This window comes from Schistocerca cancellata, chromosome 11 (assembly GCF_023864275.1).
Source record: "Schistocerca cancellata isolate TAMUIC-IGC-003103 chromosome 11, iqSchCanc2.1, whole genome shotgun sequence".
Classification (NCBI taxonomy): domain Eukaryota; kingdom Metazoa; phylum Arthropoda; class Insecta; order Orthoptera; family Acrididae; genus Schistocerca; species Schistocerca cancellata.
The window spans coordinates 164,537,371-164,825,728 of record NC_064636.1 but is presented as its reverse complement, the minus strand read 5'-3'; the positions used below and the strand labels follow the sequence as shown (position 1 = coordinate 164,825,728).

At 41.1% G+C, this 288,358-nt stretch overlaps 1 protein-coding gene across 2 annotated transcripts; it reads right to left on the bottom strand.

Moving 5' to 3' along the window:
- Positions 1 to 145,058: 145,058 nt before the first annotated feature.
- Positions 145,059 to 285,657, bottom strand: LOC126108427 (Y-box factor homolog). 2 transcript variants are annotated; one of them, XM_049913641.1, is made up of 10 exons: positions 285,491 to 285,657; positions 245,399 to 245,462; positions 197,721 to 197,754; positions 184,529 to 184,802; positions 173,170 to 173,300; positions 170,226 to 170,387; positions 166,187 to 166,369; positions 155,462 to 155,509; positions 147,779 to 147,814; positions 145,059 to 146,994 (listed from the first exon to the last, which is right to left on the bottom strand). In XM_049913641.1, exons 1-10 carry the CDS (start codon positions 285,654 to 285,656, stop codon positions 146,947 to 146,949), a joined length of 1,146 nt encoding a protein of 381 aa, XP_049769598.1. In that variant the 5' UTR covers position 285,657; the 3' UTR covers positions 145,059 to 146,946. The 2 variants fall into 2 exon arrangements, with proteins under 2 accessions (XP_049769598.1, XP_049769599.1); XM_049913642.1 differs by lacking the exon at positions 155,462 to 155,509.
- Between the last annotated feature and the right edge of the window lie 2,701 nt (positions 285,658 to 288,358).

Below are 288,358 nucleotides of genomic sequence, written 5' to 3'. Positions count from 1 at the left end.
TGGTTTGGGGAGTGGGTGGGAGATGATGTTGGGTTGAGGAGGTGATAGGGCCGGAGGGCTATAGGAGAGGGGATGGGTGGATTGGGGAGGCTGTTACGTCGAAGCTTGGGATCTTCCAGCTTGGTGTCGTTGTTGGGGGGAGGGGGGGGGGAGGAAGGGGTGAGGGATATGTCTTCCAGTGAGTTGTGCTTTCTGGAGAACTTTTTCTTTGCTGTACTGTTTGCCATCCTTCCTCTTCTAGTTGTTGGCTTTCCTGGGTGGAGTCAAACTGGAGAGCATGGTCAAGATCTAGGGTGACGGATGGCCTTAGAGTCTTTGAAGATGTGGTAGGAGTGGGGTAGGTTGAGGTTGCTGGTGGTGCATTGCTTGGCACATCCATGTTTTTGGTTGGGGGGTCGCCTTTGTCCTCGGGTTGGCGAGATTGGTATTTCGCCATCCCAGGGGGGAGGGGGAAGGACGGACTGGTGTGGAAGTGTGGTCCACTAGAGTGGGGTGGACCTTCGCTCACCTCCTGTGATCCGTGAGGGATCGAGGATCTCCACAGGACAGAGGGTCTCCTACACTCGCTCCACATACGTGGGAGACAGGTGCTGGCCGCCTCGATTCTGTTCAGCTCGAGGGGGCGAGCCACCGGGCCCTGGCACGGTAATTGCCCTAGCTGTTTTAGGGGGAGGTGCGACACTGTTGTGTGCTGTGGCTGAGACAGAACTCAGTGGTCCAGGTGTAGAGCGAGTGTTCACTCAGCAGTGGCAGCTCAGTCGACGAGTTACGACAGAAAGCGTCTTGTCGTGGAACGTCGACGATTGCGGCAGCCTCGGTGTGAACACGATATTGCTTTTTCGTGAATCGACAATTTTGCTTCATCCCGTGTGCCACCGTCGTTTCACAGAATTGTGAGGGGTGCCAGTCTGCCTTCTCTCTGTCAGCGGTGGAGAGCTGTACTGCACTATAGCAACCACTTCGATGTCGATTGACACGACTGAGGAAGCGGCCTCCTCTGGCTGCCGGTGCTGTTAAACAACTGCCGAAGTACTGTCGGCACGCTGCTCGGCAACGCGGGTAGCACGGCGTCTGAGCTGCGCACGCTGCGGCCGCTAACCCGCGACTGAGCGCGCTGCGCCGCGTGCGTCACTCCGCCAGGTGGCGAGGGCAGCGCGGCGGAGCAGGTGCGCACGCCACGGCCGCTCCCCATCGACTGTGGGCGCTGCGCAGTGCTCCGCTGGACTCGGCGCGTCGCGGAGGGGGTGGCGGGGTAGACTGGCCCGCTTCGGTTGCGTTCCGCTAGCGGGTCTTCATTCCACCGCATCCTGACTGGGTGTGTGACTTGTCGGCCTTTAAAGGTGGGAGCCTCTCCACGCTCGCACAAGCACGGCGGCCAACTCGAAAGGTCTGCTGTCACCTCTGCACTGTTAGTAATTATAATCGAGGAGATCGCAGGAGTGAGGAAGTGCGATGTTATCCGTACATGTGGGTAAGGTTACCCATTAATACCTGTACAACTGGGTGATAGAAGTGGTCGAAAAAAGCTTGACAGAAGCGAGCTCGAAAGAAGAGCGGTTTGAAGGGCAGAGGGAAAAAAGTGCGAAGGCAAGTGCCGAGGGAAAAAAGCCTCTGCGACAGTGTCAGGTTGGGTAGTAAGGACAGTAGCGGTTTCTTGCTATCTGCGACAGATTGTGCAAGGTAAGGTTATGTTAGTGGTCGAGTATCGTGCATCGATACCGTAGAGCAACGCCAGACTGTCATAGAATGATCAGTCTTGTCGAGGAGGTGAGAGCTGCAGCTGCTGGCGGCGATGTCGTCTCCTGGGCCAGCTGCTGCTGCTGCTGCTCCTCCTCTTACGTTGCTGCATGTTCCGGTCGCTGCAGCTGGGCTCGTACGGATTCTACTGGGCCCGCTGCAGTGGCTTCGTCCCTGTAACGAGGAAATTAGTGCGGCAACAGGCTTCGCCATTACGCCCTCTGCTGCGCCGTGTCGTCAGTGACTCGGCACAGCTTCGTGAGGACGGTTGCCGAACAGCGGCAGCCCGCACGGCGCAGCTCTGCCGCATTTGAGCCTCGAGGAGCTCCGTTCGTTCGGTGAGCTGCGCCCCCTGAGCTTCAGATACGTGGTCGCCGCTTTCTCGCATAACCGCGAGAAGGGCTGCCCGTTTGGCTTCTCGGTCCCTCGCAGGGACCACCCCGACGGCGGTCGGTGTCGCCGCCGATGCCGCCGGGGCGGCGGTCGCCTTCTCCGTACCCCTCACCTGCGGTGCTGCTGGGGCAGCCGCAGGGACAGACGCGCGAACGTCCTTCTGCGAGGTCGCAGGAGTGTTCGCAGGTACTACTGCACCGAGGCCTCGGGCGAAGGCTGCACGCAGTCGCCTCGAGGCCTCTCCCTTCACCGTAGCTACGGCGGCTGCGAAGGCAGCCCTCTGTGCCGCCGTGACGGCTTCGGGGGCTGCCGTGGCCTCCTTCGCGGCGGTGCCGACTTCGAGGCCACAGTTCTTCTCGGGGCCGCGAGCTGCTTCCCGGCTGCCCGTTTCCGGGCGGTCGTCCCCGCCCCTGGCAGATGGAGCAGCTACCGCGTCGGCCCTCAGCTGCACCGCGCCGGTCTGCGCCCCTACGTCATTCCCGACGTCGTCTTCTCTTCTTCCGCTGTGTCGGTGCGGCCGCGGCCGCCTCGCCGCCCCCGGCGCGGTTGCGGCTCGACGAAGCCGGGCAACCGCGCCAGCTGGCGACGTGCGAACCGCCACACCGGACACGAGTCGGCAGAACGTTGCTGCCGCGGTCGCAGGCGCGGCTGTCGTGCTCGCCCGAGCACTCGACGCACCGCGCCGCGTTGCGGCAATACTTGGCGACGTGGCCCTCGCCCTGCCACCTGGAGCACTGGGGCAGGGGGTCTGTGGCGGTCGGGAGAGCTTCCGTCGTAACCGGGAAGCCCAGAAACTTCCGCAAGTCGAAGATGTCGCTCCCGCCGTCGGCCGTTTGCACGGTCACGGCACAGAGCGGCGCCCTCATCCTGTCGGTCCGGTTGTGCAGCCTTGCGGTCGCATTGCCGAACTCGACTCGCAGCAGCCCTCCCCGGACCTCTGCCTCGTCACAGCACCGAGGTAACCCCCTGAGGAGTGCCTCGGTCGTCTTCGTCCTTCCTACGGAAGCTGCCTTCTCACGCGTGGTCGGCCACTGCGACCTCGATCGCCCTGTGGTCGGCCACGTTTGCAGCCAGAACGCAGATCGGCGAGTCTGTGTCGACCGACTCGCAGACCAGCTCGTTCCTAGCGCAGTGCGTCACGGTGTCGAACAGCACTCAGCGCTGCCCGCCCGCCTCTGCACTCACCTGACTTACAAAGGGGGGACAGGCCGCGACTCGTCTTCTCAGGACTTCCTCGCACGGTCGGCAGACTCAGTGAGTTGCACAACCGAAGGACCCTTCGTAGTGGCAGGTTTCCTCTTCGCGTACTTCTTTTCCGTGCTGCGAGGCACGGAACACGACAATCTGTAGGCGTTGTGGAAACAACACACGACAATTTGCTTTCCGCGGCGCCCACAGCACAGAAACCTCTTCGCAAGTTCTCTACGGCCGAGTAAGTGTAGCGCGCAACACTAAGAGATGCGCTCGCCTCGCTAGCTCACTGACTTCTCGGCGCAAGCGGCGGCCCCTATACAGGGTGTTACAAAAAGGTACGGCCAAACTTTCAGGAAACATTCCTCACACACAAATAAAGAAAATATGTTATGTGGACATGTGTCCGGAAACGCTTAATTTCCATGTTAGAACTCATTTTAGTTTCGTCAGTTTGTACTGTACATCCTCGATTCGCCGCCATGATTTCATACGGGATACTCTACCTGTGCTGCTAGAACATGTGCCTTTACAAGTACGACACAACATGTGGTTCGTGCACGATGGAGCTCCTGCACATTTCAGTCGAAGTGTTCGTACGCTTCTCGACAACAGATTCGGTGACCGACGGATTGGTAGAGGCGGACCAATTACGTGGCCTCCACGCTCTCCTGACCTCAACCCTCTTGACTTTCATTTAAGGGGGCATTTGAAAGCTCTTGGTTACGCAACCCCGGTACCAAATGTAAAGACTCTTCGTGCTCGTATTGTGGACGGCTGTGATACAATACGCCAGTCTCGAGGGCTGCATCAGGGATTCCGTGCGATGGGGGAGTGGACGCACGTGTCCTCGCTAACGGAGGACATTTTGAACATTTCCTGTAACAAAGTGTTTGAAGTAACGCTGGTACGTTCTGTTGCTGTGTGTTTCCATTCCGTGATTAATGTGATTTGAAGAGAAGTAATAAAATGAGCTCTAACATGGAAACTAAGCGTTTCCCGACACATGTCCACATGACATATTTTCTTTCTTTGTGTGTGAGGAATGTTTCCTGAAAGTTCGGCCGTACCTTTTTGTAACACCCCGTATAGGCCACAGAAGCGTGACAACGCTTGGGCGAGGAAGTGCCGTAACTGCCCTCTAGCGCAAGTAAACATACCGCGCCGCCAGTGGTGGAAACAGGCGAGGTCGATATATCTCTATCAAAAAATAAAAATTATTCCGATGATCGAAACACAGACCGTTGTTTTTTAATGTCTGATAACGCCGGGTTCCAAGTCTTACTTAAAAGTTAACCCTTGTCTCTATTAATAAGATTATCAGATAAACGAATCTCTATGGATTCTTTTACAACACAGTCGCAATAGCGAGATGCGGGGGCAACCGTTTGTGTCTCGTCATACAGGATTCTCTATCCCTCGGTGAGACAGTGCTCTGCCACTGCAGATTTATCAGGTTGAAGCAGCTGTGTGTGCCGCTGATGCTCAACACATCGGTCCTGAATGGTCTGGCTTGTCTGACCAATATAAGCCTTCCTACAGTGGCAAGGGATCTTGTATACACCGGGATTCCTCAAACCCAAGTCATCCTTAACAGAGCCAAGAAGCGCTCTAATCTTGGCTGGTGGACGAAAAATTCTTTTGATATGCTATCTTTTTAGAATTCTTCCTATCTTCGAGGAAATGCTCCCAGCAAAAGGTAGAAAAGCCACCGATTGGCAGGTATCTTCTAGTTGTTCAGGCGAAGGTCCAACGACGGATCTGTTTATCTGTATAGCCATTCTGCTTGAACACAACCTTAAGGTGGTCCAATTCTTGTCAAGCTTTCTCCATCTGAAATGGCATAAGCTCTTCATGCCAACCCCGTATGCTGGATTGATGGATGACAGCTAAAAGCCTGGAATGATGGATGACAGCTAGAAGCATGCAGGTAACGGTCCGTGTGCATAGGCTTTCGATAAACACTGTGTCCCAGTGTCCCATCATCCTTTCTGTACACCAGAACATCCAGAAACGGAAGCTTTCCATCACTTTCCACCTCCGTGGTAAACTTGATGCTAGGATGCAGGGAATTAAAATGATCTAGGAGGCAATCAAGAGCTTCTCTCCCATGAGGCCACCTGGTGTTATCAGACATCAAAAAACAACGGTCTGTGTTTCGATCGCCGGAATAATTTTTAATTTTTGATAGCGATATCACGATTTCGCCTGTTTCCAGCACTGGCGGCGCGGTATGTTTACTTGCGCCAGCGGGCAGTTACGGCACCTTCTCGTGCACGCGTTGTCGGTCTTCTGCGGCGAGATCGTGTATCAGCACTCTCACCCGAAGATGGCGGCTTGTTGGACCGCGGAAATATTGTGTCAAGATGACGTCATGATCCGGCTGCACACCCGAGAAGAATATTATACACTGTTGTTTGCCGTGCAAAGAACGAGAATTATCGATCCTTGAACCTAGATATTAAGACAATTTGTAGAAGGATGGGTCAGTGAGGAGCGTTTTCAATTTGCTCTTGACCTGGTAGTCAGTCACCCAATATCTCGCTTCGTGTCGGGTGTCGGTCTGTACGTAATTTGATTCTGAACACTAGGCGAGGGGTCCGGGTCAACACAAGATTTATTTTCCGTTTTTCCATTGAGATCGTAGTTACACTGGAACTACTTTCACTGTGTGAAACAAAAACTTAAGCCACGAGTAAAGTGGGAAGTGAGTGCGAAGTTAAGGCTATCGGATGCTCGTATTTGCCAGTCTTTTTCTGACAGTTATCGGATGACTAAATCGGTAGATAATTATTCGTCACAATATTGTCAAATTTAATTTCTAGTTCATTTACTTTGATTCCTTTAAACATCCAGTGATTAGCCTTTCAGAAAGTTAAGTAGTAATGTTGATACGCCATCAAAGGAAAAAAATATTCACAAGTGGCAACCAAAATAACTAACATCTCAGCTCCTCGCCTGTGACAATTAACTTAATGAATGCACTAAATTAATGAACGCACTAAATTATGTACTAACTTCACTGACTTACTGGTACAGACTAAATGCAGACACGACATAGCACAGTGGTTTAACTGATCGAATGCTTGCCCACAAGTGACTCGTGAACCTTACGTGTCGAACACTCACTGCAGGTTGCCTCTGGCTTTGTGTGCGACCTCTATCTATAGTTGCGCCTTGTACAGAAATGACAAAATGTCAAAATACGAGACTGGTTTGTCTTAAACATTACCATAAAAGACAGCAAAAATAAAAAAATATAAAAACCGTATTACACAATCAGGTTATCAAGATTGAGCAAATAAAATCTGTATGATAAAAAAAAAAAATGCCAAATGCTAAATTGTAAAGTGCAAGTTTTAATGTGCACTGGGATTCCCAAAGCCCACCAAGAATTTTCTTGTTGGAATATTTATCAACTAAGATGTGATTCTATCAAAGTTATTCTTTTTTGTAATCGAAATCGTAAAACTGTAACTGTGGGATTTTGAGAGTATTACATTTTAAGCTTTAAATATTCCAGAATATGATAATTTTGGATTTAATAACATTTTAAATATGCAGTTTATTGATAAATAAGTTGTTCATTCCAAAGTTTTCAATTAACATATTTCAACCCTGAAACAATTGGTTAGTTGTGGGGATGAATTTGATGAGCTTGTGGTTTTAGTGAATACTAAATTTAGATAATTCGAGCTAACAGTGTTTCCTAAGAAACTAATCATACTGTTACCATCAGCATTCTGAAAACTACACTGTGTACGATTTTGATACAGTGTGGATAAGAATTTAGAATTTTAAGTACTCGTGGTACACGCATCAATATTACGAAGAAGATAGTCGCTATTCAGCATACAGTGTAGATGCCGAGTCGCAAGTAGGCACGACAAAAAGATGTCACAAAATGAGCTTTCGGCCAATGAGCCCTTTGTCAAAAGTAGACAACAGACATACGTGTACACTAACGCAAACGCAATTCACACACACACGTGACCACAGTCTCTGGCAACTGAAGCCAGACTACGAGCAGCAGTGCACAATGGGTGAGTCAACCGGGTGGGGGTAAGGGGAGGCTGGGGTGGGGAGGGTAGTAGTGGGGGACTGTAAAGTGCTGCCAGTGGGAGCGTACAGGGACGAGTTGGAGAGAGGGTAGGGCAGCTAGCTGCAGTCGGGAGTTAAACAGAGGGTGGGGGAGCGGAAAAGGAGAGCAGTAAAAGCCAGGGTGCGTTGGTGGAATAGAGGGCTGTGTAGTGCTGAAATGGCAACAAGAAAGGGGCTAGATGGGTAAGGACAATGAGCAATAAAAGTTGAGGCCACGAGGCATATATTGCAGGGAGAGTTCCCAGCTGTGCATTTTAGAAATGCTGGTGTCGGTGGGAAGGATCCAGACGGCACAGGCTGCGAAGCAGTCATCGAAACGAAGGACATCACGTGGGGCAGCGTGGTCGGCAGCGACGCGGTCCACTCGTTTCTCAGGCACTATTTGTCGGTGGACATTCGTGCGGTCATACAGCTTGTCGGCTGTCGTGCTCACGTCGAATCCAGCAAAGTGGTTGCAGCTCAGTTTGTAGATCACGTGACTGGTTTCACAGGTAGCCCGGTCTTTGATGGGATAAGTGATGTTTGTGACTGGAGTAGGTGGTGGTGTGAAGATGGTTCAAATGGCTCTGAGCACTATGGGACTGAACATCTGAGGTCATCAGTCACCTAGACTTAGAACTACTTATACCTAACTAACCTAAGGACATCACACACATTCGTGCCCGAGGCAGGATTCGAAGCTGCGACCGTAGCAGTCGCACGGTTCCGGACTGAAGCGGCTAGAACCACTCGGCCACAGCTTCTGGCGTGTGAAGGTGTGTGGGATAGGTCTCGTGTGTAGGTCTACTATAGGGATCCCTGCCCTCCGTCTAACCTCCCGACCACACCTGGCTGCCCTATCCTCTCTCCACCTCGTCCCTGCAAGCAGCCCTTTTACATTCCCCACCCCTACCGTGCTACCGTCCCCCACCCTGCCCCGGCCTCCTCCTTACCCCACCTGGTTGCCCCTCCCATCATGCACCACACTCATAGTCTAGCTTCAGCTGGCAGAGACTGTGGTCACATCTATTTGTGTGGCATTTGCACACGAGCGTTTTTGTGTTTGTGATTTTGTGTGTGTGGGGGGGGGAGGGGGTTTGTCTTTTTGATAAAGGCCTTGTTGGCCGGAAGCTCATTTTGTGGCAGTCTTTTTGTTGTGCCTGTTGGCGACTCAGCGTCTCCACTACATGGTGAGTAGCAGCTGTCCTTTTCGTAATAATGTTACATTTCGTCCTCGATTTTCCATGATACATGCATTGTATTTACAGTAGAAAACAAAAAGGAAAAAAGTGGTATGTAAGGAGTGGAACTGTAATGGGGGCAACTAAAACACATTGCTATGTTTCAAGACCTCTGTAAGACTTAGTTATCTGCTTTATACAAAATTCTGACTGCTTGCCCTGTTATGGGAAGAAAACTTCATTTACTTCAGGTGCAATGCCCTAAAAAATAATTCCATAAGGCAATAGAAAATGAAAATATCCTAAATAAACCGAGACCAGTGAGGGGGGCCCTTCTCTCTTTATCGTTTCAAGGTAGTAATTTTTCTGGAAAACCATAATCCTCAGGGAATTACGTTGTACCTGCAAAATCAGGGAAATTTCAGAGAATTTTGTGTTTGTACTCTAACAGTGGAATTTCATTTTATTGAGCTTTATAAATCACAAATTTTAAAATACTTTTTATTTCAAAGTGTGTTAATTATTTGAATATTATTCCATATAAATTATCAACATTTAAAAAATGATGTTAAAGTACAGCCAAGATGAAAGAAATGTCATTATTGTGCGATGCTCAAACATCTCTTGGAAAATGCCTTTCCGAGACTGTTGACTGAAATACTCCTCTGTGATACAGACAAGGTGGAGATTGAGTCAATAATTAAATCACTGAAGACTTAGGACTCTCGTGGATATGATGGAGTGCCTAGCAGAATATGAAAGTACTCTGCTGCCCATGTTAGCCCTGTACTTAGCCATATTTGTAAGTTTTCCTTCAGCAATGGTCAGTTTCTTGAATGATTAAAGTACTCAGAAGTAAAGGGAGAAAGGGATAATGTAGTCAATTTTAGACTTATTTCTATGCCATCAGCGTTTGCTAAAGTTATTGAAAAGACTGTATGTAAGGAAAATTGATCACTTTATATCACATAATTTGCTATCAAATGCACAGTTCAGCTTTAGAATTCAGTTTAACTCAAAATGCTATATCTTCTTTTCTCTGTGATCTTGCTGGATGGATTAAACAAAAGGTTTCGAACGCTAGGCATATTTCTTGATTTAACTGAGGAGTTTGATTGTGTTGATCACAAACTATTGCTCCGGAAGTTGGACCATTACGGAATATGGGGAATAGCTCGCAATTGGTTCACCTCTTACTTTAGCAGCAGACAAGAAAACGTCATGCCAATGTTGATAATGACAGTGATGTGTGGTCTGAGTGGGGTACGGTCAAATGGTGGGTGCCCCAGGGATCAGTGTTGGCACCACTCCTGTTCCTAATTTATATAAATGATATGCCCTCTAGTATTACGGGTAACTCTAAAATATTTTTGTTTGCTGCTGACACTAGCTTGGTAGTAAAGGATGTTGTGTGCAACATCGGCTCGGCTTCAAATAGTGCAGTACATGGCCTAATTTTTAGCTTATAGAAAATGAAGTAACGCTAAATCACAGTAAGACTCAGTTTTTACTGTTTCTTACACACGGTTCAACAAAACCTGACGTTTTAATTTCACGGAATGGGCATATGATTAGTGAAACTGAACAGATCAAATTTCTAGGTGTTCAGATAGATAGTAATGTGTCATGGAAAGCCCACGTTCAGGATCTTGTTCAAAGATTTAATACTGCCATTTTTACTGTTCGAATGGTATCTGATGTCTACTTTGCTTATTTTCATTCGCTTATGTCGTATGGTATTATGTTTTGGAGTAACTCTTCCCATTCTAAAAGGATATTTTTGGCTCAGAAACGGGCGGTTCGAGCAATAAGAGGTGTAACCTCTTGTCGACATCTGTCCACGAGTCTGGCTGTATTGACATTGGCCTCGCAATATATATATTCCTTACTGTCATTTCTTGTTAACAATATTAGCTTATTCCCAAGAATAAGCAGCTTTCACTCTGTTAATACTCGGCAGAAATCAAACCTGCATTTGTATCTGACTTCCTTAACTCTTGTGCAGGAAGGTGTGCAGTATACTGCTGCATCCATTTTCAGTAAGCTACCACTCGCATTCAGAAATCTCAGCAGTAATCCAAGCGCTTTCAAATCGAAACCGCAGAGTTTCCTCGAGGGTCACTCCTTCTATTCCTCAGGAAAATTAAGCTGATTCTTATTGTATTGTTGATTGCGTTTACTTAATCTTATGAACTGACTTTTTGGCTTGATAAACATTTTATTTTATCTGTTATTATTTTTATGCTGTAATTTCATGTACTGACATGTTCCACGACCTTGAAAAATTTGCTCCTCAGTTTGGTCCTATGGAACTAGACGTGTAAATAAATAAATAATCCCCCCCCTCCCCTCCCGCTCACTGTTAATTTCTCCAGAGCTCATTATGACGACATCTTCCATCCCGTACCTGTGATTCTTAGGGATTTTCAAAACCGTTTTTCCGAGGATGGGTAGAAGTATCAAGTTGACATTTATGTCACATACTAAGTTCTACGGTTCCCTTGCAATGAGTTAAGCTTATAAATCAGTGCAGTCAAAAGATATGGCCATTTATGTCACATATTATGAAACTTGCAAACTCACTCATCAAAAGCTGTGGGGTACTTCACGCTAGTCTAGGATCCTGAAATTTGCAATTATATCACACAGAAAAAAAAGTAATTTGTTATCAGACTGACCGTCTGTGCATCTGTCTGTTAAGACAGCTTCCTCTCAGGAGTGGTTAGATGTGTCAAGTTGAAATTTGTGTCACATACTAAGGTCTACAGTACATTGGCGATGTAATAAACACCAGCTTCTAGGCCAGTGCAGTCGAGATACAACCATTTATGTCACACCCGAACAATCGGGATGCTTCCCAAGAAGAAAGGTTTACAGTACAAGTAACTTTTCTGTGTCCATCAAGTTGCACAACGTATATATCTGACTTATGATAACAAAGGTGTTGCAATTCGGCAATATAGTGAAATAGTTGCAACAGGAAGACTTGTAGGAGCAGCATACATTATGGACATGCGAGTCTGTCCTCTGGATTCACAAGTACTGATTAACTGAGCAACTTCAGAAGAACAGCTACAACTCGGTCATCGAGATAAACGTCACGTATGAGACGTGCTCTCTCGTTTCGGTATATCAGTTACGTGCTCTGATATCACATCGTTTTGTGACGGATGTGTTCTCGTAAAATCCCATCGCAAAATGTTTAGCCATTACAGGGATCTTCCACAGACTGTCGGTGAGTTGACTCGTGCAGAAGTTAATGGACCAATGTTTGTTGCCTCTATACCTAAATGGTTTTCGTTACTATGTGGTTTTCAAAGATTATTCTCTTTTCGTTCAGATGCACTTCATGCGAAATAAATCAGAAGTGGCTGACAATTTGAAAACATTTTTGAAGGAGTGGGATACTGTTGGCCTGACAGTGGAGAAGAGGTTAGTTGTGACCAGTCCTTTTTGTCTAAAAAAAGTTTGAGGGTACCTCGACATGGGATATAATGCAGAGAAATTTACTTATGACTGAAGCATGGGATGCCACCTGTCTGCTTTTAGCCATGACGTCATCAACATGTTGAACTACAAAAAAAATGGTATCGAATTCTTCAGTTGACTTTATTATAGCAGGAACAAGTAAAATAGTTTGTTAGTTTCCTGCTCATCTCTCACCTCCAACTCTCACCTCCAAGTTGCAGCGAAAGACAGGATACACCGTAAAACTTCGCACAGCTGACAAGAACGGAACAGCAAACACAAACGAATAAAGAACAACAAAACAAAGATGGCAATGAATCGCGAAGGATCGTGGTAGCGGGACCGTAGAGGCATCTATCGGTAGCTCGTCGTTTGAGCGTGCGCATATCTGTTCAGCACTACCATCGTCCACTGCTAGCGGGCGAGGGCACTACACGCTTGTGGAACCGGCTGCCAGCGATTCAGTCGTCGAGAACGGCTGCCGCAGCTTCGAAATGCTTGTAACTGTCAATGATATCGCTTTTCCCACCGAAAGCTGCACTGGTATCATTCGTATTGCAATTACCAACAAGAAAAAAATGAAATAAAAATTTACGTCTTGGGCACTCTTCCAAGTTCTGAACATCGTAAAAAAACTACTTTGTTGATGAAAAAGTTTAGGGGTACGCATCCCCCAGCGTTCCCCCACAAAAACAGAACTGGTTGTGACAAGGTTGCTGCAGTGCTATGAGACCGTTCTATTGAGTTTCGTCTAACGTGTCCGCATACTCCTGAGCAAATTGGTGTTGCCAAACAAGCAAATTGACATACAATTGAATTAGCTCGCTCAATGTTAACATCTAGCAAGTTACCTAATCATTTTGCGCTCATGCATATGACACAGAATTTCTACTCAATCGTACTGGGAAGTCAAGTGTTCATGGTAAGACACCTCTCTAGTTGTTTACTGGCAAAGTGTTTCAGCTATCTACGCATTTTATTTGCCAAAGAAATTTCGTTCCAAGTTCGATGACAGAGCTATATTTGGGCATTTCATTGGTTACGTGAATGACAAAGATGGTTACAAAGTGTGGATTCCACCAAAATGTTGTGTGATAAAATCACGCAATGTTGTTTTTCAACCAAAAAAGCTATGTACAATAGGAAATTCGATTGAGTTGGAATTTAATTCCATTCACGAAGAAACGGGAGAGATATGTGAATTTACTGTTAATCAAATTGAGACTAGTAACCAAGAATATTCGAATGAATAACCAAATCGACGTCCAGTTCGTGAAATACGGCCCCCAGTGAAATTAAGTAAGTGCGAATCAGGATAATAGCCTCACAAGTCTCAAGAAACAAATGCAGTAGTTTGCCTGACAAAAGCAATCATGAAGAGATCGCACCAACAAACTTCAACGAAGCTATGGGAAGTGGTAACTCCAATAAATGGTTTAATGTGATGAAAGAAGAAATGAAGGCATTTGAAGAAAATGTTACCTGGGACTTGGTAGAACTGCCTAAAGGAGAACCTATTATCGGTAATCGATGGGTACTTCGTATTAAATATAGACCTGATGGATCGATTGATCGATACCGTACTTGCTCGGTTGTGCGTGCTGGACTTCATTATGATGAAACTTTTAGTCCAGTTGCTCGTTATGACGCTGTTCATGCTGGCAGATGAGCGTTTCAAACTTGGTCAGTTCGAGGTTAGGACTGCATTTTGTATGGTGACTTGGATACAGAAATATACGTGACTCGACCACAAGGTTTCAATGACGGATCAGTTCGTCTTTGTCACCTCAAGAAACCATTGTATGGTTTTAAGCAATCACCTCGTTTCACTCATTCACGAAAAAAAATGGCGTTATTAGTTCTACAGCAATCCTTGCATTTACGTTCGACAAAGAAAAACAGAAGAACTGTTCATTGTTATTTATGCCCATGATGGACTTCTCGCAGGAACAACTCAAAAGTGCAGTGAATTCATTTTTAGAATGTAAAGTCAGAATTGAATATAACAGTGGGATCTCTGTACTCATTATTAGACATGCAAATAGAGCAACGAGAGTCTGGCTTGTTTATTTCACAGCGAACATATACAGAGAAAATTCTACAACGTTTCAACATGGCTGATTCGAAACCGTTAAAAACTCCTTGCGGTAATGAACAATTGGGCAATGAATGTTTAAATACTATTGTCAGCGACGTTCGTCGCTGTTTGGCATGTTCTACTCATCCTGTTTCAAAAGTTACTCGATCTATGGCTAAACCCACTTCTTTTGACTGGAACGCGGTGAAACGCATTTCCGGATATCTGCGTAGTACTGCAGACTTTGGTCTCTTCTGTACTTAATCCGGCGGTAAATTTTGTGACTGTGCCGATGCTCACTTTGCTGGAAACACTAAAACAAGACGATCAACAAATGGTTTTGTTTTAATGGTTGACGACATGGCTGTATCGTGGACATTTGAACTGCAGAATCAGTTGCGCTATCCAAGGAAGCTGTTGGATGTCAGTGGAAAGAGAAACACACCATTATTGTTCATTGACAATGCGAGTGCCATTAAATTAGTGAAAAAATCCAGAGTGCCACAAACGCGCTAAGCACACGGATGTATGATATTATTTTGTGCAGGAACTCTATCAAAACGGGTATATCAGTGTGGAATATATATGTGTTCTGAAAATCAACTAGGTTGCATGTTCTCAAAGCCTCTAAAATCAAACAAACTGTAAGCAATGTGTACCAAGATAGGGCTCCATAAATAATGTGTTTTGACCCCTTATTTTTTATTTAAAAGTTATTCTGTGCAACACAGTTTGATTTAGGTGGGGGTGTTGTTGCTGGTGTGGCCTTCAGACCAGAGACTGGTTTGATGCAGCTTTCCATGCTACTCTATCCTGTGCAAGCTTCTTCATCTCCAAGTACCTACTGCAACTTATATCCTTCTGAATCTGCTTAGTGTATTCATCTCTTGTTCTCCCTCTACGATTTTTACCCTCTATGCTGCCCTCCAATACTAAATTGGCGATCCCTTGATGCCTCAGTATGTATCCTACTAACAGATCCCTTCTACTAGTCAAGTTGTGCAATACATTCCTCTTCTCCCTAATTCTATTCAGTACCTCCTCATTAGTTACGTGATCTACCCATCTAATCTTAAGCATTCTTCTGTAGCACCACATTTCGAAAGCTTCTATTCTCTTCTTGTCTAAACTATTTTTGTCCATGTTTCACTTCCATACATGGCTACACACCATACAAATACTTTCAGACAAGACTTCCTGACACTTGAATTTATACCTGATGTTAACAAACTTCTGTTTTTCAGAAACACTTTCCTTTCCATTGCCAGTCTATGTTTTATACCCTCTCTACTTTGGCCATTATCAGTTATTTTGTTCCCCAAATAGCAAAACTCATCTACTACTTTAAGTGTCTCATTTTCTAACCTAATTCCCTCAGTATCACCTGATTTAATTCGATTACGTTCCCTAATCCTCCTTTTGCTTTTTTTATGTTTATCTTATATCCTCCTTTCAAGACACTAGCCATTCTGTTCAACTGCTCTTCCAGGTCCTTTGCTGCCTCTGACAGAATAACAAAGTCATCAGCAAACCTCAAAGTTTATATTTCTTCTCCATGTATTTTAATTCATACCCCAAATTTTTCTTTTGTTTTCTTTACTGCTTGCTCTCTCTCTCTCTCTCTCTATCTATCTATCTATATATATATATATATATATATATATATATATATATATATATATATATAAATAGAGGGAAACATTCCGTGTGGGAAAAATATATCTAAAAACAAAGATGATGTGACTTACCAAACGAAAGCGCTGGCAGGTCGATAGAAACACAAACACACACACAAAATTCAAGCTTTCGCAACCAACGGTTGCTTCATCAGGAGAGAGGGAAGGAGAGGGAAAGACGAAAGGATGTGGTTTTTTAAGGGAGCGGGTAAGAAGTCATTCCAATCCTGGGAGTGGAAAGACTTACCTTAGGGGGGAAAAGGACAGGTATACACTCGCACACACACCCATATCCAACCGCACATACACAGACACAAGCAGACATATGTAAAGGCAAAGAGTTTCAGCAGAGATGTCAGTCGAGGCGGAAGTACAGAGACAAAGATGTTGTTGAAAGACAGGTGAGGTATGAGCGGCGGCAACTTGAAATTAGTGGAGGTTGAGGCCTGGCGGATAACGAGAAGAGAGGATATACTGAAGGGCAAGTTCCCATCTCCGGACTTCTGACAGGTTGGTGTTAGTGGGAAGTATCCAGATAACCCGGACGGTGTAACACTGTGCCAAGATGTGCTGGCCGTGCACCGAGGCATGTTTAGCCACAGAGTGCTGTCTGCCTGTGTCCGTTCATGCGAATTGACAGTTTGTTGCTGGTCATTCCCACATTGAAAGCTTCACAGTGTAGGCAGGTCAGTTGGTAAATCACTTGGGTGCTTTCACACGTTGCTCCGCGTTTGATCGTGTACACCTCTCGGGTTACAGGACTGGAGTAGGTGGTGGTGGGAGGGTGCATGGGACAGGTTTTACACCGGGAGCAGTTACAAGGGTAGGAGCCAGAGGGTAGGGAAGGTGGTTTGGGGATTTCATAGGGATGAACTAACAGGTTACGAAGGTTAGGTGGATGGCGGAAAGACACTCTTGGTGGAGTGGGGAGGATTTCCTGAAGGATGGATCTCATTTCAGGGCAGGATTTGAGGAAGTCGTATCCCTGCTGGAGAGCCACATTCAGAGTCTGATCCAGTCCCAGAAAGTATCCTGTCACAAGTGGGCCACTTTTGTGGTTCTTCTGTGGGAGGTTCTGGGTTTGAGGGGATGAGGAAGTGGCTCTGGTTATTTGCTTCTGTACCAGGTCAGGAGGGTAGTTGTGGGATGCGAAAGCTGTTTTCAGGTTGTTGGTGTAATGGTTCTCTGCCGAAACTCTTTGCCTTTACAAATGTCTGCTTGTGTCTGTGTATGTGCGGTTGGATATGGGTGTGTGTGCGAGTGTATACCTGTCATTTTTCCCCCTAAGGTAAGTCTATCCGCTCCCGGGATTGGAATGACTCCTTACCCTCTCCCTTAAAACCCACATCCTTTCGTCTTTCCCTCTCCTTCCCTCTTTCCTGATGAAGCAACCGTTGGTTGCGAAAGCTTGAATTTTGTGTTTATGTTTGTGTCTGTTTGTGTGTCTATCGACGTGCCAGCGCTTTCGTTTGGTAAGTCACATCATCTTTATATATATTGTTCCCAGTAGTGGCTCTGTAGATGAGGACAGGAAGCATACGGTTCTGATTTATTTGCTTTAACACTTCCCCCTAAATCAAACTGTGTTGCACAAAATATTTTATATATATTAAAAAGTGAAGATCGCTGTTCCTAAAAATGTTGTGTTCTTGCTACAAAATTATATCCTAAGTTCACCACAACAATATAAACTTTTAATCCTGATATTTACAACAAAACATTTTTGTTGCATGACAGTAAAACAGTTTCTAATCTCTACTGTTGGCCATGCTTGTTGCTTGGAATGGACAAATCTCCACGGAACACTAAAGATCGTATGTGTATGGACCTTAATAATCTGCACACTGCTATTTGGAGGCATGAAAAATCAGAATCTCATATCCTGGGCAGACTTTGAAAAAGTAGGACTGATGTGCAATTAGAACAACAGAACTGTGCAAGCTTATTACAGCAAAATAAAGAACTGGTAAATACTTAAGAGACTGCCAGAAGTCACCTGCTTATTAGGACAATACAAATGATCATTTTGAGGACGCAGGAAAAGCTTCGAGCCCAACAATCGAGGCAGTTAAGTAGAGTTAAATATTTGTTGGCTGAGTTATGTGACAAACTGAGAGCCCACTTATCTACAGTCTGTGTGTTCACCAAATTATCAAAATGATTTAATTCAAAGTGTATCTGGTGTTACGCTGTCTGTAACAAAACACAGATGGCAGAAGTGACATTTGTTGCTATTTAACTAGATGAAACGTGATTTCACAAATCTGTTGCAATTATTAATTGCATTCAAATATAGGCATATATACAAGGGACAGATTTATGAAAGATTTGTAAGGTTTAGTGTCGCTAGCAGTGAAAGACCGGCAAATGTCATGGTAATGGTCTAACATGGCGGCAACTGACGATAGTAAATCAACCGTAAAATGCAAAAAAAATTAAAAATAAAAAAAATCAGTTAAAAGTACGGAAATAGTTATAGCCTGTGGGTTGTGGTGCCAAAAATTGTTCCAGAGTGATTGTGTAGGCCTAATTAACAGTAAAGCTCGTGCTGTGACATGTTCAAAATAGCAAATCAAGTTCCATTGTGAAGCATGAGAGAAGAGTTTAGGCATCGAACTTTTCGGAGGAAAAGGAACACAGCAACCCAAAAAAACAGTGAATTGTTTAAACAACTGCGTCAACTTACTAGAGTTAGTACAAAATCTAGTCAAGTTAACAGATAAACTATCAAATGACAACTCAGAAATAAATACAAAGTTAACCATAGTTCTTAGCTCAAATTCAAAATCAGAAAAAAAACTTGTTGCAGTCATCAAGGTGCACAGGAAACCGGAGTAGAGAAATCAAGGACAACAGCGTGGACTTTGTGGAAATTAATTCTACGAAACGAAAAACAGAAACTGTTGAGCAAACCAACACGAACTCACGCAACCGAAGTGTAAACAGCTAAACAAATGAAGTGCTGTACATTGTAGTTATCAAAACAACAACAAACTGGAGATAACAGCTCGTTGTATACTGCAAGTGATCTCCCCAAAAAATTGTTAGTCAACCATAGTATGCTGCAGAAGGATACTGTTCTAATATAAATAATAAACAAACCATCCAAATTAAATCAAATGTGCACAGTGACTTAATACATACAAATAACTTCACAAGTAAACAAAAACACGCCACTATAGTGACATACACTCCAAATACGAATAAAAAATGGAAATGATCGTATGGCATTGTTATCCGGGCCCATTCGGGGGAGTTCGGCCACCGTATTGCAAGTCCATTTTAGGTGACGCCATGTCGACGACTTGCGAGTCAGCAATGTCGAAGGACACGCAACACCCAGTCCCCTGCCGGGCCCCCTGCTTGATCGGCGGTAACGCTGCCGATACGCTACAAAGGCGAACCAAATACAAATAGCAGACCATCTAATGGGACGGAAACAAACCAATGTTCCGATCCAAATATTCCTAACGATCCTGGAAATCTCACAGACGAAACAACTCACCAAAAATGCAGAGGCATCTTTTCAAGAGGTGCATGAGAAAAGGAGAAGAAATATACAGTTTTTCAGCACTGAAAATGTGACTGAAGAACATACGCATTCATACAAAAATGCACCACAAAGTGGCTAACAGAATGCACACACACCGTCACAGAATTTGGCTGTATCTAGAAATGCCAAAACTGAAAGCATGACTGACGCAATAGTTCGTAAAAGAGAACAAGAAATACTGTGAGGTGAAAAAAGGGCTTGGTTTCTCCTGAGAAGAGTCAGAAGTGGGAGAACTCCACAAGATGTCATTAGTTTCCTTCCTTTCCTAAGCATAACAGCCTTACAGCTGAGAAGTTTGAAACTAAGACACTTAATAACAGTTTCAAAATTATTGTTGACTTTGAGCTAAGAGATAAAGTAATGGACAACACTATATGACTCAAAAATATTATGATAAAGGTTTTTTTTTTATTTAGAAGAATGGCCATTATCCCTGTGAAACAGGCTCTTTTGTGATAAATAGGTACGGTACCAAGAGCAAATAAGTAAAAATGGATCAAACCTGTAGTCATAATCAGTGTCAATGTACAACATATTAGGACTAAACTTTATGTGCTGTCGTTTTTTTTATAGAAGAAATGAAGCCAGATGCGCTGCGTTTATGTAAACATTGTTTATCAACACAGGAAGCTGACTACTACAACGGTATTCAGTACTTAAACTTGGTAAGTGCATGGCAGAGAACAGCTGCTTCCTTTGATGGTGTATCTGTATATGCCAATAGAAAATTCAGTGTTAAGAAAATTGATTTAAAAAGTCTCTCTGTGGACCTTGAAATGTAACAGCCCGTTAAGACCATTTAAAACTAACCTTTCCCCTGTCTAATTCACGATCGCACGTGTAAACAAAATATGTAACTCGCCTAGAAAAACTTACAACTGAAAAAATAACTGTTTAATCTATTTCAGTTCTAAGTGTAGAAGCTCTGTAAATAGAGGGAATAATTCCCACAAGAGGAGTCTCTAGTAATTGATGAAAAATATAAATGAATTATTGTAATTTCTTATTTGAGAGTTTATTCTCGAAAGAAATAACAGACATGTTCTAATATCACAGTGTACTTACTGTACTGAGCAGACATATGTTTATATATGTATTTTCCGTTTTTTGTATAAATTTTAATTGTTAATTAATCAAATGTTCATTTTAAACAATGCTGAGGATTGTTTGGGATTGTTAAGAAATTGTAAATAGTGACTGTCATGTTGGCATGAGGGTCAGTACTTTGTGTGATTTTGGACAGAAATCATGTAGCTTATTGTGATAATTTATTGTGAGTATGTTACAATTTATTTCACATTTGTCAAGATGCCTTTATTTAGTTTGAGATTGTAATAAATTTCTAGCTGAAACAAAATACGAGATTGATTTTTTAATTTCAACTTTTTTGAAGATGGAATTTTTAGTGACTGAGAATCAAGACTTCTGCTGCGACAGGTTGCCAGATACGATGAGTAAAACCAACCCCTAAGAAAGTTATAATTGGTGTATGGAGCTGAGATACAGTGTAAATCTGTAAACTAATCTTGTATTTTGTTTCAGAGTTAACCCGCTTGTTGAAATAATATTCCATTTTTACTAGAACAGGACAAAGAAGAACGTGAGTAGCACTACAAAGTATACTTATGTGAAAACGCAACTTGGAGAACCAACTGTTTGTAAGTACAAAATTTATTTGAATTTTACTTTTGGAATCTGTTTTTCGTCTGTTTTGTCATTATGGAGGATAATAGAGAGGTTAACAACAATAGGCAAGTTGATGATATTACAGAGATTAATGGAAACTTGAAAACGGCATAGATATTACGGATAACAATGTAGTTAATTGGGACAATGAAATCGGAGGGGATAGTGACCACAGTAGTGTATGTACACTCTTTCGTGGATTTGAGTCAAATCCATCTGCCTTAGATAGGTTGGTACAGTTAATGGAAGAGCAAAAAAGATCAATTGATGAACAGAAAATTTTTCTTGATTCAATCGATAAAAAATTAGACAACCATGGAACCAAAAACGTGTCGACTATAGAAATGGAAATAGTTACCTTAAAACAGGAAAACCAAAAATTGGAAGAGAGGCTGGATTCTGTGAAAAATTTCTAAAAAGTTGCTAATGTTGAAGTGTTACAATTAAAAATGCTCAACAAAGATTTCGTAAAGAAATTCACAGAAACTGATCAAAATATACAGAATTTCCCTTAAATTGCAAATGATAATTTTGCGGAGTTACAAGATGATGTAGGCACTTGTTTAGGTGAAATTTGAGGCCCCAAAAGCCTCATTTGTCTTGAAACAACAAAATTCTTTTTTACACCATTAATCGATACATGTACATAGAGATTTACAGGCACCACACAAGAACGGCAAAGATAAAGAATAATAGATTCTGTCGCTGCTATGCGATGGTTCATTTCTTTTACTTTACAATTGTTTGATAACTTTAGGCCATCAGGCGTTTACTATTGAGCGTATATTAATGTCTGTGAGGCGAAAATATTAATATTACACAGGCCCTCATCGGGACAGCTCCTAGTTTAACTGCCCTTCCACATTCCCATTTTGTCTTCTATCAGAATTTTCCCATTGTCTATTCCTGTTCCCGATATAATTATTGCTTTCCCTGATCTCATTTCGTCCGCAGTTCCCATTCTCTTGCCTATTGAGGTTTCCCTGATAATTCTAATTTCGATTTTGCTGATAATTTTAATGATTCCCATTATAATTATTTCGATAATTATCATTGTCTCTTCTTGAATTATTCCCACTATTAAAATTTTGGTTCCACCTCCCATGGTTTTGTCCATAGTGGTGTCCGCTAAACCTTTTGTTTCTCTCCAATGCACGATCTAATTTTTCCACATAATTAAAAAATTGTTCAATAGAGTCATCTGGTCCATAAACTAAGTCTCGTTGAAGTCTGTTTCGTAATCTTCGTCTGAATGCGTCTATTTGCGTTAATTCGTCAAAAGGTCTGTCCAAATGTGCCAATTTTCGTAACTGTTTCTCACAAAATTCCCTCATTGTGCCATCACATTCTTTATAATTAGGTCCATTAAGGAAATAACTTTTAATTTTGGCCTGAACTGATTCTGAGAAAAATTTATTCAAAAAGCTTTTTACAAATTGACTGTGTGTTACATTAGGAGTGGTGGATAAATTCGCCCACGTCAAAGCTTCACCATTAAGAAAATTTTTAATGAATTTAATGTTTACAGTGTCACTCATTTCATACGAAAAATTGTCACGACATTTCATAATGAAGTCAACCGGGTGTAATTTTCCATCCCATGGAAAATTACACACGTTAAACACCTGGCCAAAATCCGTTAAATGAAGTCGCCACCGATTTCATGGCTAAATTTTCCCGAATCTCAGATAATTGTTTCTGTAATCGTGCTACCTCATGCTCATTGTCTTTAATTACAGCGTTACAATAATCTACCTTATGCTCAACAGTCTTTACTTTTTCCATAACATTGTTTTCAAGCATTGACAATTTGCCATCGAAATTTTTCGTATGCGAGTCAGTTCTGGTAATCATTTCCCCCTCTTTAATTTTTCTTTCATTTGCAAATACTTCGAAATTTTTCGCGGTTTCTTCCGCTTGCCGTTTGATTGTTAGTTTGACTTTATTGAGCGATCTTCTACGTCCTCCACCCTATCCTCAATGTTATTTGCACGTTCTTCTAAATTGTTTTTCATTAATTCCATGTCAGATATGATACCTACGCTTACTTTAAAGAATTTCTGAGCCAATTGGCTATTTCTTTCAAAAGTTTTTCTTCTACACGTTTTGAATTTTCTAACAATTCGGTTTTTAAATCAGACACTTTATTTTCAGTTACGTTCTTCAATTCAGAATTTTGTTTTAATAGTAATCGCAACATCGTGGATGCATCTAATTCTTCAACGTCATTTTTTGATAATGTATTCACCATTCCTGTACCGGTACTACATCGCCACTTGCATTCGATTTTGCCTCCCCCCCCTCGATTGTTTGCAAGATCCTCTGTTATCGTCATTTCAAAATAAGAAATTTTGAAACTTATTAACCCACAAAATACGTCTAAAGAGGTCAACAATATGAACAAATCAATATACGCACTTATCTTGTTTTCCGCGTGGTCTCGCGTCCGCCGTAAAGTGTAGGCCTAATTTTGTTGTTGCGTAATTGCTTCCGTCCTTTAATAAATGTTATTTGCCTTCTTCATTGGATTCATTTTCCTCTTCTTCTTTATTAGTTACTTTACAATACTGACGTATTGCTACCTGTGAAGATACAACAAGTATCAGTTCAAACAATGCAATTGAGATCCCTGCCAGAGCCTCACTATACTCTAGCGACAGCGAGACACGGGAAGTGACGGAGTTCACGTAAGTTACCACATCCAGTTGAAGGCTTCGACCATAGATACTAGTACACTGGCCTTGCTGTGCAGAAGCTATAGGGCTGGTGTGGCCTGTGACGTCAGTAGGCCGGCTAGCGTGACCAGCTAGTCCGAGACTGAAGTTCAGATTTCGTCGAATGCAGGCGACATGTCAGATATAAATACGCAATCACGTATTACGCCGACTTTATGTCGGAATTACGCATTTTATTCTCGTTTCCTTGCAACGATGAACTTTTCAATAACTCACATGTGCTTCATAGCAGTACATTATGACGTTTCTTACCCGAGATTTGGAGATACAAGTTCAGCAAACAATTTTGTGAGGTGCCTACTAACATTATTTGCAGACTTGCAATTATTTCAGACTGTTATTTGAAATGTATTATCATGTTCCTTCCTATATAAATGACAAACTATTATATAAAAGTTTCTGACAGCTGCAACATATCTTTCACACTTTTGTATATGACGGTGGCATAATAATAATAATTTTTAACGAACGTTTTTTTTAATCACAGGTCATACACAATCTATTTAAATACTGTCACACATCTTTCTGAGTCAGAATGAACTGGTGACCTTGCTGTAGGATTTGCGTGAGAAGCATGACTGAAATTTATCAGTGCATTAAAGTTTATTTCATAGTGGCCATCTCCTCCTTGCCAGTACTAATCAGAGCATTTAAGGACTGAGGTTGTGGGTAAGAAAGAAGTTTCATAACTTTGTGTCAAAAGTTGTGTAATGTTTTTAATTTTCTATTAACTCCCTCCTTCTTGGAACATATTAAATGATCATTTTGGAGTTTGGTACAATTATTTAACAAAATGTTACACATAATGAAAACCAGCTTTTTGTAGATATCAGTAAGTGGTCTGCCACAGAGATATGAATCTGTTACAAATATTTGCAGAGAAACATGTGATTCAACTCCTTGGCCAACCGGATTGAGTAGTAACTGCTTTTAATTTTGACAAGTGAGGAATTTTGTTTCATATTTTTCAGTTATTAAAAGCTGCATAATTGTATATACAAAAGTGCCAATTTCTACAACAATATTTGATGGTACAGTCAATCCACTTCGGATATTTATCTGTGGTGTGTGTGCCTAAAACAAAATCAGTGCATGTTGTACAACTGAGCAATTGTGTTGTTTTGTGTGCTGCATAGCCACAAACATACAGAAGCACAGATTGGTGTACATCAACATTTTCATTGCCTATGTTGTTCAAAACACTTACAAACGGTTTCACGTCAACATCCGTAGACATTACATCTGAGGTGCTTACATCCGGAGAAAATTTTACTGGGCCATGTTTTGCAGATTTTATTCCGAAAACACTCATTATACGCAACTTCTTTTCAAATTCAAATACCTGGGTTACAGAAACATTGTAGTTTCCACCCGATAATTGACGATAGCTACTAAACCGTGATTCCAAATTATCAATTTGTAGTTTTCCCGTCAGAAGATACTGCACCCCTACACCACTGAAAGAATATTCAACAACTTCTGAAATAACAGAAGTCCAGTATAGCATAATTACACTGAAATGTCAGATAAAACAGACACCGCAAAAGTATGTAAACAACTGCTTCCGTTCGCTACCTTATAGCCACAGCCATGCAGTAGGCCTTAATGTAACGTTGCCACATTACAGTCCTCCGGCCTCTAATACAGGCGGCCGTGCTCCAACATAAACCACGTGATTGTTGGCAAAACGAGGCGGGATTTCAAATCAGCAGTCTGCCATCCTATGTTTGTATCATATTTTCCCTACATTTCTCAATTGACTGCCAAACGCTTCCAACAAAAATTACTTTTTATTTGCGAAAAATTATGCCAGAACTACATTTGACCTGGATTTGTTCACAGTACCATTTATAAAATCTAACAAATACATCGAACGCCACTCTGGTACGCAGCGGGACGAAATTACCATAACTATCAATTAAAGTAAAATGTCGTTAAAATTCTTTTAAACAGTAAGAGTGGGCTCGTGTCAACACTTTAAACATTGGATTCGCTATGTTTTGAGCTCTAGTCACTTATAAAAGAAAATAGGATATGGGAATATGTCAACTATAGGTGCCAAAATTGTCGACTTTAGGAGCAGGTCCATAGTATCAATTTTAGATGTACTTCAAAGGTTCATTTCCCAATATTTTTACAAAAGTTTAAACTATCATTTTAAAAAAAATGATATTTTAGATGAAAGGTGAGACTTTGAAGTTTCAGAAAATAATTTTGGAGCCTACATTTATTTAATAGTATTAGAAGGTAGAAAAAATTCTCTTAATGTGTCGACTATAGATGCTCTTACCTTATTATAATCTCACTTGAATATACAAATCCTTGCTACCTTTGGACTATTAAGTGCCTCAAAATGAATAATGCATATACCAATGTGAATATTGTGCACCATAGTAAAAGATGTCAATTATGACTCCAGAAACACCTATAAAATTTCAACTGAAATAGTCGTTACAGCTCTCAATTTAACCAGGGCAGGCCATAAATTAAAAGTTCCAAGAGACTATGCAATGATTTTAATTTTTTACAGGTATTTCTTCACAGTTGATGAAAACAATCTCAAGGAAAACTATTTTCAAGGTTAAAACACTTGTCAACTTCTGTCTTAAGATAGTCATTCTGTGGGGAAACAAACTGCAAAATAATTCCCACAATGAACTGTGACACTATATATTTTTTTAAGAAAACTATCTAAGGGACACTTTCCACTCCTAATATTGCAAAACTGTACTGACCCTCATCCAGATTAAGAGCTATTTTCCAGGGCACAAACAGGTTAGAGCTCATCTGCCAAAACAAAAACATTTGGCAGTCCCTCAGTACAATAAGAATAGGGGGTCTTATTTTAGAAAAATAATGCCTGTACAGTGATCTGATTTTGTTCTGACACTGTGTGGGATCATGAGGAAATTTTTCCTTGCCTCTGCATAATAATCACGTGGGCATAAATCAAATAAAACTCCCCTTTAATTACATATTAATGATTATCATTGCAGTTTGTGAACAATTTGAATAGCTTACTACAAATGCAGCAGAAGACAATTAGTCAACCTAGAGCTTAAAAACTCACTTTTTTAACAGAAATTTTAGGCTTACCTTAATAGTAACCTTTAAAGATAGGAAAAGTTGTTCTTACACTGAAAAGTGAGGTCTGTTTTCATCAGAGTTCATAAACTGCCAATGTCATGCACAATGTCACATTTTCATGACGTTTTGTACCAAGTTTTGGAAATTGTTGCATATGAATGAAATATATATACCTGTACTTGCTTCACTCAAACAGCATTCTGAATTTCTTATTGCAAGCTTACACGACAAATCCTTAGTACCTGGTGTCTGTAGTGGATGCATATTGCCAGAGGGGAACACTATCCATTGCAGTAACAACTGAGGTAATAGAAATACTTTTGTGTTCGACACTCCAATGATATTTACAAACATGCACTGCCAACACCATGCACACTCTCACATTTTCACTAAGTTTTTTTAGCAAAGTTTGAAAGCAGTTGCATATGAGTGAAATATATGTACCTATACATGCTTCACTCAGAGCCTACTGAATTTTGTATTACGATCTCATCTGACAAATACTTACTACCTGGTTGCTATTACGTATCTATAGCAGACACATTTTACCGAAGTGAACACAATCCATTGCACCAACTACAGTTGACTAAGAATCAAGAAACTGGTTTAAACTTTTACGTGAAACAACTTTTGGGGGTTTGAGTTTCCATAGATAACATGAAAAGAAATACATGTTGATTCTTTCAAGTGCTTTTCTCATTTTAAATTTATTGCACTTTTTTCTCAGTTGCTGCAAGTATTCAAAGAAAATTAACATCTCTTGGGAAAAAATAGACATTCAGAAAAAATTAACTCAATACTTTATTTCACAACATTATTTTAATTCTTACAAAATTTTATTTCACATGTTCTTTCTTACAACACAGTATTTTCCAACAGATTTATTTCTTAAGCCCATTTCTAAGAGGACAGAACAATGGTTAACAGATAAAAAGATATAGAAGACACTGACAAGAGAATAAATCTAGTAAAAATATAAGGGCCCAAACAAATTAACAACACAACATACAGACCTAGAAGAAACAAAAAATAAAAAAATACAGTACATAAATATATATTCTGTTAAGAGCAAAAGAATATCTAGGTTTACATAAAACAAATGAATCCAATTGGTCTGAAAGCAGAAGTAAAGTATAAAGTATAAAATATATTGAAAAAGGCTTTGTGGATGCAATATGGGTACTTAGAAAGGCTAAGAACTTCAGATACCTCTGTCTGTACTTTGTGCAGACTTCAAGGTTCAAACATTAATGATAATAAACAACATAACCTTGGCAATTATTAACTCTAATGTAATAGGGATCAGGCATATAATATTTAATGTCCCTTAAACAGCACCAGTTTTTGTGTATAAACTCCTCACACAACCTTTCTGGAATGTTTCTGTCACAGTCTTTCCAAAATGGTGATTTCTAATTTTCAAATACTCAAATTAAATTGATTTAATTAGAGCAGTTCTGTGATTTTCTGTGGGCTCAAAGTCCATAATAATATTCATTGATGGGTTGAAAAACAGTACAGTCAACATCTGCCATAGTACATGAAACAAGAACAAGCATAACATTTTTCTTTTGCAACATTTCCTTCGCCTGTTGCAACCGATAAGCTTGCTCTGCTGCTTTGCAAATTTTAATAACGTCAGCAGAAGGTGTAACTAAACCTCCCACATTCTTTCTTCTGATTAGTCCAATGTCACTGTCCGCTGCCCCACACAAGGAATTTGCACATTCTACGCAATGTACTGACTTAGTCAATTTACGCACAATGAATCCTGCTACGTATGCAACAACATTCCATAGATAATTTGACAGCTGTTCAAATGAGACAGCAGGAATGAGACTGATGCAACATGTAGGCCTAACTTCTCTGAATTACAATTGATAGCTGATGTAAATGGGTTAGATTGCGTTACATCCAGTCCAGAAGATACACTGAGAATGGAACAATCTGCAGTATCCAAAGTAGATCCAAACTCTGACCTGCTGATTGTTAAGCAATCGTTTGTAGGCTGCTTTGAATTGAGCTGCTGTGGGATTGTTGTTATCACCACCATATCTTCTGATTGAGCTGAAAAATGTCTCTATGTGGTCCTGTAGCAATTTATATGTAAGCAAGAAATTTAGTTTTGGTTGAGAGCTGTCTATGAGGGAAACACATAATTTTCTTAGGCTCTGTATACATACAAGAAAGCCAAGGAAACCAGTCTTTCTGGTAGTATACAAAATAGATGGCCCATTAGCCTCAAGTCTCAGCTCCTGAATAAATTTTTCCACTTCATCAAGAAATGGTAAAATATGGCCAGCTGTCTGCATTGACAGAGGTGATTTATACCCTTTGGACAGGAGATTCCTACTCTTGAAACAATCAAAAAGCTTGTTCATTGTCCTTATAAATATAACTGTATGTTCACATCCTTTAAAGTCAGCTAGCTGCAAATCTTTGTCAAGGAATTCTAGAGCATTAGCTACACTACCACTAAATGTTTGCAGAGCAATCCTTACATTCATTTTATGACGATACCACTCAACGTGTTTTGTTCTTACTTTTGTAGCAGCCAGAAGTTTCTCCACTTTTTGCAGCACATGTAATTTTAATACATAATCCCATTTTATTGGATTTCTGTTCCCATCAAAAATGACACCTTTACCAGCTAATGTATTGCGTATTAACTTGAACATGTGACGTGGATCAAGGATTATGCAAACATCATCCTTACATAGAGGGTGTTTAAAAAAATATTTCATTCTGCACGTTGAAAGACAGGCCCTTAGCTTGTCTACCATTGCAGTGTTTACGTGAGCACCATCAATAGTAACAGAAATTACTTCTACTCCAGCATCATATGTAAATTTCAATGCCTCCTTAAGTAGGTTTGATTTTCCAACAGCACCCAGGCCATTGACTAAAAAGTAGCCAATTGGAATTTTCCATGAACTATTAACAGCAGTCAATATGAATGTTAATGCCTCATTTGCAACAGGCAGATTGTCATTGTCAAGATCTGTACCATAATCTTTGTAACCAATAAATTTATTTCCACAAAATTCAACATGCTTCCTTATGGCAATCTCGTCAAATGACATGGCACAAAGCAATTTCTTACCTTTGCTAATGAGTTCCTGACTCTTTATTCTAAGCGCTATTGCCGCTTCTTTACTGAAACCAGGATCCTCATCAACAACACTGTACCATTTTCTTAATGTTTGTGGATGTTACAGTGATGTTTTAAAATTTTCCTTACATAGCTATATGCCTTGCTACTGTAAAAATTTAGTGTTAGAGCAAGGGTCCAAAGAGCTGCTGGATACATATTTGCTTCTTTACCTTTACTGACATGTTGGAGCAACTCCGAACTACCAGGTAGCAGCATCTGATAGCAAAAAGCCACATCATTTAAGCATAAGTATTCCAACCTGCAATCAGTCATACATTTTTGTTTGGCCATCAGCCTATTCAGTTACAGATATGAGATGACAGAGTAAACTTTCACAAAGACTACCGCCCCCCCCCCACACACACATACACATAAAAAAATATTCCCTTCACAAAAGTCTAGACATGACACTCACCAGCCATACACCATGAAGTGAACTGTCATAACCATCTCTCAGCCACATCATTTACAATAGCTATGGCTTACATTTCACAATCAATTCAGTGCCCCCAACTAGACATTTCCATTTCAATCACAGAAGTTTTGTCATTAATGTTATCTTGTTAAATACACAGAAGGAGAGTCTCTATTAAGAAGTCATTTTTCCCCAAACATGTTTGAAGAAATAAGTAAATTATTGCCCAGATCATCCTAAAATTGTGGATTTATTGCACCAGGAGACCTGAAATTCTCACATTTGCTCCTGAAGCATAAACCAGGTAAGTAACATAGCTGTATTATATGTCACATTATTTTAAACTGTATTCATCCAAGACAAAAGAAGTGACTTCGTTCTTCTAGGTTTATGTCCAAATCAGTTGATGGCCTCTGATAAAGAATTTACATCATTGTACTAAGCACCTGATAGACAAACGAATTCACAGTCTCAGCAACAACACATCTCACTGTAATGTTACTGGAAACTTATTACCTATAGATGTGCTGTCACTAAAGAAACAAATACAACATACATTTACATCTACATCCATACTCCGCAATCCCCCTGACGGTCTGTGGCGGAGGGTACCTTGAGTACCACTATCGGTTCTCCCTTCTATTCCAGTCTCGTATTATTCGTGGAAAGAAGGATTGTCGGTATGCCTCTGTGTGGGCTCTAATCTCTCTGATTTTATCCTCATGGTCTCTTCACAAGATATACGTAGGAGGGAGCAATATACTGCTCGACTCCTCGGTGAAGGTATGTTTTCGAAACTTCAACAAAAGCCCGTACCGAGCTACTGAGCGTCTCTCCTGCAGAGTCTTCTACTGGAGTTTATCTATCATCTCCGTAACCCTTTCGCAATTACTAAATGATCCTGTAATGAAGCACGCTGCTCTCCGTTGGATCTTCTCTATCTCTTCTATCAACCCTATCTGGTACGGATCCCACACTGCTGAGCAGTATTCAAGCAGTGGACGAACAAGCGTGCTGTAACCTACTTCCTTTGTTTTCGGATTGCATTTCCTTAGGATTCTTCCAATGACTCTCAGTCTGGCATCTGCTTTACTGACGATCAACTTTATATGATCATTCCATTTTAAATCACTCCTGATGCGTACTCCCAGATAATTTATGGAATTAACTGCTTCCAGTTGCTGACCTGCTATATTTTAGCTAAATGATAAGGGATCTTTCTTTCTATGTAATCGCAGCGCATTACACTTGTCTACATTGAGATTCAATTGCCATTCCCTGCACCATGCGTCAATTCGCTACAGATCCTCCTGCATTTCAGTACAATTTTCCATTGTTACAACCTCTCGATATACCTCAGCATGATCTGCAAAAAGCCTCAGTGAACTTCCGATACCATCCACAAGGCCATTTATGTATAATTTGAATAGCAACGGTCCTACAACATTCCCCTGTGGCACACCTGAAATCACTCTTACTTCGGAAGACTTTTCTCCGTTGAGAATGACATGCTGCGTTCTGTTATCTAGGAACTGTTCAATCCAATCACACAATTGGTCTGATAGTCCATATGCTTTTACTTTGTTCATTAAACGACTGTGGGGAACTGACTTTACTTTTGCATAAATGCAAAAATGTGCACAGGCACAGGTCATTTTTGTATGGAGAGCAGTTCTTGTACCAAGGCTTCAGCTGATGGAAATTGGAATAATCTCTTCAATAACAAACAGTTGGTCACTAAAAGGTGGTGCATCAACATGGAGACCTGTCTTGACAGTTATTCACAGTGCAAGACACTCCACCAATTGTTGATTCTCTGCAAACCTTCCTGCAGTTCGCTGCAGTCTTCCAGCTTCTCAGTCTCCATACAGACAAATAGCCTCAAATAACTACTGAAGCTCCAGTTATGCAGTATTTCATTCTTTTGCAGTTATATGGAATTTCCATATTTTTTTACCTTGTTTGACATAAGCAGTATATTTTCCACCTTCATTTGCACTCTAAGGAAATGAAAATCCATCATTCTGGCAGAAACAGCTGTGCCACGTATGGCAGCTGAAGAAAATAAGGAAAGGAAAGCAAATAAATGGAAATAAATAATAGCCATGAAATCAAACTTACGATACTTCAGTTTCCACTAAAATATTTTTGTATATACATTTAGTTTGGGAATAATTCCCAAACATACTGATGAACAGAAGCTGTCATGAAAATCAATTAAGAAGAAAACTTCTTGCGTAGTGTAAGCCAACTTTTGATCAAAGAATCTGTCAGTTTAACATCAGTTTCAAGTTTATGCACTGAACATATTTCCTCTCTGTTTATTTTCTTTACTTATCATTATTTCAGTTTGAGGCAACATTCAGTTGGCTGCTACTAAGCCACAGATCTGATGCGAAAAGCCTTGAAGAAGATTGTGTCCATCTTGATGGAGACCACATAGTACGAGATAAGCTCTGTCTGTCTGATAGTATGTCCTTACTACTTTGGTCAATGGTACATTAAACACTAATCTTCACACAGTGGAAAATCCATTTTGTAATAATGACAATGTTATGAAAAGGGTAGTTGCTACACACCACACAGATACTGAATATATGTTGTCTAATTGTGATGAATGCCTGTTTGGCTGAAATATTTGTTTGACAATCTTTCTCTTGTGCCTAACTGTGAATCAGCATCTCCACTATATAATGAGTAGCGCCTATCCCTTTTATAATACTATCAAAAAATCTTCCCTTTTTATTGCTGTGAGATGACAAAGCAATCCAGGTACAGTCAGTGTGACTATTTTAAACCAGACAATTGCTTTTGTTCTTATAACCAGTGCTTGATTTGTGATGGTATACCATACTGCGACCTCTGATACAAAACCATTAAAACAATGTTTTAACACATTAATGGTTCAAATGGCTCTGAGCACTATGGGACTTAACATCTATGCTCATCAGTCCCCTAGAACGTAGAACTACTTAAACCTAACTAACCTAAGGACAGCACACAACACCCAGTTATCACGAGGCAGAGAAAATCCCCGACCCCACCGGGAACTGAAAAGACATTAATAAAAAACAGTCCATGGTAGTACTCGTATTACTACTTTTTTATCAAGCACTGGTCATAAAGGTTGCTCACTTCTGTTTGCTCTATTTCTTCAAGATCATGTCATATCCAAAATGACAAACCAAACAATATATCCAGAAGAACTTAAGTGTTCATTTTCAGAGCCCATTATGTACTCTCACAGGCTGATCAATCTGAAGTTAAAGTAGAGGAGAGGTGATGTGTGGAAAGAATCAAAGGAAAAGACTGAACACATGCCAAATAAGAAGCTGTGTATCACTGGATGAATGTGTTACAATTGGCTCATTATACCTTTTTCTAAACATATACATGGTGAATCTTTGGTGAGGTTTCTGGGACAGATGAATAATCAGTATTTCTTTATCCCATTCACATTGCTGTTAGTTATGCAGTCAAAAGACTGGTTCAGTATCCTCTGACTGCAAACCCACAACTTCATGGATTATTTCCTCACAACAAGGGAGAAATGTAGGTTCAAGTCGCAGTCCGGCAGAAATTTTCATGTCACTAATAGGTGGAAATACGGAAGCGTCCGATCCAACCTTCGGCTTTGACCCATGACGTCACAAATATAGCGGAAACGACAATTCCAATATGGCGGATATAAAAACGTTGCATACGTATCACAAAGACGAAAACACATAGAAAAACAACACACACAAAGGTTTCACAAGAACAATCTGCTAACATTGATAGCAAACAAAGATAATAATAAACAAGTGGTACTCAAGGCCAGGCAGGGGGCGGCTGCGCCCCCCCCTGACCCCCCCCCCCCCGCCAAAAAAAACTCCCAACCTAACCTCGTATTCAGGGCTACGCTACAGATCAATGTGTAGGTCAATCAAAAGATAAAAAAAAGAAACAAATAAAAAAAAAGAGAAAAACAATATTGATTCATTAGACATAACGAGTAGCGACAAAACATATAGACCATAAAGATTGAACAATCTAATGGCAAACTGATAAAAGCCTCATAGACGACGTTAAAACAAAAAGTACAGTAAAAAGGTAAACTATATATTACAGGCCCTAAAACTCCTACTAAGGTAACGTCAACGAGGCAACATCTACAAACACGCCACACTCACAAACCAAACTCCGCGCAGTAATGACGTCACACACCACAACACCCTTACGTCACGGGTCAAAGCCGACGCGTGAGATCGGATGTTTCTGTTGACCCAAATAGGTATTACATTTGTACCTAATACTGCTGATGTCTAACAGTTCACAGTAAGTGAATAAATGTTTAGTAACGGAACATATTATGACAAAACATTCAAATTCCATGCAGAGCCAATCACAAAATGTTTTAATTTCATACTTTTCACAGCTATACTTTTGAAGAAATGTAAGCAACCTAGTCAAAAAATATTATCCTTGGGCCTATAATCATTAGTGGATGGATCAATAAACTCTTCTCAAAAGCGTGTGCACCCCCCCCCTTTCCAGGACATACACACACATGATGTAACATTATGCAATGATTCTGTAATTACTTTCTCTGGGTGGGGATGGGAGGAAGGATTGTGAACAACACACATATAAAATGGGACAATACAACATATGTAAAAGACATAACTCCTTTTGCAATAAACAAATTTATTTTACTGCAGTTGTTTTTAACATTTCATACTAAAAATATCACATTTATTGCAACAAAAGCTTCACCACAAGATACACAAGTGTCATCCACTTCTATAAACATAATATGACAGTAGGTTTTCAAAGTGGAATGTAAACAGTTTCATTTTCTTAAAGTGTGTCTGTGATACTACTATTGATGGTGCCATAACATAAATATATTAACAGACACATTAATTTGGCACAGATGGTAAAATATAAAATAATGATCTTCAGCATACGCCGTGGCCTATCCTTAGTAACCGTCCCAAAAAATATAGGGTGGTGGTAGAGAATGTTTCATTGTACCATTCTGTAGTTCTGGTGTGGTACTGGATTTGTGATGTGTTTCTGAAAATAAATCAAAGGTATACTGAATGGATTATCAAATACTTTTTGATAGAACGTGGCAGTATAGAAAAGATCAAACATAAGTAAAATATCATCACTACAGTCAAATTAGAAAAGTATTAAGTATGTACTTATTAGTAACATGAATTTTGTATGTAGAGTACACCACTGTTGCCAATGAGATACAAATCAACAACCAATGAAGTACCTATGAGTAAAATCATCTACATCTGAACAAATATTAAGTTGTCAAATGCTGAAGCACATATCCAGCTAATCTGATCACATATTGCATCAAATTGTAAGTGAGAATCTTGAGATAGATGATAGTGTTTAACAACTGTCATTTTGTGGGTGCATCTTCAAGACATTAAGATTCCTCACAGCACTTTCACAATAACAATACAACAATTACCGAAAATTAACAAGGAAATCCCAAAAAATTCATGAAAACTTTCACCACCACCAATTTCAATATACACAAACAACTTCGCCTATTGCAACAAGCAATTAGCTACTCATAAATATCTATATCTTCTTCACCACAGAAAAAAAGAAAAATATTAGATCTCCGACCACAAGAAACACACAGCACTAATATTTACAGACATAAAAATGAAGCAATCATCCAAAATATGCAAATTCAAAGTAACTCATCAGAAATCCAGCACAAATTCTTTCAATACCAACATTAAACATTCAGTTTATGTGAAATTACTTACTTAAAAACATACAGCATAACAGAGAGCCACCAAATACTACAACACACAGTCTACAAACACAAAGACTCAAAAACATCAAGGCTCACCATGACATTACAGGCCAAAGCTGACCTTGTGCGAATAACCTCACATTAGCCTCAGGTAGAAATTAGTGATGAGGCAGTGACGGACAGTTGACAAGAAAACACGACTAAATTATCAAGAATGAAACTTAATTACTGTTGGAACATTTGATCAGAGTTTGCATCTTTTTGGTACAACCCAAAAACGCCAGTACTGCCTGCTTGCACTTAGGAGATGTTTTTCACTGTACTGGCTCACAAAGAGAAGACTTTTTATTCAGTCTGTCCCTCAGCATTTCCTTTCTAAGCAGCGCATACTTACATCCTAAACCATTTACCCACTAATGGTCCTTATGATTAATAATGAAGAATGAATTTATTAGACGCTGATTTGATTTGCGAATTTTCTGGATGTCAGGCGAGACATTCATATGAACCCTTACCTGCTACTTCAGCATCTTATCTTGCGAATGCGTATTTCGCACAGTATCTCCAGTAATGCAGCATTTCCCTTCCCGTTTTAAGCGAGTTCATCGCTATATACTTCAGTGACTAAAAATAAAGTTCAACAACTCCATTACTTAATATTTCAACATGTTTAAACGAGAGTTACCTTTGAAGAAGCCTTCCAGCAGCCACTACAACAGTACTAAGTTGCATACAACACAGCTATGGAGCTAAATCTGCCGTTTATAACGTTCATAAGCACAACACTACACGTGCAGCTTGAGTAGATATGTCTCAGTATTTAATAACTCCTATACATTTATATTCTATTAGAAAATACGATATTATAGCCACAATCATTTTAACCCATCAGCTTATTTGCCTCCCAGAATGCGAATGTGTATTACGTTTCCTGTTTTCTCTCCAACAATTTTGCATTCCGCTTTTCGTCTCTTATAAGTCACAATACCACAAAGCCCATTACTGAGTTACTACAAAAGTTCCACGCGGCATCTACCACATCGACGAAAACAATAACAAACACAGATCTTTCTGCGCCGAAAACTTTCGTCTTCAAAGTTAATACTCGCAACGCCTTCAATTGGATGTGGTAACTTCTGTGAACTACGTCACTTCCCGTGTTTCACTGTCGCTAGGGTCTGGTCAGAGCCCCCATATGTATTGCACCTCTTTGTCTGGGGGACATTTCAGTTCAAACAATGCAATTGAGATCCCGGACAGAGATCCCATACGTATTGCACCTCTTTGTCTGGGGGACAAATATTAGTTATTATCAGTAGTAGTATATTAAGCTACAAATTATCATTTTAAACCTGTGTGGTCTCCCTGGTGTGCCTAGTCGACCACAAGTCCCCGTCACGCTGTTCACTCTGACAGAGTACACGCAGGGTTGAAGACATGAAGAAAGAAAGGTATCATCACAATTTGAATTTAGAGTAATATAACTTTCTTACCTTTACTTGTTGCTGTTGCACGCTCGTGGTCCAGTGATGAATCTCGCCATCCGCTGTTTGTTAAATCAATTTGAGGTCCAGGGTGTGTATTCTGCTGCGTAAGAACTGATACGTATTTAAACTTCCAACTTTTATTTTATAAATGCTGATCGTGACGATATTATATAATTTTCGATGTAACAGCTTTTCCAATACATCATTTCGTTCCCTCTATCCCTGACCTTTTCAAAGCAAGCATATTACAAGACATCTCAACACCAACTGCCCATTGTCTCTACACCCACCAACAACCGGCTCCTGTTCACGGATCTTACAAACTGTGTAGTACTGCCAACCTTGGTTGTATATCGATATTTTACACATCGTACGTATACATATATGAAAAACATAGTATGAAAAATGAAAAGTGTTTATAATATAGTTCTGTGGCAATATACCTCATGATTGTCCTCATATTAACAGTTTTGTAACAAAATAATAATATTTCAGATTATGTTTACGTAGTTAAAGTTCACTTGCTCCTTCAAGTTGATTGACGGCACCACACACCTCGCCAGCCGGTAGTATCGGTAGTTTCAGTAGTCCGTTACATTACATGTTGAATAATATATACTCTAGGCCACACAGACAAACCCATGTTGTATACCTTGTTAAGACACGTTATGAATATGCTGACCCAATAATTATAAAAACACTTGTTGTTGTTGTTGTCTTCAGTCCTGAGACTGGTTTGATGCAGCTCTCCATGCTACTCTATCCTGTGCAAGCTTCTTCATCTCCCGGTACCTACTGCAACCTACATCCTTCTGAATCTGCTTAGTGTATTCATCTCTTGGTCTCCCCCTACGATTTTTACCCTCCACACTGCCTTCCAATACTAAATTGGTGATCCCTTGATGCCTCAGAACATGTCCTACCAACCGATCCCTTCTTCTGGTCAAGTTGTGCCACAAACTTCTCTTCTCCCCAATCCTATTCAATACTTCCTCATTAGTTATGTGATCTACCCATCTAATCTTCAGCATTCTTCTGTAGCACCACATTTCAAAAGCTTCTATTCTCTTCTTGTCCAAACTATTTACCGTCCATGTTTCACTTCCATACATGGCTACACTCCATACAAATACTTTCAGAAATGACTTCCTGACACTTAAATCTATACTCGATGTTAACAAATTTCTCTTCTTCAGAAACGCTTTCCTTGCCATTGCCAGTCTACATTTTATGTCCTCTCTACTTCGACCATCATCAGTTATTTTGCTCCCCAAATAGCAAAACTCCTTTACTACTTTAAGTGTCTCATTTCCTAATCTAATACCCTCAGCATCACCCGACTTAATTCGACTACATTCCATTATCCTCGTTTTGCTTTTGTTGATGTTCATCTTATATCCTCCCTTCAAGACACCATCCATTCCGTTCAACTGCTCTTCCAAGTCCTTTGCTGTCTCTGACAGAATTACAATGTCATCGGCGAACCTCAACGTTTTTATTTCTTCTCCATGGATTTTAATACCTACTCCGAATTTTTCTTTTGTTTCCTTTACTGCTTGCTCAATATACAGATTGAATAACATTGGGGAGAGGTTGCAACCCTGTCTCACTCCCTTCCCAACCGCTGCTTCCCTCTCATGCCCCTCGACTCTTATAACTGCCATCTGGTTTCTGTACAAATTGTAAATAGCCTTTCGCTCCCTGTATTTTACCCCTGCCACCTTTAGAATTTGAAAGAGAGTATTCCAGTCAAAATTGTCAAAAGCTTTCTCTAAGTCTACAAATGCTAGAAACGTAGGTTTGCCTTTCCTTAATCTTTCTTCTAAGATAAGTCGTAAGGTCAGTATTGCCTCACGTGTTCCAGTATTTCTACGGAATCCAAACTGATCTTCCCCGAGGTCGGCTTCTACTAGTTTTTCCATTCGTCTGTAAAGAATTCGTGTTAGTATTTTGCAGCTGTGGCTTATTAAACTGATTGTTTGGTAATTTTCACATCTGTCAACACCTGCTTTCTTTGGGATTGGAATGATTATATTCTTCTTGAAGTCTGAGGGTATTTCACCTGTATCATACATCTTGCTCACCAGATGGTAGAGTTTTGTCAGGACTGGCTCTCCCAAGGCCGTCAGTAGTTCTACTGGAATGTTGTCTACTCCAGGGGCCTTGTTTCGACTCAGGTCTTTCAGTGCTCTGTCAAACTCTTCACGCAGTATCGTATCTCCCATTTCATCTTCATCTACATCCTCTTCCATTTCCATAATATTGTCCTCAAGTACATCGCCCTTGTATAGACCCTCTATATACTGCTTCCACCTTTCTGCTTTCCCTTCTTTGCTTAGAACTGGGTTTCCATCTGAGCTCTTGATGTTCATACAAGTGGTTCTCTTATCTCCAAAGGTCTCCTTAATTTTCCTGTAGGCAGTATCTATCTTACCCCTAGTGAGATAAGACTCTACATCCTTACATTTGTCCTCTAGCCATCCCTGCTTAGCCATTCTGCACTTCCTGTCGATCTCATTTTTGAGACGTTTGTATTCCTTTTTGCCTGCTTCATTTACTGCATTTTTATATGTTCTCCTTTCATCAATTAAATTCAATATTTCTTCTGTTACCCAAGGATTTCTACTAGCCCTCGTCTTTTTACCTACTTGATCCTCTGCTGCCTTCACTACTTCATCCCTCAAAGCTACCCATTCTTCTTCTACTGTATTTCTTTCCCCCATTCCTGTCAATTGTTGCTTTATGCTGTCCCTGAAACTCTCTACAACCTCTGGTTCTTTCAGTTTATCCAGGTCCCATCTCCTTAAATTCCCACCTTTTTGCAGTTTCTTCAGTTTTAATCTACAGGTCATAACCAACAGATTGTGGTCAGAGTCCACATCTGCCCCTGGAAATGTCTTACAATTTAAAACCTGGTTCCTAAATCTCTGTCTTACCATTATATAATCTATCTGATACACTTATTGAAAGAAAATTGCAACTAATAAAAAGCTCAATAAATGTCCAGTGCTTCTTGCAAATACCAACACTGACAAGTGAGAAATCGGATAACTTAACACATATTGAGCTAGTGCTGTAAAATATTCTTTGTAGTTTTTGTTCATATTTCTTTTGTGTGTGCATATTTTTACCTATATTTTATTTATTCATAGAGTGGGGGTTGAAAAGAGTATATTTGAATATTTGTGTATGCTTTTACTTGGCACAGACTGGGGGTTGTTTGATTTTATGTGGAACCATTTGAATTTGTTGTCATTTGGACTTAGGAATGTGACAGAGCAGATATTGTGCAGATAACGTTAAATGACCTGTTTAGCATCATGATATTTCTTCTTTGATATTTGACGCACTATTGGAAATTTATTTGATATGCATCTTACTTTATATAGTCAAGGTCATACTGCATACTTTAGCAAACTCTACAGTGAGTCCCTTAACCCAGTGAAAGTGAAATAACCAATAACAGGAAATTTATTTTTTTTATTTTTGTCATCACTGAATATTTGAATATTTTTTAAAAAATCATAAATTATGAATTAAATAGTGATTTGAGGAGTTGACATAGTTGAGAATACATTCTGTGCACTGTATAGTCAAGGCTAAATCTGGGGGTGAACATCTTCTCAGATTCATTTTTTCAGTAGTTTTGTGGTGAAATTTAACAGGTAGGGGATCTGTGGTACTTTCATGGATACACCATGTGGCATATGGTGCCTTGCCCCAGCCAGTGACTCCACATTTATTTTCTGGATTCACTCCCCTTTTTCCTATCCTATCTAGTTAGTAAGAGCAGTTAGAATCCTTCTACTATCATAAAGTATACAGTGTGCAATTGTAAGACACAAGTCTCTAACTTGACCAGACACCTAACTTAGAGTGTGGAAGAACAAAACAACATCAATTTCAATTTGTTTTAGAAACCAGTATTTTCAAAAATGAATGATATCCATTTTTATTATTAAGATCGTGTAGTGATTTGCTCCTGTGTACCAGTAAATTATGAACAGAGTAATTTGGTATATGGTCATTCAATGTGATGGAACAGGATTTATTACATGAAACATTTAACGTAAAAGCAGATGATGTGACTGACTGCTTGTGTGGTACGGATATTAAATATGTGTTAAAAATATTGTGTGATACTATTAAATCTATGACTTCTGATGAAACATATAGTGACAAGCATAACAATTGTGTGAGGACAGTAAGAACAGATACTATTTCAAATGATGACAACCTTAAATCATTGGAAGGAAAAATTCCTCAGGAAGTTGCAAGCTCTTTTTGCAATTTAGGGGTGGCGAAACCAAGCCTCTGAGCTGGTGTGACTCTTTCCTTTTCAAGTCACATCCTGTCTTACTTTTCTATGTAAACTCATCCTCTTCAACTTTCTGATTCGGACGAGTAGTTAGAGACTGGATGCAAAAAGGAACTGGTGCATATATTTTATACTGGGCAAGCTGTATTTTTTTCTGGTTATCTGGATAGGAGTACAAACTTAGGGCAGATTTAATAATGTGTAGTTTAATAATACAACCAGAGTATGGATTTTGAAGAGAGTTGTTGTAATATTTACTCATGATGTCTATACAGTTATTCTCATTATGCTGATAAAGTTATAATCCCATTTGATTTTGTGAAAAGTTGAGAAAATGTTTAGAATTGGTGTGAAGTTTACTTAAGACATCTGTGCTGTTATAGCAATGTACTATTACTTTACAGCTGAGATGTGATTACAATTAGGTTAGACTGTTTGTGGCCTTATATATGTGTTATGATTTGGTTTGACCTGTTACTATACCAGTTATGTGAAAGTCACTGGATAGACATTGATTTACTATCAAGTATGAAAATACTTTGTCATGATCTTGTCCCTAACATGTATTAGATTGTATTGTATTGTATTTTTTATTGGTCCTGTTGTCTACATAACAGCTTATGCATAAGACATTGGACAAGTCAAGTTATAAATATGCAGGCTGAAAGTCATTACAAGGCATACATATTTAAGGTTACAATAATACACATAAGTATTTATATAACACATTTCATAAATTTAAATATTGTTCAATGGAGTAAAAGCAGTGATGCTGTAAATATGGCTTAAGAGATTTTCCAAATGTATTGACCTCAGTGATAGCTTTTATGTTTTCAGGAAGTTTGTTATAAAGCTTAACTCCCATGTGAAAAGTACCTTTTTGGCACAGTGCCATGCTGATTTGAGTCATATGTAAGTTTCTGTTTTGTCTGGTAAAGTGCTCATGTATATCACAGTTTTTTTGCAGTCTCCAGTCCTTGCCTATTACATTTAATTTAAAGAACAAAAGGGTTTCCATAATGTATACACATGGTAATGGAGGAATACCAGATTTCTTAAACAGGGGTTTACAAGAGTCTCTAGGCTTGCACCCAAACAAGATTCTAATGGCCCTTTTCTGTAGTTTAAAAGTGCTATTAGCTGTTTTAGAGTTTCCCCAGAAGGTGACACCATATCTAAGACGAGAATGAAAGTACGCATTATATGCATTCAATACTGTTTTCTCACTACAGCATGATTTTAATGAACAAAGAAGGTAACATGTTTTGCTCAGTTCTGCATTGAGATATTCAATATGCTTATTCCATCTGATGTTACTCTGCAGCCAAAGTCCTAAAAATTTGGTTTCAGTATTGTTACCAACTGGTTCGTCACTGATAGAGACTGATGGGATAAACATGTCCTTGTTAGGAACATTGTGGAATTTTAGAGCAATGTTTTTCTTACTATTTATTACAAGCTGATTACTCTGTGCCCAGCTGATAAGTTGTTTCGTGACCGTGTTTACTGACTGCTGTAACTGTTCATTGTCATCTCCTTTTAGTTGAATCATGGTGTCATCCTCAAATATGATTGTTTTGTGTGTATCAAGATTTAAGCTTAGATCATTTATGTACAGAAGAAACAGAAGGGGTCCCAATACTGATCCTTGGGGTACACCACATTTAATTTGTTTATAGTCAGACAAGTGATTAGATACAGTTTTTAGTTCAATATTTGTGTGCTTGATACACACTGCCTGAATACGATTAGTCAGGAAGGAACTGATCCACATGTTGGACAGACCTCGAATACCATATCTTTCTAGCTTTGATAGCAGAATTTTATGGTCCACCACGTCAAAAGCTTTTGACAAGTCAATAAAGACTCCTATTGTTTCCTGTTTTTTGTCCGTCAGGTTTAGGATGGATTTGATGCACTCATAGACAGCAGTTGTCGTTGACCTCTTGTTTCTGAATCCACGTTGTTCATTACATAGGATGCTGTTTTTATTTATAAATTTCGTAAGTTTCTCATACATAACTTTTTCCAATACTTAAGAGATGCAGGAGGAAATTGTGATGGGACTGTAGTTATTTACATTGTCTTTATCCCCTTTTTTATATACAGGAATAACTTTTGATGTTTTCAACACATCGGGGAAAGTGCCTGCCTGAAGTGAGCAGTCGCATAAGTGTGTGAGTACTTCAATTAGGTTTGATGCGCTCTTCTTTAACATTGTTGCAGGTATTGCATCAATACCTGCCGATTTGGAATTTTTTAGTCCTTTTATTGCTTTAGCTACTTCAGCTTGTGAAACAGAACTGATGTACATTGATCCTCTACATGCACTTATTTTATACTCATTTGCCTGGGTGCTCTTAAAGTTTGATTGTAACATATTATCAGCAACACCTGTGAAAAAGTTGGTAAATGTGTTGGCTACTTCTAAGGGGTTTGTTACTTTTTTATTTTATGTGATAGTGTTATATTTTTGCAAGGTTGTCTGTATTCTCCACATTCTTTTTTTATAACACTCCACATAGCCTTTGATTTATTAGCTGAATTATAAATGATTTCGTCATTATGCATTATTTTTGCTGCTTTTATTACTTTTCTTAATATTTTGGAGTATTTTTTATAGTATGCATGTACTGCAGGTGAGGAATTTTTCGAGTTACATATTTCATGAAGTAGTCTTTTCTTCTGGCATGAAACCCTTATTCCCTTTGTGATCCAGCTGTTTGTTCTAGAGATCCCCAATATGGTTAATGTTTTCAGTGGGAATGCAAGTTCAAAGAAATGGGTTAATGTATCAATGAAACTGTTGAATTTTTCATTTATATCGTTCATTTTGTACACTCCTAGCCATTTTTCTTTCTGCAATAAGTTGTTGAAGTAGTTTACATTATGCTGATTATAACTTCGATATGCTGTTCTGAAAGACTTAATACTGTCTTGTACTTTTATGCTTAATATTTGAGCAAGATGATCACTACTAAAATGTAATTGGAAAAGGAACATTAATCAGAAAGAAATTAATTATGTTTGTATTACTTCTGTAATTCATCTGTGGAGCATAAGGAAAATGGAATTTTATGTTGGAAATAGTTATTGGGTCAGAAGTGTGCTGATTCCCAGGATTTAAGAGTCACAAAGTTTTATTTTCATGTAATTATCTATCACTTCAATTAACAAACCATTGGTAGCCTTATTTAATTATTCTTTTGCCATTTTAATACTATTAGTTATGGTTGATGTTTACAACATGTCTGGTATCTGTACAAGTCACGCTTTCTCCTCAGTACAGATATGAGGTGTTCTTTGTCACAAATCCGAACTTTTCAATACTGCTGTATGTTACAGCAAGTCCCTGCTTTTCAATAAAAACAAATGTTAGCTTATTATCTGATTATTAATGAAAACTGGTTAATTTTCTCCAATGTCTTATTGAAAATACTCTGATGACCACTAATAATTCATGTGTAATGAGTAGCAAAGAATAAAGAATCTAAAGATTGAAGATTCGTATTCATGGTATAGTTATAGGTCTTGTAGACATCTACTTTCAATTGAAGACTAGTTGATTCGTTAATATGTAACTGATGAGGGAATAAATATTTATCATACCTTTAGAGTGGCTGAAGTGACCATTTTACTCCTAATATTAACCCATTCATATTTAAGCACTAGTACTTCACCCTTTGCCTTAACCTATGTTGGAAGTTACCTTATCTGTGCCCAATTTTAATTTCTGTCTGATCTGATGTTGCTACATCACGTCTAATATGGTGATGACCAATGTGAAATCTGTCAACTAGTTGTTGAGCAGTACGTGTTATGGAAGTAACCTGCAGGTACTTCATTTGCCAATGTAAATCTGATTCTACAGTGGCATGTGGCCATTGTGGCTCTCATTCTCTACAAGAAGATGCTGAAAAATTTGGGATGACGACATTCAAGCTAAGAGAACAAGGTGCCTTTGACAGTTGTTGTGGGCAAATCCCTTTCTCCATCCTTGTGGTTTCCTGACCTGAAATGTTCATGTTGGCTCAGTTACTCTAAAGTCTGAGTTTGACTTGTAAAGGAATGAGGACGTTTGGTCCTACAAGTGGTACAGTCATTATGTCTATGTGCATTCTAATAGTTGAAAACTGACATAATTTTTCCATGCAAATAGATATCTGAAAGGCTAACAATTACTGTTTCTTGGAAATTGCTTGACAACTACCTATACATGATACGATGCATACTATAATCAGCTGTTTAATCTGGTCTATCTAGACTCAATACAATGATATACAGTTACATGCAATATATTCCTTTATAAATCACCTATTGTCAGTGTAATTTCAAACTTTAAGTGTTTATTCATATGCACTGCTGCTTGTAATATTTTCTCCCTATACTTAATACTATGATATACTGTTCTCAGCAATCGCTTATTAACAACGCTCTATCCTTTTCAAAAGAAATGCACTTACTATAATCAATCTACATCTTACAGGCACAAAATTAGAAATACTGATGTATTGACGTATACTATGATGTGCTATCTCATGCAACGTAATTCTCTGTAATTATTCATTGTATTTGTGGTAAACTGCTTTCTTGTGGCATACAGCCTACCCCAGCAATTATTAACAGCAATATCATAACTATAATTGATAATATCACTCTGCTAATGACTGCTTATTTATAAGTACTGCCACTTGAAATATGTATATAAGATAGAGGGAAACATTCCACGTGGGAAAAATATACATAAAAAACAAAGATGCTTTAACTGATCTAACGAGAAAGCGCTGGTATGTTGATAGACACAATAAAATAAAACCACATAAACACATACACAAATATTCAAGCTTTTGCAACCCATGGTTGCTTCATCATGAAAGAGGGAAAGACGAAAGGATGTGGGTTTTAAGGGAGAGGGTAAGGAGTGATTCCAATCCTGGGAGTGGAAAGACTTAACTTAGGGGGAAAAAGGACAGGTATACACTCTCTCTCTCTCTCTCTCTCTCTCTCTCTCTCTCTCTCTCTCTCTCTCACACACACACACACACACACACACACACACACACACACACACACACTCACACACACACACACACACACATACACATCCATCTGCACATATACAGACACACAAATAAAGAAAAGATGTTATGTGGACATGTGTCCGGAAACACTTAATTTCCATGTTAGAGCTCATTTTAGTTTCGTCAATATGTACTGTACTTCCTCGATTCACCGCCAGTTGGCCCAATTGAAGGAAGGCAATGTTGACTTCGGTGCTTGTGTTGACATGCGACTCATTGCTCTACAGTACTAGCATCAAGCACATCAGTGCGTAGCATCAAAAGGTTAGTGTTCATCACGAACGTGGTTTTCCAGTCAGTGCAATGTTTGCAAATGCGGAGTTGGCAGATGCCCATTTGATGTATGGATTAGCAAGGGGCAATAGTCATGGTGCGGAACGTTTGTATCGAGACAGATTTACAGAACGTAGGTGTCCCGACAGGAAGACGTTTGAAGCAATTGATTGGCATCTTAGTTAGCACGGAACATTCCAGCCTACGACTCGCAACTGGGGAAGACCTAGAATGACGAGGACACCTGCAATGGATGAGGTACTTCTTCGTGCAGTTGACGATAACCCTAATGTCGGCGTCAGAGAAGTTGCTGCTTTACAAGGTAACGTTGACCACCTCACTGTATGGAGAGTGCTACGGGAGAACCAGTTGTTTCCGTACCGTGTACAGCGTGTGCAGGCACTATCGGCAGCTGATTGGCCGCCACGGGTACACTTCTGCGAATGGTTCATCCGACAATGTGTCAATCCTCATTTCAGTGCAAATGTTCTCTTTACGGATGAGGCTTCATTCCAGCGTGATCAAATTGTAAATTTTCACAATCAACATGTGTGGGCTGACGAGATTCCGCACGCAATTGTGCAATCACGTCATCAACACAGATTTTCTGTGACCTTTGGGCAGGCATTGTTGATGATATCTTGATTAGGCCCCATGTTCTTCCACCTACGCTCAATGGAGCACGTTATCATGATTTCATACGGGATACTCTACCTGTGCTGCTAGAACATGTGCCTTTACAAGTACGACACAACATGTGGTTCATGCACGATGGAGCTCCTGCACATTTTAGTTGAAGTGTTCGTACACTTCTCAACAACAGATTTGGTGACCGACGGATTGGTAGAGGCGGAGCAATTCCGCGGCCTCCACGCTCTCCTGATCTCAACCCTCTTGTCTTTCATTTATGGGGGCATTTGAAAGCTCTTGTCTACGAAACCCCGGTACCAAATGTAGAGACTCTTCGTGCTCGTATTGTGGACGGCTGTGATACGATACGCCATTCTCCAGGACTGCATCAGCGCATCAGGGATTCCATGCGATGGAGGGTGGATGCATGTATCCTCGCTAACGGAGGACATTTTGAACATTTCCTGTAACAAAGTGTTTGAAGTCACGCTCGTACGTTTTCTTGCTGTGTGTTTCCATTCCATGATTAATGTGATTTGAAGAGACGTAATAAAATGAGCTCTAACATGGAAAGTAAGCATTTCCGGACACATGTAACACCCTGTATATATATAATCTTTGCTTTATATAAAATTTTGTAACATTATAAACACATGAAATATGTCCTTGAACTTAATGTAGGACCTATATATGCCATCACATTTAGAAAAGGAAATTCAATATCACTTGCCTGAGATTCCAGTAAATATAAATTTATATCTCAGATCTGCCTCTTGTTTAATTTTGAAAACATAACAAAAACATTTTCTTTTTGTCACTGTCACACTTGGCTCTGTCATGTTTAGCAAATATATTTGATGTATATGAAAGTACTTCACATAATGTGAACATTGTAACACTTGAATGATCCGCCCATTGAGGCAGTTGACTTTTTTTAATATGAGATATGCTGTATTCCATGCATTTGGCTACCTTGTTTCTATATTGTTATATTTATATAATAATTTATTTTTGTGCAGCAGCAGATATCAGAGGAACACAGTAATTCTGTGCCTCGTTTTAGTAATTTTCATGTATATGTCTAGATATGTCACAGATTACAATATTATATGTTGACCAATTATTTATGATTCATTTATTGTATATTCACATCCAAGTGGTGAACATGGACCTGTATAAAAGGCCCAACAACATAGTTGTCAATGCTGTTTCAATTACTTATAAAACACAACCAATAAGATGTATTATATAACTGGACTCTTATGCATTATGTTTGAATGATTGTAAAGGTGGGAAAGTGGCGTTGGAAGTGTCTTGACAAATGTAAAGTAGTATGACTGGTCATTGGTCAGACATTTCATCCCAAACAACAGTCTGTGTATTGCAAACTTCAAGACCCTCAACAAAGCAACCTGCATACTGCATACTTCATGATTCACTAAGGAGCAGTCTTTGAACTGGAAACATCAAGACTATTTACATTTATGTAAAGTACAGAGATTAAAACATTAACACTCAGGAAATGGTACTAGTTTGAAACTCTAAGTTGCATGTTAGCTCATACAGTTAAGAAATAACTTGTTCTTTCCTTGTACTATTGAGTAATAATATTTGCATAATGCTTCATAATTAATTTACATTATTAATAACGATAGGATTTATCTCATACCATAAGTAAAATGCTTGTCCCTCCAGTTTATTGTAAAATGAGGACTGTTACGTAGCTCTGTAAGAAAAGGTTTTGTTCAACTTTCAGTTGCACAAATCCTTTTGGGTGCGTTGAAACGTAACAGCACATTAAGACCATTTAAAACGAACATTTCCCAGTCTAATTCACGATCACACATGTAAACAAAATATATAACTCACCTAGACAAACTTACAACTGAAAAAATAACTGTTTAATCTATTTCAGTTCTAAGTGTAGAAGCTCTGTAAATGAAGGGAATAATTCCCACAACAGGAGTCTCTAGTAATTAATGAAAAATATAAATGTATTATTTTAAATTCTTATTTGAGAGTTTATTCTCGAAAGAAATAACAGACGTGCTAATATCATAGTGTACTTACTGTACTGAGCAGACATACGTTTATATATGTATTTTCCGTTTTTTGTATAAATTTTAATTGTTAATTAATCAAATGTTCATTTTAAACAATGCTGAGGATTGTTAAGAAATTGTAAATAGTGACTGCCATGTTGGCATGAGAGTCAGTACATTGTGTGATTTTGGACAGAAAGCATGTAGCTTATTGTAATAATTTATTGTGAGAGTGTTATAACTTATTTCACATTTGACAAGATGCCTTTATTTAGTTTGAGATTGTAATAAATTTCTAGCTGAAACACAATACGAGATTGATTTTTTTAATTTCAACTTTTCTGAAGATGGAATTTTTACAGTGACTGAGAATCAAGAACTTCTGCTGCGACAGATTGCCAGATACAATGAGTAAAAACAACCCCTAAGAAAGTTGTAACCTAGATTTAGGGTTGGCTGCTTTGGAATTTTTTAGACATTAATATAATTATTATCATAGTATACTATTCTCCTTTTTCTCAACCCAATGGAATCTTCCTTGTGCTGCTTAATGCACTTGAAATCTAAAATCACATTGTGTGGTGATTTCAGAGTACACTTGAACACTAAGGAGAGAGAATTTGTGCACCTAGTAGCCAGTTATGGGCAATTTGTACCAACCAGAGGTGTTGCCTGCCACTGACACAGCCTGACACTGTGATCACAAATCTAAATACTTGGGACTGTAACATGAGTAGTTCACCCAATTATCTCTGACCACTGTGTACTAGTTATGGAACTAGATACAAAAAGAGAGAAAAATCAACTAACTGTTACATGCCATTCTAACTATTTATTCACGAAAAGGGTCATAAATAAGGAAACATTAAATGCTTTTCACAGTATCTGCAGTAAAGTGGTAGCCTAGATTGCAGGAAATGGCAGCGAATTATGCATGTAAAGAGTTAATCCAGATAATAAAAGACAACATTGACTACATCTATCAACAGAGAACCAAAAATTGTCCTGCACGATATACTGATGAATTGAAGAAATTAAAATGCATTTTACTGATATTACATGATCACTACAAAACAGTAGCAGATCCCAGCGGAAGGAAAGTGTTCTAAAGCAGATATGTACAAACAAAAAGGCTTAAAGAAAGGATTAAGAAGAAGCCAAAAAGAAAAGCAATGACAGGTTCATTGAAGGAGTTCACAACTCATGCAAAGCTGCCTGGGACCAAATCAATGAACACAGCAAGAAAACCATCTCTCCCTAAAGTTTTTTGTAGTCCAGATGACTGCAGTAGTTATTTTACTGACATTGTGGGAAGCACTACAAGTACAATCTCAGACCTCATTATTGACCCTGCAACTGCTGTAATAAATGAGAAAAGATGCACCACGATGAGCTGGAGGGAATTTAAAAAAAATCATATGATAAAGCTTGTGAAATCTTATGAAGCTTCTGGTAGGATATATACAGGAGGTCTACTTATATCCTCAAGAAAATTATGTGTGAAATTTCTGAACCATTAAGTATGGTAATTAATAAGCGTTTTACTGCTGGTGTATTTCCAGACTTCCTGAAACTTGTATGTACTATACCTGTTTATAAAAAGTATGACCCAGCCATGGTAGCAACCTTCACACAAATCTCAATCATTCTCATCTTCGCCAAAGTGATTGAGACTGCAATGAAAGACCACTTATCAAATTATGAAATTAATGAACTCTTCACAGATGCACAGCATGGTTTCTGGGAAGGCTTATCTACAATAACAGCAGCACCTGATCTGAGTTTAAGTGTGGGCCCATTCAGTGCAGTCGCAAGTCAATTAGTGATGGTTATGTAATGATTTAATGATGTTCTTTATTCTCTTATAATTTCTATAATTTTTTTATAATTTACTGACGATCTTTATTTTCTTATAATTTACTGATGTTCTTTATTTTCTTATAATTTTTATAATTTTCTATAATTTAATGAAGTGTAACCAACAATTACTAAAATTTTTTTATAAACAGATGCACGCCAAAAATTTTCAAAAATTTTCAACTAAAATTCTATGCTGCGAATCATATGTCAAATTCCTTTTACCATACATTACTACATACATAAGTGTATCTTTCGGAATTTTATCATTAAAACTTAGATACAGCTTCAATTTAGTTTTCTGTGTAGCTAACACATACATTCTTCTAGACATATTTATAACATAAACAGAATAATTTTAAATAAAGCTGAATGGACTCACATTAACATCACCATTCAATTGTGTAGTTCTCTTAAAATCTAAGAAAACAACATAAACTTTTAAATAACTATTTGGCACATCTAGATTTCACATTTCTTGAGTAAAAATCTCGTTTCTTCCATTGTTAATATAGATATTCTGTACTTTAACGTGATCGAATAAGGAAGAGTCAACTGCCATTATTTTTCCTTTTTGTCTGGAAAATAACAAAGATGAAATAAGGCATATCAAATTCTGCAGAGTTATAGAAATTTGAAATATCTAACTCAAAATTTCTTTTTTCATCTAATCCAGTAATCTCTACAGTCTGTGGTTCAAAGAAAGATATGGGGATTTTTGGATTTTTAAGTGTATCTTGTTCTAATTCAAGTGAATATTCTGGTTCAAATTTAACAACTGGAACAGGAATTTCCATAGATACTACAACAATTTTAACTTCTTTTGGAAGTGTATCTTTTATTTCAACACCAGCTTCATTTGTATCAGAATAGAATCTCCAGCACTCGATGACCATGTAAAAATAACTGTTAAATCTCCTTCCCACATTGTTTCTTCATAATCTTTAAATAAATACACCAAATAGTTCTAATGGATAAAGTACTTAATTTTTCTTACTTTTTATCTTTCTATTACCACGAATATGACCTTCCATGGTTACCTCATTGGCTATAGTCGAAGTCAATCGAATAAGAGCCGATGAACAAATAAATTGAAATTCCATTCTAGACAAAATATTGTTACATTTCTTTATAGTATTAACATTGAACAGTTTTTCTACATAACTATCGATTAATTTCTTAATGGATCTTCCATCATAAGTTGGATAATCTATACCATCAGTTCCAATAATACTGCAATTCATGTACAATTGAGCATGATTTTGATGAACAAAACCATCTCCAATATTTATATCAATCTCTGTGTTCTTGTTGGGGAGATTCAAATTTTTATTCACAGGGAATGAATAAAACTGATAATGTTCGACTTTGTTCATGATTTATTTAAGAATAAAAAATATTAGAAGATTACTAAAATAACTGTTACACAAGCACCATTAAAATCAATCAAATTATCATTTTCATCAGTTATAGTAACTTCTAAGTCCTTAATTGGATAAAAAATTGGAATATTTACAGGATAATTCAGTTCATGAATTATTGGTCCACCGAATTCTGCATTAGGCTTGAATGAGGCAATAATAGTAGTTTCTCTGTGAAAATGATTAGTATGATTCACAAACATTCCATCAGCAAGATTGAAATTTATATTGATTAATTCTAATGGAATAATTTTAGGAACATCTTTAGCAACAGTCATTTCTTGAGCTTCAACAATTTGGCTATTAAATCCAAGCACACATACAATTCTGTCTTTTATGTCCATATACAATTTTACATCACTTTCAATAACAGTTCTGTTCCAATTTTCATATGCTTTAATACGAATATTTGGCTTCTTCGAATGAATAAATTTTTCGAACTGTGCTGACCTACAGGAATTTCTATTGTTTCTCCATCACACTAAAGTTTATTATTTTTCGATGTAATATTTGGAGTTGAATAAAAACCAACTAATGAAACACTACTAAAACTGTCCCATATTGGAATAGTTAATCGTTTTCTCAAAACAGATGATTTATCACTTAATTGAAATAATCTACTCATTTACTATTAAAATTTTTTATTAATAAATAATCAAAACAGATTGGGAACCAAAAATAATAATTCCAGAAATGAAGTCGAAAAAAGAACATGGCGAACTTTTACCAAATTCTATTAGATATGCAATAATTGGACTATGTGGTTGTGGAAAAAACAGCATTAATGACTGATAATTATATTTTAGCTCCAGGATGGCTGAACTGGAATAAAATTAAATATTTGTATATTTATTCAAAAAGTTTAGATCAACTGAAGTATCAAGAATTGATAAAACAATGTAAAAAATTGAAGATAAAATAATGAACAAATTGCTGGTTTTATTGAAAATAATGAAGAAATTGTCCCATTAGATCAATGCCTAGATAATTCAGTTGTTCAATTTGATGACTTCATTCTTGAAAACCATGATATCGTTAGAGAATATTTAACTAGAGGTAGGCACAAAGGTATAGATCGCTTTTACTTTGCTCAAACTTACTCAAAGATACCAATACAGTTAGAGACAATTTAAATTTTTAAATATTTTTAGACAGGATGATTTAAATCAAATTTACCATGGGTTTGTTGTTGGAGATTCAAAGTCTGATAATTTTGAAAAAATGTGTAGCAAATGTTGGAATGATGACTTTGGATTTTTCACAATAGATATGTTTAGAAAACAAAATGAAGGTAAGTTAAAAAAAAAATACAACATTTCATAACAACATAATATTTTCATTAATGTTTTTTTATTCTTAAATAAATGTTTGCAAAATACGATCGTAATCGTTAAAAAAGCTAGAAAAACAAGAGAGTAAAAGAACAGTTAAAAGAAGAATTTAAAATGTGGAAAAAAACCAAGAACAGAGTATGAAAAATTTAAAAAAGAAAATCAACCTGTTAGTAATGCCATTGAACAAGTAGTAAAACTAATGGTTCCTTATTATGTTGATGAATTTAACGATGTTCCAGCAATCAAAAGAGATTACACATCAAGTGAATCACAAATAACAAAGTTGTTAGATAATTATGATGAAGAAAGAAAATAGTTAAAAGATAAACCATCATCAAAAAATGTAAAAAAAAATAAACATAAGGAAAGAATGATAGAATACATCAATCATAGTGAAGATAAAGTTTTTGGATTAAAGCCTTTTGGCACATTTAAATTTGTTGGTAGATTGCCTGTAAAATTTGAAGCTGATAAATTAACAATTGTTAATAGAACATATGAAGAAACTGATGGATTAATGAATATTTTAACTAAAAAACATATGGATGATATGAACACACTATTCACAAGTTCTGATGTGTCAAACCATCCAGATATATTGATTGAATCAAAAGCATTATATACTGACAATTATCAAAATAAAATAAAATCAAGTAGAGGTAATAAATATCAATATTTGATAAAAGAGATTGTTGAACTCTATCTTTCCAAAAAAATTATATCAGATTTAGATACAAGTTTAGACGAAAAAACTGGCAAAGGCTTAGTTAAAAAATATAGAGAAAAACCAATTGAATATACTTGAAAAAAGAGACAGCATTGGTCGTATATTTTTTACTATCGCAAAATCGATTTTCTGTCACTGAGTGACCATCTTCAGTGCTAGAAGTTCAAAATTTTTCCCATTACACTCAGAAAGTATAACATAGAAAATCACAATTACATCTGCATATGAACATAACACTTGTTAGAAACAAACCTATATTGTATAACTTAAATTAGAATGCACTGTTGTCACTAACCTTACGGCAATCACATAGACTGAGGTTGCTGTTTACCTGCACTTGTTCAGCAGACCTCAGTGTGATAGGGCTTGACACGCCCTCTATGTGACATGTGTCACGTGAAGACATAGTATTACTGGTTTTGCGAATTATTAACACTAAATAACTCTTGTACTTTTGTGAATGGTGTAGTAATTCAAATTTAAAATGTACGTACAACACATAGCAGACGCAGGGGGAAGGAAATATCTAAAATACATTGGCGTATTGTTTTTTATAAATTATAAAACATAAAATAGGTCGATGACAAGTTGTTAGAGTGCAGAACATATAAAAAGCAAAAGATAATGCAAAAGAATAATAAATGAATAACATAAAATGAGGTGTAACACAGGTTTTTTAAAAAACATATTACCCACCATCTGGCGTGGGAAGTCAGAAGTACAACGTTCGTAATTTATGTAACAAATGTTAAGACCAAGGAGTCAAATATATAAAAATAATAACAGTATGAAACTGCCGTTACTTAATAATTAAAATGCCGAGAAAATATAAGGTGTGAACAAGTAGTATACATCAATCATCGAGAAATCATCATGAGGAAGGACAAGTAATAGTGTCACTTATACCAAAATATACATCGTACTTTAGAGAAATTAAACATAGACTATGCACGATATCCAGCACTTATTCAAATAGCAAAGGAATTGTTAACATACATTAAAAATAATTACATAAAGTGATAACCGGTTTGTATTACGTTGTGTCAACGCCTACGAGATGTCGACTGTGGTAAACTTATGTTCAGTAGGCGTCCATGAGTTCTGCAAATTACAGAACAAAAAAGGAAGAAGCATCTTTTAACCTAAATTGAATATGTCTGGATGAATAACAATAGACAATTAATTGACAGATTAACAGTAATCCATTGTGAAGAACTAGCTGGAAATAAAAATTATCATAATGAAAAAGTAGGAATAATGCAAACATTGACAAATAAATTTAATGATTTTGTCACCAACAATCCAAAAGGAATTCTATACTTAATTTGAATTTTGAATTGTTTTCCTAATACATTTTGGAAGAGCGAAAAAGATGGTAAAGGATTAGTCAAATGGGTATTAAATAATGTTCCAATGCCTGTGATGCATCTACCAGGATTTAATTATTGTGGCCCATTCATTAAAATTGAAGAACGACTAGCAAGAGGAAATAAAGGTATAAATCCATTAGATGAAGCTTGTAAACAACATGACACTGCTTGTCATGATCATAAAGATTTAGAAAAAAGACATGAAGCCGATAAAGAACTTCAGTTAGTCGCAAAAGAAAGAATGCATGCTAATGATGCTTCTTTAGGTGAAAAAGTTGCAGCAACAGCAGTTAGAGGATTAATATATAAAACGAAAATTAGGAATGGGGTTAGGTGTGGATGACAAAGGATGGGGAGTATAAAAGTATTAATCTTTATTAAATTTTTAATCTATATAAATGAACAATTTTACTATTGATTATACTTTACTAGCTAGTGGCAAAATTAAACCAAAATAAATTAAATTAAAACTGAATAATTAACAATTAAATGCAATTGAATCATTTTTAACACATTTTCAAAAAAGGAAAAAAGAAAAGAAATTTGGAGGAAATTTAATTATTACATTAGGTGTTCCTGCTGTTAAAAAAATATTGAATAGCTAACAAAAAAGAAAGAAGGAAAAGGACTAACACAACATGAAAGAGTATTTCTACCATTATTATTAGCTGCGTTACCATATTTATTAACAATTGATTCACTAACTGGTGGATCTGCAGCAGTTGCAAATGTAGTATTAAATAAAATGATAAATGATAAAGAATTAGAAGAACAGAAAAAACATAGTTTGGAAATGGAAAAGAAAGACAGCACTGACTAAAAAAAAGGAAAAAAAATTTTAAAAAGTAATTGATAAATATTCTAATGCATTAAGTAATTTCGAAATAGCAAAACGTGTTAAACAATTGAAATTAAACACTTTCGTAGAGTATAAATGATTGATGCATTACCAAACCATCCAAGAGAATATGAATGTCGAATAGTTATTTTACATACATCTGATCATGTTGGCACTCATTGGATTTGTTATTATAAAGTTAAAAATTTAAAATTTGTTTTTGATTCATTTGGTGGTAATATACAAAAACAACTAGTTAACTATTTAGGAAAAAATTATCTGTACTACAATAATGGAACAATACAAAATTTTAATGAAGCAATTTGTGGCTATTTGTTTTAAAATTGTTATGTGAGAATTATAAGATTAATGAAATTTTGGATTTAGTAAATGGGCATATTTGGAAATAAAATAGGTCAAACTTAAGGTTATTAGCGCAACTGCGTTCAGTCTAGAAAATATGATTAAGCAATTTCGATCATTAATAGACCCAAAGACAGCCAATGCAATGAAATAATTTCAGAAAGAATTGAATGCTATTTTTAAAGTAACTAGAGGTTATATCGGCTTTGCTAATATAAATGATCCAATTAATGCAAATGATGCAGTGACAAACATTATTTTGATAGTGACTTATGAAATGGTGTTACAAAAACTGAATATGCGGGCAGTATAACACAGTTCAATGATTATTTTACCAAAAGATAGTAGAATAAGCTTTTTCGCATTATTTCGCAATAACATATTTAACTCCATACTTACAACAGTTCAGTAATCTTAAAGATAAAGTATATGACAAACAAACAAGTGAATTTACTTTTATGACAGGAGGTGAGCAAAAAGTGTACAATTTTGAATATGATTTCATGCTTAAAAGAATTATTGTTGTTGGTAAGAATATAAATGGAAACTTGAATTTTGATGATTTTGATATTGCAGTAACTGTGACTGATAAGCTATATCAAATAAATAATAACAATCAATCACTTATGGTAAACAAATCAAATTTTATAACTGTAAGATTAAAAGATTTTGTTAAAAGAGTTCAAGCTGAAGTGAATATAATTGCATTTGGTGAAATAATTTAAAAGTTTAATAAATTTTATCTGTATATTAAATGAACAACCACACTTCCATGATTATCACATTTATTGCTGAAGTGTAAAAAGTTTACTGATACTCACAATTCACACAGAGTAACAACAAAAAATTGAAGACAAAGAATTGAAGGTCTTTGTACAATTTCTAAAAAGAAGAAAAGTAAATTTGTCAAAAAAATTTGTAGGTTATGGCAATCTTTTTATTCGTGAAGAAATCATTAATGAATTACATAAACCAATGAGAAAATTTTTTAAAAGAAGGCATGTGGTTTCTCTCGGTATAGATGATTTATGCCAAGCTGAGTTGGTCGAAATGGATTCGGGCAAGTTAAAAGGAGTTTCAAAAATAAAGTATATAAATATTTAATTTGTGTTTATATGTTTTTTTTCGAAATTTGCTTGGGATGTTCCAGTTAAAGATAAAACAGGTAAGAATGTGACTGATGCATTCGAAAAAAATTTCATAGTTAGGCGGCCAAAAAATTTACAAACAGATAATGGTAAAGAATTCTATAACAAAGATTTTCAAGAACTGATGATGAAATATAGCATCAATCATTATTCAACTTTTCAGAATTAAAAGAATCTGTTGTTGAACGATTTGACAGAACACTTAAAGAAAAGATGTGGAAAAAATATTATTTTCAAGGAAATTATAAATGGACTAAATTTAGTTAAAGATCTAATTGATGAATACAATAACACAGGTCATCGAACTATAAAAATGAAACCAATAGAAGTTAATGAAAAGAACTATAAGATAGACATGATTGTGCCTAACAATAAGGCTAAATTTAATAAAGGTGATAAAGTTAGAATTAGTAAACTAATAGATCTTTTTGAAAAAGATTATACAGATAATTGGTCAACAGATATATTTGGAATTGAAGACATTATTCATTCTAATCCAATCACATATAAATCGAAAGATATTGAAGGTAATTTTTATGAGCAAGAAAACGAAATATCCAGATGTCTCCTTGAAAAAGTTCAGAGAAAGAAAGGAGATAAATTTATGTTAAATGGTTAGGTTTTGATAATTCACACAACAGTTGGGTAAATAAAGATAAAGTAATAGTCAGTTAATCACAAACCTATTAAAATGTTTTCTATATAAATGTACCAAATAGTACAAATGAGGAAACTCGTACTTCCATTCTTTCTACCTGTATGTTACCCTGCTGCTGATGATGATATAATCTCTACATTCATAAATGAGTTAAGAGATGGAAGTGTGAATTACTTATACAAAGGAGATGGAATTTGTATTGTTTATGAATACTTTAAAAAACAGTACTGACTTACAATAATTCAAGAAGATTCATTATATCATTAATCAATTCTTCTTGTGTATAGTTATCTAAAGTGTTGAAATAATTTCGATAGCAAACAATTCTAAAATTTTCTTTCATACGTTGATATAAACTTATTGAATTATAATTATAATTCAATCTTAACATTTCTTCACAATTAGGATGTCTATCTTCGATTTTATATAGTTTTCTCTGTAAATTTTTTCGTTGTGTTCTAATGACATAATAGTTATATTCACATTCATCATCAAATAATTTTAAAAGAATGAATGTTGGTCTTAATTTTTCATTATTTGTTTTAGGAACTACATTTGGTAATAAACTATTTATTTCTTCATTTCTTTTACCTATTATTTCTGAACCAGTATTAACTGTTTCTCTGAAATTTTGAATATGATCATCTTTCATTTTAATTCTCTCTTCTTCTGTAGTGGTCAATCCAAGGATTGGTTTGCAACAGCTACAATGGCAGCTTGTCTCCATTCTGTGCGACTTTCAGCTTTTCTCTTAATTTCTTTATAGGAGTTACATCCCACATCTTTCACGATTTGATCCATGTACCTCAGTCATGGTCTTCCTCTTGGTCTTTTTCCCTCAACATATCCCTCTATGATTGTGTTCAAGAGTCCTTTATGTCTTAATAGATGACCTGTAAATTGCACTCTTCTTTTAACAATGAAACTCCAGAAGCTTCTCTTCTCACCTGCTCTTTCCAGAACCACTTCGTTTGTGACCTTGTCGATCCATTTTATTTTGAGCATGCGTCTATAGCACCACATTTCAAAAGAATTTAGCTTCTGATCTTCCTCTGTCCTGAGAGTCCACGTTTCACGCCCATAGCGTGCCACACTCCACACATACAATTTCAAAAATCTTTTCCTGATTTCAAGGCTGATGCTCTTAGATGTTAATATGTTTTTCTTCTTGTTAAAAGCAGCCTTTGCTTGAGCTATTCTACTTCTCACTTCTGCCTTGCTCCTTCCATCCCTGGTAATATTACTGCCCAGATAAATAAATTTATCAACTTGTTCAAGCAGTTCATTGCCTACACGAACTTGGACTTTCACTCGATCTTCTTTGTCGCGTGTCATTACTTTTGTTTTTGCTTTATTAATTCTCATATTATATTCTTCACCCATAACTTTATCCATTCTATTCAGTAGGACTACAAGATCTTCTTCACTTTCAGCCAGGACAGCTATATCTTCGGCATATCTTATCATATCTATTCGTTGGCCACGAATTACTACACCTGTCTGTGAATTTTCCCTTACTTTTTTCAGCGCCTCTTCAATGTATACGTTAAAGATAACAGGGGATAGTGCGCAGCCTTGTCGGACACCTTTCTGTATCTGCACCTCTTCTCGTTTTGTCCGTCCACGGATAACTGCTGTCTCGTTTTTGTACAGGTTCCATATCATTTTTCTATCTTTATGGTCTATTCCTACTTTTTTGAGTACCTCAAACATCTTATCCCATTTAACATTATCAAAGGCTTTCTCTACATCTACGAAATCTATGTATGTTTTCAGGTTCTTATCTAGTCGTTTCTCTATTATTAGTTTTAGAGCACATATTGCTTCTCTGGTTCCTCTATCTTTCCGGAATCCAAACTGGTCTTTGGAGAGTGTAGCTTCGACTTTTTGTTCTATGCGTTTTAGGATAATTGAGGTTAATATTTTAGAGGCTTGAGTAACTAGGCTGAGCGTCCTATAATTTTCACTCCTTGTAGCATTTGCCTTCTTTGGAATGGGGATCATAATGTTTTTCTCAAAGTCTGTAGGAATTTTACCCTGCTCGTACATGTTGAAAACAAGATTATACAACTCCTGATTCAGTTTTGCTCCTCCAGATTTCAGAAGTTCGGCTGGGATATTGTCTATACCAGGCGATTTGTTGTTTTTCAATTTTTTCAGAGCTAGTTCAAACTCTTCCTTTAATATAGGTTCACCTGTGTTGTGTGAATCTACTTCTGTTTCTTCTTCCACGATGTTTTCAGACAGGTCTGGTCCGCTGTACAGTTTTCCTATGTATTGTTTCCATCTTCTTGCAACTTCATCATTGTCATCCAACATATTGCCATTTTCATCCATCACATCCCTACACTTGCTTCTTCTGTCTCCAAAGCAATGTCTCACACATTTATAGGCCTTGTCGATATTTCCCTCGCTCGTGTTGTCCTCAACTGAAATACAGAGATCATCAAGGTATTTTTCTCTTGCTTGTTTTGCCTCTCTGTTCATTCTGTTTTTCAGACTCTTGTATTTCTCTTGGTCTTCCTTCTTCACAGAATTTTTTAATTTCCTTCTTTCTTCCATCATATTTAGTAGGTCATTAGTGATCCATTCCTTCCTTTTCTCTGTCCCTTCTTTCCCTATTACTTCTGCTGCTTCTAAAATACCAGTTTTTATTTTTTCCCAGGTGCTTTGGATGTCATTGCAGCCCTGTGTATTTGTTTTCTCGTCTGTTTCTAGTTGATAGTGCTTCAGTGTATTTTCGTTTTCCAGGTTTGTCAAATCCCATTTAAATGTACTTCTTTTTTTAATGTTCTTGAATTTTAGTTCAGTCGTCATCATAACGAGTATGTGGTCACTTTCCACATCACAGCCTGGATATGATCTGCTGTCCTTAACTTGGTTTTTAAATCTTTGCTTCACTAATATGAAGTCAATTTGATATCTGTTAATGTCACCAGGCATTTTCCAAGTATATCTTTTTCTTGGATGATGACTGAAGAAGGTATTTGTAATGCAAAGTTTATTTCTTTGGCAGAATTCTACAAGTTTATCACCTCTTTCATTTCTTAATCCTAATCCAAAATTCCCTGCCACATCCTCTTCTTTACCTTCCCCAACAACAGCATTCATATCTCCCATGATGACAAGGTTTTCAGCTCCTTTAATTCTGCCAATTACTTCTTCAAGGTGGTCATACATCATGTCGATTTCATCATCCTCGTGCCTCGTAGTTGGCATGTATACTTGGATTATGATTGTGTCTCTTGGTTTTGTATACAATTGGACATAAATTATCCTCTCACTATGTTGAACAAATCCCTTTACTCTTAACCCCATCTCTTTATTGAGCATAATTCCCACTCCTGCAATCCTGGGATTGTCTTGTGCTGTTCCAGTGTGTTATTCTATCATCTTTTAATTCAATTATTTCTGTGTTTGATTTATTCAATTCTTGTAGTTGTTATATACAATAATCTTTGTGTTATATTCGATCTTTGTAAAAAGGTTTTAATTTTATATCCTCAACGTCTTCCAATTGATGGAAAAACTTTATGAGTAACCCATCTTTTTAGTTGTTTAGCTTTTTTTATCTTAAAATTAAAGATTATAATCCAGATTCATTGATGAAAATAGTTTGTTTATTAATTCTTGATGTGGGTTCACAAAATGCGATGCTCAAAATTATCAAAATTTGCTTTAATTTCTGCACCAACATGTTTAATTATTGCATCATTTGTGTTTTTGAATTCTAATATCTTGGCAACAACTTTAGCTTTAAACCATGGTTCATTATTTTCATCAATAATTACTAAAATGTTTTGGTTGTTATAAGCGAGTTATTATTGTTTAAATCCATAAGTGCCTCCATTTATATAGAATGAAAATACATTAGTAAATTAAAATTCTACATCAGGCACAATTAAAATTTCATCTTAAAATATGTTTCCTCTCCTCATTTACTTCATCAACAATATCGTTGGATGGGTCACATAATTTCTCAACAATGTAAGATAGGGTGTTGAAGTGCATATTGTATATTTCTTTTCTTTGATCTACTCTGTGTACACCAGAATAAATATTAAGCTTTTGCTCTATTTATTTATAATCAGTACATTTATATTTGCTAACATAAAATATTTTAATGTCTTTAGGTCTTCCACTATTATAGGTTGATAATCTTTGGTTGGTTGGGAAGGGAGTAAGACAGGGTTGTAGCCTCTCCCTGATGTTATTCAATCTGTATATTGAGCAAGCAGTAAAGGAAACAAAAGAAAAATTCGGAGTAGGTCTTAAAATCCATGGAGAAGAAATAAAAAATTTGAGGTTCGCCGATGACATTGTAATTCTGTCAGAGACAGCAAAGGACTTGGAAGAGCAGTTGAACGGAATGGATGGTGTCTTGAAGGGAGGATATAAGATGAACATCAACAAAAGCAAAACGAGGACAATGGAATGTAGTCGAATTAAGTCGGGTGATGCTGAGGGTATTAGATTAGGAAATGAGACACTTAAAGTAGTAAAGGAGTTTTGCTATTTGGGGAGCAAAATAACTGATGATGGTCGAAGTAGAGAGGATATAAAATGTAGACTGGCAATGGCAAGGAAAGCGTTTCTGAAGAAGAGAAATCTGTTAACATCGAGTATAGATTTAAGTGTCAGGAAGTCATTTCTGAAAGTATTTGTATGGAGTGTAGCCATGTATGGAAGTGAAACATGGACAATAAATAGTTTGGACAAGAAGAGAATAGAAGCTTTCGAAATGTGGTGCTACAGAAGAATGCTGAAGATTAGATGGGTAGATCACATAACTAATGAGGAAGTATTGAATAGGATTGGGGAGAAGAGAAGTTTGTGGCACAACTTGACCAGAAGAAGGGATCGGTTGGTAGGACATGTCCTGAGGCATCAAGTGATCACAAATTCAGTAATGGAGGGCAGTGTGGATGGTAAAAATCGTAGGGGGAGACCAAGAGATGAATACACTAAGCAGATTCAGAAGGATGTAGGTTGCAGTAGGTCCTGGGAGATGAAGAAGCTTGCACAGGATAGAGTAGCATGGAGAGCTGCATCAAACCAGTCTCAGGACTGAAGACCACAACAACAACAATCATTTTGAAAGATGATTTTCAGATAATACGCCACCAACTTTAAAATAATTTTTCTTGGCATACTGCTCGGATGTGGCTATGTATATAATTTATTCCTTCTTCATCTCCTCTACATCAGATATTACTTCTTTTAATTATAAACATTCTTTTTACTTCTCTTCCAATTCTAGCTGTATTTTTTGGTTTTGTTCTTTTAATTCTATAGCTTGTTGTTGAACTTCAATGGCTTTGTATTCTTTTACATAGTCAGCATAGAATAGAAAGATTTTTTCTAGTTTAAGATAATATTTTTAACTTCCTTGGCTTTAGAGTTGTTCAACAACATAACTGCACATTTAAAATTATCTATAGCCATAAGTAACCATATTTTTTTTAGATATATTTGAAGTTGTATTCTTTATGTCTTCTTGTATATATGGATATAAATTTACTTTTTCATTTTGGTAAACTATGTGCTCATAATCTATTTCATTCTCTTTTAAAAATTGAACAAAATGCTTTTTTCTGTTTGAAAAATTGATGGTCGGATTTTTTGACTATCGATTTTCATCAAGAAAACCCATCAATATAAGTAAATTTGGTGTGTCATAATCTCCTTCTTATGCTTCAAAGACAATCACAATTCCAAAAATATTTGATCGTCAGAAAGTGTTAAATTATTTTTATTCATCAATTCAAAAATACCTCTTAAGGTGAATGAATGATTCACTTTTAAATTTTACTATCAGTAGGCGTCACGATCTGTTAATTATTCAGGCATCTGCAATTTCTTTAAAAGTGTGTCATTAAAGATAACAATTCCCTTTTCATGAAATGTGTATCGTACTAAATACTCATTAATGAAATAAAAAACACACAGTAGAAATATTAGTGATAGAAGGAAAATTAAGAGTGTGAATAGTATATCTATACAGCTATCAAGCTCACAGCAACCTGAAAGAGGATTCATTTATTAAGTAATAAGTTTAATTAGTCTAATAACATTTTATCTCAATAATGGAAGCACACAAGAAGTATAAATAATGCAAAGTGGAGAAGTCAATTGATAACTTTTATTCACGCAAATACTCAAAGGATAAGCATTCATATATATGTCTAAAGAATGTCATAAAATGATTACAAAAAATGCATATAATAACAAAAAAGAATGTTTTGAACAGTTTATATCCAATTATAAAACTCCTTTTGCTATATGGATAAGGACATGAAAGATTTTTTTTCTTTTTACAAACAGAAACATCAGTTAAAACATTTTAAAAAATGCATTGGCTGTCAAGAAATTAAAGATCGTGGCTGTTTTTACTTAAGTCTTACATCTAGGGATAAGCTTGCAAGTAGATGTAAGACTTGTCAAGCAGAATATAGACAAAAAATAAAATAGTGTGTGAGTGTGGAAAAGAAGTAGTTAACAGCTATCTCAAAAAACATCTACAGACAATTAGACACATTAAAAATAAAATTCTCATTTTTTGCAAAGCTAATATTTTTTTATTCCTTAATAAATGGAAACCTCTTTGAGAGATTTTACAATTACTGAACTTCGTGATTATTGCAGAAGGAATAATTTATGAGGATATAATGCACTTAGAAAGGATGACGTTATCAACTTAATTATTTCAAATAATTTGCCTCTTCTCATAAGAACTCTCGAAAAATTGAGAGTAAGTGAACTTAAAGCTAGAGCTAAAAATCTTGGTATTAAAGGACACAACACAATAAAGAAATCAGAGATAATTAACGCCATTCTATTAGAAGAATTTAAATTTCATCCAAATGTATTCCACAAGACTAGATTAAGACCAAAACATGTACCAAATATGAATTACTTTTACAGATTTGATGATGTTATTATTGAAAAGCCTCATCCACCAAGAGAGGAAAAATAGTAAGGTTAGATCAAATTTACCAATTTAGTAGTAAAATATTTGATAAAGAAAAGGAAGCTGAGCCATCTGAAAAGTATTTATTTGAGATTAAGGAAATTAGATGTAAATTTAATGAAAAATTTAAAGCATGGTCTGTTGACTATAAAATTGTCTTTAATGATGATAACATTGCTAAACTCGACACTGTTAGTGAGAAAACAGATTATATAACAAAAGCACTCTATTCCATGGTAGATGTAGCTAAAAAGAGGACTAATATCACGAAAGGAGATAAGCTGAATATAACAGTCAATAATCTAAAAATGTTTTATCCAATTTCTACAGGTTATAATATATCAAATAATACTCAAGAATCTGTACAAGTTTTATGTAATAAAATTAGGAACATTTTAACATCTGATGAAACTCTTGATATAGCAGAAACATCATTTAATATTCAGATGTTAGCAATTCCTAGACGTAGTGGAGGTGGTAAAAAAATAATAAATCTAGCCGAAGACAAAAAGACTAAAAAGTGCATCACAAGAATTAAAAATGATGATAATCTGTGCTGTCCTAGAGCTGTAATTGTGGCTTTGACATACCAAACAAATAATATTTTAGGAAGAGAACTAACCTTAAACGAGATAAAGAAAATCAGAGAAGGAGATAAATACAAATTACAGAAAGAGTTAACTGATATATTATGTAAACAGTTGGGCAAATACAACGAAGAAGGTTTTACTTTAGATGATATTAAAAATGTTGAAGAATTGTTGGATATCCATTAAAGCTTGTATGTGCTGAAAATTTCAATGCAGTAATCTATAGTGGCGTTGACAAAGAAATAAAGATTTATCTGTACAAAGATCACAATCATTTCGATGTAAGTAACAGTATGACTGTTTTCTTGAGATCTTCATATTTCTGTGATACATGCAAGAAAGCTTATGAAAACAAGGGTGCTCACAGATGTAAGACACAGTGAAAAGTGTGCATATTCTGCAAAAGTCCAGAACATGAAAGGTGAAAAATAAGATTTATTGTGAAAAATGCAATAGATGCTGTTATAATGAAGAATGCTTGAACAATCACCAAGAAGTCTGTGATACAGCTTACAAGTGTGAAGGATGTAAAAAGATTTGTTTAAGATCTAAAAAACGTAAATGCGGTTTTGAACTTTGCAGAAATTGTACAGAAGTAGTGGAAATTGGAAATCATAAATGTTATATGCAACCTGTATTGCAAAATGGTTGTATCTGTAAAAGAAAATTTGGTGAATTTCTAGTGCGAGGTTGTCCTTATTGTAACAAAGAAGGTTGCTATGTTAATGGAGAGTTCAAAGATTTTTATATTTACCAGTGCTTCGTGCATAAGAAAATAATTGGTGGTAAAGTGGTTAAATGTTTTAAAAAAGGCTTTCCAAAGAAAGTGAATTGTACCTATACTGCGAGATACATGTGGTTCGATTATGAAGCAACTCAAGAAACTGGAACACAATCCAAATCTTGTAACTGTTCACAATTGTAAAGGTGATACTGTTTATAAATTTAAGACAAATGATGAATTCTGTAAGTGGATGACACATTCATCTCTCACTATGCAAAAGGTTACAATTCCCAATTCATTTTGAAGTACTGTGTTGAAAATACAATAAGGCCATATATCACCTACATGGGAACTAAACTGATGTTATTGGAAATCAAACAGTTGGGAATAAAAATTATAGATAGTAGTAACATTGTACAAGGTACACTTAGTAGTTTTCCAAAAGGTTTTGATTTAAAAGAATTGAAGAAAGGCTACTTCCTACATTTATTCAATACACCAGAAAATGAAAATAATGTAGGACCAATTCCTGTTCCTCCCCCATGAACCATGGACCTTGCCTTGCGTGCCTCAGCGATACAGATGGCCGTACCGTAGGTGCAGCCACAATGGAGGGGTATCTGTTGAGAGGCCAGACAAACGTGTGGTTCCTGAAGAGGGGCAGCAGCCTTTTCAGTAGTTGCAGGGGCAAGAGTCTGGATGATTGACTGATCTGGCCTTGTAACACTAACCAAAACGGCCTTTCTGTGCTGGTACTGCGAACGGCTGAAAGCAAGGGGAAACTACAGCCGTAATTTTTCCCGAGGACATGCAGCTTTACTGTATGGTTAAATGATGATGGCTTAATAAAATGTAAAGTATTACCTTCTAGAGGATTGTAGCATCCTGTTTTACCTGTACTCATACAAATCGATAAAAATGAAAAAGTATTGTTGCCTTTGTGTGTCAAATGTGCAGAAGAACAAATAAATAAATCCTATCACAGTGATGAAGAAAGAAGTTTCATTAGAACTTGGACGACTGATGAAGTGAAGAAAACTGTAGAAAAAGGAAGTTTATGAAGTATGGAATTTTAAAAATAAAAGCAATATGCTGTTTAAAAATTGTGTGAAAGACTTGGATTGTGATAGAATAAAAGAAAATACTGGAAAACGAGCTGTTGCTAAGATATGCCTTAATTCATTATGGGGCAAATTTGTACAAAGGCAAAATATGAGTCAAACAGAATATATGACAGCTCTGCAACGATTTTATGCAATATTACTGGATTATCGATTAGATAACTTAGATGTAAATTTTATTACTGAGCAGTAGGTTCAGATGAGGTACAATTTCAAGGATTATTACGTGGAAAGCAATGCAGCAACAAATATTTTCATAGCTGCATTCACTACATCAAATGCAAGCCTTAGGTTGTATGATATGTTAGATAAACTAAGAGAATCTGTCACATATTTTGATACTGATTCTGTAGTATATATTGATGATGGTAAAAATAGTGTGGAAACAGGTTGTATGGTAGGTGAATGGAAAGTTGAATTGGGAAATAATTGGATTACAGATTGGGCTGCAACAGGACTATTATGAGAAAAATTATAAAAAGACAGAAATGAAGGTCAAAGGATTCACATTAAATTACAAGAATATTCAAAAGTTGAATGGTGAATCGATGATAAGGTTAATATAAAGTGAAGTTAAAGAAAAGATAGAGTTAGAATACAATCAGATAACCATAGATGTTGATACTAAAAATCTGGTCAACAAACAGGTTAAGAAAGAGTATTCCTTCCAGTATGATTAAGGATTAGTTTTAGAAAATTATGATACAGTGCCCAATGGATATTAAAAATTATCTATATCTTCTAATATCAATAAAAAATTCATACCACATGCTTTATAAAAATAGAATAAAATAGTTAGTTGAATTTTGTTATATTGTGTAAGTTGTCTGACTTTTTGTTTATAGAGTGATAAACTTTTAAAAATAAAGAATAGGCTTTAATGTAATTTTGTTATTTTGAAGGTAAATTATTAATTGGCAAATTAGAATTCTCTATTTGCTTTACAGACATAAAAAAGAGAGAATCGAATTTTCTATTTCCTCCCATATTTCTGTATCTGTTTCCTCATAGTTATCAAAGTACTTTTCATATTCTTCTCAAGTGTTCTATAATTAATGATGGTTTAAAATACTCTTTGCAGGTATTACACTCAACTTGTTTCTCTCTTGGATTATTACTTCTTTCGACAAAGACGTCAAATTGAAATTCATCCCACATGTTAGTCATATTTATAAAGATTAAAAATTTAAAAGATTATTAAAATTTTGTTCTATAAAAATGGACACTCTACTGAAGAAGCTCAATAATGCAAGCAATTCTAATCTGTTTAAAATGATTAGTGATCTTGATGTAAATTAGTGTTTTTACATTACTGACGGTAAATGTTTAAAAACTGGATATAAAAATTTTCTCAAGCTTGATAATAAATTTAAAATTATTTTGCCGGAAAGATTCGATAAAATAATAGATAACTGGAACTTCCAATTTTTATAGATAGTGACATTAAAATAAAATATAAAGGAATAAAGAGCACTAAAAATAATCATAACGAATTTCATGATCTGGAGTTTGTAGTGTAGCTGCAGAATTTTTAAAAATAATCAGTTCCTTATTCGACCATGTTAATTTACAGTATATATATATATATATATATATATATATATATATATATATATATATATTACGTTATTGAAAATTATCCTGTCTATGTTATAAATATGTCTAGAAGAACGAATGTGTTAGCTACACAGAAAACTACAATGAAGCTGTGTGCAAATTTTAATGATAAAAATCCGAAAGATACACTTATGTATGGTAAAAACAATTTGACATATGATTTGCAGCATAGAATTTTAGTTGAAAATTTTTGTATATTTTTGGCTTGCATCCATTTGTAAAAAATTTTAGTAACTGTTGATTACACTCATTAAATTATAGAAAATTATAGAAATTATAATAAAATAAAGAACATTAGTAAATTATAAGAAAATGAAGATCATCAGTAAATTATTAGAAAATTATAGAAATAATAAGAAAATAAAGAACATCATTAAATCATTATGTAATCATAACTAAACAACCTGCGACTGTGCTGAATGGGCACACTTACTACTGATCTGGTTACTAGGATAAAGAGCATAGTTTTCAGAACAAAGAATCTGTAGCACTGAGACTTTGCGGCCTTAATAAGGCATTTGACTGCAATCATAATAGGGTACGCCTAAACAATTTCAGTAAATGTGTAGTTGGAGGCGTTGTTCTGGCAACCCTTAAATCTTATTTGGATAGCAGAAGGCAGATTGTATCAGTCCAAGGAGTTTTGTCATGTAAACAGAAGATAGAATACTGTGTGCCACTGGGATCCGTAAAGGCCCACTCCTATTCCTCATATTTATAAATGATTTAAGCACTCATGGACAGTATTTGCAATTTGCTGATGACACAACTCTGTACTCAAAAGGCAGTGATGCTTGCAAGACTCAAGAAGAAGCAGATGCTTTGTTTTATGCTACAAAGGAATTGTTTGTTACAAACAAATGAAAAAATGAACAAAAAAGCCAAAAATTGGTTTGTAGCCTCAGTGATGAAGGATACTTAAAAAGTGCATGAAAAGTGAAGCTTCTGAATGGGGTGGGTGGGGGGGTGGATGGCGAACTCATTTGGTAAGAACACAGCACACTTGTATCTGTCAAACTGTCAACGTCATATATGTCCTGAGGAAACTGAAACATGTGATAACTGATCAGTATCTGTTGACAGTATATTATTCACTGTTGCACAGCCATATCAGCTATAGCCTGTTACTATGGGGCCACTCTGTGGGCTGCAAGAAAATTCTGCCACTACAGAAAAAGCAATAAGATAACATCAAGCAGGAAGCTGGGCCATTGCAAACCCCCTTCACATGTCTAGGAGTGATGACAATTTTCATTCAATATGTCTTCACCTGTCACCTGTATGTGGAAGAAAATCATGAAACATTCACCAACAGGAGTAATATCCACAATAATAATACATGAATTGAGGAAGACATAGACATCCCAGGCTGCTGACTCTCTATGACAGGGGACAGTTTTCCAATGGTAGCTATTAAAATGTACAACCATCTAAACAGAAAATTCAGTTCTTGGACTAGTTGAAATTTCGAGGAAACATGTTGCAAAACCTACGCCAAAAACCACTGTACAATTTAAATGAGTTCTTTGACAGTGAACAGCAAATTGGACTCCCTAAACAATGCACTGCCATTTGAAATGAAGTGAACATGTACTTGTTAAAAAATTCTCACTGTATATGTCATTAAGTCTTATGCTATAATTCTGCAAATTTGGTATGTATTATTTTGCATACTTATGTTAACTGGTTTTTGTATTATAGTGCTTGTATATCTTACCCAAGGTTGTAACACTGACACAGTCTATTCAATCTTGTCTGGGGAATGATGGAGCTAGACTGTACTGAAGGATTTGGATGCAAAAATATGTTCATCATGTAGATGTATGGTGGGGCATCTGTCATGATGGGACATCCAGCCGGTGCACAAATACGTTACAGAAGTAATTCCACTTGTCATAATTGTGCGCTGTTACTCCCACAGTTTGAATTTGGATTCACCACAGGCCATATTGTGTATGAGTGCATGAAGAGTGTTTGTTATGATAATCTGAATGGTTTTCAAACATTTTTGTCAATTCTTCAAAAACATTAAATTTATTAAATACAATACTAAAGAAGGAATTTCAAAAAATTGCACAAACAAAATGAAGTTATTGAACTCGCTTGATACAAACAGTGACAACTCATAATCTTGTATCTGAAGATTTATAGAGTAGGTTTTGAAAAAGCCAGAAAATTGGGACACAGCTGTTATTAATGAACCAACTGAATTTCTCATGATGTTAGGAGATTTTCAGTTTGACTTTCTTTTGTGTCTGTTTGAAGGAATGGTTTCACTGACACACACACGTTACATTAAAGATTGTGCGGTTAAAAATCCATAGAGATTACATTTTGTAGCAAAGAAGTGGAAGACTTGAAAGAAAAGCTGTGCACGAAGAGATACAATGGCTTTGAGAAAATACGATGAAACTCTGGAAGTATATGCGATGCTATAAGGAAGAGAAGAAATGAATCAAGCATAGAAACAACTGTATAGAAAGGCTACAGAAGAATGTAGCTTAAGGTATTACATACTACACTGAAGAGCCAAAGAAACAGGTACGCCTGCCTAATAAAACGTAGGGCCCCCACGAGCACACAGAAGTGCCGCAACATGATGTGGCGTGGGCTCGACTAATATCCGAAGTAGTGCTGGAGAGAATAGACACCATGAGTCCTGCAGGGCTGTCCATAAATACTTCATGGGTACCGAACGCGGAGCTGCCTCATCGATGGGTCTTCCTTGCTACAGTAGGGAACAGCTGTTTCATGAAATCGCCTCCCCGATCACCAGATCTCCTTCCGTGTGACTTTCTTCTGTGGGGACACATTAAAGATCTGGTGTATGTACCGCCTCTACCACCTGATGTAGCAGAGATCCGCGAGAGAATGCGGGAAGCGACTGCAACAGTCGACGATGCCATGCTAGGATGGGTATAGAAAGAATTCGATTACTGTTTTCGACGTCTGCCGAGTTTCTCATGGTTCGCATATCGAATGTTTGTTAAAAAAAATCTTTTAGAGTTTCTCACCAAAATGCAAGATATACAGGGTGTTACAAAAAGGTACGGCCAAACTTTCAGGAAACATTCCTCACACACAAAGAAAGAAAATATATTATGTGGACATGTGTCCGGAAACGCTTACTTTACATGTTAGAGCTCATTTTATTACTTCAAATCACATTAATAATGGAATGGAAACACACAGCAACAGAACGTACCAGGATGACTTCAAACACTTCGTTACAGGAAATGTTCAAAATGTCCTCCGTTAGCGAGGATACACGCATACACCCTCTGTCGCACGGAATCCCTGATGCGCCGATGCAGCCCTGGAGAATGGCGTATTGTATCACAGCCGTCCACAATACGAGCACAAAGAGTCTCTACATTTGGTACCGGGGTTGCGTAGACAAGAGCTTTCAAATGCCCCCATAAGTGAAAGTCAAGAGGGTTGAGGTCAGGAGAGCGTGGAGGCCACGGAATTGGTCCACCTCTACCAATCCGACGGTCGCCGAATCCGTTGTTGAGAAGCGTACGAACACTTCGACTGAAATGTGCAGGAGCTCCATCGTGCACGAACCCCATGTTGTGTCGTACTTGTAAAGGCACATGTTCTAGCAGCACAGGTAGAGTATCCCGTATGAAATCGTGATAACGTGCTCCATTGAGCGTAGGTGGAAGAACGTAGGGCCCAATCGAGACATCACCAACAATGCCTGCCCAAACGTCCACAGAAAATCTGTGTTGACGACGTGATTGCACAATTGCGTGTGGATTCTCGTCAGCCCACACATGTCGATTGCGAAAATTTACAATTTGATCACGTCGGAATGAAGCCTCATCTGTAAAGAGAACATTTGCACTGAAATGAGGATTGACACATTGTCAGATGAACCATTCGCAGAAGTGTACCCGTGGAGGCCAATCAGCTGCCGATAGTGCCTGCACACGCTGTACACGGTACGGAAACAACTGGTTCTCCCGTAGCACTCTCCATACAGTGACGTGGTCAACGTTACCTTGTAAAGCAGCAACTTCTCTGACGTCGACATTAAGGTTATCGGCAACTGCACGAAGAATTGCCTCGTCCAATGCAGGTGTCCTCGTCGTTCTAGGTCTTCGCCAGTCGCGAGTCAGAGGCAGGAATGTTTCGTGCTCCCTAAGACGCCGATCAATTGCTTCGAACGTCTTTCTGTCGGGACACCTTCATTCTGGAAATCTGTCTCGATACAAACGTACCGCGCCACGGCTATTGCCCCGTGCTAATCCGTACATCAAATGGGCATCTGCCAACTCCGCATTTGTAAATATTGCACTGACTGCAAAACCACGTTCGTGATGAACACTAACCTGTTGATGCTACGTACTGATGTGTGCACTGTAGAGCAATAAGTCGCCTGCCAACACAAGCACCGAAGTCAACATTACCTTCCTACAATTGGGCCAACTGTCGGTGAATCGAGGAAGTACAGTACATACTGACGAAACTAAAATGAGCTCTAACATGGAAATTAAGCATTTCCGACACATGTCCACATAACATCTTTTCTTTATTTGTGTGTGAAGAATGTTTCCTGAAAGTTTGGCCGTACCTTTTTGTAACGCCCTGTATATGACATCTGTACAATGTTTAGTTCTTGAGCAATAAATAATTGAAAGTGTTCCAGGACTTTACGTGCATCTTGTACTTCCGCTGCCCGTATGCGCCATGCCGAAGTGAGCATGTGGCAGGCCTGCCTTCCCGCTCCCCCCTCTCCCCTCCCGCAGTGTCCACGTGGCCCGCGGCGCGAGAAACTGTGCCGCAATCGCAACGCCGCGCGACCTGGCGCAGGCGCAGGAGCGTGTCGCGTCCCAGTCGCGTCGCGTCGCAGTTTGCGCGGCCCCATTTGACCCTGTGAAGTTACAAGAAAGTGCGCTTCGCCGCGTTCCACGCGCTATTGCGTCTCAGTTTGCGCCTGGCGTAAGGCTTTGTAACTCTCCTGCAACTTGTTCCTGTTTATCATCTACCGATGGTACTCTTTCCGTTAATGTATTTATATTGCGGGATATGTCGGTAATTACTTCTTGTTTTAGTTGTTTACCAAGCTCTGTCAACTTCTTGGATAGCTCGTCAGATAATTCAGTGCTCACCTCACTGAACTGTTGACTAATACTATTATATAAATCGTTAAATGCCTGACTTTGCTGTGCAAACTGTTGACCTTATAGCCTTAGTTGTTGTGTAACACTTTCCTGAAATTCCTGTTGTGTTATTAGTTGCATGAGTTGTGTTAAATTGCGTGTCTCACTAGTATTTACATTGTTTTTACGAACTGTTTCCTGATCTGATGTTCGCGATGTCTCGAGCGAGTAATCGGTGGAATTCTCACTGTCGTGCGCTTCAGTTTCACTATTTGAAAAGTTGTTTCCGGGTGAGAACTGAGAAGCTGTCACATCGAGCGTCATAAAAGTGACATAACGATTAGTTATATTACCGAGGTCATCATTTTTGATAGTGGGACGCTAATCTCGTTTTGGTCGCCATCGGCCAGTTCACGAGTTGGGGCGTTACCTTCAACTGTTGCCATGTTCGGATTTCCAACATATTCACATACTGCATTTCGTAATGAATTTTCAACAATCTGCATTTACTTTGACTCCATTGTGAATGGTTTTAACAATATTATGAATAAAATTTTTCAAAAATGAAATTCTGTCTGTATCGGTACTTTTCATTCAAATTACGTTTAGCCGCGTATTCACTAATGAACTTGATTATTATCTGACACAGTCTTATAGAATTTGAATGGCTTATCTTGCACCTTCATGATGACTTTGTACAAATTTTCGTCTTTTCTATAGAAATGCACTTTCTGTAAAGGATGTTAAGAGGAAGGAAACGAGATTATCTACTGCCAGAGAGCGCCAGGCACAGCCATACAAGCATACAGCGTAGCAGCTTCCTGCCTTTACCGCTGAAACCAGCATTCCCGGTGTGTCTCATTTGTAGGCAGAATTTAACTTTAATTAGCGCCTCCAATGTTTTTATGATTCCCAATCTCGTCGACAGACAACAAATACAATGAATGTTTCATTAATTTCTTGTAACAATAATATGAATCATTTATCTAAAAAAAAATTTATGTCTACAATTGAAAGGTCTGTTCAAATTTTGCTCGATGCCGTCCTTTAAACGGCTACTATTGAATAGATGTGTGTGGCAATGGAAATGGATTAATAATGTCTTGAATAATTGGTAAAACTGATTGGAAAGTATAGTTGAAAGAAATTTTGAAGGTAATTTATAAATCTGTACACAACTCTGGGTGAACTTTAACTGATACCAGTATCAACAGACGTTTAATATCAATACATTTAAGGTCGATAAACATAATGTGCATTACGTACTGCTTCATATTAATTCCGTTTTGTTTAGTCTCGATTGTGACAATATCGATGCAGGAACGCTCCTCCAATACTGCGTAAATTCTTCTTGTCTGCATCGAAATTCTTGATGCAGGATCTTGGAGGCGAGTGAAATGATGAATAGATAGTATTCTAACTCTTAACCGTGCAAATAACTCTTCCTCTTCTGAAAACTTTTTATAATACTTTTAATGAACGGTTAAAATACCCATTTTTAACAATGCTGGTACGACACATACAAGCATACATCCGTACTCTACCACTTTCCGAAACAAAAAGGTGAAGATACATGAACTGATAAACTGAAGAGCATATTTCTTACTTTGTTTGATAAAGATATTTAATGAGGTATCTAAAAATTATCCTTGCCACAACACAATCCTTAATTTACCTTTAGCGGTGTCTATAACTCATTCACTTTACAATAGCTTATATAATATATGAAAAGTAAAGAACAAAAAAAATAATATGATTCAATGCATTACATATAAAAAGGAAAGGATTACAAGCTGGAACAGCTTTCATCTGTTGCTGAAAATCTTAATCTATCCATGAGAGAATCATTAGCAGAAACTGCGTTCTTGAGTTACATATTTTCACGATTTACACGATTCTTTGAGTATGTATTGTCATGACAAATACAAATTTGTACATAGATGGGTAATGTATCATTTCGAACAATTGACCAAATGAAGTCTGTCCGATTGCAATAAACCATAAAAATACAACTGCAAGGCATGAGAGTAGAACAGCACCCATACAAACACCATCTAAAATACTTGTGTAAACATTTCGTCTGGATAATGAGCATAAATTCTAAAAAGGCATCATATTAAACGGGAAAAAGTAAATAAATAGGTCAGATTTTCATTATTTAAATCGTTAACGACACAGCTGCAGGCTATCCAGAAACATAGATTATGATGAATGAAATTGTGAAATGACATTTCTTAAACGTGTATCGTATATGCAAATATGAGAAAACACTTTCGTGAAAGATATCTGTAATGTTTGTTCGCCTATTCTCGAATAAATTTCCTTGTTCTTTATGGCCTCGCACTGTAGCTCACGTAGCAAATTCTGCTTAACACTTGGTGCTTTTCTTCTGGCTATGCACGGTTTCACCCACAGTCGTTTCCATTTCTCATTCTTTTCAGGCAATGCGCTCGCCACCAACGTATGCTACTGGACACGCGATTAACTGCCTACGTGGCGCCCGCAGCCAAGTCCGTCCGCCAGGCATAAACCTCAGTGGGGAGGACGCCTATTTCTCTTCCACGCCGCTGAGCGGCGCCACCTGTACATCCCATTGGCATTGATCCACAGAAACTTTAATTTTCGCTAAACGAACAACTCAGTGCCGATTGTGACACAAAAAAAACCTTAATTGACAGACTTTTGATTATTTAGTTTACCATTACTACAGCATTTACGTGACTACAGAAGAGTAGCGACATATATATACTCGTCTGATTCACGTAATACTGCATACGTATCAAGTCGGCCCTCTGTCCGAAAGCTGAAGTCAAAGAAAGATTCAGAGTGATCACTTATTCTGAGTTCCTAATGTTTACATAACGTAATTGCTCTATATCGTGAAGAACAACAAAGTAAATGCTGTGTTGAAAGATTCTGCGTAGTAGCTTACTCTGAGTTAATAATTTTGCAGAGCGTTATTACTCTATATCATGATGAACGACAAAGTAAATGCTGTGTTATGACCGACCACATATACTGGAAGTAACTTAAATGTATCGACTGTACATGCTGGAAATAACTCAAGTGCGACAGTACAGTGACATAGTGTTACCAATTGGATGTGGGTTAAAATCTCTTTAGTTGCATTAACTGTCTTTCATTTTTCAATCTTTATTACAATTACTTTCATCATCATTTTTATTGAGTTAATTTGTTTTATACTTTGAGTCGATATATAGGTAATGTTTCTTTGCTTTACTTGTTTCTGAGGTGGTTGTCTCTTACATAAAATTATCATCTTCTATAGTTTTTTTGGTCATTCAGTAGGTTATTTCGGGGTTGTGCAGATAATATATGTCCGACTAGCCCATAAAAATCGTGGAAAAGTTATTTAATGAAGCTATTAATGAACAGTATAACTGTACAATGTACAGAATGGAAAGTTGTTATGGCATACTTTAGGTATGTGACGATGGATGTATCTGTTTTGCTCTATCACTTGATTACTATAAATTCACTTGTAGAGTCTTGTCCTTGATTGTCTAGCTGTTTTTAATCTGGCTTTGTATTGCATGGTTGTTATCATCACTGTTTATGCCTATAGGCCCGAAGATGACGCATTGAAACGCCAAACTGGTAAGTACACAATAAATAAGATCATAAGGGCGGCTGTAGGTCTTTATTTTCTTACCATAGTGAATAGCTCCCAGGCCTCCAGTCAAAATAATGGACACCCAAAATATTATTGCTTATTGATTTAGGGTTAGAATACTACTACAGAATCTGAATTTTCAGTAACAATAAAGAAGGCTCAAGGTCAGAAAGAGGTGGGAAGAAGAGATGGCCAGGATGGTGGGAGGAAATGGACATAGAAAACGAGAAGGAAAACGTAGGCACGTACAGCTAGCGACCAAATAGTTTCGCTTTCTGTTTTGTTCACAATGACATAAACTGGCGGTGAATAGTCTCGCTCTTGCATTACAAGGAGGGCTTTCTTTTCCCTAAGTTCTGCTATGCAAAATGATTTGCTATATTTACAACAGTTGAAATTTATCTCCGGGTCTCCACCTCTCCACCTGCAACAAAAAAACGCAAAAAAAAGCGGGAATCTATGATGTATTAAAACTGTTTTGAAACGCTGCTCTTGGGAACTGTAGGTTACTGTATAGAATACGTTACATTTTTCACTGAAGCCACTGTATGTTGTGTTCTATTTCAGTGTGCTAATAAAATTCGTTTATTAGCACTCAGTTCGTTTATCATTCATAAGTGTTACACTTACGGATGTCCGGGCAGTTATTTTCGAGAGGAACAAAATTCAAAACTTGTCAGTTTTCATGTACCACAACTGATTCAGTGGATTTGAACTTGTCACGCTACAAAAACTAAATTTAACAAGGAGTGCAAAAAATTTATTGTGTCTCAAACAATTGAAAGTTACCTACTTATTATTTTTGAGATAAGTTACTTTTGGTGCATATTTCAATAGCATATGCAGAGTACATCGTTCCACATTATGTGGAGGCCAGATTTTTTTTTCGAGGACCCTAAGTTACTTATTCACATGGTAAATCCAGGGCATACAGCGAATTACGAAATAAAGGTAGAAAATCTTCGCAAAAATTATTTTTCACACTCAAATAACATTAATTTGAAATTGAAAATTATTAATATGAAATAGTTAAAAAAAAAGTCTGAATGATTGAGGAAATGCTGCCATATATCAACAAAAATGTCACATTAATACTACTTAAACTGATGAAGCTGAATGCTGAATCAGCACACCATTACGGGTTTTCTTTTTCCGCAAGAAATGGTGAACTACTGGTGTGCTACCACTGTTGGTCAAGTGGAGGGGCCATTCTTACGGGAGTCTGGATCGGATGACTAAACCCAGCACAGATAGAAAAAAGAAACATTAGACCTGCTTCAACTTTTTAAATTATAAATCAAATGTGGACAACTACAAAAATATACATATTAAAAACACATTGGAGATTGGTGAAATTCTTCTGAGAAAAAGCCCTGAGGCACTGCACTTTCACTTAAAATAAGGCCTGCACTGGATAAGAAGAATGTCGGGAGGAGAGAATATGTTCCATAGGGTTGATGGGTGTGGGTAGAAAAGACAGGGGTCTGTTAGAAAGGAAAAGTATGGAGATGAAGGTAGGGACTGGGGTGGATAGTGGGATTACAGGAGGTGGGAAAGATAGTGCATGAGAAGGGGACTGGTGAGTGGGTAGGGTAGTGGTAGGGATTGGGATGCATGGAGAGGGGAAAGGAGAGAGGAGCTCTGGTGTGCAGTGGGATAGGTGGGGAAGAGTTAAAGCTGGAAGGAGGATAAAGATGGTGACAAATCTCATTGCCTGGGTGAGGGAGTAGGTAGAAGTTGCACGGGATGGGATACGGAGTGAAGGTGTAGGTGTAGGGACAGAGGGAGGGATACATTTGTGAAGATGCGGCAGCACACTGGGGTTGGTGATCAGAGGGGAGACATTGAGGCGACTGGAATCTACTTTGTGGACTGTGTAGGAGATGTGGAGGTGTTCGATGTGGGTGAGGAGAGGTAGGAATTTGATGATGCGTTAGACGATCCGTGTGGGAGGAGGTAAATGTATGCGGAAAGCGAGAGAGAGTGTATTCGAGGATTTGGAGGCATTTATAGAACTTTGGTGGGATGGACATCCGTAAAATATTTGCACAGCAGAGGATGGGCTGGCACATGCACTGCTGCTATATTGATATGTTGAGAATTGACGACCGAATCCGTGCACCGGCGTATTAGCTCTTTTCCACAGCTAGGTAAGAGCTGAATGAGGGAGTGCCAGAATACAATTTGAAGACATTACTTCGTCACGGCACTGTAAAAGTCCGTATCCAGCTCGACTGCATTTCAGCGCTAAACCCGCTGCTGCACCGAGGGCTCGACATAATTTCCCGTGAACCGAGTGACAAATGCGTTCTCAGTGGCACCGACAACGGTCGGCAGAAACTGTCCCCTGAGGTCGCCCGATAACTTCGTGTACTTTGTGATCCACAATTCTGATGTCAAGTTTCTCACTGTTCTCATTTCCACTACTTCTCATCACTTTCGTCTTTCTTCGATGTACTCCCAATCAATATTCTGTACTCATTAGGCTGTTCATTCCCTTAATACATCCTGTAACTCTTCTTCACTTTCTCTGAGGATAGCGACGTCATCAGCGAGTCGTTTCATTGACAGCCTCTCGCCTTTAACTTCAATCCCACTCTCGAACCATTCTTTTTTTCTGTCATCGCTTCTTCGGTGTACAGTTTGAACATTAGGCGCGAAAGGCTACGTGTCAGTCATACAAGATTTTTAATCCGAGCACGTCGTTCTTGGTCTTCCAGGCTTTTTGTTCCTTCTTGGTTCTTGTTTGTATTGTGTATCACCCATCCTTTCCCTATAATGTACCCCTATTTTTTCAGAATTTCGAGCAACTTGCACCATTTTACATGGTTGTTCGCTTTTTAGTGGTCGATAAGTCTCATGAATGTGCCTTGATTTCTCTCGAGTTTTGCTCCCGTTATCTCTGTGTCTGTAGCTTTCTTAAAGCCAAATTACATGAACACAGACCATATTTAGCAGCTGTCTGTGGTAGCAATAGTATTGCTGTCAACACTGCTGCAATGTCGCAACTGTACGTGGTATTATTGTGCACTGGTCGACCAATATTATTAATGGGTTGCAGGCAGTCGCCTATGTATTGTCATGCTGTTGCCGGTGTTGACCACTGAGGCTGGAGGATGTTTGACCGGGCCGGGTCATACTTATCTCTGTAAGTACTTCCCCTTCTCTTTCAGATGTGCTTCCTCTTTCTCACACCAACAGCGCCACAGTTGCAAAAATATTATTTCGCTTCAGTTTTGAAGGTAGCCCAAGTGCCCAGTAACACTCGAGTTGATTGTTGTCTACAGGAATGTGCAAAGGGCGTTCAAAAGGTATTGCGCAGTCGTCTCTAATTTTTTTTATTTTTTGCACTAGGGGAATAAAATGTTTTTCTGAACATATTTGGAACATTTAGCTTTAAGTTGGTATATTAAAGTATTTTCTTTTATTTACAGGTGAGCCATAATGGTACGTGAAGTAGATGTCAGGTTGCGGTAACGGTCAGTGGTGGAGTTCCTCTTCGAGGCCGGCGATGACTCTGGCACATCGATTCACAGGAAGTTGCTCCCTGTTTGCGGGTGGATCGCCGCAGTATCCAGCGGTAGTTGCAGAGGTTTAAAAAAAGTGATTTCTCTGTTCTGGACAATCCACGATGTGGTAGACCATCGACGTTGGTGAGTGATATGAATAAGGAGACCATTGATCAAATCATCCAAAATGACTGATGTGTGATGACATGACAGCTTCCTGAAATGACTCGTTTGTCATTGGGTAGTATGGTATCACTCGTACAGTCACTAGGGTACAGAAAAATCTGTGCACGTTGGTTGCCTAGAGAAATGAAAACGATGAGGATGAACATGTGCGAGGGCCTGATGGAGACCTTTCCTGAAGAGTGGAAACTGTGTTTTGACGGCGTCATTACCCAGGATGAAACACGGTTGTTCTTGTCCAAACCTGAGAGCAAAACCCAATCCGCGAAGCGGCGTCATCCAGGTTCCCCTCGGAAGAAGAAACCGAGATTTTCACGAACAGCAGGCTGAGAGGTGATGGCCTCCTTCTTCTGGGATCAGCATGGTGTAATTTTCGTTGACTTTTTGGAACCTGGCTCCACAATTAACCAGGACCGTTACTGTTTATCACTGGACAAGCTGCGACGTGCCATCGAGACCCACAGACCACAGCTTCAGGGTCAGCTCATCAGACAACACCATGAGAATGCCAAACCCAATACAGCCCTTATGATGCAGGGCAGGAAAATGGGTTGGAAAATTGTTCCGCATCCTCCCTACAGTCCGGACTTGGCTCTGTCTGATCTTTACCTCTTTGTTCGTCTGAAGGACCACCTGCGCGGTAAAACATTTGATAATGAGGAAGACCTTATTTCCTGTGTCAAGCGATGTTGTGAAAGTCGATCCCCAGAATTTTACCAAAGTGCATTTACACCATGGAAAGAACGTTGGGCCAGATGCGTCACAGCTGATGGAGGCTACATTGAGTAGGCTCAATGTATAGCTAAATCTTCCAAGTATGTTCACAAGAAATTTCATTCTCCTCCTGCAAAAAATAAAAAAGTTAGAGACGTCTGTGCAAAACTGTTTGAACGCTCTTTGTACAAGGGGTGTTCAGTAAGTAATGCAACACATGTTTTTCTGAAAGCAGGCCGGTTTTATTCACGAGTCCAGTACGCCATATTACTCCTCACTCTATTCTGCAACGTAATCTCCTTGCAATACGACGGCCTTACGCCACTTTACTGGGAGGGCCAGTTTGCCCGCACGGTACCACCCTACTGGTCGATGTCCGAACCGACGTCTTGCTGCATCAATAGCTCCCCATCGTTCACGTTCTGCTTCCCGCGGAGTTCGTCCTTCATCGGATCGATGAGATGGAGGTCTGGAGGTGCGACATTCCGTAGGTTGGATGGGGAAGAGAAGTCCAGCTCCTCGGAGTTGCGCAGATTTGTGTGAGACCTTGCGTCGTCACGGAGAAGAAGTTCGTTTGCATGTGTGTGGCGGTGAACACATTGAAGTCGTTTCTTCAGTTTGCTGAGGGTATCGCAATACCCTCCCGATTTGATCGTTGCGCCACGAGGGAGGGTATCGAGCAGACTAACCCCTCGAGGGTCCCAAAAGACTGTCAGCACGACTTTTCCGGCTGAGGGCACGGTTTCGAACATTTTGTTCGGAGAAGGAGTGGTGTGGCACCACTCCGTGAACTGCCATTTTGTTTGGGGTTTGAAGTGATGAAACTATGTTTCATCGACTTTGACGGTGTTCGACAAAAAATTTTCAGATCGACGTCGTTATGCCTGATCATTTCTGCACAAATGGCCCTTCGTCGTTCTTTACAGTTTTCTGTTAGGTAGTGAGGAACCCGGCGAGCACACACGCCTCCTACCCAAACGGTTGGCGAGTCTGTCGGCACTGCCGACAGAGACGTTATAACGATATGTTTACGTAATGTGTATACATAAACATACAGTTATAAATCTCCCGGTTCGTAGTCTCTAATTATAACAATATGTTACTTGTGTGCTGTAACATATAGCTATAATCAGCGGTGGAAACATATTTGCGAACGCCGACCGTGTGCGGCTGTTTCTTGTTGGATCGTCTGATCAGTCGGAAGTTGCATTGCATAGGAGAGTAAATGCCTACTCAAAATATAATTATTTTGGATAGCTCAACATGAATTTCCTAAGGGACCGTAATTTATTATGCATTTACCAGTAGAATATGGCGAGGAGAAAATATTTCGCCGCATGCAACTTCCGTCCGAACTCGACGAACGAATTCGTGACTGTGAACTCTCTATTTGGCAGAAACATATAGAAAATTAAATAATTTCATGAAGAAGCGAGACATAGATTCTATAGTAAATGAATAGTCCATACACCAGTTCCATTTAACTCTGAATTTATGGCAATTAATAGACGAACTTACACTGCAATGAAGGATTTAACATGGATGCCGTTTTGACTGGCACTTCTCTTAATGAAAATAATTCCTTTGACGTTTTCACATACACCTCGCACAATAAATCTACTGCTAGGCACTTTTAGTATTACACATTTACTTTACACTAGAACAATATTAATTTTAACAATAATAATACGGCGGCAAGACATGCGCGTCCGACACAAGTTACAGGAGACAAGAGAAGAATGAGTAACTGTTCATCGAGAATATCTCGTACCTCAAAAAAAAAAAAAAAAATGTGTAAAAGTGTTCTTCTTCTGTCCGTTTTTCGCGCCGCGGTTTTCAAAGTCAATAACTCACTGCATCTCTGACGGCGCTTCGACAATAAACAAGTTACGTCACAGGTCGTTCACCTTTTACATTCTCGCAACATTATTTGCTAACTGTAGCTGTTGCCGAGCGACTGCTCGATTAGTGAATGATTTAAAATGATAAGACAATCACATAATGTTACATTGCCTTCCATGGGAATCTTGGAAATCAAGGAGATTACCAAGATTCACATGTCGCCGTTAACATTATGGGATTGAGTACTTTACAGATTTACATTGATTAAACACAGTATTCCTGTCATTTGATTATTAGGATTACACAAATATGGTGATCTCTCATTCATAGACAAAGACAGTTCTTAAGGTAAAGATACACAAAAAAAATTTAAAAACTAAGACAGTAAATCTACGAAGTTTACAATGGACATTATACATTATACTCATTACAGTCTTTTTTTTTTTTTTTTTACAGAGTTCATACCGACCATCTTTGTGGCCTCAAGTTATTGTCCAGAGCTCATAGGCTCTTTGCTCCTGAAAGAAAACACATAGGATTCATCTTTTTATACGCACATAATTCTCACACATGGAATTTCTCACACGTGTCCATTTTTATACACATATAATTCTCACACATGGAATTTCTCACACGTGTCCATTTTTCATTGCTCACTAGTTGTCATGATTTTTACGCTTTCACTGTTTGTGTATTGACAGGTAAGTTAAAATTTGATTCTTCTCCAGGTGAAGCTTATGCCTTGAGAAGTTGGATCGCTACTTTGCGGTCTCCGAGTAGAAAACTTTTCATCAGCTCTGGCGGGCGAGTCTCACTCGCACGTTACGTACACACGTTACATGTAACAAAAGAAATGTAAATACCCATTAGTCTAAAAACTAAGCTTAAATCTATTTTAGGACTTGGTATTCATAGGAATTTGACTTTGTCACTATTCGCGTGTGGTTTGGCTGTTCACATTTCATCCACGGGATATAACATTAGCAAAGTATGTGATATGTTGTGAACTCATATAAAAGTCTTTTATTTTGGGAGCGGCTTTCATGGAAAGTCCGTTTCGTCGAACTGCAGCGGGAGTGCTGTGCTAGTACATCACTTTAAATTTAACGCGTTTGTTGCGTCGATGGACGTTGACACAGGCTGATTGTTAGAGCTGAATCGCAACTCGAGGCGCTCACTAGCCTCCACGCGGTACTTCAGCTTTTCCGCGCACGGTTCAGTGAACACGTTGCGTCGATGGTGTTGTGGTATTTTGTGGTTTGCTGAGGCTGGTGAGGAGGGACGAGGATTACCAGGGACAGAGGCTCCATTGAAACCATCCCTGTCTCCACATTTTCCAGCCGATTTTGAAGATTTTAAGGTAGGCTAGCGCTCGCACTTTGCAAAGCAGCTAACACACTTGGTTTCCGATGAACTGCACGTAATCACATCACCGCCTTCGGTTACACAACCGGACTATCATTGTCCGTCGGCCTATCTGCTCGTTAAACACTTTTTATCTTCACCGTGAATGAAATTATCACTTACTTATAACAACGATGCATTGCTTCGTGTCTGTGGCAGACTTCCACACCATTTTAAGCCTTCACTTATACTCTACTATGTACACAATTTTCTTACAATTTATAATCAAATAGTTTGTCTCACATGGAAGCTTGCTAATTCAGAGCTTTGATTATCATGTCCATTTCAATTTCTGTTACTTTGTTGGTAACTATCTTAACATTTCGCTTTACATTGTTCCTCATCTTTCTCTAAGACTAACTATGCTTTTAGTTCACAGTCACAATACATTAGTTTCTCCGATCTGTTAGCATTTATTATTATTATTATTTTAATTCATTTGAATCGTTCTTTCTATTTATTAGATTCATTAAAGTTATCACTGTCATTTCAACAAAAATTCTCTTTTTACTAGATGTGAGGATCAATCAGTCACATTTGATTGCCCTCTCACATGAGAACAGAACACCATTCAAGAAAATTTCAAATTCCTTATCGCGATCTCGGTTTGCGTCTCGGATTGACTTTAAAAGGAAAAATAAAGACATTTCAAAACTAGCTTTTCTCGATTTCGTTCACGCGCTTCCTTTTGAAAATCGTATGCCAAACCAGCCTTCCACGTCAACCGCATTTCTCAATCTGTGACGTCAAGTCTACGGGACGGGTTTAGGCGGGTTTGGATATTTACACAAATTCAGAAGAAAGACATAGATATAATAGTACATAGAAGAAGAAATCTAGCAAACAACTCCTTGTTCCTTATGACTTAGAAATTAATTTTCCTTTGCGCCGTACGTCTGCGTACACGCTCCAATTACAAACTAGCTACTTTGTTTTGCCGGCGGTTTCATTGTCATTTTATTCTCGCCTTGACGCCTGCTTGCACTACACTGCATTGGCCTCTATATATGACCTTAAGTCATAATTGCTTTGTCCTTGCCACTTACGCTCTTATACTTGGTATTTATTTCACTTATGGCTTTGAATGTATCTGTCCTGCGTATTGCAATTACAATTAATGCTACTTTGTTTATCTAGCTGAAGGATAGCGCTTTCGTGGTCATGTTGGTACTTACAAGTAACTCACATGCTTCGTAAACATAACGTTATTTTAATGCAGAGATGAACCTGTTCCAGATTTCTATGTACATTGGAACTTAATCTAGACATAGCTGACTTAGAAACTAGTTACTTGTTTTCCCTTTTAGTGGGATCAGGAACCAATAATTGTCAAGCGACCCTTGTCCTTGACGAAAATAAATTTCGTTTCTGGATCATTGCTCCTTGAACTTAAAAAAAAAAATTCTTACATACTATGTTTTATTTTCACTTCTTTAGCATTTCATATCGCAGAAGCCGGCTTGTTAGGCACATCCTTCGCTTTATATTTCATTTCTCTCTCTTAAATATTATCTCCTTAAAACTAAATCTTAAAACTAGAGTTCTTGGAGTTGATCACTTTCTTTGTTAAACAAGATTTTTTTTTATCAGCTTGTCTGTACTTAAATTATGGCTCAAGATAACATATTTTAAATTGTCTGCTGTATAGCAAGATAGACTCACTGTCGTGTAATATATTCTAAGCATTTTTTTTTTTAACGAAGTCAAATCAGTTGTCACTTAGTCACTAGCGGCTAACCTTCTCTTGTCATTATAAAGCTTTCCTTTTGACTTACTCTGTAGCATGATATTTTTTAAGATCAGAGTGATGGTATAATCCTTTTATTTTTCCATTTGCGGGATCAGAAATCAGATAACAACCTGTATGCGGTATACGAAGGATCTCGTAAGGTCCCTCAAAAAGACTTTGCCATTTTCGATTTTTGTGTAAGAGCAACGATGGTTTAAAGTGTGTTTTTAGGAAGACCTTTTCGCCTACTTTATAAGTTAACACCGTATCTCAGTTCAAGTACGTCATGGTTAGTCTCTCCGTCGAAGTGGTAGCCCCCATTCTGTCTCACAGCATCACTTAGGGAGCTTTCAGATGCTGGACTTAGTTTTCCTGCTTGTGTGGTTTTGATTGGCCTTCATCATTAGAAAGTTCGACCAATCTGACATTGTGAGAACACTGAGGAACAAAATTACTGTTATGCACAAACCTCGTGTCAAAATGTTACTGCGTTTGTTCTGGTGTCCAATACATGTTACTGTCTTCCGCGTTTGCGAAAAATACAGGGGAATGTAATGCCTTCGCGGGGGTCTGATGATTTTTATTACTATTATGATTTCCGGAATTGTTACTGTGAAATCCACCTTCACACTGTGGTTTGCCGTTAAACTGTGTGTTTCTGTGCATTCCCTGCGCTTGATTTTTACTAGGCGCGGAGTTGTGTTGGTATGAGTGGGCGTTATCAGCTGTTTGTTGCTGCCCGTAATCTGAGTGTTGGCTGCGCGAGTACGGTGCATTCCATTGCGATCCGCTCTGCTGTTGCCAACCTTTTTGACTGAAACCGTTTCCAAACTTCTGCTTGTACGATTGATTGCCGTACTGGTTACCAGTCGTGTTATAAACGGGATTGAATCGGTTGTGTTGATTATGTCTATTCCTTTTGTGCGGATACCCACTGCCTTTATTTCCGTTTTGCCAATCGTTACTATTTTTTGAACCGTTCCCTGGCTTTTCATAGCCGTTACTGTCGTAATGTTGTGGCCAAGAATTGTGCGGAGTATTCCGCGGTTTGTTAGCTCTCATGTCCTCATAGATCAGGTCTAGGGAATCTAATATCGACAGAAAGGTATCTGGATCATCATCTGGTATGGCTATCAGCTTTTCACTAATCGAAATGGGTAATTTAGACTTGAGAATCATAATTACATCTTTACTATTGATAGGGTTATCCCAATACCTAATTTTGCCAAGATATTTTTCGAAGTACATTCTCAGGCTACTATTCCTGGGGTCAAATTGTTCTGCATTATAGACTTCTTTACGAAGGCGCTTCTGAACACCTTCGCTCCAAAATTTGCTGAGGAAACAGTGCTCAAACTCCTCATATGTTCGACACTTATCAACCATTTCTGTTCCCCATATTGCCGATTCGCCACCTATATATCCGGTAACAAATTGGATACGCTATCAGTCCACGAATTTGGAAAAATCCCGGAGAATCCACGAAGAAAGACAATTGGGTGGATATTTCGTTTTTCTGGGTTAAAGGTTTGAAAAACTCGATGCTTTATCATGCTTTCTTCCTTCATCATTTTTACTACTGAGTCAGATTCTTGATTTCTGTGACTAACTGGAATATGTGGTGGTGAAGTGTGTTCATTAGATACAACAGGTATTCGGAATTGCCGAAATAATTCATCTTCTTCCTCTGAGGCTAAAGAGTTAGGAAAATTCGGTCTCTGTATTCGGGAACTACTACTCACTTGTGCCTTCAGGTTATTTAGCTGTTCCGTTACCTCTTGCTTCCAATTTGGTAATTCTTGCTGAAGGGTACGCCTAATGCTACCGAGTTCAGACATTACGGTATCTCCGGAGCTTCCAGGAGCTGACAAGATACCAAGAGTGGTTGCTTTCACAGTCTCTGCTAGGTCTTTGTTAATTTTATCTTCGACAAATTTGTCCTTTCCAGCAATCCAGTTCTCATACTTTTCTCTAAATTCTCTCTCATGACTATCTAGCCTCTCCTTTACTTTCGTTTCCGTTTCCAGAGTCAAGTTTGACATTCCCTCAGTTAGTTTTTCTACCTGCGTAGTTACTCTGTCTAATCTGTGATTAACCGTGGTTATGGTGGAGTCAAGATTCTTGGTTGCGTTTCGGATGTCAGCTGTCTCGCTTTGCATGGTAGCTAAAGTGTCATTCAGTTCGAAAATTATTCCACTTCGCATTTGAGAAACAGCATCCTTAACTTGCTTTGCTACTTCTTTGGCTACGTTTTCTCTAACAGTTTTTATTTCTTCGATTACTGTAGAAAGTTTATCTTCAAGTGAGGCTAACATTTGTCTATTTTCGTCTTTCAAATCATCTTCAAGTGAGGCTAACATTTGTCTATTTTCGTCTTTCAAATCATTTTTAATGGAATTCACCATTTGGCGATTTCCGTCCTGCATCATTTGACTTATTTGGCTCAGTAGCTGTTTGAATACATCGTCTGTCACTACCCCTGAATTGCTTTCACCTGCCTCCCTTGTAACCGGTATATGGCTACGACTACTAGTGGCAGAAACTATGTCGGCATTGTCTAGTTCAGTACCGGTAACATTATGGTGTGAGGCACCAAAGTCCGTAAGATTTCCCACTTCACTTTCTACAATTGTTTCAATTGGTGTCTCAGCCCTACTAATTACCCTGCGGGACCGTAAGCGACGCGACACTTCACTCGTTTCATTCTGTTCATTTGAATCTAGTGATGACAGTTTATCGTCTTCCATAGCTCACTTATTTACAAACAGTAAGTCAATGAAGTTCGTTTGAGCTACGGCCGTCAGCTGTCGACAGAGATGTAACTTATCGGTTGCGAGTCAGTTGTCACTGCTACGTCACAAGATCGGAATGTCACGAGATGCACGTCACGAGAACAAGAGACTATTCTGGACCGTAAAGAAAGTATGGCTGCACACTGTTCAAAATAAATGAAAACTAAGGCTGGTCAGCTACGTGAACAGGCAGCGGACATTTAAAAGCAAATGATATGCAATACACAACAATGGAATTTAAACAATACTTGAAGATATTACTAATCTACTAAATGCAATCTACTGAATTCAAAGCAAATTTTACTGCAACTAATAAAGATCGTCACAAATTGATTAATGTCGGCTGAAATTAAGGAAGCTTGGCTACGGCTAACAAAATTTTAACTTACGTTACTGATGACTGCCTTGGGCGTTGCCACTAGATTTTCGCACAAATTCTGTTCCAAAAAAAAAAATCTCTCTTCCATAATTTTCTCTGAATATCTCGTTTCTTTCGCTCAATGGAAATTTTATTGGATGGCGTTTGATGTCATGTAACAAATAAAAAGCACAAGATTAACTACAATTATTTATGAATATTTCCACAATGCGTATCTTATATAAATTTTTATTCCTTTGAGTATATTTTTTTTAAATTCAAGTCCCTGTTCGGGCGCCAATTATAACGATATGTTTACGTAATGTGTATACATAAACATACAGTTATAAATGTCCCCGTTCGTAGTCTCTAATTATAACAATATGTTACTTTTGTGCTGTAACATATAGCTATAATCAGCGGTGGAAACATATTTGCGAACGCCGACCGTGTGCGGCTGTTTCTTGTTGGATCGTCTGATCAGTCGGAAGTTGCATTGCATAGGAGAGTAAATGCCTACTCAAAATATAATTATTTTGGATAGCTCAACATGAATTTCCTAAGGGACCGTAATTTATTATGCATTTACCAGTAGAATATGGCGAGGAGAAAATATTTCGCCGCATGCAACTTCCGTCCGAACTCGACGAACGAATTCGTGACTGTGAACTCTCTATTTGGCAGAAACATATAGAAAATTAAATAATTTCATGAAGAAGCGAGACATAGATTCTATAGTAAATGAATAGTCCATACACCAGTTCCATTTAACTCTGAATTTATGGCAATTAATAGACGAACTTACACTGCAATGAAGGATTTAACATGGATGCCGTTTTGACTGGCACTTCTCTTAATGAAAATAATTCCTTTGACGTTTTCACATACACCTCGCACAATAAATCTACTGCTAGGCACTTTTAGTATTACACATTTACTTTACACTAGAACAATATTAATTTTGACAATAATAATACGGCGGCAAGACATGCGCGTCCGACACAAGTTACAGGAGACAAGAGAAGAATGAGTAACTGTTCATCGAGAATATCTCGTACCTCAAAAAAAAAAAAAAAAAAAAAAAATGTGTAAAAGTGTTCTTCTTCTGTCCGTTTTTCGCGCCGCGGTTTTCAAAGTCAATAACTCACTGCATCTCTGACGGCGCTTCGACAATAAACAAGTTACGTCACAGGTCGTTCACCTTTTACATTCTCGCAACATTATTTGCTAACTGTAGCTGTCGCCGAGCGACTGCTCGATTAGTGAATGATTTAAAATGATAAGACAATCACATAATGTTACAACGTCCAGCTGGGCAGCGAGGTGTTCGATTGTGATCCCTCGATCACCTCCAGTGATGGCGTCCACACGTTCCAACATTCCAGGAGTCACAGCCGTATGTGAGCGTGCGGCACACGGGACGTCGGACAGCTTTGCACGGACTCGTTGTGATGATCGCGGACGCCTCGACCAACGGTTCACCGCGCTTTTGTTCACTATCAGGTCTCGGTCGACATTAAGCGCCTTTAAATATCTGCGACGCTCTGCTTTTCTGCCAAAAGAAATTCAATGACCATTCTCTGCCAGGAACGCACTCGTGTCACAGACGCCAATTTGACATCACCTTCCTGAACTTCATGAAACGGTAGGGGCTGAAGCGGGAATATTCCAATATGTCGCACAACAGATTCCACATTTTTCCAACCGATGCTGGCCCTAAAAGAAAAAGTTCTGCACTACTTTTTGAATGCCCCTCGTAGTAATTGAGGTGTCCATGGATATGTGGACTGTGGAGGCTTGCGGACCACATGGCTCCATCATTGATCCTGAGGCGCTGTGTGGACGTCGCGACAGTCGAAATAAACTCTCTAAGCTTACTTTGGTTTCAAAGTTTCTAGTGTGATTATCAGAAACATGTTTACAGTGGTTGTGCGTATCGTATCTCTGAGGAGTCTAAAGAAGGTGTTCTACTTGGGTGAGCGTACGCGAAAAATCCGATCACTGCGAGGGGAAGGAGCGTCCAGAGATTGGAGGAGGGTTTTATGCCTCCAAATATCTGAGGACCGTCTGACGATGACGCTCTATAAGTGAATAACTAAATGGAGAGGACAAAGCACAGGGGTCACCCAAGCAATATGTGAATGAAATGAGGACTCTTCATAATTTAGGCTATGATCTTGTTACCGTAATGCCTCACTCAGAAAATATGAAGACACCTTTGAGTCATCAATGCATCAAGCACAGAGAACCAGCTAGAGCACAAGAACTGTTCTGAAAGTGCTCTTTTCGAAGATCTTTTAAAAAAGGGTAACAGCAGTAGGTTTCTTCTAGAAGACTACGGAATAGGGGAGAGGATAATAATTTTTATTGGAAGCAAATAATATGAAAGCTTGAAAACTTCATCCATTTTTTTACAAATGAAAACATCCTGCAGAGCAGAATCCAAACATAGGTCGAGATCAAATTGAGAGACGAACAGCGTGGTTTCAGACCTGTGAGGTCTGTGTCTGAAGAAGAAAGGTCTGGGAAGCACTAGAAACAAAGCGAGTGGAAATAGAAGCAACAAGCAGAGAGGAGGAAGTCTGAGTTGTGTAAAAGTAGGAAACGAAAGCAAGTGGTGTGAAGTAGGGGAGTGCATTGTCAGCTCTCCTCTTAAAGAGCGGTCTTGGATGAGTTAATGATTAAGGAGGCAGAAAAAACTGGAGAAAAGAAATTGGAAGCAATTATGTTCGTAGGTGATTTGATGATTTGGGGAAACAGGAAGGAAGAGATGCTCGGGAAAAAACTGTGAGATCGTATGGAATGATATTTAGAGTAAACAAATGTGTGATCCTGATTACGACTAGAAAGAAAGGTTGAGCAACTAGCGGAACAGGGATTGGAGGTGAACAACAAAGGAAGGTGGAGAGTGTCAAGTACCTGGGAAGTGTGACACAGGACAATTAAAGAAATGAGAAAGAGATCAGCAAACGTGGTAGACAGGCAGAAGCATTCCTATGAATGTTAGGAGCCTGGTCTGGAACAAAGATGTAATCCCAAAAAAGTGAAGAAGTAATATACCTGTGTAGAAGTTACCACATCCCAACATTGACCTATGCATCTGAAACATCGGTAATGATGAGAAGGGATGTAAGCAGATTACAGGCATGTGAAATGTAGTTCCTCAGAAGTAGGATAGGAGTAATAAGGAGAGATAGGATGAGGAATGAAAGGGTAAGGGAAATACTGAAGGAGAAATCCTTACAGAGCAGGATAGAAACATCAGTGCTAAGATGGTATGGACAATTAAAGAGAATGGAAAACAAGAGGACTCCAAGAAGATACTTGAAATGGAGATGGGAAGGGAACGACCAGGAGAAAGGCCAAGGCATAGATGGCTGAAACGTGAGGGGGATGTGTTAAAAAAAGGGGCGAGTACTGGGCCAGAGTGGATTGAGGAAGATAATGGGAAAATAGGGCCAGATAGCATGGCTTATGTTCCAAATAGCCCAGACTGGGGCTATAAGTGTTCAAGACGATGATGACGACATGCAGAAACAGGAGGCCTGAGTGGGTAAACAAAAGTTCTTCCTGTGGCTTTTGTCCTGCCTCCTAACTGGAAGAAAGGCATCTGATTAAACAAGCAGTTTCTCTGTGGTGGCCATGAAAAGCGAATATTGATTTTTAGGCAGCTGCAGTGTCTTTTCTTCGCTTACTTTTCCCCTGAGGTGAAATTTCCATATGTAGAAGAGGTTATAGAGATAAGTTGAAGAGATCAGTCTAACTGAGGAGTACTTTCAGAACGAAGATTTGAGACTTCGCATCAACATCTGTGCAGCGCTGGCGTTTGTAAAACTGGAGGACCTAAGTAATGAATGGACTAAGATTCACACACAAACTCCTGATGATGAAAGACTGACAGCTACTTGTTGAATACCTGGTTGCAGAATGAGAGTATTCCCATCACAATGTGCAGCTGCTGTGGATGAAGCACTGAATGACGAATGGTGATGAAGGGTGGCCCAGCAAAATGGATAATATTATTGGAAACCCTCACCCTACAGTCAAGTATTTGGTGCAAAGCTTACAGAAGCAAGCGGAGCTCGCAGACTGAAGATATGTGATGTTGGAGATGAATCTTGAAGCGCAGAAGAAGAAGAAGAAATATTTGAAGCTGGATGACTGGATAGAGACGACTATAAAAAGTTTAGGCGGTACTTGAAGGCCATCGCCCACATTCAGAAACTGTACTAAGATCTGTATAAAAGTAATATATTAAAAACCAGTGGAAGCAACCGAGTCCTCACAGATCACATGTTTAAACTTGTTAATTATACTGAGCGTTTGCCTCTATAGCTGAATTGGTGTACTGTACTCTGATCAGCCAGAACACTATGATCACCTGCCTAATAGCCTTCAGCACTGGAGACAGTGGCGGCGCATTGTGGCACAAAAACAGTGCCGCAACTAAACCCTACAGCACATGCCTGTGATGCTCTTGGCAGACGTGTTTCTCGATGAACACCAATTCCCCAAATGGTGCAAGAACTGGAAACGGCTTTGAGAGAGGAGTGGGACAATATTCCCCAAAGACTCCTCAACACTCTCGCAGGCAGCATGAATAACACGCGCAAAATGTGTATTAGTGCCCGAGGAGGGCTTATTCTTTACTGAGACTCCGGTAGCAGCGTTTGTGTCAAACCTGAACCTCATTTTTACCTGTTATCCCACTTTGCCATGTGGTGAAATCTGTATCATTTTTCGCTATAAATATACCATTCCACAACTATTGTGTATGTATGAGGGTCACTCCAAAAGAAATGCACACTATTTTTTTTTAAATCCATCTTTTATTCTAGATGTTTGAAAGTTTTACAGTGTGTAGATACATCCTTTAGGAACAATATTTTCATTTCTCCACATAATATCCATCCATCTCAACTGCCTTATACCATCTTGGAACCGGCACCTGTATACCCGCACGGTAAAATTCTGTACCAACCTGTTGGAGCCACTGTTTGGCAGCGTGCAAGAGTGAGTCATCACCTTCAAACCTTGTTCCACGAAGAGAGTCTTTCAGTTTCCCAAAGAGATGATGGTCACCTGGAACCAGGTCAGGACTGTAAGGCGGGTGTTTCAGTGTTGTCCATCCGAGTTTTGTGATCGCTTCCGTGGTTTTTTGACTGACATGTGGCCGTGCATTGTCGTGCAACAGCAAAACATCCTGCTTTTGCCGATGTGGTCAAACAAGTCTCAGTCGAGCTTGAAGTTTCTCCAGTGTCGTCACATATGCATCAGAATTTATGGTGGTTCCACTTGGCACGGTGTCCACAAGCAAGACTCCTTCGGAATCGAAAAACACCATAGCCGTAACTTTTCCAGAAGAATTTGTGTTTTTGAATTTTTTTTTTCTTGGGTGAATTTGCATGATGCCACTCCACTGATTGCCTCTTCGTCTCTGGTTAAAAATGATGGAGGCATGTTTCATCACTTGTCACAATTCTTCCAAGAAATTAATCTCCACCATTCTCGTACTGTTCCAAAAGTTCGCTGCATACCGTTTTTCTTTTTTCTTTGTGAGCCACTGTCAACATCCTGGGAATCCACCTGGCACAAACCTCTTTTAACACGTTCACTGCCACTGTAATTGGCCTTGCTTTGCCACGTAACCAATATTTTTCTTAATAGAATCTGAAAATATATTGCTAAAAGTAATATAACATGTATTTAGTTTATAAGTACACAATCAAATTTACTCTCGTGAATCAAAGTTGTTTTGGGGCGCACTAAGGCGTCAGTGGCATATCAGGCCATATTCTGTAGCGGGTGGCCGTGGACGCGCCAATGCGTCTAGTGTATTGTTCCTGGTTAGTGTGACAGTTTAGGTTACTACAATTTCATTTTATATTCATAAATGAAACGAAACATCCTACTGACAAACGACATATTTATTGGACAAAAAATATAGTAGAAACATTCAAATACAAACACAAGATCTCGAAGAAACTTCTGAAATAAAATGTATGTCAAATCTAAGAAAAAAACAATCTAGAGCTTTATCCATTACACTCTCAAACAAATAAAATAAATACAAAGTTTACGAATAGTACCGACACATAACTGTCGAAAAATAAATGAGCAACGAAAGTGCTATCTGCCTTTAGAGGTGGTGAATAACACAACAATTCAAACAATATCCTGCTTTATTTGGGCAATCTAGGCACTCGTAAATCGTGTCTGTTCGTTGTCCACGGCTGGCGCATGATCTGCACTTTTTTCGCGGTGTTTTTGATTTTCCATTTGATTCTCGTTTTACCACAACATGTTGGGGATTTCTGACTGGCCGTTCTACCTGCTTTCGTGGCAATAGTGCTCTTATAATACTGAGTCTAAATTCTTGGAGGGGCATTTTTGTGCCACAATATTTATTGTGTAGGGCATGTGCGTTTGTCAGTATCATTTCCACAACGTGGATAAAAAGTTTCTTGTACCAGCGTATGGTTTTGCGTTCCGAGAGGTAATATGATAACATCTGATCGTGCCGATCAACTCCCGCCATAAATTTATTGTAGTTTACAATGGCCAAGGGCTTAGATTTCTTCTCCTTTCTTTTGGTTTCAACCTCAACCATTTCATTTGTAAATGCATTAGAAATGTAGCAAACCTCCCTCTTATCACGCCACTTACCTATCATAACTCCTTCCGCAAATCTGGCAACGGCTTCACCTTTTCGTAGTTTTGCTTCCTGTATTTCCTTGTGTGTATCCTTCCTATTCGCCCTCAGAGTTCCCGTGCAGTGGGTCTTCTTATCCAGGAGCAGCTTTGCCAATGCGAAGCTGTTATAGTAATTGTCCATGTACACATGGTGACCAGCATTCAACTTTTCATCTAGTAAATGAAGAACAATTTTTTGCGCATGGCCTCTTCCTCCTAAATCGTCCAGCATGCCAGTGTATACCGCGAATTTTAGGACCATTCCAGTGGGAGTTGTCAAAATATATAGCTTTATGCCATATTTGTGCTTTTTGTTTTTGATGTATTGGCGGAAAAGTAATCGTCCACGCCAAAGGATCATTGATTCGTCCAGAGACAGTTCCCGTCCAGGGTAGTAAACTTGGCACATCCTTTCATTGAAAAAATTGATAACGGGACGTATTTTATACAACCTGTCGGATGGTGTTGGTTTGCCCTGTTTTGGATTTTCAGAAAAGTGTAATGCACGTAGTATTAGCAGAAAACGATTTCGTGAAATACTATCGGCAATTCCTTTCACGTTGAATAAAGCGTCCTTTTTCCAATAGTCCTGCAAATTCCTCATCTTTACATTTCCCATGTGCAGGAAAACTCCCAAGAACACTAACAATTCGCCAACAGTCACATCTTTCCAACAGTTTATTCGTGATTGTCCTTTGGTTCCCGCAGAAAGGAATAATTCAATCGCGTTTCGATTTGTTTCTTCTACAACTGTCAATAGAAATTCGTCCGTCAGCAAAAGACGAAAATAATCTAAGGGAGTGTTTTCCGTCGGTTGAATAAGCAGTCCCTCATTTTTTATAAATGGGCAATTTATCATTCCAACTGGCTCTCTTTCCCACGCAACAGTTGTATCAGCTGCGTTATCTCTTGTTACCACTCCTTCTGCCATTTCCCTGTCGCTAGGATTCACAGCCATTTCTACAGTCTCATCTAAAACAAACTCGGCTCCGTCAGACTCTTCACTGGATTCCACGCCGTCCTCCTCACTGGCCAGTTCCGTTTCCGAATCGCTTTCTTCTAATATTCGTAATAATTCCGCATCCGTTAGTTTTTGTACGTTTCTTGTGTCCTGTGTTTTACGTTTCTTAGGTTCTGAAGGGCCCGCCGTGTCACGATTGTCTTCCATTTTCAGTCCCACAACAGAGAAAAACTGTAGGGAAAACACACGAACCGCACCCGCAAAAATTGAAAACAATACGTTCTTAGAGTGCCTGCGCAATGAACCACACCGAATGGCTGTGCCCGACTAAACTGTGGCGCTGAGAAACAGCTGAGTGTCTCGCCGCGCAGGCGCGTCGACGGCATATGCACTAGTATCGGCCGGACGCGCTGGTGCGCCGATGGCAGTGAACGTGTTAACGCCAACACTTTCAATATTCTGCAAACTCTTCCTTCCCCTATCCCAATGTAGCGTGACAATTCATTCACTGTGACGCATCTGCAGTCACCAGTTCGTTAACTCTCTGCACATTGTCTGGAGTGTGTGCAGTACGAGGTCTGCCACTGTGAGAACAATCCTCAATATTGCCGTGCCTACTTTTGATCACGTAACCTGCTTGCTCACCGACTAACTGTACTGCGATCAACAGCAGCATCTCCGTACATCTTTTTCAACCTCTTGTGGATGTTTCCCAATGTCTCGTTTTCACAGCACAGGAATTCTATGACAGCACGTTGCTTCTGGCGAACGTCAAGTGCAGCAGCCATCTTGAAGACATGCTGTGACGGAGCCACACGCGGGAACAGGTTGAACCAAGTTTCACACATGCAGAATGGAAACTGTATTTTTACAAAAGTAGTGGGCATTTCTTTTGGAGTGACCCTCGTACTCTGTTTCATGTCGTCTGTCAATGGCTGTGTTTATTCCTGTCCAAAATGTCTCTGTTCCTTAGAAATTGTCAAGCAGTGTAACTAGTTCCAAGCAAATAATTGTAGTACAGGGGAAGCAGAATAAGGAAACACACAAATCTTCAATGATTTCATTAAATCTTCTTATCTGAGAAGAAAATATCTGATAAGAAAAACAAAGACAATGCATTACATACTAGGAAAACAAAACTAGGTCAACAGTTGTAGTAAGGGCGAAATCAATAGAGCAAGTATCAGATTTTAAGCAGTTTGCTCCAACATATTGAGCATATCAAGAAACTGAATTTCAGAATAACATTTAGAAATTTAACTCAATGAACGCTAGCAGCAGCGAACGTCACAAAGGAAAGTGGGAAGAGAGACACTTCGGATATTTTACAAAATGTTGTCTCTACAAGTTCTAATGTTTGGAAGGAAAAGTTTGATAACAAGAAAGAAGAGGACATATTAAGAATCCAGAGTGTAAATGATATTTCTAAAACTTGTAGTGGGTTGCGCAAGACAAGATGAAAAGTGAAGTACACAGGTACAGGAGTGTCATTTTTTAAAGAAAAAAAAGAAAAGAAAGAGAGAGAACGAAGAATGGAGAAAGCAATGGATTAGCAACTTACACTTTTCTTCCATGAATTCCTGAAAGCCTTGGACCAAGACATTTAAGGGATACAGTATTTCTCCACATCCGAAATGCATTTGACTCGTATCAACCAAGTTTTATTAACAGAAGGACGATCGTAATGGGTATCAAACGAAATGTGTGGCTGGACTGAGAATTTCCTCACACAGAGGTCGCAGCGTATTATCTGTGATGGGATGTAATCGAAGAAAGTAGAAGCAACATTTGGATTTCCGCAGGGATGTGTGTTGCGTCCCCGGTAGTTGATGTGCTATGTTAAAAACCTAGCAGACAATATTAACAGCTCCCTCGCGTATTTCTCAGATACGTAGTTGTTTGTAATGAAAAGTATTCTGCAAAGAAAGTTGCACGGTATCCAGTCATGTCTCGATAAGATTTCAACGTAGGGATGGAGGGTACCACAGAAACAACAGCTTTTCGGTTACACCATTTTTTTGCGAGTCAATTTAACCTGAGTGTTAAAACCGCTCAAAATACCCGGTTTCTGAAATAACCGACTTTCGAATTTTTATTCCTGTTATTTTCAGCAAAAAAAAGTCTACAAATCGGACAAAATGTGAAAACTTCTGACTTGGTCTCAGGATACGTAGAATCAAAACATGAAATTAAGTAGGCAAATAAAAGAAAACTGTCTGTCCACCATTCCCTGCTTTTCTCGAAAACTTGTAACTAGTTGAATACTACAAGAAATCATCAGTATTCTCCTACAGGCTCTGAGTTTTTGAAACTCTACTCAAAAATTATTTTATAATCGGGGATCATACCACTATTTAGGCATTACAAATAGTCATTGCTAATGAATGAAGACTGGGGTTGAAGAACTCTGTTTTTCGTGTTAATTTGTCCGTTTTCAAGGGCTATAAGCAGATAAAGGCATATTATGTAAACACAGGTAGCAGATCAGCTCCCTTCGCTTTTTATTGTATACTATGAATAGATTGTTTTTGACTTTTCAATTTATTACTGCTGCCACAATTTCCTTCCTATTTTAGTATTTCATAGAAATGGCACACAAATCAGTAATCTTTTAAGCAAACTACATTGCTGTGTCACTTCGTAAAAATATTTCCGCACTACCGTTGGTACCACATTGCAATACAGCGGATGTACGGCGACGACGGCGAGAAGCTACCATACAAATGAGGCGGTGAAGAGTCTTGCACACCGCACTCACTCGTGTACCTTAAGTCACGACACACGGCAGCGTCTGCCACTGCAGCTGGCTGAACATCTCCCTGACGCTTTCACGCTTGCTAAATGAACCTGTAACGAAACGCACTGCTCTTCTTTGGACCTTCTCTATTTCCTCTATCAGTCCTGTATGGTGCGGATCCCATACTGACTAGCAGTAGTCAGGTATTGGTCGAACGGGATTTTGTAAGCTGCGTTCTTCACTGATGCACTACTTTTCCTGGGAATTGTCCCAGTGAATCACAGTCTGGCATCTGCCTTACTCGTAACTGATTTTTTGTGGTAGTTCCACTTTTAGTCGCTCCGTACACATATTCCGAGACACTTTACTGAAGCAACTGCTTCCAGTGATAGCTCTGCAATCGTGTAGGCATACATTAGCTTATGTTGAGGGTTAATTGAAGCTCCCTACATCAAATGTAGATCCTCTGCAGGTCTTTTGACACACATCAAAAAAAGTTTTGCATCACCCCGGTTACCAGAACTCCTGAAGATAGACTTGACTGTGGATATTGTATCACAGACACAGTCCCTATGACTGTTCAGAGATGTCACTAAACCCCCCCAAAGATGAAAACAACCATACATGAACAGTGCCTATTACACGGAGGGGGTCTGACAGCTGATCAGTTCCAGTCTTTCTACCAGGAAGAAGGAACACGATTCCAGTTGTCTGTAGTTCAACCGTGCCTAGACGGTCAATACCATGGTTCGATCGAGCGGGTCCGCATTCTTACTTTGTGCCAGGAAGGTCTCTCGACAAGGGAAGTGTCTAGGCGTCTCGGAGTGAATCAAATCGATGTTGTTTGGACATGGAGGAGATACAGACAGACAGGAACTGTCGATGACATACCTCGCTCAGGCCACCAGAGGGCTGCTACTCCAGTGAATGACCGCTACGTACGGATTACGGCTCGGAGGAATCCTGGCAGCAAGGCCCCCATATTCAATAATGCTTTTCGAGCAGCCACATGACGTCATGTTACGACTCAAACTGTGCATAATACGCTGCATGATGTGCAACTTCAATCCCGACGTCCATAGCGACGTCCATCTTTGCAACCACGACACCGTGCAATGCGATACAGGTGAGCCCAACAACATGCCGAATGGACCACTCAGGATTGGCATCACATTCCCTTCACCGACAATTGTCGAAGACGTGTTTGGAGGCAACCCTGTCAGGCTGAAAGCCTTAGACACACTGTCCAGTGAGTGCAGCAAGGTGGAGGATCGCTGCTGTTTTGGGGTGGCATTATGTGGGGCGGACGTACGCCGCTGGTGGTCACGGAAGGCTGTACAGTACGGCTGTACAGTACGTGAATGCCATCCTCCGACGAATAGTGCAACCGTATCGGCAGCATATTGGTCAGGCATTCGTCTTCATGAACGTTTCGAGCTGCCATCATGCACATCTTATGAATGAATTCCTTCAGGATAACCATATTCAAAAATGGTTCAAATGGCTCTGAGCACTATGGGACTCAACATCTTAGGTCATGAGTCCCCTAGAACTTAGAACTACTTAAACCTAACTAACCTAAGGACATCACACACACCCATGCCCGAGGCAGGATTCGAACCTGCGACCGTAGCAGTCCCGCAGTTCCGGACTGCAGCGCCAGAACCGCACGGCCACCGAGGCCGGCTATAACCATATTGCTCGACTAGAGTGGCCAGCAGTTCTCCAGATATGAACTCTATCCAACATGCCTGGGATAGATTGAAAAGGGCTGTTTATGGACGATATGACCCACCAACCCCTCTGAGGGATCTACGTCGAATTACCTCTAGCAGAAAACTCGACATCACGCGGTGTAAATCAAGTTGTTACTGCTGCTACCATAGCACACCAGACACATTGGAAAATTTTGAATAAAAGATAGTTACAACATAAGGAAACTGGAAGAGTTTGGTGGCGTTGTGGAGATGTTGCAAACTGCAGTCCGAAGCACTGTCTACTTGCGATCGTTAACAGCAAACCTCTCTATCGTCAGAGGACTTCCATCTCATGTGTGATGAAACGTGACCATCCTGTTTCGACACGTTCCTCTAAACGAATGCAGATTCATGTGATGTACTCCATTCCCTTGTCGCATCTTGGGTATAAAATAGAGACTTCAGTTTCATAACTAAGATGATTCTAAGTTAGTGATAGGTGTTTGTGAGACACTGTAATCCCCATGTATCTGCTTGACAGATGTCCTGGTGCCATGATGTGTAATTTCACATGTCATATGCCGCTGCTAAGCATTTATCTCTTTACTTGTAAGAAGTACAGGGCGAGTCAAAAGTCCTCGGACACCTTCATAAGTTGGAAGATTAAAGGGAAAATTGAAATGTGATGATGGGAACATAGGTTTGATGTGGGGCCGCAACTTTTGGAGTGAATGTCATTCATGGCCGCCATCTTGAAATCCGCCATTTTGGATTCATGTCGTTTTTTTAAAATGGGAAGGGGGTGTATGACACATCAAATAACACTCGCTTCAGGTCTGGGATTTAGTGGTGTAATTTGTTTTTGTCTATTATTTGTTTTAACATGAATACTTGTATGTACCTGTAGAAACAAGACTGCTTGTGATGATAATATGGTTGTGTTTTTAACTTATGGCGGTTTGTAAGACGATTATGCCTCTATTTCTAAGACACAGAGGTACCACTCGCAAGAAAATTTATGGGGCATATCCATGCATCGTTGATTTTCGGTTAGTATTAATTGGTATTGCCGGCAATCAATTATTGATGAAGTAGTAGGGGATGTGTGATAGGTTCAGCATGAGCATCAGGCTTATAAAGTATGTGTTTGTGTTCTTGCATGTGCAAAGGAAAAGACTATGTCGAGTCGAAAGGAAGGTGTGGATTTGACGTGGAATACTGTGACAGCAAAGGGAAGAGCATGTCAAGTCATAAGAATGGTGCAGTTATTTCTATTTCTGGAGCCACAGCCTTCAGCAGGGTGAATTTCCGATACTTCGCTCACTGTCAAATGTCGTTCAGCTGAGACCACGATCATAACATTTAACTGTAAGTATAACAATCAAATATATATATGACCGATTTCTTAGGATGGTGATTCTGCTTGGCGTGCAGTGCAGGTGGCCTGTGGTGTGAATGATTCACGTTTCCCGTTAATGGCAGAAAGGCCTGTTCGGATGCAGGAATGTATCTGACTTAACCGTGTCGTCCTCTAGCGAACTAACACTTCGCATGTGTTGGGCGGCTTTCGTGATAGCATGGAGATTTGAGAAGATTCAATATGGACGTGTGTTTGCACTGGACCATTATTCCCTCCCTTGTAAATTGTCCGGTTGACTGCTTCTGCACATTTCGCACCTTTATTTAGTTGAGGGAACATCGATTGTGGTGTGTGCATCTAGCAGGTGAGAGACAGGTGGAAGACACGTTTGCTGGCTCTCTAGACATGAGGAACACCTTAGTTGACTTTGTGAATTATGGGGATGATTTGGAATCTGTTACATCACCGACATCAGTATTCACAAGTGGAAATATTAGTTTCCTCTAGCTTTTTTTTTTCGAGTTTTCATGTAAAGTTCTTCGCAGACAGGATAAGTTCCTTGTTACTCAGTGGTTTACAGCACGCTTCACCTCGCTAAAGTTTCGTGTTTCTAGAGAAATAATTTGAAGTCTATATCTTCGGAATTACGTTGCGCAAGCGACACTGCTATGCAAGCGATATTGGTATGTGCTCGATATCGAGAAGTATCGCGAAAATGGTAGGACATTCTGGCAAACCGTTCTTAAATCCCAGAGTGTGGAGACAGGTGTAGAGAAGCAAGCAAACACGTCGGGACAGTAAGCAGTAACGCTTTCGTGTTGAGGGGAACCGACCCCGAATTTGTAGAACAATTCTGAGAGTGACTTTGGTCCGCCGAGGGGGCTCTGGTCACACATCGGGAGTGGATGACAGCCCGACCTCGCGGGAAATGTCTAGTGCAGCCAGGAGGGCACGTGCTTATGCTGTCTGTCTTCGTGGTATATGCGCCGGTGTCTAGCCGCCGATAGCTATACGAACGATATAACAGCAGCGATTTTGTATGGCGCAGGATACAAATTGTATGTTTACAACATCGACAAGGTCGCTGTGATATATTGCTAGATTGGAGATTGGTTTCAAGCTCCTGTCCTCAGTGGCAGAGCAGTCTAATTGGGTAAGAGTCTTTCCGTATTTGACAATGTGTAGACCACTTTGCAGGGCTTAATTGTCGGTGTAATATGGTGATCTGTGCCAAATAGATTTTTGCCACTGAAAGTCTTGTCTGCAAAAATAAAAAATGTCGGATGGTGCTTCCACACCGGCGGCATCAGTAATTCAGTGGGTACATTCAATAAGAGTCAATCATAATGCTCCATTGATTCACAAGACATCCTTAGTGGTGGGACGTAGGAGCATCCACAAACTGATTCGAACAATTGGAGGCAAGGTATCTATGGAAAGTTCTGAGACAGCAAGTGTTCAAAGACAAGTTGATGCAGAGCATCCATCTATAGTGGGGACGCCGTCACTCGTCTGCCACTGTGGCATTACATCTCCAGACCAGTAGCTGTAGGATACCGAAAATTCCCGCCATTTTTCTCTTCTATAGGCCAGTGCTTCGAATTCTGCTTGCGTAATTGTGTTCCGATCCCCTCCCCCCCCCCCCCCCCCCATCTGTGCTTAAACAGTGCTCTCTTTCCAAACAACGAGCATGCTTTTATGATTAACGGTGTTTTAGCGAGCATGCACAGACACGATGAAGATTTTTAGTGGTGAGAACGTTTCTGAGACATACGTTGACAGCAGGACGAACATTCTGTGGCAAAGTGTCAGCCACACTGGGAAGGTAAGTACGTGTGCACAGCTAGAAACAGCTTGCATGTCCAGTTAGGATCGTGAGGGAGAAAGCAGTCGATGTTATTCTGAAAAAGATTTCTAAAGTGCGATCTGACGTCAGTATCCACAGGTAGAGAAGTTTCGCACCAGCGGCCCGGAGTGTGAGTTGGCGATTATTTAGATAGACATGTGACATCAGTATAGCATCGTGAACCTTTCAGCTGCTATGCAAACATCTCTCCCGGCACTGGACCCGCACGGCAGATACGCGTCACCATGTCGGACACCGTGCCTAGGTGAATACAATTTCGACAGGAATTTCTCAGGTGTCGAGTACGGAAGGATGCTGCTGCCTCGTGCTTGCGGGACCCAAACAGACACCTGTGCACGGCTCGGCACCTGATGACCGCGTCATCACTTTGCGGGTCCTGCCAGAGCACCCTGACTCCTGGGAGAGTGTGAGGTAGCATCCTGTGTGGTCCAGAGGACAGGAGTGGCGGGCAGTGCTGTGACATCACTGTAACACCTGAAGAACTCTAACTGTAACCGCGACAATCACCTGCCATCGGCAGCAGCTGTGGCTCACGGTGGCATCGACACGTGCGCGCTTTGGCGTCTCTGACAAGTCACAGTTTTTACATGCACTGAATATTTGTGCAATGCATTATTTTCGGGTGTTTAAGCATTGTAAGTGTGTTTGCATAGCATCACACATGCATTTTTCGGTGATACACGAGTAGTTTCCATATCTATGCTGTGCAATGCATTATTTAGGCAGTTTACGAGTTGTTTGCGACTCTGCACATCAGTGTACTGCATTATTTACGAGTAGTTTGCAGGTGCGTAGACTATTTACAGCAACCTCAAGCACATCAGAGTGACTGTTTTGTATCAGTGTAATAAATATACTATGTCAAATCCGTCACTAAATAAATTGTTCCAGAATAAATAATATACACTCCTTCCTCTCTCCAGCAGTCCAGAACAGGCTGAGGCCATTTCCCGCCATTTTTCCCTTCCAGACCGCCATCTCGGATTATGTCACGGGAGGGGCAAAGGCGTCCTCTGGTAGCAGTACTGTGTACTAGGTCAGTCGGACTCTGGACCTCTGGGTGATCACACTCAGTGACAGTACTGCCTCTAATTGTTTAAATAAAGACTGCCTGCAAAATAAAGACTTACGGCCATCCTATCCAGAACGGGCCGAGTCCTTTCCCCGCCAATTCCTAGGAAGATGTGGCGGTCGGATGACTTAGGTTAGTGGAGGTAGCCCGAGTGGTCTTTTTTCCCGCCGTGGTGTGTTGCATTCTCCTGCCTGAATTTGAACTTCCCGCCATTTTCTGGGGAGGGGGTGAGGGTTAGGTTACTGGAGGTATACCAATTGACCTATTTTCCCGCCAAAATTTGAACTTCCCGCCATGATGTCATTGTGATGTTGCCATGTCTTTGGCGCCATCTCAGATCTGCCATCTCGAATAAATTTGGCAGCAATGCAACGTCGGGTGGCGTTCTTGTTGCTCCACTACTTAGGGAAATGACTGTCTATATGCCTCTGTGTAAGCCCTAGTTTCTTGTATCTTATCTTCGTGGTCCCTTCGCGAAATGTATGTTGGTGGCAGTATGATCGTTTTGCAGTCAGTTTCAAACTCTTTCTCTAAATTTTCACGAAATGAATGTCTTCTTCCCTCCAAGGATTCCCACTCGAGCTCCCGAAGCATATTTGTAACACTTGTATGCTGACCGAATGTTCCTGTAACAAATCTAGAAGCTCACCTCTGAATTGTCTTCTTCCAATACGACCTGGTGTGCAGCTCAAACACTCAAGCAGCACTCAAGAATCAGTCGCAGGGTCCTATCACACTTCCCCAAGGCACTCCTGATGTTGAATTTGTCTCCAATTAATACTCGTCGTTGAGGACAACATACTGGGTTCTATTACTAAGGAAGTCTTCGAGCTAGCCATATATCTGGGAGCTTATTCCGTATGCACTTACCTTCATTAACAGTCTACAGTGGGGTAATGTGTCGAATGCTTTATGGAAAGTTAAAGATATGGAATCTGCCTGTTGAGTTTTATCCATAGTTCGCAGTATATCACGAGAGAAAAGAGCAATCTGGGTTTCACACGAGTGATGCTTTCTAAAGCTGTGCTGTTTCACGGATATGAGCCTTTTGGGTTTATTACATTCGATATCAGAATATGCTCCAGAATTCTGCAGCAAACCGTTCTTAAGGATACTGGTCTGTAATTTTGTGGAGCTGTTCTTTTCCCCTTCTTATACAAAGGAGTCACCCGTGCTTTTTCCCAGTCGCTTGGCACTTTTCGCTGGTCGAAAGATTCGTGATAAATACAAACTAAGTAAAGGTCGAATGACATAGATCTTTGTACAATCAAACTGAGATTCCATCCAGAGCTAATTTAACAGTACCGTTTGTCTCATTGGCTCATCAGTTCGACAACTACGAAAACTAAGTATCACTATTTCCTCATTTAAAACATTAAAGCGTCCAAAGAAGATTCATTTTGCTTCTAAAGTTTAATTAAGCGCTAATGTTTCTGATTTGGGGTGGTGAGGGGTTACTAACCTATATCTGAGAGCGCTACGCCCTATCCTCAGAGGTGACGCAAAAGTTACGTATATGACTCAGCTGTTCGTGCATAGCACTCGTCGACTGCTATCGAATGTCGCGGTCAAATAGAGGAAACCGGGTGCATCACAGAACTGTTTTGAAACGAGTCAGAACACCTTGAGAAGTTAACTGCGGCTTATCGTATCTGAGGAACTGTTGCAATCACTCTGTAGCGAAGAAATGAAAACGCGTTTATAGGTTGCGGACCAGCGAATAAGTCATATGGGGTTTCATGATTTTACCTGTTTCTTGGACCTGTTTCGATAATTTGTTTATTCCCTCGAGAATCGTTTATGTAGAGTGTGTACATATTAGTATTTTCTACAACCTTATAATAAATCCAGTAATACCTTGGACTGGATTGGATTGTTGGGGGAAGAGACCAAACAGCAATGTCATCGGTCTCATCGGATTAGCGAAGGACGCGGAAGGAAGTCAGCCGTGCCCTTTCAAAGGAACCATCCCAGCATTTACCTGGAGCGATTTAGGGAAACCATGGAAAACCTAAACCAGGATGGTCTGATGCAGAATTGAACCGTCGTCCTCCTGAAGGCAAGTTCAGTGTGCTAACCCAGTAATACCTTATCACATTCCGGAAACAATTACTTATAACCATAAAAAGAAGAATGCAAATACTGCCATTGCAAACGAGAAATGACAATTTGTGTACCTTTCAAGAACAGTGTCATAATGCAATTCATTTTTGCTAGCAGGGAGGGGACGGGGGGGGGGGATGTACGATTTCATGGTGGTCGTAATTAAATAATATTTCTTTTCAAAGACTGATACTTGTGTCTACATACATGTTTTATAGTTTATGCCTGCCAGGAAGTTACTCAGTCCCTTTTGCAGTGTTGTCAATTAACTACTATACAGCATTTCAGCAGCAGCAAGCAGCTTTTGTTATAAATTCAAGTGGTGCTTGTTTGGTTGGACGCAGGCCTACTTTTCTATTTGTATATTATTAATTTCTGTGACTATACAGATTAATATCAATCATGCAAAACTGGGTTTTAAGGATCATGAAAAAGACCCAATGAGGGTGCCATAAAATTCTTTAAATAACTGTACTTCCTGTGTCACAGCCAAATTAGTAAAAATACTTGCCTGTTACACCTGAGTAATCAAATTTATCGTCACCACACAGATGTAAAAAGAATGGGTAAATAATTTTACAGTATAGGCAACAAAGTAATATGCTATAGTGTGCACAGCCCTCTCTAAGCTGGAAAATAAAGGATAAATGACACAAACTGTCTTCCGCTTGTTAGGAAACGTAACTGCCCACATTCCATAGCTGAAAGAAATATTTCCTTCATATTTGAATCCAGTTCGTGTGGAACTGTTTAGTTCTTGAAAATTATAAATTTTTTGCACAAAGAACAGAACACTATAAAGCTTTTCTTACTCTAGTCTCAGCTTCGTTCAGAATTATAATCATTCCTACTGCAACATTCCTACAAACTATATTTTTGGACATTATCTGCACCCTTCATTGCCGTGGCATATCTAAAACTTGCGCCACATAATGCATAGTTAGTGCTGTTAGTCCAATGGCGCCAATAAATTGTCAGTCAACGCTAATGAACTTGTATCAAGTGCAACAAGACATAGAATTTGCACATAATTGAAAGTTGCAAGCCTATGTCGCAGGCACAGCAGAGAAGGAAAAAAAGCGAACAACAATAATAATAATAAAACTCACACACAATGGAAAACCAAGGATGAAATAATGACAATGATTATAATATTGTCATAATACAACTTACATTAGACGATAGAATGAATAAAGGTAAATCTGCATTTATAGCTCTTGGAGATTTCGAGTAAGCTTTTTGCAGTGTTGATTGGAATACATTTCTTAAAATTTTGAAGATGGAAGGAACAAAACACAGGGAGGGAAAGGTTATTTACAACTTATACAGAAGCCAGACTACAGTTATAAGAGTTGCTGGACATGAAGGGGAAGCAGTGGTTGAGAAGAGAGGGAGACAGGGTTGTAGCATATCCCTGATGTTAGTCTTCACATTGAGCAAGCAGTAAAAGAAACCTACGACAAATTTGGAAGCCAAATTAAATTTCAGGGTGAAGAAATAAATACTCTGAGGTATACCAGTGACACTGTAGTTCTGTTAGAGATGGCATTGGAGACCAATTGAACAGAATGGATATTTTCTTCAAAAGAAGTTATAAGATGAACTTGAAAAAAGCAAATCAGGGGTAAAACAATGAAGCCAAATTAAATCAGGTGATGCTGAGGGAATTACATTACAAAATGAGACACTAAGAGAAACAGATGTGTTTTGCTTTTTGGGCAGCAAAATAACTGATAATGGCCAACTGTGAGAGGATATAAAATGCAAACTGGCAATGACGAGAAAAACATTTCTTAACAAGAGGAATTTGTTAAGGCCTAACGTATTGTTAAAAACTCTTCTCTGGATGTATTTTTCTGGAATGCAACCTTGTACAGAAGTGAATAGAGGCCTTTGAAATGTGGTACCACAGAAGAATGTTTAAGATTAAATGGGTAGTTTGAGTACCTAATGACCAAAATACTGAATCAAATTGAGAAAAAAAGAAATATTTGACACACTTGGACTAAAAATAAAATAGAGACTGGCTGATAGGACACTTCGTGAGGTGTGAAGGAACTGTCATGGGGATGGGGGGAGGGGTGTGGGACGGGGGGGGGAGGAGAGAGATAGATAGAGAGAGAGAGAGAAAGAAAGAAAGAAAGAGAGAGAGAGAATGGAAATTGTAGTGGGAGGACAAAGGATGAATACAGTGAAAGATAATTTAAGTGGATGTAGGTTACATTTGTTAGAGAGATGGAGCTGGGACGTCATGTGGCAATGTATGGTGTCTCGTGACAAGTCTCGCTTGTAGACATCGTGTCCATGTATGACCTCGTGTAACGTCACAGTCATGGTAATTCCCAAGCCTTGTACCTCTCCATCTCCTAGAATCATGCTGTGGGGAACTATTGGATATGACAACTGGACTGTTTTGGCAGTTGTCGAAAGAAGAACTGAATGCTCACCACTATGTGGCAAGATAAGTGAAATCTGTCGTCGTATCCTTCTTGACTAGGGTGTCAAATAGCATTTTCCTGTACGGTTTCTCGATTGGCCATTCCAGTCACCGGATGTGTTGTGCTGGTACGTGACTGGCAGTACCCAAGATCGATTGACAACGACAAGGGATCGTACTGTGCCGACGTCTCTGTGCCGTTACTGCAGAGTATCCTTAGGCCACCAGTCGACCACCACGCCTTTAATTAGGTACAGTTTCTTATTTTTAACTAGAGGTTGAGAATGCAGAACGCTATCTAATTGCAAGAGATTCCAGTTGGAGAGGAGCCTCTGATGACAAGAATTTAGCCCGCGCCGCAATCACACTGGCAATGAACTAAACGGACACGAAATCAGCCTTAGTACAATTGATATTGCAGCCACCTCAACCGCTGACCATGCAAACAGCCTATCTGCCAAATAACGGGAACAACACCCTGCCCAGACACGACGCCGAAATCGTTCCAAGACACGATAGAACTACGAATAATCATTTAACAATATTCACACACCAATTATTACTGAAGTTAAGCAATAGTGAATAAATGGGCCTATTTAATGAACCACTCTCGTTGTCTACGATACTGATCTCGTCAGAGCAACAAATTACTTTAATTTCAGTACCTGATTATCTTGCGTGATGACAAATGCGACATCCGACTAGCAATTGTTATCTTTCGCAACGAGCTCACAACGCAGTACGTACTCCCTGACATAAAGTCGGTACTATATTATTACTTGTACTAAAATACCAATCTGTCTACCGTCTTGTAATGATTATTCTGTTTATGGACACTTCCATCACTACTGTTAGGAACTAAAACATTTTTAATTCTCCCTTAAATATTTTTCCAACTCGACGCAGCGATAATATGTAAGTGATGAGATTTCGCATGCGTCACAGAATAACGAATCTTTGTTAGTAGGAAAATCTTTAGCTTTTCCGTAAATAATTCAATTACTTCAATTAAACTTATTCATCATTTAGAAAACTTTCCCTTAATTGAAATCTTTTCTTTATTATTGAGAAGATTCACTTTCAGTAGCTTATTTATAATTTCATTCGTTCAAGAACCTTTTACCAAGCACATTTAAAAACACCACATTATACGTGACATCGATTCCACTGTATCAATACCTCTGAATTACACTCGTTTATACTTCCGAAAATATATCTATACATTCACACTAGATACCAATTAAATAGACTGGGAAGTTTCCTTTAACCCCAATAAAATTGGATTTATTTTCCTTCTAGGTATCTCAATACACGTTGGTTATCACCAGTGAACGAGTGCCAGCAAATATATTATCAGTTCCCACAATACGGAAACAAATCATAAAAAAAATCAAACAAAAAATCCTAAATGTCACCCCCTCTTTTCAACTAACCTTAAGTTACAATTAAAAGCAAATCTTGACCTCTTCAGGCGTCGGCCACACGCGACCCGCTAAGTTCCCTAACATTTAAATCGGCCACTCGTCACATCGATGAATCAAGTTTTGGTTTAGCTACGTGTAGCTCGTTAAATGGTTCCTTCAATTTACTGTTGCTTGTCTACTCAGTGATACGTGCACACCATCACCGTATAGTGAAACAGTTCGTCGTTCCATGAGCCAATTCGCTGTATGCTGCAAGCTAGTGGTCTCGAAAATACAACTACCAACACGTGTTCGAGGCTTTCCCTTCTCGATACACACAAGCACAATACCCAAACCACCTCCATAAAAACGACAAGCAACCCAATTACCTCTGGGCGCGTCGCGACCACTCAACGTACAATGCAGACGGGATATTGGTCACACCGATTCCACAAAACTCAGCACCTAACAAATCAATCTCTCAATTAAATCAGGCTCACGCAGGACTCACCCCAGCAAATTTTACGATCGAAACTGTTCCTACAACTATAATCGACAAAATACCGTGCACTCTCCCAAGACTTAGGTGTCAACTGAGTAGCCTCTGTAGTGTTCCCTTCTCCTCGGGGTTCTGCCGTGAAAAATATAAAATAGAAAATCTGATTGGGATTGGAATTTTGGTGGTTTCAGTTACGGATAAGGCGGACTTCGTATTATTGATTGAGATCGTGCTGTAATTTGACCGTGCATGGCAGACCGGGTCGGCAACACTACAAAAAGCGACTGTACGGAAATAGCATCAGAAACTAATTGAAATTTACCTTATAATCTTGTTAGATACGCAGTACTAATTACAATATAGTCTTCATGGCTGTCTTCCTAATTTCTCTTGTAGGACGACCCGTCTTTCACTTTTCTCTGTCTGTTGAAAACTTCTTCAAGTTGTCACTGTCATGATCAATTTACAAATTTGATGATAACCACCTCGAATCACTATTGAAACAACCTCGCTTTGTAATGTAATTTTAATTTCCACCCAAAAGCACATTCAACACATCGCCGAAAAATACACGTCTTTCGTATGAAGACGAGAGAGAGTGACATCAATTAGTTGTTAAAAGCAAAAACCTACGCAAAAGTAAAAAGACGAACAAAATTATTTATAAAAATCGGTCGCTGGTGCAGCGCTCTTCTGCGTGCGCGATCGTAAATTATATCTTTGTATTGGCGGAGGCGCGGAAGTCAAAGTACCATTACAATGCCTCCTCTACTGACACGCTCCGCAAGCGAGCGTGGCAGTATAGAAAATTTACATAGATACATATATATATGAGAAAATAAGAAATTTACATACTACAAAAAATATTTCTGAGCACAATGCTCTTTGCATATCAGTCTTTGTATACAGTCTTTTTGGTGTGTATCTTCTTTAGGAGTCGTAATATTAATGTCTTTGAATTGCAGCGTTTGAATTCAGTCCACATGATTCATGTTTACAATGGAATTAATTCGAACAATAAATGTTTCTATTATATTGCTCCAATGTCTTTAAACGTAGTATCGGATTCTGAGTGTGTGTGTACTGCCTGGATCTCTTACGTGTGACTTGAAGAAAATCCAAAGTTTGTTCAATGTGTCAACACGAAATTGTGATCTCCAGCAGTCGAATTTTGGTGGCGTCTACCGGGGTATAAATGGTCAATGAGGGCACAGGAAACAACTCACTGCCTACGACAGGTGATGAGCTTGTCTTTTACACCAACCTGAAGACCTGCCGGCTTCCGCAACACCATACACTTCAAAGCATATTGACACTACGTAAATATTTCTTGACCAGTGTTCCATCACGTTGGTTTCTTCTTTGCATTTTCAGTTCCATTTATATGAATCATGTGCTACATGCACAAGTCCTTTGCAGCTCATTAACATCTCCTTAAAATACATTTCTTGATATAGTAAGTACATAAATATACAAATATTTACAATTAACCATTACATGAGATACATTGTTGTCATATAGTACATATACAGAATTAAATGAAAAATATAGTAAATTTTTTTACGTTACATTCACTATCATTGTGCTGACATGTGAATTACATTACATTCAGATTGAAATATACATTTTATTTGTTAGCTCATTCTCTCTCTCTCTTTTTTTTCGTTACACTTGCAACATTTGAAGATAATTGTGGCAACTCGCTAGAATATTCAACTTAAAATTCATCTTGCCTCCTGGAATAAAATTTACACATATTTCAAGCTTCAAGACAGCCCTCTGTAGGAGGATAGATTCATGGGATGGTTGCTAAATACTTCATAAATACTAGTAAAGTCATCTCCTACAGTGGACTACACAAAATAAAATACGATAAATAAAATACATGTTAACTTGATATAATGTAAAAGTTCCTATACTTAATACCGTTTCTAAGTGTGGTGTCCCCACTACTGCTGTTTCTAAGAGTGGTACCCCTCTATTACCATTTCTAAGAGCGGTGTCCCTCTAAATATCTTAGGATCCTACAAGTATGTACGTCAGTGTGGTAAGTGTATTAAGTTCAAGTCAATCATGTTCCTATAAAGTTTGTGTAGTTCATCTCCTTCCTTTCATGAGTATCAAGCAATATAAATAAATGTTTTACTTAATAAATAAATAAATCTTCTTAGATAATTGCTGCTGCGTTCCATGCTGTATATCCATTCTGTATTTACCTTGTGGTACCTGTAAAATTCTATTCATAAATAAATATGTGTGTATGTCTCTCCATACTGTCAGATAATCATGAATTATATAATGTCAAATATTTCATCAACATGTATAAATTTTTCTAAGGGAGGGATGAGAGTATGAGCCGCAACAGAGGACTGACGTTTTGTTTTCTCCTTATTCTCCTTTCTATTTAATGGTGCGTTAACTCATTAGATAACTGCTAAATATGTTCTCTTAAATAATTCTTCCAGTCTGAAGTGTCAAGCCTACATAACTCCAAAAATTTCATTACAAGTTCCCATTAGATTAGTGTTAAAATGTTATAGATTTAAATCTTCTGGTATATTTCCAACAGTGGCTGTTGTAAATAATTCTTTCCACATAAATCTATACTTTCACCTTTAGTTATAAGAATATATAAGACATCACATAAGTTATTATCTCAGGCATACCAATCTTTCAATAAATAATATTCTTTCCACTACTTTCATTCTGTATTCCATGAGTACATGTGATATAGCGTTCAAATCTAGTTTCTCTCCTCTCAACATATTCTCAATCACTCATAACATTCTCACGTATCCAATATTCATTCTTCACAAAATAACATATACTTATTCCTCAGCATCATATATATATATATATATATTCCTCTTATTCATCACCACTTACCTTTTACTTCAACAATAATAATAATAATAATAATAATAATACCCTTTTCTCATCTTATATTCCATTTACCTCTTTCTGTATTACTATTTGTCCTCTTATTAAACTAAAATTACATTCACTCATCTCATTCAGTCACTCATATCACTCATATCAACATTACTATTATCACATGCCTCCTAAAGAAAATACAGTAATTCTGTTCAGTTCTCTGCCTCCTCTAATGTGTATATGCCTCCTCTAATGTGTATATTCCTCAATAGCAACTCCTCTTATAACCAAATATCTTATTAGCTATTGGATGGTTAACATTGCTTTCTAGACTTACTAGACTTACCTGCATTCATTAGATTGTAAGTATCTGTATAACTTAAATGTAGGCTCATCGTAACTGTATATCATATTAATTATCTTCTCCTCATTAGCTAACATTTTACTGTATGTATTTTTTCAAATGTCTGTGTGGATGTAGACCTCTGGGTTTATGTGTTAATGGATATTCTAATGAATAACAGCCAGGGTGTGGAATATTTGCAATTCGGTATGGTCCAGAGTATAAGATCTGCCATTTCCTGTTTAAATGTTTCAGTTTTGTGGGTTTAGGATGTGTTCTTAGTAAAACTAACTCATCAACTTGAAATGTTTGTGCTTTCTTGACACCTCTGTCATATTTCTGCTTTCTTTTCTTAGCTTTGTCACATAATGTTGTGTAAGCTTGTCTTACCTTTTCTTCTAAACTAACATGATTTGTTGTTCCTGAAAATTTAGGTAGAGGGTCTGTCCATTCATTTCTTTCTGTTTTATCCATAATTAATTCAGTTGGTGTGTATCCATTAGAAATGTGAGTTAAATTGTTCACTATTTGTTCAAATGGTGCTAGATATTCTACCCATTTTGTGTGCTTCTCTGGTGTGTGTGTTCTCATAAACTGTCCAAATTCTCAATGTTCTTTCTACTGGGTTTCCTGCCGCGTGAAATCTTGAAATTAAAATATGTTTAACATTCTGTTCTTCAATAAAAGTCTTCCATTTTAAACTGGTAAAATATGCTGCATTATCCGTGATCATAACTTCAGGTTTTCCTATTCTTACAAAATAATCTGTTAATAGACGTCTGGTAATAGCAGTGGTAGAAACTGAACGTAAAGCATATCATTTTAAATACTTTGTGAAAACATCTAACAAAGCAAGGATGTATTTCATTCCTCCACGTGCTTGTGGATAGGGTCCTGCAATATCTAAAGAAATTAGCTGTAATGGCCTCTTAGGTATGATTGGATGCAATTCATTCATGCTTGTGCGATTAGAATATTTGGCTTTCTGACATATGATGCATTTCCTAATATTACTCAATACTCTTCGTCTTAAATTTGGAAAATAGCAATATTGTATAATCTTACCTGTACATTTGGTTACACCATAGTGTCCCCAAGTTCTGTGTGTAAATAAAATAAAATCATCAACATGAGCTTCAGGTAAGCAAACACACCAATGCTGTGATTCAGGGTTTCGTCGGTGAAACAATACTTCTTTGTGTAATGTGTAATATTTTTCAAGATGTGGGTCTGTTCCTGCACATAATTTATTCTTTATCTGGATCCACCTGGGATCATTGCCCTGCAATATGGCTAACTTCCTGCACATGTTTTTGTAGTAAGGTGCAAATGTACCGTCATACATGAGTAAAATTTTGAAATCTGATGTTTGTTCTGTCACATCTGAAAATTCTTGTAGGCCTTGTGGCAAACGAGACAGAGCATCGGCTATAATATTGGATTCTCCTTTTATGTATATGATATCAAAATCATATTCTTGTAGTGATGCACACCAGCGTGCAAGACGTGAATGTAATAACTTGCATGATAGCAGGAAAGAAAGAGCTTGATGATCAGTATAAAGCTTAGTACGTTTTCCCCATAGAAAGTAACGAAACTTGCGAAATGCCCATACTATGGCAAGTGTTTCGTGCTCGGTCACTGAATATGACCTTTCGCATTCAGTGAGCGTGCGGCTAGCAAAACTTATAGGTTTGATGACTGTTCTTTTTCTACATGAATTTGGAATAAAAATGCTCCGAGCCCATAGGAACTTGCATCTGTTACTAGGCAAAAGTATGACGTCATGTCAGGATGACATAACAACGGTGCATTAACTAAAGCATTCTTAATAGATTCAAAATCTGACAGAACTCTGTCCATTTCCAAATTTTATTTCTTTTGAGTAAAGATAGAAGATGTGGACTGTTAAGAAGGTGGTAGGGTACAAATTTCCTGAAGAATGAAGATAGACCAAGAAAGGCTTTGAGTTGTTTACGATTCTGTGGGGGTGGGAAATTCTTTATTGCATCAATTTTTCTTGAGTCTGGATAAATGCCTTCAGTTGATATGATGTGACCAAAGAATTTGATTTCTCTCCTCCCTAATTTCGTCTTTGATAAATTGATAGTGATACCTGCGTCAGAAAATTTAGTCAGAAGTTTCTTCAAAAGATTAACATGTTCTTCCCAAGAAGTGGTGGCAATGACAATGTCGTCAACATAAACTGTGATTTGCAATAACAATTGTGGTCCAAGAACAGCATCTAAGGCTTCAATAAATACTCCAGCACTCACTCGTAGACCAAAGGGTAGAACACAAAATTGATAACTACGTCCCTCACATAGAAATGCAGTGTATTTACGACTTTTTTATGGAGGTTCACCTGACAAAATGATGAGCGGAGGTCGATATTGGTTAAATACTGTATATTATGAAATTTTAAAAGTTGTTCTTCCAAATTTATAGGTTGTGTGTTGATTGGGATTATAACTTTGTTAATTTCTCGTGCGTCCAGCACTAACCTTACACTACCATCCTCTTTATTAACTGCTAGTATCGGACTGCAATATGGTGAATGTGACCTTTCAATGATACCCCAAGCTTGCATTTTCTCAATCTCTTTCAAAACTGCGGGTTTCTTTGACCAAGGAATATTATAATATGTTCTACAGTATGTTTTGTGTGGTTTAACATCCATCTCATAAGTATAGCCTCTAATAATTCCAGGTTTCTCCACAAATACCTCAGCAAATTGCTGCAAAACTTCAAGTAATTCAAGTTGTTGTTCCTTCGTCAGATATTCAGATTCTGTGCATTTCTCATATAAATCATTAGGTTTAATTCCCTGAGATGCAGCTTCATTCAAAGTTAAATCACATATGTTTGTTGCTGGTGGATACACAAAATGTAACTGTTCAAATTTACCTTGTTTACTGTTTAAGTTTTTACCCTGTGTTAACTCTATTGTCAGTTGTTGTTTGTTTACGGTTAAATGGCATTTCCCTCTTCCTAAATCTATGATTGCTTGATATTCATTCAAAAAGTCAGTTCCTAATATGCAATGCATAACTAATTTTTCTACTACCAGAAAACTGTAATTGAGTGGTATATTTGAAAATGTGAAGTTAATTAGCACTTGAAATTTCACATTCTTTGATTTGTTACCGTGGCACTTATAATGTGGCAATTCTGTACTGGCAATGTTTGTATGTTCATTATTTGTTTGGGTTCATTATATAAGGACATTGAAATGACACTTGCTGCTGCTCCTGTATCTAACATTACTTCCACTTCATAACTACCAATCATAACTCGTGTTATAGCCTGCATAATCTTCTTTGTTTTACTGGTACTATTAAAATCTACATCCTGATATAATTCTTTTTCTATTTTCTTACTGTCATCATATCGGAGAAAACAAATCGTCGGTTCCGTTGCACTCTGCTCCCTATCGACCGTAAGTCGAGCGCTTAGCTCAGTCGTCGTTCGTTTTCCGGCAAATTCGGTTGTTGCTGCGGGTTGGGGTCATTGCCCAACTCAATAATATTTACATTTCTGTCGCGTGTCACCCAAGTATCAGCTGTTTGGTTGTTGACATTAACTCGCGTCGCATTGGGAGTTCCGTTAGGTAGGAATTGAGGGTTGCTGTATTGCATGTGTCGTGGCGGTGGTCCATTGTGATTTCCCCATACATTATTTGTCATTACTGTTATTCCTGCAATACATGTTTGGATGTCGTTGGATGTTGTTTCTCTGAAAATATCCTGGATGGTACCTGTTATCCTCTCTTCTTTGATCTCTATGATTTCGGTTCCTTCTTCTGTTGTTGTTATTTTGAATATAACTGTTATGGTTCTGATTGTAATTACTGTTCGGATAACCATTATAGTAATAATTACTGTTTCCTTGCCAATGCTGCGAGTTGTTTCTCCTAATATTGAATGGATTTGTCCCAGTGTAGTGCGAATTGTTTCTTTGAGTGTTTTGTTGTGGTGTCGGAGGCGGATTCCAATAGCCTCTGTCATTTCTGTTGTGCATACGCGAATTGCTTGGATGGATCGGATACAATAGATTGAAATTCCTGATCTCATCTCTGTAAACAACATCTATCTCATCAACATAACTAAAAAAATTCTTTATGTTGTCCTCGGACACTCCTATTAATTTATCATGGTAAGGAAATGGTAAGTGGCTTTTAAGTGTTCTAATTACATCTATAATGTTTTGTCTAGGTAGCGTTCAAAGTATTGACGTAAAGTCTGGGTTGTATACTTCTCGTTTTAAAATTTGCTGTTCTGTGATCGACCAGAATTCCTCAAGAAATGCTTGTTCAAGCTGTTCAAATGTTAGACATCGTCTTTTTATTGCTGCTCCCCACTTAGCTGCTCTTCCATGTAACAAATTTGTAACATATCGAATTTTATCGGCATCTAACCAATGTCTCGGGAAAATACCATCAAAAGAGCAGATGAAAACAATCGGATGCACTTTGTCTTTCTCATCACATGAAAATGTCTGAAAGTATCCATGTCGTACTAATGTTTCATCAGCTACTCCCGATGGTATTATGGGTCCTGCATTTTGTGTCAAACTGTGCATAGTATGTGGTGATGTCTGATAGTAATTTTGATCTTGTGGTAGCATTAAAAATGGTTCATTGGGATTTGTATCTCTCATTGGTAATTCTATTTTCGGCTGTGTGCTGGGTCTAGCATTATGATGATTCTCATTTATGTTTTGGTTGCCTGTTATGGGTTTTGGTATCACTGACGAACTTGGTATCACATTTTCTTTAAGTTTACGTACCTCTTTCTGAATATTATCTGTTTCTCCCTTTACTTGTTCCTTTGTCTTATCTAAAATGATCTGTGTCATTGTCTCAAACTTCTCATCTAAATAATCATCACATAATTTGCATTCATGTACAGTTTTCTCTGCTAGAGTTGCGTCATTCTTTAAAGATGCTACATCTGCTCTGTCTTCAAGTTTTTCTAACTTTTCCTGTAAGGATTTCTGCTCCAATGTTACATCATTTACTCTGTCTGAAAGGTCTGTAATCGTCAGGTCTAAGTGTTCTTGGTTTGTTTTTACGGAATTGTGTGATTGTCGTAATTCGTCAACTTGGGTACTGGTTTTCTGTTGTTCAAAAACTACTGTTAACAATTTCTCATTACATCGTTGTAAGTCATTTTTTGTCTCGTCACTGAATTCCACAAATACCTTTTCTTGTCTCGTAACCTTGTCTGATAAGTCAGTAAATTTCCTTCCAAGACTACTGGTGGTTTCTGTCAAGTCGGCAATTTGTCTCGATTGTTTTTCAAAATTTTGTTTTATGTCCCGTGTCAGTTCATCGAATTTAGTGTCAAATTTCCCAATGTCACGTTTTAAATTGTCGTCTAAATCGTCAAATCTTTTGTCCAAAGTGTCAAATTTTCTGTTTTGGTCACCAAGTAACTTCAGAATCTGGTTGAGCATGTCAGAGTCCTGTGTCTTAGTTTCGTCATTTTTTCGTGTCTGATTGATGTTTGGTTCTGAAGTTGACGTTGTCAATGTCACGTTTTGTCGCATAGTACTCACTCTCCATTCGCCTGTATATCTGTTTAAATATAAGGGTTGTTGTCTTAATCGATCCGGTAAAATTATGTCTTGAACATCCTCACAATTAAGTTCAATATTCATTTGACTGTCGGACATGTTTTGCAATGTGTCACTTTCACTAAGCTCGACTGCGGAAACAATTTCTACGCGTCTAGCGTCCATCTTGCGATTTTCGTAATTAATTGCAAATAAAATTTTCCAATGGCAAAAAAAATTTTAAAATATGATATGTTGAAATCTGAAATTTCTCTTATGGAAATGGATATTTCTATATAATTTCTAATTAGAAATTGAATTATTAAACTGGTACTGAAATTTCCCTCTCACAAATAAATGACTGTGAATATGTTCTTCACTTACCATTTGCAATAATAGTAGTAAATCAGTTTGAAAAAATAATTTCGAAATAAATGGATTGGAATAAAGGAAGTACAGATGGCTGCTTGAAACTGGAAAAAATGTAAATTTCTGTACTCACCAATTTTTTTTGTTCTTCAGTCTTATGTTGGAAATGTAGCGTCAGATATACAGTTTTCAATCCAACATTTTTCTTTTGCGTCCGTGAAAATTATTTTATGGAACGTTATCCTTTTCCCCTTTTCTTTTTTTTTTACCAAATTAATTTCCTCAGCATGAAAATGAAAATTAACACCAATTAATAACAGGGAAAACAATATTGTTGTAAATTTCATGCACGTAACATTACAATTGAAATGAATGAGACAGTCCAAATTCATTTTCTGATGCTATTAAGTGGTTAAAATTAGATAAAATGTCCAAAATTTATAATAACTGCACTTGTATCAAATCCGAAAATTGCAAGTCCTGTCACCAGGACGCCAATTGTAGTGTTCCCTTCTCCTCGGGGTTCTGCCGTGAAAAATATAAAATAGAAAATCTGATTGGGATTGGAATTTTGGTGGTTTCAGTTACGGATAAGGCGGACTTCGTATTATTGATTGAGATCGTGCTGTAATTTGACCGTGCATGGCAGACCGGGTCGGCAACACTACAAAAAGCGACTGTACGGAAATAGCATCAGAAACTAATTGAAATTTATCTTATAATCTTGTTAGATACGCAGTACTAATTACAATGTAGTCTTCATGGCTGTCTTCCTAATTTCTCTTGTAGGACGACCCGTCTTTCACTTTTCTCCGTCTGTTGAAAACTTCTTCAAGTTGTCACTGTCATGATCAATTTACAAATTTGATGATAACCACCTCGAATCACTATTGAAACAACCTCGCTTTGTAACGTAATTTTAATTCCCACCCAAAAGCACATTCAACACCTCGCCGAAAAATACACGTCTTTCGTATGAAGACAAGAGAGAGAGTGACATCAATTAGTTGTTAAGAACAAAAACCTACGCCAAAGTAAAAAGACGAACAAAATTATTTATAAAAATCGGTCGCTGGCGCAGCGCTCTTCTGCGTGCGCGATCGTAAATTATATCTTTGTATTGGCGGAGGCGCGGAAGTCAAAGTACCATTACACCTCACTACACGACGCAGTGAAAGTCTGTAAGATCAGACCTGATATACACCACTACCACCACTTGGTCGGTGAGAGGTCTACCCGGGAATTAACTAACCCTTTTCGTTATACAATAGGAACCATTTAAAACGAACAAACATGCAACGTCAGGACAACTTTTAACAATTAATGTAATAATCATCGATGCTGGCGATTCTTCGCAATAGCGGCCGGCTGCTGCGCGTCGCTCGGGCAGCATCTCTGGACGCAGCGAAGGCGATACGGTATATCGCTGCAGCCGCGCATGCTCGCCACCTGCTATTCCGTAGACGCTCTCATATCATCTAGAACACAATTTGATTTTGGTTTTACCACATCACACACGTATATTATGTATTATGGTGACCACCAGGTGTTATCATTGATTTATCACGCAGGACGCTCAGCACCAGTGAGGGCGAACGTACCTCGTGCGTTTTGACACAGCACAGTGTCAATCAAAGATCATGTCTGTGATGCGAAGGGAGGATGTATACTTTCACACCAGCCTCCAGTTCTTCCCCCATCTTCTTCTTCTCCTCCTCCACCTCCTCCACAGGTAATTCACATAGCCCTTTCCAATACACTCTTATCGCACAGTATTTCCTCCCCATTGCCCCCCCCCCCCTTTGATTAAAATCTTCCTTGACCTTGTTTCTCATCTTGTTCTCGATCTTCCCACTGATCTTTCACATTCCGGCCATTCCAGAGCTTTTCTCGGAATACTTTCTTCTCCCATTTTTTAATGTCACCTAACCATTCCTGCCTGTTTCTCTCCATAGTTACTTTCAGAAAATTTATCTCCCACGTGTTCCGTATTGTTTCATTTCATAGCCTGGCCCTTCTTGTCTTATCTGGCATCGATCGTCGAAAATGTATCTGTATCGTTCATCTTCTGCTGAGATTTCCCACAGGTGCAACCCCTCCTCCATGCTGTGGGGGACGAGCAACAGTGGCAAGACCAGGATTACAAGTAGCAGTGAAGTAGAGTGGGTACTGTGTATGTCTGGATCCACTACAGTGGATGTGGACGTCCTACACGAGCCGTGAAACATGGCGCCCAATAGTGCTCTGGTGAAATGAGAGGCCCAGTTAATCGGAACTGAATAATCCCTTAGATTTTGAAAGGCAAACGAGCTTCCAGCCAACCATTTTGATGTGCTGACGCAGCACATGTTTCGTACATAGCAAGGAATTCCTTAAGGGGGGCAGGACGTCAAATGGACCGACTTGGAGCAGGAGAGGCACCACAGGACATTTAAATTTCCAGTGTCTATACTTTTACAAATAAATTCATCAAACTTTGTCAGCATCACCAGGAAGGATTCAGGATTCAACCTCATTGCAGTGGAAGTTCGAAAACATAACAAAATAAAATTTTTTACGTGCAAAATTTCATCTTTTTTTCACTTACTAATGGCTGCATTTGTAGCCTATAGGTACACTTTTCTTCATAAGTTAGAGAGATTCTTCATTGAATTTTGCACAGCATACAACCCATACTCACAGGTGTATGAAATTCTAGAATTTATTTCATTTATGAAAAAACGAATGAACTCTTATATTTTAAACTTCATGTTTAGAAAAAAAAAACAAATTTTATAGTTAATTACCTCAATTTTTGCCACAGTTTTTAATAGATTTGGAAAATTCTAGAGTTTCGTACACCTTTATGTATGGTTTGTATGCTGTGCAAAATTCATAGAAGAATCTCTCTTACTTATGAAGAAAAGTGTACCTACAGCAACAAATGCTGCCATTAGTAAGGGAAAAAAGGAAGAAATTACATGAAAAAAAAATTATTTCGTATGTTTTCGAACTTCCACTGCTAAGAGTGTCAATTCTGAATCCTTCCTGGTCATGCTGACAAAGTTTTATGAATTTATTTGTAGAAGTATAGAGAGTGAAAATTAAAATGTTCAGTGGTGCCTCTCCTACTCCAAGTTTGACGTCCTACCCCCGTTAAGAAACATTCAGAGGCCATTTTATTCATATCCAGGACGTATACACGGACGAGAAAAAAAATTTCCGGATTTTTTTTCTGGTTCAAAATACACTTTTCCTGGATGCACACACATTACATGCCAAGTGAAACTACATTTTTCCGTATTAAGTGGTGATGTATTTTCCCTCAGAGGTATAAAACTTATCAGTCTTTGAATTGGTAAGGATTTTAAGGGTCTTTATACACCAGCATCGAACATAAACCTCGCATATTAGGAAACGAAACACGGAACAGGGGAAAAAGAGGGAGGAAGAGGACCTTCGATGCGTGCCAACAAGTGCATTGCATATTTTCATGTTACGAAAGAATACGAATTCCTCAAATACAAATGTGCCCATCAAACTTTTTAAAAATGGTATGAATGGCTGGTCCACACAGAATCGAGTTTTGAAAGAGTCAAACTGTTCGCGGTTTAATAAATTCATTGCACATTCTCCATCTCGACACGATTCGTCTTGTGTGAAAGGGAATTTACTTTTAAAGTAACACTTCTCAAACCACCATTTGCAATGTTTTCCCACAGGCTTCTAGAAATGTGAACAGTTGTGACGTGATGCTCATCGAAAGCAGTTTGTTGTAATGAAGTATAGCATAGCCCTCGTCCTAAGGCCTATGATGCATTCTGCTGTCTTGGGTATGCTATGTGCTTTACTGTTGTAAATGGTGCACTTTCTTTACTACTACAGTTTTATTTTGGAGCTTCTAGAGGGCTCCAAACAGCACGGTGTTGTATCGAGGTAAGTAACTCGGCTACGTAGCTGTGCGAGGAACAGCGTGCCGGTAGTGCATTTCGAATTCCAGGAGTTCGTGCACACGTGCCACACAATGCCAGACAACACACGAGGTTTTAACAGCACGAAACATGCTTTCAATTGAAATCTGTAGAACAATGAAAGCTCCCACAGTGATCATAACTCATCTGTAACCTACAACCTTAGGTTGTTCGTGTTCATTACAAAGCAAACAGTGGTGCACGCAAAGGTCAGTGTCTCCAAAACTCAATGAGCACCTTCGAAGACTTCGCTTTGATAGTGGATGAAGCAATGCGAGCTGATTTGAGATTGTGGCTCCATTAAAGTCAAACATTCTACAGAGACTGTATCGACAAACTGGTCTATACTTGGAAGAAATAAGTTTATCACCAGTGTAATTATGCTGAGAAATAAATATGCAGACATGAACAAAAACGTAAAATGTTAAAGTTTTTTATTTAAAAAATCTTTTTAAAAGTTTATGTATATAGACTGAAACGGCAAGTGAAAACTTGTACCACTAAGCCATCTTGAAACAGCAGTTCACAAACTGCACGGATTACTCGGGCACGCATCCCTCGATCCAAATTGTCACTGCCACCCCATTGTACTTCAAATTCCCCTTACACATTTCATTTGTAAGAACCTGCACCTGGGTTTTAGGATGGATCCCCTATTAATCTTCAATGCAGAGGTGCTATTCCAGAACACGGGGAGCCTACGTAAGGGGAATTTAAAGCAGACTGGGGTGGCTGTGAGAAGTTTGGTCTACGTGAGAGGCATGCCTAGTTAATCCGTGCAGTTGTGTGAATCGCTGTGGCAAGGTGGCTAATGCACTTGCATAGGAAGCAAGAGACCTTTGCTTAATTCCCAGCCTAGGTACATATTTTTCACTTGCCACTTCAATCTGTACATATAAAATCATATCTGCTTGAGACCAATAATTTCTCTGAAATAAAATTTGAAGGTATTACTTTTCAACATACACTCCACATTTATCATTTGATGCACATTAAGTTTCATGTGCTTCTCAAATTTAGTTCCTGAGGAAAGGCAAGTTTTTAGACCCCCTGCATCAGTTCTATCAAAAGTGGCAATTTCAAAATCTTGCTTCTCTTGTGAGAATTTCTGCAGATTCTTCACGGTGTACCATCCTCAGTTTCTGTCAATGCAGGAAAGGGCAAAAAATATTGCAGGAGTGGTAACGGAGAGTTCTTAAACTATCAGTATGTCTAATGCTTTAGAATGAGTGAGGAGGGTAGCTGCTGCCTGTGAAACCAGACAGATCTGCCCAGCTCATTATTCACAAACACACTCCTCAATAATTTGTATATTGCTCGCACAGTAAATTCTTTCATTTATTCTCTATAGTTATTCTCTTTCTCTACTCAGTAACCACCAGCAACAGCAGCCCTACGCGTCGACTGCCGTAGACCGATTGATGGTCGTTTCCCTGTCCGGTCAGTTACGTGGTGTGAGGTGCCCACTGCTGGCCACACAGTGGACTACATGTCGACACACCTGTCTTATCTGAAGGGGCAGTGAAATAGGTTTCTTTTCTACAATTTTCAAAAATGTATCACAAATTCGCCTGTTTGTGAGGCAGTCAATATGGTAAGCAATATACCAACTTTATAGTTAAACAATATAGATTAAGTTACTACAATTTGTCTTTCATTAATGTACAGGGTTATTACAAATGATTGAAGCGATTTCACAGCTCTACAATAACTTTATTATTTGAGATATTTTCACAATGCTTTGCACACACATACAAAAACTCAAAAAGTTTTTTTAGGCATTCACAAATGTTCGATATGTGCCCCTTTAGTGATTCGGCAGACATCGAGCCGATAATCAAGTTCCTCCCACACTCGGCGCAGCATGTCCCCATCAATGAGTTCGAAAGCATCGTTGATGCGAGCTCGCAGTTCTGGCACGTTTCTTGGTAGAGGAGGTTTAAACACTGAATCTTTCACATAACCCCACAGAAAGAAATCGCACGGGGTTAAGTCGGGAGAGTGTGGAGGCCATGACACGAATTGCTGATCCTGATCTCCACCACCACCGATTCATCGGTTTTCCAATCTCCTGTTTAAGAAATGCCGAACATCATGATGGAAGTTCGGTGGAGCACCATCCTGTTGAAAGATGAAGTCGCCGCTGTCGGTCTCCAGTTGTGGCATGAGCCAATTTTCCAGCATGTCCAGATACACGTGTCCTGTAACGCTTTTTTCACAGAAGAAAAAGGGGCCGTAAACTTTAATCCGTGAGATTGCACAAAACACGTTAACTTTTGGTGAATTGCGAACAAATGCGTGAGGATTCTCTACCGCCCAGATTCGCACAGTGTCTATTCACTTCACCATTAAGAAAAAATGTTGCTTCATCACTGAAAACAAGTTTCGCACTGAACGCATCCTCTTCCATGAGCTGTTGCAACCGCGCCGAAAATTCAAAGCGTTTGACTTTGTCATCAGGTGTCAGGGCTTGTAGCAATTGTAAACGGTAAGGCTTCTGCTTTAGCCTTTTCCGTAAGATTTTCCAAACCGTCGGCTGTGGTACGTTCAGCTCCCTGCTTGCTTTATTCGTCGACTTCCGCGGGCTACGCGTGAAACTTGTCCGCACGCGTTCAACCGTTTCTTCGCTGACTGCAGGCCGACCCGTTGTTTTCCCCTTACAGAGGCATCCAGAAGCTTTAAACTTCGCATACCATTGCCGAATGGAGTTAGCAGTTGGTGGATCTTTGTTGAACTTCGTCCTGAAGTGTCGTTGCACTGTTATGACTGACTGATATGAGTGCATTTGAAGCACGACATACGCTTTCTCGGCTCCTATCGCCATTTTGTCTCACTGCGTTCTCGAGCGCTCTGGCGGCAGAAACCTGAAGTGCGGCTTCAGCCGAACAAAACTTTATGAGTTTTTCTACATATCTGTAGTGTGTCGTGACCATATGTCAATGAATGGAGCTACAGTGAATTTATGAAATCGCTTCAATCATTTGTAATAGCCCTGTATACTTTGACTTGTTCATGATCCCTTTAGATTCTCCTTCTCTATGGGATTTGACAGGACAGTGAGTCGATATATTAAGACTGCATTCAGTAACGGAAGTACAACTTAAGAAAAATCTAGACACCTTAGCAGGTTATGTCGACCTAGTAAAACTGTGACAATATTAGATGATGTAGAGAATAGATGTAAGCTATGGATAAATGGGTAACATACTGTAACTTCAAAAACCCAGAGGAAAACAATATTGAAAGGTCCAAAACTAAATGCTCAGATTAATTTCTGGACTTACATTTGCATTGTGCAAACAAGAATGCGAAGTGCATTCAACATGAACTTCAATAATTAGTCACTTTCAAGTGATCTTTGCAACTTAAATTAATGAACATTCATTCTGAATTGTGATACGATTATCAGAAGTGTATAACGTTGCTGTTGTCAAAACTGACAACTGTGGACTTATATTTCATGTGAGAACTAATTTCAACGTTCCTCTGAAGAGTAGTTAAAAAAATACCCACAATGGATCAGGGACAACATAAAAGGTAGAGTAGCACAGGCAAAAAGAGGCATTCTTGACCAACATAAGTCCACTCGTATCAAACATGTATCATCTGAGGAAGAAATTTCAACGAACTTCTATTTGGGAATGAGATATGGACTGTGGGAATACTGGAACAGAAGAGATTCTAAACTTTTGAAATGTGATACCAGAGAAGACTCGGAAATTAGGTGGACTGATAAGGTTAGGAATGAGGTGTTCTTAGCAGCATCAGTGAGGAAAGAAATACGTGGAAAACATTGACAAGGAGGGAGATGATGGTAGGATATCAGTTAATACACCAGGAGGTAACACCCATGGTACTAAGAGGGAGCTGTAGAGGGTAAAAACTAGAGAGGAAGACGGACATAAACATCAAGCAAATAATAGAGGACATAGGTTGCCAGTGCTGATCAGAGAAGAAAAGGTTAGTACAGGAGAGGGATTCATGGCAGGCTGCAACAAACCAGCCAAAAGACTGATGAAGAGAGGGCAACAGTTTGATTCTCCACTCAATCTAAAGCAGTTGTGGAGACGGCATAAACGGTGTGTTTGAGTTTATCTTGCACAACGGATTGAGACACTCTAAAATACTTGAAGACAATTGTTCATTTTGTACATCTAAGGAAATTACAGAAACCTCAGCATTATCAGGCTGAAATGTGTGATAATTTTTATAATATGACTGACTTAAGTGAAGAAATAAATGCCAGAAGCCAATGTTTCATTGTCAGTCCTGGAAAATACATTTTCTGTCACTGTTCTGAGAAGTGGGTATTCCATTTCAACAGAATTCGGACGCATTTCTCAGCTGTAGGGTGGGGCTTCTGGAACTGCAAGACAATCTATATTACAAAACATCTAATCTGCAGGATGCTTGTCTAACAGCTTATAGAGGCAAGAATTCCTATTTTCAGTATTTCATACAATTACTGTCTGGATTTAACACGCTGTCATAAACAACTAACTAAAAGGTATCATCTTATGTTAAACATTTAACACAGTATTACAGTTAGAAACTGTACCGTATATTCTTTGAGGCACCATAGTTAATGGCACACAAATAGTCCAGGCTATATTATCACAGTATGAGAGAAAAGGCACTTACCATCTTCCAATAACTGCACACACAATTTCAAACTTTTAAGGAACTTGTTGTCACTGACACTCACCTCCCCCTCTTCGCCACTAAAATGATGAAAGGAGGAAAGTTTATCACTGAATGCATTTTCACTGTTCAGGCACGACATTTTAATTTCATTGCTTCAGTTAACTAAACACAAAAATTTTTTTAGACATTATCCACATATACCATTCAACATACCTGCAGAACTCTTGTTGTTCAATGATTCACAAGATACATCACACAATGACATGCATGAAAAGTAGCTTTTTCTTAAAACTGAGCACAAATGCTGTTCAGCCAACATATCATAATGAAAGGACTTTGTGACTGCCAACAAACTTCCAGCACCATTTCAAATCTATCCTAAACTTTCTCTGTTACAGACTTAAATGTGAATTTTAATAACCTCATTTGTCGAGTTATCAGATGTGTTAAGCTGTTTTATACACGCAAATTTGATTCTTTGAAGAAATTAGAGTGAGGGGTTTGTGCTGCTGAAGGATTTAAAGGGCTGAATTTTCAGTGATTTGACAAGGGAAGTACACATCCACAAAAGTGTCTAAGAGACTGATCTCAATTTTTGGGACCACTTATGTGTTGGAATCACTGTACTCAATGAGCAAGTTCAATAAATCTAAATATCAATCTGATTGCATATCAAAGTGGACTTGGGCAAACTGCACTCACCAGCCAGATTTCAAACACCTCACAGCAAAACTGGGCACACTGAAAAGTACATCACAAATATTGTTTCCTGTGTAACGAAATACTGATAAGTTTCACAACAAAGAAACTATTTCCTCAAAAAATCCTCACTGTTCAGTATGCTTCAAAACAATGCAGTTCTCTTCCAGTTACATAATATTTACAGCTCCAACAGTAAAATTAGTGGCCAGTGGTACTTTTTCACTATGTACATCATTATTCTACCTCCCCCTCTGCCTCTGCCAGCCACGACCGCCAACACTTCTGGTTGCAGTCACGACCACAAGCAAAGACAAAAGAGTTGAAGGGGTCCACAGAAAAATGCACTGACTCTCAAGAGAATATTTTGAGATGTTCCGTGTTAGATATTATGATAATTTTGATGACACGAACATAAGTACAGTAGGACAAACTATGTAACTACTTGCTGCCACCTTTCAGAAATATGAACTTTACACTGATCATTCTAATCCTTACTCAACCGAGGGTTACACTTTTTGTGCCCGCCTCTTCCGTCACAATAACTCTTCCGGACACACACAATCCACGCGCACAAGTACACCGAGTCCGCTCTCCGCGTTAGTGTCCCGTCCTCACCCAACTTCTGCAGTCAGTTCTCGTTGCAGTCACCAGAATTCACCGACGACACAAACAGTAACAGCCATACTACAGAAATTACTAGTGCCGTGTCTCTGTCGCACCTAGGGACCAAATCGAGACCACCTCCGCGAGCAAGTAACTTATATCTTCCCACAGAAGTAACTTCTTACTGCGTATTGCTACATCATTTTGAGGATAACAATAAACCCTTGTTGACATCTGACACCAAATTCACCTAATCTGAACAATACGAGACATCCGGGACACTAACCGGTGCCAGTTCTGCGTCCCAAACCACCAGCATTTAATTTACAGGAATTGCGTGACCTGTGCACGGATGTCTGGTAGTACGTAACTCCACACACATACCCAGAACTTGCAAAATCCATCCCACACACGATCATTTGTGTGCTGTGTTCCAAAAGTGGGAAAAAACATTCTGAGACACTAATCGAAAAGATTTCGTACGAGGGAGCTATCCAAAAGTTTCCTTTTGAGGTTACGGCTGCAGCACACACGCACCGCAGTGTCACTCCGTTACATACGTGTGGGCACACGTTTAGTGTGGCATTCACCTTTCCGACGCACACGCACTAAATGGGTTAACGCTAACTGTGGCGACGTCATTACCAAATGTGTCCACAGAGGATCGACGTGCTATTATTCTTCTCTCAGCTGCTGATGGACGAACACTGGTAAACATTCGTCGGGAGTGAAGAATGTGTACAGTGGAGCACCTGTCAAAAACTGCTGTGGATTGGTGCGCTAACTTCCTGACTGGTCACAGTCCGACACGCTACACGCTGGTCGATCTGCGCGCCCTACCTCAAGTGTAGCACCTGCCTTACAGTCCTGATCTCCCACTGTGCGATTATCGTATCTTCAGTTCCTTAAAAAGGGCCTCAGAGTCAACGACACCTGTGACGAGGGAACACTTACCAAATTGTCATCTTCCACCTCGTGCTTCAGAGGAACGACTGACTCGGTGCTCACAGCAATTTTGCCCAAATGGCGTACTGGTTCAGGCTTTAGAATGGAAACTTTTTCATTGACCTTATATAACGTTTTGCATGGCTGGCTCTCTTACATGTTAACCCTTTTAGTGCTAGACGTTTTCTCAAAAGATCTTGTTAAAAGTGCCATGCGATTTTACAGTGAAATGCAGACCTCTGCCATACTTGCAATAAAATCTAAACTAATACATAAAGGAACGTACTTTTTTTAATTTTTAGGGAATGCTGCTGGCTACAGTAATATGTGCAATACACATTGTCAAACAACATATTTTCAGAGAAAAATATTTTCACGATGGAGTGTATCGAAAAAAATTAAAACTTTGATTTCAATTTACTCTGAGACCCATCAAATGATCATATACTCAAAAATTTCAGGTATATACGGAATCTCTCCTCCCCCCCCCGTGAACCTCGGACCTTGCCGTCGGTGGGGAGGCTCACGTGCCGCTGTGACACAGATAGCCGTACCATAGGTGCGACCACGACGGAGGGGTATCTGTTGAGAGGCCAGACAAACGTGTGGTTCCTGAAGAGGGGCAGCAGCCTTTTCAGTAGTTGCAGGGGCAACAGTCTGGACGATTGACTGATCTGGCCTTGTAACACTAACCAAAACGGCCTCGCTGTGCTGGTACTGCGAACGGCTGAAAGCGAGGGGAAACTACGGCCGTAATTTTTCCCGAGGGTAAGCAGCTTTACTGTACAGTTAAATGATGATGGCGTCCTCTTGGGTAAAATATTCCGGAGGTAAAATAGTCCCCCATTCGGATCTCCGGGCAGGTACTCCTCGAGAGGATGTCGTTATCAGGAGAAAGAAAACTGGCATTCTACGGATCGGAGCGTGGAATGTCAGATCCCTTAATCGGGCAGGTAGGTTAGAAAATTTAAAAAGGGAAATGGATAGGTTAAAGTTAGATATACTGTGAATTAGTGAAGTTCGGTGGAAGGAGCAACAAGACTTCTGGTCAGGTGACTAAAGGGTTATAAACACAAAATCAAATAGGGGTAATGCAGGAGTAGGTTTAATAATGAATAGGAAAATAGGAATGCGGGTAAGCTGCTACAAACAGCAAAGTGAACGTATTATTGTGGCCCAGACAGATACGAAGCCCACACCTACTACAGTAGTACAAGTTTATATGCCAACTAGCTCTCCAGATGACGAAGAAATTGAAGAAATGTATGATGAAATAAAAGAAATTATTCAGATAGTGAAGGGAGACGAAACATTTAATAGTCATGGGTGACTGGAATTCGGCAGTAGGAAAAGGGAGAGAAGGAAACGTAGTAGGTGAATATGGATTCGGGGGAAGAAATGAAGGAGGAAGCCGCCTGGTAGAATTTTGCACACAGCACAACTTAATCATAGCTAACACTTGGTTCAAGAATCATGAAAGAAGGTTGTATACATGGAAGAAGCCTGGAGATACTAAAAGGTATCAGATAGATTATATAATGGTAAGACAGAGATTTAGGAACCAGGTTTTAAATTGTAAGACATTTCCAGGGGCAGATGTGGATTCTGACCACAATCTATTGGTTATGAACTGTAGATTAAAATTGAAGAAACTGCAAAAAGGTGGAATTTAAGGAGATGGGACCTGGATAAACTGAAAGAACCAGAGGTTGTACAGAGTTTCAGGGAAAGCATAAGGGAACAATTGACAGGAATGGGGGAAAGAAATACAGTAGAAGAAGAATGGGTAGCTTTGCGGGATGAAGTAGTGAAGGCAGGAGAGGAAAAAGGTAAAAAGACGAGGGCTAGTAGAAATCCTTGGGTGACAGAAGAAATACTGAATTTAATTGATGAAAGGAGAAAATATAAAAATGCAGTAAATGAAGCAGGCAAAAAGGAATACAAACATCTCAAAAATGAGATCGACAGGAAGTGCAAAATGGCTAAGCAGGGATGGCTAGAGGACAAATGTAAGGATGTAGAGGCTTATCTCACTAGGGGTAAGATACAACCTACAGGAAAATTAAAGAGACCTTTGGAGAAAAGAGAATCACTTGTATGGATATCAAAAGCTCAGATGGAAACACAGTTCTAAGCAAAGAAGGGAAAGCAGAAAGGTGGAAGGAATATATAGAGGGTCTATACAAGGGCGATGTACTTGAGGAGACTATTATGAAAATGGAAGAGGACGTAGATGAAGATGAAATGGGAGATACAATACTGCGTGAAGAGTTTGACAGAGCACTGAAAGACCTGAGTCGAAACAAGGCCCAGGGAGTAGACAACATTCCATTAGAACTACTGACAGCCTTGGGAAAGCCAGTCCTGATGAAACTCTACCCATCTGGTGAGCAAGATGTATGAAACAGGCGAAATACCCTCAGACTTCAAGAATATAATAATTTCAATCCCAAAGAAAGCAGGTGTTGACAAATGTGAAAATTGCCGAACTATCAGATTAATAAGTCACGCGGATTCTTTACAGACGAATGGAAGAACTAGTAGAAGCCGACCTCGGGGAAGATCAGTTTGGATTCCGTAGAAATGTTGGAACACGTGAGGCAATGCTGACCCTACGACTTATTTTAGAAGCTAGATTAAGAAAAGGCAAACCTACGTTTCTAGCATTTGTAGACTTGGAGAATGCTTTTGACAATGTTCACTGGAATACGCTCTTTCAAATTATGAAGGTGGCAGGGATAAAATACAGGGAGCGAAAGGTTATTTACAATTTGTACAGACACCAGATGGCAGTTATAAGAGTTCAGGGACATCAAAGGGAAGCAGTGGTTGGGAAGGGAGTGAGACAGGGTTGTAGCCTCTCCCTGATGTTATTCAATCTGTATATTGAGCAAGCAGTGAAGGAAACAAAAGAAAAATTCGGAGTAGGTATTAAAATCCATGGAGAAGAAACAAAATGTTTGACGTTCGCCGATGACATTGTAATTCTGTCAAAGACAGCAAAGGACTTGGAAGAGCAGTTGAATGGAATGGATAGTGTGTTGAAAGGAGGGTATAAGATGAACATCAACAAAAGCGAAACGAGGATAATGGAATGTAGTCGAATTAAGTCAGGTGATGCTGAGAGAATTAGATTAGGGAATAAGACACTTAAAGTAGTAAAGGAATTTTGCTATTTGGAGAGCAATATAACTGATGATGGACGAAGTAGAGAGGATATAAAATTAAGACTGGCAATGGTAAGGAAAGCGTATCTGAAAAAGAGAAATTTGTAAACATCGAGTATAGATTTAAGTGTCAGGAAGTCGTTTCTGAAAGTATGTGTATGGAGTGTAGCCATGTATGGAAGTGAAACATGGACGATAACCAGTTTGGACAAGAAGAGAATAGAAGCTTTTGAAGTGTGGTGCTACAGAAGAATGCTGAAGATTAGATGGGTAGATCACATAACTAATGAGGAGGTATTGAACAGAACTGGGAAGAAGAGGAGTTTGTGGCATAACTTGACAAGAAGGGACAGGTTGGTAGGACATGTTCTGAGGCATCAATGGATCACAACTTTAGCATTGGAGGGCAGCGTGGAGGGTAAAAATCGTAGAGGGAGACCAAGAGATGAATACACTAAGCAAATTCAGAAGGATTTAGGTTGCAGTAGGTACTGGGAGATGAAGAAGCTTGCACAGGATAGAGTAACATGGAGGGCTGCATCAAACCAGTCTCAGGACTGAAGACCACCACAACAACAACAACAACAACAACAACATGGAATCTCTCTAGTTTCCTTAACAAAAACATCAAAGGAATACAACATTTTTTATTACACTAAGGAAAAATCAAAAACATAACATTACAAAAAAATTGTTTTGCTCTGAACGTGTTCTCAGTTCTTCAGTCATAAATCACTTACAATTCTTTTTTATCAGTCCCATATTCAAAATCACTGCATTTCTGCAGCAGTTGTTGGTTGCCACTGATTCTTGAATTTGGCGATAAATACGTTGACTGAATCACCTGGCGAGCGTATCTGTTAGTCTCAGTCACCATAATACTAAGCTGCTGCGAAAAGAACAAATTGAAAAAAATCAATTGGTGTTGCGTTTGCTGCTATATGTTTAGGGCCCGCTAGTTCTGCATACACAAAGCTTGGGGAGGGCGGATTATCTGATGCCTCATTCATTATTTCAACAAGAGTATTTGCACTGCAATTCAGTTGTGTTTGGTCGTCGTCGTCGTCGTCGTCATTTGCTGACGCACAATCGTCACTTGAAGAAAACGACAAGTCCTCTTCTCCACCGGAGATCTCATAATCCGATTCACTTTCTGCAAATCTTTCTTCACTTTCACTGCTTATCATATTATTGTCTAAATCACTCGTATCGAACCGCAACTACTTATGTGACAACGCCATGCTGCCTCGACACACACCAAAAATAAAGGTGAGGAGATGCCTACGTCAACGTGACGTAGGCACGCGTCGTCATGAATTTCACGAGTTGCCCTATTGACTGTTGTGTGCATTGTGTATACATCGACTGTTGCGTGCGTCTTGAATCTGCACTGTGCATTGTTCTTAGTTGATTTACAACATGAAGGCAAAATTAAATGGTACTAGATGCTTTAATATTTCCAGCAACATTCGGAATTACTTCGAACTTCAGTTTCTCAGTTTAACGTTTCTGTCCACATGAATTATGTACAATTCATTGGCTTTTATAAAAATACGAAACACTTTAATTTCTCCCTATTTCACGTTTTTATCCACATGATTTATGCACGATTAACCGGACAAATAATGCCTAGACACTTTCGTTATGCTTATTATTCCTTCATTCAGATATTCGTTATGTTCATTAAACACAATAACATCCCACATTCTTTGGATTGTAGCTTAATAACTGATTATTTCACGTTTCTATCCACGAGATTAATCGGATTTTTTTAAAAAAAGACAGTTTTTTTTACTTTCGTTATGGTTCTTTCGTTCAAACATTCATTATGTTCCTGAAACACATACCATCCCAAATTGTTGGGATAACAGCTTAATAATTAATTCAACCGGGATGAGCGAAACATAACTCCTGTCACTTCGTTTGTACGGATCTATTTACATTTAGCTTTGACGTTATCGGTACAACCGCAAAGATCGATACACGCACTCATTTAGTCGATTTAGGTTATTTACGTCACTATGGCGTAGGGTTCTCCTCACCTAGCGTGAGATGAGTGCTACCCAAAAATATACAACTCCAGAGAAGTTTATTTTACTCGAAATATCGCACTAACAATCGAAAGGAGGATCGATATGTTGTGCCTTCGACCTTCCATCTGCGTCTTGGCTAGGAAATAACTTTGCCTTAGGGCGGAAAAAATGAACGAGAAGGGCATTACGATCAGATCGTTACTGGCATTCTTTGCCGAAAATTTGGATCACGATCATATATTTGGCACTAAAAGGTTTAATGTTAATAAAACCAAACGAAAAGTAAAATGATTTTATCTGTTCCTTCATACTCATTTATCTCCAAACTGTGAGTCTAACAAGGGGTGGCCACGACGTTTTGAACGCGGATTTACTGCAAACTTCGTACACTCGTAGTACTCCATGAGGACAACAAATTGTGTAAGCAGTAGCGCGTACTACTCAAGCGTTATCGAGAAAAATCCCAAGATAATTTCGGTCGTCAAATATATATCTGTGCGTGGCCATTTTAACCAAGAAGCGGCTGCAGCCGAGTGGTGCCGGCACGGTGGTAGCTCAGCGTGTTCGCTCAGAGCGATAGCTTATCTTTATAATAAAAAACTGAGCGAATGGATGAACGAACAAACTGAACGGGTGTCATCGGACGCCCGCCCTGAACAAATTCAACGAACAATATAGAACAAAATTTCTTTAAAAAAAAAAGTGGTTGGCGTTCAAGCCGCTGGATCAAGTTCCGTTCGCCAGGTTTTTTTCAACAGTCATTTTAGTTACTATTTATATTACAATTGATATAATGGAAAAATACGTGTAATTGGATGAACTTTTATTAAATTTTCAATGTTATTTGGCAGTCTAATTTTTATTATCACACATAATATATTCTTAACTAACGACTAGTAAACGAGCAAACGCATAAAGTGATACTGAAAATGTATGCTTGTCTGTGATTTGAGAAATCCCTTAAACCTGACGAACGGATACAGCGATCCATCGGCTTGAACGCCAACTACTAACAGAAAATTGTTCTGTATGGTTCGCTGAATTTGTTCATGGCAGACTTCCGATGAGCCCCGTTCACTCAGTTTTTTATTATAAAGGGGAGCTAATGCTCTGACCGAACACGCTGAGCTACCGTGCCGGCACCACAAGGCTGCAGCCGCTTCACTGTTAAAATGGCCACGCACACACAATTATCTTGCTGTGTTCTCAATAACGCTTGAGAAGTACGCGCTACTGCTTACACATTGTTTTCTTCAGGGAGTACTACGCGTGTACGAAGTTTGCAGTAAATTCGCGTTCCAATCGACGTGGCCTCCCCTTGTAAGTTGTCGACTTTCATCCGATTTTGTATTAGAAGTAAATTTTCAAGAAAAATATTTTTCCTACACTTCTACATTTCCAGTCAAATCCTAGAGTTGCTGATATTTTCACTTGTATTCACTGCATTATTGCATTTCATCAGCTATGAACGTAAGTATGTCACCTGTAATTCCAAGCTTCTGCATTCTCAAACTTCTATCCATTATCCCATCTGATTCATTTTTGTTAACTATCATTACCTTGAACATCAACAAAAGCAAAACTAGGATAATGGAATGTAGTCGAATTAAGTCGGGGGATGTTGAGGGTATTAGATTAGGAAATGAGACACAAAGTAGTAAAGGAGTTTTGCTATTTGGGGAGCAAAATAACTGATGATGGTCGAAGTAGAGAGGATATAAAATGTAGACTGGCAATGGCAAGGAAAGCGTTTCTGAAGAAGAGAAATTTGTTAACATCGAGTATAGATTTAAGTGTCAGGAAGTCATTTCCGAAAGTATTTGTATGGAGTGTAGCCATGTATGGAAGTGAAACATGGACAATAACCAGTTTGGACAAGAAGAGAATAGAAGCTTTTGAAATGTGGTGCTACAGAAGAATGCTGAAGATTAGGTGGGTAGACCACATAACTAATGAGGAAGTATTGAATAGGATTGGGGAGAAGTTTGTGGCACAACTTGACCAGAAGAAGGGATCAGTTGGTAGGACATGTTCTGAGGCATCAAGGGATCACCAATTTAGTATTGTAGGGCAGCGTGGAGGGTAAAAATCGTAGGGGGAGACCAAGAGATGAATACACTAAGCAGATTCAGAAGGATGTAGATTGCAGTAGGTACTGGGAGATGATGAAGCTTGCACAGGATAGAGTAGCACAGGAAGATATTCTGAGCACTACGGGATTTGTTTTTGTCCATATACTATTTTCATTTATACACTGAGAAATAAGAGTACTTCACAATTTTATCTTTCCAATATTTGAGTGTAGGGGAAACTTCCAGGGATCCTGATTTTGGACACTAGTGTAACCAATTATTCCTGGTGTCAGCTTCCTTTTGAGGAAGTACTTACCACGATACTCACAAGGGAACCTCCCCATCGCACCCCCCTCAGATTTAGTTATAAATTGGCACAGTGGATAGGCCTTGAAAAACTGAACACAGATCAATCGAGAAAACAGGGAGAAGTTGTGTGGAACTATGATAAAAATAAGCAAAATATACAAACTAAGTAGTCCATACGCAAGATAGGTAACGTCAAGGAAAACGCGAGTTCAGGAACGTCGTGGTTAGCGTGAGCAGCTGCGGAGCGAGAGGTCCTTGGTTCGATTCTTCCCTCGTATCAAAATTTTAATTTTTCATTTTCAGACAATTATCTGTCCATCTTATGTTTTCATCACTTTTTTGAGAGTGATTATCACATCCACAAGAAAACCTAAATCAGGCAAGGTAGAAGAATCTTTTCACCCACTCGACAATTGTACAAGCTAGGTGGGTCGAAAACATATTCCTGTCATGTGACGCACATGCCGTCACCAGTGTCGTATAGAAGATATCAGACGTGTTTTCCTGTGGAAGAATCGGTTGACCTATGACCTTTCAATCAAATATTTTTGGTTCCCATTGGAGAAGCACGTCCTTTCGTCTACTAATCGCACGATTTTGCCGCTCGGTTGCAAAACACATGCACTAAACTTATTACAGTGAACAGAGATCTCAATGAACGAACGTCAAGGCCTATCCACTGTGCCAACTTATAACTAGATCTGAGGGGGGAGCGATGGGGAGGTTCCCTTGTTAGCTAGAAGAGCTGCACTGTTCAAGTACCTTGCACATCTATGACATACAATTTGAAACAATGTGCAATTTCAAGAGGAATATTACCCCTTTCTGCACCATTTTGCAGAAATATTGCATAATCCATTACTTCTTTGCTTTTACTATGCCTATGGTTACCAAACACACACACACACACACACACACACACACACACACACACACACACACACACACACACACACACACAGAGGAAATGACCCATGACAACAGGACATTTAACTCACCTAGGACACAGAATTAAAATAGTAACTTTTGCAACGAATCCGTGGGCAGAGAGGCAGGTACTCACAGCTGAAGTATTACTTTCAATTGAACACTGGAGCAGGCTCTTATGCTGTTTATGCTTAACAGACAGGCAGAATTTCGTCTCGCCAGACTTCTCAACTTACCTTTTGGCAAAAGTAGCGTAAGTTCTGTAACTACTATGGTAATGAAATCTACCTGCATGCACAGCACAGCAGACCAATACTTGATGTGACAGTTTGGAATTTGCTACACACAGATAATCTCAATATGTATTGGGTTCATTTCAATTTTTTTCCCTCTACACTGTAGATGTATTTTCACTTGAGAGGACAGCTCTTGGAACTGTAATGTTTGTGTCTTTCAAACTAGACCATTTGTTTTCAGGCCTGCAGATTCACCTACCTAATGTGTTAAGGATACAGTTTGATGCCTTCTGTTGAATGCCACCAACGCTTTATGGAATAATAAAAACATTTCTATGACGATATATGAAGATAGTAACTCTTCTCAAAAGAAGAGATGCCATTAATGACTGTACAGCTTCTATAGAATAAATGATAATTGAAACCCTCAGCTGTCGACAGGTGTTGGCATACCTCAAATGAGAGAGCTGAAAATGTGTACCCCGACCAGGACTCGAACCCGGGATCTCCTGCTTACATGGCAGACACTATCCATCTGAGCCACTGAGAACACAGATGAATAGCACGACTGCAGGGACCTATCCCTTGCACGCTTCCTGTGAGACCCACATTCCCAGCTGTCCCCATCGAGGTATGTCAACACCACCTGTTGGCAGCTGAGTGTTTCAATTAATAACCCTTTATTTCTAGGACCTCTTATTCCATGCAATGGCATTCTAGGCTTCTAAATATATTGTGCATAGTACCACACACAACTTTATTTTTGCATTTGTAACATTTGTCAACGTATCGTTTATGAATTGCTGTGTATTTAACCTGTGATGAGATTTTGTCACATATCAATGCCAATATATATTTCGTCTCAATTTAAATACACAAACAAGGAAATCAATGCAATAAATTAAAGTTTATTTTGTGTCTAACAGTGTATGTAACTGTCAACCACAAATTCCCTTTTCAATTTCCAGGCATGTTATATTATGTGGTTCACAGGTAAAATATCTAGCAAAAGATTTCACTGTACTGTAACTCCATGTAGTTTCACTGTATGTGGTACATTTCAAATCGGGGGCAGGGGGTTGCTGTGATTGTGGGCATATAAAATATTTTTGATCAGTTTTGGAAGGATATTCCTATGTACTTTTAACTCTGGAATGCACAATATTACCATAAAATTTGTTACATACTAGTTAATTTTTGTATGCAGTTTTTTCTGACAACAAGTGCTCTCAAGCAAACAAATGTCTTGTGCAAAACTTCCAAAGCCTGGCTCACGTCTCAGGTCGCTCGTTTAGATATTACAAAATGTTTGTTGTGTTTCATAGTTTCATTTTATTGGCACTACAGTGTGTGATATCTGTACTTCAGTTCATTACTTCAAACTCTCGCACCAAGTGAGAGCAGCAGGATACTAGGATTATTAGCTGGAAAGGACATTGTAAGAAAGTACACAGTTTGACAGTTTTCACTTTTTTTGGCTTGTTTATTCAAAATGCACATGTTTTCTGAAAAATTACTTTGTAACTTGTTTGTACATTTACAATTGGCAGCTTCAGCCAGAAATTTCATTTCCAAGTCGTTCACAGTTGACCGAGACAAGTTGTTCCATTTCACAAAAATTTTGTCGATACTGACACGTTGCTCGCTTTATTAATATTTCAATGTTTCATTAAAGCTTCATTTAATAGACTTACTTCACTGACGATTTGCACTGTTACTACCTCACCTTACTTCAGAGGTGACAAATACAATGAAAGATGCGGCCACAACTTTCTGACCAGAGGTGGTGACCGGCCGCAACTTTCTCCCACACGTGGTCCAAATGCAAATCTTAGTCATTCTGTTATCACACTCACGTATGGGATGAACAAGTTTTTATTCATTGGCTATGTTCCTTTAATTGAAGTCATATTTAATAGTTTTAATGCCAATGAATTTCACATGTTGGAAAACTTTAGCTCATTTGTCATTTTGAGATTTTGGGCCGTTATGAAATGGCGAATCTTTATATTGCCCAAAATCTTTTTAAATTAATTACAATTTCATTAAAACACATGCATCAGTTGACAAGCATGGAATCAAAAGGATGGTTATTTTTAAAGGTGTTTCTTTAAAGAAAAAACTTTGCCTGACCCTACAAAACACATTAAATCTTGTGGAAGTTGACAGCACATAGCACCGTTTAACAGAAATAAAGAGACGCGAGTGACACCGTTTAAAAACTCTTGCCATCTCAGTTGAAATTTGTCGACAAAGCGAAACAAAATCTTAACCCCAACCTCAAATGACTCCCATTTCAAAGTTCGGAGGCAGATTCTGCCGTACTCACTGTGCGCACCAGGATCACATTATGTAACAATACAAGGATTTTCACCCACAAAACTTTTTGCATCCAACTACTCCTCAAACTCCCGTAAGCTGCATATGAAAAATTCTCAATCTTCCTAAATTTTTCTACTGCTGACCCGGAGAATTGGGGGAGTTTCGTTGAGATATTTTCCCGAACAGTGTTATGCTTCGAACTGTACGTCCACGTGCTCTGTGCGCACCGTGACGAATACGGCGCCTACCTCCCAGTGTGGGACGTGTGCTATGTGCTACAGTCTTCACCTCCTGCTTATGTTATAAACTGTTATTGGAAATAATGCAAAGACTCAAAATCAAACCTGATTAATTTTTCCAAGTCACATTTCACGCTATTCTGACAAATACGTTACTAAAAATTTTCCGGCATTACGGTCACCGTATCTGTGCTTTCGTGAGATGTGGCTGCAGGAATTCTAAATTATAGTAGCAAATCTATTAAATGTGACAAACATTTTGATCTATCAACAATACACCAGTAAAAAATTACAAAATTAACAACTTCATAAATCTCACACTGAAAATATCAAACAAACAAAACAAATATCTAACAACTTTTTGAACAGTAATAAATAGAAAGTTTTTAAAACTATGAAAAGGAAAGAAAACTTTAAATCCACAAAACGAAAAACCAAACACTAAGAAATTATTCTAGACTTTATCATATCGCCTTTCATTTCAGGTTCAATTTTGAGCCTCTCTATTACAACACGTGAAACCTATTACAAGTAGAATAACAAACGAAAAAGATGGATAGTTTTCTTCAACGCTACCCAAACAAAGTTCTTGTTGACGATGTTAGCTTACACTTCAATCTTTAGGAGGTGATAACGCTAAACTGAAAATCAGGTCTGTATTTCATTTTTTTGTGATTTTTCTTTTTGTTGTTTTGATGTCAAGCACTAACACAAAAACTGGATGTTAATTTTATTACTTTTCTTAATAGATGACCCTCTCTTTCTACGATGGCTGATGGACTTAAGCACTGCTTTCTGTGGTGGTATTCTGCACTGGCTGAGAGGCCTCCTGTAAACGTGAAAACAACACTATCACTCCCAGAAACTTGAACAGTTAAAACACTGCAACACCATATAAACTTCCTAGTTCCATTCAAACATTTCATCTAGACAAACAGGAATGTGTCACGCTACTAAACCACAATGGTATGTGAATGATGTGTTCAGCTTCTTCCCATAGAAAAATTGTAAACTTTTGGCTGAATTTGACAGCTGATTTCAACATTACTAACAGCTTCATACTGGACATTTACTGTGCGAACTGTTGTGACCAATGAACAGGGGGAGGGGGGAAAGGGGTGTTTAAATGCAGATTTATATCAGTAATAGTTCTACTGTGCCCTAAATGAAATCTTTCCTTGAGAGACATTATTACACAACTGTCAGGAACCAGAACATAACCTACACATACATTTTTAAAGAGGTATACAATTAGTTTAACCTTCCATCTTTTAACAAGTACTATTTGTGAAAAATCCGAACTGCTGACTGCAGTATCTTATCAAATTTAAGATAAAGATAATGACTTAGGGACAATATCCATTTAATTGATGAACAACTGACGGTTCAGATGGTGTTACTGATATCTTAATCACTTGTCAGCCGACACCTTGCATACTGCCTTTAGCACTTCTATTAAACGTAACACTAAAAACACTGACACAGCAGTCATTATGGTTACTTTCAACTTAGCAAAATGTTGACCACCTCAAGTGCAATCAACCACTGTATCAGTGCACTGAGCGTGCATGTCCTGCTATGAACAATGTGGAGGTAAAGTTAGACATGCTTACCTGTGCAGGGGGAGCAGCATCTCCACCAGACTCAGCCTAGAACAAAAACAACATATCAACCGTTTGCTTCTGGCACTTCAATTTCCAATGCATTCGAAGGATGTTATGGAATATCTTCACTTATTTGGGAAGTGTGAAATATAGTGTTAGAGCCAGGAAGAAAATGATTAATTAGATGAATGTATTTGGAATAAATGGGAAAGAATATCTCCAATTACTGACAGAATAAGCATATTATAATCAAACCGACAGTATCTCAATATGAAGTGCCTCTGAGTAACAGGAAACACCATTCGACTTTTCATTCGACTGCAACTTGTCTCTGAAAACTTAGGAAGTTTTCTGACCGTGTACATATTTTCAATTTTGCACAGTACCCAGTAATACAGCCAATCATCTGACACTGCACAAACCCCACTAGAGCACTCCTACATAACCAAGTTCAAGATTCAATCAAACTAACTAAAACCAATGCACGCATTGGCGGCAATATTCTGCAGCAGCTTATCATATACTCAGATAAATATCAACAATATTCAAAACTGATTAATTTCTGAAGCATCAATGTCTTAGACGAGACCTGTTTTAAATGTCTGGGCCAGCAGTAGTGTGCGGCTAGCCAGCCATTTTCTGCCAACAGTTTTATTCCTAACACTGGCAAGCCCTTTTCTTACAATGCTAGGTTCCCATAGGTGAGATAACTGACTGTAACACTCTTGTAGGTTAGGGCTCAATGAATCACACCCTGCAGCCATTCTCCCTGCAGGACACTTGCTTGCGACTAGCTGTTGAAAAATGTCACGTGTTGCATTACAGCCGTAAGTAAATGGTTGTCAGTGGTGGCATAGAGTAGAAATTAAAAACCATTCCTCACATGCTCCAGGTTGTGTTCAAATTCTGTGATGTGCTTTTAAGTTATAATTTTCAGATCTGTTTTAACTGACTGCTCATTATTTTCAGTCATTTGGTTTAATTTTTAAATTTCTAATCCTTCACAGCATTGTATCACATTTTTATTTACTTTTTCAAATTCTGTCATATCTGCTTTGACAAAAAATATTTTTAATATTTATCCAACTTTTAACAACACAAATGAGGATTTAAATGATAAAATGGATTATTATTAAAATTCAAGCAAAATGAGAAATAGAAACAAAGGAAATACATAAAAATGAGAGCAAACAAAAAGGACAGTGATTGAAAAGATACAGCAAGGGATTATGAACAAAAAACTAACATTACAAAGTTGCCTGAGTAAATATAATGAACCAAGTAGTTGAAAGAGTTTTAAAAATTAAAATCTGAAAGCACCTCACAGGATTCAAACTCAACCTTCATCATACTAGAAAATGATTTTATCACTATGGTACACCACTGTTCTTATTAACACTTATTTTTTAGCCTGTGGTGCACAATGCAGTTTTTCCCTCTTACTTGTGAATGAGGGCCCACTAAAGTGAATGGCCACGGGGTGTTATATCTACAACACACCTACCCCACCCCACTCCTAGGACTTCCCATTATTAACACAATCGCCTTACAAGACTGAACAATGTACAGCTGCTTTTTTATTTTGTTGCTTATGCCTAGCATCATTCATTCATTCATTATAAATTTAGCACGCTTACATAATAGACTGCCTGTTTGCGAAATGCACTGAGGCACTTTGGCTCTGAATTCACTGTGGACTGAATAATCCAGACGCTATAATCTGAATGCACCTGTTTATCACTACAATATCAGTTACATGCGATCAAGAGATTACGATAGGAACTAGATCCTAATGGACATTACTGTACACATATCTACAGACCAGGTATGCATTGAATCTTTAATTAGACATTTAATCAGGTGTTATCTAAAAGAGGGGTATCGAGACCAAAAGAGAAAGGTGGTATCGGTGTTATACCACCATCAGTCATACCTACTCTGATATTTAGAAGACCTTTAACCGAAATGTGACAAGGCAATGTGTAAATGCAAATCTGTGTGTGCAATCATTGTTAGAGTCCAAACTACTACGTTAAGAGGTTCCAGACATGACAAACTTGCCCACCAATAATTAGAGGCATAAATTTACAAGGCACTTCGTAGACAGTAGGGTATATAATGCATCAAGTCAGTGACAGAATACACTCTTGTGATGTTACCTGATTAAATGATGAACTCTCAAGCTTCTGTATACAACAATGCTCATGATTTTATACTGGTTGCACCCTGTGGTGTTTCCCACAGTTATTTATTAAGAAATTTTAGTACGGAAACACTATCCATGCATATGCGTCATCACTAAAGTTATTCTCGGACGTACTGAGATGTGAACAACGCACCTATAGCTCCAGAATCATAGGAGGGAGGGCAGGCGGCAGAGGGGCAGTTGTCTCAGATGATGGAAGAAGCTGACAATACACGTTCGCAACTTACTCCTTTATCTGAGGAAAACTAATCTTTACACTAAACTTAATGCATTCATTAGATAGTTAAATTTCATGGATGACTAATGTAACTAGCCATCACACAGGAATAGCAGTCACATTGATGACACCACAGCAGTGATTTTTATACTTTTTAAATGAAAGATGGCCCGTATGTTAACGTAGGATACAGGCTATCGCCATCCCAAAGTTCATCTAAATCCGTCCAGACGATTCAGCATGAAGGAGTAGCTAATATACTGGTGCAACATAGAAAGAAAATCGGCAGTTAAATAAGCAATTTTTAGCTCATTACAAGGCGAATTTTTTAATATGTGCAACATCATCTGCCCTCACATGTGTGCCCGTTATCAGCAGATATGCTCACACATCTTAAATCTAGCCTCACTAAAAGCTGACCCTGGTCCATCTTACAGCTTTTCATTTAAATGACAGCTTTAAAGTGTCTCAGAAGATTTAAGATACATCCAACACTCAGCAGTTCAAGTGCAGTGGGCTTTATAAGCATTGTATTTGCTACATTTAATCTTATGTCTGACACAAGGAACAAAACCAATTTCAGAAGTGTGGTACAGATCAAAAAGAGTGTAAATAGCTTTCTCTAACAATTATTGTTCCACATCCCATGTTATACTCTTCACATCAATAATTATATTTTATTTTTGGATTTTATAATATACTGGCTGACAAACCCATCATTTTAACAATCTTCTGTTAAAAACTTAATGGTAATCTCTCTTCACAGCTCTACTGACTGCTATCATTTTCACCTGCAGCCATTTGCACTTCACATTAAGCCTGTCAAAAGTGCTGTGAGGTGTCTGGTATTTCCTGAAGTTGACAACTGTAGGAATGTCTTGGCAGTAAAGAATACATGTATTCAAACTTCATGCATGATGCAGCAATTTTTCCAATACCTCAGTGTTTTATGACCTCCTGAACTGTGGGTGGTATCACAATATAACTTTGTAGAGCATTTAGTGGCACTGTCTCTGTAATTTATTGCAAGTTCGTAGCACAGTAGTAGTAAATTTGAATGTACACATTGATGCAGCAGTTTTTAACATATCTTTGTTTGATATATCTCCTGAACTGTGATAGGTAGGTGGTTCTTACCCCGACATTGTTGTCCGACGCAGATGTGTGTACCAAGTTTGGTTGGTATGCACATAATTTCCTTCACTACCAAACTGATTACTACTCAATGCTTCAGGTTGTGACAAATCAAATCAATACCTGAAACTTTCTGCTGGGCCAAAACTAACTCGGGACCTTTGCCTTTTGCAGCCAAGTGCTTTTGTGACTCAGCTACCTGAGCACTTCACAGAAGCTACCTGGTTTGTGAGCCAGTAGAGTACTTGCCCACACAACGCAGAGGTCCCAAGTTCGAGTCTGTTTCACAGTATGAATCTGCCATGAAGCGCGCGCGCACACACAGTGAAAAATTTCATTCTGGAAACATCTCTTAGCCAAGCTGTGTGTAATTTTTCTTTCCAACTCACTCTATACCATCTCATTATTTAAACAACTAATCTGTTTTCCACATTTTTCAGTAGCATCACATTTCAAAAGCTTTCCTCTTTTTGTCTAAACTGCTAGTCACCCTCATTTCACTTCAACACAAAGCTACACTACCGACAAACACCTTTCTAACATACAAATTTGTATTTTATGTTTGCAAATCTCTTCTTCTAATGCTTTTCTCACCTTTAGCAATTTGCACTTAATATCCCCTCTACTTCAGCCACTGTTGATGCTTTGACTGAAATCAGATAGCATGTATGTATGACAAGTGCAAGGGCTGCACAAAAAGTATCCAACTTATTTACTGAATCTGTCTTTATTCAGATGCAACTGTTTGACACTAGTCACTTTCAAAGCAGTCCCCTTCAGCTTCCACACCCTTCCAATCACTACTGCCACTGCTGAAAGCATAACAGAAAAGCCTCTTTTGGTATGGTGCGCAGATACTCCATTGAATTCTGGATGTCTTAACTCTTCTGAAATCAGCTCACTTTCAGAGCGTGTCAGCTTATGGAAAAGCCAGAAGTCAATTGCTGCTGTATCAGACAAACTACATATGTGTTATATTTGGCCCCAAAAAAGTTAACTGATGATGAGCAGGTGTACTATTGTGGTGAAGGTGCAAACTGTCTACTGCTATCAAGTACGGCAATCTGCATCTCACTGTGTCAGGAACATCACACTGAACCTCCCTGTAGTATTCTTTACCAGCATTAGTACCATCTGGGGTGTATTCCTTACGGACCCCGACACAGGAGTACAACAAGGTTGTCAGCGTGACTCACGTTTATGCATACTTGCTTCTTGGGTCTGTTTCCATAGTGATGACTGGAACTTACTTTGTGGGTCATATCCGTAAACTCGGAATTCATAGGCAGTGGTCACTGTCTTAAAGTAATGATGTTGCTTCTGCTCAGCTGTTAGCAACGAATTTTGCCGAGATCCTCCCGAGGTACAAGTTTTCCATTAAAATGGAATTAACAGATACATAACAAATTTTAACCTCTTCTACAAGTTCTCTGATCACTATTTGCCTATCCTGCCTTACTGGGGTCCTTACGTTATTTGCAGATGTGTCAGGGCCTATATTAATGTGCTTCACTCTTTACTGATGAGTGGCTATCTTCGAAGCAGTTTTACCAGGCTTCTTCCGTAACACCTGTCAAACATTATGGCCAAGCTTTAGACGAAATTTGGTGCAGTAACACTGTTCCACTTTTTCATTCTGCACACAGCACAAAATCCAAAGGTACCACTTACACATATTCACTTTAAAGTTAGCCAGCAACTGGTTGTTTCCACTACCATGAAGGAAGAAAAAAAAAATAAAATAAAAAATAAATTAAAAATCCACCCCCCCCCCCCCACACACACACAAAACTACATATACCTACAAACACCACACACTAATTCAATGCCATTGTTAGTTTAAACAATAAAAAATAAGGTCAGACACTTTTTGGAAAAGCCCCCATACAACATAATTTAGAAAGGCAAACTAGAAAATTAATTTATCCTCTGAATTCTTTACTAGCTGACACCCACAGTGTATCCACACATTATGTACTTTCTTCAATCTGTACTTACCATGTGTTAAGTTTCCCCATTTAACTATTGGAAACAAACTAGACCCTTCCCTCTTAAGCACGTATTAGCAACAAATGCTAATGCTTTCAAGTCAGTGCGACATGGCTCAATAGTTTTGTCCCTTTGAAGTCAGTTTTTGAAGAACACTTATAGCATCCAAATTTAACATCTGATTCACACACGTTTCCAACACTTTAGCAGGACTATACATATCCATGAAGCGCACAATAAATTTATTGTTACCCACGTATGTCGTCTAAGTTAACGAGGATTCAACTCTCTGCTGGTAAAAACCAACATAGTGAATATTATGTTTCAAACAAAGATGACTGCTATACTTAGAATGTGCTTCCAAACAAAATACTGTGCACAAGCCCAACAGGAAGTTATACTTTTATTTGGGATGGCTGCTATTAATTATAGCTTAATAGCTAGGTTGCCACACCCAGTTACATTAGTTTTATGAAATCACACCACACCATATGCCCTGATGTTGAAGTCTATGTACCATGCCAACTCAAGAAACTGGTTCACTCTGTGGAGGGACCCTTCCCATATGGTTTGTACCATACAACACCCCCTGTGCTAGTACTTGTTATGTATATTTTCCACCCATTTTGGAACCAGAAAACCACATCAGTGAGGGAAGCCCCTTCATTTCTAGCTGTGCGCCTTGAGGAACCTCAAATTTCTGTACAGACTATTCGATATCATTTTCAGTCTTGACCTACACAAGTCTCTCAGCCTTCACCTGAGTGGCCTTGTTAGTTTTTTCTACAGTTTTTAACTGTCTCACCCAAGTGGCAACTGATACTCCTATTAATAAACTGCAAAATTCATAATCCACAATTTGTAACACCTGTAGGAGAGCTACAGCAACCACCACTCTTTACGTCTTTTGGGGCAGTCTCCAGATTCTGTTCCACCCTCTCTCAACTTTATACTCAAGAGAGCTCCACTGAAATAGGGGATGATGCTCACCTTGGAAAATCTCCAACTTGTTCCAATATGACCAGCTGATACTTTTTCTACCAAAAATCTACCGGTGCATCTCATTTCACATTTATATTCCTTTGACTGGCATCAACAGTATCTGCTGGTAGAAGTTCTGCTTCACAGTTCAGTACTAATGACAATCTTATCCAATCTCTCAGAACCACTGAATTCTTAATACTGAGCAGTCATGGACGATCTAGACGTCCAGCCTCTTTACACAATGGCGGGTACAGGTCAGTACTACGTCATGTGACCATTTGTTCATGTGTGGTACCGTGTGTAACTTAGTTTCCTGCAATTTCTGTGTTGCAAATCATTTACCACAGCTATTTTGGTTTACCTCAATTCCAGACAATTTTATGAATTCTGCAGTGTCATATTTTGGGAAATGCGTATTTGTCCTGTGTGCTCTCCCTCCCAACGTTCCTCCCGCAATTTGTATTATAAGGGTATTAGTAAAAACGCACTGAGTCAAGTCTTAACTGTTTGCTGTAGTGAAAATTGTTAACTGCAGGGTAACAAACCAATTCCTACTCGTGAGCAGTATGCAACTCTGTAGTTGCCAGATTTTTCTATCTCACGTGTGACAAGTGACCGGTCAACTTGTGAAAGAAGGTACGGAGATATCGCACTTGCATCACTGCACACTGAGACATTAACATGACAGAATTACTCAAACAGTACATACCCACTATCAGTGCTTTTGTGCAAAACTGATGATGAATTAGCAGCTATGTGTAGAGTTTTTAACCTCACAGCAACATGTAATTATTTCACTTAATTTCTTTAATATTCAACATGCAACTACTGAACATATTAACACACTATCTCAAATTTTTCTCGCATTTGTAGAGCAGAAAGGGAAATGTCAAAAGAATTCAGAAGAAATGACGAACATCTTAAATTTTTTATAGACGTTTTTGAATCTCCTTAAAGAAAATGAACAGTTAGTATTATGATCTGTATACAGTACTTGACAACTGTTGCTTATGTCAGATGTTAATACTCAGAATTTCAAACACTTTGTTTATCTAAATAAAAGCCACCACAAGTAGAATTAGACAATCCCTACTTATAAAACCAGAGTTAGGCACAAACGGTAGTGGTTAGTAACCCGTCCAGTGAGTAATGATAGACTTGCCTTGCTAGGTTGCTCGACTGTCTGCTCACCAGAGCCTTCCGCCTCAGCCTGTGAAATTGAGAAACACCATTGACACATCTCTTAGTAGCTTGTGTCTACCTCTCCCTGTTGCAGCTCAGTAACACTAATATCAATCTACTATTACCAGAAAAATTTCTGCTGCTCAGTAGCAATGTCTAAAAATCAAAGTAAACAGTTAAATTAATGAAAGTTGTATGTTCTACTTAAGTGAATTCAATTAAATGTTTTAGCCAGGAATTTAACTGTCAAGTTATGTCAAGAGTAATGTCAACAAAACAAGAAAATGTTCATGGATAAGTGTATTCACTGGCAAATAATTACTCTTTACAATCCCGGCACTGTCTTACACCAACCTACATTCAGATCCTTTCCAGTCATAAACTACTGTTCTGAACGTCCATTTAAATATTTGTTACCTTAGTAAGATCAAAAAATTAGTTAATTTCTTTCAGTTGGCACAAGTAACAGAGGACAGAAACATGCAAGATCTGGCACTCATTTTCTTCAACAGTTCGGTCTACCTGATCTTCAATGTTACCTACTCTGAAAACCATTCCAATACGAGCTATTTCTTTTACGGCTTGTAAATAATAGATTTCAGCTATCAGTCGTCCTTTTGACATTTTATTGGCAGATCTAGATTTCAGCTAGAAAGTAGCCATTCTCAATGCACTATCATTTTTGATGCATGCATGTAATGCCTGTTGGTCAGGATTCATCCACAGTTCATTAAATACTCAGTATTCAGGCATTACATTCATTGATCAAAAATGATACCGCATTGAGAATGGCTACTTTCTAGCTGAAATCTAGATCTGCCAATAAAATTTCAAAAGGACGACTGATAGCTGAAATCTATTATTTACAAGTCAATGTAACAGTCGCTGTGTCTTACAGCCTCCGAATGGAGGGTAACCCAATTTCTTTTACAGATCGGACAGTCCTGGCACTAGATTCAACACTCTGCATAAGACGCACTGGATCTCAGCTCCTCTATGTTCTCCACGAGCTCTCAAATATTAGTTCGTCAAACAAGTCTACAGTTAGACATCTACTATGTCAATCTCTCACTTCTTTGCCAATCTCAATAGTTCAGCTCAAAGGATCTGTAATAGGACACAATTAAAATAGACATGTCATTCAACTAGAAATGAGCAATGCACTGTAAACAGTCCACTGCTGCTGAATTATTTCCATTGTCAAAACTTTTTGTAGTATTTAAATACAATACACACATGCAGCAGCCTGGATTATGTGAAGAACTTTGCACTTGCCACACTGACACTTCTGAATTTCAAAGCCAACACTGTTAGGGTGAGGATGGGGAGCATGCTGTACAATGTGAACAATTTGTTCAATAGTAATATTCTGCACTAACTGATCAATCTTTCTTTGCAACTAACAATTTAATATTCAGCAAATGGGTCCAGATACGTATACAAAGTTTACAGGGTTCAGAAAGATATCTTTCATTGCATAATTGAGGTTCCTGAAACTTTAGTTTCATTGCATAATTGACAATTTAATTTGAGGCTGAGTAAAAACTTTAGTATGGCATGGGCAGGAGTGGCTGTTACTGAATTCACCAGATGATCAGTAGCTTTACTACGAGAATATTAATTTGGGGTTGTAAACCCTCACCAAAAACTTCCACCTCACATTCTTGTGCTAATCTTAAGTCTGAAAAGGTTGTCAACTGGTGTTGACAGAAAACGGAGCTCTACAGTGTACAGGACTTCAAAATTGTCTACAAATGCATCTTGCACCTTCACACTGGATGTCTTTATACTCTTTTGTATAGTATGTATTTTGAACACACAGTTCTGTGTTCTAGTCTTCATGCTGCCACAATACTGAAACCCAAGCAACTGTGTTGCAAATAGAGTTAGCAGTAAAGTAGTTATAAATTAAAAAGTCAACATATTAGACTGTTGCCTTCTCTAATCTTCCTTCACTGGTTTGAACTCCCACCTTTTTGCTGCACTGCTGAAGGACACACTGCACCTATGCTGCCGGACTCTGGAGTGCCGACACACTCTTCTGGAGACTGCAGGATTGCAAAGAAATTATTACTATTACTACAACCTCATTTCTTCGAACTGACCCCCTTTCTTAACCATCTAAATCTATACTCCACAAGGCACGACGTGGTGTGTGGTGGAGGGCACTAATCGTGCCAAAGTCTTATTTCCCCCTCTGTTCCACTTGCGGATCATGCGAAGGAGAATGGTTGAACACCTCAGTACAAGCTCTAATTTCCCTTATCTTGAACGCTTGTTTCTGTTGAAGTCTCCACATTCAGGAAGATATGCTGCTCTGTCCGTCAAAACTTTCTACCCAACTGTACGTGTCATCGGATAGACTCTAGGATCACACTTTTTTGAGCGAGTGATAGTGCAGAACCGAGTCTAACGCCTTTCGAAAGTAGAGGAATATGGCATCGACTTGGGAGCCTGTTTTGTATCGTGCACAATGAGGGCCAGCTGTGTCTGGCATGACCGCTTTTTCTTAAAACAGTGCTTGTTTCTGCACACGAACTTCTCAAAAGTCTAGAAAGGTCTTTATGTCTGAACACTCACGTTCCACAATTCTACAACAAATCGATGTCAATGAAATTGGCTGGTAATTCTGTGCATCCGATTTTCTACCCATTTTATAGATTGCTATGACCTGGGCCTTCTTCCAGTCCCGTGGAACTTTCTGCTGTTCAATGATCTGATAGATGATAAGAAGGGTGCTATATTTGTAGCATAGTCAACATAAAATCTTAAGGGGATACTGTCTGGGCCAGATGCCTTCCTGGCATCTAAGAATCTTAACTTTTCTACAATCCCAGATATACTAATCAATATGTCTGCCATTCTTGCTTTTGTTCGATAATTGAAAAGGGGGAATGGTGCTGCAGTCCTCTATGATAAACAAGTTTTTTTTTCATACATTACCTGTACTGTCAGCAAGAGACTGTACTGAATTATTTGTGGCATTCATAGATTTTATGTATGATCAAAATTTTTTGGTGTTAGTTTTTAGATTCTGCAGATGAAATATTGCTTTCAAATTCATTAACAACAGCAGAAAAACAGCACTGGTATATAATAAATTAAATCTCTCAATAAAAACACTATCAAACAGCTGTGCAACCAACAGAATCTGTGGCAGGATACTAGTACACCTGAATGTCTTTATTGAACTGTTTCTCCACAACAAACTACAATGGGATCGAGTCCAGTCATTAGTCTTACTAAATTATTATTCAAACCAGTATCCACAATATGCTCTCCATTAAGTACAATGTCCGCCCCGGTAGCTGAGTGGTCAGTGTGACAGACTGTCAATCCTAAGGGCCCGGGTTCGATTCCCGGCTGGGTCGGAGATTTTCTCCACTCAGGGACTGGGTGTTGTGTTGTCCTAATCATCATCATTTCATCCCCACCGACGCGCAGGTCGCCGAAGTGGCGTCAAATCGAAAGACCTGCACCAGGCGAACGGTCTACCCGACGGGAGGCCCTAGCCACACGACATTTCCATTTTTATTAAGTACAATCGAGGCTTCTCATTTGGCAGGTATGTTTCCAAACCTAACCACTTTCTTCGGAAGTATGGTAAGAGTGCTTTACACAAACTTGCCCAATTCACTAGTTTTTCAAAACTGCTGGAAAAAGCAAAATGTCTGGTTCGACTGCCACAATACAGGTTTCTATCGACTCACTGCATTGGCATATACTCAATTCCTGGTCATTTTAGCATATTTTTTGTGCTTTTCTAATACAGCATATAGCAGGTTTGATTTGTGTTAATGTTACAAGAGTGTATGCATAGGAAGAACACTTTTCCTACAACAACTAAAAGGGAAAACACGATAAAAGACAGACTGACAGGCATAGGATTAAAAACAGCATCATCAAATGTCCTTAGTGAGGTTTGTCAAATTGATAAAACTAAGAACACGAGCAGCTGCTCGTGGGTCATCCCCTAAAACGGCATCTAAAGTACATGGCAGGTTAAGATCGAGACGCAGTGCGTTAAAATCCGGACACGACATTAAAATGTGGCGGACCGTCAGCAATTGCCCACATTGGCAGAACGGCGCCGGCGCAGCCGTCAGCAGATGGCGATGGCTGAACCGGCAGTGTCCAATTCTTAACCGGGCCAAAACTACCTCCTCCCGCCGAGAAGGGCGTGAGGAGGACGTCCAAGCCACGGGAAGAGGTTTCAAGGCCCGAAGCTTGTTGGCTGTAAGGGCAGCCCAATCAGCATGCCACAGCGATAAAATGCGCCGACAAATAACCCTGCTAAAATCTGACGAAGTGACACAACAAGAAGCTGTTCGAGGCTGGAGGACCGCAGCCTTGGCCGCGGCATCTGCAGCTTCGTTCCCAGGGATACCGACATTGCCAGGGACCCACATAAAGCTAACTAGAGAACCGACGTCCACCAGCTGCCGAAGAGTGTTGGATCAGGTGCACGAAAGGGTGAACCGGATACGGATCACTGAGGCTCTGGATGGCGCTCAGGGAATCGGAGCAGATGACATACGCAGAATGTCGGTGGCGGCAGATGTAAAGAACAGCCTGGTAGAGGGCAAAGAGCTCAGCTGTGAAGACCCAACAATGGCCATGGAGCCGGTATTTGAAACTTTGTGCCCCGACAATAAAAGAACACCCGACCCCGTCATTGGTCTTAGAGCCATCTGTATAAATGAAACTCATATTGATGAACTTCGAACGAAGTTCCAAAAAACGGGAGTGGTAGACCGAACTGGGGGTAACCTCTTTTGGGAGCGAGCTGAGGTCAAGGTGAACGCAGACCTGAGCCTGGAGCCAAGGTGGCGTGTGGCTCTCGCCCACTCAAAAGGTTGCTGGGAGTGAAAAATTAAGGTGTTGAAGGAGGCGACGAAAGCGAACTCCAGGGGGTAGCAGGGCAGAGACATGCAACCCGTATTGACGGTCGAGATAGTCGTCAAAAAAGGAACGATAAGACGGATGGTCGGGCATTGACAGTAGCCGACAGGCATACCGACAAAGCAGTATATCGCGCCGGTAGGTGAGTGGCAATTCGCCAGTGTCAGCATGAAGACACTCTACAGGACTAGTATAAAATGCTCCGATCGCAAGTCGTAAACCCCGATGTTGTATGGAGTTGAGGCAGCGTAAGATGGATGGCCGTGCAGAGGAGTATACAAAGCTCCCATAATCCAGCTTGGAGCGGACGATCGACCGATATAGACGAAGTAGGACGGTTCGATCCTCTCCCCACGACATACCACTGAGAACACGGAGGACATTTAAAGAACGGGTACAACGGGCGGCCAAATATGACACATGTGGAGACCAGCTAAGTTTCCTGTCAAAGGTAAGGCCTAAAAATTTGGTTGTCTCCACGATTGGGAGAGCAACGGGACCGAGTCGTAAGGACGGTGGGAGAAACTCTTTGTAGCGCCAGAAGTTAATACAGACCGTCTTCTCGGCAGAAAAACTGAAGCCATTGGCGACACTCCAGGAGTAAAGATGGTCAAGAGAACGCTGAAGACAGCGCTCCAGGACACGTGTACACTGCGCGCTGCAATAGATGGTAAAATCGTCCACGAAAAGGGAGCCTGATACACCAGCTGGGAGGCAATCCATTATTGGATTGATCGCGATGGCGAAGAGAGCGACGCTCAAAACTGAGCCCTGTGGCACCCCATTCTCCTGGCAAAAGGTGTCTGGCAGGACAGAACCCACACGTACCCTGAACTGTCGATCCATTAAAAAGGAACGAATAAAAAGAGGGAGGCGACCGCGAAGGCCCCATGTATGCATGGTGCGGAGAATGCCCGCCCTCCAACAGGTGTCGCAAGCCTTCTCCAAATCAAAGAACAGAGGCGCGGTCGGGCGCTTCCGCAAGAAGTTATTCATAATGAAGGTCGACAAGGTAACCAGATGGTCAACAGCAGAGCTGCGCCTACGAAATCCACATTGTACATTGGTAAGTAGGCGTCGAGACTCGAGCAGCCAAACCAATCTAGAGTTAACCATGCGCTCCATCACTTTACAGACACAGCTGGTAAGCGAGATAGGTCGATAACTGGAAGGCAAGTGCTTGTCCTTCCCCGGCTTAGGAATCGGGACAACAATAGACTCGCGCCAGCATGCGGGAACATGTCCCTCAATCCAGATGCGATTGTATGTACGAAGAAGAAAACCTTTACCCGCAGGAGAAAGGTTCTTCAGCATCTGAATATGAATAGAATCAGGCCCTGGAGCGGAGGACCGTGATCAGCCAAGTGCGGTTTCGAGTTCCCGCACGGTGAATGGGGCATTATAACTTTCACAATTCGAGGAGCGGAAGTCAGGTGGCCTAGCCTCCTCTGCCTGTTTGCGGGGCAGGAAGGCAGGGTGGTAATGAGCAGAGCTCGAAACCTCTGCAAAAAAGCGGCCGAAGGCATTGGAGACAGCCTCAGGGGCCACAAGGACTTCATTCGCGATCTTCAAGCCAGAAACTGGGGAGTGGACCTCAGTGGCAGATAGCCGGCGCAGACTACACCAGACAACAGAAGGAGTAAAACTGTTGAAGATGCTTGTGAAAGCAGCCCAGCTGGCTTTCTTGCTTTCTTTAATAATATGACGTCACTGAGCACGTAATCGTTTATAATTGATACAATTCGCCACTGTAGGGTGGCGTTTAAAGGTGCGTAAAGCACGTCGACGAGCACGTAAAGCGTCTCTACATGCTGCGGACCACCAGGGGACCGGTACGCGACGTGGAGAAGAAGTAGGGTGAGGGATGGAATATTCAGCAGCAGCGAGAATGACTTCCGTGACGTGTGCGACCTGACGATCGCAACTTGGGAAGGTTTGATCCTGAAAGGTCGCCCTGGAGGAGAAGAGCCCCCAGTCTGCCTTGGAGATGGTCCAACTAGAGGAGCACGGAGAGGGGGTATGCTGCAGGAGATGGATAACACACGGGAAGTGGTCGCTCGAATATGTATCAGCAAGTGCATACCACTCAAACCGGCGTTGCAAGTTGGGGAGTACATATAGAGAGGTCTAAATGGGAATAGGTGTGAGATGTGTCCGAAAGAAAAGTAGGGGCGCCAGTATTGAGGCAAACAAGATTGAGCTGGTTGAAAAGGTCTGCTAACAAGGAGCCCCTCGGGCTGGATGCTGGAGAGCCCCAAAGGGGATGGTGGGCATTGAAGTCTCCAGTTAACAAAAATGGTGCAGGTAGCTGAGCAATAAGTTGCATCATGTCTGCCCTGGTAACGGCAGATGACGATGGAGTGTAAACGGTACAAATGGAAAACATAAAAGTGGGGAGAGTAATGCGGATGGCAACTGCCTGCAGGCCGGTGTGCAACGTGATGGGATCGTAGTAAATATCATCCCGGACCAGCAACATAACCCCTCCATGAGCTGGGATACCTACCACAGGGGGTAGGTCAAAACGCACAGAGGTGTAGTGTGCCAAGGCAATTTGATCGCATGGGCGTAGCTTCGTTTCCTGGAGGGCTACGACGAGCGGACGATGCAAGCGGAGCAGCAACTTCAAGTCCTCTCGGTTGGAGCGAATGCTGCGAATATTCCAGTGAAGAAGTGCCATCGTAAGAAAAGGAAGATGAGAGAAGGGGTCACCTCGAAGGCCGCTTAGGGCCTGGCTTCGAGCGAGCACTGCCGCCGCTATCAGTAGGCGGACAGTCATCGTCCATTGGGTCTATAGGTTCATCGGCCATCTTGGGAGGATGGCTGGGAGGGGGAGCTTCCTCCGCCGGTGAACGGCCAGATGTTCGGCTACCAGCGGTGCGGCCAGGCGAAACGGATGACGGCCTGGGGCGGCAACCACTGGGTGGCGCAGGAGAAGAAATGCGCCGTGGCGGAGAAGGAGAACTGTGCTTCCTATGAGCCTTCTTGGAAGGACGTTTGGTGGAAGTACCGGTCGAAGGCTGGGAGGTCGAGGTACGTAGGAAGTCTGCACGGGATGGTTCCTTCTTGAAGGCCCGTGCATCTGACTTCGGGGTCTTCGACTTAGCAGAAGCTGAGGAAGGGGCTGGTGTCTGTGGGGTGATGGGAGGAAGAGGAGACGTCGACCGCGCGATCTTAGCACTGGCCGAACGGACGACCGTGGTGCCGAAGGTCAGATCGCATGTCTGGGTTGCCACCTCCCGGGTAGTCCGAGGAGAGGCGAGGACAGTACTGTATTTCCCCGCTGGGAGCAGCGCGGGCTTCCTACTAGCCAATAGCTTGCGAGCAGCCGGGGTGGACACTTTCTCTTTGACCCGAATTTCTTGGATACAGCGTTCTTCCTTATAGACAGGACAGTCGCGGGAGGATGCGGCATGGTCACCCTGACAGTTCACACAACGAGGAGACGGAGGTGGACAGTCACCCTCATGGGCATCCCTGCCACAAGTGACACATTTAGCCGCATTGGAACAAGACTGTCGAGTGTGATTGAAACGCTGACACTGGTAGCAGCGCGTAGGTGTCTGGACATAGGGGCGAACAGAAATAACCTCGTAGCCCGCCTTGATGCGCGATGACAGCTTAACACTATCGAAGGTCAAGAAAAGTGTCTGGGTCGGTACAAGGTCATTGTTGACCTTTTTCATGACCCTATGGACAGCCATCACGCCCTGCTCAGCGAGGAAAGATTGAATCTCCTCGTCAGTCAATCCGTCGAGGGAGCTAGTATAGACTACACCACGAGACGAATTCAAAGGTCGGTGGACCTCCACCCGGACAGGGAACGTGTACAGGAGTGTGGCCTGCAGCAGTTTTTTGTGCCTGAAAGGCACTCAGTTTCTAGTAATAAGGTACTGTTACGCAACCTGGTACAAGATTTGACAGATCCGGCTATGGCATCTACGCCCTTCTGGATAACGAAAGGGTTGACAGAGGAAAAATCCTTTCCGTCCTCAGATCGAGAAACGATGAGGAACTGTGGGGCAGGTGGTAGTACTTTTGTCACTGGTGGCTGCTCACGTTTCCGTGTTTGGGCAGAAGTCGAGAGAGATGGAGTGGAATCCATTGCGGAGGAATCCCCCATGATTGCCAGCGTCTCCGATGGCGCGCTCCTTCCTTGTGGGGACCCTCTCAGAGGGCACTCCCGCCTTAGGTGAATGTTTACACCTCAGGTCACACCTCCCGAGAAACAGACGGAGGGACCAATCGGCATGGTCAGAAGGTATCAGCTCAGGCAATCACCCCTCCCCGGGTCTGGCCTTTACCAGGGCGTACACGCGTGCCTTACATGTCTACCCAGGGCGGGGAATTACGCGTTACCCCGTCACCGGCTACGCGTGCGAACGCGTGGGTCGGTCTTCAGGCACGCACAGGGAGGAAGGAAGAAGAGGAATAAGAAGAGAGAGAGGGAGAGGGAGAAAGAGGACAGACTGTCTGAAACGCCGTGGCGGAGACCAGAGAAGTCAAGGAGAAGAAGGCAATGAGAAGGCAAGGAGAAGTCAAGGGAAAGAGTAAAGAAGACAGTGAGGTGGAGAAGAGCAAAGAAAGGAACCAACAAAAGGAAGGAAGAAACGAGAAGTGAAAAACCAAAAAGACCACAATTATAGGTCGTGGAACCGTCCGTCTCCGGACGCAGGCGCTAACTACCCCCGTGAGGGGGATGGACTCCTTTTAGTCGCCTCTTACGACAGGCAGGAATACCGCGGGCCTATTCTAATCCCCGGACCCGCAGGGGGGTCAGTGGAGCTGTGATAGTGTACAGAAGCGAGACACAGCAGTCACGTTTAGTTATCATTTGCACTTTTGAGGTAAATCGACTAAGCGAATTCACTATGAAACAATTCAAGTGCATGGAGATAATGTACCAGAATAAGCTGAAAAAATTGCATACCCTTTATGAAGACTAGATTATCATAAAGGAAACCGATTCAGAGTTTCCAACAGGCAAATGACAGTCCAATAAGACAGATTAGGTCTGTTTTAGCACATGTAGTATACCTGGCACAGTTTAGTGGAACATGACATTTGCGACTACTAACTTCAATTTCCTAGGGGGGCGGGAGAAAGAAAGAAAGAAAGAAAGAAAGAAAGAGAGAGAGAGAGAGAGAGAGAGAGAGAGAGAGAGAGAGAGCAGTGTTTTCCATTACATGATCAGAATGGACTAATATTGGGATTGTTACAACATAAAAGAACCCAGACATTCCAGTCCACGAAGGAAGAAACAGAACAACATTTCTCTTCTGGGAAGATATGCCATCTGTCTTTTGCAACTGCCTAGGAGTTTTACTCTATGTTAAAAAGGGAGAATATTACAACTAACATTACTACAATGTTGTGACAAATCTCTACCACGAGATGGAACAGAAGATGGCAGAAATAACTGCAGAAAGGGTCAGACTCCCACATGACAATGCACCACCTGACACTACTTCAGCAACTGTAGCACTCTTCGTTCCTGAAGTGCTAGATCCTCCCACTCTGAAAACCACAGGAAACACTACCTGACAATTTGACAGCGATGACTGTGCCACTGGAGTCTAGACTTTTTTCTAATCCAGTTTGAAGTGGCAATGATCTTTTCGAGAAGCAGCTCAACAGAAGTGCAAAAGCTGAGGTTTCTACTTTTTTATTCTGAGACACAAACCTTATAAACAAACTCTGATCTCACTTCACTGAACCAGCCCTCTTTAGATCAAATTCTGTGAAAAAATTCTACACTAAAATGGAAGAGTGGCTTCCAGCCGTGTGTACAGCACACCCTTACCTTGGGCTTGGGAGAGGCCGCATTCTGGCCGCCCTGTGGCTGCGCCGCACCTTCTCCTTCGCTCTGCGACGTGCGCTGGCCGCTGCCCCCCGAGCCGCCGCCGCGGGACTGCCGGGTCATGCGCGGCCGGTAGCGCCTGCGTGGGGCGCGCCCCACAGGTTGGCCCTCGCTCTCACTCACGTTCTGCACGAAAACCGGTAACGATTGGCAAAACTGAACGTACGACTTACTATATGGGGTGTCTGAGAAGTCCCCCTCTTACCTTTCTATAATTGGGGAAATACAAGATGTCCGTACATATCTCTTCAGTTTAAGACTAATAGCTTTAAAACTGTACTAGATACTCACAAATGGTTTTCAACATGTGGCAATGTAACACAGAGCTTTTTTACCTTAACTGACAATGACACAAAATTAAATTTGAAAACCAGATTAAATATGGACGTTACAGGAAAAAGGTTAGTGTACGGCCTGGTTCATACAGCCAACATCCGATACTGAAATGCAACCACACTTTCAAACGTGCCACTGGGGAGGGGGTAAACCACTGTCCCAATCAACTATCGGAGCCCGGCATACATTATTTATGGAAAATGTGTAGTGTTCTCCATAGGAAGAGTGCAGGTCACCCTTCTGCAAGGAGTCCGACAAAATCTGCACGTACGGCAGCCGAAGTCGGAAATGATTATGGGCAGTGCACGATGTCTTCCGTACAAACCTCATTTGGGATCTGTTTGCAGTGGGTATGCTAGCAAGACTGATGCAAACAATTATTTTTTACAAGATTTGTTTATCTGAAGAGAGAACATCTGACATATACAGCATCCTCGTGTTACACGTGAAATGGAAGTGTCCCAAGGTTCACGTTTGGTGTAGACTGATGCAAGGTTGCATTACTGGTCCACTCTTTCATCGAGAGGAATCGACGGTGGTGTTTCCCAGGACTTGTTAAGGAGTGTGCTGTGCGACAATTTGAACACCTGCAACCTGATGTCACATTCCGGCAGGATGGGACACCACCACACTGCTTCCTTCAAGTCCGTCACTTTCTAAACAACAAGTTTAGATGTAGGCAGATCGGACAAGATGGTCCCATTCCACAGTCACCACAATCCCCGTACCTCACACCACTTTACTTCTACCTGCAGGGTTTTGTAAAAGCTCTGGTGTACCGCACCAAGGTTAAAGAACTGCAGGAGTTTAAGGCATGCATTTACAATGCGTTTTAAGATGTCACTACGGAAAGAAATGAAATTCAGACTGGACATAATTCGTTCCACTGTGGGTTTGCACATTGTGTGTATGAATGAGGAAACAAAACTTTAGGAGTTACTGATGACATGTTGAAAACTAGTTATACCTAGTATAGCTTTGAGGGTATTAAAGCTTTGCATTGTAAAGATAATTTATGGATGCCATGTAGTTTACTGGTATCCAGCTTGGGGAGAGAGAGAGAGAGAGAGAGAGAGAGAGAGAGAGAGAGAGAGAGAGAGAGAGAGCGAGCGCTTTGTCGATACTGATTTTTGCTTTTTGTTCTTTCTTTTCATATCAGTACTGCATTCCTGCAGTTGTGAAGCCACTTGTGATGTGATAGAAAACAGTTGAGGAGTAAAAACTGGCACAGTGCAGTAATGTCCATACAAAGCAAACAAGTTCACACTTCAACAAGGACCTACCTTTCAAAGCAACATATCTAAACTTAAAGGAGCTTGTTTCTGTTGAAGAATGCCAGATAGGGCCATACAGATGATGTAAGGAAATGCGAGAGAAAATGTGCAGCCATGTATCAGTTGAGTGATTAGTCACTGACAAAGTACACATGTGTAAGCAGATTAATTTCGAACAGTGCAGTGTTACCACATTGAAATAGATTTAAAAACTGAATAGATTTATACAGACATTCAGTTAATTATCTAAAGACATGGGGCAGCCAACTGCACTACCGCATTTTGATGGCACAATTATCAAATGCTGCGTTTTGCGCAAGATTGCAGCTTTTTATGGATCTGCAAAATATCGCAGTTGTGAAGCAGAATGTGAGTTTTTGGTCCAAGGACAATTCCACTACATGTAGAAGTCTGAAAGGATCCCGCCTCTCACTACGATATTTTTAAAGGTGTGTGAATGAAACTAAATGCCGATTAGATGAGGTGAAAGCGGATAAAAAAATTCCCGGATTTACTGCTTAAAAATTACTTTTCCCCAGGCGCAAGTACATTTTTTCCACGTTAAGTGACACTACATTTCCCCTTTGAGCTGTAAAACTTAGCAATCCTTTGAATGGTGAAGGTTTTATACACCAGTGTGGACCTCCCACACACTTTACAAAACTAAACCAAGCAAAAAAAAAAGTGCAATTTAGAATGAAATTTGATGTGTGGCAATTTACACCGCAAATTTTGTATTACGGAAGTAAAATACGAATTCCACAATAGCTTATGAAGCACTGAAACTGAGATCGTGATGCACTTTTGTCAGTTAATCATAGCTCCTGTTATGCAATCTCATCAGCCAACGACAGCAGATATTCAGAGCATAGGACATGCTATTTAGTCATCCAACAGCAACATCACTTAAATGCAGACACAAACAGGAAAGTTAATGGTTTGAGTTAATATACATATAGTATATCTACATGAAAGCTAAGCTTTACTAGTGTGTGGTTAGACAGGATCATAAGAGCACAGCTTAATATTTCTGAGAAGCACTTAACATTTTGTCTATTATCCAGCTGAATAAATGTTCTGTAAAGCACTGACTTCTCCACAGAAAAGCTAATTACATCCATGCAAGAACTAAAATATGAGAAAGTACGAGACACAAAGCATGAAGGTTAGTGTTACACTTTAACATATATCAAACATATATGTGATCGTAAAATATTACTCAGTAACAAACGGCTGGTCTTCTAGGCCTGAAACTTGTGTGGCTGGTGCCGAAAGCATTAAGTTTTGGATACGAGTCAAATGCTCAGTGATTTAAGAAATTCTTTGAACATTCTCAAACCTTGTGTAAAAGTAAATCAGGTATTCCTGAATGACTAAACACAGCATTTTCCTCAACCAAATAAAAATGTAATCAGTTTTATATCAAACCGAAAGCAGTTTACTGTTACGAATATTGCACAGTCTTCATCCTAAAACCTCTGACATTTACTGTTGCAATGCTTTGTATGCACTGTTTCTATTGCTGTAAACCACAATTTACTTTGCAACTTTTGTTTTGCAGTTATTCTTCCATTTAGGTTTTATTGCTGCACTATTATTCTGCAGTAGCGGGCTAATGTAAACTTCCTGGATTATCAGTTCTTACTAGTAAGAATTACAAAAATTTAACTGACAACTGAAAAAAATAAATTTCTGTAATTTAAAATCTCAGTGTTTTTGCCAGATGAAAAAATTTCATTTTTCCAGGATTTCCCACTTGTCCCAGGGCGTATACATCCTGTAATGCCTCAGCTGCAAGACTGCAAGACAAGGGCATGTCCAGACAAAGCAAACAAGTTCGCACTTCGACCTACCTTGTAAAGCAACGTATCTTAAGAGGAGCTGGAGGATGGCAATCCAGCACCACTTGCTCCTCATGTGTGCGAATTCTTTTAACAAATTCAAGGCAACTGGATTAAGCTCGGTTGAGCATCTCTGTCCCACTAAAATAACCACCACAAAGTCTGGGGCTTATCACACCAAACAACTCGTTACACGGAATAATGAAGTCACATTTGGCTCAATGCTGGCACAAATGAACTGAACGAAAGTGCTGAGGCTTTTCTAAGATTAGTTCAAGATGCTCTGCTGTATGTCAATGAGCAAATTGAGGCCCGTAGACGTCTATGTAATGCATGCTGGTGCACTTTAAGGCCCACTGGACACATGCTTTTGTTTGCAATCACTACAATATACTTTACACTGGATTCAGGGGTACAGGGACTTCAGACATTGCCGAGAGGAAGTTACAATTACACACCTTTACTACTGTACGAGAATTGCTACTTTTTGCGATTTGCATTTCACCATACACATTTCAGCAGTGTACACACCTGGCCATCCTGGCTCCTGGGACGCCTCGGAATGCCACCTCCACGTCCTCCGCGGAAGTTGCGGCGGAAGAAGCGGCGAGGCGGACCGCCACGGCCCCGGCCGCCACCGCGCCCCCCCATGCCGGCGTCCACAGGCTCGTAGTCTCCCTCACGGCCGTCTCCCTGCAGATGCAGAGTACGGTGTTAGGAACACTCGTCTGGATACTGGTTGCTCTACCCAGAATAACGATTTCCCGTATTTGTTAATGGGCAGCACTGAATTTGTATACACCTGTAACTAATTTTTTGTCGAATTTGCCGATCGTGGTCCAATTTACATCCATTGTAAGTCCACAGTCTTCTACTATCAAAGCTACAAACAAACAAAGTCTGTACGGTGTTACTAACTACACACAGAAAGACGCTATGTTCCACTTATAGAACGAGATGTATATTGCGACAATCTAGTGTCTCTGTTCAGCACGTATTACCAATTTCAGGGGGTTGTCCTTAAGATCAAGCATCGCGAAAATACACAACCTGTGGCCACTGAAATGTTATGCAGAAGTCACACTTAGAATAAATTCAGGTCTTATTGGTATCAAACCATCAGATGCAGATATAATCTCCCCAAACAGGGTAGTGTAACTAGCATTCAAACTGGAAAGTGTGATACAACATAAAACCAAACCAGTTGTGTATGCTGCCTTGGGGTAACTTGGTGATACATTAGAGACACCCAGATGTAGCATTGTCACCCCCCACCCCCACCCCAAAAAGTTCAAAGCTGTACCCTCAGGCAAGCAAGGTGATGGTGCTCAGTCTTTTTTGATGCCCGACATCTGATACCACCCAATTCCTCGAGCATGTACAAACCATTAACAATGAGATGTACTACGAGACAATCCTTAGTCTCGTCAAGTACATCAAGAGCAAATGGCCTGGGCTGCTCACGGAGAGAGTATCTGCTCCACAATAATGTGTGTCCACGTCTGTCTGATTTCACACGAAGTTTAACAGTCAAGCTCAAGTGGGAGCAGCTTCAGCATCCACCCTACAGAACAGGCAAGTCCATGTGTCTGGTCTGATAAACATCAGAAAGGGAAACACTTCAACTCTGCTGACAAACTGAAGGACAGCACATGACTGGCTCTTGTCACAGACACAAACTCCGGGGACAGGGAATTCTTAAGCTCTTTAAATAGTGCGATAGTTGTGTTCGGGCCTCTGATCACTCTTTAATAAAAAGAGTGTCATCTTGTTATTAGAGGACCAATGCCTCTGCACTAAATTTCGTGTCAGACTTCAGGAAAACACAGCGACACACTAAGACACAGAAAGCCTACAGTGAGGAGTTAAGCCATACTCGGCGTTACACACGGTTCCCACAGATTTTTTAAGCTCATCAGGTCAGGTCAAATGTCAAAGCCGTTCTGATAGTTTTCTCTGAACGATTAGTTCATCACGAATTCATGATACGGAGGCAATCCGTTAATCCGTGGTACTACTGGAATGTGTTGGAGCACCTGGGAGTAAATGTGCAAAGGAAACAGCCTGGAATGTGGTGAGCCAAATCACAGCTCTTGCATCACGCATCACATATCACACCCACACAATCATCCCTGCTGGTGTGTGACTATTACACACACACACACACACACACACACACACACACACACACACACACACACACACACAAGCGCTGTCTCATCCTCTGTACCCTCCAGACCTGCTCCCTGTGGAATTTCTTATGTTTCTGAAGTTTAAGACCCCACTGAAAGGATATATTTGCAACAACTGACGTGGTAAAGGAAAATTTGCGATGTCACTCTGCACGATCCAGCAAGAGACGCACCGAGACTGCTTCCGGAAGCGGAAATGACACTGGGAGCACTGAATCAATTGTAAAGGAAGTTATTTCGAAGGAGACCGTGCGCAGTAAGTGAAAGGTAGGTGTAGAAAAATTTTGTGGACAAGGTTCTGGAAATTTTTAGAATAAAACTTTATGAGGTTGCTAAGTTATAGCTGTCACATAAGATTAGACCTGACAAAATGAAGCTCTATAGTGAATTGATATCACAAGCAGAAATAGGTTTAGATTCATAAAACCGCCAAAATTGTGGTGCACATGCAACCCTAACAGCTGATGTACAGTAATAATATAGAACACTATGACACTATCTTCAACCAGATACATGTTCATTTTCATAATTTTAATTTCTTCAGTCTTTGCTATTTCAATACTACGGATAATTTTTTTTTACTTTAGGGAATTTTGCTTAATTCTAACTGCCTAAAAATAATGTCGACCAATAATATGCTATAGAGGCACCGATTTTTCACGTCACGTAAAAATCTTACAATTTATCTACAAAAGGTGTGTGGAAACTATATTTACTGTAAAATTAACAGATCCTAAAAGTTTGTCAGTATAGTAAGTGAAGAAACAAGTGCACTGCACACGATTAAACGTGGGCATGGAAACTGTGGTTATAATTATGTCTGTTAAATTTCAAGCAATACATGTAATTTCAAGAAATAAATTTGATATCATTAATGTAAAATTATCAACATAAAAGAACAAAAATGTTTATACCATTAAAAAGTTATAAATGTAATTGTGGCTGAGTATACATTTGTCTCATCCAGTTTTGGTCAGTTTCAGCACAGCACTGTACCACAGTGCAAGTTTTGAAGAATTTATCCGATACTTTTTCACCTTTATTATAAAAAAAAATTATAAGCAGATACATTTTAATTAAGATTTGCAGAATTGGGACCAATTAATCTACTGCAGAAAACAGGTAATTCATTCTAAGGTTCCTAATTCAAGTAATATGCTATCGCCAACACTACAAGATTTGCTGCGATAATCAGCTTGTTGACAAAATTAATTTTCTGTATCGTGGGTGAAATTAGTGATTTGCTAGAATTCTATCCACTTCGTGGTGAGACTTGCACTTACAGCTCCATCTTGAGCCTGTCCATCACGTGGCAGTGGTCTCCTCGGTCTGTTGTTGTAGTAGTTGGGCTGGAAACGGCGCCTCGGTCTGTAGCGCCTCGGACCTCCGTCCTGGCCCGTAACGTATGGGGCATCTGCCAAAAATTAAATGTACTGTTAGTATAGTATTTGACAGGACACGCACATCTGTCTCCCACACGGCTGCACAGTCAAGCTGAGAAACTGTATTAACTACTAACCAGGGCACCGTCAGGCCCGATCACAGATTTTAATATCTCTCAGGTATGTTGTGGAGAGGCCTGTCTCGAGTAACTGGCTGGCAGCTTTTCTTGTGACGGCCCCTATTTCCTGAGAAGTTTTCGTTTTATGCGTATCTCCTATACCCATAACATTAGTCCACTGTCAACCGACAGAGCGTAGAACTGTGTAGCGTGGCATGACGACCGATTAGTAGCTACCGTGTCGGTGGTACTGGTTCGAAGCCTGCCTGTGTACTTTTCTTCACATCGATTTGTGGAGGGGGAAGGCTGATCGGATGGTTGTAGTCCACTTTGCCAAGCACTTTTAGAAGCAAGTTAAAATTTTCATGAAAATTTTTTAAGCATTCCAGACTTGCAGAAGATTAAAAGGAATTGTTTCCAGGGAAGATTTGATAAAAATACGTTCTTTAATTCTGCATAAATTCAGTGCACCTGTCTTCACAGAAAGATTCCACAACGCTTCATTTGCTTCGAAGAATGAATATATTTTTTAATTTAAATGAGCTGTGTTTTGCAGGAGCGCTTCTGAAAAATTTGCATGTCAGCAAGGCATTAGCTTGCATTAAATGTGCACGGTATTCAACAAATGTGGTTTCAGTTGCCTCTTCAGCAAATATCATCCAGAAACAGAACACACATTTCATGGCAGTTTGCTTTATTTATTAAATTACTATGGTGGAAATTACTTTTTGAATAAATTTGCACAAGATACCGTATGTCAAAATCAAAGCTATAAAAACTATTAGCACGGTAGGCACGGACCACCGATTTGCTGCAATACTAACTTCGTCAAAATGTTACTGACATTATGGGTGTAAGAGGTATCTTCTATTTTTTGGAAATTAGGACACAAGAGAAACTGCTAGGCAGGTACTCTTGGCAAGTCCCTCCTACACCATACCTAGAATTCATCAAAATCTATGATTAACATGTCTGAAAGTCCCCTCTTTAGTATTTTAATGATGAACTAGGTGAGCCACTAATCTGCCCGAGGGAAGAACTCTGGACTTTGTCACAGTGTGCACTAGGCTGGGTCTTCTGACAGTTTTACCCAATTCGGCATTCTTACAACCGATACTATGTTCTGTTAAGTGAAGTCACATTACATTACAGACACACTACTATGTTCATCATAAAAATAAACCTGATGGAAACAAAAACAAATGCAGTAACTGGTCATAAGACATAGCCGATGGAAACTGGGGTTACACTGAAGTAGATCCTACTAATGTGTTACATACCTTATTACTAAGTTACATTAAATGAAACTAGAATATTCTAACATATTAACAGCCATCAACATTTTTCTTAATCACACTTTAGCTATGTAGTTTTAATTTCAAGAACTGTTTAGTGTCACTGTGCACTGTTGCGCTCCTATTCCCATGTTAATACGCAGTATGAAAATGGCCGAAGCTGCTTCCTGCTACATAGTGAAAACACACAATGTTGAACACTGTTAAAAAGTGCCAAGAAATAGATTGTTCTTAATGTTTTTCATGAATTTATAGAAAAAATCTGGCTTTTAAGTTTCCCCGAGAGACTTAATTTGATACAGCTCAGATCTAAATGCATGCCGGATGTACAGTGGAAAAAAGATTGGTAGTCTGGTGCAATTCATGGATCACTGGTTCAAGTATTCTGTCATCCGTTTTTCATTGAATTTCAAATACCTACATCTTGTAATTGGGAAACTGATTATTTTTAATGAATAATACACGTTTTCTAATTATATACTGCACACAAAATTCCTGCTTTCATTTCAAATATAAATTCTTAGTTATTGATATTTTATGAAAGGGTTGCTTACTTTAAGAGAACAACTGTTTAATTTTTTACAACACAAATTAAAAACCAAATACTCTAAATATGTCCACTGTTTCATACCACAGATGTAATCACATTCGAACCAGAGTGATAAGTGTTTTACACACACACACACACACACACACACACACACACACTCTTTCACACGTCACTGCCGAACACTGGCGGGATAAACAGCACATCAAAAGAAAAGGAGAAAATGTGGCGCCTACATGGCTCTGTAGATTCTGTCGTTTATTGACTTATTATCAATGTAGCAGATGACAGTTCCAGAACTGAAATATGCCTCTTAGATTAGGATAAGGAAGGAGTCAAGAGTACCAGATGAATGACTAATTAGTGGCTTCAGTATTCAACAATACATTGAAATCACTACAGTATGCTTTTGCAAGACACATAGCTTCCTCAGAAAAATTACTCTGTGTTTAAGTTAGGAAATTTCCACCACTTGTTTGTAATCAGAATACCACGTTAGGTAAGAAAGTACTTCACACTTTCCCATCTGGTCACCTAAAAAGTGTACAGTAGTGCTGGAGTTTTGCCAAACATTACTTCATTCTCTTTAAAAATTAAATGACATTCAAAGCTTGTCTACTTCCAAACTACAACTGCTCAAGTCATTGAAACAGAGGATGACACGCGTAAAGCTGAAATACTAAACACCTTTTTCCAAAGCTGTTTCACAGAGGAAGACCGCACTGCAGTTCCTTCTCTAAATCCTCGCACAAACGAAAAAATGGCTGACATCGAAATAAGTGTCCAAGGAATAGAAAAGCAACTGGAATCACTCAACAGAGGAAAGTCCACTGGGCCTGACGGGATACCAATTCGATTCTACACAGAGTACGCCAAAGAACTTGCCCCCCTTCCAACAGCCGTGTACCGCAAGTCTCTAGAGGAACGGAAGGTTCCAAATGATTGGAAAAGAGCACAGGTAGTCCCAGTCTTCAAGAAGGGTCGTCGAGCAGATGCGCAAAACTATATACCTATATCTCTGACGTCGATCTGTTTTAGTATTTTAGAACATGTTTTTTGCTCGTGTATCATGTCGTTTTTGGAAACCCAGAATCTACGCTGTAGGAATCAACATGGATTCCGGAAACAGCAATCGTGTGAGACCCAACTCGCTTTATTTGTTCACGAGATCCAGAAAATATTAGATACAGGCTCCCAGGTAGATGCTATTTTCCTTAACTTCCTGAAGGCATTCGATACAGTTCCGCACTGTCGCCTGATAAAGGAAGAGCCTACGGAATATCAGACCAGCTGTGTGGCTGGATTGAAGAGTTTTTAGCAAACAGAACACAGCACGTTATCAATGGAGAGACGTCTACAGACGTTAAGGTAACCTCTGGCGTGCCACAGGGGAGTGTTATGGGAACATTGCTTTTCACAATATATATAAATGACCTAGTAGATAGTGTCGGAAGTTCCATGCGGCTTTTCGCGGATGATGCTGTAATATACAGTGAAGTTGCAGCAGTAGAAAATTGTAGCGAAATGCAGGAAGGTCTGCAGCGGATAGGCACTTGGTGCAGGGAGTGGCAACTGACCCTTAACATAGACAAATGTAATGTATTGGGAATAGATAGAAAGAAGGATCCTTTATTGTATGATTATATGATAGCAGAACAAACACTGGTAGCAGTTACTTCTGTAAAATATCTGGGAGTACGCGTGCAGAACGATTTGAAGTGGAATGATCATATAAAATTAATTGTTGGTAAGGCGGGTACCAGGTTGAGATTCATTGGGAGAGTCCTTAGAAAATGTAGTCCATCAACAATGGAGGTGGCTCACAAAACACTCGTTCGACCTATACTAGAGTATTGCTCATCAGTGTGGGATCCGTACCAGATCGGGTTGACGGAGGAGATAGAGAAGATCCAAAGAAGAGCGGCGCGTTTCGTCACAGGGTTATTTGGTAAGCTTGAGAGCGTTACGGAGATGTTTAGCAAACTCGAGTGGCAGACTCTGCAAGAGGCGCTCTGCATTGCGGTGTAGCTTGCTCGCCAGGTTTCGAGAGGGTGTGTTTCTGGATGAGGTATCGAATGTATTGCTTCCCCCTACTTATACCTCCTGAGGAGATCACGACTGTAAAATTAGAGAGATTCGAGTGCACACGGAGGCTTTCCGGCAGTCATTCTTCCCGCAAACCATACGCGACTGGAACAGGAAAGGGAGTTAATGACAATGGCACGTAAAGTGCCCTCTGCCACACACCGTTGGGTGGCTTGCAGAGTATAAATGTAGATCATCTGGCTGGCCAGTGCTGTCCACATTAAATGCACCAGTAAAGCAGTTGTCCCACATTATTGATCAGTCCATGTGCATGTAACAGTATGAATCGTATCTGTATGATCTTGACTGTAAGAGACATCTTAGCTTCCACTCCACATGATAGATTCAAACAGATGTGGAAGAATACATGGTGTAATGTTTGCATCAAGTTTATTTTTATGATGAACACAATGTAGCAACAGCACATGTTTCAACTTGTGGTTACAGATTCAGATCTTAAATTAACCATGAGAAACATCACTTTCCACTTTCAGCTGTAAAACTTTTTATTCTGCCACTGCAGGTTCAGCATTGCACTACTGTCAAGAAGCAACAACCATATAATGCAATGGATGAGGAAAGTAATAGCAATTCTACAACAACATTAACAAATTCTGCACTCTTAATATGCATATACTTAAAAATAACGAAGTCTTGAGTATGTTGCTGTCTCTGAATAACATTCCCCCCAAAACGTTGGTCTGTAGAGGCAGCTCAGCTCAGTAATTGTGCAACTCCAAATTATAAGAGTTAAAACTTACAGCCTGAAGTAAAAAATGATGTCCTTAACCGAAGCCTAAAAACTGTTCAATTCTAGACATTACAAAGGTAGAAATTAGATGAATTAGCAATTAATTAAACAAAACCAAAAAATGCCTTTAAATATTTGATGACATTACATATAGCAGTAAATGTATTAACTCTGTGGCAAAAATGGTCTTATACTCGTACAAATGTAAAGTAACCACGAGAATTTGAATGTGGCAGGAAGATTTTATTTACACTTGAAATGAAAGATCTCTGAAAAATTTAAGACCCCTCTTAGTAATGTATCCTGAAGCAAGATTTCATTTCAAGATGTATAATTTTCACAGTTCACTACACACAGGTATTATCTGTGCAGAAACTGCAGATTTTTGACAAAATGGAAATCAAGCCTTAAGTGGTCCATTATAATTACATTGTTTATTTTCATTTAAAATACAAACATTTTGTAAAGACTATAACAAAAACATGGTGCCTACGTTTCGTAGAGCAAGGAAGTGTACATAAAGCATCACACCATGTCACTAGTAACAGCCATGAAACATGAGAATGTAGTTGGGAAAAAGGTGAATGATAAACAGAAGAAAAAATTTGCAACATTATTTTCTGAAAGTTAACAAAAAGTCTTGTGTATTAAGGGTGATTTTCTAGGTCAGTTATCAATTTCTTCCACATAATGAAGAGGGCTTTCAATGTGATTTAACAACATGATCTGCAACACTAAATAGTAACTGGAAAAAATCTTATCTTGGGTTATCCATGTTTTTCAGTCATCCATGCAGTACTGTTTTCCAGGTTGTACTCATCTGAACTGGTTTGTGTGCAACTACTAAATTAAAGCTGTTCAAGACTATCTTAAATGTTTGAAACAACTGCTATAGTTAATTTCTATCTTAACACTAACTGGCAGAACCAGGTAATGTAAACAAACAACAAGGATATGGCAGATAATTTTGGGGTCCAAATATAAACCAGTTTTTTAAGCTTTTTGTAAGCACTCTCAGTGTCAAAATGTTTGGATGTTTTAATATATGTCACTTTCTAACTGCCAGTCAAGTCTGAGCAAATTTTATCCACTACATCCCACTGGTTCCATCAGCTTTTATACCTAAAATTACTTCAGAGCAAATGCTAGATGTTTAGATTCATGTGTTTAAATGATGCTGACTCTACTTAGTTAAGTAGTCACATATACAGGATGATGTATGGTTAAATTGCAACAATATTCAGATCTCTGCAACAAATTAAATATACCATAATTTCGTGACAACTTCTGTTCATGGTGAATTTTGTTAACATTATTTGATCTTTGATACAGCCTCGAGGTTGGAAACATTTGCCACATAATATCTGTAGCTCCAATGTGATCCATCCATTGATAGTAGTTTCACTATACATATATTGCACATTATGGAGGCGAGATTGCTATCAAATGTTTTTTAACTTCCTTGCAAATTTGAGCAAGAATTTGAATCTGATTAAATAGGAACGTTTCTTAGAGTAGTGGTGATTCAAACCAATTTCTTAAAGGAACTGAAGCTGATGCACCCACTGTCTTATTTAAGGCTGCATTTGTTTAAGAGTGTTTGTTAAAACATTTTAAAAAACTGTCTCAGCTTGCAAACTTTTTGTTGCACCCTTAGAACCAAGTTCATTCTCTCTCTCTCTCTCTCTCTCTCTCTCTCTCTCTCTCTCTCTCTCTCTCTCTCTCTCTCTCTCTCAATGTGCACACTTTCAAGCTATGGGTAGCTACTGCTGATTTATTTTGCACATAAAACCTCTCTGCCACTCCGGTCAACACAAATTGTAGAACCCAGCTGCCAAATATGCACATTGTCCTAGCTGTTATTCTGTTTATAAACGGCATCAACTTCTGCGGAAAACTAATGCATGTACTGAAATCTGAAATTGTCTACCACTTTGTATGAAGTGTGGTTTATTATTATTTCTTTACTTTCTCAGACGTTAAGTCTGGTTAAAAATGGAAAGTGACACGGACCTTGATCAAGCGTCACTTCCTTTTAACTGTATGGTATATGATATTGCATTTACGAACTTTCGGGTAATCGAACATGTATCAATAATTACGGATTTCTGTAATTGTATATAGAAGTTTGGATGTAGCTGTATTTCATTGATGTACTGGTGGATATTGTGTGGTATGACTCCTGTAGTTGATAGTATAATTGGTATAATGTCAACTTTATCCTGATGCCACATGTCTGACTTCCTCAGCCAGTTGGATGTATTTTTCAATTTTTTCTCCTGTTTTCTTTTGTGTATTTGTTGTATTGGGTGTGGATATTTCGATTAGTTGTGTTAATTTCTTCTTTTTATTGGCGAGTATGATGTCAGGTTATGTGGTGGTGTTTTATCTGTTATAATGGTTCTGTTCCAGTATAATTTGTATTATTCATTCTCCAGTACATTTTGTGGTGCACACTTATGTGGGAACATGTTGTTTTATAAATTTATGTTGTAAGGCAAGCTGTTGATGTATTATTTTTGCTACATTGTCATGTCTTCTGGGGTATTCTGTATTTGCTAGTATTGTACATCCACTTGTGATGTGATCTACCGTTTCTATTTGTTGTTTGCAAAGTCTGCATTTATCTGTTGTGGTATTGGGATCTTTAATAATATGCTTGCTGTAATATCTGGTGTTTATTGTTTGATCCTGTATTGCAATTATGAATCCTTCCGTCTCACTGTATATATTGCCTTTTGTTAGCGATGTGTTGGATGCGTCTTGATCGATGTGTGGCTGTGTTAGATGATACGGGTGCTTGCCATGTAGTGTTTTCTTTTTCAAATTTACTTTCTTCGTATCTGTTGATGTTACGTGATCTAAAGGGTTGTAGAAGTGGTTATGAAATTGCAGTGGTGTAGCCGATGTATTTATATGAGTGATTGCTTTGTGTATTTTGCTAGTTTCTGCTTGTTCTAGAAAGAATTTTCTTAAATTGTCTACCTGTCCATAATGTAGGTTTTTTATGTCTATGAATCCCCTTCCTCCTTCCTTTCTGCTTAATGTGAATCTTTCTGTTGATGAATGTATATTTGTGGCATTGTGAACGCGTAAGTGTATTGAGTGCTTCTAGGTCTGTTACTCTATTTTACTACTCCAAATGAGTAGGTCAATATTGGTATAGCATAAGTATTTATAGCTTTTGGCTTGTTTCTTGCTGTCAATTCTGTTTTCAGTATTTTTGTTAGTCTATATTTTTCTTTTAGTTCTTCTTTAATATTTGTATTATCTATTCCTATTTTTTGTCTGTATCCTAGATATTTATAGGCATCTGATTTTTCCATCACTTCTATGGAGTCACTGTGGTTATTCAATATGTAATCTTCTTGTTTAGTGTGTTTTCCCTTGACTATGCTATTTTTCTTACATTTGTCTGTTCCAAAAGCCATAATTATATCATTGCTGAATACTTCTGTTATCTTTAGTAATTGGTTGAGATGTTGATTGGTTGCTGCCAGTAGTTTTAGATCATCCATGTATAGCAAATTTTTGATTTTGTGTGGGTATGTTCCAGTAATATTATATCCATAATTTGTATTATTTAGCATGTTGGATAGTGGGTTCAGAGCAAGACAGAACTAGAAAGGACTTAATGAGTCTCCTTGGTATATTCCACGCTTAATCTGTATTGGCTGTGATGTGACATTTGAATTTGTTTGGATATTAAGTGTGGTTTTCCAATTTTTCGTTACTATGTTTAGGAACTGTATCAATTGGTAGGCATGTTATGGGGCGATATTTAGCTGGGTTTGCTGTGTCTGCTTGATTTTTAGGTTTCAGATAAGTTATTCCATGTGCAAGTGTATCAGGGAATGTGTATGGGTCTGCAACATAACTGTTAAATAATTTAGTTATATGTGAATGTGTTGAGGTGAACTACTTTAGCCAGAAATTTGCTATTTTATCTTTTCCAGGGGCTTTACAATTTTGAGTAGTTAATTGCTTGGGTGACTTCATGTTGCAAAATTATCACTTCAGGCATTTGTGGTATCATCTTGTATGTGTGTTTCTGCTTGTATCCACCGTGCATGCCTGTTATGTTGTACCGGGTTTGACCATATGTTGCTCCAGAAGTGTTCCATGTTTGTTATGCTTGGTGGATTGTCTATTTTAATGTGTGTGTTATCTATTGTCTGGTAAAATTTCTTTTGGTTTGTGTTGAATATTTGGTTGTGTTTCCTTCTATTTTCACTTTTTTGTATCTTCTAAGTCGTTTGGCCAATGCTTGTAATTTCTGCTTCTTTTCATCTAATTGCTCTATCGCTTCTTGTTGTGAGATTTCACCTAACCTTTTTCGCTTTTTTCTGACACTTCATTTCTTATAAATTGTGTTAGCTGTCCAATGTCTTTTCTCAGTTTTTCTATTCTGATCTGTAGCCTGTGTTGCCATGCTGGTTTTGTGGGTTTTTCTGTGTGTGGGTTGGTTCTGATCTCTGCCTAGTGTGTATATTAAGTGTAGTGAGTGCTCCTATATAAACCAGTAGTTGTAACTCTTCTATAGTTGTGTATGATTGTGTTGATAGTTTTTATTGTTGTTTCGACTTGTGGGTTATTTGGCGGTCTATGCAAGAATGGTCTAATGTTTGTATTTGTGTCTTTGTATTCTATATATGTCAGCTGAAATTTTTCTTCTATATCTAACATGTGTGTTACTTCGGGTTCTATTTGTGCTTGTTCTGGTGGCTGTCTTAAGATTTTGTTTTCCTCTGATTGTTTAATTGATGCGTGTTGGTCTTTGTTTGTTTGCTCTGGGGTGTTCGAGTCCATTACTGTATTTTCTTCTTCTGATTGCACATTATTTTGTTCCAGTATTTGTTGTACTTGTTTGACGTTTGCTAATTCTGACTGAGGTATCCTGTTATTTTTTATTATTACACGGATCTGATCAGCTAGTCGTCGTTCTGTTAAAAATTTTAATTCTGGATATCTAGTAATAAATGTTGTGTACACTTGTGATCTGTATCTAGTTGTGTTGGTTCCTAGGTTTGTTGCTCGGTAATAACAGAACATGAGGTGTCGATTAACTTCATCTGACCATCTCATCCTCTGTCTGTTTTCCTTCTAGGGTGGTTGCAGGAAGCATATCCTGCAAAACACCTCTATTTGGATTTAAATCATTTTCCAGTTGGCTAGCAGTGTCGTTACCATTGTGGGCAGGCATAGGGTTCAAGCGTCGTCCCCGACCATGACTGCGCTTGTCCGAGGCTTCTTTAGTTCTGCCCTGAACCAACTTATCACACTAAAAGGGGGGTTAGCCCTATTAGTGGTTTGTTCTTTTCGTCGCCTTTTACGACTGGCAGAACACATTAGTTCCAGGCTACACAATATCTTCATTATTGGTAGGTGAGACAGAAGCACTTCTTTTAGAGGACAAAATGCGAATTATACCATCACCACCACACAGAAACAATATTGTCAATGCAATGACATTTACCATGAACTAAGTGCCATACACATGAAAGTGGCAACAGATCCAAAGAACTTTCTTTCTAAACTGACTGTAGATGCCATGTACTGTGACATACTTTAACTACTTCGTCGACATATGTTCACATTAGTAGTCAACTTATCAAAGTTACCTTCACGTACTTTTTGTTCATAATTTTGATAATTCAAATATTTACTATTTTCATCTTCAAGTTCACCCTGCTTTTACAGATGGGCCTATTCAGAAGATAAAGCTGAAATAATTTGATATTTTTTGACGATTATTCAGATGTATCAATTAAGAACAAAGATCCAGAAGAATCAATTCCAGTGAGGGACTTCAACAGACCTGTATAGAAGCACACAGTAGCAGTGTTGAGAAATTATTAGTATAACACTACTAACAACAAGTATATACAAGAGAGCATCTGCCCTCACCTTGCTGTTTAACGCAACATCATCCTGTGAAGTCACGTTCACAGTGAAGTGGTGGTAACTTACTGTGGAAATTGCTTACAAAGCAGAAACTAGTTCTACAACCAGCAAGGTCTAAATAAATACAGCGTAGAACAAAGAATACCAGCTCATTCTTACTGATCTTTTAAGATGCTGCATTAAAGCTCAAGGTGGTGGCCATTTCATTTCTCTTGGAGTCACAACTAATGTTGTGCACAGTGCAAGTTTCAAGCCTGTGCTCTAGTTAGCTGTGTCAGTCCAGAACACAAACTTACAGGCAAAACCCTGGCAAGACCACTAAATGCACACTGATCATAAGTAACTCCACCCACACACATACTTTCAATTCTTTCAATGTATGCTTAATTTGCACCACTTTGAAATTAAAGATATTCTGTGCAGTCAACTCACACCTGCACGTTTAGTCCAAGTAATGGAAGAGGATTATAAGATTTGCAGACAGATGCAGAACGTAATGCAGCAGGTCAAAACCTGCACCCAGCAAGATTAGCCAGAAGGTGTGAGCACCTGTCCTCACCTCCATCATCTCGCTGCGGGGGAGGGCCTCTCCTCATGCCGGGGGGTCCGCCCCCACGAACGCCGGGTGGACCGCCGCGGCGCGGGTAGTACCACTGGCGGAAGCCGCGCCTCCTGTCGGCGGCATAGGGAGAGCCCTTCACCGGTTCGCCGCCAGGTCCCGTCACGTTCGCAGCCTCGTTGCCCTTCTCGCCCACCACCACGTCGAACTCCACTACTTCGCCATCCCCTACACTGCGTACAGCTTTGCGTGGATTGTTCTTGGCGATTGCAGACTGAAATGAGGACAGAACAGTTAAAACCTTCCAGAACTGTAATTGTTTACAGGATGTAGTTAATTATCATTCAATGAAAAGCATCACTAAAAGCCAGGTTTCGGAGTGGTCAGAAAAATCTCACTCGGCAGGTTACCAATTAACAATTTAGATGTTGCGCAAGACAAAAGTTGTTCCGTACAGAAAGAAAGATTGACTTCCGTGAATCTAGATAATGCCAATCAGTCTCGCAATGACTCAATTAAATTGGATGTAAACTTTGAGGAACTATCCAGGCACTCAGATGTAGCAAAAATTCCAAAAATTGGGTCTGGATTGTGTCCCTCTACAACGCTGTTTGGGGTGAAAGTGCCTCGGAATGCCAGATATCTGACTGCAGATACTGCCTAAAAAAATCAGATCAGAATATGTGCTTGTATTTGGAAGAAAATAACTGGAAGGAAATAATGATGATCATCATGACTGGAAGGAAGGGTCCTCCAACTCATTTAATCATTTAATGCTTATTTCAATTGTGATTATCCTACCAATAAAAATTAGTCTTTGCAATGCTGTAATTTGAAAATGGGTACTACAATATCCAACCTATGTCTAAATGCAAGGACATTTATTGGATGCTTATCCTAACAGCTTTGCAACTTGAGCATCAGGAGAACTTTGTTCAGATAGCGACAAGCAAATGCTTTTAATAACTGAAATGCTGGCAGATACAACAAATTTATTTCAGGGTGTATACACACACAAGTAAATAAATTTGTGTGTTTTCCCAGTTGAAAGTACACTTTTCCCAGGCGAAAATACACTTTTTCCGTATTTGTGGCAGTATATTTTCCCTCAGAACAGTGAACTTATCAATCCTTTGAATGGTTAAGGTCTTTACAGCAACGTATGACTTCCCAGGACTTTAGGAAATGAACCCCAGAAAAGCAGCACGTTTTGGAAAGCTCTCAGATGTTTAGCAAAATGTACGATGTGCTGCATATTGATTATAAAAGTATATATTCCAATTCCAAAGAAGGCACCAAGGTTTCTGAAAAACAAAGAGACTGAAATGTGCTTTTGTAAGCCAATCAAAGCTCACACGTCACATGACCTCACCAACTGATGGTAGCAGATATTCAGATCATACGACACACGACAGTAGCCAACAGCACCACCACTTAAGTAGTGCGAACACACAAATTAGAAAAGTTAACGGGGAAAATTACCTTTCATAGTGTAGCTACAAGAAAAGCTAAGGTTTCACACACAATAATTGTCATCTTTGCATGTTTTTTGCTTTAAGGTAGGTCAGACAAAAGTGCCAGTAATATTTTAAGTAATTATAAATGCCTTTTCTTCTGCACTCTAAATTCTTTCAACAGTAAGTGATTTATCCTTATTTAAATCTTAACATTTTGAGATACAACACACCGATTTAACAAATTCAAAGCACTTTTGTACGCGTAACAATTCACCTTGCGTGAAGTGAAATTTGAAAGTGAGTCTTTTCAAACCACCATTCACAACACTTTCATATGACCTGTTAGGCCCTTATTACACTAGGCCGCAAGGCGGCACAGCCAGACATGCCACCGGTGGCGTTTCTCGTCATTGGGAATAGATAGTAATGGAGCGAGCCAGAAGCTGGCTGCCTCGCACCACCACCACCACCACCACCACCACCACCACCACCACCACCACCACCACCACCACCACCACCACATCGGCCGCCACTGGTGACAGTGTCTTGGCGGGGTATTGTGTTAAATGGAGCCTACACCACTCGGAAGCCACAACCACCACTGTTTGGCCACCGTGTCGTCAGTTCGCCGTCTACACAAGTGACCAGGGAACGTGTCGGGCAACAACTACACACACTTTTAATGAAAAGGGAACGGCTAAGGGAGAGGAAGATTCGTGTAGTCATAATGATAATATTATACTTGCGAGGCTTTCCTGTGGAGGAATCGGTTGACCTATGACCTTGCGATCAAATGTTTTCGGTTCCCATCGGAGAGGCACGCCCTTTCGTCTACTAATCGCACGGTTTTGCGGTGCGGTCGCAAAACACAGACACTAAACTTATTACAGTGAACAGAGACGTCAATGAACGAACGGACAAATCATAACTTTGCGAAAATAAAGAAAGCAAAATTTTCAGTCGAGGGAAGTCTCGAACCGAGGACCTCTCGTTCCACAGCTACTCACGCTAACCGTTGGACCACAGTGCTCCTGGACTCCGTTTGTCCTCGATGTTGCCTATCTTCGCATGGACTACTCAGTTTGTATATTTTACTAATTTTTTCATAGTTCCACACAACTTCTTCCTGTTTTCTCGATTGATCTGTGCTCAGTTTTTCAAGGCCTATCCACTGTGCCAACTTATAACTAAATCTGAGGGGGGTGCGATGGGGAGGTTCCCTTGTAAGTACTGAATTAAACATTACCCTTGTTCACTCTAACCGTGTACAAATTTTGTTTTAGTGAAAAAAAAAAAGTCATATGCACCCAAGTTAAAACTACCGAACACAATGACACACGCGTTAAAAACAACTATACATCAATCCCTACTGACAGTGTAGACAGCTAAAAACAGGGGTGTGAAGAAAGGGCTACGAAAGACACCATACTGAAACAGAGGTAGAAAACTAAAAATTAAATGGCTATCACCATATTGCTTTGACAGATAAGTAAAACGTGGTTGGCAGGGCGTATGTCATTTGTTAAAACGGCCGATTAACTCAGATGGAAAATCCAAGTGGGAATGTAAATGTTAGAAACCTAGCGTTAAGTCAAAGTGGGGGACAATTAAAACTTGGGCACAATGTGTACGAAGTGGTGGGGTAGCACCAATTACCAAATGACAATGGCTAAAAAGACAGTGGCCAATACGCAGCCTAGTTAAAATTACCTCCTCCCAGCAGGAGGGCTGGGAGGAGGTCGTCCAAGCTGCTGGGAGAGGCTTAAGAAGCCAGAGCTTATTCCTGTGAAGCGAGGACCGATGGCAATGCCAAACTGACACCGCCTCTCGACATTTGTCGACGGAGATCATTTGAGGAATTAGTGTACTGAGGTACGAGGACTGCAGCCTCGGCAGCAGCGTCAGCAGCCTCATTTCCCGGCATACCGACATGACCGAAAGCCCACAAACATCACAGTGGCTGCACCGAGAGTGAGCAAGTGAGTTTTCCTGGACCCACTGCACTAAGGGACGGGCCGTGTACAGCGAACAGGGACTTTGCGAAGACGACAATTAAGAAGTCTGTCACCGAATGTACTCTGGCCTACTACAGAGCAAAGAGATCGGCTATAGGTACTGAGCAGTGTGACTGAAGCCAATAACTAAAAACCTGGGTGCCAATGACAAAGCCACACCTAATACCACTGTCAGTCCAAGAGCCATCACAGTACACAAAGGTACTATCACAAAGTTCCACGCTTTTACCACTTGCATCGCCAGAAAGCCATACGAATTGTTTTGTCAGTGGAAAAACTAAAGCCATTATCAATGCTCCAGGAGTAAAGACTATGAGGACATGCTGAATACACCCCTCTGCAATAGATGGCAAATTGTCAACAAAATGGGAGTTGGAGAAGCCCAGCAGGAGATAGGCCATTATAGGGTTTATGGCGATAGCAAAGATGACACTCAGGAAGGAACCCTGAGGCACACCGGTTTCCTGGGCAAAGGTGTCCGACAAGGCAGAACCCACACGAACCTTTAAAACGTGTCTTAAAAATTCCTAAAGGAAACAGGGCAGCTGGCCACAAAAGCCCCACATGTAAAGAGTATGGAGGATACCAGTCCTCCAGTAGGTGTCTTAGGCCTTCTCCAAATTGAAAAACACAGCCAGTGTCTGGGATTTCCACAGAAAAGCCTTCATGACATGAGCGGACAAAGTGACAAGGTGGTCAACTGCAGGACACTGCACTGTGTAGTCTTTAGTAAATTGCGTGACTAGCTACCGTACCAGCTCCGCACGAGTCATACCTTCTATCACCTGGCAAACACAGTTGGTGATGAGATGGGGAGTCTTAACCGGGCTCAGGTACGGGTACAATCGTAGCTTCGTGCCGACATCCAGGAAATTTGCCCTCTGCCAAAACACTTTCTTTTGCTCGTGCCGTTTTTCCCACAGATACGCAGGGTCAGCACGGTTACTCTGATGTGGCAATGTTAGTCGAAGGGGTGGCCGGATGCCCTTCCTGCCACCACCCCGTACCCCCCGGGGAGGGAATTTTTTTTTTTTTGGTGGGGTTTAAGGGCGCTCAACTACTGAGGTCATTAGCGTCCAGTCACAGTTGTTAGAGCACAGGGAATCTAGTAAAGCTCAAGGGGAGGGGGGGACACCAGAAAGTCCTGACAAAGACGCAGATAAAATAAGTAAGAAAGTTAGATGTCTTTGGACAAGCCAGTCAATGTTATAAAACGCAGAACACGAGCAGCTGCTCGAGCGTCATCAGCTAAAATATCCGGTAAAGTAGATGGCAGGGACAGGACAACACGAGATTGACTGAAGCGGGGACACGACAATAAAACATGGCGCACTGTTAGTGCTTGACCACAAAAGCACTGCGGGGCTGGGTCACCGGAGAGCAGGTAGCGGTGGCTAAACCGGCAATGCCCAATCCGCAACCTGGTCAGAAGGACCTCTTCTCGCCGAGATGGTCGGGAGGAGGTTGTCCAAGCAGTTGGGAGCGATTTTACTGCCCGGAGCTTGTTTCCTTGGAGGGATGACCAAGCATCCCACCACAACAACACAAGCCTCTTACAAACAACCCCACGAACGTCAAATGACGCGACACAATGGGAGGCTGGCCGAGGCAGGAGGACTGCAGCCTTGGCTGCAGCATCTGCAGCCTCATTCCCAGGCACTCCTACATGTCTGGGAACCCACAGAAAGCTGACAGGAGAACCGTTATCAGCGAAAGAATGGAGGGACTGCTGCATCCGTTGAACCAAGGGATGGACCGGATAGGGAGCTCCAAGGCTCTGAAGAGCACTGAGTGAGTCAGAGCAGAGTACATACGATGAATGGCGGTGGCGGCTGGCATACTGAATGGCCTGATGGAGAGCAAAAAGCTCGGTCGTAAAGCTGGAACATTGGTCGAGGAGCCGGTATTTAAAGGTGGCGGCCCCGACGACAAAGGCACAGCCGACACCGTCAGTTTTGGAGCCATCGGCGTAAATAAAGGTGTGACCGGCAAGTCGAGCACGACGTTCAACAAACCGTGAGCAATACACTGCAGCCGGAGTACCCTCCTTCGGGAGTGAGCTGAGGTCGAGATAAATATGAACCGGAGCCTGGAGCCAAGGTGGTGTCGGGCTCTCACCCTCTCTGAAGGTGGTAGGGAGGGCAAAATCCAATTGTCGAAGCAGGCGACGGAAGCCGACTCCGGGGGGCAGCAGGGCAGACACATACAACCCGTACTGACGGTCGAGGGAATCGGCGAAGAAGGACTGATAAGAGGGGTGGTCAGGCATTGGCATCAGCTGGCAGGCATACCGACACAGCAGTACGTCACACCGGTAGGTCAATGGTAATTCGGCAACTTCAGCATGAAGACTCTCGACAGGACTAGTGTAGAAGGCTCCGGTCACAAGACGTAACCCCCGATGGTGGATGGAGTTGAGACGGCGTAAGAGGGATGGCCGAGCAGACGAGGCTCCCATAATCCAGCTTCGATCGGACTATGGACCGATACAAGCGAAGCAGGACAGTGCGATCCGCTCCCCAAGATGAACCACTAAGAACTCTGAGGACATGAAGGGAACGTGTACAATGGGCCGCCAAATAAGAGACATGCGGAGACCAACACAGTTTCCTGTCCAATGTGAGCCCTAGAAACTTAGTTGTTTCCACGAATGGGAGAACAATGGGACGGAGATGTAAGGATGGCGGAAGGAACGCTTTATATTGCCAAAAGTTGATACAAACCGTCTTCTCTTCAGAGAACCGGAAGCCATTTGCCACGCTCCATGAGTATAGGCTGTCTAGACAACGCTGAAGGCAGCACTCCAGGAGGCAAGTTCTCTGGGCACTGCAGTAGATCGCGAAGTCATCGACAAAAAGAGAGCCTGAGACATTAGGTGGAATGCAATCTATAATTGGATTGATCGCTATGGCAAAAAGGGCTACGCTCAAGACGGAGCCCTGAGGCACTTTGTTCTCCTGGAGGAAGACGTCAGACATTACGGAACCCACACGTACCCTAAACTTTCGATCTGTTAAAAAGGAATCAATAAAAAGGGGCAGGCGACCGCGTAGACCCCACCTGTGCATAGTGCGGAGGATACCTCCTCTCCAACAGGTATCAAACCTTCTGCAAATCGAAGAACACGGCTACCGTTTGGCGCCTTCGCAAAAAGTTGTCCATTATGAATGTCGACAAGGTCACAAGGTGGTCAACAGCGGAGCGGCGGCGACGAAAGCCGCATTGAACATTGGTAAGTAGCCGTCGAGATTCAAGAATCCAAACTAACCGAACGTTAACCATGCGCTCCATCACCTTACAGACACAGCTTGTAAGAGAAATGGGGCGGTAACTAGAAGGAAGGTGTCTATCCTTCCCGGGTTTGGGTATAGAAACGACGACAGCATCACGCCAACGCATGGGGACTTGACCTTCAGTACAGATGCGATTGTAGGTACGAAGAAGGAAGCTTTTGCCTGCTGGAGAAAGGTGTGCCAGCATCTGAACGTGAATGGCATCTGACCCCGGAGCAGAGGACCGGGACAGTGCAAGTGTACGTTCGAGTTCCCGCATAGTAAAGGGGGCATTATAATTTTCCAGATTCAGCGAGTGGAAGGAAGGGCGCCGAGCCTCTTCTGCCTCTTTGCTGGGAAGGAAGGCAGGGTGGTAATGGGCGGAGCTTGAAACCTCCGCGAAAAACCGTCCGAAGGCGTTTGAGACAGCCACAGGATCAACAAGGACCTCATTACCTGAGGTCAGGCCCGGTACCGAGGAGTGGGCCTTAATGCCCGACAGCCGGCGCAGGCCACCCCAGACGACAGAAGAGGGAGTAAAACTGTTAAAGGAGCTGGTGAAAGAGGCCCAACAAGCTTTGTTGCTGTCTTTGATGACTCTACGGCAATGCGCTCTGAGTCGTTTGTATCCAATACAATTCGCCAACGTAGGATGGCGGCGAAAGGTGTGTAAAGCATGTCGTCTAGCACGGATAGCGTCTCTACAAGCCTCATTCCACCAGGGGATGGAAACGCGACGTGAAGAAGAGGTAGTACGAGGAATGGAACGTTCGGCAGCATTGATGATAACAGCCGTGAGGTATTCGACCCGACTGTCACAACTGAGAAAATCGTGGTCCGGAAAGGTCGCCAGTGAGGAGTAAAATCCCCAGTCTGCTTTCGGTATGTTCCTGCTCTAAGGATGTGGGGATGGGGTGTGGTGCAGGAGACGAACGACACAGGGGAAGTGGTCGCTCGAATAGGTGTCAGAAAGGACATACCACTCGAACCGACGGGCAAGAGTGGTAGAACAGATCGAGAGGTCCAAGTGGGAGTAGGTATGAGTAGAGTCCGAGAGGAAAGTCAGGGTGCCAGTATTGAGACAGACAAGATTGAGATGGTTGAAGACATCCGCCAAGAGGGAGCCTCTTGGACAGGATGCAGGAGAGCCCCAAAGGGGATGATGGGCATTGAAGTAGCCAAACAATAAAAACGGCAGAGGAAGCTGAACAATCAGGTGCATCATGTCAGCCCGACTAACTGCGGATGACGATGGAGTGTAGATGGTACAAACTGAAAAAGTGAAAGCAGAAAGAGTAATACGGACAGCTATTGCTTGGAGTGGGGTGGTCAATGGGATGGGATGGTGATAGACATCACCCCGAACGAGCAACATGACCCCTCCATGAGCTGGGAACCGTCCACAGGGGTGAGGTCATACCGCTCCGAGGTATAGTGGGTAAAGGCAATACGGTCAGTCGGGCGCAACTTTGTTTCCTGGAGACCAAGGACGAGCGGACAGTGCAGGCGGAGGAACAGTTGTAATTCCTCCCGATTAGATCGAATACCTCTTATGTTCCAATGTAACAAGGCCATCACTAGTCAAAAAAGAGGGGGAACGAGACGGGGGAAGAGCTGGTCACCTCGACAGCTGCGGAGGGCCAGGTTTCGAGGGAACAACACTACAACCAGCGGGAGGCGGATCCTGTTCCATCGAGTCGTCGCCAGCTGCGGCCACTGTCCCGGGTTGTGTAGGAGGGGCAGCATCATTTGTCGACGAGAGGCCAGCTGAGCGCCTGGCAGCAGAGCGCCTGGCAGCAGAGCGTCCCGGCGAAACTGAGGACGGCCGGGAGCAGCGACTCGCAGATGGAGCGTCAGACGAAACACGCCGGGGTGGAGAGGGGGATACCTTCTTGGAAGTCCGAGGAGGCACAGGGATGGTGGGCTGGACCCGAAGAAGGTCCTCACGTGTGGGGTCCGTCGTTTTGGAACGCCGGACCTCTGAAGCCGGGGTCCGGAACGTTTCCCCGTTGGACGCCTGAGAAGGGGGGGGGGGGGGGCTGGGGCAGAGGGGGCAGGGGTCACGGGGAGGAGGATTTGGAAGGGAGGGATTTGGGAGGCGGAGGCAAAGACCCCGGATGGGGGGAGGAGGTGGAGGGGGGGGACAGGATAAGGGTGAGGGTACTGTGGAAGGAGTGGACACGACTGAGGCAAACGAAGTGGTCAACAGCACGGGATGGAGGCGGTCATACTTCTTCCTGGCCTCAGAATAATAGAGACGATCCAAAGTTTTGAGTTCTTGAATCTTCTTCTCCTTCTGATACGCGGGGCAGTCTAAGGATCTAGGCGAGTGGATGCCAGAACAATTAACGCACCGAGGTGGTGGGATGCATGTATGTTCCTCACGAAGAGGACGTCCACAATCGCCACAAAGGGGCTCAGCCTCACACCGTGACGACATGTGCCCAAAGCGCAAACACCGAAAACAGCGCATAGGAGGCGGGACGTAAGGTCGCACCGGTAGCACATCACCTTCACCTTCTCCGGGAGGACGTCCCCTTCGAAGGCGAGGATAAAGGCCCCGGTGTCGATGCGACGGTCTTTGGGGCCACGCTGGGCTCGCCGGACGAAATGCACGCCTCGGCGCTCCAGGTTGGCCCTGAGCTCCTCATCAGATTGCAGCAGGAGGTCCCAATGAAAAATAACCCCCTGCGTCCTGTTCAGTGCCAGATGCGGGACAATGGACACTGGGATGTCCCCTAGTCGGTCGCACGCCTGGAGCGCCGCCGACTGTGTGGCAGAGGTGGTCTTTATAAGAACAGACCCCGAACGCATCTTACTGAGAGCCTCGATTTCCCCCGAAGATGTCCTCGATGTGCTGAACAAAGAACATGGGCTCTGAGGTGGCGAACGTCCCTCCATCGGTTCGAGAACAGACCAAATAGCGGAGGAAATACTTCGCCCCAAGCCGGCGGGCCTGTCCCTCCTCCCAGGTAGTGGCCAAGGGGGAAAGGGCAGGAGAACCAGAACCAGAGACAGTACCTTTCCTTTTGAAAGACTGCCACAGACCGACCTGATACGTGTTGACGTTTCATCTGCGAAACGTCCGCTCCGATACCACCCACTCCGACCAGGGGCTCTCCCCACGGGCGCCACCCAGCCTCAGCAAGGGCTACCTGCCGGGAGCCCTGATGCCCCAAGGAGACGGGCATCTACTCCTTGGCCGACGTGGGGAGGGTGCAGCTCAGGTATCGGCAGTATGATCCCTGTGTTGTCAGGGGGGCTACAACACAGAGGGTACATGACGACCCCACCACAACGGGCTGGCTACCGTGCTGGATTTCGGGTGCCATGGAAAGTCCATCATGATCGTAGGTGCAGATGGGGACGCACTACGGGCGTAACGTTGACAACCCATCAGGCGTTTAGGCTTAATTTTATGAATAGTGGGTATGGTTACAACGCCGTTACAATGCTGAGTGCCAAGGTCTTAGTGCACGGAGGACCAGTGATACACCACGTAAGGTGTCCTTCCCCAAAAGGCTCTTACTTCTGTAGAATTTTGAAAAATGGAGGTCAAACCCCAAGGGGGACCATTACATGGAAGGCCGAAACGGTTGAAACTCCTTTTAGTCGTTTTAGTCGCCTCTTACGACAGGCAGGAATACCTCGGGCCTATTCTTACCCCGGACCCGCAGGGGGATAGGAAGGAATTTAAGTACCCCAACTGTCCGCAACTAGTGTAATCCATCCAATAGTGCGAAAGTGTTCAGATGTCTGCGAGCCGCAGAACTGAGGCGAGATGCGAGGACCAGCCCGGTATTCACCTAGTGGGATGTGGAAAACTGCCCGAAAACCACATCCGGGCTGGCCGGCACACTGGCCCTCGTCAATCTGCCGGGCGGATTCAATCTGGGGCCGGCACACCTACCAGAGTTCAGGAAGTAGTGCGTTAGCTCGCTCTGCTGACCTGGTGGGTCTGCCCCCGTCCAAACACGGTTGTACACATTAGGCAGAAAGTGCTTTCCTGCAAGAGGCAACATCTGAATGTGCTCTGGAGTGGAAGATCAGGACGAACTGAGAGCACGATCCAACTCCCCCACAGTGAAAGCACTTACGAGTCTGAGGATAAAAGAGAATCGCCAGTTTCCGACAGAGGAAGGCAGAGTGGCAGTGGGAAGAGCTCAAAATTGACACAAAATGGCAGTCCAAGGTGTTGGAGATAGCAACAGAGTCCACAATGACATCATCTGCTACTGTCAGGCCAGAAATTGGCTAACGGATCTCGGTCCCAGAGAGCAGTCCGAAATTGGCTCACACAGAAGAGGAAGGTGTGGAACTATTGAAAGAACTAGTGAACGAAATCAAGCTAGCTTTTTCGCTGTCCCGAAGAACTCTGAAATGGGTGAGGTAGCTGCCCAATAAGCTGACGCAAGCCTGCCCTGGTGACATCTAGTGACAGAGGGACATAAATGGTACAGAGGGAGACGTAAGGTGGGGAAGGAAAAAGTCGAACCGCAACAACTCGTAAGAAGGGTAGCCAGGGAGACAGTTCGACTACGAACGTTATCACGTACGAGCAGCAAGTCTCGCCACGAGACGGAATGCCGACCTCGGGGGAAAGGTCAAAATAAAATGGGAAGAAATGTCCAAGTTCAAAGAGGTCGCGAGGATGCAATTTTATTTCCCGAAGACAGAGTACAAGAAGACACTGCGAAGCTAAAAGAAGCTGTAAATCCTCTGCAGTACCAAAGGCCGCAAACGTTTCAGTGGAGGAGAGTCACGAGGAGGAAGAAATTAACGGGTGCCACCTCAGTGGCTGCCGAACGACCGTCGGCAAAGACTCGCCGCTACAGGGCACAGACGCAGGAGGATCCCGCTCCTTGAGGTCCACGGAAACATCGGTACACTCGTGCCGTCCGTCCGGAGTCAGACGCAGAAAAACAGTCTGCGGTACGCACCGGCGACACGGAGGTCAGCCGGGCTAAGGTTATTACGTGGCAGCACGGTCCGAGAGGATCTTCGAGTGAGTGAAGGAGAAGACCGCCTGCTTGTCGGGCTTCTCGATCCTACGGTTGGCGGACGAAGACCGGTGTCGCCCGACCGGAAGAATGCGAGAACTCCACCCGGGAGTACTACCGGCCTTTCTGGCCTTCGGGTCTTAAAGCTGGCGGTCGCATCCCTCGAGGCGAGTGTGACGGTTCGTGGCGCAGCCGGACGGGGGACGGAGACGCTACATCGGTACCGGGCAATTTCACGACCTCTGAGCTGAATTTGAGGTCGCACGGCCGCGTGGCTGCGTCCTCCGAGCGAGAACGGAACCGTGTCGGACGGGAGAATGCAGGGTTTGGGACTAGCCGATATCTCTAAGGTGACTGGAAAAAGGCATTTTTTCCCTCCACCCGGATCTCCCGGCCGACCCGCTCTCGAGATACGCGGGACAGCCCCGAGAGGAGGGCGCGCGGCCGCCGTCGCAGTCGGTGCGGCAGGGAGGAGGCGGACGATCGCCCCAGTGCGCGTCCCTACCGCAGGTTACGTATTTGGCCGGGAACATTCTAGTGCGGAAGAAACGGTGACCGAAAGCAGCACACCGGGTTCGGAATATAAGGCCGGACTGTGACAATTTCGTAGCCCGCCTCGATCTTTGACGAAAGCACCACTCTATCAATGTGAGAAAAAGAGTGCGGGTGGGCACCGAGGAGGAACCTCTTTCGGCACCCGACGGACAGCAACGACACCCCGATCGGAGAGGTAACACTGGATTTCGGCCTCCGTCAGTGACGGACAATGCCGAACACTCTAGTAACACCCCAGACGTGCTTACCGAGGTAAGGGAAAAAGAATAGCGAGAGGACAGACGTACGGCACAGAAGGGAAAAGATACTGCGAAGGCTGGAGCCCTACCGTAGCCGAGCTCGGACCCACCGAAGAGTGGCGAGTCCCTCGGGGGTGTGTACAAATTTTTCAGGTTAAAGTTCATCGAAATACGTATTAGTCCTGCGGGAACCTCTGTACCGCGTGATGTGGAATGACTATATTCTAGGTTCTTGGCATTGTTCTACATCTACCAAATTTCACTATTTTAACTCTCAGTGTGCATTTTACCACTATTTATGGCACACACCTGGCTTATTAGTGAGCTGTCCCCACACCTTTATCTATCTGCCTGTCTTCAGGTACCACTGCACTATGCTTATCTCTTGTCTACTGCAAGTGGAGCTATGTTTCACCAGAAGTTATTCACAATATTACCAACTGGGTCATATATTTGCCACACTTCCGAATACCTGTATTTTAATTGTTACCGACATATGTTTTCACCAGAAGTTTGACAACTTTGAAACTGGCTGAGAACCTAAAATAGGCTGTGAAGTTCTCAACATGCTGCAGCTCAGGTGCTTATTTCTACCATTTTATTAAAATCTCCACTAAGAAGGTAACTGTGTAATTATAAAGTAATTTTACTTACTTGATGGACAAAAACGTCATCTTTGGTGTCATTTCTGGAACAAAAAAAAGCTTATATTACATATGTATTTTCCAAGTAGGAGAAGTTATACAAATTACAATAAAATACTGTGCAACCTTAAAAATAATAATGTCACATTCCCTATACAGCGTACGATTTCACCCATCCAGTCAGTAATGAAACCACTTGTTTGAACAGAAAGCAACAGCTTGTCAATAGCAAATTTTATGTAGTACAAATAATGTGCTCAAATTATGTACCAGTGGACCCTTACTGTAGGTGGAGTTTAATCTTAAGTTCCAATTTTGTGATTTGGCTCAGGTGGTAGATCACCATGTGGTAGATTGTGGAATCAACAGCTATCCAAGAAGACATCTCAAACAAACTGATTTGTCAACTTTGAAATAGGGAAGATTATTCTGTGTAACAGATGTGACAAATGCTTCAAATAAGATAGTGTAACATATCACATAAATTCTGATGACACTTTAAAGCAACAGTTCCAAAGGTAAGAGGAAATTTTATGTGGTGTATTGTTCCCAGCCCACTTACAGGATTTGTACTAAGGTAATGTCATCACATGCAACATAACCCAAAATTCCTTTTTATAAGTTGAGTCACAAGTTGCTCACTAAATCCATAATGAGAGGACAAGGGCAGATATACTGGGTTACTGAACTAACAAAACTAATTTTAACACTCCTGACGTGCACAAAACTAAAATCTCCAAAAATATTTAGCTTTTCATTTATTTTTATATTCTGGGCCCACTGTGTAGTATATGTTGTAAGGACATAATTATAATTCCAAATAAACTGATAGGTTTGATTCCTTCTCTTACCAAAAGCCTATTTCAACTGAATTGCCATTATTTACCAAGAAGTAGCCATTAGACCTATAAGAGTCATTCCAACACTAACAAACATGCACCACTAAATTATTAAATTTAAATATATATATATATACATATATTTGCAATGATCATACTGTTTCACTTAACATGTTGGCAAGTTACTGCTTAGACATGTCCATTACCAGAGGAAAAAAACTTTTACATGCTCATTTTTCTCATTCGTATAGAGCTTGTGAACTGAACAATCAGTTGAGACAAAGGTTTTATTATTTGGAACATATTATGCTGAGCAGCAGTAGTTAGTCCATACCCAGCTTTAATAGATGTATGTAGCCCACTCACATTTCTTGCTCTACTGCTCTGAATTCTGGAACCAGCTGTTCTAGAGTTACCCGAACTGTACCACCACATGACAATTTAACAAATTACAATGGCTTCTAAATTATTATGTGCCTTAGGTGAAACGTTAGTACTACAGAAAGTCATTGCTTTAACTATTTTTTAGAATTAAAAATACAGAAGTATTCTAAGAATAAACCAATATTGTAACATGAAACAAAACAGTAACATCACTGCACATTTCTAATATGCACAATTTCTGGCTTCTGAAACATCCCGAGCTAAATAAATGCCGCATGCTGAACAGCATTAATACTTAACAGTGACCTTTGTTCGGATCTGATATACAAGTTACACACAAGTTCAACTTTGTCTTCATGTAAACTTCCATCAAGAATTTAAGTTGTTTACCAGTACTGGTTTAAAGGCTTCTTTTATATTTCAAGAAAGTGTTCCATTTCTTAAGGACAGCTCAGATCAACACACCAGGCACAATATACAAAGGAATAGTGCAGTTTCTGGTCTATGCAGATGATGTGGATGTTAGTGCAAGGACATAACTAGCTGCTAAAGAAGCTAAGGGCACTGGTTACAGTTGCAATATAAATTTGATTGCAAGTGAGTAGCAATAAAACCAAATACACGTGAATAATACAGCCAGAACAAAATGCAATGTTAGAAACTGACCAGGCACAAATAGAATCTGCTAGTCAATTCATCTAACTGGGAACAATTTTAACATTACACAACAAAAGTATGAAAATAAAACATGCTAATAAATGCTATTATGGGCTGACCCCAACTTAAATCTGTCAAATCAACAAAATGTTAACATATGGCTCAGAAACCTGGACACTGACAGCTGTGTGAAGAGCTCGTAGAATGTTTTGAATGAAAGGTGTTACACAAAATATATGGCACAACTAATGATGGAGCATGGCACAAACTAAATAATTTTGACTTCACAGATTGTACGATCTTGAAATCGTGAAATTCATTACAAAAAAAACTGCCTGAAATGTATCGGCCCTCTCGTGAAGATGAAGCAGGGGAAGACAGAGACTGATACTTTGGTAACATACAAGATTTAGGAAGTTATCTGTGCCAGAGAATGGAGATCTGAGACACTGGACACTGATGAACGGAACGATATCTAGTGGCAGGCAGAGAACAATCAATGATTGCAGACCCAGGAAGTAGTAGTTCAATTTATTAGGGATTTCAGGCATTCTTTTACAGTTTCAGAACTGTAAACTGAATAATGGCGGAGTCTAGGCTCATTTACAAGTGATGAAAATACTGTGGAGCCACTTGGATTCAATTTTTATTGGTGCAAAGTTGCCCCATTTTCCCCCAGAAAATAAGCTTCACAGCTGCTTTAGATTTTACACTGATAAATAACACATTGATTGCAAATTTGTTGTACAATTTAGAAAATCTCTACAAATAAATGTCATTCTTCAGTTTAAACTGTTTCCCGATATAAAAATACAACTTTGTACTGCGTTTTTGAGGTGATTTTAGTCAGATTTTGTTTGCAGAAGATATCCAAGATAATGATGGGTAGAATAACTCAAACATATGCACAAATACAAACTCAACTAATTGACAGACTGTTCAACATATTTATTAAAATAGGTACTAGGCAGAATGTAGATTTTTTCAGAGATTGAACAGTTAACACCCCCCCTCCCCAAGGGACAAAACAGCCCCACTTTGTGGCAGCTGACTTTAAAGGGATACCAGATTGGTGCGTCTGCGTGGCCAAGCACGATTCAAGAAATGTATGCTACAGCATTTTTCCCTTGCGGGGACAAATTCTGAAACGTTTCTCCTTTATGAGAACTTTCCCCTCTACGGCCGTATCGAGCCAGGGGCCACTGCCTCCTTTAAAAAAAACTTCACATACAGACCCACAAGACGGATGTATGTTTAAATTAGGCCAAAGCTTAATGCAACGGAAATGACGAGTAGCAAATGTAGCCAGAGTCATTTGCAGCGAAATCTAACTACTTAGTCATCCACTGACGCTCCCACGATCTAATGAAGGGTACGCTCTCGTTCTCCAGGCCCTCGTTGAGCTCGTTTCGTGTTGCAGCGAGTGCCAAAATCTCCATTAGACAGCAGTGTCTAACGACCTGGAGAATTCTTGACTCACAGGACTGTAAATCAATCTACTACGACGCAATCTTACTTATTTCCCGTATTTCCCAGCACAGTCTCTGATATCTAGGATGAAAAGGCCGCAGAACCGGTTGCAAATGAAGCGCAAACCTGTTTACTAATTACTTTTTCAGACTTCCAAATCTTATTGAGTCAGTTCAGCTGGCCGAAACGAGTTATATTCCACATTTCCGCACAGGTGAAACTATCACGAAAGGGCTGTTTCTCAGACTGTAATATTTGGCAACTTGCTAGGTTTTTCAGTAATTGCGAGAAGTGAATTTTAGATGGCAGGTAAGGCTTTGACAGTCTTAGAAGGAAACTACACGGGGTTTTCATTGACGAGTATGTGCATGCATAACTACTGCGATACTGAATTAGCAATAAAGGCCGCAGCGCCCTTTTGCAACAGCCGTCTATTCGTGTGAGCGGCCACTTTGGCAAGCAACGAGCACAAAGAGTTGCCAAGCACGGCGCGTGTGTTATCGACCCACGAGACCAGCACGTGGCAACGCAGCCCCTAGGTCGTTGAACTCTCCGGCAGAGAGCTCTACCATCGGCCGCTTCGCAATATGGCCGTCGCGCTCTACCTGATGTTCACAAACACTTCGGGAAGGTGCAGCACTGCTACACTGGTGCAGCGACGTAACGGAAAAAGACAAATTAACGTTAAACAGTACCGTCCCACCAAAACACTTTCATGCTTTTAACGCGAAATAAAATTAACAATGACATTTCGCCTCCGACGAAAAATGTACTTGCTTCCTGATAATGGCAACGTCACCCAAATCTGTTGTCTGGCTGAATTTTCGTTGAGCACTTTAATTCGTTGAACTGTGTAAGTCAGAATTTAGGGGCACCTTTTGTTTTTAACTATGATTTTTCACGCGCAGTGGCTATTAACCAGGAAGTTTGTACTACTACCTGAAACACAAAATTTTGGCTGTTTGAATGCTTTAGGAAGGGCCGACTGCACAGATATAGTTGAGTAGGAGAGACACAAACCTCAATATTCTTTCATAAGCATTATGTGACACGACAAATTCATAATACACTACAAAGCCTATTAAAATTTTATGTGAAAGGTATTAGTCAAACCCAGAAATTTTAATGAAAAGGAAAATGTCACAGTGATTCCTACAGATAAACGCACAAGTGATGCATTGTCTTTGGCACTACGATTACTACTAAATTATTACTTGAATGTATACCGCCTTCGCTGGAGCAGCTACTATAGGTAGAGATACACATTCCAAATGAAGTTAACCGCAAACCGCCCGGAAGTCCCTTATTCGCGTAAGGAGACAAAGTTCTGTAATAACTTGAAACCCGTTTGGCATGCTCGAGCTCCGACGGTACAATTACCCCGGCCTAATTTTGCCTCTGAAGTCTCACTTCTACGTGTCTTATGTTATTTGAGCTACGACTAGGGCGTAGTTAACGAAGCTGTTTTCGTGAAATTTTCTCCGAACATCAAAGTCGCGTTACGAGTTACCGCATATTGTATAGGCCTACTGATTAAAACTAGTCCCATTTAATTTGTCCATTAATTCATAATGATAAATCATGTAAGTCTAACCACCGTTGCATCAAGTCATTTTAAAGTACTGCTGATTGAAACACTGCTTTTATACCCAACTTTTGTGTCATGTAATTAACAGAAGTTACACTACGAGGCGCAGATTCCAATGCACGAGGTGCACTGTTACCGTTTAGGAAACCTTCAGTAAAGTTGTATGACTTGCTGCTGGCAACCGACAGCAACATCAACGCAAGGCAGTTGCTGGTACGTCTAATTGTGTGGAAAGCCAAGAAGAACATGTCGCAATCTTTTCCCTTCCACATTTCAACAACGCAGGGGGGAGGGGGCAGTTCGTGTGGTAGCAATGTGATAGCCGTAACGCATCGCATCATCCCGGTCGGAAAGGCATCCTCAAAGTGGGCCAAGGAAAATTAACTTGCAGATCACAGCTGTAATCGACTTCTGAGATTACGCAGTAATCTGTCATTAAATAGCGTCTGGAAAACATTTCAGAATAGCCAATCGATATTGCTGCAAAATAATCATGCAAGAAAGGCATATTGTATCATATCAAGATCCTTTAAAAATCGCAATGGTAGTATGTAAATACCCAGAAGTAACTATCCGTTACTTGTGAAGTTACAAACAAAATACAGTTGATTTGGTGTTAGTTCCCTAGCTCCACTAGCTTCTCATTCCACCTGACGAATATGCTGCCACAGATTTTCGTGGCAGTATTCAGTACACGCACACTATTTTCGTGGACTAACAGCGCACAAAAGCTTATAGGAATTACAGTCTTCGCACGCTTTGGAGGATGGAACATTAACGTTTTGATTGTACAAACAGGCTATGCCGAGTATCTCATAAAATTTTTATCGATTTGTTCATCGAGTCTAGAGCCATCAGGCGCTCTTACAGCTAACCAGGCATCCTACATACTGTACATTACGTTCAACCGACGACAGATTTAAAAGAACATTACGTAACACTACGAAGAAAGTGTAACATAATTGACGGAAAGCAGTAGGAGCTATAGCAATAAAAACCTAACTTTTATATTACTGCCGGCGCTACAGTCTGGAACCGCGCGACCGCTACGGTCGCAGGTTCGAATCCTGCGTCGGGCACGGATGTGTTTTATGTCCTTGGGTTAGTTAGGTTTAAATAGTTCTAAGTTCTAGGGGACTGATGACCTCAGAAGTTAAGTCCGATAGTGCTCAGAGCCATTTTTTCTATTACAACAAAGGCATTACAATGAGGTAGGTGTAAACTAGGGGCGCCAGCAGGCAGAGAGCGGGGGGGGGGGGGGGGGGGAGATACACTGAACAGGCGCGTAACACTCACGCGACCTCGCCGTGTCTTCGATTCACAAGAGAACTTGAAGCCGCCGGTATCTAGGCCAGGGCCAATCCGTGCTTACGAGCCGATAGGCCTGCTTCTGATGAAATAGCTGTTTTACAATTTTCCGAAACAGCAAGTTAGAAGATTTGTTCTTTCTAGCCAACCGCGCTGATGTTTTACACAGCAGTGACATTTCCTGCCAAGTGTTTCTTCCCAGCGGGTTTATTTATAGCAGATTAAACCTTTGATTTCCTACTCTCGTACACGAGAAAGGTATCGTTACCCGTGCTACTCGGGCCAACTGTACAAAATGACGACAGTAACGAACACTGGTACACAAATCTTTTAAGGAGATTTCTAGAATCAATGTGGCAGCCAATATTAGGTACAGATCGCCATTTTATTCAAGCACCTTTTACACTTCACACGTTTCTGCTATCACCACTAGCCGCAAAATGAATATCACCAAATCAGGCGTGATACATAAACACTTTACGTTTGGTGGCCAGAAATTAAGTAACTACACAGATAAATTTTAGGCGCTGAATTTAATCTTTACCATACTGACACGACTCGCTGTCACTGAAGAATACTAGTAAATTAATTATGGCCACTGTAAATGCCTACTCATTTGTAGTTTTTGCAACTGTACAGTCGTCTTACTGATGATGTTTGGTTTGTGGGGCGCTCAACTGCGTGGTTATCAGCGCCCGTACAATTACCCAATCTTTGCTCAGTCCAATTTCGCCACTTTCCTGGATGATGATGAAATGATGAGGACAACACAAACACCCAGTCATCTCGAGGCAGATGAAAATCCCTGACCCCGCCGGGAATCGAACCCGGGACCCCGTGGCTCGGGAAGCGAGAACGCTACCGCGAGACCACGAGCGGCGGACAGTCGTCTTACTGTGAACTATTATTCACGATAGTGAAAGTGATTACGTACATACTTAAACGAGAACTCTTGTCCCGCTATCTTACTTTCCTTTTGGTTCAGAGAATATGAACAATTGTATGAAATCACGGTCATTAATGCGAGTTCAAAATAAATTCGGAAGTAATACTCAATAACGGAATTAGATCTATATGGAATGGCACTTACACGAGACAGGAATGTATTACTCATTAATTACGCCAAACCAAGACTCTGCTGCCTTATCCAATTATACCAATTTTAAGTGGCCGACAATTATGATAGTATCGCTGGTGTTAACATACACACTAATGGGACAAAACCGGAAATCTGGTTATCACGAAAGAAAGTCAAATAGAGGTTTACTCTTAAAAATTGCGTGACTAGTTCAACGCCATCGAATACACGTTATTTTTTGTATTCTTGTACACAGTTTTTAGTGTCTTATGTAAAATATCCACTTTGAAGTAGCTTGTAAACCGATCGTGGATTTTACGTATTACATATCAACTGGAGGTGCTTTTCGTTAAGTACATAAAACTTAGTATGGTGCTTAAAAACTGATCCACACGGAACTCTGATAATTGCTAAAATTTATTTCCATCTAGTCAATTTTAAACAACTGCAATATTCATTCCTGCAACCCTTCCTCTATAAATTTCGAACTGAGGGCAGCACTAGTTTCTTAATGCTACTCGAAGCAACAGACTTACGTTGAGGACACCACCACACTTACGGAAGAACGCGCCAATACGATAATTAGTCAACGACTCGACTGAACGGGTGCACTAGATACTACATGTAAAAGTTTAGCGCACACCGTGCTAGCAGATCTTCCTCTCTATCCACAGGATTCTCGTAAATTAACCTTTGCATACGATCCCTCAAGTACATGTAGTCGTGTCTACGTTATTGCATGCCAGGACATGCAACGTACAGACATTTCTCTTTCCATTTTTAGCCATGGACGCGTTACATGCCTGAACCGAAAACTTTGTAGAACGGAAACTGTACGTTTTCGGACATGGGTCCCTATTCAAAATAATGTGTACATACCCTCATCTACGAGTCCTACGAGGTGCATTCAAGTTCTAAGGCCTCCGATTTTTTTTTCTAATTAACTAGTCACCCGAAATCGATGAAACGCGTTACTTCTCGACGTAATCGCCCTGCAGACGTACACATTTTTCACAACGCTGACGCCATGATTCCATGGCAGCGGCGAAGGCTTCTTTAGTAATCTTTTGACCACTGGAAAATCGCTGAGGCAACAGCAGCACGGCCGGTGAATGTGCGGCCACGGAGAGTGTCTTTCATTGTTGGAAAAAGCCAAAAGTCACTAGGAGCCAGGTCAGGTGAGTAGGGAGCATGAGGAATCACTTCAAAGTTATCACGAAGAAACTGCTGCGTAACGTTAGCTCAATGTGCGGGTGCGTTTTCTTGGTGAAACAGCACACGCGCAGCCCTTCCCGGACGTTTTTGTTGCAGTGCAGGAAGGAATTTGTTCTTCAAAACATTTTCGTAGGATGCACCTGTTACCGTAGTGCCCTTTGGAACGCAATGGGTAAGAATCACGCCCTCGCTGTCCCAGAACATGGACACCATTTTTTCAGCACTGGCGGTTACCCGAAATTTTTTTGGTGGCGGTGAATCTGTGTGCTTCCATTGAGCTGACTGGCGCTTTGTTTCTAGATTGAAAAATGACATCCACGTCTCATCCATTGTCACAACCGACGAAAAAGTCCCATTCGTGCTGTCGTTGCGCGTCAACATTGCTCGGCAACATGCCACACGGGCAGCCGTGTGGTCGTCCGTCAGCATTCATGGCACCCACCTGGATGACACTTTTCGCATTTTCAGGTCGTCATGCAGGATTGTGTGCACATAACCCACAGAAATGCCAACTCTGGAGGCGATCTGTTCAACAGTCATTCGGCGATCCCCCAAAACAATTCTCTCCACTTTCTCGATCATGTCGTCAGACCGGCTTGTGCGAGCCCGAGGTTGTTTCGGTTTGTTGTCACACGATGTTCTGCCTTCATTAAACTGTCGCACCCACGAACGCACTTTCGACACATCCATAACTCCATCACCACATGTCTCCAACTGTCTATGATTTTCAATTGGTTTCACACCACGCAAATTCAGAAAACGAATGATTGCACGCTGTTCAAGTAAGGAAAACGTCGCAATTTTAAGTATTTAAAACAGTTCTCATTCTCGCCGCTGGCGGTAAAATTCCATCTGCCGTACGGTGCTGCCATCTCTGGGACATATTGACAATGAACGCGGCCTCATTTTAAAACAATGCGCATGTTTCTATCTCTTTCCAGTCCGGAGAAAAAAAATCGGAGGCCTTAGAACTTGAATGCACCTCGTAGAAGTTTATAACAGGAATTGCCAGACACCGTGTAGATCGCTCCTCTTCATAACATGCTTTCGCTCCTCTTCATAACATGCTTTCGTAACTTCAGAGTTAATTACTGCTATCGATCGTATGTAATCCAAATAGATAAGAGTCGCAATATCATAATATTGACAGTATCTTTTACTCTTAACCATAAAGTAATTGTTATCAGCATATATGCCTGCAGATATCTGCATAAACCTCCAGATATTGGGGTATCTGGTCAGTGACACCGCAACTAAAAAGGGGCATTTCATCCCTTCTAAAGCTGCTGGTTATATAATTGTGAAGCAGAAACACCATGGAAGAAACGCAGATAAACCGGGGCATGGGGAGACGATGTACTGTTAACAGCTACCATCTAACACTTGAGATCAGCGAGAAGAATCACTCTTTACATGCAAAATGCTGCCAGCAGTCCAGCTAGCCCGATGTGAGTAAGGAGCTGAAAATTGAGTACAATGATCGAGCAGCTCCGCGTGAACCACACACGTCTGCAGTGACACTCGTGGGGTAAAGAGCGACGCCACTGGAAAATGGATTACTGGAAACTGCCGATTTGGAGTGGCGAATCAAACTACAATATACGCTGTGCCAATATGGCCAATGTCTGGATAACGTTACCTGCAAATAGACAAGTATGGACGAGGTGTTATTACTGTGCGGGGTGCTTTTCGTTATCAGAGTGACGTCCCTTATTGCTGTACGAACACAAATTACAGCAGAGGAACAGTTCGGAGATGATTGTCTCGGAGTGAAATTATCCTATTACGCAGGATCTGTGGCGAATAGCATTTCTGAAATGATTGGACCGTGCAGAGTCTTGACCTGAACCCAACGGAACAGATTTGAGTTAGAACGTCTACTTCGCTGGAGACTCTTGCGTGAAACTTTACTATCTTCTCTGGTTTCAACTGTTGAGAAATAATGAACCGTCATTCCTCCGGGCACCTCATTTAGTCCAGTCCACCATAAAAGCGGAAGACGGACTCACGCCATATAATGTAGCGCCCGAATAGTTTTGGTTTGATAAACTATTCAGATACAGATAGGCTGTTGGTGATTTTCGAGGTGCATCAACGAACGACGTTGTTTCAAGCTTTCGCTAGTGGAGTGTCTTTGCCAGTAGCCCCAGATTCTGCTGACAGGATTCAATTCAGTTTTTGTGCAGCTGAATATTCTTTCCGGATCTGCCCCACACGGACCAATGGTTTTCTGTAGCAACGATTTAACATATGAATAACGTCGTAGTCCTGTAGCCTGAGGACTAAAGCAATGTCGGGAGACAACGTAACTTCAAACGTTACACTATTGACGGGCAAAGTTATTTTTCGATCGGAACGCTTTCGAACAATCGATGCTTTAGTGTAACAAAGTTGTATGTCAGTAAATGGAAGACGTAGCTTAGTGGAAGTGGTGCAACACGGGAAACGCAACGCTTCACAGCTGGCGGACTACCCTGTGCGCTGGCCGTGAAAGCCTGCTTCAAGTTACCTTCACTTCCCGCCAGCCGCTCAGCCGAATTTCTCGCGTTTTAAGACACTGTAGAGCAGTGGTCGCCAAACTTTTGCTCAGAAGCCAACAATGACATTGTCAGTTGGCACCTCGAGCTACATATATACCCGTCTTATCGGAATTTTACATAAATTAGTACGTTATGAGCTCCTATAGACGAGATCGATGGCTAAGCACGAATGGCTAGAGGACAAATGTTAGTACGCAGAAGCATGTATTACTGGGATTAAGATAGATGCCGCCTACAGACACTTAACTTTCGTGTCAGACACTTAACTGGAGTCTGATGTTGTGAACCTTTTGCTTCCGGTATTATACACCTGCCAACTTTAGAATTTCTAAGAGTGTTTAATTCGATACTGTCAAAAGCTGTCCAATTCTACAAATGCTATAAACTTTCGTTCGCGTTTCCTTTATCTTTTAAGTCCTATTATCAGTAGTGCCTCGTGTGTTACATCCTTTTCTCCAGAATCCAAACTTATCTTCCACAAAGTCCGCTACCAGTTTTTCCGTTCTGCGCATATTTCGTGTTAATTTTTTGCAACCGTGACTTATTAAACCGATACAAACGCTACAAATGTGTAAGGCCATGTGCTGAGATAGGATTTTGCAGCACGGGGAGCTGCCTCAAACCAGATTTCCAACTAAGGACTGCAATGGTAGTAGCAAACTGACAGTTTTGACGTTTCGTAATTGACAGTCGTTTGATGCAAGCTGCTGTGCAACCTACATCTTTGGGTAGCTACTGTAACCTACATCATGGTTCTCCCATCCCCCCCACACACACTGAATTTGACATCACGATGCTTCAAAATGTGTACCGTCAACCAATCCCCACTTTTAATCAAATTGGGCCATAAATTTCTTTCTGTCGATTTGGCTCCGTACCTCATTTGGCATCTCTTTTTTCCCCATCTAATCTACACAGTTCTTCTGCAGCAACTGTATTTCAAAAGCTTATCACCGTGTATAAACGGATTATAACCCACTTTGCAAGAACCCACATATACCACTAAGTGTACATGTAAAATGATACAATGTAGGAGACACATCAGATCCAGAATGAGATCTTCACTCTACAGTGGAGTGTGCGCTGATATGAAACTTCCTGGCAGATTAAAACTGTGTGCCTTTGCCTTTCGCGGGCAAGTTCTCTACCAACTGAGCTACCAAAGCACGATTCACGCCCCGTAAAGCTTGGAAGGTAGGAGACGAGGTACTGGCAGAAGTAAAGCTGTGAGGACGGGGCGTGAGTCGTGCTTGGGTAGCTCTGTTGGTAGGGCACTTGCCCGCGAAAGGCAAAGGTCCCGAGTTAGAGTTTCGGTCCGGCACAGTTTTAGTCTGCCGGGAAGTTTCACGACATCAGATATTTAGATACGTGAGAAACTGCTTTCCGCTTAAAATGTCGCTCAAATAACCCAGACTACATTTAGCCAGTGTTTCTTAATGAACTTCAAGCAGACTAATTTCGAACTTTTTAAAACCTTACTTGCAGCATGCTTACCAAATATTTAACAATTCATTTGTAATCACACGTTTGAAGTTTTTCGATTCTTTAAAGAGCAAGGATTAATTGGTCTTCAAGTCATGAAATCAATACTGCCTCCCGTTCCTACATTCCTCTGGAAACCAAACTGATCTCCCCAAACACGGCCTATACCAGTTTTTCCCTTATTCTGTAAATAATTCGTGTCTATTCTGCAACCGTGACTGATTACACTGATGTTTCGGTAGTATTAAACTAATGATTTATTAGTATTGGAAGGTGTGGCCTTCAGCTAACGTTAGTAACGACGCATCTCACAGCACCAAGTGTCGCCCATTTTGCTGCAGTACTGTTTCTGTTGTAATGTGTGTGTGTGTGTGTGTGTGTGTGTGTGTGTGTGTGTGTGTGTGTGTGTGTGTAAAGTTCTAAACACTAAGCATCACAGAACATTTCTATCTCACGTTACCAGACCTAAATACGACTAGTTTGTTTAGTTATCTTTTGCTAACTCCATTAGCAACCGCGCTGTTTAGCATAGCAGTATTATCTGGTGAATGTTTAAATACACGCTTCCGCGTGCTCGTCGCCCATTAGGTGTTTTACGGCCGTAGTTCCACCGTGATGGTGTTCTGCCATACGATTAGGAAAATTTTGCTCGATTCGATGTCCGCTGACATTGCAGCACTACAGCAGTCGTTACCAACTTTTCTGAGACAGTTACCCCCAAATTAGAAAATTAGCTAGTAACACCCGCTCAACCCCGCCACCTTGCCGCATCAACAACACGATTAACTTTGGGGCGAAAACATTTCCTCCACGCTTTTTTAAAATACTGAAGATTATGGCACTTAGTTTTTGTTTTATTAAACCACGAAGTAATAAGGCTATGAGACTGTTTAATTCTAAATACTTTTTTTCCATCCAGAGTACTGCCTACAACTCTTCACAGGACCCTGAGGGTAGACAGTTGTTACGAAACATGCTTTCTGTCTCTATCTTCTCCCACACCCATTTACGATCAACAAAGTTAAATGTATGCACCACATTTTGGCCTACTTTTGTAAGTCACTATTTGTGGATACCTCACTTCTGAAATGGCAGAAATTTGAGATTTTAGGCTGTCAAGGCTTCGTGCCTGACCACCACCACCACCACGTTGGCCCTGCCACAGTATAGTAGCCATTACATTGTTACTGCTGTACTAGCATTAGTTCGAGTACTGTTACGAATGAATAATGAACGAATTCTAGTCTATCACAGGAACTACCTACAACTCTGAGAAGGCATTTTCATAACGTATTTCGGCATGTGAATTTTACTATCAGAGATACAAGACAGCGTGCGCGCAGTGGACGGACTATGTGAGGAAAATGATCATGAATTCATTTCATGATTATTACCTGCACCACATTTTTGTCGTGGGTTAATGCTAGCATCTGAGAAATGTAAATATTGGCAACTATAATTGGGCATTACAGTCCTACGCAACATTCTAATCGTTAACGATTTTTAAAAATAATTAAGTTTCATGACCGAAACGTGTTGACCCTTCTGTTTTTACCCCTCAGAAAATTGCATTTTAACCCTCACTGGTTAATTACCAGTGGGAGTAGTCGGCAACCTTTCCGAGACCATTACCCCTGAACATTAGGTGTTATCCCACACCCTATAACAAATTGTGGGGCCCGATTACGTATTGCACTGTAAAAGATTAGCACTCATTTTTAGAGTGAAGACTTACATCATGTTTAAGCAACTGCAACGCCTGTGTGTAACTTTTCCACTAAACCAAAAAATTATGACCCTATGAGATGTCTGGTTCTGCTGATTTCCAACAGTTATTGTTCTATTTAGTTTGCTGTCCACCACTGCACATCGGAAATCACCTACCAATTTCACTCATTCAGTTCTTCGCTTTGTTTTCATTGTTACTGTAGTCTGAAGACTACTTTCACACCTGCAAGATATTGCGAATGGAACTTTTGATTTCTTCAAACAATAATAGCTACTAACCACAGACATTTCTCTTAATGCCCAGTTCTGTTTTATGAAAATAGTTTACACGTGTATTGTCTGGGCAAAGTTCAAGAAGCTTTTTTTCTCCGATTTCACTAGCTGAAAATATTCCTTCATCCAATGGAACGTTCATTACAACCCATGCCAATTTTCCAACTCTGAAAAATTAATACTATTAGACTTTAGAGATTGCACGTAACTACCACCACTGAATGGACGACAGAAGCAATAAATGTAAACACTTCGTATGACTGACTTTTCAGTGAGATGTGACTCTTTTCACACTCCAAGACCGTTCAGTACTTTTAAGGTGGCTGAACTATTTGAAAGATAGCCGTTTAAAATTACAAGGACGAAAGGAAATCCAGTAAATGCATTAGGGAGCAGATTAGGGGAAAAAAGTGACAGTGATAAAGTGGAAGTAGGTTGGACTGTACGCAGAAAATCTCCGCAGGAAAGAACCGCTAGGTCGAACAAGGACGGCAGCATCAGCGGGAAACATGGATAGAGTACGGCCTTCAATTTAACAATCCCACACATTGGTGCGCACGCCGCTTCGCTTTAGATTACCTGTCACTAATGTTAGAATACTTCTCAAAAGAAACCTTAAATACGACCCATACAAAATTCAAATAGTGCAAGAATTACGGAAAAGAAACACAAACGGGAACAAAATTCTGCTGCGCATTCTGCAGAGTATTGCTCGTGCTGCTGTTTTGATATGTAGTGACCAAGCCCATTTTCACCTCGTCGGATAAAACTATTAATAAAATTTCCTGTATTTGGTTGACAATACCGCCGGAAATCTTAACGACCAACCATTCCACAGTCTATGAAAACGTGGCTGGGTTTCTTTGGTAGTATGGGGTTTTAGTGATAATCTTATTGCCAACTGTGTAATAACCACACATCAGCGTAGAGTATTTGAAACTAACAGTACTTTGTTAACGATCTGTTTTCAATAGTATTTCATTTTTAATGACCAAGTTTCTGTCTGTAAAAATTTTCCTTCGCCTTTCAAACATGGGAAGCTTTAATGCGTCACCTTATTCCTCCGCCCTGTACGAGTAACGAGGAACAGCTAACGGTGCGAGACACAGGAGTCACTGGCTAAACGCGTACCCGAGGCAAAAGCATACGCTTCCCTCTATTGATACGTTTACAAGCTGCTCCTAGTTTAAATGTACGTGTAGGTTGACACGACCCAGAAGCAGGCGAGTAGTGCCGCGGAGTATCGATCGTCGACAAGCCACGCCTCATGCCCAGGCTCGGAGCGCCAACTTTCCCCACCATCAGCGACAGACAACAACTCAGTTCCTCCACGGCCAATATTAAGCCCTCACCGATTTCAAATATATCAGTCCACAATCAGCGCTACACGTTTTTGTCGTCAATACGAAGACGAGCTTCGTGTTACTCTCCATGCCATTATGCAAACTGAGGGTTGATGAGAATGGAAATTTAAGGAAGGAGCTAGTACCAGCTGCATCATCGGAACTTCTGCGTAATCAGCGGCGACGAGTGAAAGGTTCTCTCTCTCTCTCTCTCTCTCTCTCTCTCTCTCTCTCTCTCTCTCTCTCTCTCTCTCTCTCTCCCCCCCCCTATCTATCTATCTATCAGCACACACCACTACCCAAAGACTCCTGGATTCTTCCGCAAAACCCCCTATCTATCTATCAGCACACACCACTACCCAAAGACTCCTGGATTCTTTCGCACAACATACGATTTAGTTTCATGTAATCATCATTATAGAGGCGTACAGTATCTAAAATTCGTACGACATAGTGTAAAACCGAACACTCTGAAGGCAGAGAACGATCGTGGCAACTCGTTCCATGGATAAAACATCTGAGTATATGCGAAAGTGCAGTGACATCTCCACAGCCTGCAGTGCAATAAGACCTTTGTTCGAATACTGCCAACTAAACTTTTTTTAAGAATCTTTACCAAAATTACTCCAGTTATTTTCAATTGGTTTCGATCTAATTATTAATCTTTCGTAGCATCGTTTTCATCTTTTAATTCACTATTTGCTATTTTCTTCGAATCATTCTTTCTTTTGGAATCTGCCTGTCGCCCTATAGCCTGTACATTAGTTCCACCAGGACTGCTCATCGGTCAGTATCGCGTCAGCGCCCGTAGAAAAAGCGAAAACTTTTTCTGTCTCCAGTTTGCTCACGGCAATTAAAACTGACCTACGTGCAAAGCGAGGCTCATTAATAACTGCCTTAGGTTGATGAGCGCCTTTTCCTCTGACAATGCACATCGAGAGGTCGGTTTAGGTTAGGACAAAAGTGAATTCAGGGCTCCAAAATGCGTCGTCTGCCGCAGATCAGCTGTGGACACCACATATCGCGTTTTCTCCATAGCAGCAGCTTCCAACATCGTTCCCGTTACCTTAACAGCATTTCGGCACTTGTGAAGTGAACCGCCGCGTTTGCGTGTCGCCTTTCACCGAACGGTAGTCGATGTGCCCACACTGTAGCGCCAAGTGACAGACATTAACTATCGAGTAATTTTGAACTGATTATAGGCAGTTGCGTAAACACTATGCTTGTCTATTCTGTGCAAGTCCTCTCTTAACTATTGCAGAGCAACCTGCACGCACTTTACCTCTATTACTGCAGTCAAACCTCTCCATCTACAATTTTAGCCCCTCACTTCATTCCGTTACAATACAGGCGATACCTCAAAGCCTCCGATGTGTGTTACCAGCCTATGCCGTATTGTCAAGTTGTGTCTCATAATTCTATTCCGCACTAGGGGGAAGTACCTCTTCATTAGTTCTATGATCTGCCTATCTTATCTCGTGTAGCACTGCACATTAGAAGCTAGAATTTTGTGCAAGACTCGAGCGAAAAAGTAACTTTCGAGGTATCAGCGTCTTAACGTAGTTGAATGAAGTTTTGACTATGTAGCCAATGTCGCTACAGTATAATACATAAGGTAACTAATGAACATACGAGATTGACAGTAATGACTAATTCTAGGACAATTTCACCGATATCACCGCGACTTATGACGATCGCTGGACAGTTCACAGGGCAGGACACGGTTCTAAATAAGGGGAGAAATAACCATGGACTAATGCATACTCTAATGTGCTCCCATGCTGGTCACAACAGCAGTCGAACCCACCAGCGTGGATGGCAAGTGCTAGATGTTCGTTGGTGCAAGGGGACGTGCTGGGGTATCTATCCCAACGCATCCCACACATTCTCCATAACACGCACACCAGTCCATTAGCCGAATATCCTCTCGTTGCGACAGCCCTCCATTTGAGCTGCCCCATGCGGTCGCGTACTGCATGCACTGAAGTGAAATCAGGATCATAGGCATCTCTGAAAAGAATCACATGCGGAAGGACACTGAGGTCAGTACGCCTATACAGTATTGTGCCTCCCCATAACTGGACTACAAATACTGTCACGTTCGACAATGCTCGACGATCCATGCGGCGAGAAGTAGGAATACGTAAAGCACCCAAGAACCTTGTCTAGCATTGTCATTCTGCTGACCCAGCTTATGGTACGGGGAGGCAAAATGTTTGAGGATGCACTGGCGTCCAAATCTGACGATATATTCCCCCGTGAACATTGTGAAACACTATTCCTTCCCCACGTAGGTTTTTTCATGGGTGGATTCGGCCCTGACACTGCACGAACGCATCCAACAATGCAGGTGGAACAGCTCTTGGAATTATACATCCGGCGAATGGACTGGCCTATCCCATCGAGCACTTGGGGGAGACGCAGTGTAGCACTTCCACATGCACCAGCTACCGCACTGGCGGAGGAATGGAGCGCCCTCCCAAAACAACTTACTAACGGCCAGCAAGGAAGCACGTGCAACAGTCTGGTGATCGTACACGCTATTAAGAACCGTGTTCCGCCTTTTTGAAATGTCCAGAGGACCATCTTAAACCCCCGTGATTGCAGTCTAATTACTGTCTTAATAAGTAATTCCTGTTGGTCTCATTGCGTATATCTTTCAGTTAGATTCTGCAACAGATCGTTGCATGTTCAGTCCAAGTTTCATCGAGCTTTGTTACTTGGCAGTGACAGGTTGCGAAATTACTTTCGTTCCCAAACTTTGCACACTTTTGGATTCTCTTATGTGGACTGTATCTTCAACACTTTACTTCCGTAAAATGCTACCCCACACTATTGCCTTCATTAAACTTATACAGCATTTATATTTCTACTCCACGTAATTCTTTTTGTTAACTCCTCTGTATTTTATATCCTCTTACTTCTGCAATCATTTTGCTGCCCGAAGTGCATTTTATCCTCCAAGTGCTTCCTAATCTAAATCCTCAGTGTCGCCTTATTTAGTTTCACTACATTCGATTGCACCTTTTTCTCCCATCCTCCAGCCAACTGCCACCTCTGGCGGAATTGAGGTATCGTCGGGAAACCTGAAAGTCATTTCTTCTTCCTGAACCTTTGTCTTAACACGTTTCTTCAGTGTATTTTACTGCTTGCTCAATGTATACATTGAGTAATATCAGATTACAGCGGTCTCACTTCCATTACTGTTTGCGTTTCATACCCAACACGGACTGCAGCCCCGATTCCGTTTAAGCCTCCATTCTGTTCCCTTTATTTTAATGCCTACTGTCTTCACGGGAGTATTCTCGTCAACAAACTTATTGCTGTCATGGCTCCTTTAATCATGTGAGATGTATTTCTTTAAATGTGTGTTTTTCCTTATGATTTGTGAAGTAATTGCAGTCGTTTGTTACAGAGAGATTCTAAAAAATATGAAAAATACGTGAATTAACATTTGTAATTTTCAGTTGCCATTTGATATCATTATCTAAGAACATTTACTATATGATTGTGTGTCTCATGAAAGTAGCTCTGAACTGTGATTTTAATACAGCAAAAAGTGAAAATGATTTTGTGAAGCGTGAAATGATTTGTGGCATGAGGAATTTATTCGGCCAAAAGCGCCGTTTTCTTTGAGAAGCGTGAAACAGAAGGAAAGTATTTTTTTTGAAAATTACAGGATGCAACGACCCAGGATTAACTTTGAGATTGCCTGCATGTTACGGAGATCGTTTGTGTCCAATACTGACAATATACTGTAGACTACAAACAATGTTGTAAATTTTATGAACTTTACTATCCCTGCAGTTACCCATCAAGCATCGCTCGCCGAGGCGATAGCAACGGAATGAATTTCCGAAGTTTTATCTAACGTCGTCGCACCAACAACTTTAGTATCTGCATGAAACATTATTGGCAAGAGCCTGCAGACACACAGCTTGTATCCACACAAAGCTCATCGCCTCTGTAGGCGAATGGTTGGCGTAGCTGCCTTCGGTACCAGGTACTTCAGTTTTTTCTGAGGTAGGGAGGCCGGACAGCGTCCACTCATCCTTTCCAGTCCAAATGGAGAACAAGCAGCGGCATCGCAAGGCTTCATATACGGGCAGTAATGGCTCGAGTGATTTCTTAATGCGTCCCTCTATCGTAGATCGCTCCTCGAAAGGCAAAAGGTATCTGAGCAACGCCTTTTGGTGAAATCCGACAACTAGGGAAGCTTTGAAAAATCTTATCACAAATCTGAGGTAAGTTAGAACGTGGGTCTTTGGAGCTCGCTATTCTACAGCTGTCGCTTCCCTTGCTGTAGTGTGTCTGACCTAACATATCTGGTGCGTGGCTACCAGCACAGATCGTTTCTTATTATGTAGAACACGGAACTCAAAGTGACTGCAAAAACCGCACAAAGCGGTTAGAACGTAACTAAGAAAAGCCAGTTACAATCGGCAAATGGACTAAGGGGGTCTACAGTGGCGTGGGAAGCTAAGTGTTAAAGCCTGCATAACGGAAACGAATTTTTTACTCTGAATAGTGTAACCATAAACCAATTTATATATTAGTTCACGTGTTTGAGCACACAATTCTGTGTGGGGGTGACAGTACTATACTCTGAACTAAAACAGCTTTCCTTGTGGCTAAAATGTTAACCGTGAGACGATCTTCAGCAGCCATGGCATTCGTTATCTAAATAATGAAACATCGCACCAGTTAAGATTTTTCTACGCTTAGCGCGACGTGATTGACAGTTTCTTCTCATTATCGAGTGCGAATGTTTACAGAGGTACTTTAAGTGACTGATGAATGTACGTATGAATGTACGTATGAACTTACTGAACTAGAAAAATCGAAAAATTAAGCTCTATTCACGGTGGTTTATTTTTTCAACCAAAATTAGTTGTGTAACCGATGGGCGCAAAAATTTAATTTTTAAAAGAATATATCTCTCAAAAACTGAGCCAAAATTGACAAACAGAAATGCGCTACTGCTCAGGGTTAAGGAGCAAGACTGAGTATGTAGCAGTGTACGCCGTAGCAATTCTGGAGCACCGCAGTGCCACGCTAATGCAAGTTCGTGAACGTGCGAGGCCGCAGACATGTTTATTCAGGTGGCTGGCAGCGCTAGCGAGCGGTCGATACGCTAGCTGCGTCTGCACTTCCCTCTCCCCCCTAAGACGGCCCATCTGAGTGCAGTACAAGGAAGTCACAGCCATGTGTCGCACACCGTCACAGGCCCCGAATCCCCGACTGGACAATCTTTCGAGAGGATAGGAAGTGGGATAATCGTTACCAGCATGCGCGAGCTAAGAAATGTATCCAAAAAAAACAAGATTCCGAAAATGCTGTTTTTATATAATCCATTAAACCCATACAACAGCTGACTTCCGATTACAAATGAGTTAACGATGTTAAATGTTAGACGTAAAACATGCTCGCGAGGAAGGGTTTGAAATTATGCTTGAAATGCTCTCCGTCTCAAACACTGGATGAATTGCTCTTGGTGCACAGTGGCTCACGATGCCTTGAGACACACACATTATAGTACTTTTTTAAGACAAGATTATACCTCTTAATGAGTATAGGACAACATTTAAAATATTTAAATTCGGTCAATAACTACGCGAAGTGTTGAAAATTATTTTTGGCCCTGGAAGCTGTTGGATAGACAACCTGGAGCCGGTAACCAATTCCGGAAGAGTCGCTCGGTAATACAGATGGTAGGGTTCATAATTTGTCCTGGTTTCGATCTAAAGGGATGTTTGTGTATAATGGAAAACGAAAAACACGGAGGGGAAGTCTATAAGCACTTAAGGAGCAAATTCGCTCGACTGAACGAATCTAATGTCTAAGGGGTATCTGCTGGCCCACAGATTCGAGCCCTTTTCAGACAATTTGATTAAACTGTATGGGATAATGAGAAACCTTCCTGGGAAAGTTTTAAAAACGTTTCAATTTTTGACTGAATACAACAAAATTATAACGAGCTTGTGGATGCAATGTTACGTTATTAAAACCTTGGCTAGAGCATGTGTCAAACGCACTTCACTCCTCGACTTCTCTGTAAACTGCGGAACTATTACGTGGCGAGCATTTCCTGAGGATAATATAGTCGTGGAGAAGAAGTATGCAGATGACTGATCTCGCGCTATTTCGGCAAACTATGAATGGGAGAGAGATCAACTGGTACGGCTGTCAGATCAGAATTTTAATGACAGTAAAAGTGTTTCGTGCTAACATTTACTCTAACTGTACTTACTGTTAATGTTCCTTATTCTCTATAAATTAATCTGTGTGCCAATTTCTGGAAGGAACTAAAAACTCACAGAAAATTCACCAGTCTTTTCGTTTAACGTGTAAATTCTATGATTTTGTTCATTGATTTTATCAGTGCATTTGTTTTACATTATTTGAATGTTTCTTTACGTTAAAGAGTCAATATTTACATTTCTACGATACATTGATGTTTAAATATGTATAGTCCGCAACGTAACATGAATTTCTGAATTTGGAGGCAAGTTTCTTTTAATGGCTCTTTCATCATACGTCTAAATAAATGTAGTATTCCTAAACGTGTATAATTTAGGAACTTTCAACGAAAGTTGTGCTTTGCGAACTCTAGCACTCTGCTATTTTGTGACCCTTTCTGATGCTGATATGAAATGAAATACGCATTACCGATCTGGTGCGGAGTGTCACTATTTCGTTTTCCATCTGAGGAGCCCTGGGAAACGTCGACAGCTGCAGGAACCTCCACAGATTTCTGCACAAACGTGCATCCTGTTTCCGTCGTACCGGCAACTGCCTTTTCTCTGAGTCATTCCAGTTTTGTTTGCAGCAACAGAGGTTTCAATTACCGAAAATTGCGATAAAGCAACATGACGCCTATTCTAGGCTACGTCAAAGTATGCTCCCTGCCTGTGTATTTCATACCATGCTCGGTATATAATTACAGAATCGACCGACGGTTTTCTTAAAATATACTGACAAGCACATAACAATGCTTATCACGCTGAAGCATATCAACATGATTTGACAGAATGGTGAACTGACTCATTTGATTTACTATCTGACAAACTCGAAACAATACGTAACGCAAACTTCACAACTTTCTTTCCAATGTTGTTGAAATGTTTAAATGAGTTTTACTGACTGCGTCAAAAAATTTTAACTCACCGAAAGTATCAAGCATATGACAATGTATTAAATGTCATTCGTCTATGCCTGTACCTATGAAACATATTAAGAGGTTCGGCTTCAGCAGTCAAACTCGGGCCAAGTGCAATCCTATCGTTATAGAATGGGTTAAAATTGTTTACGAAATTTTAATATCCTCTGAAGCTGATCTCTATCCTTGCAGAGCTGCAACCAAACCCGCAAAGATCTTTCTCATTTAATGAAATTTTGTAGCGATATCTCAAACTTCTGGACAGAAGAAACGTTGCATGGTGCATAAACCAGTTTGCCTAACTACCAGTTCCTGGAAAAAAAAAAGATTTTCTGTTTCTTGTACCTGACGGAACTTACCCCCACCATTCATACCAAAAAACATAATTGAAGGAAAAAGTTGATCGCGTATTTGCTATATAGTGGACTGCAGCATTACTCTTCAGGAATTTATAACGGAGCGATCAAAACAATTCCGTTCGAAGAGAGTACAGAAAAACAATCTTTTGACAATCAGGCAAAATCGCCGTGGGCATGGAGACAATCTTGTCACCTACGCACCCGGTTGAAAATATCCCGTTCGTGTCCTGCTGTGCAAACGAGTCCGCTGCACATCCTGGTCAGACAAGAACCGTCGACCCTTTGAGGCCTTGGCGTAATATCGTATGGGTAGAGATCCGGACTAGTGCGGGTGTTCGCGCGTATCCCATTCGAGCTGGCGTAAATTCTGGGTTACATATGCGATATGGGAATGTGCGTTATGTAACAGTGGCACCCACTGCAGCAGTTTTCAGTCTACAGCTGTCATTTTTGACAGTCACGATACCCCACGCACATTCATTATTCGATGAACGTGTACTGGTGTCTGTCCATCGGTAGCCAAGAAAAGAACAGCAGCACGTTGGTCCTGTTTGGACGCGTTTCGTGATGTCGGCACAGGTCACGTCTCCGCATTTAGCGTACGCACGTGTCAAAGACACGAATGTCACATCCCCTGCTCACATATCTGTGCTTATAAACCCGCACTGGAGTCTCAAGGTTGCATATACGCTGCAGCCACCACCTCAAATGGAAACTTTTTGATCACCCTTTACTTTTTGCTATCTCGATTATGCAGAATATTTGCGCATATCACTGAATGTACCTACGAGATTTCATCACTATGACTGTTCTAGAGATGTTTGATACATGGGAGCTCGATTCTTTACAGATTTTAGGAGTGGGGCTGCTGGTGTTGAAACTAGTGGGTTCAGTGTCTTACTTTATAAAGAGTAAAAAGTTTTAGTTCATAATTCACTTTCCTTTAACACGCAGATATAAAAACATATTGAAAACTCCGTTAGCATATTTTTCAAATTCCAGTATTTTTAACCCGCTGAACTACAGCGCAGAACTGACAATTTCAAATCTGTCCAATGAGTAATTCGTATTCCACTGCTTTCTTCTCCAATATCATGACATCCTTATTGTGGGCGAACATGCTACAGCACAGCGTGTTCAGGTTGGGACCACGCTGTCTCGTTTATCTTCCGTGGCAAAATACCCACGAACGACATCTGCCACAGCTCGCAGTACATTGCGTCCATACAATTGCCGAGCCCACGTGTTATCGTTCCACAGCAGCGTTGAATTCACGTCTCTGCGTCGCTATCGGTTCACTACCACAGAGTGCCAAAATTATTAATGTACAATTCGGACCTTCCGGACCCTAACACTGCCGTTCTGTCGATCTCTAACCGTCGTCTCCTCGTCGCCCCAGTATCTCTGGCGAGGCCAATATCGTCCTTAACACTCACGGCCGGAACACAATAGTGCAAAATATCGGCACAACTCTTATGCTCAAATTTACAGTCACATCTAGGAAAGACTAATTTGACAAATTGCAGAATTTCAAGGAAGTATCTAGGTTTACGACATACATTGCGAAATTACGTTGTCTGCATATTGTAAACTGCCGACTGTACGAGTTACGAAGTTCGCTACGGCAAACAAGTTCCACAATCTTATCAGTTAAAAACGTAAGCACTGCAAAAACATGGCTAAGAGTAAGTGTGTGTATCCTTCAGTGACAGACAACGATCTTCGTGTGTCGCAAATTGGAAATGTTTCCAACAGACACTTCTCTGGTGCCATGGTATGGTTACTCAGAGTCACTCGGCTACCATATGCCCCACGCATCCCTCTCTTCCAGCTACTGCCGATCAATATAATGCATGTGTCATCGTTTCTATGAATCCGTTTCATCTTCTAGTCAGTGATGTGTGCAGTTGCGTAGCTTACGCAGCTACTCACAGTGGGACACAGCGTCATCTGGACGCCTTTTACACCCGTTACAGCTTCAGCACAACACGTGGACACCAACTACACTGCCCCAGACGCGGTGTGTGCAATGCAGCCACAACCGTCACTGATTTGCGTACCCAGCTTATTTCTTGCCATCAGACTTACTACAGACCTGATACGCTGCAGGTCACTCACTCGTCTGACTAGCCCTTGTGGTGATAGAAAGGAAAAATGGCTCAAATGGCTCTGAGCACTATGGGACTTAACATTTGTGGTCATCAGTCCCCAAGAACTTACTACTTAAACCTAACTAACCTAAGGACATCACACACATCCATGCCCGAGGCAGGATTCGAACCTGCGACCGTAGCGGTCACGCGGTTCCAGACTGAAGCGCCTACAGCCGCACGGCCACACCGGCCGGCTTATAAAGGAAAGAAAAGATACAACTGAGAGCAGAACATTTCGTCATGGAGACGCTCAACGAACTTAGTGGCAGACGCTACTGTAGGCGTTTTATCACAAGCATTTACCATTGTAATTCCGAGAGTATTTTCTGCGCAAAGTAGGAGAACCTATTACTTCCTCCCACCCACGACTCGTGAAATGACCAGAAGGAGAAAATGACAAGTTAGACCAAATACAAAGGCTTGCCGACAACAATTCTACTTACGCGACATTAGTGACGAAAAGAAGAGGGGGAGGGGCGCTAGATTCTGATACGAGAAGTATACTCCGTCATACACCGCCGAACTGCAGGCAAAGCATGCTCCCCATTCGTAACACCCGCCTCAAAAATCTCATCGCTATCTGTTTACCAATGCGTTTATATTGTTTGCAACAGTGGAGAAAAAATGGCTATTCGGCGCAACTTCCCTCTAGCGTAACGTAGTTAAAAAGCTGAATGACGTTCCTGAAGGTTCTCCCTTGAATCTACGCCTGGCATTTATTTGCTGGATGTACTCATTAGCTTACCAGTCACTCCAGATGACCAGTTTAAGCATTCAGTGTTACCCGTGATTTTGCACTTTTGTCGGAGTCGTCAAGTCTTAACGGCTTGTTTGACGCGGTCTGCCAAGCGCCAATCTCCATTCCAGAGTACCACCTGTACCCAACGCCCTCTGTTAATAGTGGTATGTACTCCAATCTGCCCAAAATGGAAGATTAGGGATGAGCGTACCGTCGACATCTACGTTTTTAGAGACTGAACACACGCTCTGCGATTCAAGAGATACGGAACGAAATCTGCTGTGTCCTTCCTAAGGCACCATCCTGTCATTTACCGGAACAATTTAGGGAATCATGGGAAACCTGAATCAGATTGGCAGGACGTGGGTTTGAACAGTCTTCCTCGAAAATGACTGTCCAGTGGGCTAACCTCTCTCTCTTACCCTCTGCCGTTCCATGGAGTATAAAAAAGTTATTCCCTGATTTCTTAACCTATGTGCTATCATCCTGTACCTTCTTGTCAGTATTATCGGTAGCTGACTTTCTTCGCCAATCTGACTACCATACAATGCTGTGTTCCAAGCATACATTCTCAAATTTCCTCCCGAAATTAACCCCTATGTTCGACACCAGTAAGTCTCCATTGCAGCAGGTTTGCGTAACCATCTACTTCGTAGCAGCAATTTGGATGTCAAGTTTCTCGCTACTCTCATCTCTGCCACTTATTACTTTTGCTTTTTCCGGTTTACTTTCAATCCAAATCTCTGCAAACTTCATTCCAATCATCGATCCTGTAATTCTTCATTTTCACTGAGGAAAGCAATGACACCAGCAAATCTAATCATTGATGTACTTCCGCGCTTTATTTTAATCCCATTTTTTAACTGAACCTACTTTCCGCCATTGTTTCATGGACGTATAGACTGGACAGTACGAGCGATAGACTAAATCGCTCTCTAACGCTCTTTTTAATGCATCCACTTCATATTTCCGCCTTCCATTCTTACTCCCTGTTGGCTCACGTATGAACCACTTAGTGTGGTTTACTCCTACACCGATCAAAAGTATCCGGACACCCCCCAAAAAAAACATACGTTGTTCATATTGTCATTGTGCTGCCACCTACTACCAAGTACTCCATATCAGCGACCTTAGTATCAAACATCGTGAGAGCACAATGGAGCGTGGTCCGGTGATTGGGTGAAACTTTTGTCACACGTCTGTATGCGAGATTTCTACACTCGCAGGCATACCTAGGTCCACTATTTCCGATATAACTGTGAAGTGGAAACGAAGGGACACGTACAGCACAAAAGTGTGTAGGTCGACCTCGTCTGTTGACTGACAGACCACCGAAAGTTGAAGAGGGTCGTAATGTGTAATACGCAGACATGTATCTAGACCATCACAGAGGAATTCCGAACTGCTTCAGGATCCACTGCAAGTACTATGACAGTTAGGCGGGAGGTGAGAAAACTGACTTCATGGCCGAGCAGCTGTTCGTAAGCCACACACCAAGCCGGTGAACGCCAAACGACGCCTCGCTTGGTGTTAGGAGCGTAAACATTGGACGACTGAATAGTGGAAAAAACGTTGTGTGGAGTGATGAATCACTGTACACAATGTGGCGATACGATGGCAAGGCGTGGGTATGACTAATGCCCGGTGAACGTCATCTGCCAGCGTGTTTAGTGCTTACAGCAAAATTCTGAGGCGGAGGTGGTAGTGGTGGTGGTGGTATGGTTTGGCCGTGATTTTCATGGATGGGGCTTGCACCCCATGTTTTGCGTGACACCGTCACAGCAGAGGTCTACACTGATGTTTTCAGCACCTCGCTTCCTACTGTTGAAGAGCAATTCGGGGATGGTGACAGCATCTTTCAACATAATCGAGCAACTGTTCATAATGCACGGCTTGTGGCCGAGTTTACACGACAATAACATCCCTGTAATGGACTGACCTGCACAGTCTTTACCTGAATCCTATAGAACATCTCTGATGTTTTGGAACGCTGACTTCGTGCCAGGCCTCACCGACCGACATCGATACCTCTCCTCCGTGAATAAGGGGCTACCCTTGCCCAAGAAACCTTCCAGCACCAACTGAACGTATGCCTGCGAAAGTGGAAGCTGTTATCAAGGATAAGGGTGGGCCAACACCCTATTAAATTCCAGCAGTACCGATGGAGAGCGCCACGAACTTAAGTCATTTTCAGCCAGGTGTCCAGATACTTTTGATCACATGTGCATTTTTCTAATAATTTCTGCCATCTTGTACCAATCCATAGGTCGAAAGCTTTTCCTATCTCGATGAATCCTATAAACTTATGTTTTCTTTCATTCTTACTTCCATTACCTAGGGCAAAGTCTGATTGCCTCTGCTCCCCTTACCTTTCCCGAAGCCAAACAGTCCTCTAACACAGCGTCAGTTATGCATTCTTTTGTCATTTCTCTCATCAGCGATTGTCCAATAGTTTTCGCATCTGTCCTAGCTAGCTTCGAATTGCATCTATAGCCTAAATCGTAGTGGACCTCGTCTACTTATGCACAACAATTTCGCAATCACCGCACCAACATACATGTAGATGGCTACCCTTCGGTTAGTGTGTGTGAGGCAGGGATCACTAAAATTTTTCGTCTTTGTGACTGCAGTTTCAAACTTTAATAACGAATACGACTACCACTGTTTCCAGTGTTGGCTCCTGTGGCTCATCGCAATTTGATAAATAATTTATTATCGTTTTTCCCGGGAGTGTACTTCGGTGGCTAAACTCTAGAATACAACGCTAATAATGATAATGCCAAGTGCAGATGTATCCTGTTTCAGAATAAATGTTAAACAACAGGTCTCTCTTAACTTGTCAGATAAGTGTTCAAGGGTCACAACGCCATACCACTTCCAACAGAACATTGCTTAGTGAAGTACTTCAATCTTCAGGTTTGGCGCAGCTCTTACTTGCTTTAAAACTTAAATTTAACCCGAATGGTTCGTAGGCAAATATGTGGGACTGCTGCCAAACTAGACAATGTCGCCAGCAGATACTCCAGTCTACAATAGCGTCCTCAATTTACCACTTCTGCTAACACCATCGTGTACGTAATATGTGCGTGTATATAGTGCCACAAAATGAACAAGATGAAGTCTCAGCAGTTGGTAATGTCATAACTAGACTTTATTTTCAAAGCTAAGTTTTCTAAAACTATTATCCGCAGTGTATCTCAAAACTACGCAAAACTGTAATGCATTGTCGACTACTGCTGGAAGTCCAGTCACACGAAATAATTTGAAGTGTTTCGGGACCGAATAAGCTTCGCGTTACACGATGGAATAGTTCTTCGATCAGATGTAGGTAAATTTTCAAGTGCCGGAATGAGTACATGAAAGCATATATTGCAATACACAAGCAGCTTCCTGTTGAGAAAATGCCAAGAACCAATTAGCCGGCGGCTTGAAAGTAACCTGCATTGATGCCCATAATCACGAGAGGCTTGCGACGAACAACGGTCATAATAGCCAAAGAAACGTCTAAGAACTTTCGTGGTTACTTTTGTGATCTTTTTCGATTCTGAGGATGATTTGGGGGGAAACTGACCTGGAATCACTACGAAGCTATTCGACAAAAATAGTGGCATGCATTACAATTTTTTGGGCAAGATGTTTACTTGTATTATATCGCTATCCACAAATAAAGGTGGTTTTCAGAAAAAAACATCGTTGGCGTTTGTAGGAAGGACCTTTTTATGTATGTCGATGGTAAATGTTCTAAAATCAAATTAATTTTGACGAAATGTTTGAAAAAGTTGTTCCGAAAACATCTTTAAGCAACAAGGAGCACTTACGTTTCATAAATGACAAAGAATTGGGCAATGATTATGTTTGTACATTATTTTTAATCCTTTTTATTCATGGATAAAAAGTTTGACATACGCAAGTTTCCACACAAACTTAACTATTTGTATTCGCTATTTGTCGTTTGAATAAACTCTTGAGAGGTAGAGAAGTTAACAGTTACAAACGAGGATCTCACTACCTGAATGAAATTTAGAACTATTTTTGGACTACTACTGTCTTATGTAAGACAGAATAAACGGCTGTCTAAGAACTACCTACACACTACCGAAGCGATGAAGCTAAGTTTCGTGTGTATGTAATGCTACTGGCAGATTAAGGTAAGCCAGGAGTCTGCAGTATGTTACAATGAGGTCACACTTCGAGGATGTGCTAACCGCGCACTTCCCTTTTAAGTCCATCTTGACACGCACGATACACGCCTCGATTGAAAACGTCCGACAAGGCAGGCATCTGAAGTATTAATGAGGATGCAGATATCCTATCGTTCCAGCATCCGCTCACGGCCAGAGGACACGAGATCTGCCACTGATGCAACTCAATACGCCCATTACAGTGGCGTATTTTTAAGAGGATGGGTCTACTCAGACGTTCAAGGTCATCTCTTGCCGGTATCTTTCTATTCCGCAAGCTAGTCGCCAATTCAGCACGTTTCGAAATAGCAGATATCACTTGTCACGACTTTTCCGAGTCTAAACATGTTTTGTCTGATTCCGGCCATTCGCAATACGGCATTACAGTAAGTTCGTTACAACTTTGATCTAATCTCGAACAGGAACTAGTGTCATGTGTCATGCTAGTTGCTCAAAACCCGTAGGGCCAAAATTACAGGCTACCTAAAAGAAGTAACAGATGGTGTCAACAGTAATAGGCTATCAGATATTCTTGCAGTAGCAACGAAAAATATTTTGTTTAAGAATTATTAATCTACATACTCCGCAAGCCAGGATTCGGTGCACGGTATCTTGTACCACTGCTATTCATTGAGTTTCCTTTCCCGCTGGCAAATGCAAATGAAGCGAGGAAAAACTACATGCTTCAGAATGAGTCCCCACTTCCAGTCTTCGCAGTATTTACGCGACATCTATGCTGGCGGCAGTTGAATCTCTCTGCTGTGAATAGCGGTTCTTTCAAGTTTTCTCAATGGCGTCTCGCGAAATGAGCATTGTCTCCCCTCCAGGTCCGTTTCACGCAGATTTTCCGTAATGCGTGCTGATCGATCCTACCAGACGTGCCGAGAATCGCTTACGTATAAATAGTGGCTCGAAACCAGTAGTTTAATCTGTAGGCACTAAGTACAGAGCAGTGAAACTCCCAGCATCCGAAGAAGACAGCTGGACCTTAAAAGTACTGTGCATAAAATGCAAATAACTTTGCTGAAGCTCTAGAAGCTTACCATTAGCAACGCCGTGAAAACGTTAAGATACAAATGTTAAATGTGTTATTAATTCTATTAGATTCCGAACTGTGCGAGAGTTTATTAGGAAAACTGAGCTATCTCTGCTCATGCAGATAGATCACATGTGGCGTACAAATTTACTTTTACTGATCATTTTTGTGAACTAGTATGTGGATTGTTCTCTAGTTATTTCACGATAAATGTTTCTGAATTCCACATTCAGAGTTAATGTAGGATGACAATGATAAAATTTATACACCACTTCTAACGTCTCTGCGTTAACAATTGTTGCAGTATAATTATATTTCACACCAGACAAAAGTAGTAAGGTTGTAATATGACAATTTCGTTTTGTGATTACTGTTTAGTTTAGCACTTACACGTTTGAACTGGATGCTCTCATGTCCTGTTTTTAGCATTTGTTGCTATGTTCGTCATCTTCCTCATTTTTTCAATTTTCTCCTCAATTATACCATATCGTTTTGCATGTTACGTCCACATATTTAATCGACGTGATTGTCAAGCAGCACATTTTAAACTGTATTGCAACACCAAGTTTGTTTTATCTACAGTGCCCAAGTTATTTCCAGTCGCGAATGTCGCGTGGGAAAAATTACTCTTCAAGCCCCTTCATTACCTAATTTATCGTTTTCTCCTTGTGGTCTTTTCGCCAACACGTATTGGGAGTAAGTAGTATTTTGCTCGCCTCTCCCCGCAAAGTACTCTCAAAATTTCACTAGTAAATCCCACCGTGTTGCACAATTCATCTCTTACCGTGTTGCACAATTCATCTCTTATCGCGTCTGCCATTGGGGTTAGTTGTGCATCTGTCATTCCTCTCTTGTCGAATAAACGATCCCGTGACGAAACGCCCGCTCTTCGTTTCATCTTCTATCTGTTCCACCATTCTCATCTGGTAACCGTCCTACACAGATTACCAACGCTATGTAACGAGAGCCTTTTAAGCGACTGTTTCGTGGATGAATGATCTGCATCAGCTTACATTCCACATTTACAGCAAGCAGCTATTCATCACACTAAATGTAAGTGCTGTCCAAATCACAATGGGAAACACATTCCACTATATTACAGCGTTATCAGCGAACAGTCGCAGATTGCTGTCGTCCGTCGTCTACATGATTTCCACAGACTCTTTTAAATGGGCTTGGGGGTAAGATTTAACATTCGAGTCTGGTTTCCCTCAGCGCCACCATAAGTTGCCTGCTGGCGTATCCCTGAGACAACTACCTCGCTCGTTCATCACTCAATATGCGTCGCGCAGAAGATGCGATAATACTCCGAAAATTTCATTTTTTCAATAGGACGGAGCATCACCTCACCGGTACATGCACGTAATAGTGTTGCTTAATGAGCTGCCGCAACGGAGTATCAGCTGCAAGCGTGCGTACAGGTATCCCATCCTGAAAGACCAGCCCTGTGGCTCCCCTTCCATCAAGTTTGGACAAATGTGAGCCCGCACAGCAACAGCTGGGAGTGCAGTAACTCCAGACATGCTGACAAGATTAGGATTAATTTCACTATCGCTTAGATGAGATTTTTACAACACACTCGTTCGATTCTCGAGTATTGTTCATCAGTCCAGGACCATTAATAGAAAAGGTGTAACGAACAGCGGCTCATTTCCTCACGGGATGGTTTACTCGGCGCGGGACAGTCACGGACATGCTCGAGACGCTGAGAGAGAGGCGTTGCGCACCACGGACAAGTACGCCATTTGAACTCGGGGAGAGTGCGTTCTGACGAGAGTGAGGCAATTTATTACGTCCACATACGTCTCGCCAAATGGTCACGTGACTATTCGAAATAGTGAGCTAATACACAACGTTACCGACAGTCATTCTACGTTACCGACAGTCATTCTTCCCACGCGCCATTCGCAGAAGGAAAAGTGTACGCAAGTAGATATACCCTTCTACACTTAACGTTTTTGATACCCTTATCTGCTGTGCAGCCTTGTACGGACGACAAATAGTTCAGACAATCCACGTTATTAGATGGGATAACTAATCACATATCTGCAACTACATTTTAAGTCCGCCGGCGCGTTTTTCTGTTCGTATATGAAGGCCAATATCAAGAACTACTGTAGATTCTTTGTTACGCCTTTCACTAATACTTTGGCGAGGTACTGAATCTAGGAGGGGATAAAAATCTGGGCATGTTGGTTCGAGGACGGACTAGGTCGGGATAAGTTTATTCGTGGGCGGAAGTACGTCACAATTTTGAATTCCTTTACAAACAGGTTTTACGTCTAACACTTCCTCTGTTTAGTAGCAAATCAACAGGGCTCGCATAATTAAGTCTTCGCAGTGTAGGGTCACATTCGAATCTGAATATTTTCATGTTAACACTTCCATGTAAATTGTACAAATGGTACGTCCGTAAACATGGAATGACCCAACCGTATGTTTATAGACGTATTCGGCCTAATTTTTAACGACTACAGGTATTAACTGTTGTTCACTCAAAGCCTTTCTTCAAGATCCTAACCGAGCATTAGTGTGATTTCTTGCAGCCGATCCGAAGATTCTTTACATGGCCCACCAGCGTTTTGCTAGATTAAACCAAGCACTCGGCAGCGTAATCAAAGTCTTATGTTTACCCAACTTAATGTCTTTTACACATGCAGAGACAGCTGCGCTACAACTATCATCGCTTTCTACAAATCGCGATCTTCCATTTACGTTCCTCGCCGAATGTCCGTGCATCACATACTTTGCCATCTCGGCGAAATATTTGACCTCCGTGGTTGAGCCACATTATTTCCCGCTATCTCATCATTCCTTTTACTAGAGCATGTTGGTGCTTTTATCCTAATTTAATGTACGCTACCACTACCAACAACTCGCAGATATTTCTAAATACAACTGCGTTGATTTTACTACGTACAATACGGGTCACGTACATACTTTTTTTCTCATGTTACGCTCTGCTCCACTCTCAGGAACTAACAATAAGCTGGGTTAATTACGCGAGAGAGGGGCAGGCATGGTGACTCTGCGTTACCATTCCCAGAGTGACTGTGCGGCCTTCATGACAAGCCATGCATACAGTTTCACCCCATATGAGTAAAAAATTGACAGTAAAATGAATGATGGTTACGAGGGGGCAAAATTTTGGTTGTGACAGGTGTGGGGGGGGGGGGGGAAATGTGGAAGGAATGTGAAGATAATTCGAATGATTGACACACAGAAGAGGGCGAAAATACAAACGTTAGGATGCTCAGAACAGGACACAATTGAGATGCTCCATTTTAACTTTTAAGAAGACCAATACACTACACAAAAATGGTCAAGAAACAAATAGTTGTATGATAATATTTCTTTAATCCTTTGTGTAATATATTATCTAAATTATTATTGGCTTTCGGAAGTAGGCAAATGGCTACATTCTAAAGTTACCGAAAAATTTTTCACAGACATTTCAACTGGTGTATCAATTTGTTAAGTCATTCTACGTTTAACTGAGAGCAAGGAATTTACATACTTTTGAGAGTTCACAAAATTAAAACAATGGTTCTTATACTGTGTTATTTTTTCAGCCAACTTATCGAAAATTTGTATAACACATGACGTATCTCTGACTAAATGATAATTCAATGTTTTTTAATCAGCTTTCGCAGACTACGGAATCTATTAGATTCAACAACATGTATAATATATTTAACGGCCATTTCTAAGTTTTCTCGGCGTGATTAATGATTTGCTTCCGGGTCTTAGCCGAGTTGTTTCCATTTTATGCACAACACTTCGAAGACCCAGCAGTCGTCCTGACGACAACTATGTTTACCTACTGGTCTCTCACCCCATGTATAAATTTGCTACTCTCTGCGCTCACTACGTTCTTTGATGCTCTGATCTCTGAGCCAGCAATAATATTCCACGAATCGCGTTCATCGATACCTAGCTCCGATGAGTGACGGTTGGCGAGATCTTCATTTAGTGTGACAAAAGCCTCTATTAAATTTAAAATTTCATTCGTGTTTATTACGTCTTCCCAAATCTATTTCTGAAGTTAACTATTCCGCTGCTTCAGAAAACTTGCGACAGCTGAGTTGCTTGCGTCCCCTCTTCGACTGTTCTACGTCTCTCTCGAAGACACGCCACATGCGCACGGAACGCTTTCCGAGAGCTAAATCGTCTGGCATTCTGAAGATTTCTTCGTTGGCGGCAGCCAAACATACTGCATGCTATGTTTTACTGTGAGTGTCCGTCTTCCACGATATTGTGTCAGCGGTAGATATAAATAAATGACAGGTGATTAATACAACCGCACCAGATTCAGGGATTTGGGAGAATGGCGGGACGGGGGCACTCAGAACCCTTCCACAGCAGTACGGATGCATAAATGTATCTGGAACGCATTCAGTCAAACCAGGGGCTATCCCACGAACTACTGCGAGATTAGCAACCCTGCAAGGCTTCCGCGATAATTCTGTCCGTCAAGCCTTCCCACGCAGGTTTCTCGAAATCTCATTACCCTTCAGGTAGAGGACGCTTAACGATAGAGGAGTGAGGATAACCACATACTACACAGCAACCTTGTCCACCGTTTGCCATTTCTTTACATACGTCCGGGAAAACATACTGTTGGTGTCACAGTATTTCAAAGACGTGAAATTATCCAGTGCTAATACCACGATTTAGACAGGTAAACCATTAGCTTCACAGGTCTTTTTCATCGCACATTGTTCCAGTGACCACTATATTTAAATACCCATAACAATAGATTGCATTCGGCAATTTCGAAGGCAACAAGTCAGATTTTATGTAAAAGTTGCATTAACGCTACACAAATTCAAACAAATTTTTAGCTTTTACGAAAAAACTCTTTTCAACAGGAACCTGTACAAAATGAACATAATATTACACGAGAGTACTAACGCTATGAAAACTAAATACTTTGCACTCTAAATTTTACGTTTTCTATATTTTATTGTTTATTATTCACGTAGTTACTAAAATCTCGCGAAACACTGAAAAATGAAAATTACACTAGTGATTTTTAGGTGCTTAGTTTCCTTCGCTGAGGTTTTCTTTACGCTCGCCGGAAATTTATGTACAGATTTAAAGTCAGAGCGGCTTCATGCAACAATGGAAAATATGGATTCTCTGCTTTTGGATCACATGTGGGGCATGTTTCGCGCTTTTCCAATCTCTACACCGGCTTCCGTTCTTGGTTCTGGGTGCATAAGCTTCACAGCTTATGTAACATTAGTTACCTCATTTCTTATCCGGTGTCATCAACGAGATCAAAAGCTTCAATAATTAAAGCGGTTCACTTGAGTATTGTTTCTGTTGGAATTGTGAACGACAAAGGCATTCACCCCACTAATGTCTAACATGCGGAAAAAATGCAATTGATCATTGTGAACCAGTCAGGCGGCAAAACAAATTCGTCTTTACTTTCGCCCAGTTCATATACTGTGTTATGGTCACTTCCAAGTTTGTTGTTACTGTCTGATACACTATCACTTCTTAAAGTGATAAACCATTCTGAAATAGCATCCTCAAAATGCAGTATCCGTAACAGGGAAAGTACACGAAGACAAGGCTACCGAGTCCATAACGGAATGCCCTAGGCGCTGTCTCAATCAGCAAGCACGGACGATGGAGTAATCACATAGGTCCAAGTCATATTCAAGTGGCTACTGACCAGGGGAAAAAAATTAGCGCATAGCATCGTTGGCCGGGAGGCCCCTATTTGGGGAAGTTCGGCCGACAAGTGCAAGTCTTGTTTCATTCGACGCCACATTGGGCGACATGCGCGCCGAAGAAGACGACGAAATAATGGTGACAGCACAACACCCAGGTCCGCTCGTATCTGAAGTGAGCACGTTACGACCGAGCTAAGCAAACTGACCAAGGAAACCAGAAATTCACAACGCTGTAATCTCCTACCCACTTATTCTAGCTGTCTGTGCGACTGTACCAGGGACATTAAGGGCTAAAGAGAAACCTAAATCTTTTGCATTTGTGGCTTTCAAGAATGCTTTCGACAATGTTTACTGGAACACACTCCAATTTTGAAGGTACAGAAAGAAGTACATGAGCGAAAGGTTCTTTTTAATAAGTACAAAAACTAGACTGTAGCAAGTAATCTGACATGAAAGTAGTTAAAAAGGGTGAGAGACAGGGAGAAGAAATAAAAACCTACATTTAGCGATAACAATTATCAAGCAGCAGAAGACTTTGGAAGAAAAGTCCCGTACAAACTGACAAGATGAACACTTAATCAAGGGTGACTAAATGTAGTCTAAATCAGGCAATGCTGACGGAATTGGATCAGGAAATCTACTAAAAGTGGTATATGTATTTTGCTTTTTGGGCAGCAAAATATGATGGCTGTTCAGTAGAGAATAGTTTCTTAAGGTCATAATTTCTCGCAGTAGAATTTAATCTTACGGTGTTCTGTTAACTGTACGTGTAAGAACACGCCGTTTACGTTCCATTGTTGGCACTACTGATTCCGGCTTGTTGGACGCGGATAAGTTGAGTCATTCAGTATCGCCTACCACAACAATGGAGGTGATTCGTGATTAACAATATGCAGCTACGAAATTCTGATTTCGCCCTAAAAGAATGTTCAGTGTTACGAAGGCCTATGGAGAGTTCTTCCCTGCAGCCAAGCTCTAACATTGTTTCATGTGGAGAGACAATTTCAAAGGAAGGTGGACACGGCGCTCCTGTTACTGCTCTTACGGGAGAAGAAAACGCTGCTGTTATTGCGAGAGGATCGACGAATTATCTTACAAACATCCTGAAACATTGAGCATTTCTCTGGATACCACCCAAAAGTTGGAGAACATTTAAACATGAGACTTTTTCCAAGACTGCTTATTACTTAACAGAAGGACAACCGCTTGCAAGTCTACATGCAGTGGAAGTTTGCGACAGATGAAGATCCAGTTCCTTTCTAAGGTAGTCAGTAATCCCAGCTGAATGAATTCTGCTACATCATTTTGACCCTGAGATGATTTGCCAAAGTTTTGTGTGGGAATGTTCCACGACCGCAAAAAAAAGGGGCGAAAACTGAGAATGGTGTTACTGGATATCTTGCAAAAATCAATATGAAATACATCCCTTCGCTCCCTACAGTCCTGCTGGAGTCTAGCAGAAGCGCTAGTGCAAGTGCATGGCGTCCAAAGGGAACTACTTTGCTAAGAATCATAAAAGTTAAGAGGATGAGAAAAGTTACGTTGTAATTCATTATTGAACAGCCCACGTAAATTACGACGCCCGAAGTAAAGACGACATAAATGTGTGACTGGCAACTGTAAAGCAAGTACTTCTGGAAGAATTTGCTGTCATGCAGTGTTTTGAAGTCTCTCGTGATCGTATGTCTGGAGGGTAGCCTTGTTCGGAAGTGATACGTGAACAATAAGCCGTCCCGACATGAGAATGGAAGCTTTTGAAATGTGGTGCTACAGAAGAATGCTGGGGAACTGAAGGATAGGTCGAATGAGGTTCTGAGGCGGATTTGGAAGAAAATTTTATGGCACAATCCGGCTAAAAGAATGGACCTGTTGTGACATCCCGAGGCCCTGAAGGATGGGGAGGGGGGGGGGGGGGGAAGTGTGGGCGGTAGAAATTGTAGAGGGAGACCGAGGGATGAATACAGCTTATGTAGGTTGCTCTGAGGTGATGGGACTTGTACAGGATAGACTATTACGGGGACGGCCATCAAACCTATCTTCTGAATGAAGACCACATCATTTAATTCTGCCTCTTATCTCGTCGGAATGTTCTCGTGGAAGACTGCAGTTGACAGTTCCACAATATGTATAGCTACGCATTCACTTGTGCCACATGTAACCGCAACATCACACTAGGTGCCTCTACTTCGACATGGGGCAAGCACAGCAACACGCCGACTTGACGCAAAGCGCACGCATAACTTGGTAAGAAGCCCGTTCATACCTCAAACCAGCTACCAGGCCTGTTGGTGTTTCAGCGACTGAAGAGCTGCAAGTTTTAAGGAACGGCCATTTGGGAGGTACAGACAAAGTCCCTTCGCAATGTTCACTCGTAAAGTAGTCGAGTTCGAACCGCGTTCGGTAATGGTGGGATTTTCTATTGGCTTTGAAACCGATTGTCAGCCACAATGGGCTTAACGGCCACTGTTCGTTCGCCGTACAACATACCTTGCAGACACGTTGGGGCAGTCTGTATTGCTACACCAGCAAATTCATTCACGATATGGTCACAGTCTCGTCTAAACACGACTGTTACTTTGTCAAAATTGCTACGTCTCCAGGTTTATTCTTATCTTACTGCGCTGGCATATACACCCATTCCGCGGCCAATAGTTGCGTCGTATGTGGCGTCACATGATCGCCTGCATTCTCTTCTACGTCTTCAACGCGCCAAAGTTAGTCTGCTTTTTTGTGGGGCTGGCTACTTGTGAGTTTGTTAGTAATATACGATGAATAAACTGGTAGAGTAAAAGCAATACTAAATGCAAAAACACCTGCGTGTAAGCTTTTGAACTTTTCAACGTGCAGGCCACTGTGTCACTACGTCAGCGTGTTTACTCCTTGGCCTTCTCAGGCGAGGTCACATCCGATGAGGTCACCTTACCTCCCGAAGGTTCAGGCATCCAACACTTGGTAGCATTTCTTCGGGATTAAGCATTGGGATAAGTGGAATTCCCAACTTATTTCACTGTCGCCGTCTTCTTACAGTGGAGTAGTCCCTATACTCTACGTCTAAAAATTGCGAACTTTGAGTTCGGAAGAAAGAAATAAGAAAGTGCACCCTTTTTCTAAAAACTGAGGCTGTCGCAGAAATAGCCGATCCGTCTTACATACGGCGGTAGTTTTAAATAAATTACTGGCAGAAAGTACCAATCTCTTAACGATGCTACATTGTTTAGTATTTGATAGCTATCTACAGTTAACGCTCTGCGAATTTGTCCATATGTATCAAACTGGTCATCGTCACGTGATACGAGATCTCAACGGTCTTTGTTTATGTAATATTAAAGCTGTGCCAGATTCTACTCTGGCCAGTCTGCTCATTAGTTAACTATTGGGGACAGCAAACCAGGCCATAACGAGCTGTCTAGGCTAACGCGGTTCATCGCATACTGACTGGAAATTTGGACATGAGAAACCTGTGCTCAAAATGGGTGCCGCGATGACTCAATGGAACAAAACCAGCGTCGTGAGGATGTAGCACTGTGGTGTGTGCCGTTGTTGCGCTGCGATACAGCACAGTTATTGAGTCAAATTCACAGCGACGGATGAAACATAGGTCCATCACTTCCCAACTTCGACGAAGAAACAGCTACAACAGTGGAACTAAAGTGAGGGACCTCCTCCAAAGAAGACTAAGGTGATTCCATCTACAGGCAAAGTCACGGCGTCTGTTTTTTGGGATGCATGTGGAACAACATCTTCACAACGGAAAAATGATGAGTATCACGCGAACTTCTTGAGGCGTCTGAACGCTGTAGTTCAGGAAAAAGGGGCCTCATTTACCGAAACTACGTTTTGTTTCACTACGACAACGCACAAGTTCCCACATTCACTATAGCCTGACCAAAACCAAGGAGAGTTCCAATTACTTCCTCGAAAACGCTATTCGCCAGACGTAGCCCCAATTTGTTTCCAAACAGTGAAAAATAGCTTGGTGGTAAGGTCTGTCAAAAAATGGTGGAGTCTGCAGTTAATGGCGATTTTTTGAGACTCTGGGGGTTTCACTATAATCAGGGTATCGAGGATATTAAATATCGCTAAGAGAAGTGTATTGAGCTGAAATAACAGTATGCAGAGAAAGATTTTTCCCAACATTTGTTTTTTTTTCTTTTTACGTCGGATACTTTAGGGATAGCCCTCGCATCTTTACTGCTAAACAGGTTACATGCGCTGTTTACGCCACTGGGCGTCTAACATGAGAGGAAGAGGGTGGCTGGAGCAGGATGACTTAATACTGTTACACGAAATTTATGGGCGATCGTATATCTCATTACCTTTGTGAAAAATTGCGACCACGTTATCTACCGGCAACCTCTCCTCAGTCTGACACGCAAACGTTATGACGAAACATACCTACGTTACTGACAACATCCACAAACTTGCACGAGGAATTTCCTCCGGGCGGCTTTTCTGACTGCGTAGTATCTTAGTACTACGCTAAGACTGCCCGCACGTGAGCGTACAGATAAGATGCCCCAACTTGTTTTGACGGCAGTCTGTCCAGGAAATTGCAGACTTTTTCCATTTAGTACGAAATAGTTCGCCTGTTAAACATTTTGTACATATAAACAGCTAACTGCCCAGAACTCCAGCGATTAAATTTTCACCTTACCCTTTTCTAAATTTTCCCTTTTTCCTCCAGAATCACTGAAGGCCGACTGTTCCGCCTAGCCAGTTAACACATTTCTTTATAGACATTTCTCAAATTACTAAAGTTATTGAAAACTTAGGAAACTCTTCTTTAAATTAGTGAGATTCAGTAAAGTAGAAACAATGCACAAATACACCGGGCAAATTTTCTGACGACATTTTGCATACACTGATGCCAGTAAGGTAGACCTGATAGTCTTCATCTGTTAAGTACACATCTCAAGAATGGGATTTTTTTTAACTATTACCCCACTAGACAGTCTTCATTTTACATGGAAATGGCCACTGAAACGGAATTTACACAACACGAAGATTTCTAAAAATATTATCTTGCAATATCCTACTGTTCCACTACCAGACACACAGTAACAAATTTCTATGAAACCTACACGCCAGGTCGACCGAAGGCAACCACCCAGTAATGTGACTCCGTAATTTTGATTTGTATTTGTGGTGTGTCAAGTTCAGAACTGAAATATCAATATCCCACAGCAGATAGATGCAACTCAAATGCTAGAGAATTTAGACATTTTCCCGAGAAACTTTAGGAGCATTAATTTCCTAAAGTGATTTTCACGACAGGCACCGTTGCTCACTCGATAGCATTGGTTGATGATAATCAGGTAATCAATGGATCGTTGACACGAATTTTGCTTGGGGGCTTTCCATTTTATTTTTTCAATCAGATCCAATATGTACATCATTTATATACAAATTGTCAAATGTGTGATTTAAGACATACAATCATTTTTATGAAAATGGACGTCTTTTTAATTACATAATATTACGAGCAAAATTGTATGTTTTATTGCAAAGATAATATCTCAATTGGTCGACTTCATTTATTGGTAGAAATCTAGGAAAGATTAGTACATGTAAGGTGACCGCGCCTACCAACACTAGTACGACCCGTTCTTTAGTATTTGGGATTAAGCGAGGACGTCGAAGCAATTCAGATGCGTCCTGCTAGATTTGTTACCAGTAGATTCGTTTAGCACGCCAATTATTTCGGAGATGCTTCGTAAATCGAATGTGAATCCCTGGAAGGAAGTAGTTCTTTACGCGACGCATTGTTGAAGTTTAGAGAACCGGCATGTGAGGCTGACTGCAGAACAACTCTACAAGCGCCAAGACACCTTCCGCTAAGCACCGCAATAGAAATTAGGGATCGTATGGAGGTAGACTTTCCCTTTACGAGTGGAACAGGAAAGGAAATGACTACTAGTGGTACAAAGTACCGTCCGCTATATACTATGTGTTCGCTTGTGTATTGTATGTAGATGTAACAAACTTTACGATTTCAAACAAACGCGTTCGTAGTAATTGCGAAGTGGCTGGTTGATTTCTCTCTATACATACCTCGTTAAAAAAGTTTTGTTAGTAAATGTTTAATCAATTTTTAGAAACTACTAGACACAGTTGCGAACCCGAAAGTTCTTTTGAACACTGCTGTTTTATTACGAACTCGCCTACTGGAGGCAGCAGACTGCTATCTTCCTCTGACCTTTGAACTTAACAGGCCAGTTAAAGAGCCCTACAGCTTAACGTGGAGTCCGAACCACGGCAAGAATCTACTTTTTCACATAAAACGCTGCCCAAGACTATACACGTGAAATCTAATGTAAAACTACGATCTGGGTCCGAACTCATGACTTTGGCATCCGTCGTGTGACACGTTCCTCGGCACTTTTTAGAATTACTGATCACATGGAACCGATCATAAATTGAAATTTCGATCAAAAATTCGAGAATACCGTTTGTTGCAATTACAATTAATTGTAAACAGTAGGACACATTGCATTTTTGTGTGATTAATAATCAATAAAAGGTTTCATTTTTATTGGAAAATATTTTATAATTCATAATTGTTGACGCTTTCGTTGCCACTTAGCTGACACATTGATTGCTAGCCTCTGTCTCGAGATCTTTGGCTTATGTTTAAAGATTTTTCTCACGTTTCACCAATCCACGTGACTGGAACTGTCAAACGTTTAATACTCCTTTGCCGGTGGCTGCCTATATTTGTCAATTAACAATTCTATTTGGTAATATAAGGTTCGAATTAAAGTGAACAAGTTGCATATAGCACTAATGTATCACTAGACTCACGATAAGGGAGGGTGACTGAATCTAAACAATTCACAGCGTACTGAAATTCCTTTTTCCGAGTGTTTGATGATTTTATCTTACTGCTTCAGAAAACTGATTTCAGAGCTCTGACCTGTAAAGTATGAAGTGCCAATCCGTAAGATGCAGTTGTCAGCTCTGGCAAACAATGCACCGTTCTCCACTACACGGACGCTATTCCCGGTTTATGAAACCACGCGCGCAGTTCACCGCTATTCCATTGGTTGCCCACGGATTTCGCAAGGACAAATCAAGCAAACATCACAATCTACTAGGTTCCATTGGCCTTGTTCTGATATTTGTGTCTTAGGTACTGGACGAATTCACAGTAAACTAAAGATACAGGGCGATCCATATAAACCTGAATTCACTTCACAGGACGTGAGGAAGCGGGTACAGTTCATCGAAGTTTGTGGAGGGTATCTCCCAATTTATTTCCCAAAACTGCAAATGTATCCCATTATTGCTTTGAGAAATTACTTCAGTCTTAATTGGAACACACTGTACGTTTACAATGACCATAAAAATTGCATATTGCCAACAATATAAAACGCCAATGTTGCTGGCAAAATAACAGCCACGCGTACTGCAGCCACATGTACGGCAACTTTGTCTGCCAATGTTGGCAATATTTGTGGCATACTCAGATTGAAATTACTTTGTGATTGACGTTCCAGTGAGAGAGAGGTAGGAGGCTAAGAGCGAATCAATCGCGGCTTTTTCTCGGGCTCCACGTGCTCCTTGCTTATGCCTTTTCTGCTACGAGGGGCTGCAGAGCTTTGTTACGTGACACGTCCCGCGGGGTTTGGGAGGGGCCAGAAGGTAGACTGCTCGGGCGGAAATGGTTGGGAGGCGAACGAACGCCCAACCCGCTGTGACTTTTCAGGTTTTGCTGCTACAAAAATATTCTCATGCAAATATGGCAGGCAAAACTATTTCTACGGCTGAAGTTTGAAGTATGGTAGACGTTTCGCTTTCTGCGCAGAAATGTTAATATGAACAATGTCATCGTCTCCATCTTTATCAAGCGATCACAAACTGGTAATCTGACTCCTTCACATCTTACAGTTTCACATAGTAGCTGGCCTTTAATAGTAATATTTATGATGTTTTTAAATTAAGAATACCACTGAACACTTTATACTTCATGTTCAGTGGGCTCTATGCAATTCAACGAGTTGCGTTCACCACTTACAATTTTCTCTGCTTATTTAGATTTGCTACTTTCGACTTGTGTATTATTGTTGTTATTCTCCTATAACGTGTCATTATGGTATCTGAACTCGTCACCGCTGCCGTAACACCAGCGGCCAACACGACGTTCCCACTACCTACGAAGACTGCCAACAGTCGGTAAGAAGACGAATTGTCCCTTTTTGATAGGTGCGTGTGCGTGTGCAGCTATCGATCGCACGATCACGTGGCACCTTGTGTACAAGCCGGCAACTTACTCGCAGCCACTGCTGTCAATCACAAAGTAATTTTAATTGGAATTTATACATTTCCGTCATTACAGGACTCGTGCATTCGCTTTCACAAAGGAAAAAGAAAGGGAAAAAGTGTTTCGTGGATATGTTTATTTTTCAGTCCGGTAACTTAAGAAAACTCGCGAATTGATACTGCATACATGTCTCTTCCAGATCGCTGAAACGTAATTTTGAATATACTGTGAATAAAAAGTCGAATTGGTTGAGACTAATACCAACATATACCAACTAGAACCAGATCTGCGATAAAGAATGCTGGCTGTTTGTGATTCACGCAAAGTTTGACGTACTTAATTACACTTATCAATATACCTCTTCGTGCAAGACTGTTGCACAGCGTTGTTGAAAGGACTTAATTACAGCAGGCTGAAATAAATTTTATGAAGCCGTCTTCCTGTCTCTGTCAGCTCTCGTTTTCTTCGACTCCAATGTCAATAGGTATCGAGGCCTATGGGTGTCTCAGTTTTCAACCTAAGCACTGTGGTTGGGAAACCACAGTGCTATTTCCTTCCTCAGGACAAGATGCCTAGAGACAAAGTATGAGCACACGGAACATCTGATCAGCCGCATGAACTGATTTCCTAACAAACAGGGCACACTTCCAGTAGGGCTGAACTGGCACCCAGCTTTCGAGTATTTTTTTCCCCCAGAGTTCTTGACATATATGTAGTACTAAGAACTCTCTACAGAATTTGGACAGTTCTGCAGAAATTCACAAAGGAAGCACTACCACCCGGAAAAATTATCTTGTAAAAATATTTGTCTACATAAAAAAATGGCAATTCTGAATACCTACCCACGAGTTCTACAGAAAACCCTAAACTTTTTTTCCAAGTAACAATTCATCAGAATTGCAATAATGAGGGATATTTTTGTAACCTGAAATATACAATAAACATCACACTAGTCCTGATGATGGTTGCACACAGCACCCTAACATTTACTGAATAATGGTCTATTACACCCTCCCTGTGAGAACTATGCATAGGTAGCACAATGGTCCAACTGCCAACTGGTTAACAATCTGTGGAAGATTATGTACTGTTTCATTTTCTATGTTCGCCACTGAAAGCATAATTGCAGAGGTAGGGTTGCCAATGTTTCTAATGATCACTACACTTAATTTGCAATGCATATTTTAAGTGTTATAGAATCTGAAGGACTATAGAAATGGCCGTGGGAAGAGTTCTTTATGCTCTGCTACTGGAGGCAGTTAGAACACTCATGTTTTTAACATGTTCATGACCACACGTCAGCTCCAGATTGTTTAGTACACAGAACAATATCACTGAATTGTGTTAGGTACCGAAGTTTATTCACACTCGTTTGAATAGAAAAGTTGTTCTTGTTTACTGTGCTCTTGTGCAGTTGTCACTCTGGTATAACTTAATCTTAACTCCACAATGCCTTCCCAGCTTAAACAATTTAAAAGTGGTCAATATTACCTCTGTGAGCTATTCAGTATGCTATACATTTTCTGCAAATTTAACTCTAAGAGTACGGTATATCTTTCAAGAATTCTAAAAAATGAATATCTCTACAGTAGTGACAACTTCTTACAACTCTTCAAAGGCAGCAGACAATTTAACAAGTGTTGATTCCCACATTGTCTAGCTGCATTAGTGACACCTACAGCCTGTGTATTACCTCATTTAACTGGTAATTACATGAGGGAATTTAGTGTCTGAAAGTGAGTCCTAATTATAGACACCTTCACGATTTGTAAAGCAGTACTGAACAATTTTCACCTACCACTAATAAAATTAGCCCACAATTCAAGTTAATCATTAAGGATTTGAAACATGTCAGTTTCAAAAGTACACAAAAACTTGTTCGAGGCATGCCCTTTATTCCTTAAAGTTTAGGACTTGCTGGGTGACCCACTTTCTGTCAGTTTTTGCTGCAGAGTATTCTATCATGCACCTGGGCACCACACACTACCCAGCACTCAAGGGGCAACACTTGTCACTTTGCCCTTAACAATCCACCCCACTTACTCGAGTCCAAACCTAGTACCATTATTCAAAACAAGTTGCCCTTAACAATCCAAATAAGACTCAGCACGATTAAAGGACTACAATGTGAAACATCGACAAGACGAAAAGAACACATTACAGAAGTCAATCTAAGAAAGTTTCACACAATAAAGAAATGTCAACCTACCTGTTGATAAATCCATAGCCACTCTTTACATTGAACCACTTCACAGTCCCGGTAACTTTGGTTGCTGAAAAGGAAAAAGAAAATTCAAAATTTTACTTTAAATTCATACAAAGTTGCCGTGCAAATGCTCGGCAAAAATAACCACGCGTAAATCTTAAGATGGCAGACTGGATTCATTGGTGGGATACTGAAGAAACACTATTGCCTCAATCAAGGTATAACCAGAGAAAGAATGTACACAATGTGTGCTATGAATGGTCACAGGTTTGTATATATCACTAGGGAGTAAAAATTGCTGGTAAACACTGAACAGACAGACATTAGGATGGACACCAACTCTTGTCACTGCCAATTTAGAAAGTCTAAAGGAACAGCATTAAGTTACAAATATACAAATACTAATAACTTACAGTCGATTCTTTAATGAGTAACTCTCGTATTAAATATAAAATGGAATTGGAGTCCTACGCTTCTCGATAGAGTGTAGGGAAGCAATGCAGGAGACTTGAACCGCCGTACTACGCAAGGTCCTAATGGAGGTGGTTTGCTGTTGCCTTCCTACGACCAAAATGGTAACAAATGACGAAGACAACACACGGTCATCTCGGGGCACGTGAAAATCCCTGACCTCGCTGGGAACTGAACCCGGGATCCTGTGCTCAGGAACCGAGAACACTACCGCACGACCATGAGCTAAATAGCTGGGCAATTTACACTCTGGATTAAGAAACTTATGACATCTCCTGAACTGTGAATCTTTGTGATAAGTATTTGGGGTCAATTCTAGTGTCCGATTCCACTCTTCAACTTTGAACAATGACATCATACCTAAGAGATGTTACACAGAGGCAATCTTTGAAAGTAACTGATCATATTCGTAAATAAACGAATGTAGCATATGATAAAAAGGAAAACACAGTTCACATGATTAATTACTTAGCCACAATTTTGTAATTTTAAGAAAATCACAGAACCTTCAAATCCAGTACAGTATAGCACATGGTGGTAACTTAATACTAATTGTTATATCTAACAGGACTACCACCCAAGTAACTAATATTGGCAGTAACTGGAAATGGCCTACATAGGTTAATTCTATTTACCGATTCCAACCATTCCACAGTTATTTTGATCATTGCAGCAACCAGTGTGTGCAATAAAGTGTTACAGGATTTCTACATATTCTTCATTACTATGAAAAAGAGAAAAATTTGGAAGCTGTACCCGCACTACTTTTTAGTTTATAGTAGTAGTTCCATGATCAATGAGAAAACTAGAAATCCTACAAAAACCACAGATTTACAGCAAAAATATAAATGGCCAGTTTTAGTTACTGATTCCAATTCTTGTTTTACACCACAGCAGTTTTAGAAAGCAGTCATAAATGTAGAATGGTATTACTTTTCAGTGCATATAACTGCAAAAATAATTTACATATGAAACGTGGATCAGCTGCAATCTTTAACTAGAATCTACCTACACAGTTCTCAATTCTAGTTATCAATTCCAATATTTGTTTTTGTAGACATTCTTTTGTTATGTACTGGCTTTTCTTTTAAAATTTATTCTGTGTGTGTCTCTCTCTCCACATTTTATGCTACTGTTTCCTATTTGTCATTCACTTAGCTTTCCCATTTTTCTTATTCTAGTTTCTCCCCATCCAAAAACCCCCACTTTCCTGCACTTCTTCCATTAGGTTCAATAATTAATACAAGGTAATGTGCTATTTTATAACAGTAACTTCACCATGCACTTTACAGTAGGGCAATTTGAGGGTGTTTTCTGCTTTCCCAGTCATAAGTTATGACAATACTCTTAACAGTCATGAAAGTTCTTAGTTCTTGTTCTTTATTATTTTAGATACCTTCCGTTCGTTTCGATATAATTCATGACTAAATAACTGCGTGAATGTGATTGTGATTTTATCGTATGCTACATTTGTTTGTTTTGCGTATGATCCGTTTCTTTCATAGATTGCCTATACATAGCACCTTTGCCTGAGGTAAGACATCATTGCTTAAAGCCAACGAATGGAATCGGACACTAGAAGTTATACAAATTTTGCATATACATTCACTTGTGTAATGTCTATACAGTCTGCAAAAAGTGTCATAGGACAGAGTTCGTAGTAAAGAAATAAGAGAAAGAGAAAGTTAGTAATCTCTAAGTTACCTTATTTTGTGGGGGTGTCAGTGAGAAATTATGTGTGAGGTTTGTTGCAAGTAGGTAAATGCTCTCACTGCCAAGTACAGGAGGGTCAGTCTGGGTAATTTGTGCACCAGCTGTTACACCGGCCACTAAACATTCGCACAGTTTCGAACTTCAATACATAATTGTGTTAAACTTAACGTATGATTATGTATCTAAAGAATTTGATGACAGCATTCTGAATTTTATAAATCTGGTCAATAAATAAACTGAAAAACTTTTATTGGCCCAAGAAACAGTCAGGAAGGCAACCTGCAACGGGCTGTATACAATGAATCAGGTTAGTCGTTTACTACTGTAATTTAGGTATAGATACTAAACCCACCTGGTACAACTCGAAGATATGATGAAGGCAAGATTAGAACAGCAGTGCAAATGAAGGCATTTAAGAAGTGAAATCCTCCTGCACTCCATACTCTAATAAAATCAGGAAGAAACGCTAATATGAGGTACATAATGGGAAATGCCTACTGTGGTTTGCAGACTATGGGTGTACAAGGGTGGTTTGACAAGTTTCGTAAATTTCCATGAATAACTGGAACACTTTTGCTGTGCCTTCACGGTTGGTGAGCTTTATTATTCCATGGATAGTACGAATTTCAACCATGTACAGTGTAAATGTTCACTTTTTACAACTTCTTAAATTGAAGAGTGTAGCAGTTGCAACTGAAAACGGAGAAAACAGTTTCATGCCATTACTTAACATTTTCGTTTTAAGGATTTGACTGCTGCACAAATCTAAACAACTGAAGTTCACGCAGACTCTTCACACTCATTGAAGACAATTTACTTTTGGATTAATGAGTAAACGTGTCCAGACACACACCAAAGGCAAAACATGCTCTTGTCTTCAAACTGGGGTCACCATAAATCCGTGATATGTTTATGAAAGACCCTCTAATAATGTGCCGAGATTATAGGCGTCTCAACTAATATCTTGCATGGAGCATTGGCTATGAGGGAGCTGTATGCAAGGTGGGTGCCTGGATAGCTCAGTGACCCAACCATGTCTAGACCCTACTATGCATTACTGGATCATGTGAAAGTCACATTGGCTGCAAAAATACTAGTGTTGGCATGCAAAAAAAAATTGGTGGAGGAATGGAATTCCCGTCCACAAGAACACTACCAATCTTGTTGCCAGCACACATTGTAGTCTGTAGTGTTCACACATCCTATTAACCCTTAGCTTTTCAGGCCATTTTCTGTACAGACTGTCCAACGGTCTCAGTGACCGCTATATTTAAATAACCATAAAAACTGCATTCAGCAATTTCTGTGGAACAGTTCAGGTCTTACGTAAAAGGTTGCATTAAAACAGGCAAAAAATTCATTCATATAAATTTTAAACAATACAAAATGAACCTAGTACTACATGACAATGCTGCGTAAACTAAAACCTTGCACTCCAAGTTTTTACTATATTTTATTGTTTATTATTCCATGTAAAACTCTCGCAAAACACCGAAAAAACGAAAATTAAACACGAACTTTTTCAATTGTTTAGTTTCCTTCCCTTATGGTTTCTTTGAACTACCTGAAAATTTTTGTACAGATTTTAAGTCACATTGGCTTTTTGCAACAACGGCAGATGTCTCTCTTTTTGGAGCACAAATGAAGCATGTTTCGGGCGTTTCTACTCGTTCTGCAACAGGCTGTGCTCTTGGGTCTGCTACAAGCAAAACACGGTGAAGAATGCACGAAGCTCACAGCGGGTGTGATATTAGTTGTCTGTGGTGTCACCAACGAGTATAAGAGGTTCAACAATTACAGCTGTTCACCTGAGTATTGTCTCTGTAAGAATTGCGAAGGGCAAACGCTTTCACCCCACATGTGTCAACATGCGGAAAAATGCCACTGACCATCGTCGGAATATACTTCGACGAAAAACTATGTTTCGACCTAATGTATTTCTAGCAGAACCTTCAGCTGAAGATTCAGTCTCGACACTGTCTTCGTCCCTGATCACTTATTCCATTCGAGGAATTCATAGGTGGCAAAACAAACTAGTCTTCACTTTCGCCCTGTTCCTATACTGTATTATGGTCACTTTGAATTTCGCTATCACTATCTGATCCACTACTATTTTCCAAACTATCTTCAAACAGTTTTATAACGATACCCTCAAAGGCAGTATCCGCAACATCGACAGTAAACGTAGACCTGCCTACTAGAATCCATAACAAAATCCTTGGCGCTGTCTCAGACCGCTAGCACGAAAGAAGCAGTAATAGTACAGGTCCACGTCGTATTCAAATGACTACTGATAAAGGAAACCACGGCAGCTTAGGGAGAGAACTACAAAGCGCTGTAATTTCCTACACACCCCATCATTATGGCTTAGCAACAGACTAACAAACTCTAGAGGTTTGTGACACGGCACCGGGGACGTTAACGGTTAAAAACCATGTCCCGCATTTTGTCATAGCCATGCGACAAACTTCGTGAGTTTAATTATTGCCTTTGAATGAAAGTCATTTGTGATCTCACTGTGTATTTGAGTTACTTTCTGCAGTGTTCTAGTTCCGCATACTGTTAGATTACTTGGCAGTGACATCATAAGGAAGTTATCTTCGTACACGAGTTCTGAACGCCAGTGTTTACATCGCGCGAACCTCTTCGAATCACAGTAAAAATTTTCATGCAGTTACATTCACAAATGTTTTTACAACACCGCTTACTATTCAGTCTTGACCACGCCACCTGCCTACCAGCCACTTCCCAGCCGCGTGCATTCTGCTAGCTTCGTACACAACGGAGCTTGTATTCTTGTACAAGGAGACAGTGCGTAGTCTGTATTATCGATTAACATAACGTGTTACAGTGTTTGACGAAACCACGTGAACCTGGACACCAGGAAGAAGAAAATTAAATTCAAACAACGAACATTAAGTTCTTGAGGACGATGGACTGCACCAGGAGACATGATTAGAATCGGACATACCAGAGCCAACATTTTGAACGACAAAACATTCTGAAGTATCGCGAAAATAGTAGACTACGTTCTAGACGGAAACGAGGGCATAAAAATGCTTCGGAGTTCGTGAACCATAAGCCGAATGTAAAGAAATATTGGAGTACCTCTGTGAAAGGGAAATAACTTTTTTTAGTTCGGAACGATCTTCATCATTGAAAGGAAGATTACGAAACACGAGAAGTCGAGGGAAACTAGCTCTTGCAAAACCGTATAGTCCCGTTTTTTACTGTTTAGTGACATGTTCTCGTGCGGTGTTTCTTTTTGTCAGTTACACCCTCGCCAATATACTTTCATTCTAGCACCACGACGATTAAGACTAGGTAGTTATCGATACGAGCATGATGGAAATATTTTGGAACACCAGGAATAAAAACTGCAATCAAAATCATTTACAGCTGAAGGTAACGGAATTAAAACACTATTATTCAATCAATTGTTTCATTAACATTTTAAATGAACGTTCGAACAGTATTTATAACTAATACGTAGTGATGGGAACAAGCTACAGAGAACCGACTATTCCAACAACCGACTGAATCTATTAATTCGGTTCCATTATTCTGTGAGTGAAACTAGTACATGGAAGCAACAAATGGAAGCCTACGCAGTCTGGAATACTCAGTTCTGTCCTGAAAGCTTCTATAATTTTGTCATTGTTGACTGCACTCTTATCGCCCGCCGACAATTATTGCCGTTCTGGTATTTGCTTTATGAGTACTGGCAATTAGCTTTCAGTTCAGATTCAAAATGGTGAAACGCTCAGAGGCTTGGGAAGGGAAGAAATCATGAATAAATGAAAAGCGATTCACAAGCTCGATTCAATGCTATATACAATATCTGCAAGGACTAGTGATTATAAAACTGTATTAAAGAAATTCGAAAAACTAACGTATGATCATTCTAGCAAAAAATATTTCCGATAAGTGGCAACATATGCTTGTAAGTCAAGTGAATCCCCAAACATATCCCGATCATATTTAATGACAGAAGTACGAACAATTCGTGAAACAATTCTCGTAACTGATGTAACCGTAAGCTCTCAATGTCAGTCTACTGTGCCATATTAAGTGAAACCATTCAAACCTCTACAATTAAGTTTGTTCGTGTAACTGACGTGGCCGGAGAGAGTAATTTCATTGTGCCATTTCGTACGACAGAATAAATCCGTAGAACGAATAAATTAATTACGTCTTAAGTACTGTGAAACTTACTGCCCAAGAGCCACTTCTTACGTAGTACATGTTCTACAACTAATCTGTTTTGTTGTACAGGTCGGGCCTGGAGGTTGTGTGTGTCTCAAGACACCAAGAAACCAAAGAAGCGGGATCGAATCCCGGAAAGTCGTATCTGTCCCTCTTCAGCCTAGGGTTACTAACTGCCGTCTGATTCAAAACCTGCACCAGGCTGTTCAGTCATACGGAATTTTATTCCACGAGAAACAGGACTGAAGGAAGTTTACAAAAGCGATGCTGAATGGTTGAATTGGCGATTATTACAATATTTTTCGGGAGACGGTACCCACGAGAAATACTAAAGGGTACCAAAAAACCCGAATAATGCCGTGAGCAGAGCTTGTGTAGTACGCATTTCTGCCACTAGGCGTCTATAGCGCAACTCACTGCCAGTTCAGTGCTGTGTGTTGCCGACATAGCCTACTCTGTTAATCTGCAATGATTGTTTTCGCTAGCTAAATGAATAACGAAATTTTTTCTTACTCGGTAAAAATGCTGCTTGTCCATGTTGAAAACATTCTTGGGAAAACTCTACTGTACGAGTAGTTTGCTCAATTTCAAAATCGCGACACGTCGATTAATGAAACCTCGTTCTGGAAGTCCATCAACGCCCCGAATCGACGAAAATACTGAAATATTCCACTGTGCGCTCAGAAACCGTCGACAGACTTCAACTGTTAAGGTATTAGTGGATTATATTTGAGCTCAGTTCAGCTAATTAACAGACGATTTGGGATTTTTTTTTTTTTGTGGTTTTAGGGCGCACAACTTCAATGGTCATTAGCGCCCTGACTACTCTAAGAATGCACCGCGAGGCACAAGTTGACAACAACAACTAAAAGGGAAAACACGATAAAAGACAGACTGACAGGCATAGGATTAAAAAACAACATCATCAAATGTCCTTAGCGAGGTTTGTCAAATTGATAAAACAAAGAACACGAGCAGCTGCTCGTGGGTCATCCGCTAAAATGGCATCGAAAGTATTTGGCAGGTTAAGATCGAGGCGCAGTGTGTTAAGATCTGGACAGGACATTAAAATGTGTCTAACCGTCAGCAAGTGCCCACATGGGCAGAACGGCGCCGGCGCAGCCGTCAGCAGATGGCGATGGCTGAACCGGCAGTGTCCAATTCTTAACCGGGCTAAAACGACCTCTTCCCGCCGAGAAGGGCGTGAGGAGGACGTCCAAGCCACGGGAAGAGGTTTTAAGGCCCGAAGCTTGTTGTCGGTAAGTGCAGCCCAATCGGCATGCCACAGCGATAAGATGCGCCGGCAAGTGACCCTGCTAAAATCGGACGAAGGGACACAACAAGAAGCTGTCCGAGGCTGGAGGACCGCAGCCTTGGCCGCGGCATCTGCAGCTTCGTTCCCAGGGATACCGACATGGCCAGGAACCCACATAAAGCTAACCGGAGAACCGACATCCACCAGCTGCTGAAGAGAGCGTTGGATCCGGTGTACGAAAGGGTGAACCGGGTACGGATCACTGAGGCTCTGGATGGCGCTCAGGGAATCTGAGCAGATGACATAAGCAGAATGTCGGTGGCGGCAGATGTAAAGAACAGCCTGGTAGAGGGCAAAGAGCTCAGCTGTGAAGACCGAACAATGATCATGGAGCCGGTATTGGAAACTTTGTGCCCCGACTATAAAGGAACACCCGACCCTGTCATTGGTCTTAGAGCCATCTGTATAAACGAAAGTCATGTTGATGAACTTCGAACGAAGTTCCAAAAAACGGGAGTGGTAGACCGAACCGGGGGTGACCTCTTTTGGGAGCGAGCTGAGGTCAAGGTGAACGCGGACCTGAGCCTGGAGCCAAGGTGGCGTGCGGCTCTCGCCCACTCGAAAGGTTGCAGGGAGTGAAAAATTAAGGTGTTGAAGGAGGCGACGAAAGCGAACGCCAGGGGGTAGCAGGGCAGAGACATACAACCCGTATTGACGGTCAAGAGTGTCGTCAAAAAAGGAACGATAAGACGGATGGTCGGGCATTGGCAGTAGCCGACAGGCATACCGACAAAGCAGTATATCGCGCCGGCAGGTGAGTGGCAATTCGCCAGCGTCAGCATGAAGACTCTCTACAGGACTAGTATAAAATGCTCCGATCGCAAGTCGTAAACCCCGATGTTGTATGGAGTTGAGGCGGCGGATGATGGATGGCCGTGCAGAGGAGTATACGAAGCTCCCATAATCCAGCTTGGAGCGGACGATCGACCGATATAGACGAAGTAGGACGGTTCGATCCGCTCCCCACGACATACCACTGAGAACACGGAGGACATTTAAAGAACGGGTACAACGGGCGGCCAAATATGACATGTGGAGACCAGCTAAGTTTCCTGTCAAAGGTAAGGCCTAAAAATTTGGTTGTCTCCACGATTGGGAGAGCAACGGGACCGAGTCGTAAGGACGGTGGGAGAAACTTTTTGTAGCGCCAGAAGTTAATACAGACCGTCTTCTCGGCAGAAAAACGGAAGCCATTGGCGACACTCCAGGAGTAAAGACGGTCAAGAGAACGCTGAAGACAGCGCTCCAGGACACGTGTACACTGCGCGCTGCAATAGATGGTAAAAACGTCCACAAAAAGGGAGCCTGATACACCAGCTGGGAGGCAATCCATTATTGGATTGATCGCGATGGCGAAGAGAGCGACGCTCAAAACTGAGCCCTGTGGCACCCCATTCTCCTGGCGAAAGGTGTCGGACAGGACACAGCCCACACGTACCCTGAACTGTCGATCCATTAAAAAGGAACGAATAAAAAGAGGGAGGCGACCGCGAAGGCCCCATGTATGCATGGTGCGGAGAATGCCCGCCCTCCAACAGGTGTCGTAAGCCTTCTCCAAATCAAAGAACACAGCCGCGGTCGGGCGCTTCCGCAAGAAGTTATTCATAATGAAGGTCGACAATGTAACCAGATGGTCAACAGCAGAGCGGCGCCTACGAAATCCACATTGTACACTGTTAAGTAGGCGTCGAGACTCGAGCAGCCAAACCAATCGAGAGTTAACCATGCGCTCCATCACTTTACAGACACAGCTGGTAAGCGAGATAGGTCGATAACTGGAAGGCAAGTGCTTGTCCTTCCCCGGCTTAGGAATCGGGACAACAATAGACTCGCGCCAGCATGCGGGAACATGTCCCTCAATCCAGATGCGATTGTATGTACGAAGAAGAAAACCTTTACCCGCAGGATAAAGGTTCTTCAGCATCTGAATATGAATAGAATCAGGCCCTGGAGCGGAGGACCGTGATCGGCAAGTGCGGTTTCGAGTTCCCGCACGGTGAATGGGGCATTATAACTTTCACAATTCGAGGAGCGGAAGTCAGGTGGCCTAGCCTCCTCTGCCTGTTTGCGGGGCAGGAAGGCAGGGTGGTAATGAGCAGAGCTCGAAACCTCTGCAAAAAAGCGGCCGAAGGCATTGGAGACAGCCTCAGGGGCCACAAGGACTTCATTCGCGATCTTCAAGCCAGAAACTGGGGAGTGGACCTTAGTGCCAGATAGCCGGCGCAGGCTACCCCAGACAACAGAAGGAGTAAAACTGTTGAAGGTGCTTGTGAAAGCAGCCCAGCTGGCTTTCTTGCTTTCTTTAATAATACGACGACACTGAGCACGTAATCGTTTATAATTAATACAATTCGCCACTGTAGGGTGGCGTTTAAAGGTGCGTAAAGCACGTCGACGAGCACGTAAAGCGTCTCTAGATGCTGCGGACCACCAGGGGACCGGTACGCGACGTGGAGAAGAAGTAGGGTGAGGGATGGAATATTCAGCAGCAGCGAGAATGACTTCCGTGACGTGTGCGACCTGACGATCGCAACTTGGGAAGGTTTGATCCTGAAAGGTCGCCCTGGAAGAGAAGAGCCCCCAGTCTGCCTTGGAGATGGTCCAACTAGAGGAGCACGGAGAGGGGGTATGCTGCAGGAGATGGATAACACACGGGAAGTGGTCGCTCGAATATGTATCAGCAAGTGCATACCACTCAAACCGGCGTGCAAGTTGGGGAGTACATATAGAGAGGTCTAAATGGGAATTGGTGTGAGATGTGTCCGAAAGAAAAGTAGGGGCGCCAGAATTGAGGCAGACAAGATTGAGCTGGTTGAAAAGGTCTGCTAACAAGGAGCCCCTCGGGCTGGATGCTGGAGAGCCCCAAAGGGGATGGTGGGCATTGAAGTCTCCAGTTAACAAAAATGGTGCAGGTAGCTGAGCAATAAGTTGCATCATGTCTGCCCTGGAACCGACAGATGACGATGACGTGTAAACGGTACAAAAGGAAAACGTAAAAGTGGGGAGAGTAATGCGGATGGCAACTGCCTGCAGGCCGGAGTGCAACGTGATGGGATCGTAGTAAATATCATCCCGCACCAGCAACATAACCCCTCCATGAGCTGGGATACCTACCACAGGGGGTTGGTCAAAACGCACAGAGGTGTAGTGTGCCAAGGCAATTTGATCGCATGGGCGTAGCTTCGTTTCCTGGAGGGCTACGACGAGCGGACGATGCAAGCGGAGCAGCAACTTCAAGTCCTCTCGGTTGGAGCGAATGCTGCGAATATTCCAGTGAATAAGTGCCATCGTAAGAAAAGGAAGATGAGAGAAGGGGTCACCTCGAAGGCCGCTTAGGGCCTGGCTTCGAGCGAGCACTGCCGCCGCTATCAGTAGGCGGACAGTCATCGTCCATGGGGTCTATAGGTTCATCGGCCATCTCGGGAGGATGGCCGGGAGGGGGAGCTTCCTCCGCCGGTGAACGGCCAGATGTACGGCTACCAGCGGTGCGGCCAGGCGAAACGGATGACGGCTTGGGGCGGCAACCGCTGGGTGGCGCAGGAGAAGAAATGCGCCGTGGCGGAGAAGGAGAACTATGCTTCCTATGCGCCTTTTTGGAAGGACGTTTGGTGGAAGTACCGGTCGAAGGCTGGGAGGTCGAGGGACGGAGGAAGTCTGCACGGGATGGTTCCTTCTTGAAGGCCCGTGTATCTGACTTCGGGGTCTTCGACTTAGCAGAAGCTGAGGAAGGGGCTGGTGTCTGTGGGGTGATGGGAGGAAGAGGAGACACGTCGACCGCGCGATCTTAGCACTGGCCGAACGGACGACCGTGGTGCCGAAGGTCAGATCGCATGTCTGGGTTGCTACCTCCCGGGTAGTCCGAGGAGAGGCGAGGACAGTACTGTATTTCCCCGCTGGGAGCAGCGTGGGCTTCCTACTAGCCAATAGCTTGCGAGCAGCCGAGGTGGACACTTTCTCTTTGACCCGAATTTCTTGGATACAGCGTTCTTCCTTATACACAGGACAGTCGCGGGAGGATGCGGCATGATCACCCTGACAGTTCACACAACGAGGAGACGGAGGTGGACAGTCACCCTCATGGGCATCCCTGCCACAAGTGACACATTTAGCCGCATTGGAACAAGACTGTCGAGTGTGATTGAAACGCTGACACTGGTAGCAGCGCGTAGGTGTCGGGACATAGGGGCGAACAGAAATTACCTCGTAGCCCGCCTTGATGCGCGATGGCAGCTTAACACTATCGAAGGTCAAGAAAAGTGTCCGGGTCAGTACAAGGTCATTGTTGACCTTTTTCATGACCCGATGGACAGCCGTCACGCCCTGCTCAGCGAGGAAAGATTGAAGCTCCTCGTCAGTCAATCCGTCGAGGGAGCTAGTATAGACTACACCACGAGACGAATTCAAAGTTCGGTGGGCCTCCACCCGGACAGGGAACGTGTACAGGAGGGTGGCCCGAAGCAGTTTTTGTGCCTGAAAGGCACTCTCAGTTTCTAGTAATAAGGTGCCGTTACGCAACCTGGTACAAGATTTGACAGATCCGGCTATGGCATCTACGCCCTTCTGAATAACGAAAGGGTTGACAGAGGAAAAATCCTTTCCGTCCTCAGATCGAGAAACGAGGAACTGTGGGGCAGGCGGTAGTACTTTTGTCACTGTTGGCTGGTCACGTTTCCGTTTTTGGGTCGAAGTCGAGAGATGGAGTAGAATCCATTGCGGAGGAATCCCCCATGATTGCCAGCGTCTCCGATGGCGTGCTCCTTCCTTGTGGGGACCCTCTCAGAGGGCACTCCCGCCTTAGGTGAATGTTTACACCTCAGGTCACACCTCCCGAGAAACAGACGGAGGGACCAATCGGCATGGTCAGAAGGTATCAGCTCAGGCAATCACCCCTCCCCGGGCCTGGCCTTTACCAGGGGGTACGCGCGTGCCTTACATGTCTACCCAGGGCGGGGACTTACGCGTTACCCCGTCACGGGCTACGCGTGCGAACGTGTGGGTCGGTCTTCAGGCACGCACAGGGAGGAAGGAAGAAGAGGAAAAAGAAGAGAGAGAGGGAGAAAGAGGACAGACTGTCTCAAACGCCAAGGCGGAGACCAGAGAAGGCAAGGAGAAAAAGGCAACGAGAAGGCAAGGAGAAAAAGGCAACGAGAAGGCAAGGAGAAAAAGGCAACGAGAAGGCAAGGAGAAAAAGGCAACGAGAAGGCAAGGAGAAAAAGGCAACGAGAAGGCAAGGAGAAAAAGGCAACGAGAAGGCAAGGAGAAAAAGGCAACGAGAAGGCAAGGAGAAAAAGGCAACGAGAAGGCAAGGAGAAGTCAAGGGAAAGAGTAAGGAAGACAGTGAGGTGGAGAAGAGCAAAGAAAGGAACCAACAAAAGGAAGGAAGAGACGAGAAGTGAAAAACCAAAAAGACCACGATTATACGTCGTGGAACCGTCCGTCTCCGGACGCTGGCGCTAACTACCCCCGTGAGGGGGATGGACTCCTTTTAGTCGCCTCTTACGACAGGCAGGAATACCTCGGGCCTATTCTAATCCCCGGACCCGCAGGGGGTGATTTGGGAATGAAAAGGGTTGCTGCCAAGTTCTTTTCTCGGGTTCTGACCGACAGCTATTTTTTGTTCGAAAGTTTTTGGCTAAAAATGGCACGGTTCCACTACTCACGCACCTTACTCGCGGAACCTTATTCCGTGTGACATTTCCACGCATGAGAAAGAGCATGACAGGACACACTTGTCAACACTGAAGTAAAAACCAGGGAGGAGCTGTCAGCCATTTCTTAAGATAACTTCAAAAAATGTATCTTAACAGTGGAAGCATTGGTGGGACAAATTTAATAGTAGTAATGGAGAGCATTTTGAAGGCGATAAAATTGTTTTGTAAACAATTTGAAAATGTATAGCTTTTAATAAATAATGCCCTTTTTGGGTACCCTGTTATGGGTCCCACAACGAACTTTTGATGTCACTTCGCGGGCATTCGGCTCCGCGCAGAACTCTCGGTAACTCAGTATGTATATAGTTGAATAAGGTACCTACCGAAAGTTTTAACTTAATCGTATTGTACGCATTTAAACGCGCAGTCAAGAATTATTGACCTCTTCTGAAATAGTTATTGGCTCTGGGCCGGAGATGGCTGTTGGCACCATTAAGACCGGCAGTATCACGTGCTGTGACGTACGCCTTCACGGCCTGTCTCGTGGGCCTCATCGGGAGTGCATCCGCGATACTGCCAACTCTGGGACCGATATTCCGGCTGACAATCTTTCAGTCATTTTCCAGGTGAGTCGCTTGCAAGATGTTTTAAAGGAACTTTACACTGTCGCGCGAGTGCGTCAAAAAGTGGCTGTTGGAAAAAAACAACTAAAATGTGGCACATCTTTGATTATCGTTAAATAATTTGAAAAAGAATTACTGAAGTCATTTTATGTATAATGAAAATAAATTTCTAGTGTTAATTTATGTGAAGTGTCATGTTCTCTAAGAATAAACACAGTATGGAGCTAGCGCTCCTGGTTTGTTTCGTGTTTTACTATTCATACTATTATATGAAAATGAGTCTTCCATTATCCTTGCGTTATCTAGTCCGATCTGCAGGTCTGTACGAATGTTGCCTTTGTTTGTTCCGAGTTAAGTGCAAGTGTAAATTATGACTAACACTAAAGATTCGGCAAACCTTTATATTAAAAAAATGTTCGAATGGCTCTGAGCACTACGGGAAAATTGAGGTCATCAGTCCCCTAGAACTTAGAACTAATTAAACCTAACTAACCTAAGGACATCACACACATCCATGCCCGAGGCAGGATTCGAACCTGCGACCGTAGCGGTCGCGCGGTTCCAGACTGTAGCGCCTTTACATCAATTCGTACCGTTTACTGTAACGGAGTGTGTAAAGTTAAATGTGGCCACTATAGTAGTACTAGCGGAAGCTAGTGTGGTTTTGCGTACTGAAATTATTTCTAGTATTAATAGTCATTACTTTTATCTTTCGTTTAATAGAATCTGTACGGAGTTATAGGTTCTAAGTTTTTTGGGTTACGCAGTCTAGGTCATTTATTCTGTAAATATATTAAATCAAACAAGCTGAAGCTACTCACTAACTCTGGTTTGGGCAGAAATTAGTATTTCTAAAGAGAAATTTATCCTGCTATAGGTGAAAGGCGAATTATTACGGGCTGTCCTTTCCCATAATTCAAGGAAGTGCAGAGAGATTGGCCCAAATGGCTCTGAGCACTATGGGACTCAACTGCTGAGGTCATTAGTCCCCTAGAACTAAGAACTAGTTAAACCTAACTAACCTAAGGACATCACAAACATCCATGCCCGAAGCAGGATTCGAACCTGCGACCGTAGCGGCCTTGCGGTTCCAGACTGCAGCGCCTTTAACCGCACGGCCACTTCGGCCGGCTGCAGAGAGATTGTTTAACACTGTTGCGACGAATTTATAGCCGACACTATTGAGATAATACAACCGAGAAAAATCATTTAACCTTGTTTTCAAACAAGGTATTAGACGTCAGTTATAGAGGGTTTAAAAAGCAAGCGCAGAATCAGCGAATTCACAGTGCCTACTAAGTATTTGGTTGATTACAATGAACGGAATCCGAACGTCAGGCCACAAAAAACAGCTTACAACTGTTTGCTCAGAGGGCGCAGACGTGAAATGAGGTGTGTCGAGGTGGAGACCGCCTCGGTTGACAATTTTATTTCTACAGCTTGCTTCACCACTGAATACCAGTAGGATGAGGCTGTGGTCAGTATTGTGCTGAGCATATCGTGGCAGCTGGCCACAACCGTAAACAAACGAGAACTTAAGACTGCAGAGGGGAGAGAAGCTGTGCTTCGGAACAAGCCCGGCCTCCCTCTCGAGGGGGCTGCCATCCTACGTCCGCGTTCTGTGCGTCCACGAAGGCACAGCTGACTAACGGTCATAGGGATCGCAGATTCCATTTGTCGTCATGGGACTCGTTCGAATCCCTTTATACACCAGGATTAGTCTTCACCCTTTTCAAAATAAGGAAAAAAATTCTCAACAACAATTACATTGGAGTATACAAAGCATTCGGTAGTGTCTACAGTGCAACTGTTTGCTGCGGCTGGCAGTATTACTTCAGGCCCGACTGCAACATATCTTACACAACCACAATTCACGACACGATGTAGTGTCCGTGTAATATGCAATTTTCCCATTGAGTTGTCACTGGAAATGCGATGTTCAGATCTGTTTGTCATAGGCGCGTGTTAGTATAATGGCCACAGCCGCATCCCGTTACCATTCAGTGGTCAAGGGAGCTGCAGAAATTAGCAAACAACGTGCTCGACCGAGGAGATTCCACCTCGAAAAACCTGGGAAACCTCTGCGCACTAGAAGTCAATATTGTCTTCGCTGCCTTGCATTACAACTATGCCATTCATAACCTGTGCTTGACAGCGTAATACACTTCCTGCTGCGAAAATTGTGTGACAGTTCCAGGGACACTAGCTTTCGAGGTGGCGTACGTATGTTTTAATTTTTCTATTTACAGTTCTTTGGGGTTCCATGCATTATCAAGAGAACGCGAGAGAAACGTAAAAACAACCGAATCCCACTGAACGAAATCTTACGACTGTGTATAATCGCAGCTTACTCCGCTGAAAGCAAGAGAATATAAACATCTTTCATGCATGATACATACGCATACGCTTCTGTTTTTCCGATAAGCTGGATTTTTTTCCAGCTTTACGAGTCACATTCTTCCGCTTCATTACTTTCAAACAGACGACTATTTTGGTAAATGTAATTACTTTCACTTTAAAAGGAAATGTATTAACGTTCTTGCCTTTTGTTGCTCAGGTGTAACCTGATTTTTTCTTCTGTTGGGAAAAAAATTTAATGCTTTTGAAGTTTTGTCTTCACGTGCATGGTTTTTCATTCAGTTACGGTCATGGTGGCTTATTTGGTACGTTTAATATAGGTATTACATTCTCTGCAAGTTTCCTACGTTCCACTCTGATTTCGGTGGAAGTGTAACGAACAAAATTTCGCAATGTTGGATAGATATACAACGTATTTCTACAAAAGGTCACGTCTTCTAGTGTTTACTACAGCGGTTTTGTTCGTAAAGGGAAACTACGTTCTTCAATAAACATCAGAACGTTGCAAGAGACTCGTAGCGAACAGTCCTGTAACGTGTTTCGTATTTCCCATTGTCCTCAGGAAGCTAAAGAAACGGTGTGACGTTTTAGTTATGAATTTTTATGGCATTACATACGCTCCATACTGTAAAAACTGTTTCAAATCAACATGACATAATATTCGCACTCGTCCAATACCTTATTCAGAAGTGTAGCTTGCTGGTCGCTTAGAGCGAGCGCTGTTATCGCAATGTGCAACAAAAACTACAAGCTTAGGGGCTTAATATTTTCTCTACCGCTGATGATTGTTCCCTACCAAGTTATCTTTGATGCATGCGTGTTTATTCCACAATGTGAAGTGCTTTAAAATCATTCAAGCACCTTCCCTTGACAATGGCTGGAAAGGTGTCAACCGATATATCATTACCAGAGTTAGTAATATTCTGGATGCATTCCCGAGGAATGTTGGGGCATGCGATCCGCTGGGAAAATTTAACGCAGCTTTACATTCTACACTACTGGCCATTAAAATTACTACACCACGAAGATGACGTGCTACAGACGCGAAATTTAACAGACAGGAAGAAGATGCTGTTATGTGGAAATGATTAGCTTTTCAGAGCATTCACATAAGGTTAGCACCGTTGGCGACACCTAAAACGATTTCTCAAACACAAACAGCAGTTAACCGGCGTTGCTTGGTGAAACGTCGTTATGCCTCGTGTAAGGAGGAGAAATGCGTACCATCACGTTTCCGACTTTGATAAAAGTCGGATTGTAGCCTATCGTGATTGCGGTTTATCGTATCGCGACATTGCTCGCGTCAGTCGAGATCCAATGACTGTTACCAGAATATGGATAATGCACGATCGCATGTTGCAGGTCCTGCACGGGCCTTTCTGGATACAAAAAATGTTCGACTGCTGCTCTGACCAGCACATTCTCCAGATCTCTCACCAATTGAAAACGTCTGGTCAATCGTGGCCGAGCAACTGGCTCGTCACAATACGCCAGTCACTACTCTTGATGAACTGTGGTATCGTGTTGAAGCTGCATGGGCAACTTTACCTGTACACGCCATCAAAGCTCCGTTTGACTCAATGCCCAGGCGTATCAAAGCCGTTATTACGGCCAGAGGTGGTTGTTCTGGGTACTGATTTCTCAGGATCTATGCTCCCAAATTACGTGAAAATGTAATCACATGTCAGTTCTCGTATAATATATTTGTCCAATGAATACCCGTTTATCATTTGCATTTCTTGGGGTAACAATTTTAATGGCCAGAAGTGTAGAATATTGTATTTTCGCCCTTAATAACTTAAAGGGTTTTTCGTTTCATCGATTGGTCTACACTGTAGATCACGTTTATTCTTTATAATTTTCCGCTTTACAACGGCAAAGCTGGGCCAAACTACCATATCGTCGTCCGCACATTTGAGCCGCCAATGCTTATTAACCGAAGTAAGGCCGTCCGCACACTGAACGACTTTTTACGAACGCCACGGGCAGGCGACCTGAATCGGCAACTGGTTGCCAACGCAGTTTCGTAAACGTGAAACTCAAATGAGAAACACCGCAGTTGCCGAGTGTGGGCGCATAGGGGGAGAGTACTGTTTGTAGCACCCGGTATGTCAAGTAACTCTTAAAAAAACCATGTGCTCCGTTATTGCACAAATATGAAAAAGGTAAGAAAATTCTAGACTTATCCGTGCGTCCAAAGAAAATTTGTTATTCATTTGTAGCAGCCAAGGAGCCGCAAACATACAGATTCGAAATTCGTAGCTTCCTATAGAACAATTTTACAGTTTAACGACGATGTGGCACATTCGATTTCTTCCGCCATAACAGCGTAACCTTTATTTTCAAAACACTACGTTCTTTAGATTTATATACAAGGAAATATGGTTTGCGTTACTTGAATAATGTGGGGCTTTCCAGTCGTTTTCGAATTTCGTTTGCACACAAATTTAACTTGCAGAGTGGCAATGGCGCTGCTAGTCAAAAGAATACTCCACGTCTGGATTCTTTTGTACATTTGTTCCTATGACGTACAGGTAATTTAATTTTAAACAAATTTACACTGAGGTGACGAACATCCCGCTTACTTTTCCTCTGCGTAGTTCGGAAACTACGTGGCGTAGGCGTAGACTCCAGTCGTTGGAAATTTTGAGCCATGCTGCCTCTACAGCGGTCCATAATTGCTAAAGGGCTGACGGGCAGGATTTTGTGCACGAAATGAGCTCTCCATTATGTCCCATCAATGTTCGATGGGAGTCATGTCGGCGCTATGGGTCCGAAATTATTCGTTCGACTTAATGTTCTTCAAACCAATCGCTAACAAGTGTGGCTGGTGACATGACGCATTTCCATCCATAAATATTGCATCGTAGTTTTTTTTTGTTTTTGGTTTTAGGGCGCAAAACTTCTATGGTCATTAGCGCCCAGCCCGTGACTTAAGACAGTAAAAAACCGAAATTGAAAACCAGCAGCAATGGGAACAAAGTCATAAAATTGGAGAAACTAAAAATAGAAGCAATGCTTAAAAATCTGCTACAGAAAGGGGGTGGTTGTCCCCAAAAAAAGCTTCAAATGACTGACGTCATTTCACTGTCACTAATAAACTGGAGAACGCGGTCGGCTGAGCGCGTGTCATCTGCTAAAATCGACGATAGATCAGGCGACAGCTGTAGACGGGCGTGTAACGGAGTAAAATAGGGGCATTCAATTAAAAGGTGTCTTACCGTCCACAGCTGAGAGCAGTGGGGACAGAGTGGGCGAGGATCGCCGCTTAAAAGATGTCGATGGCTAAAAAGACAGTGCCCTATCCGGAGTCTAGCTAAAATTACCTCCTCCCGACGACGCGTTCGGGTGGAAGAGGTCCAAGCGCAAGGAAGGGCTTTCACTTCCCGCAATTTATTACGGGGAAGTGTTGACCAATGCGCATGCCATAAATGAGCAACTTTGCGACATAAACCGCTCCGTAGATCGGTGAAGGGAAGCGACTGAATAGCTGACCGAGGAAGAGAAACTGCAGCCTTGGCCGCCTCATTCCCACAGATACCAGCGTGTCCCGGGAGCCAGAGGAACGCCACCGAGACGCCCTCCAGGTGGAGCAAGCGCAGACAGTCCTGAATCCGGTGGACCAGAGGGTGCACAGGGTAAAGAGCTTGGAGACTGAGGAGAGAGCTGAGAGAATCTGAGCAGATAACGTACTGTATCCGCTGATGGCGGCGGATGTAGTGGACAGCCTGGAGAACAGCGTAAAGCTCCGCAGTAAAAACCGAACACTGGTCGGGAAGCCGAAAGCGATTTAGGGTGTCGCCAACAATATAGGCACTCCCTACACCTAACGATGTTTTCGAGCCGTCGGTGTAAATAAATGTGGCGTCCGTCATTTGTGCACATAGAGCAGCAAATGCCCGACGATAAACAAGTGTAGGGGTACCAACCTTGGGAAATTGACAAAGGTCACGGAGCAGGCAGATCCGGGGACGGAGCCAAGGCGGTGCTGTACCCCAAGTTGTCAAGAAGGTTTTAGGAAAGCGGAAGGAAAGAGAATGGAGCAGTTGACGGAAGCGGACTCCCGGGGGTAGTAGGGAAGAGGAGCGGCCTGCATACCCTACATCAAAGGAGGCGTCGAAAAAAAAGGTCATGGGCTGGATTAGCAGGCATGGACTCAGGACGACTGCTCGCCGATTGGACAGCGGAGGTTCAGCAGTCTCAGCATAAAGGCTTTCCACAGGGCTAGTGTAAAAAGCTCCAGATCAAAAATTGACACAAATGGTCTTACTGGGTGAGAAACGGAAGCCGGTTTCGATGCTCCACGAGTGGAGGCGATCGAGACAGCCTTGAAGACGCCGTTCAAGAAGGCTGGTCCGTTGAGAGCTGTAGTAGATCGCAAAATCGTCCACAAAGAGGGAGCCCGAGACATCAGGAGGGAGACAATCCATAATTGGATTGATGGCGATGGCAAACAGTACAACACTCAGCACGGATCCCTGGGGTACCCCGTTTTCTTGGGAGAAAGTACGGGAGAGAGTAGTGTTCACCCGCACCCTAAAAGTGCGCTCTGCCATAAATTCGCGAAGAAAAAGGGGCAGCCGGCCTCGAAAGCCCCAAGAGAACAGTGTGCGGAGGATGCCTGTCCTCCAACAGGTATCGTATGCTCTCTCCAGATCAAAAAATATTGCTACCGTTTGGCGTTTCCGGAGAAAATTGTTCATGATATAAGTGGAGAGAGCAACAAGATGGTCAACTGCAGAACGATGCTTCCGAAATCCGCATTGGGCTGGTGTTAAAAGACTGCGGGATTCCAGCCACCAAGCTAAACGGTAATTCACCATACGCTCCAAAACCTTACAGACACTACTCGTGAGAGAAATGGGGCGATAGCTAGAGGGGAGATGTTTGTCCTTTCCAGGTTTCGGAACGGGAACGACAACAGCTTCCCGCCACCGTCTGGGAAAGGTACTGTCGGTCCAAATTCGATTATAAAGGCGAAGGAGGTAACGCAGACTATGGATTGATAAATGCAGCAACATTTGGACGTGGATACCATCCAGTCCTGTGGCGGAGGAGCGAGAAGAATAGAGTGCATGTTGGAGTTCCCGCATGGAGAAAACAGTATTATAGCTTTCGCAATTTTGAGAGAAGAAAGCAAGAGGTTGCACTTCCGCTGCACGTTTCTTCGGGGAGAAACGCTGGCGGGTAATTTGAAGAGCTCGAAATCTCAGCAAAGCGTTTAACCAAGGAGTTAGAAATTGCGACGGAGTCCACTAACGTATCACGCGCGACAGTGAGCCCAGAGACCGGGGAGAAACTAGGCGCGCCTGAGAACCGTCGAAGCCGACTCCAAACTTCCGAGGAGGGAGTGAAGGTGTTAAATGAGCTAATAAAGAATTTCCAGCTTGCCTTCTTGCTATCGCGGATGACGCGACGGCATCGCGCACGGAGCTGCTTATAGCGGATACAGCTGGCCAAAGTAGGATGGTGACGGAAAATGCGAAGAGCACGTCGCCGCTCACGTATTGCGTCACGGCATGCCTCGTTCCACCAAGGAACTAGGGGGCGCCGGGGCAATTCGGAGGTGCGTGGCATTGAACGTTCCGCAGCTGTAAGAATAACGTCGGTAATATGTGACCTCATCGTCGACGCTGGGAAAGCGACGGTCATCGAATGTCGCTAGAGACGAAAAAAGTGTCCAATCGGCTTGGGCAAATTTCCAGCGTCGCGAGCGCATATATGGCAGTGGAGGCTGCAGTCTGAGGACACATGGAAAGTGGTCACTCGAGTGTGTATCATCAAGGGCGAACCATTCGAAGCGCCGAGCTAGCGGAACAGTACCGACCGCAAGGTCCAAATGAGATAAATTTGTCGTGGAGGCAGACAAAAATGTGGGGACCCCAGTGTTGAGGCAAACTAGATCCGCTTGGTGGAAGACGTCTAGCAATAGAGAGCCACGTGGACAAGGATGTGGAGATCCCCAAAGCGGGTGGTGGGCAATGAAGTCCCCAACCAGCAAATAGGGCGGGGGGGGGGGGGGGGGTGGAAGCTGACCAAGAAGATGAAGGAGATCAGCTCGTGCCATTGGTGTGGATGATGGAATGTATACAGTACAAAGAGAGAACGTGTATCCAGAAAGGGAAAGACGGACGGCGACAGCTTGGAAGGAAGTGTTTACGTGGATTGGGTGATAATGGAGAGTATCATGGAGAAGAATCATGAGTCCTCCATGGGCTGGAGTGCCTTCAACAGAGGGGGGGGTCATATCGGACGGACTGAAAATGAGGGAGAACAAAGCGGTCATGGGGACGCAGCTTTGTTTCCTGAAGACAGGAGATGACCGGCGAGTAGGATCGTAAGAGGACGGACAATTCATCCCGATTGGCTCGAATGCCGCGGATATTCCAGTGGACAATAGACATAGGGTGAACAGAAAATTGAGGAATGTGACCAAGGGTGCTGTCAACTCAACGACTGCTCAGAGCTTGCGACCGACAGCATGGAATGGCATTCAACCGAAGGCAGAAGATCCTGATCCATAGGTTGGTCAGGAGCAGCCCCTGCCACCAGCGATAGCCGGTTGACCGGCCACCAGCAGTGCGCCTCGGCGACACAGAAGACGGCCGAGGGCGATTTCCGCCAGGTGGTGCTGTAGATGGGACACGCCTTGGCGGAGAAGGAGAGGAACTGGGTTTCTTTGTAGCCTTCTTGGAAGTATGATGTTTAGATGAAGGAGCAACCGATGGTTGTGCAGTTGCGGTACGTAAAAACTCTTCACGAGTATGCTCTTTTTTCGAAGACTTGGCGTCTGACTTTTGGGCTCGAGATTTAGCAGAACCCGACGAAGGGTGAGCCATAGAGTGGGCAGGCGAAAGTGTTAAGGTTGAACGGGCGATCTTTGCGCTGGCCGATCTGACGACTGTGGTACTAAAGGTGAGGTCGCAAGTCTGCGTGGCCGCCTCCTTTGTTGGCCGAGGAGAAGCAAGGACAGTGCTGTATTTTCCTGTCTGAGGCACGGTGGGCTGTCGACTGGCGAATAATTTTCGAGCAGCAAAGGTCGACACCTTTTCCTTCACTCTTATTTCCTCGATGAGCTTTTCGTCCTTAAAAACGGCGCAATCTCGAGAGGAAGCAGGGTGGTCACCCATACAGTTGATGCAGCGAGGGGATGGAGGTGGACAAGCACCCTCATGGGCATCCTTGCCACACGTAACACATTTTGCCGGATTGGAACAGGACTGGCTGGTGTGATTGAACCGCTGACATCGATAGCAACGCGTAGGGTTTGGGACGTAAGGGCGAACGAAAATTATCTCATAGCCTGCTTTGATTTTCGATGGGAGTTGAACTCTGTCAAATGCCAAGAAGACAGTGCGGGTTGGGATGATGTTCGTGTCAACCTGTTTCATAACTCTATGAACAGCCGTTACGCCCTGGTCAGACAGATAGTGCTGAATTTCTTCGTCAGACAATCCATCGAGGGAGCGTGTATAAACGACTCCACGCGAGGAATTTAAGGTACGGTGCGGTTCCACCCGGACAGGGAAGGTGTGGAGCAGAGAAGTACGCAGCAATTTTTGTGCCTGGAGGGCACTGTGTGTTTCTAACAACAGGGTGCCATTCCGTAATCTGGAACAAGACTTTACAGGACCTGCAATTGCGTCGACACCTTTCTGAATAATGAAAGGGTTGACCGTGGAGAAGTCGTGACCTTCATCAGACCGAGAAACAACAAGGAACTGTGGCAACGATGGAAGAACTGTCTGTGGCTGAGACTCAGTATACTTACGTTTGTGAGCAGACATAGTGGAAGGTGAGGAAACCATTGCGGAAGAATCCCCCATGATTACCGGCGTCTCCGATGGCACGCTCCTCCTTTGTGGGGGCCCTTCTCTGAGGGCACTCCCGCCTTAGGTGATTGTTCACACCTCAGGTCACACCTCCCGACAAACGGACGGAGGGACCAATCGGCACTTTCGGAAGGTATCAGCTCGGGTAATCACCCCTCCCTGGGCCTGGCCGTTACCAGGGGGTACGTACGTGTCCTACCTGTCTACCCAGGGCGGGGAATTACGCGTTACCCCGTCACCGGCTACGCATGGAGGTGCGTGGGTCGGCCTTCAGACACACACAGGGAGGAAAAAAGAGAAGAGGAAAGGAAAGAAGAGGGGTCTCAAACGCCGCAGCGGAGAAAAGGGCAAAGAGAAGAGGAAAGGAAAAGAAAAGGACAGAGGAAGGACGAAGACTTGCAAGTGGAGAAAGCAAGGAAGTTGGAACAGTTTCGAGCGTCCGTCTCCGGACGTAGGCACAAACCATACTCCCAGATGGGGAGAAAGGGAAGCAAAGAGCCAGAGGTGAGGGGAGGAGGGGCGAAGATGCGGGATGGGGAAGGATGCGGAAAGGGAAGGTATGCAGCCCGGAAAGGAAGGAAGGCCACATTAGCTCGGGGTCCCGTGCTCGCTACGCACGTATCCACAAAAGAGTTGTGGACCCCCTGGGGGGCACATCGTAGTTTGGAAACTATGTCCACGAATGGCTACAAATGGTCTGAAGTTGGCGAACATAACCAGGGCTCAGTCCATTCCATGTAAATCCAGTCCACACCACTATGGAGCCACAGCCAGCTTCCACAGTGCCTTGTTCACAACTTTAGTCTACGTCTTTGTTGGATTTGTGTCACACTATCCCTACCATCAGCTTTTACCAATTGAAATCGGGACTGATCTGACCGAGCCACTGTTTTCCAGTAGTCGAGGATCCAACTGATCACGAGCCCTGGAGAGGCATTTCAGGTGTTACCAAAGGCACTCACATGGGTTGTCTGAAGCCACGAACGCCAAATTTTGCCGCACTGTGCTGACGGGTATGTTCGTCGTGCGCCCCACACCGATTTTCCACGAATGGCTACAAATGGTCTGAAGTTGGCGAACATAACCAGGGCTCAGTCCATTCCATGTAAATCCAGTCCACACCACTATGGAGCCACAGCCAGCTTCCACAGTGCCTTGTTCACAACTTTAGTCTACGTCTTTGTTGGATTTGTGTCACACTATCCCTACCATCAGCTTTTACCAATTGAAATCGGGACTGATCTGACCGAGCCACTGTTTTCCAGTAGTCGAGGATCCAACTGATCACGAGCCCTGGAGAGGCATTTCAGGTGTTACCAAAGGCACTCACATGGGTTGTCTGAAGCCACGAACGCCAAATTTTGCCGCACTGTGCTGACGGGTATGTTCGTCGTGCGCCCCACACCGATTTCTGCGGTTTTTCACGCAGCGTCGCCTGCCTGGCAGCAAATAACTCAGGCAAACGCCTATGCTCCGAAGCGAGCGCTGCTGGCCTCTACGTTGTCCGGGTAGGATGTAATGCATTAAATATGATATTCTTGATCCAGCGGATCTCGTAATACGGAATTCCTTAATGATTTCCGAAGTGAAGTGTCCCAACGGTCTAGCTCCATCTACCATTCCGCGGTCGAAGTCTCAAATCCCCGTCGTGCGGCCACACTCACTCACGGGAAACCGTTTCACGAGAATCGCCTGAGTACAAGTAACAGCTCCGACAATTCGTACACGATACTACCGCATGTGTGTGTACCGCTATCCATGACACTGTCGCATCAGTGTACAGTACATTCCCGTCAAATGAATTTTTCCCCGTTCACAGGGTTTTGTCAAATCCCTCCTGCAAAAGCGTGCGGGATTATTGCATAAAACTAGCTATACCCGGCGAACTACTTTCCGCCTCAAAATCTATGTTATAGTTGACCCGGAAAAGGTTTTGCCATATAAATTATATTTAGTCTATAAGAATAATGTATACGTGTAACAATGTATACGTTTAACAATAGCCATTGTTGGCAGGAGATCGTGACAATAATAATGGCCGAAAACTGTAGGGAGTGAGAAAAGACTTACGGGGAAGTCCGGCAGTATTGGCCACTATTAGTTCTAGCGTTTCTACGGTAGATCGCGTGGATTTAACAATTGCAGCCGATACACAACTCGTCCATGAGCATACAAACATAGCGGCAATTTCGTGTCGAAACGTGTTCGCCAGCATTATGAATAATACCAAGCGCACATCGATTTTCATCGTACGTAAAAATATTGTACGATTAAATTCTTTTAGAGGAACAAAAGTGAGCATACGAACTTCTTTGTTCCACAACAAGAATTTGGTCGTACGACTATTGCCCTACGATAACAATGTGTGTGCGCGCGCGCGCTAGACCTAAGTGTCGGTTCGGCGAATGACGCGTGCTACGTACTTAAACTACTCGGTCTAGTTTATTCAAAGAGGGATATTCGAGTCGTCGCTTTTGGTACGTTTTCTTTAATTACCTATCTATCGAATAGTGAAAGACTATCAGCGGTAGACAAATGGTTCAAATGGCTCTGAGCACTATGGGACTTGACTGCTGAGGTCACAGTCCCCTAGACCTTAGATCTACTTAAACCTAACTAACCTAAGGACATCACACACAGCCATGCCCGAGGCACAACTGATAACTGATCAGTTATCGACAGGGGTTGAAAATTATTAGATTACTAAAATCGCTATTAAAAATAGGGGTTGGTGGTCGAAGGGTGAAAATTTAGGGTTGTGTGTATTTTTAATGCCACATCATAAAAAATAAAAAGTTCTGTCCAAAAAGCAAGAAAATTTTTGGGGTGGACCACCTTTATCACTTAGGGGTATGAAAAATAGATTACGACCGATTCTCAGACCTACCGAATAGACATTCAAAATTTAATCAGAATCGATCGAGCCGTTTCGGAGGAGTAAGGCAACAAACACTGTGACAAGAATTTTATACAGGGTGTTACAAAAAGGTACGGCCAAACTTTGAGGAAACATTCCTCACACACAAATAACTAAAAGATGTTATGTGGACATGTGTCCGGAAACGCTTAATTTCCATGTTAGACCTCATTTTAGTTTCGTCGGTATGTACTGTACTTCCTCGATTCACCGCCAGTTGGCACAATTGAAGGAAGGTAATGTGCTTGTGTTGACATGCGACTCATTGCTCTACAGTACTAGCATCGAGCACATCAGTACGTAGCATCAACAGGTTAGTCTTCATCACGAACGTGATTTTCCAGTCAGCGCAATGTTTACAAATGCGGAGTTGGCAGATGCCCATTTGATGTACTGATTAGCACGGGGCAATAGCCGTGGCGCGGTACGTTTGTATCGAGACAGATTTCCAGAACGAAGGTGTCCCGACAGGAAGACGTTCGAAGCAATTGATAGGCGTCTTAGGGAGCACGGGACATTCCAGCCTATGACTCGCGACTGGGGAAGACATAGAACGACGAGGACACCTGCAATGGACGAGGCAATTCTTCGTGCAGTTGACGATAACCCTAATGTCAGCGTCAGAGAAGTTGCTGCTGTACAAGGTATCAGCAGCTTATTGGCCTCCACGGGTACACTTCTGCGAATGGTTCCTCCGACGTGTCAATCCTCATTTCAGTGCAAATGTTCTCTTTACGGATGAGGCTTCATTCCAACGTGATCAAATTGTAAATTTTCACAATCGACATGTGTGGGCTGACGAGAATCCGCACGCAATTGTGCAATCACGTCAACACAGATTTTCTGTGAACGTTTGGGCAGGCATTGTTGGTGATGTCTCGATTGGGCCCCACGTTCTTCCACCTACGCACAATGGAGCACGTTATCACTATTTCATACGGGATACTCTACCTGTGCTGCTAGTGCATGTGCCTTTAAAAGTACAACGTGGTTCATGCACGATGGAGCTCCTGCAGATTTCAGTCGAAGTGTTCGTACGCTTCTCAACAACAGATTTGGTGACCGACGCATTGGTAGAGGCGGACCAATTCCGTGGCCTCAGCAGTGGTGTGCGGGGAGAGGAGGAACCAAGCATCGGCTGGCGAGAGGTGGTGAGGGGAGCCGTTGGGGTGGGGAGAGGGGGACAAGGCACGCTTACCAGTTGCTGGCACTACAAATTGTGCGTCATGGAAAGCAGACGAAAGGCTTGGAAGTAAAACTCTTTAAATGTTGTTCGTAAACGAAACTGAAATCGTCATGTACATTATATATATATATATATAATATATATATATATAATCTCCTCGAACACAAAAATCAGACACTACTGCGCAGTAATTACGCCAGCAGCACTATATGCTAGTGAAACGCTCACACTCCACACAAAATGTGGCTTAGAAAAAATACTAAAAGAAGAACGCAAAATTATGAGAAAGATTTTAGGTCCAAAATTAACAGAAGAAGGATACCGGATACAATCAAGAAGAACCACAGAAACTATATCAAACCTGGCAGCAGACATAAGAAGGCGAAGATTAAAATTTTATGGACATGTCACTAGACTTCCCCCACACGACTCACCAACAGAATTCTCACTTACATAGAAAAAGTCAAATCAACAACACCATGGATTAGCCAAGTAAAATTAGATTTACAAAAAGCAAATATTGAACTTAAAGATGTCAAAGATAGAAAAACTTTTAGAAATAAGGTGGAAAAGTGGATTGTATTGTCGGAGAAGGAAGCACTAAAGAGACCAGGAACAAAATGGACAGAAGAAAGAAAAAGAAAACATGGAGAACGAATGAAAGAAGTATGGAAGAAACGACGTCAGAAAGCTTTGCGTGATCCTTCTGGGTCCATTCGCGATAAGTATATATATATATATATATATATATATATATATATATATACTCCTGGAAATTGAAATAAGAACACCGTGAATTCATTGTCCCAGGAAGGGGAAACTTTATTGACACATTCCTGGGGTCAGATACATCACATGATCACACTGACAGAACCACAGGCACATACATACAGGCAACAGAGCATGCACAATGTCGGCACTAGTACAGTGTATATCCACCTTTCGCAGCAATGCAGGCTGCTATTCTCCCATGGAGACGATCGTAGAGATGCTGGATGTAGTCCTGTGGAACGGCTTGCCATGCCATTTCCACCTGGCGCCTCAGTTGGACCAGCGTTCGTGCTGGACGTGCAGACCGCGTGAGACGACGCTTCATCCAGTCCCAAACATGCTCAATGGGGGACAGATCCGGAGATCTTGCTGGCCAGGGTAGTTGACTTACACCTTCTAGAGCACGTTGGGTGGCACGGGATACATGCGGACGTGCATTGTCCTGTTGGAACAGGAAGTTCCCTTGCCGGTCTAGGAATGGTAGAACGATGGGTTCGATGACGGTTTGGATGTACCGTGCACTATTCAGTGTCCCCTCGACGATCACTAGTGGTGTACGGCCAGTGTAGGAGATCGCTCCCCACACCATGATGCCGGCTGTTGGGCCTGTGTGCCTCGGTCGTATGCAGTCCTGATTGTGGCGCTCACCTGCACGGCGCCAAACACGCATACGACCATCATTGGCACCGAGGCAGAAGCGACTCTCATCGCTGAAGACGACACGTCTCCATTCGTCCCTCCATTCACGCCTGTCGCGACTCCACTGGAGGCGGGCTGCACGATGTTGGGGCGTGAGCGGAAGACGGCCTAACGGTGTGCGGGACCGTAGCCCAGCTTCATGGAGACGGTTGCGAATGGTCCTCGCCGATACCCCAGGAGCAACAGTGTCCCTAATTTGCTGGGAAGTGGCGGTGCGGTCCCCTACGGCACTGCGTAGGATCCTACGGTCTTGGCGTGCATCCGTGCGTCGCTGCGGTCCGGTCCCAGGTCGACGGGCACGTGCACCTTCCGCCGACCACTGGCGACAACATCGATGTACTGTGGAAACCTCACGCCCCACGTGTTGAGCAATTCGGTGGTACGTCCACCCGGCCTCCCGCATGCCCACTATACGCCCTCGCTCTAAGTCCGTCAACTGCACATACGGTTCACGTCCACGCTGTCGCGGCATGCTACCAGTGTTAAAGACTGCGATGGAGCTCCGTATGTCACGGCAAACTTGCTGACACTGACGGCGGCGGTGCACAAATGCTGCGCAGCTAGCGCCATTCGACGGCCAACAGCGCGGTTCCTGGTGTGTCCGCTGTGCCGTGCGTGTGATCATTGTTTGTACAGCCCTCTCGCAGTGTCCGGAGCAAGTATGGTGGGTCTGACACACCGGTGTCAATGTGTTCTTTTTTCCATTTCCAGGAGTGTATATATATATATATGTTTGTCTACTATGCGCTCACAAACCATTCATCTGATTGCAATGAAATTTTGGTGAGTTCTCCGAAATCCCGAGAAAAGTAATCGACAATGTTCCAACAGTCAGGTCACTGTAACATGCGTAGCGCAACTGATTAGGTAGAGGCTTGTCATACAGCGGACCTGGGTTCGATTCCCACGGCTCGCAACATTTTTTTTTTTCATTTCGCAGCATTCAATCACACGCAGTATAATTTTGCGAGCATCGCTACGTAATACTGGTTTCCTTCTAACCGTAGGCCTACCGGTAGGGGTTGTTGGCGACTCCCGAGATGGCCAGCAACTGTCTCTTCACTCATTTTGATAATGTTTAGCACAACTGTACAATAAAAACACGCAGAACAGTACAGCGCAGAACAATAACGAAGCAGACGACAATGGCTACCTTGTACAACAGTCAGCTACATAATGTTGGCAGCAGTCGAAACTGCGTGCCTACCGAAGTCTCCCGACGTTTACCGACTTCTACCGATTCAGGACTAGGGAGAGGTCTGCCATCTAAAAGTTTACACACTGTACGTTCTCCTGACAACCCTGTTTACTCATTTATGGGGCATTTGAAAGCTCTTGTGTACGCAACCCCGGTACCAATGTAGAGACTCTTCGTGCTTGTATTGTGGCCGGCTGTGATAGAATACGCCATTCTCCAGGGCTGCATCAGCGCATCAGGGATTCCGTGCGACGGAGGGTGGATGCACGTATCCTCGCTAACGGAGGACATTTTGAACATTTCCTGTAACAAAGTTTTTGAAGTCACGCTGGTACGTTCTGTTGCTGTGTGTTTCCATTCCATGATTAATGTGATTTGAAGAGAAGTAATAAAATGAGCTGTAACATGGAAAGTAAGCGTTTCCGGACACATGTCCATATAACATTTTCTTTCTTTGTGTGAGTTTCCTGAAAGTTCGGCCGTACCTTTTTGTAACACAATGTATATAAGGAAGATTGGGGCTGTTTTTCGACTTCCTATGCAAATGCATTGTCCACCAGCTGCTAGTTCATTTTCAACTAAAACCAATACGCATACAGCGCTGTGTGAAGACACTGCGCAACTCGATCGCTTGATAACACGGACGCAGAGTCCCTGACAACTGATTGGTAACGCGTTGCGAGCGATTTATTGGCGATACTGCAGTCGCGTTTTCTGCAGAGCCCTATTTAATCCACACACGAAGTGATTTCGCAAGGCATCTGGTACCGACTCGCACCGGGCGATGGGTTTCATTTGATTCGCTACGTGTGCGGAGGGCCGTAAAATACGGAGTAAAAAAATTGTGACTGGATTAATGATTTACTTTTAGGTAGAACGCAATTACCGTGAATACGAGGAATCCGGTAAAAATCTCCGACCCTTCAAGAACGGGACCAACAATGACTGAAGAGAATCGTTCCAGATGACTTAAGTGCAGCCCTTCCACAAATTACTGCAGATTTCAATACTGGGCCATTAAGTGTCAGCGTGTGAATCACTCAACGATGCATCGATATGGGCTTTCGGCGCCGAAGGCCCCTCGTGTAGGCTCGATGACTGCACGACAAAGTTTAACGCCTCGCCTGGGCCCGTCAACGCCGACATTGTGCTGCTGAATACTGGAAACATGTTACCTGGTCGGACGGGTGTCGTTTCAAATTATCAAGCGGATGGCGACAACCTCACGAATCCACGGACCCTGCATGTCGGCTGACGATTGCTCAAGCTGGTGGAGGCTCTGTAATAGTGTGTGGCGTGTGCAGTTGGGGTGATATGAGACACCTGATATGTCTAGATACTACTCAGACAGACGACACGTGCGTAAGCATCCTGTCCGATCAACTGCACCCATTCGTGTATTGTGCAATGCGACGGACTTAGGCAATTCCAGGAGGGCAATGAGACACCCCACACGCCCAGAATTGCTACAGAGCGGCTGCAGGAACACACTTCCGCTGGCCACCAAACTCCACAGACATGAACATATCTGGGACTCCGTTCAGAACAGCTCTCCGCTAGTACTCACGGTTTCATGGATAGCCCTGCAGCACTCGTGGCGCCAATTACCTGCAGCACCACCACAGGCATTAATCGAGTCCATGCCACGTCGTGTCGCGGCACTTGTGCGTGCTCGCCAGCGCCCTACAGGATATTAGACGGGTGTGTCAGTTTCTCTGGCTCTTCAGTGTATCTTTATTGGAGAGTCATTGATAGATGAACTTACTTCAGGCGTGCCCACGCAAGTTTTGTTTGAATCCTTTCCGTTCACGCCCCATTACCGACGGCCGACAATTTGAACAGTACCCCAGATCGTTCTCTATCTATCCACATTCTGTGTTTATGAAGGGGAATGACCACAGGTTGTCAAGGATAAGTACGTGGCAGTTTTAATCACTGGCAGGATGTGTATCTACCTAGGTTTATGGAACATGTATGATTTATCTCTAACAAGGAGACAGCACGACCGTGGGGTCCGGGATTTATCCGCAATTTTGTATGGTGAAAGAGGACCCCTAACACCTTACGTGGTTAAAATATTAGGACGCACTACCCGGAAAATCCCGGGAAAAATCGAAAATTTCTTAGGTGCCTTATAAGTATAAAATGTTAGTACACTGCCGAGCCGCAGTCTGGCTTCGGTGTTTAGGGCTCTGATTCTTACGCCAGAGGTCTCGTGTTCGATTCCTCTGGCACTTTTTTCTTCTGTTTCATTTTCTTTGGTTATTCCACCAATTATTCAGAAGGTTTCCCAAACCTACATTATCTTTAACAAATTAGTTACATTATTGAATTTTCTTTTTGTCCAACAACACAATTCATGGCGGTGGGTTTTCCATTTCTCATCGTAAAGTATATGAGGAGAAACATTGCCTGTTTAATCAGAATAACAAAGTCGATTGGGAAACTTTAAATTTTTATACATATAATAATTATAAACAAGAACCGCAGTGATAATTATCGTAAAAACAAACTAAACCATTTTTGCGACATCTTGCGCAACATACAAAAACGGGTTTTTTACAATCACATGGCGCTTGCAATAAATCTGTACAAAAACATGCCCCATTAACATTTACGAAAATGTTTCGAGTTTGACAAATTGAGGCAAACCAGGCATATTAAATCACGTCTCTGAATATTTGTGACGCTAATTGATGGTGAATTATAGAATGAATTTTTATACAATTTCCCGGGAATTAATTTCACGATTCTCCTGTAACAATGCGCTGCAATTCTGCAAGCAACAGGAGAAAAGAGCCAGAGGAGGAATCGAACCATGGACCTCTGGCGTAAGGGTCCGAGCGCTATCCATGTAGGATAGACGGCAGCACAATAGACTAACATTTTATGCTCAGGGTACCTAAGAAACTTTTGATCTATTTTTCTCGGGATTTTCCGAGTAGTGCGTCCTAATATTTTAACCACGTGAGGTGTTTGGGGTCCTCTCACCACAAAATTGCGGACAAATCCCCGACCCCACGGTCGTGCCGCCTCCTTGTAAGTTGAAGTATGGATCCCGTACCAAGTAGGACTAAAAGGTGATACTTTACGTACAAGAAAGCGAGCACGCGAATGGTGCCATTTTGAAAATGATAGCTGTAGGGAGCCAACAAATATTGGGTTACTTTATTGTTTTGTTCATTATATTTTGCTGTGAATATCAGTAAGAGAATGTATTACGACGTAAATATTAGGTCTACAAATATCCTTCTGCCGTTTTACAAAACGTGGCGGTAGCGGCAAGTGGTAGTGCATGTAGCAGGTCGTGTATCATACATACTTCGGCATTTGTAAACATAACGTCATCTAAATATTAGAGGATCTGTCATTGCATCAAAGTTTTCTAGACTGATGTCAACTTAAAAGAACAGACCCAATTCTCGTCATTTGCGTGAAGTTTCAGTTTTCTGATTTTAACAAAGAAGGCTGCGGATGAGACTCAGATGCTGGGGAAGACCTGTGTTAAGACAATTAACTATTAGCTGAACGTTCGGAAAATGGTTTCAACGCATCAAGAATGGTAATTTTGACGTCTAACAGTAGCATGGTGGCTAATGTTTTCAAAGCTACTGAAACCGACTGAGACAATCACAGAAGATCGTTATCGAATGCGTTTGAACTAAGCACCGAAAGAAACTACGGCGATAGACATGATTTTGCAGTATGATACGTGACCACATGTTCGAAAACCTCTTCAGAACATACACCACCCGCCGCATTCACGATTTTCGATCAATTACACACGGCCTGGCTGACCAGCACTCCCAGTCATATGAACAAGTGCGAAACTTGATCGATTCGTGGCTATCCTCTAAAGACTCCTAGTTCTTCCGATTCGGGATTCGTATTCTGCCCGAAAGGTGAAATGGCCAGTACTTTCGGTATTAATGTTTTCTAAAGTTTTTCACAGGCTTTGAGAAAAAAGGCAGAAGCAGTATTTTAGCCAATAATTCCACGTATTTGTACACATTTTTGCTATGAGAGCCTTTTTTCGACTATCGAAACTGAACAACCGAGTGCTAGGATGACGAGAAGACAGCTGATTGTTGACATGACGCGGTCTTTTCGCATGCAAAAAACGCGTATAAAACGATTAATAAGTATGTGCACCACGTGTGTGAAATGCAGAACAGTGGTTAATATTGAGTAAACATTGCCTATTGTTTAACTACGCTTTAGAGCGTGTGCAATGAACGCAAATAGGGTTACTGGTAAAAACTGCTTGTGCACCATATCAGGTTTGAAACTTTCTAAGAGTGCTGAGAATATATATTGAATCATTCCCGACTATGGAGAAGAACGTTGTATGGTGTAATCTAGCTGCACACACTAGGGAAGTCCAAGCCTACGACATTAAGCACACGACAATTGCTGAAGTAAAAGTACGTGCAGCGAATGTACGGCGGAGCTGGAGACGATTTCAGTGCAGAATCTTCAAGTACCAGCGTCGCCCCCATCTCAATCCTGCAGGACGATGAGGTGCAGCCAAAACAGACTTTGGAAGAAGATAGCATGCAACAATCAGGCTCTTTGCAAAAGTAATGTATATAGTACTTGTTTTCACCTTAACAACATCCTGTCCCAGTCGTAATATTTTACTTTGCCAATCTCTAAACGTTGTCACTGCAACAGTACCAACATATTAAATTTAGTGTTTCCTCCACATCATTCCCTACAACTAGAATTTCATCAAATGGGCAAATTCACAAACCGCCTTTAAAATGCATCTCTGGGAACCTATCGTAAATGCCGAGAACTGCACCTCGCCCGCTATTAGTATTTGACAGCTAGTGCACACGTGATGTGGCGCTTCAATGTAATTCGAGTTAACTGTGCATTTCCGGGTGCGTGCATGCTATTGAACATTGTATTATATACTAGTTGGGACTATGTCAGGCTATGTTTGTTCTAATTTCTTTAGCCTGCTTTTTTCATGCAGGAGTATTGGAGCAGAGCAAGTAGACGAATACAACTTTACTCTCGCTTTTTTGCAATAAACTTTATTCTTTGCCTCAGAATCAGTCACACAATTGTTCTCGACTAACACGTAGCTCTGTCCATTTGATGTAGCAATGAGAACTATTGCACGGTCACTAAATTTAAGTCGAGGATGTGTGTTAATTTGTTTGTCCTACAGGAGAATCGAGGAAATGCTGACGGAGGACAAAAGGCGTTAACTACCCGAGAAAATCTTATGAAGTACTAGGAGACAGTATTAGCACACTTCTGCCTCCTAAGTATTAAAGTCAGAGTTCGCATTTGCCCCTGGAAATGTTTTCGAATTTAAAACCGTTTCTAAACCTTTGTCTTACCATTAAATAATCAAACCGTGTGCCACACCCAAGTCTCTTCCACATATACAGTCTTAATTCATACCCTGTTAAGGAGTAGAAATTGAAAATGTAAATGCCAGATCTGACATTTGTGAGATTGGAAAGTATCTGTACAAAACTGATTTGTATGAAAAATGTTAACTGATACAATAGAACTTTACTGCTCGACAAAGCACAGAAAAAAATGGGAATTTAGAAAATACATAATTTATTAACAACATTCGAAGTGCCATACCAGCAAGCTGGTTCTAAGCTCCAACAGAAAACTTTTCACACGCAATGATATCTTTTAAATACTGCATGTCCAGAGGGAAGCACTGCTTGGCACAAAGTCCAAACATCATCTAACATGTTTGAAACGCTTTCCCCATGACTGCCACCTGGACCTAGCATAGGAACATGCAACAGAACTGAGAACATGATAGCACTGAAAATTTTCGACTTCGACTCCACTTACTGAATTATGCTCTGTACAAAAAATCGAACAGGTGGCTTTCCCTTCCCTCACAATCTGTATCTTATTACTTTACATTCTCTTCCTTTTCTTGATATACCATGCCAGTCCCCCATAGTTTTAAAATTAACATTGTTATTTGATAAAATCTAATGTAAATGAAAAAAATACTAGCTAGAAGCTTACCAGAGATGTCACAATTGCTAGACCCATACACTATGCATTTAGCAACTCTTATTACACTAACCTAAATATTTCGTATCAACTGCACTAAAATTTAATTTTCACATGAGGCTTTTTCAAGTTTCAAAGGAAGTTGTGTCTTACCACTTTAGAAAACTGGCCTTAATCTTGTATCGGTAAGAGTCAGTCAGCATGGTATGCTTGTTGGTAAGGATCCCATTCTGTGAAGCAGTCCTCAGAGGAGAATTTACAACCATAGTGCAGGCAGTCTATTTATTAATCTTGTTCCATCTTTTGTTTTGCCAATGAAACACAGCCTTTGGTTGCCCTCCTCCACAACATTTATAGTTATCCACAATTGTGATCCATAGATATTTAGAATTGAAAGACTCTAAATTTATGCGATTTACCATTTAACAAATTTAATGGTGATTCCTTTTAGTACTCATGTGAATGACAACATGTTTTATTATTTAGAGCCTACTGCCAATTTTCACCCCATAATTTTGCCTATATGACCTTGTCATTTAGTCTGTCTCCTGATAACTAGACAGTAAACAATATTTGCATACAATCTAACAAGGCTATTTACTGTTTATATAGATTAAGAACTGCAAACAGTCTGCAGCACTTGCAGAACACCAGATGCCACCTTTATATTTTACTTTCCATGAATTACTAGAAATTCATGTTACAAGAAATCACAAATCCAGTCGCCCTACTGCAAAGATATTCCATAAGACACTGATTAGAAGCTGATGAGAAAGTATCAAAATCCTTCTCGAATTAACCACCAATTAAAGTGTAACATTTATACTAGAATACACGGATCATTTGCATCTGCTCAGTTATTCTGTAACTACTTCAACTCTGGTGACAATATCTGTAAAAATCTTCTGTAAATATTATGAAGAGAAAGTGTTCATCAGGCTGCCAGGAAAAGTATTTACTTGTCAGCTGATCGAGATGTTTGTTTCAAAGTCACACGAGTGGGGGTCATGTCACCTAGTAACTATGTTATGTAGTGAAATGTCAACAAACTGTCAGGAGACGCAAAAAGAAACCGTCAGCTCTTATGACAAAGTGCATATTGTGATTGCCAGAATTTGCCTGGAAAAAAATTTCTGCAAACGACTGCTTTTGATCATCTGCTATTATAATTTTTACTAACTTAAGAATGCAAGTACGCAAATTGGGAAAAAATTGTGTCAACTTTTTTGCAACTTGCCACATTCAACCTTTAACTCCATCTAATTTACGAATCAAACTTTTAACCGTCTGCTTGATCCCACAATCAATCACACAGCTCTTAATTGACAGACATCAAAGGCTGTTTCTTCATATTCCACAAAACCTATTTCCAACAGGTATTAGGCCAAAGTACTAAGAGCAAAAAATTAGAAATGCTATGGAAAATCTCTTTGCTTTAACAAAAAAATAAATAAATAACAGCTGTTATCAGTTTAAAATGAACACACTAAATCTGATTTGGGAAAGTAGTGTACACCTCAGCACAGAAACAATCATTCGACACAGGGGGATATTCTGCACAGATTGTTAGATATGAACAGCAATATTCCACCAATGCCGAGCCTCCATAAGCTCTAGTTGAGACGAAATAAACTACTGGCAGGAAGCCAGACCAGAGATGCTGTATCTAAATTTAGAATGAGTTTTTCAGCCTGAACTTTGTCTGCTCATTGCAATTTTAAGTGCATTTGCTTCACATGGCCATTCTATCAATTCTTGTAGTGGATGCAGTTACTTGTGAATGAGCCGCTATATAGTAAAAGTTAAGATTGCCACTGTCATCAATTTTTATTACAGAAGCAGTTTTCAGAGGGACGATAAAACAAAGTTACTTTGCCCAAAGCTACATGCCGTTATGAGGTAACAGAATTTGAAGTTTAAACACAGAGTTTGTCACTAAGATTTATCATTTTTTCGTAAGGTTAATGAAGACCAATTAAACATTCCTGTTGCGCTTCAAAACATTGCGACCGATTAGAATTAGAGGGCTTCGAAAAGTATGGATACACAGCGTAAAATGTTTGATATGAATTAACTGCCGTACTAAAAGATGTGGAACACCAAACAAAATGATTGCGTGTAACTCCCTTGCTTCCTCACCAGATATGAGGTTTATATGTCTGCTTCGCACAGACAGCGAAACAATATAATTTCAAATTCGGCGGAAACACGCCTAACAGCTGTTAGTTCTACAATAACCGTAACATGGATTAATTTCTTCTAGGAATACGAATAAAAGATGCAAATTTACAGTGAAAATTTAAACGTTGTAAGGAGAGTAAACCATTAACTACGGAAAAAAGGCAATTTTTAGTTTTGTAGCAAAAATACTTGTAAAGTGCCTCAACGTGCACGAAAAATAATAGAATTTAATGCTCGAGATTTACGGGAAGCTTATGCTATTGCAAGGCAAGTTTTGTAATTTATTCTCAAAGTTGGCAGTTTTTTTTTTTTTTTTTTTTTTTTTTTTTGGTTGCCGGGGTGCGATAAACTACATACCCCTACGCAACTGCGTCAATTTGAGATCGACACAAAAAGTTCAACATTAAGATATCCCACACCGATAGTTCGTAAATCTAGGTATGGCAACAAAAAAGTGTGTTGCCGATCTTAGACCCGTGGTGCAACAGGGCTTTTCAAGCTTTCCAGGGGGTTGTTAATAGCCAAGTGTCAGTAAATAATTTTATTCACAAAATTTTTCCTCCAGCTCAAGGCGGAAACGCGTACTACAATTCTAGCATCAAAATCGTTCGTCAGCTGTCTATCCATTACTAAGCACATATCGAAATTATACTCTAAAGAAATAACTGCCTTCTGCCTGTGTTCTGACGAAATAAGATGTCATAAGCCCAAAATGCTCTGTAGAACAGTCGATATTTGAGCAGCGTGAAATACAGTATTTACCTGTTTCTTTGGAAGCTCACCGTTAAAAAAATAAACCGATCACGCGAACGTTATTCTGCAATACTATCATATAATTTCATAAAATTATCTTCAAAGAGAAGCACGTGTTGAGAGCACTTGAAAATGGAGGCGTGCTCATCCGATCTGTAGCGATGAAGCAGTTTATACACATTTTCCTAAAATTAAATTATTATCGTCTCAATACTTACCTAGTACGTGCTTTTGTTGTACTACAGCCTTCGGTTGTTCGGGCTGCTTCTCCGGGTCAGCCATGACGTTCCGGGTGGTGGTAAAGGTGTTAAAACACGCCGAACCGATGTTCTCCTTCCTCCTTGCAGCTTTGTTAATTTCCTTCTCAACATGGCGCGTGGACATTCACATACATAGGAACTCCCGAACACTCCCATTGGTCGCTTCGTGGTGACGCAACACTTAGCTTTGTGATTGGCCGATATTTACGCGTCACAGATGACTACAAGAAGACGTAATTTCTAAACATGTTCCATGAAATCGATTGAAATACCACGTACGCAGGACACTGTTGAACAATAATTTCCAGAACCGTAGGTTACAGTAGAATCTAAAACAACTATCAGAATGAGAACGGACATAAAGAATGAAGTAGCTTTACGACTTCAATACTCTTTGATACAAGGTATATGCCATTTCGGGGCTGGTGGCGAGCGTAAACAATCAAACTAAAAGTTGACGATGCATCATGATAAATATACCCACCGTAACCGTGATTTTTATCGGTATAAAAATTTTATACCCTACCTGTTATTGGTTCTAGTTAATAGCCCAGAATACATCAGTGTCAATCATATCGCCACAAATTTTCGTAAGTTTCAGCCAACATTATTATTGGGAAATAGTATCATATTAGGGTATTCAGTCTGATTTTTAATATAGCAAGGTAACGACTAGTTGCCAACAAAGGCCTTCTAAGAAAGACGCAAAATATAAAAACTCAGCTTTACATGAGTTTTGCTGCAGAAAGTTGTGATAAACAGGAGAGTGTGATACTATGTGTGTGGGGATTGACCACTGAATTAAGCTTTCTAACGATAATGATACTGTAGAAGCAATGTCCAAATGTTTCGTGAGCAATTCAGTGAACTGATAATGTAATATGTGGACGTTGTTTTATTAAGCTATACATAACGACAGACAACCCATCTCTCCATGGAATTTGAATTCAATATGAAGATGACTAGCCTACTCTTACCACCTCAGTAGATTTTGACAACTCCCGGCAGATAGATACGTGCAACATCCTGCAACACACGCTGTGATTCATTCTCAATACAGCATGTGTGTCATCATTTGGTGCAAGTTTGTCATTGTGCTCGCTCAAATTGAATTTGACTCATAAAAGGTTCCATGTCTGTTCTTGTGTTGATTAGTATACTGTAAGGAGGGTACCACCAGCCGTATTGAATATGTACTGCAGTATTTTGATGCTATAACCGAAGATGGGAATGAGTTGAGCAGTATGGCATGTCATGTTTGGCAGACGTAAGAAAAGAAACTAATTTCAGAAGTGATTGGTTTCAGCTAGAAGAGAGGCAATATTAAGTCAATACTCACCATGAAAAGCTAATTGTAAAAACGGTGTGAACAGCTACTCTTGAGTAAGGTAATTAAAATTAGTTAAAAGGACAGTAGAACCCTACGGTAGATGTATTTTCTCTGTCAACCTAGCAACATACAAGTAATCTCTTGGCTTGTGGAACAGCTGCAATTTGTCATAGTTTACTTTCTTGTTGTCTTTATCACTTGAGCAAAGATAGAACGCATTGCATAACCATGGACAGGTTACAGAATTTCTCTTGATTATGATCAGGCACTTTTAAAAACTAACATACTATCAAAAGAAATGTGCAACCTTATAAATATTTATATAATAATTTATGACAAAAGTTCGAGCAAGGTGGTGCATTCGTTAGCGCACTGGACACGCATTTGGGAGGACGGTGGTTCAAATCCACGTCCAGCCATCGTGATTTAGGTTTTCCCTGATTTCCCTCAATCACTTCAGGCAAATGCCAGGATAGTTCCTTTGAAAGGGCATGGCCAACTTCCTTCACTACTCTGATAAGACCGATGATCTAACTGTTTGGTCCCCTCCCCCAAATCAAACAATCATCAAGATTTCATTTTGGCTACTATTTCACAATACTAGCTTTGATAGTGTTTGCCATCTCCAGATGTGATTAATCCATTAACAGCTTAAGCATGATGTATAAAAATTTAAGTTATGCATTCTGAACATGGTGTCACATAGTGAAAGGTGCACAAATTCAATTTTTATACGTCATGGCGAATTTTTACTGAAATAACCACATATGAAAATGGTAATAAACTGCCTAAACTGGGTATGTGTAATAGTAATTAGAAGGTGATCTTGATGTAATAAATTATTGTACGAAGATTGGAACTTAAATAGTGGCAGCTATTTATTTACTACCAATGAAAAAAAAAAAAAAAAGAATTACATGGTTGCAGCTGTTACTGTCCTTCAAACTATTCACCAGCATTGTGTAGAACCCTTGCCAGCAATGTGGAAGGTGTAATATACAGTTAGCAGAGCCTGTTCTGTTGATGGTGCGAATGGAGCAGTCTACTGCCTGTCGAATCTCTGGAACAGTTCTGAAGCGAATGCCACGAAGTGGTTCCTTCACCTTAGGAATCAAATCAAGGTCACAAGGACATAAGTCAGGGGAGTATGGTGGATGGTGCAGTACTTCCCAGTCCCATCAACCAAACAGAGCAGCCACAGCTTGTGCCATATGTGCCCGCGCATTGTCGTGCAAAATGATGGATGGATTGCACAGAAAGTGTTGCCGCTTCTTTTGCAAAGCTGATTGCAGGTGATGCTCCAAAAATGAACAGTAATACTGTGCTTTGACGGTCTACCGTGGAGGAACGTAATGTTTTAGGATAACACCATCACAGTTTTACAAGAGAATCACCATAACTTTCACCATACTGTGGTTCTGGCACACTTCCGACCTTCGCAGTGACACGTAGTGACTCCATTTGTTGGATTGGCATTTCAGTTTTGGATTTGTGGC

Coding starts and splice junctions, on each gene's coding strand:
- LOC126108427 (XM_049913641.1), bottom strand. CDS start 285,656: ATGTCCACGCGCCATGTTGAGAAGGAAATTAACAAAGCTGCAAGGAGG. Junction 184,803..197,720: donor ATGACGTTTTTGTCCATCAA/GTAAGTAAAATT, acceptor TCCTCATTTCAG/TCTGCAATCGCCAAGAACAA. Junction 166,370..170,225: donor CCAGGAGCCAGGATGGCCAG/GTGTGTACACTG, acceptor GTTTTCGTGCAG/AACGTGAGTGAGAGCGAGGG.